Below are 288,358 nucleotides of genomic sequence, written 5' to 3' on the forward strand. Positions count from 1 at the left end.
GAGCAATACGGGCAGAGCCAGAGAGACCTTGAGGTCTCTTTTACAATTCAGCGTCTACAAAGCACCATATCCTGTGGTATTGGTTTCTGAGCCCCAACATAGAGCTAGCACTTAACTCACATACTCTGCATCTAAACTTCACGCTCTTAAACACTGCACCATAACTTTGCCACAGGCAGTATTATAAGTAGCAGATATTCAGAGCTGCAGTGTCATGAGTAATGAGAGCAATGAGAATGGATTCACTTTGGACTAAAGAGTTTGCAATTGTTCCATTGTAGTGAATTCACTAGTGAAGCTAACCTGCTGATTTTTCATCTCAGATGTGTGCATTGACACTAATGATTAAAGGTATTTCATCAGGTCATCATACTATGTGCATGGTTATTTTTTAATTAGACACTATAAGCTAATTGGATATCAGAAACATACATTTATAAAGAGAAGGATTTTCTGCTCTTAACTAGAAATCTGAGACCCCAGGTAACTGGAGGTGACAACGGAAATGTGGATTAGGGCTAGCTGGAAGAAATCAGATGACTTAAGAAAATGTGAACCCGCATGTCTTTCCAAAGGACTCATGCTTATAGCCCTCATCTTATCTTTCTTCCTAAGTCTTGTTTCTAAGGGGCAGTCAATTAGAATATGGCTTAGACCAGGGGAGGGTTCTATGCTGGATAATAAGACTTCTAGCACAAGGCTATATAGGTATACACATAAAAGAAATCCTCTTCGTGGGCACAATCATGTGCAGCCACATGACTGAACATGAATTTCACTCTGTGATCAAAGAGGTGATTCCAAGAATTCATCTTCATGTGCTCCATTCATCCTGTTACTCACCTTACTATATTTGTTCAACAGAATGTGATTTATTCTCCAGATCAATGACCAGTGCCTGCTGCATCAACTTTTTTTCTTTTTCTTTCTTCTTTTTTTTTTTTTTTTGGTGAAGTTTAATGCCGTTATCTTGCTTTTCTCCCACCATTGTATGTTTAGAAAAATCTATAGAGCAGAATAGTCAAAAGCAGAGATTCTTATGTAAAAATATAGAGATTGAAGTCCAAGCTCTACCACATATTAGTTGTGTGAACTTGGCTGAATTATCCAACATTTTGATGTCTCACTCTCCTCTCCTCACAAATGAGATAATATATTGTGGATTCAGAACACAGTGGCCCAGTTACACCATGTTTTGTCCCTTTTTTGAGGAATGACATAATTTTGGATTCCAAATCTTAAAATCACTTTTTGTTTATTTAGTCACTCACAAACATGTATTGGGTTCCTATGATGGGCCAGGACCTTACCCAAGCAACATGCTGGCCCCTGTTTTTTAGTAAATATAAACTAGTGGGACAGAGAGACGCTAATTGTGTAATTATACAAAGAAGAATAAAGTTGTAATTCTGAGAGCTGCTATTATAATAAAACCTGTAGTGGGAAGATGTGATCATATAGGGTGTGGAAGTTTTGAAATTATGTCTATGGAAAGACTACAAGGCTGGGAACCAAGAGGTGAACGGCAGTGGATACTTATTCCTTTGTCAACTTAGTACCCACCACATTGCTGGGATCTGCTTTTCCGAGATCTATCCCTCCCTCCCCCAATTCTATCCACAAGGTTATCACGAGTGATTCTTTGTAATTAGAGTATGACTCCAAATCTTGGTCACAGCTGGTCAGTACAGAGGTGGGTGTCTTACTCAAGCTGGGCCAGCTGAAGAGGTCTTCAGGGAATGTGGATTCCATTAAAAGAGGACAGTTGGGTCTGGCTGTTCTTTTGCACTAGAATGATGCAATTCAGATGTTACTGACTAACATAATTTTTTTTCCTGTTTTTCAGGCTAGGAAAGAGACAGTCAGTGTGCAGCAAGAGAAAAGAGAGGAGGAAACATGTGGAAAGACCCAAAGGTAAGACATAGAGAGAAGAAAATTTGGTTCTAGCGGTGGCTGAACCACTAGATTCAGCTGGTCTCCATTCTTGGGTTATTTGAGACACTATATCCTAATGATAACTTTCCTTTTTAGATTGTTAGTGTGTTCAGTTTGAGTCCCTGTTGCTTTCTGTTCGGATTTCTGCTATATTATTGTCACCAAATAATAGAGTCCTAACAAAACTCAGTATAAATAGTGATGTGAAGGGGTGGGAGCAAGAACTAGACTAGAGCAAGCAAAGAGTGATGAGGAAGTGAAGAAGTTGAATAGCAACCATTTCAACAGATTTGGCTGTAAAAGTGAAACTGGGGATGAGGTGGAATGGAGAGAGAGTGGTAGAGACAGCTTGTGACCAGTTTACTCCCCTGCAATGGTATAGATTTGTGGCTGCAAAGCAGCTGCTTGTAAAGATGAGCTGTAAGTTTGTTTCCTTCTGTTTGGATCATTTAATTTTGTTGATTTTAAGAATGAAGACACAAGAGCATGCCTGAATGCAATGGGAAGTAGATCAGTTGACCTTTGCTGAATAACAAGGTGGACCTAAAACTGGGTGACTTGAAACAGTAAGTATTTTTAGTTCTTGATTCTGCACATCAGCAGTCTGGGCTGGGTTCAGCCAGAGGATTCTGCTAGTCTGAGCTGTTCTTACTTACATTATCATTGCAGTCCATAGTCAGTCAGTGGGTGGTTTTCTGGGGCTGGATAGTGTATGATGGTTGACCTTCATGGGTGGCAGTTAGCTTGCTGCTATCTAGGGTCAATAGGCAACTAGACAACATATCTTTTGTCATCTCATAAGCTCGTCCAGGATTTCTACTTTTTGATCAAAGCAAACCACATGCCCAAACCTGGAGTCAGAGTCAGTGTTGAAGGGCATTAGCAAAGGGTGTGCACTCAGGGAGGCATGAACAAATCAAGGCCATTATGGAATTCAATTTGCCCAAAAGGCATAGAGAATGAATATAGAAGTATGAGATAGGGTAACTGTTTGAGATGGTCATATACAGTCCTCAGATCCATTTTAGCCTTAAAATAGTAGGCAGTTTTGCTAGGAGTTCAACAATTAAAATGCATCATTTTGGTGGCATTTCAAAAAAAATGTTGGTGGCCGATGCAGTGTTTTGTTTTCTTGAACTCTTATCATTTATTTCTCATAGAAGCTGCAAAAGCAGGCCTTCCATTTTAGAAACCGGGACAGCCCGCTGCCAGTAATGTGCTCAGCTCAACTCTCTAATTACTGTCATGCTGATGGAGGTTAAATATTTATGAAGAATGCGCTTTTTATCACCCAATCTAATTTTTAAACTCAGATTTTCTGATCTCATTGAGATGTTAATAACCCGTGTTTCCCCCCTCTCCTTTAGTTTTTTTTTTATCTTTTTTTTTTTTTTTTTTTTTTGCTAGAAGTCAAAGATCTCTGCATTCTCATTTATTTTGTAAAGAGTGAGACATTTTGGGGGATAATTATTGCATAAAGGGGATTGCCAAGAATGGAAAGTGGAAGGAATTGACAAGAACCTACTTTCAATTCAGCCAAAAAAATTGTTGGTAGCAGTACTGGAGAGTGAATTTGAACAATTTGATTGTGATACTAGTTCTGCCATTTTATAGCATTGTTATGGTCTTGGAGAAATGAACCCCACTGAGACTTAGTTTCTTCATTGCTAAAATGAAGATTTTATCATACCATGTATTAGTTTACTGTATTACTGCTATATCAAATTACCACCGACTCAGTGGCTTGAAACAATACAAGTGTATTATCTTACAGTTCTGGAGGTCAGAAGTCTACACTGGATGGGCAGAGCTGGTTCTTTCCAGAAGCTCACCCATTTACTACTATTCTTTTCCAGTTGGTAGAGGCTGCCATCATCCCCTGGCTTATGACCACACATCACCCCAATCTCTGCTTCTGACTCTGACCCTCCTGAATCTCTCTTATAAGGACATTTGTCCTTATAAAGTGGGCCCACCCAGAAAAATCCAGAAAACATTTTCATCTCAAGATCTTTAACTTAACCACATTCTCAATGTCTCTTTCTAAAATGTAAGATAATATACGCATACATTTGGAGGATTAGGATGTGGGCATCTTTGGGGCTCTTATTCCATCCACATCAATTAACTGGGCTTTTGCAAAGATGGCATAATCCTTGTGAAGGATTTAACACAGTGCTTGGCATGAGTAGATGGTGCTGTTGCTGCTGCTTCTGCATTGCCTCACTGTTGTCTTCTGAATTCCCCCACACCTGCAGGAAAATGTCTCAGCACCCTAGCACAACATGTAAGAGACTTAGAGACCCATCCTGATACTGGGTGCCCTGATCTTCATCGTCCAGGCACCAAAAATAGGTGATGGCCCACCCTGTCCACTTTTGTGTGCAAGAGGACTCCATGCTTTTGTTAAAACCACCCCCACCTTCACCCACAAAGTAATCTTTCCACCTTTATTAGGTGGCGTAATTTCCATTATTTCTACAAATTTCAGTTTCAACATTACTTTCTTCAGAAAGCCACCACTGAGTGATTTCCTCTTCCCTAATGTTACCAGGCGCTTCCTCTGAGCCCTTTCTATTCTTCTTGTTTTCATGGGAATTCACTCACTGTTTTGTAATTATCTCATGGGTGTCAATTTTCTCCTTAGAATGTATTTTCTTGAAGGTGGAGCCATCTCTGCCTCTGAAGTGCTCAATGCTTAATACGCAAGTGCTCAACTCAAGCTTGTTATTATAAACACTGTCAAAGCCACAGATGAGCAGGTGGCACTTGAGCTACTGTTCTAGACAAACAGCAGCAATGCTTTGTGTTAATAGCAGAGATGGCCTTGGAGACCTAAACGAACTTACTGAGCTCCTTCATATTGAGATGAAAAACCGGAGTCCATACCTGGGCAAGGCAAGGAATGACATAGGGACACTAACAATGTTGCTTTAGAGGCAAACTCACCTCCACAGTCAGTGGAACAGTAAAAAGGGTGAATGGTTTTGGACAAAGTTTAGGGGAAAGGCTATGAATTGACAAGATGTGGTTGAGCACCCAACATTAAGTTCTGCTTTGCAGATAGTCAATCCTTGCTTCCAAGTGCCTATTGCCTCACTGAGGAAAATAAATATGCACATATGATAATGACAAGGAGTGGTCCAAGTGTATAAATCACACATTTACCTGTGGAATTGACTATCAGTGACTGCATTTTTTAGAAGAGAGCAGCCACCCTGGCTCTGTGGCTACATTCAGCTTTAGAGTCAGCCAGATCTGAGTTTGATCCATCCTTTTCTTACTATATGACCTTAAGTGAGTCTAATTACTCCCTGAGCCTTGGTTTAATAAAACAATCATAATCATAATGTAATAACTTTGAGTTGTACTCTTTCCATACACCACAATAAATAGCTTTAAAGGATTGATTTACTCAATCCTCACCTCCATTTTGAGAATAAGTATCTCTTCATTTACAGAAGAGAAAATTGAGGCACTAAGTGGTTAAATTATTTTCTCCAAGTCAGCACAATTAAGGGAGCAGCTGAGACATGACCTAAGTTCCTTGCTCCATACCCTTTGCACTTGCCCCCTGTGGCACTGGCATTGTCATCTCACCACCAGGGAGAGTAAACATCTCTCAGAGCTGCTGCAAAAGCTGAATAGAATAATAGATGTGGAAGAGCTTTGTGAGCTCTTGGAAACCTCACTAGTGGGAAGAACAGCTCCATTTCCCTGCTTTAAACCCCTTCCTCTCTATCTCTTTTATTGTCTTAGGCCCATAATCCTGTGGACCTAAAGGTTGCTGTATGAAGTGGACATGATGATGTTGTTCATGATCTGCCTACCTCATAGGGTGGAAGCGAAAAATCAAGTGAGGTTACATATGTTAAAAGACTCCATTGTAGGTGCAGAACACACTTTATTTACATAGTTAACCGTTTATCTTTCTGTCAGCCTTCTAGTTTCTTTTTTTGTATAAAAGCTTCCCAGATGTCCCTAGACCATTTCAAAACCTTGTAGATCTACTAAGTAAGTTCATTTATTGATGCAAAAAATGTTTATTGTACACCCCTATATCTCAGGCACTGGGGATTTTGTACAAACAAGACAGATGAGATTCAGGCTGTCATGGAACCTATGTTCTAGTAGGGTGTCCACAGGCACTATACAAACTAGAAAATAATTGAGCAGATTAAGCAAAATAATATATTTTGCTTATATTCAGATATAGTCAATTTCTAGGAAGAAAATAAAAAAAAAAAGGATGTGACAGAAACTGACCTGTATGAGTTGTCCTAGAGGCAGTGGTGAAGACAAAAATCATTCAGAACAAGTGCTCCTGAAGTTGAGACCCAAATGATGGGAAGGATGAACAAAGTTGGGGTGTTTAAGGCACAGCAGGAAAGCCAGTGAGCAAGAGAGATGGAGGTCACAGTGGAAGTCAGAGAGGAAGGCAGGATCAGGGAAGACTTTGCGGGCCAGGTCAAAAGTTTCTATTTGATTTCAAGAGGAAAAAAGAGGCATTGGAGGGATTTAAGCAAAGGTGCCATGACACAATGGGGATATTGAACAATCCCCTTTTGCTTTGACTGTTTCATAGATGGTGAATAATGATGGGGCCAGAGTAGAAACAAAGGCAGTGAGATTAATTTGGAGGCACTCTTATACACACATGAGAGATGGTTCTAGCTTGAACTAGGTGTAACAGTGATGACGTCAGCACATAGGGTCTAATATTTGTAAGAGATCTTTTGAGGTAAGGCATAAACCTCCACCTTGACTGTTACATCTTTACCATCAGAAACCATGTCGGATACTTCCTTCTACCTCCGTATAAGCATTTTTGTGCATGAGTCAATAATGAAAATAAAAAATGCATTTCCAGATGAATTTTATACCCCCAACCCCCAAAGCTCTGCTTTCTATTTCAACAGATACTTAGATCTTAGACTTTGGCAGAGGTTTACATTTTGAGAAAAAGCAGAAGCAAAAATTAACATGTCTAGTGTGAAATGCATTGCCGCTGTTTCATTTCTCCTCCCTCAACAGAGCACTGCATGCCACACTCACTTTAGAGATGATCAGCTTTTTTTCTTTCTTTGTGATCTTGCCAAATTGCATTAGTTTCTATATTTATCTCTTTTCCGCCCCCGGGATTGACTCTTAATGATACATTTGGGGAATAGCTCCACCCTCTCTTCCTACATTCTCTGCTAACCCTCTGTGTGTGCTTTTGAGGCACTAAATTTATGCTGTCTCTCTGTGTAGCACTGTGTAGTTTTGGACATATCATTCCCTAACTGGGTTTTGTCTCATCACAAAATGTATCAGTCACCCTAACTTTTCATTAAGGGGTCAAGGAGGCAGATGTTCCTCTGGGACTTGTTTTGTCGCATAACTGTCAAACTGTAGGCGTTAGGAATGGGAGGTACAGAGGGAGTGTAAGAGCTCTGAACCCCCATAGGCACCATGCTTTGTCTCCAGACCAAATAAAATGGCTTCCTTTTATAAGTTCCAATATTTTTTTCAAATGCATGTTAATAATGTTTGGTAGAATACAATCTAGATATAGTTTGCATTTTTATTAGCTTATGATAGTCTTTTGTCACGTTTTGCTCAATATGGACTCTAGATGTATAAGCACTTTTCCGTGGTGGTTGAAATGTTGTTAGACTCTGAAAAGGCCTCTACACATGGTGAGCATTCTCAAAATTGCAGGCTTCAGAGTCAGGCACCTGTGTTTCTGTGCTTGCTACATTGTGGTGAACTCCAGAAGGTCAGGGCGAAGCCTGACACTGTCTGTGTCCTCCACATTGTGAAACGCAGGCCCTAGGAGCTTTTAGGAAAGAAAAAAGAATCACATTCCTGCGTGGTGTGTACTACTGTGCTATGCATACTGTTTTCTAGACTTGAGCTGCTAACACAATTAATTCTGAAACAAGCCAGTGAAGGAGGTAGTTTCACGATGACAATTATAATTGATAATGATCATCTTCGTTTTATAGATGAAGAAACAGGCCCAGAGAAACCTGGAGCTCAGGGAGATTAAGTAACCTGCCTAAGTTTGCAGCTACTCAGAGGCAGAGCCTGAACTGGAGCTCACAAATTTGAATCACAATCTCTCAGTAAAACCTCATGTTGTTCCAAATAAAAGTGTGTGACGTTGGTAATGAACAAATGACCTTACAACGCCATGTTGCAGACATCTCAAACATCTCTACTCCTGTGGCTGGGACATCAGCCCCTTCTCAGGGTTTCATGCCAGCCTGAGAAAAGATGGCAAGGCAGTGGAGGAAGGAGGAGGAATGTGTAATACCATTTGTTTCTCTAATAGTCCTGTGACACCAATATTTAATTTTCTCACTGAGGATATTTCCCATTGTGTCAGCAGAGCCAAGGAAATTGCTCATTGCAGAGAAGGGCCATATTTATGCTTCCATTAGGGAAAGAGCAGAATGATGTTCTGCATTGATATAATTAATGCCCTTTGCCAAGAACAGACAGCATTTGATATTTATTATTCTTCCCTTAACTCATCCTGCCTCCATTCCCCACCCTGTGTGGCACAAGCAGCCCATAGCATTCTTGCCCAGCCCCCCAAAAGGAGAAAAAAGCCGGAGGCTGACCCAGACCCTCACGGCTATGCTACGTCCTTGCCTGAGTCTTTGGACAAGTCACTTTCTTTCTCTGAGGTCATTTTTTCTCATTTTTAAAATAAAAATCACAATCTTATATTGCAAGATCATTTTGAAGATTAAATAGGATGGATGATAAAATGTAAAGTACAAAGTTTGTTCTGCTATGGTGGTACCTGCCTTGTAGATTTCGCTAGTTTTGTCATAGGCATTCTTAAGTAGTGACATAATGGGAAAAGCACTGGCTAGAAGGCGGTTCTGCCTGAGGTCAAGTTCTGACTCTGCCATTTGCCAGATCTGTGACATCGTCACCTCTCTGAGACTTCTCATTTGCATCACCATGGCCTGTTCTTGATTCTAGAGCCCTCCAGTTCCCTTGGTGAGAAATACTTGCCCCTCTGCCTGCAGGCCTGGTCCAGCCTGGGTGGGTACTCAGGGGTCCATCATTGGGCCAGCTGGATTCTAGACCTGTTCTCACCTGTGGGACATCAGGTATTGAGATCTGAGCATCATCTCTTATGTCTGAGTCTCTGTCTCAGCAGCCCCTTCCCCAGAGACTGCAACCCTGCCTTGCCTCTAACAGCCAAATGATACTTATTGATTGGATTGGTTAATGGGTGTCCATCACTAGGAGCACAAAAGTGGACAAAATAGCTCCTGGCCTTAGGAAGATCAGCATTTAAAGGAGAGAGATGGAAATTTTAAAAAGAGAAAACAAAACACATATTGGATGTCTCCTGCTGCTTAGGGACTCTACTAGCCTTTTACTTAAAGCCAGTTCTGATATGTTTGTTTTTGTAATCCAAATATGTTCCCAAAAGATTGATCTATCAGGGGACAGTTTGAGTATAATGCACATTTTGTGTTTGCTTAGCAGGATTTTGTTCACAAGAAACACTAGTAAACAAAGAAAACTGTACCTGCATGAGCCGGAGCATGTAGAAATGCACACTATGTACACAGGCAATGCCGTGAGCATCTCCCAGTCACTCCCATCCACAGCTTGTGTAGTGAGCCCGTCACATCTGGTGTGATGACTTTCCATCGAATTTCGTACTTTCGTACTTCTTTCCTCCACTTCACAATGGCTCACAAGCTGCAAACTTCAGTTCATTTTCAAGATCAAGGGCCATCTTTATTAGTATTCCATCTCTTAATATGTGTGAAATTATGTTACTATTTTTATGAGGTTTCTACATTTTAGGTAAAAAGTGTCCGTGATAAAGTTTGTGAGTGTTGTGCCCCAACCCCATTTTTCTTCCTATAAACCCTGCTGTTCCTACGACATAATCACACATAGTTACAATGATATTTTAGAAACTCTTATGTCACATCATAGCAAAATTGATTATACATAATCTCATTTAGTTTAGCTTAATTGAGACAGGTGGGTATTATGCCAGTATTTATTATGTGGGTGTTATTTTTTCCAATTTGCAGCTGTAGGAATTGAAGGTCAGGTTGATCCAGGTCACCATCTACTATGTGTAGTGCTGAAATTAAAACCCAGGTCAGTCTGCTTCCTAAGTGTGGCTATTAGCCATGGTGCTTTGAGGATGGAAGAAATCTACTTCCTTAATACTCAGGAGATTCACAGAGTCAGGACCAAATATTCACAGAGCATTTGAAGATTTCCAGCCAACATTTTCAGAGCCTGGCTACTATCCAGGGGAATTTAAAGTGTGACGCAGCCCACCAAAGTTGATTGCATCTTAGAGAATGGAATCCAAGTCTCCCACCAGGAAAAATACAGGCATTCATTAATTCCTTCCCCTAAAAGGTTGGACATTGATCCACGCACTATAGAGCACCTGGGATACAACACTGAGCAAAGCAGTCTTCCTCCCTGCCTCACTCTGCTTAGAGGAGCCAATTCCTGGGAATGGAGGGGGTTGCAGACATTAAGGAAAGGAAGCATTCCAAACACAAGAGTGTGGTGGGTAAGGCCAAAGTCTGCTGGAAATAGCTGTAAGGTCCGTGTGGAAATGCAGGGATCATTCGGGGAGAAAATGGTATATTCATAGTGCACTGGATTGAGAAGGAATGCACAACACATGAAGAAACAGAGGCAGCAAGTTCAGTTAGAGAAGCCTAAATAGTAGGAGATGTACATGATTAAGGAATATTTTGTTAAAATAAGGGGAAATGAGCCCATGCAAATACAAAAAAGAAGGAGAAAGAAACTGAAGTTAGTGTTAGGGAAAGCTGGTGAGCCAAGTCCCTGGGGAGCTTCCTCCCTGAACTCCTGCACCTCCCTAGAGAGAGTTGTTCCAACAGCACCTCCACTCTGATCATGGTTATGTACCCCACACCCAACAGCCAACATTCAGTGGAATTGGAAGACTTTCCAGTGTGTGTCAGGTGTGATTCCAGCATTCAGACTTCCTGACTTGCCATGTATGACAGGTGCACACAAAGTCACTGGCCTCAGACTTTCCTTCCCATCTCTAATCAACCTGACAATTATCGGCAAAGTGTATGTTACATGGATTTCGCTTCAATTAAACATATCATCTATGTGTCGCATAAAATTGTCATGTGTATACATATATACATATGTGTACGCCTATATATACATATGTATACATATATGTGTATACATATATGTATATACATGCAGATATACATGTACATATATATGTATCTTATCATAGAAAATCATTGATTTTATGTATATTGTTTCTGAAGACAACTTTAAGTAAGACAAAATCAATTTAAAAAACATATTGAATACAAAAAAGTACAAGTAGTGGCTGCATGTAGCCTGAACTTTACAGAAGGTACAGGAATTTCTTGGGAAACACTTACGTAGGTAAATAGCTTAACAGAAGATACTGTTTTCTCATATTTAAAGTAGGAAATAACAACAATCTCAAGGTTTTTATAAGTTTGACATTAAATTGTAAATGTGGAATCTAGACACTCCCCAGTCTTCTGGTCTTGTGAATACAGACGGAATTCCATAAGCATTATTGATCTAAATTTCCAATATAATCATGTAATTTCAGTCCCCTTCAAAGTCCACCTCTCATTCCAGTATTATTTCTTGGATGTTTTGATCAGTTTCCCAGGTGCTTATAATGAGCTGTGGTATCAAAGTCAAGGGTGCCCGTGCCTACTTCTACTGGTGTGTGGTCTAAGGCACCCATCCTGGCTGTCCTTCTAGGTGAACACTGCCCTGCTGGAGAGATATCTTCCAGGGCATCTCAGCTGTCCAGTCCCTTAGGTATCTCAGGTGGGTTGGTGCAGGCTTCATGGTCCTCTGCATGCTTCCAGAGAAGAGCTCCTTTTTGTTTGGTTTGAGATCCTTTCACTCCTAAGGGCTCAACCCACAGACTGTGCCACCCCCCTGAGACCCACCCACAATGAACATCCCCCTAGTATTTTTCAGTCAAGAAAGAAAAAGAAGATGCCCAGTATGAGCGAATAGATGTTTGCAGACCAACAAATTCAGCTTTTTTTAGACAAGCCAGGAAAACCTGAGCTACCTACCAGTTCAGTTAGAATCATGCAGACACATAGTAGTTTCTTATCCAAAGTTGTTCGGGACCCTTACTAGGAATTAAGACACAGATGCCCCCACAACTGCTCTATGCACTAACATTGCATGTTCTACTGCAGGGTGAGGTCACCTCCTGGGCCTCATAACCATGAATAGCACTTGGACAATCACAGAGCCTTTGTCCATCAAAAATTATCACAGCAATCCTGGGATTTATGTAATATTTACCTTCCCTCACAGGTAAGGCAACTGAGACTAAGGAAAATCAAGTGACTTTCCTACTGACAGAGTTCATCATTGGTAATGCCAAATGCTCTGTATTGAACCCCACCCCAAAGTTCTTATGCAGAAATCTTAAACCTGAGTACCTCAGAATGCACCGTATTTGGAGAAAGACTCTTTACAAGACTTAAAATGAGGTCACTGGGGTGAGCCTTAGTCTAATATAAATAGTGTCCTTCTAAAAAGATGAAATCTGAAGAAAGATAAAGCACACATGTGAAGATAAAAGCAGAAATCAGAGTGGTGTTCCTCCAAAGCCTTCGAAGAAAAGGGATTGCCAGCAAACCGCCTGAAGCTTGAAGACAGGTGTGGGACAGATTCTCCCTCACAGCCTCAGAAGGAACCAGCCCTGACAACACCTTGATCTTGGACTTCTGAGATACATTTTTGTTGTGTAAGCCACCCTGTCTCTGGTACTTTGTTAGAGCAGCTTTGGCCAGCCATTGCAGCAAGGCTCAATGCATGTCTGTCTAAAACACAGCACTTATCACCCACTTACCAGCAGGCTGAGAGCCAAGAAGGGCACACACACACACACACACACACCGCATACACACACATCACACACACACACACACACATATACATGCACATTTAAGTTACTACAAAATTTCAGAAACTAAAGTTCATGCACAATGGTCCAAGGACCACTCTCAGGCCATCATGTAGCATCCATTAAGGATTATTGTATTCATAGTTCTAACCAATGTGACAATGTATTTTCCAATCAGTTAGAGAAGAGATAGATTGAAGAAAACGTCAGCTAACATGTGCCAAACATTATGTTTATGACTTGCAGTGATAACAGAACATTTCTTTCTAACAAAACCCTTCTGATTTACAAATGTGTATTACAATATACAACGACCATAAACTGTCTCCAAAAAATCCTGGAATTTCAAAAGAATGGTAGTCTATAGAAGTCAAAGGTAAAATCTTAGTTACCTAAAATTATTCTTAGGATTCCACTGCATTGCTTTCCTCTTTTCAAATTTATTTTTTAAATTGGCATATAAACTTGTATACATTTATCATGTAAAACGTGATGTGTTGTAGCATGTATACTTTGTAAATGGTTAAATCTAGCTAATTAACAAATGTTTTACCTCACATAGCTATTATTTTTGTGATGAGAACACTTAATATCCACTCTCTTAACATTGTTCAAGAGTATAATATGTATTATTTTCTATAGTCACCATGCTGTACAATATATCTTTTGAACTTATTCCTCTTATCTGAATGTATATATGTATTCTTTGACTAACATCTCCTCAAACTTTTCTTTTCCCTAACCAGTCAGCCTCTGCTAACCATTATTCTATTTTCTACTCTTACGAGACAAACATTTTTAGATTCTACGTATGAGTGAGGTCTTGCAGTCTTTGTCTTGCTGTGACTGGCTTATTTCAATTAACATGAGGTTCTCTAGTTTCATTCATGTTGTCACAAATGGCAGGATTTCCTCATTTTTTTAAATTGCTGATTGGTACTGCATTGTGCGTATGTACCACATCTTCTTTATCCATTCATCCATTAATGAATAATTAGGTTGTTTCCATATCTTGGCCATTGCAAATAATACTGCAGTAAATATGGAAGTGCAGATAGCTCTTTGATATACTGATTTCATTTCCTTTGAGTATATACCCAGTGTTGCGATTGCTGAGTCATATGGTAGTTCTATTTTTAATTTTTTGAGGAATCTCCATACTGACTTTCATAATGGCTGTACTAATTTACATTCTCATCAACATCATGTAAGAGTTCCCTTTTCTCATGAAATTAAACAGCATTTCAATGCAGCATAATGATATATATAATGATCCCCCAAAATATCACAAAAATAAGGATAATTTTTCAAGTGTCCTGTCTTAGAACACAGGAAAATATGCTTTATCACTAAGAAAAAAAACTTTACCAAGCATATTTATAATTCCAGATTTAAAGGCTTTAATGAGCCAAGTTTTATCAATCCCCCAACATTTAGTCACTCTAGAAATCATAATTTTCTGAGGTTCAAGGAGGTAAGCTTCGCCTGAACTAATCCTACCACGTTCTCTCCTCCACTATCACTTAGGCACAGCCACTTGGAGAACAGAAGAGTGTTAATCACTTTTCCTAGAGTCGTTTTTAATACTGTTTTCTAGGATGCAGAGTGATCAGTTTTCTGCCTCTAATTAGCAAACTCATCATTTGAAGTGTGACCTAGGACAGGCCAGCAGACTTTCAGTGAATTTCTTAAAGATGCCTCACTCCAGTTGTGCTCCTCGCAAGTTAAATCCATCCCTCAGGTATTTACAAGAAGCCTGCACAAGGACAAGCTCAGTGTTAGGAGGGGCTGTCAGTGGAAGTGGAAGACAACGCAGACATCTACACACCTTATGTTTGGGGAGTGGAGGAGAAGGAGACCGGATCGGGACAGGGAAGGGCAGATGGGCCAAGATCCATGAGTCTTGAACTATGAGTTTCTAGGGCTGCCATGACAAGGCAACACACACCGAGTAGCATAAACAACAGAAAGTCACTGTCTCTCAGTTCTGGAGGCTGGAAGTTCAAGAACAATGTGTGGGTGGCATCGATTTCTTCTGAAGGCTATGAGGAAAGGATCAGTTCCAAGCCTGTCTCCCTGGCTTGTAGATGGCCACCTTATCCTTGCATCTCTTTACATTGTCTTTCCTCTATGTGGGTCTCTGTGTGCAAATCCCCCCTTTTTATAAGGACACCAATCACTCAATCAAGACCCATCCTAAGGACCCCACTGTAACTTGATTACTTCTGTTGCAATCTCTATCTCCAGATAACTTCACATTCTGAAGTACTAGGTGTTAGAACTTCGAAACATGAATTTGGGAGAAGACATAATTCAGCTCACAGCAGGTGTTATTTGAGCTTTAAACACTGTGCTTTACCCCAGGTTACTCAAAGCAGTTAATAAAAATTATAAGAAAGAGGGTGTGTGCTTCCTGAGCTCTGAGGAAATGAGGGGAGAGAATATGTGACATACTAAGCTCTGAATTTCTATGACCCACAGTCTCCTTCAGTTTCCTTAAATGAATGCATTGCTTCTCTCCAAGGAAATGAACTTGATTGACTCTAGCTAGTATTAAGGAAAACGGCCTCTGGGCTTCCCTTAACTGTAACTTAAAGAAATCCTAGTGTGATAAAACCATGTTCATATTAGTGCTTTGCTGAGGGCTAAGTACCATATTCTTGCTCATGAGATGAGGACAGTAAAATTGCAAGGATGGAATCACATATAGCAGATTTGGGCAGCGAGTGTGTGAACATAGCAAACAACTGAAAGAGGAATTTGTTTTTAAAGTTCAGCTAACATTTATCAGTTATGGCTGTTACCAAGGTTAATATTGCTGCTTGCCAGGGTGTAGCTGAAGAAAACAGACTTCTGAATCAGACAACCCTTGGAATAAAGTCCCTGCTCTGAGATCTACTTGTGATAATCCTGCTTAAACCAATAAAACCTCTCTAAGTCTCAGGGTCATTGTCTGTAAAATGGTTTAATGATTCCTACCCCCACCAGGATTCATGTGAAAATTACACATGTTCACTGACATTTATTAAATGTTAAAAATGCACAAAAATAGAAAAAACAAAATTAAAAGGTTGCATCTTTCACCTATTGCACAATTTATGTTGGGGTCTTCACTGAAGACTCAGCATATCATTATGCTGTTAAACAAAAAAAGAAAAATATATTAGCTACCACTTTTCTTCCCTCCACGTTCAATGTTCCTATATTAATGTCTTCAGTGAGGAAGGATCTGTATAATTAGCCATTCAGATATGAACTCGTTTTCAAAGTAGAGAAAGATGATTAATTTGTTAATGGATGAGTATGTTCACTGGTTAATGAATTTTATAACTTGGCTAAATTCTGTACCTGTTCAATGAGGTTTTATTTTATATGTATTCACTAAGCACAGATTTTCATTATGTAAATTGCACTTTATGAATATTTATTTGGTAAAGTTCCATTTTTTAACATTTAAATGTATTTAATGCCCTTAGATGAATTTTGATGTTCTATGGAAAGCAGTAAGAACAGAAGTAGTGATGCCTGCCATGAGTCTTTGTTTGAAGAAAAACACTCTCCACCATTAAAAAAAAAAAAGTGAGGGTCCCACTTCTCAGGGCAGTGGCCTGTAAAAAGCAAAAACAGAAACAACAACAAAAAAGAATTTTAGTGAATGAATTAGTAAGTTGCTGTACGAGTAAAATGATTAACATCAGCTGGTGGACACAGATGGGATTCTTAAATGAGCAGACCCAATACATTGTTCTTTCAGAACTTTTAAGTATATGTGCACAGTTTTTTTGTTTGTTTGTTTTTTGCTTTTTTTTTTTTTTTTTTAAGACAAAGTCTTGCCCTGTTGCCCAGGCTGGAGTGCAGTGGAGCGATCTCGGCTCACTGCAAGTTCTGCCTCCCGGGTTCACACCATTCTCCTGCCTCAGCCTCCCGAGTAGCTGGGACTACAGGTGCCTGCCACCACGCCTGGCTAATTTTTTTGTATTTTTAGTAGAGATGGGGTTTCATGCCGTGTTAGCCAGGATGGTCTCAATCTCCTGATCACGTGATCCACCCGCCTCGGCCTCCCAAAGTGCTGGGATTACAGGTGTGAGCCACCGTGCCCGGCCAGATTGTGTTAAACATTTAACATGGATTGGCTGATGTAATCTTTACAACACCTCTAATGACATTAGACCCCCTTTTACAGATGAGAAAAGTAAGTTGGAGATGCAATTGATTTCTTAAGTCACTAAGATGCTGTGAGACTAAGGATGACTCCGTGTAGCCTGACTCTGGATATCAGTGATTGTGCTTTGTATGAGAACAGGTGCAGTCTGGAATAGAGTAAATGGGTTTCCATTCAGGAACAAGGTCTATCTGGGGAGAGGAAAAAATGTCATAATAGTGATGGGTTAAATTTATTAAGGGCTTATTATGGGTAGGCACTTCACATGTCATACCCTAGTTATTCCTCAAAATAAACCATTGAAATGGGTATTATCATTCTCATTTTACCGCTAAGAAAACTGAGGCACAGAGAAGTTGTCTTTGTTCATTTAGGCTGTTATAACACAACATGATACTGGGTGGCTTAAACATCAAAAATTTATGTATCACAGTACTGGAGGCCAGGAAGTCCAAAGTCAAAGTGTCAACAGGTTTCATGTTTGCTGAGGGGCTACTTTCTGGTTCATAGATGGCTATTTTGTCACTGTTACCTCACATGGAAGAAAGTAGAGGGATCTATCTGGAACCTCTCTAATGAGGGCACTAATCCTATTCATGCAGGCTCCACCCTCATGACCTAATCATTGGCCAAAGATCTTACTTCCCAATATCACTATATTGAGGATTGGGTATCAACATAAATTTTGGGAAGAACACAGACTACAGCAGAAGTTATGTAACTTGCCCAAGTTCAAATGGTTAGCAAGTGATGAAGCCGGAATTGCAGGCTCATTGCCGCACTGCTAGACTCCCACTTGAAAAGGGGGCTGAGTCTGCTCACATCTTTCTTGCTTTCAGCAGAAATAGCTTAGACACAGGAATAAGTCTGATTCTGAATAAGATGTCCTAGGGTCCACTCTGGGGTAGGGATGTCAGAATGACACAGGCATGAGCTGACACTTATGGATTCTTCTCAGGATCCCAAAATTAATATTTTATTTAACTTTTAGTTTGTCTTTTCAGCGGGAGCCACATGCAGAAAAGAAGTATAAAATGGCATACTATAGTATGCAGTATCCAGATAGACCTTGTTCTTGAGTGGAAACACATCTACTCTATTCTAGGCTGCTCCTCTTCTCATGCATACTATAATGGCATATTATAGTATGTAAGCCATTAGCACAAACTTATGGTTCAGGAAAGCAATCCATTGCTGTGCTACTTCACAGCACCCTTTTACCTCAGTCATGGGCCCATCTCACTGTGAGATGCAGTCACCTAGTCCAAGATTGCCCCCCGACCCCAAAGAAGCCTAGCATTATCAAGAAATTATGATGCATTGTGTCCATGTACTTGTTGACATCAGAGCTTGTCATTCCCAAAGGCCCATTAAAAAGGGAAGTGGAGCAGGGCATGGTGGCTCATGCCTGTAATCACAGCACTTTGGGAGGCTGACGCGTGTGGATCACCTGAGGTCAGGAGTTTGAGACCAGCTTGTCCAACATGGTGAAACCCCATCTCTACTAAAAATACAAAAAATTAGCCAGCTGTGGTGGCGGGTGCCTGTAATCCCAGCTACTCAGGAGGCTGAGGCAGGAGAATTCCTTGAACTTGGGAGGTGGAGGTTGCGGTGAGTCAAGATCACACCACTGCACTCCAGCCTGGGCAACAAGAGTGAAACTCCGTCTCAAAAAAAGAAGAAAAAAAAAGAAAGAAAAAAAAAAGAAAGTGAAGTGGAGAACAATAATTTTAAAAAAGGGTATTTAGGAATAACAAAATATTCAACAATACTCCTTTTAAGAAAACAATAAGATTCATTGTCCTTAAGAGAATAGTATAATACTTCCAGAATTTATAGCAACAGGAAATGGTACCTGCTGGATGGATTGTATAATTCAGGTAATAACCAAGGGACCATTCAATGACACTTTCCAGGTGTTCTGGCATACTTCAAAGGAGTCATTTGAAGACCAAATAGGCAAGGAAATAAACAGAGCCAGAGGAGTATCACATGGCCTAAAATATGATTTCTCAACAGAACCTAGATTCAATGGAAAAAATTAAAAAATCTTTAAACAAAAATACAAAACAAAACAACATAATAACACTCCTATAACAAGGTCTACCAATAATATTAGTCATAGGTGGGACTGCCAACTTCCCAGGGGTCATCTATACTTCCTTAGAAATAAATAAAACGATGGAAATTTTCTACTAAGAAGATTTTGAAAACCCTGAGGATCATTGAGGACTTATAATGTGGAACACAGCAGAGATGGTGAGGGCAGCAACTTAATTAAAATATCAGGCTCACACATGATCATTTATTTAGGTACTTCTGCACATCAGCAATGTGGACCTTTACATTCATGATTTCATTTAATCCTCACAATAAGTCCCAAGAAAGGAAAATCATTCTTGATTCCAATTGGAGAAATCAAACACAGAGCAATTAAGAAAATTGTCTAAAGTGACACAGCTAATTAGCAGTAGAACCAAATTTTACCCACTTCAAGGTAAAGACCATGCTGTTCTGAGACTAGAACCCTGACTTTATTATTCAATTTTAAACATGGCAAAAACAGCAACAACAACAACAGGAACTTGTTCTTTAACTTTCCATGATGGGTTTAAGCAAAGAACAATTAGAAATAGTTGAAAACGAAGTATGCTTCATTGAAGATCAAATCGTAGTACCAAAGAATGACCTCCTTGACTCATTCTTCTCCCCTTCAGGCAGCTTCAGACATAGGCAGTGGCAACAACTGACGATAAAGTTCATGAGTAATTCCAGGATCCAGATAACCAAGCTAGGACATCAGAACGTTTTCTCTTGACCCACAGGAACATATGGGGAAATGTCAAACCAGGCAAAGCTTCTGAATGGAATTTCCTGTCTGTTCTTCGGAAATCTCAGGGAGGGAGTAGAAAAGTTACCACTGCAAGTGAGAGTAGTTCCATTCACTTCTGGGAAACAAACTTACAAGCAACTGATTCAAATAAATCAAAAGAGGTACCCATATAGGAGTGGCATTTTGTGTGTGTGTGTGTTTTTTTTTTTTTTTTTTTTTTTTGAGACAGAGTCTCACTCTGTTGCCCAGGCTGGAGTGCAGTGGTGCTATCTCTGCTCACTGCAAGCTCTGCCTCCCTGGTTCATGCCATTCTCCTGCCTCAGCCTCCTGAGTAGCTGGGACTACAGGCGACCACCACCACGCCCGGCTAATTTTTTGTATTTTTAGTAGAGACAGGGTTTCACCGTGTCAGCCAGGATGGTTTCGATCTCCTGACCTCGTGATCCGCCGGCCTAGGCCTCCCAAAGTGCTGGGATTACAGGTGTGAGCCACTGTGTCTGGCCGGGATATATTATTTATGGTCTTTATGTACCAGCTAATGTCCTCAGTCCTTAAATGTGAACTCGCTTAGTCCTCCGAGTGACTCATGACTCAAGAATGGCTAATTCTCACTTTTTCACATAATTAAACAAAGGCTCAGGGCCGTCAAGGCGTCTGAGGTCTCACAGCTGGTAACTGCAGGAGCCCATTTACATGCACATCTGTCTAACTCATCTGTCCAGGTGAGTGACAGTGAGGAGGCATCTAAACCCTTGCCACCATACGGAATTAAATAAAAGACCAGAGGCAAGTTTTGCTGGAGTGAAGAAGTCTCAGGATACAACAGCTGTCTGACTTCAAGTCGGGGGAAAAAAATGATAAAAGCTGAAATGCTTTGCTTAAATGGGGAGAGAAGGTGTTCCAAAAAAAAGTGTTCCTAGGCAAGTTAAGCTCCTGAATAACTCAAGAGGCAACACAGCTTAGAGAGGAAGCAGATGGAGACTCATGATTTCCATTGCCTGAGTTTGCACCTCAGCCTTGCCACCCCCAAGGTTGGTGAATTTAGGCGAACACCTAGGACTTCTGATGGTGCATGCATTTTGTTCAGGTCCGCTGAGAACCAGTGCCAAGATGTGATTAAACACATAAGACATTTATTAGAAGGGTGTTTTAGTCAGCTTTTGGTACCATACTAAATACCATAGACCAGGTGGCTTAAACAACAGAAATTTATTTTCTCACACTTCTGGAAACTGGGAAATCCAAAATCAAGGTGCCAGCCAATTTGGTTTCTGGTGAGAACTCTCTTCCTAACTTGCAAACGCCTACCTTCTCACCAAGTCCTCATATGGTAAAGAGAAAGAGAGGCCACAGTCCTATCCCATTAAGGTTCCACTCTTATGAACTCATTTAACCTTCATTATCTCATAAAGACTCTATCTCCAACTACAATCACACTGCCTGTTAGGGGTTCAACATTTCAATATGGGTTGGGGAGGGGAGGTACACAATTCAGTCTGTAGCAGGGAGGGAAGGGTGGGGGAACTGTCAGATCTCTATATGGGTCTGACAACTGTGAAAGAAGAGAGAGAAAGAAAAAGTCTTGAGTAGGAAGGATGTTCAGCTGTAGCACAGTTTCAAGAAAGATTTGGCCAGGCTCATAGAGCTCAAGAGCTTGAGCCAAAGCCATTCAAGCAGTCCTGCTTCTACCTGGACTGGGAATGGAGTGCCCTGCTGTGCTCAGTAACTGGTCTGGGGGCAGTCTTCAGGAAGTGTGGTTTCAACAATCATGGTAATGGATTTCAAGGGTCAGCATGTAAGACTAGAAGCAAAATATGCCTCCTATTGCAAGAGATCTGAGTAGCACATTTCCCTAGCTGCTTCCCTTCATAGGTAAAGAAAGAGCAACAAAAGTGTGTAATTGAAAGAGCTTCTTGGCCAGATTAAATGAGTTAATATAAAGTTCATGGCTCATGCCTGGCACATATGAGCACCTAATGTATGTTAGTTCTTATTAAAATGTATTTCTTATACATCCTGATCTTTGAGTGCCACATGAAAAGAGCTCTCATTACATATTCATCCCAGGTTGTGCTTGCTGATCATCAACGCCCATACTTCAATTAAATATACCATTGGTTTTATTGCTTTGTAAAAGTGTTCCAGAGATAATCAGTGTGGATGCTAGAAAAGGTTATTGCTCTATAAAAGGGATAAAGAGCTCAATTTTCCTGACTTGAGTTTGTGACCATAATATGCAATTATAATTGCATTGGTTATTTATTTGTCCCTAGTTTAGTTGAGGTACCTCAGAATTACAAAGTTTTAGAATTAACTGGAAAATGTTAAGCCATCTGGTCTAAACACCATGCTCTGTTTATGATATGGTTTGGCTGTATCCCCACCGAAATCTCATCTTGAATTCTCACATGTTGGGGGAGGGATCTGGTGAGAGGTAACTGAATTATAGGGACAAGTCTTTCTTGTGTTGTTATCGTGATAGTGAATAAGTTTCACAAGGTCTGATGGTTTTAAGAAGAGAGAGTTCTCCTGCCAAGCTCTTTCTCTCTGCCTGCTGCCATCTATGTAAGACCTGACTTGCTCCTCCTTGCTTTCTGCCATGATTGTGAGGTTTCTCCAGCCACATGGAAGTGAAAGTCCAATTAAACCTCTTTCTTTTGTAAATTGCCCAGTCTTGGGTATGTCTTTATCAGCCCCAATGAAAACAAACTAATACAGTTTAGCTTTCCCAAAGAAATGATCCTTCAGCCTCTTTTCACCAATGGTAATGATGAAAAGCATACTGGTTTGTGGGGTTGTCTCCTCCTTGTTTGGGCTGTGTTCAGGCCACCTTCTGTCTGGCTCTCTGGATCCTTCTTCAGCACCCTGTGCTTTCTTCCAGGAGGCTGATTTCTATGGACTACATTATTTTTATTTTTTTCTTCAATTTTTATTTTAAGTTTCAGGGTACATGTGCAGGATATGCAGGTTTGTTACAAAGGTAAACGTGTGCCATGGTGGTTTGCTGCACAGATTAACCCATCATCTAGGTATTAAGCCCAGCATCCATTAGCTATTATTCCTGATGCTCTCCCTCCCCTGCCACCCCCAACAGGCCCCAGTGTGTGTTGTTCCTCACCATGTGTCCATCACTGATCATTAGAGAAATGCAAACAAAAACCACAATGAGATACCATCTCATGCCAGTCAGAATGGCAGTTATTAAAGAGTCCAGAAACAACAGATGCTGGTGAGGTGTGGAGAAAAAGGAATGCTTTTTCACTGTTGGTGGTAGTGTAAATTAGTTCAACCTTTGTGGAAGATGGTGTGGCAATTCCTCAAAGATCCAGAAGCAGAAATACCATTTGACCCAGCAATCCTCTTACTGGGTATATAACCCCCAAAATAGAAAACATTCTATATAAAGATACATGCATGCCTATGTTCATTGCAGCACAATTCACAATAGCAAAGACATGGAATCATCCCAAATGCCCATCATTTGATAGACAGGACTACATTTTTGCTTCCAATTGAGTTTGACCCATGGATTTAGCCAGCATCCACCAGGATATTGGCAGGTGGGAGGGGGGAAATCAGGCTACTTATTTCCATGGGTCCCAGGTGTAGCCCTGATTGAAGTTACCACTCTCAAACCACTGAGTGCTAGCAACTGTCTTTCCCACTCTGTTTCTTTTATTAGCTGAGCTGGGGTTCCACTATAGCCCATTCATACCTTTGTAGTTAGTTCCTTAATGAGTTAATCCCAAATTATCTCAATTTAAATTTGTTGTATTTCCTGTTGGTATCCTCACTGCCACAGACTGCTTTAAATTAATAAAATTATATTCCTTAGAGAGGTGATGCAGCCACTTGGAGTCATACAGAGATGGTCTTACCCATTTCTTCAAATAACAGCTCTTCGAATCCACAGGGCAGAACTTAATAGAAACCAAAAAATCTGGACACTGCTACTTTCCAGTCTGTTGCTTTTGTGACAATGATTTTGAGAGGCATTTTGTGGAAAATCAAATTCAATAGCTAAGTGTTTTTTGTAAATATCTAGCTGAGCTCAACAATCTTTTTTACACCTTTCATTCAAAAATTTTTCTAAGTCTTTTAATAATCTATTTTTATTTTCAGTCCTCATCACCTCTTAGGAGAGCACACTCTCTCTGTGAATTCCTTTGTAATGCTAGCTGCTCTCTATGAGTGTGGTGAATGGGGTATTGATAAAGCACTGATAGCCTTTATGTGTTCTTAATTTACTGTTGCTTATTTCCTCTAAAGACACACTATACATCTTTAATGTTATGACATTTTCATTTCTAATGACTGACAAAGAACCTGTGTGGGGAGAGGAAGAGAAGGCAGGATGGAAAAAGAAAAAAGAAATCTGCAGCCCCACCACACAAACCCACCCAGTTAACTGTGTTTTGAATAACATATTGTCTTAGTGCACAGAATAATATTTTTATCTGTTATAATTGTATCCTTTTTGCACTATAGTTTTCAACTAACATTAAAATACTCTCCAATATTTTATGTAACTTTCTGGAAAGAAAAAACTCCATGTGCACATAAAGATTATACAATACACCATTGTGTTTCTATGCCACAAGTTACTTAACCTTGTCTTATAATTTGATTTGTTATGTAAGTTATGTTACATAAAACAAAACTTGACATTTGATTTGTTTATAAGCTTGACTATTATAAGTGTTAACAATGTATATCCTTGGAAGTAAGACTTTCTGTTGTTGCTCTTTGTTTTCATTTTCCTCCTTTGGGTTTTATTCTCAGAAATTAACCATAGGTATCAAAACATTTAAACAATTATCAATCTCTAGTACCATGAACTGTATAAGAATCTCTAAATAACCACACCTGGGTCAGCAAAATATTGTCATCAGTGCAAACCCTGTTAATGTTCCAATTTCAACCTTTCTGGTGTTGTTTGTGGTCTTGGCTAATGTTCAATCACTTACACAAATGATTAATGATATTCCAACCCAGAGGCTTAGAATATTAATGCTTGTAGACTGTTTTCTCTGGATCAAGATTTGTTCTAGACACTATGCCAGATGGGCCTGATGCTTGCATAACATTCAAGCAGGACAGTTAAGCCTTGAACTGCATGGACTTCAACTGTGGTGGTCCACTGATACATAGATCTTTTTCAATAAATATATTGGAAATTTTGGGAGGGATTTGAAGTGACAATTTGAAAAAACTCACAGACCAATCGCATCACCTAGAAATACTGAAAACAATTAAGAAAGGGTAACTATGTCATGAATCATAAATATATGTAAATACTAGTCTATTTTATCATTTACTACTATAAGATACATGTGTCTATTATGAAAAGTTAAAAATTTGCAAAATATATGCACACACAGACAAACCATGGCACCATTTGCAATCAAGAGAAAGGCAAACAAATGTAAAGATGCAGTATTAAGTTATAACTGCATACAATTAACAGTAGTAATACTGTACCATTGTAATAATTTTGTAGCCACCTCCTGTTGCCATTAAGTCAAACTCATGTGTTACCAGTATCAGCTTAAAATGCTGGGTTACACTAATCATATCCCCTGAGCAGTTTGTCTCTCTAGTAAATTGCAAATCACAGTAAAAAGTGATCTTTTACGATTCTTGCATATTTTTCATTGTGTTTTATGCAATACCATAAATCTTGGAAACACTATGGGACCTATAAGAAGTGCCAACAGTCTTTTGGTTGTGTAACAGTAAGGTCTGGACAACAAGAACCCTTTCTCTGGACTGGTTCCTTCGATGCTTTGTTTCAAAAGTCAGGAAATACCTTGCTAGTAAAGGACTGTCATAAAGTTCTTTTGAAATTGTATGATGCCTCTGACCATCTGAAACCTCTTGAGTTAAACGCTGATTGTGGTGCCAAAGTGATCTATTTGCCTCCAAACACAACATCCCTAGTTTAGCCTCTAGATCCAGGGCCATACAAACCTTTAAGTCTCATTACACACAGTGATCTATGGAAAAGGTTGCCAACACTGTGGAAAGGAACTTTGACACAGAACATTCTGAAAGTCTGGAAGAATTATACTATCGTTGCTATGAGAAAAGCCATGAAAACCTGAGACAATAAATTCCTGCTGGGGAAAACTGTGTCCAGAAGTTGTGCTTGATTTCACAAGATTTATGACAGAGACAGTCCAGGAAGTCATGAAAGAGATTGTGAATATGGCAAAGGAAGGGAGGTGACAGTTGTGAAGGGTTTCACTATATGGATCTTGGAGAAAGGAGCTAATAGTCATCACACCAGAGGAATTAACAAGAGATGAATCAATGGACCTGAGTGCTCCCAAACCAGTGCCTAATGATGAGGAAGAAGATGGAAAACAACAAAACAAACAAACAAACAACAACAACAACAACAAAAAAGTGCCAGAAAACAAATTGACATTAGATAATCTGGAAGAAGAGTTTTGGTTATTCAAGACCGCTTCTGTTTTCTTTTTATGACATGAACCCTTCTGTGATGCAGGCACTGAAACTAAAGCAAATGACAGAAGAAGGACTGTGACTGTATAGAAATATTCATGGAGAAATGAAAAAGTGAAATATCAAATAGAAATTAGGTTGTATTTCTGTGAAGTTACACTGAGGGTTCCTGTCTCTCCTGCCTCACCTTTTGCTTCCTTCACTTCTGCCTCTGCCACTCTTCAAACAGTAACACCAACCCCTCCTCTTCCTCCTCCTCCTCCTTAGCCTACTCAACGTGAAGACAAACAGAATGAAGACCTTTATGATGGTCCAATTCTCCACTGAATAAATAGTAAATAAGTTTCTCTTCCTTATAATTTTCTTCTAGTATTTTTTTCACTAGCCTATTTTATTATAAGAATACAATCTATAATACATATAACATACAAAATATATGTCAATCGACTGTTTATGTTATTGGTAAGGCTTCAGGTCAACAGTAGGCTATTAGTAGTAAAGGTTTTGGGGAATCAAAAGTTATACTCAGACTTTCGACTGCACTGGGGGTTGGTGCCTTCAATCCTCATGTTGTTCAAGGGTCAACTGTATATATAATTTTAAGGCATGTAAGAGCATATATATGTTTTTAATAGATACTTCAGTTGCTTTCAGTCTCACTTTACACTATCATTTAATAAAATATTTGTTCATACATCTTTCCTTCAGGTATTGTTATTTCCTAAAAACAGATTTCTTGAAGTAGAATTATTCACCAAAAGATAATACACCCCATTAAGGACCTTGATACATATGGTTCAGTTGCTTTCTTGAATATTTTCACCACTTGAACTTGAGATTCAAGTTCATGTGCAAATTGATAGATCCTCATCAGTGTTAAACCCTACATATTTATAAAATGTATATATACATATATATAAATAAATTTGATAGGTGAAATTCATTCACTTACATCACAATTACCTGTAAAATATTCCTAGAGTTTCTGAGTAATTATCCATACCTTTACTTAGTAATTATTTTAGCTTTTGAGAGTATAAACTTTTCCCACCTGCTTCTAGCACAATGGGCCTCAGTGAAAGTCTTTTTACTCTAGTCATATATTTCTTAAGGTTGCCCAGACAGCCCTTTCATTTTTAACTTTTCAAACTGAAGAGAACAAACAGCATAGCAGGTACAGGAGGAGAATTTTCAGCTTGCAGCTGGTTAGCGGTTGTCAAAGCGTATCCCACTAATATTCCAGTTCCACCCTCTCTGGCACTGTCTGTGGTCTTAGCTAATGCTCAATCAGTTACACAAATGATTACTGACCCACAGCCTTGGGGTATTAATCGTTATAAAGTGTAGCCTGCTGTGCAAGATGTTATGTAGATGGGTCTGACGCTTGCAAAACATCAAAGCAAAAACACAATATTTCCATAGCATTGTCCTCAAAAGCACCTATAAAAATGGACCTACATATTTTGAAAAGTATATGTATCTGGAGATAACATGAGATACAGAAAGGAGAAGGAGATTTTCTTATGGAAATGCCTGATAAGAAGCCATTTAATTAGGCTCCCTCACCACATTTTTTTTTCTCTAACATCTAAGACTTTTGAGAAAAGATGGTCTATGTAAAGTGACTTTCACAATGTTCAGCATATGCTTTGTGTTTAGAGAAGGGTGATACATATTATGCACTCAAGCATATCACTACATAGCTATGTGACACCGTGTCAGCAACTCAGTTTCTCTGAGCTTCAGTTGCTTTATCTGTTGAATTAAGGCACCAGACGACATGAACCATACTCCAAAAATGAAATACTGATAAGAGGGGATGGAGAGCTATTGGAGCCCTATCATTTGCACATCTGGACCACGTGATGGAGAACCAGGGATGACAATTGAGAGGAGAGACAGAGAACCCTCCATCTGTGTCAAAATGCCCAGTGTTACCGCCAACAAGAGTCAGCCACATCAAAACAGGTACTGGGATAAAACACATTCCATCTTTTTGCCAGGTTTCACCCTGTCTCCAGGTAAAAAATCAGGAGAGTTTACAGAGCACAAGTGTATCAGTTCATTTTCATGCTGCTGATAAAGACATACCTCACACTGGGTAATTAATAAAGAAAAAGAGGTTTAATAGATTCACAGTTCCATGTGGCTGGGGAGGCCTCATAATCATGGCAGAAGGTGAAAGGCAAATCTTACATGGCAGCAGGGAAGAGAGAATAAGAATGAAGTGAAAAGGGTTTCCCCTTATAAAACTATCAGATCTTGTAAGACTCATTCACTACCATGAGAATAGTATGGGGGAAACCACCTCCATGATTCAATTATCTCCCACCGGGTCCCTCCCACAACACGTAGGGATTATGGGAGCTATAACTCAAGATGAGATTTGGATGGGGACACAGCCAAACCATATCAACAGGTGAACTGAAGAGACAGGTCTAAGTATAGGATTTAAAAGACAGCAGAAACATAATACCTGTTGCCCTTGTGAGTATTTGGCAGGTGTTTTTCTATAACACCTGTTTGCCACCCTATGTCCTCACAGTTGCTCTTCTCTCTGCTGCGAATATTATTCCTGCTCTTCACATCTCTGGCCGCTTCTCATCACTCATACCTCAGCTCACTCTGCTCCACCACAGGCACAATGGATGCCACTGAAAACCCTTCTGAAGGCACCCCTCCTCCATCAGGATCACATCATCTTGGGCTACTGTTCTCAAACAATTACCACCCCAAAGTGTGTGTACGTGTGTGTATCTGTGTGCGTGTGATACATACTCATTTTATTTTCTGTCTCCCCCAAATGCAATTCAAGCTCTAAGACAGGAAGAGCACCTCTTTTGTGCTCATCTTTGTCTAGCAATGCTGCTCTGTATTAATAACTGTATAAACATTTGTTAAAGGAATGAATGGATGAATGATCTCTAGGAGAAGCCCTACAGAAGCATGTTGCAGGATAGAAAGAGTCTGCATAGGGGAGGAAATCATGAGAGATCCTGACCCTGGCCTAACCAGGAGGGGTGGAGGGCAGGAATGGCCTGAAGAGGGGGATATTTTATCAGTGACATTGATTAGCATTACAAGTGCATGGTAATAACAAAAAGTACGCCCACTTTTAATTGTTTTTATTACTGTTTTTAAACTACGCAAACACTACACCCCTCATCTCCTGCACCCCAGGAAGACTGTTCCCATTGCCCTACAGTACACCACTGGACTTACAAGCGAGTCTTCTGCTCAATGTGGAGAAAGAAAATATTAAATTAAGGAAGGTAGAGGAACCTCAGTATCTCTGATCTATCTATCAACTATCTAAATGTTCTTTCAACAAACATTTGTTGAGTACCAACTATGAGCCAGTGCTGTGTAAAGTTCAACAAAACAAGGTGGTGAAGGCATAGCTGCTGGGCTCTGTACCTGGTTATAGACCCAGACCCAGTAGGGGCAATGACACTGAATGGTAAAGACTTCCCTACAGATGAGAGTCAAGTGCTTGGTGGATGTTATAGATGTGCTGAGTTCTTCTATTGTAGAATACCAGGGGAAGTCAATCCCAAGAGGTGATGTGTTAGGTGGGCTCTGAAAGTCACATAAGATATTGCTGGGAAGCAAGAGGAGGAAAATGTTTTGAGTGAGGCACAGAGATGTGAAAAGGGATGGCCTGTTTGGGAATGCAGGCTAGTGTGTCTAGCACCCCTGTCGCTTGAACTGCAGCCCAACATACAGCAGAGCGGGGAAAGAGGACAGTAAAGGTTAAGTTGAGCCAGGCATGCAACAGGCCTTGAATGCCACATTGAAAATAAAACCCAAGAAACAAAAAAAGCAAAATTACCTTCTACCAATGGACAGCCACCAAGGTGTGGAAGTGGGGAATGACACCAGGAGCCTTTTACTTTTTGAAAACTCCCCTGCTGGCTGTGAAGATCACAGCCAACATGGCTGACCTTAACTCTGTGCAAATGTCAGCGAGCAAGGAAAGTGGAGCTCCCTATAGCATGCACCTGCTCTCTGCACCAATGTTTCCATCCCTTTATTTGCTGCCAGTTTTCTGAACCTCAAAAACCCATTCATGTTTATTAATGACTACCTATAGTACATCACAAGTGTGACATTTAAAACTTAAAGTTGTTTGAATTATGAGATTGCCAAGAAAGTAAAAATTCCTCTACATTTGAAACCCTTTCAGTTCTACCAGCCCCCATAGCTATGGAAAAAGAGCTTAAGAGTTTTCAAACTCCACAGAATTTTGTTTATAGAAGGACCAACTGTGAAGTATTTCAAACACTAGTTATTATTGTGTTGTTTTGAAAGCTGTGAATGTGTCAAAGTCTTCAGTAGGGAAGGTCCATTATCTCTAGTGCAATGATAATAAAATACATAACATGATATAATTATACATATATTAAAATGATGCATGTGCAGGCACAGAGTCCAGAACAGAGCAAAATGGGAAAAGGAATTATTGTTGTGTGCTCCGAAGAACATTGGCTTTAGTGTGAGACAGTCCTGGGCTCAAACACCAGCCTCCATTTCCTTCTAAGGAATCATTGCTAAGCTTCAAGGAAACAGAATACACCAAAGACATTAATTCTGTCCAAGCAAGGTCACACTGACATTTAATCCAAATGGATAGTGATATTGAGCCCTCTTAGCTTGATTGCAGGGTGTCCTTCCTCTCATCGGCATCTTCTGATTCTTTCTTCCACTTGCAAAAAGATAATACCATGTGCCTACAATTAGTTTACTCATTGCCCTTGTCCTGTGGGTTATGTCAATCAGGTAAAGCTTTGGCTTTGTTACAACAGCAGCACCCCTAAATCCCAAAGGGTTTACACACAAAAGTGTGTTTCCGGCTCACACAAAATCAACTTAGAATCCAGGTGACCTTGGCACAATTATCCCTCATGCCACTTGCCCCCACTGCCTCCAAGTCTGAGGAGGAAGGGGGCTGGGATATGGACACTGGCTCTGCCCCATTTGGAGCTACTTTTTCACTGGACCCTGCAAAAGTCTTTCTCTACCCAGAACTTCACAATATCTCTCATGAAATCAGAGTCTTCAGCTTCGCTTTCATTTGTGTTTTCTCCTGTATGTAAATATCAGTAAATGAACTTTCAAAAACCCTCTCCAGCTGGGTGTGATAGTGTGTGCCTGTGGTTCCAGCTACTCAGGAGGCTGAAGTAGGAGGATTGTTTGAGCCCAGGAGTTTGAGGCTGCAGTGAAATACAATCATACCACTGTACTATAGCCTGGGTGACAAAGCTAGACCCTGTCTCAAAGAAAAAGATTATCCATTTTTACAATGATAAGGTATAGACCACAGAACACATTCTAAATCAATTTCACAAGTTTTTGCCAGGCCCCAGCTGTAGGCCAAGACAAGGTTAACTCACTGACTTAGCAACTCCTACCACTGAAACGAGTGGCAAGTGTAGCATGGAAAATGAAAAATGGAAAATAGGTTTCCATGACCAAACCCATCACTGAATTCCTCTATGACATCTCAAGAAATGAGATTTGTAAATAATGAACAGAGGAAAAGGTGGCTGCAAAGGAGTCCTCAAGTTTCATCATGTAAGGAGCATAATAAAATGTCTACAGCTTTTTAGAGGATATCTTTCTGGCTTCTACCCAAGACAACTTCAAAATTTCAAGGTACTAATTTCATCCGGAAATTATTTACTTAAAATCTTGGTACATTAGAGAGAGAGAGAGGAAAAAGAAGACAGGAAGGAGGGAGGAGAAGGGAAGGGAGGGGAGGGGAAGGGAAGGGAAGGGAAGGGAAGGGAAGGGAAGGGAAGGGAAGGAGGCAGGGAGGGAAGGAGGGAGGGAGGGAAGGAAGGAAGCAAAGAAGGGAGAAAATTTCCCTTTTTCTTAAACTTTCTTCTTTCATACCTAGGAGAAATTATCATGTTTTGGAATTTTTCAGAAATTTAAAGATAATCTAGTTCTATGACCCTTTTCAGAGAAGGAAATCTGTAGCTCAGGAAGGTGAGGCTCACGGTCACTCATCACAGGGTCAGCAAATGAATGAACTAAACCTTTGTGCAGCACTTTCCACAAACTCTGTTGTGCTGTCTAGCTAAACAACAGCTTAGATGAGAGGAAGACCTTGCGGGGTAATTATCTCTCCCAGATCCTAGCCAAAGAATGCAGCCTTCTGTTTGTACCAAGGCACTTGGTTTCTGTGTTTCTGTGCTGAAAGAACAGTGCCTGTTTGAGTCCTTGGCCATTGGCCAGAGAAGCTGGGCTCTGGAAGCAGTTCAGGGAGACTGCAGTGAATGGGAGGAAGGCTCCCAGCTGAGAGGAGGCTCTTGGCTGTCCACTGAGGAGAGGCTAGGAATCCTTCACAATGAACGATTGAGAAATCCTCCAGGAAGGTAAACAACTTCAAGTGTGCAATTGGTGGCCAAGGATGAAATACTGATGTAAGCAAAAGGCCAACTAAGTGTCCGCCTGGTTACTCATTTTTTCTCTTCTTCTTTTCCACTCCCTCCCTCCTCTTCCCCTTCCTGCTCCTTCTCCTCCTCCTCCACCTCCTCCTGCTGCTGCTTCTCCTCTTCTTCCTTTTTTCATAAACCACTAAAATGATTTATTTTTTTCAGGTATCTAAACCCTAGATGTTTAAAATCTCCAACATCTATTTTAGATGGAGTGTGGGGTGATGCACACAGCCTAGAGAAACTCCTTATGTAACTGAGGTGTTTGCCAACCCTTCACTATTTCTTCTCATTACTGGTCTGTAACTCAGGGCTCTTCTGCACAGATATAGTAGGTAAATTGCAGAGTTGGTGGTCAAATAGACCTGGATTAGAATTCTGACTCCATTTCCATCTAACTGTGTGTCCTTGAGGAAGCTGTTTAATGTCTCTGATTTTCACTTTCCACACTAAGAAACAGCACAGACCCTGCAGAATCATAAGGAGGAAATCTCAGATGCATTCCATTACCCAGCTCTCTCCGTGTTAAAGAGCTTCAAGGTTTGCTCCTCTTTTCTTCCCTGGTGACAATTTTCATGTGCCGGGTAAAAATATTACTCACTCATTTGTTTATTCACTAAGTGTTGACTTTATGGGATAGTCACTGTTCTAGGTTCTGAGTTTTCAGGAATGAATCGAAGACACAGAGTCCCTACTCTCATGGAGACAGGCTCCTGGTAGTGAAGGTCAGTAAGTGAACACCAGAAAAGAAGGTGAACAAAATTTTACCTTTTAATTACTGTTATATTTCCAGTCCCATGAATGGGTCCTGGCACATAGTAGGTGGTCATTTAATATCTGTAGAATGATTTAAATGAATTACATTTGGTAAAAAAATTAAAACAGAGAGCGGCGCCGGCCTCGGCGGCTGAGGAAAGCAGGAGGAGGTGGTGGCGGCGGGAAGATGTAACTTGGGGCGGAATCCGACCGCATCCGTGTTTCGGGGGCTGCCCGGCAGGACGCATCGTGAAGCCGGTCCACTCCTCAGCCCCGCAGTGCGGCGGTGGCCTGGCAGCGCGGTGCGGGCTCCGAGAAGAAAGAGTGTGGCCCGGGGCGGGCGGATTAGGAGGTGTCGAGGCCGTGGCCCGGAAGTGGTCAGGGCCGCTGCGGGCGGAAGGGCGCCTGTGCTTCGTCTGCTCGGCGGTGGCCCAGCCAGGCCCGCGGGACTCAGACCAGCGGGGAGCGCGACCTCCGCCCTTGGGGCCCTCCCGCCGGGCCGGAGACCCAAGCCCCCAACTCTAGGCCCTGCCCTGGAAGCGCTCGCGGCCCGGCGCCTGGACGGGGAAGTTGTGAGTGAACGCGGACCGGGTGCGGCGAGGTCGGCGTGTCGGGCCGGTGTCGGCGGGCGCGGAGTTTCTTTGTGGCATGCGGTGGAAGGTCGGCTGATCCCCCCTTCGGAGTCATTAATTCAAACGTGTACTCCGCGAACGTTTCCCGGACTCCCGTGTGCAATTATCGGCGCTAGGCCTTGGGGATACGGCCCACTATGGACCGAGCACGGTGGCCGAGCTCAGTTTGATGGGTTACCCCAGAGGGGCGGATACGGGAAGGTTAAGGTTGTTGGAGGAGAAACGTGGAGTAGGCTTTTTGTCTTGATTCCGCATGAACTGTGCCTGAAATGTACTTTTAAATGGCGAAGGTGCTCTGAAGATTTGTGCCGAAACGCCCTCTCCTCGAGATTTAACTAATTGTTCTCTCCTCTCTCTGGCTGTTGGACGCGCACCTTTCCGGAGGATGGGGGAGGTAACCGAGGTCCTGAGCCGGTACCTGAACTTGGGTGAACAGAGAACCTCAACTTTTGCTTTCTAGCACTCGACCGCACCCAGTAAGGCGTCCGCTTACTCAGTGGTTCTCAGTGTTTGGAGTGCTTAAGAATAACTGGTGGCTGTTCATGTCCTTTGCCCACTTTTTGATGGGGTTGTTTTTTTCTTGTAAATTTGTTTGAGTTCATTGTAGATTCTGGATAATAGCCCTTTGTCAGATGAGTAGGTTGCGAAAATTTTCTCCCATTTTGTAGGTTGCCTGTTCATTCTGATGGTAGTTTCTTTTGCTGTGCAGAAGCTCTTTAGTTTAATTAGATCCCATTTGTCAATTTTGTCTTTTGTTGCCATTGCTTTTGGTGTTTTGGACATGAAGTCCTTTCCCATGCCTATGTCCTGAATGGTAATGCCTAGGTTTTCTTCTAGGGTTTTTATGGTTTTAGGTCTAACGTTTAAGTCTTTAATCCATCTTGAATTGATTTTTGTATAAGGTGTAAGGAAGGGATCCAGTTTCAGCTTTCTACATATGGCTAGCCAGTTTTCCCAGCACCATTTATTAAATAGGGAATACCAAAGAAGACATTTATGCAGCCAAAAAACACATGAAAAAATGCTCATCATCACTGGCCATCAGAGAAATGCAAATCAAAACCACAATGAGATACCATCTCACACCAGTTAGAATGGCAATCATTAAAAAGTCAGGAAACAACAGGTGCTGGAGAGGATGTGGAGAAATAGGAACACTTTTACACTGTTGGTGGGACTGTAAACTAGTTCAACCATTGTGGAAGTCAGTGTGGCGATTCCTCAGGGATCTAGAACTAGAAATACCATTTGACCCAGCCATCCCATTACTGGGTATATACCCAAAAGACTATAAATCATGCTGCTATAAAGACACATGCACACGTATGTTTATTGCAGCATTATTCACAATAGCAAAGACTTGGAACCAACCCAAATGTCCAACAATGATAGACTGGATTAAGAAAATGTGGCACATATACACCATGGAATACTATGCAGCCATAAAAAATGATGAGTTCATGTCCTTTGTAGGGACACGGATGAAACTGGAAATCATCATTCTCAGTAAACTATCGCAAGAACAAAAAACCAAACACCGCATATTCTCACTCATAGGTGGGAATTGAACAATGAGATCACATGGACACAGGAAGGGGAATATCACACTCTGGGGACTGTGGTGGGGTGGGGGGAGGGGGGAGGGATAGCATTGGGAGATATACCTAATGCTAGATGACGAATTAGTGGGTGCAGCACACCAGCATGGCACATGTATACATATGTAACTAACCTGCACGATGTGCACATGTACCCTAAAACTTAAAGTATAATAATAATAAAAAAAAGAATAACTGGTGGTGTTTGATTTCACAAAGTACATTCGGGCAGATCTTTAGTTCTTGGGGGGGTGGGGCTGGAATCTGCGGGTGTGACCTCCACTCTAGGTCTGTGCTGTCCAGCAAAGTAGCCATTGGCCACATGTGGCTACTAAGCATGTGAAATACAGCTAATCAAGACTGAAATATTAAAACACACACCAGTTTTAGAAGACTAGGAAAAAAGCAAACCTTTATTAGATTTTTATGTTGATTATATGTTGGAAAGATAATATTTTGGATGTGTCAAATGTTAAAAATTAATTTCACCCATTTTTGTGACGTGGCTACTAAGGAATTTCAGGTGATGCTTGTGGCTCCTCACACGGTTTCTATTGGACAGTGCTGCTGCAGGTGATCCTAAGGCGGGTGGGTGCAGGAACCCAGCTGAGAGTTTAGAAATTACATGTAACTTTGGAGACAAGTGTCTGTGGGGGAAGGAGCCTCCGGACTTGGAGATACAACTCTTGCTCCTAACATTTATCGAGTCTTTAATTAATGCCCTGGGTAACTATAAGGTTGGAACTGTAATTGTCACCATATTGATGATGAGAAACTTGAGAAAGGATAAGTGACTTGTCTAAAATCACACAGTAAAACCTCAAATCAAACCCAGGCCCTCTGGCTCCAGACTCTAAATTATACTCTGAATGATACTCACTGATTGTCCGAGGACACAAACAGTGTCGAGGCACTATCTGCTGGGTGTCTGCAGAACCTTACTGTTCTAAAGCAAAACATTTTACCCCTGGACAAGAGCAGCAAAGGTGGCGTTCGGCCCTCCTTGGCTCTCATTTGACTGTTCAAAGCCAGGTGCTTTTCTTTCTTGGGTCAGAACATATTTTCAGCAGCATTTTGAAGCACCCCTGGCATGCACGGCACAGGGAAACCAGGACCACATTGGTGTGCTGTGTCCTCCTTACCAACTGGCTCTTGGAGAAGGCTGCTCTTTGGCGTAAATTGCAATCGATTAGGGATCGTTTCTCAGAATCAAGTTAGAAGTGAGAGTTCAGATAAGTGAGTCCGCCATTGCTGCTTTGAACACCTCAGAAGGGGAGAATGGATTTATCAGGAGTGAAAAAGAAGAGCTTGCTAGGAGTCAAAGAAAATAATAAAAAATCCAGCATTAGGGCCCCTTCACCTACCAAACGCAAAGACCGCTCAGATGAGAAGTCCAAGGATCGCTCAAAAGATATAGGGGCCACCAAGGAGTCGAGTAAGAAGGATCGCGGCCGGGACAAAACGCGAAAGAGGCGCAGCGCTTCCAGTGGTAGCAGCAGTACCAGGTCTCGGTCCAGCTCGACTTCCAGCCCAGGCTCCAGCACCAGCACTGGCTCAAGCAGTGGCTCCAGCTCTTCCTCAGCATCCAGCCGCTCAGGAAGCTCCAGCACCTCCCGCAGCTCCAGCTCTAGCAGCTCTTCTGGCTCTCCAAGTCCTTCTCGGCGCAGACACGACAACAGGAGGCGCTCCCGCTCCAAATCCAAACCACCTAAAAGAGATGAAAAGGAGAGGAAAAGGCGGAGCCCATCTCCTAAGCCCACCAAAGTGCACATTGGGAGACTCACCAGGAAGTGACAAAGGATCACATCATGGAGATATTTTCCACCTATGGGAAAATTAAAATGATTGACATGCCCGTGGAAAGGATGCAACCCCATCTGTCCAAAGGCTATGCGTACGTAGAGTTTGAGAATCCAGATGAAGCTGAGAAGGCGCTGAAGCACATGGATGGAGGACAAATTGATGGCCAGGAGATCACTGCCACCGCCGTGCTGGCCCCCTGGCCTAGGCCACCCCCCAGGAGATTCAGCCCTCCCAGGAGAATGTTGCCACCACCGCCTATGTGGCGCAGGTCTCCCCCACGGATGAGGAGATGGTCCCGCTCCCGAGGCGCAGGTCCCCCGTGCGCCGGAGATCACGGTCCCCGGGCCGCCGCCGCCACAGGAGCCGCTCCAGCTCCAACTCCTCCCGATAAACAGGCCACTGAAGCTCTCACCCCTGTAACTTATACCCCACCCAGCTCAGTTTTGTCACTTTTCTAGCCAAAGCAAGACCAGTAGGAAAGCAAACCCTTGACTCTGGCAGGATTTGCAGGCAGCAGGCAGCACCCCTCTGCCAGCCGGGCTCCGGCTGCAGAAGTGCTGTTGGTTTGGATGCTGTGTGCCTGTCAAGATTCCCTCCGGTTTTCTGGCCAGAAAGCTCACTCGTTTCCGGTTTCTAAGAGTCAGTTCAGTGGCAGAGCCACCAGGGACAAGTGAGGCTCTTGGGGGTGGTTTGACCCTGCTTACCTGGGAGCACACTTTTCCCTTCCCCAGTGACCTGGGATGGTGGCCAGGCCGTGCCCTTGCTGTTGCTGGGCAGTGTCCTTTTGGAAAGGGAGCTGCCCCAGGCTTTAGTGCAGCTGCCAACCCTGTTAGGCCTGGCCTCTCGAGGCCTCTTCTGACTTCAAGGGTCACAGCCCCCCAAAGATCCTCTCACCCATGGTAGTTGCTGCTCATGATTCTGTCCGTGCACCGATGCACACACCACACCCCACCACTGTACTCTGAAATTGGCGAGTGAGTTGAGAGCCAGCTCTGCGGGGTCATCACGCAGCCATGGTTGTGCCTGTCCTTCATGGTGGTCTTTCAGGTTATCTTGGCAACATGTACATTGCTTTTATTTTTTTTCTTTTTTGCTTTTATTGTACAGTCAGTTCTATAAAATTTCTCTTTTGAGTTTTATACCTTTGTAGCATTTTAGATGACATTGTGTTTGTACTTTGTTGTGTAGAGTGGAAGAATTGTGTTGAATAAACCCAAGATCGGAATGCAAATCTAAAAAAAAAATTAAAAAAAGGGGCAACATTTAAAATAATATTTAATCTGTATGTTACTAATATACCTAGTAATGATCAGTTCTATGAGGAAAAATCAGTACAATGAAAATCGAAAGTTAGCAGAAGTTATAAGGTGGTGAGGGAAGCCTTTATTTGGTGGTATTTGAGTAGAGAGCTAAGTTAAAGTGAGGCAACAATCATAATGAATATTTATTCATCACCTAATCACATGAGAAGAGTTCTTCTTTTCCACACATTTGATTATTCAGCTCTCCGTAATCCAGTAAGGGATTGCCGTTATCATTGCCATTCCAACATTGATGGAAGGAAGCACTGGGAGTCAAAGAACTTGTCCAGGGTCAAACTCTCTTCTGTCTGTCTGGAGATATTTCCACTCTAGATAGACAGAAGAGAGGTTGAGATTTGAACCCATAACCCTGACTCTAGGTTTGTGTGTTCAGCCTTCATGTGGCACTGCCTGAATTCCATCAGGTTAGGTGACATTCTCAAGCCTTGGACCCCTCAGATTCAAATTATAGAATAATGGTTCAATCATATTGTGTGTTTCAGAATAACCTGTGCTTGAAATGTTAGTAGCAGATGGAAATATTTGCAGCCCCCATAAGCAAATAGTACAGGCTTTAGGATTTTGGAGCAAGCTCTGCCATCATCTTCAGAAAACTCTTCTCCTTTTGAGAGACAGCTCTCTGCCAGCTGTTAGGCCTTAGTAGAAACTGAATGCTTGACTATGGGCCACTAAGTATCCATGCTATCTGAGCTACTTATCATGAACTGGGTGTTACATGACATACCAAGCCATAAGGTTAGGCACGCAGTACAATACTTCATCACCAAAGGAAGTTCTGTATACTGGTTCAGACCCAAGAAAGTCCTGAAGGCAGAAGTAAATTACATGAAGAAGTGACCCAAATGCCCATGGTCCCTACTGTGGCTACACTGCCTTCTCTCTTCTAGCCTGCACCTGTGGCTTCGTGGGTAGTACCCTATGATCAGTTGACAGAGGAAGAGGACAGTTGAACCAGGCTTCAGATGATTTTGCATAATATGCAGACACCACCAAATGTGGACAGCTGCAGCTCCACAGCCTCTTTCCAGAATATCCATGAAGGACAGTAGCAAAGGGAAAACCTCCCAGTGAATAGAACATTGGGCAGTGCACCTGGTTATGCACTTTACTTGGAAGGAGAAATGGCTAGACATGCAATTATGTGTCAGTTCATGGGCTGCAGAATCAATGGTTTGGCTAGATGCCCAGGGTCCTGGAAGGAAATGGAATCTCCATTTATATTTATGTCTTTTGCAACAGGCTATGTGTCAGGCCTCTGAGCCCAAGCCAAGCCATCGCATCCCCTGTCACTTGCACGTATACATCCAGATGTCCTGAAGTAACTGAAGATCCACAAAAGAAGTAAAAATAGCCTTAACTGATGACATTCCACCGTTGTGATTTGTTCCTGCCCCACCCTAACTGATCAATGTATTTTGTAATCTCCCCCACCCTTAAGAAGGTACTTTGTAATCTCCCCCACCCTTAAGAAGGTTCTTTGTAATTCTCCCCACCCTTGAGAATGTACTTTGTGAGATCCACCCCTGCCCGCAAAACATTGCTCTTAACTTCACCGCCTATCCCAAAACCTATAAGAACTAATGATAATCCACCACCCTTTGCTGACTCTCTTTTCGGACTCAGCCCACCTGCACCCAGGTGAAATAAACAGCTTTATTGCTCACACAAAGCCTGTTTGGTGGTCTCTTCACACGGAAGCGCATGAAACTGTGGGCTCCACCAGGACAAGAACTGCATCTGAGCCACCTGTGAGTCACTGGGATTTTTAGGGTGCAGAGAGGCCCAAACTTTGAAAAGGGAACACAGAACAGTATGGTCCGAAGAGGAAGAAACCTGAGGAAGACAAGCCTGACTTTATTGGCTCTATCTCTTAAACTGCTCCAGGGCTGGGAGTCAGAATGCTTCCCTGGGCTACAAGAACTTGAGTTGTTAAAACCATAAATTTCATCCTCACTACCTGTATGTTTGAAAATAGCGATACCCCCTTCCAGAAGTCACTCAGTGCAGTTAAGAGGCTGCCTTGAAGGGAGTCCATTGAGCTTCCTTTTATCTGTGTCCTGAACCTGAGGCTCCTCACAGACCTGGAGTCTGTGTTTTCTCCAGCACCCCTTGGGGGGCTGAATAATGTCACCACAGATATCCACATCCTAATCCCTGGAACCTGTGAATATGTTAAATTACACAGCAGAAGGACTTTGCAGGTATGATGAAGGTTAGAATCTTGAAATGGGGAGATAACTTACCTGAGTGAACCCAATGTGGTCACAAGAATCTTGAGGGAAACAGAGGTAGATCAGAGTCTGAAGGAAGGTGATTTGATGTGAGACCACTAGCCAAGAAATGAGAATGGACTCTAAAACCTAGAAAAGACTTCATGAAACATTCTTCCCATTGCCTCCAGAAGGAACAGATTCCTGACAACACTTTGATTTTAGCTCACCAAGACCGAGTTTGAACATCCAAATTTCAGAACTGTAAGAAAATAACATTTTTCTTGTGTAAGCCACTAAGTTGCGGCAATGTGTTTCCATGGCGATAGAAAACAAATACAAGCCATTTGATGGATCTTCTGAGTTGACAGAAGTCTACTTGAAGATGAACAATCCATTCCTGTGTAAGGCAGACACTCTAGTTTCTTATGGTTATGTAAGTGAGCCAAAGATGGCCTCTATGTATTGACTGCTGGGTTGTTTACTTCTTCGCAGAAGGCTGAGACCCCTGAGCTCAAAATTCCACTTGCTCCAAAGTCAAATATTTTTGCATATCCAATTATTTAAAATATAACCCAAACAAGCCAACTGTAGCCTGCTTGTTTTGCATACTCCGGGAAACCTCACCAGATAATTGTTACCCATTGAAAAGATAGGGCCTTGTAATTACAAATTCAGAAGAAGCAGCTGCTACCTTTGGGAGCTTTCTGACGCGGCCTTGCTGTTTAGCAATATCACCTGGGCACTCAAACCACTGGATGGTCTCGTGCTGTAAGGACTTTCCTGTTATGCAACCCTGTCCAAGTACTGCCCCATAAGGCTTGTTGTGTGTTACAGCCTTTCAGGATCATATCTTATTTATTGATCAGCCCCCAAATCCCTTGAACTTCCTATTTACTGGCCTCTAGTAGGAGAATGCCCAGTTGCCCAGGTCTTATTTTACACAACTAAACTATTATTTAAGGAATCCAATCAGATTCTAAGGTGTCAAATTTTCTCCATATAAGACTGCATATATATATATATATATACACACACACACACACACATATGCATATATACACTTAACTCTATGTAACGTTAAATATAGTCAGTCTTATTTCCAATTATATAACACTTTTCACTTGCTATCTAGCAGGAAGTTGGCATACGATACAAAATGATACCTACTCAATTAGCCTGTGTGTCTGATGGAGATAAACAAAACAAAAATAATTTGAAGGTACACCCACCCCTTGTTAATGTATTCTTTTGGTTAATTTATTACAGCTCAAGTATACTATCTGCTTTTGACTATTAAGGAGCTTATTTATTTAGTACTTACTCCAGTTTGGGCAGCTATGCTCAACCCATGATCAGGAATTGTTGTTTAACAGAACTGAGAGGGCAAGGGGTTAATTTCCACCCTGGAAATTGCTGACTGATGATGCATTCACACTGAGGTTGTGTCGCTGAACGTTTCACAGGTAGATTGGGAATAACGTGATTTAGAGAGGCAATAATATACATCTCAGGATGGGAGAAACTGAAAACCGCTTGTACAGTAGTTTAACTTACAAGTGTAAATGATTTATTTGGTTTGAAGCTAAGTCACAAGTTAGGCACATGAAAAGTGGGTGTAATTAGGCCTGCTTCACATTAAGTACCATGTTTATTTCCTATCTATAAACTGATAAATAATGCAGCAATTGGTAACTGAAATTGTCATGCAATAGTGATGCATAGATTTAGCATTTTTATAGAAGATTTTATGCATATCCTACAGATGAGTCAAGAACATAATTGACTTGTTTGCAATTAAATACAAAGTTCACATAGAACCTAAGATTAATGTTTTCCCCTGTTTTGGGACACACACACAGAAACACACACACTCACATAGTGGTAAAATATATATAACATACGTTTGCCCTTTTAATCTCATGTGTATGATTATATGATTCAGAGCCATTAATTGCTTTCAAAATGTTGTGCATCCATCACCATTATTTCTAAAAAGTTTTCAACACCCTAACAGAAACTTTATACCAGTTAAGCAATAACACTTCATTGCCTACCTGCCAGCCCCTGGTATCTGCTAATCTACTTTCTATCTCTATGGATTTTCCCACTATAGATATTTCATATAAGTGGAATCATAGAAGATTTATTCTTTTGTGTCTGGTTTATTTCACTTAACATTTTCAAGGCTCGCCCTTGCTGCAGCGCGTATCAGAACTTCATACATTTTCTTGCCTAAATAATATTCTACTGTATAAATACGTCCATTTAGTTTATTCATTCATCAATCGATGGACATAGGTTGTTTCTGCATTTTGACAATCATGAATAAGGGTAAGATTGGATTTTAATAAATAGAAGGGCAAGACTGAGATATCCCTTGACCTTTACAATTCTTTTTGTCCTTTTCAAACTTGCCATCCTCCACCTCTCTAGAAAAAAATAATAATAGTAAGTAGGGCTATTTGCATTGAGAGGGGGAAATAACTGAATTTTAAAGGAATCATCTTGGTAAAAATGAAAAAATGATAGATAATTGAAAATAGTCATTTTACATCCTTGAAAAACAGTTAACAATCATCTTTAGAAAAAGAAGTAAATTTCTCAACTAGTTAGTAGAAGTGTTTTAAGAAAATTAACTTTAATCTGCATCTATCTATGTGTAAGAAGAAAGAACAGGAAAACCATCAGCCTTTTCTTCTTCATTATTGGAATAGTTCAGAAAAACAAAATGATCTTTATAATCCTGATAATTATCTCAAAAAATGGTGTTTGTTTGTCCTACAGGATAAAACAAATCGTTTTATACTCACTCAACTTCCACACCGCTATTTCACTTCTAGTCATCAAATGTGTGCTTTTTTCTCCCTCACACCAAGCAATTTTTAAATTCTTGGCAGACAACAACATTTGGGTGTTCTATGATTTAACTCAATTCTGATATGATCCTGAGATCGTATCAGACCCCATAGGCTAAGGTTCAGTCCCACAAGACTGCCCCCACTTCAAAAGTCAATAACAAGATCTAAGGTGTCATCATTGCTTCTGACTTGGCAAGTACAAATTCAAGGGTTCCAATAACCCCCTTTCTCAGGTTTAATAATTTTATACAATAGCTTATAGAACTCAGAAAAGTGCTTTATGTATGATTACAAGTTTATTATAAAAGATACAACTCAGAAGCTGACAAATGGGAGATATGTGTTATAGTTTGAACGTATCTCAAAAAATTCATATGTTGGAAACTCAATCTCCAATGCTTGGGGTTGGGGCCTAATAAGAGGTAATTAGGTCATGAAGCCTTTGCCCTCATGAATGGATGAATGTCATTATCAAGGGAGTGGTTTATTTATCACAGAAGTAAGTTTATTAGAAAAATGAGTTTGCCCCCCCTCATGTTCTCTCACTCCCACCCTCACCTATATGCCTTGTTCCATGGGATGACACGGCACTAAGTTTCTCAAATACTCCAGGACTCCCCAGTCTTCAGAACTGTAAGCCAAATAAATTTCTGTTTATTGTAAATTACCCAGTATGTGGTATTCTGCTCTAGCAAAATAAAATGGACTCAGACAGAAAATTGGTACTGAACAAGTGATGTTGTTGCTATAACAAATATCTGAAAATATGAAAACAGCTTTGGAACTGCAGAATGTGCACTGATTAGAAGAATTTAGGAAAGCAGGCTAGGAAAAGCCTAGATTGCCATAAACAGAGCCTTAAGGGCTGTTGTGGGGAGGACTCAGAAGAAGAGAATAGCTGTAAGAAAAGTCTGAATCTTGTTAAAGATTACTTAAGTGGTCATGATCAAAATGTTGGTAGAAATGTGGACAGTAAAAGCCATTCTGATGAGGGCTGAGATAGAAACAAGGAATAGTTTATTGGAAACTGAAATAAAGCCTATATTTGTTATAAATTGACAAAGGATTTGGTTGAACTGTGTCCATTCTCAAGGGCTCTATGGAAGGTGCAATTTAAGTAAGAGTGATAAACTATTAGGTTGGTTTTTGCCATTGGATGTAATGGCAAAAGTACAATTAAATCTGCACCAACCTAATAGGATATCTGTTGGAAGAAATTTCTAAGCAAGATATTGAAAGACTTGCCTGGCTACTTTTAACTGCTTATAGTGAAGTGATAGAAGTCAGAAGTGATTTAAAGATGAAATTTATAATTAAAAGGGAAGCACAATGAAAAGACTTGTAAAATGCTCAGCCTGCCATGTCAGGAATAGAAAAAAAAATAAAAAATAAATAAAAACATGCTTGGGAGAGAACACTAAGAGTGTGGCCAAGTGAACATTTGCTAAAGTGATTAATATGGATAGAAGGAAGCCAGGTTCCATTTAACCAGACAATGAGAGAATGCTCTTGGAAGCATTTCAGAGACATCCCAGGTGAGCTAGAAACTTGAGGGCAAGGTTTTCAAAGAAGTGCCCATGGAACCTCAGCATCTGCTGCCCTGTGACATCTAAAATTCAGGGATCCCTGAATTCTGGTGCAGCACCCCTCAGCCACCCCAGCTGTGGCTCAGGTGAGTCCAGGTGTGGCTTTACCCACTGTTCCAAAAGTTACAAACCATAAACTTTGGGAGAACTCATGTGATTCTAATTCTGCAGACAAAATGCAAGAGCTATGTGGCCAAGATGGCCTTCGTCTAAATTTCAAAGGATGTCTTGGACAGTCTGGGGGCATAGACCTGTCACAGTAGTAGACACCACAGACAGCACCCACTAATGCAAAGCCTAATGGTGCTATGAGAGTGGAACAGCCCCTAAGACCCCAGAACTGTAAAGCCACTGGAGTGCAGCTCCAGGAACCCTGCAGTTGCAGGCATAAGATTTTAACCCATGATAGCTTCTGGATGGATTGTGCCCGGCAAAGCCATAGGCATGGGGCTGCCTGAGACTTTGGGGGCCCAGTTCCTAACCCACTTTGTGCTCAGGATTCAGGACATGGAGTCAAAATAAATTGTTCTCCAGATTTAAGACTGAGTGTTATTTTCCCTGTTGGGTTTTGGACTTACTTGGGCCCAGTTACTCCCTTCTTTTCGTCTATTTCTCTCTTTTGAAGTGAGAATGTCTATTCTGTGCCCGTTTCACCATTGTATTTCATAACTTGTTAATTTCACAGGCTCACAGCTGGAAAATAATTTGCCTCTGATGAATTGTGCCTTTAGTGTCACTTATATTTGATTTAGATGAGACTCTGGACTTTGAACTTTTGAGTTGATGACTAGAACAAGTTAAGAATTTGAGACTATTGGGATAGAATGAATGTATTTTGCATTGTAGGAACATGCATTTGGAGGACCAAGAATGGAATGCTGTGGTTTGAATGTGTCCCCAAAATTTATGTATTGAAAACTTAATCTCCAATGCAACACTATTGGGAGGTGGGGCCTCGTAAGAGGTGATTATGTCATGAAAGCTTGGCCTGAAGGAATGGATTAATGTCATTATCAAGGGAGTGAAATAGCTGTCACAAGAGTGGGTTTCTTTTAAAAGTGAGTTCAGCATATTTTGCTCTCTTGCTCTCACCTTCCCTTGCCCTTCCACCGTCTGCCATGAGATGATGCAGAATGAAGGAGTGCAGAGCGTCCATGGCCTCTCTGGGCTTGCTATCTTCCCAGCACCCTCAAATGTTCATCAACTTGGAAACTCTGAACTCTGTCCTTTTGGGTTTTTATGGTCACACCATTAAGTAGGTATGGCTGATTAAATCATTGACCTTCGGTGATCAACTCCATCTTCAGCCCCTCTTCACCTGCTTCCTTCAGGGAGATCAGAAGTGAGGGAGTGTGGCAGCTAGGGCTGAAAGCTCAGACCTTTTAATCATGTGGTTGTTTCTCCTGGCAACCACCTCCCATCCTGTGGTTATCCAGGAGTTTTACAAAAGTCATCTCATCAATGTTAACTCAGGTGTGGTGGAAAGCGGCCTGTTGTGAATAACAAAAGGCTCCTTTCTGTGCTTTATTGCTTTTATCCCTTAGGAAATTCCAAGAGTTTTAGAAGTTGTATATCAAGAACAAGATGAAGACCAACATACGGATGGTTCTCAGCTTACAGTGATTTGGCTTACTATTTTCTGACTTTGTGATGGTAGCAGAAGCAATACAAATTCAGTAGAAACCATATTTCCAATTTTGAATTTTGATATCTTCCTGGTCTAGTGATATTCAGTAAGATACTCTCTAGCAAGGCTGAGCAGTGGCAGCGAGCAGTAGTTCCCATTCAGCCACGTGCTCACTGGGCTAAACTGACACTTGGTATCGTCCTGAAGAACGCTATTGCTGCTGACCCATAAACAAGTGTCCGTGTTCCAGTGCCTTCTATCAGCTCTTCTTAAGCCTCACTGGAAGAGAGAGAAATTGATGACCCTGTGGCTGTAGCACCCCCATCATTCAAAAATTAATTTTAGTTCAATTCTTCAAACATATTTCAGGCCCAGTGTGCTTTCAGCTGTATGTGCTACTGGTGGGTACTCATACAACCATTCTGTTTTTCACTTTCAGTACAATATTCAATAAATGACATGAGATATTCAACATTTCATTCTAAAATAGGCTTTGTGGTAGGTTATTTTGCCCAACTTTAAGTTAATGTAAGTGTTCTGTGCATGTTTAAGGTAGGCTAGGCTTATCTATGATGTTAAATAGATTAGCATATTACATGCATTTTTGATTTACAGTATTTTCAACTTATCAAGTTATTTCAATAAATCAGATTTATTGGGATATAACTCCATTGTAAGTCAAGGAGCATTTGTACATAGTTCTTACTATACCACTATATCACATTTGCCCATGGCTTGGACTTATGTAAATGGTTACCATTAGAAGCACAATAAAATTTCATTGATTTTTAGATGTATTGGCCTTGACATTCATGATGGTACAATGATATCTGAAGGGCTGTTCCATTGTCACAAGTGAATTCCTATTTACAGACCCTTTGAATCCACCAACAAAAAGTGTATTAAAAGATCAATGAATATGTATGTGTTGAATATCTACTGCATGCCTGGCTATGCTCATAGCCTTCAAGAGCCACAACAATTCCTGAAACAAAATCATATTCCCATTTAACATATCAGCCAACTGACCCTCTTGAATGGTTAATCAAATTTGCCCAGCATTACCCAGACTTTAAGTGATGATGCCAAAATTTAAAACCTCGTTTTCTAACTGAGAGGAAAATAAACAGATAAACAGAGAAGAAAATGTAAATCACAGACGAATTGGATACTTGAAGTGCGTATCAGAAATAGGTACAGTCTTTAATTGTGTGGAAAATGTAAATTGCTACTAAAGATAGAACTTCCAAATTAAAGAAAGTGGAAATCGAGTCTGCCATATATTGTCTTTTGAGTGCTGTGAACAGCTTTTAATATCCAGTGTTAAATGTCTCAGCAATAGTCTTTTATGTCTGATGAATTGTCTAAGAGGTTTTGCAGGTCTGTCAGGGTTTGTGCTTTCATATAACACAAAGTTTTCCAAGCTGACTCCAGCCTGTAATTTGTTCTAAGTGTATCTTTTCTTCACATGGTTTGGTTGAGCCATAAAAAAATTCAGAGGAAGCAACATAGTGTGCACGCCTGGATTCTACTTGTAGAATAAATTGATTTATGCAAAATCACTTAATCACCATCACATGGGATCAAAAGAGGAGTGAACTGGCCACATTCCTTAGGTCAAAATAGTTGAAATTACATAGCAAGCCCGAGGACTTATAATAATGATAACTTACATTTGTATAATGAACACTAATATCCTGAAATCTTACACTTATATTAATCTCCCTTTTTAAGTATGACCACATTACCATTAAGCACTTGTTCTGTCCATTTTATTGTCAAGGAACAACCAGGTATGGAAGCTAGTCTCAACAGAGGGCCCCCCTGTGAACCACGCCTCCAATTATTCTGCCTCTTTTGTGGTCTTTTCCCACACTGAATCTGGGCCGGCCTTGTTGAAACATTAAATGTGACAGTAGTTTCACTATGTAACATTTGCAACTTTTGACTTGGTTTCTTGGAACATTCTGGGGAAAGCCAGCTACCATATAAAAAGTTCCACCAATAACTCTAAGTCGGCCATGCTGTGAGGAAACCCAAGTTGGCCACATGGAGGTGTTACAGTTATCCCAACATGAGATTAAAGAAGCCATCTTGGCCATCCAGATGAGGTTAGTCTTCAGATGACTACAGTCCTAGCCACCACCTGACTACAACCAGGTAAGCCCCCAAGCAAGACTTCCTCAGATGTTTCCAATTTACCCACAGAACCATAAGAGGTAATAGATTGTTTCTTTATACACTAAATTTTGGAGTGGTTTGTTATATAGCCTTAGGTAACTGGAACACCCGGTATGTTTAGCTATTATTGTTTTTCCTGCGGTACCAAAAACACTACTAAATGAGGAGCATAATTTCAATCAAGCCTCAGCTGGGTATCTGCTTTATGCAGAGAACTGTGTGGTGCATTTTTCTCCACAGTAAGCAACAGACCTTCACTTGGAGAGCAAGGGATTAGACAACAGATACGCAGTGTGATAGATATTATGAAGTAGTTCTGAGTTCTCCCTTGGATTCTGCTGCTACCTACATTACTTTACTCCTCCAGATCTCAAATCCTTCTATAAAAAAAGAAGTTTGGCTAAAATAACCGGTATGTTCCCTTTCAACTCTATCAGCTGATGGAGCCGCAGTTGTGTGTATGTGCTTTTTGTTTTTTGTTTTTTTTATCTCAAAGGATATAATTAAAATTTGACAATTGTCATCTCTGAATAATCTTGCTGTAAGGCTCTGGTTAATATACAACGGAAATGCATTCCTTGGGTAACAAAAATCCATACATTTCGTTTGTTTTCAAGGGAGCATACAGAAAAGTGAGCATGAGGCAAGATGAATAGACTAGATAATAGAATTACACTTTGAATTAATTACCTATTACCTAACAAATTACTACAAACTTAGCAGCTTAAACCAATATACACCTCTTCTCTCAACTTCCCTATGATAGGAGTCCAATCACATCCTACCTCAGCTGTGGCCTTCCCAAACAGCAATCAAGATTTCAGACAGATGACTTTCTTATCCAGAGCTTGGGGCCCTCTTTCAAGCTCACATGTTGTTGAAAAAATTTAGTCTTTGAAACTGGAATATTGAGATCTTTGCTTTCTTGTTGGATATTGGCTGGGGACACTCTCAGCTACTACTGGACACTGCAGTCCCTTGCTACATGGCCCTCTCAAAGGCCTCTCACAGCATGGCAGGTGATGCCTTCAAAGCCAGTAGAAGAATCTCCCCAGTGTGCTAAGTTGGAGTCTTACATAACATAATGTCATTATAGCCCATCACCTTTGCCATATAAAGTACTCTAACCAAGAGAGTAAGTGACTCATCTTATTTATAACTTCTGCTCATATTCAAGGTGAGGAGTCTATGCAGGGTTTGTACACAAGTGGGTGGAAACCAAGGGAGCCATTCTAGAATTCTTCCTGCCACAGCCTTTTTTGCTGATATTTATATTGTTTCTGGTCTCTATCTTTGCCTTCTTTGTGTTCTAGCTCTTTTTATGAACAAATATGTTGTAGAAGAGATTCTCTTTTGCATTGACAGCATTATAACCTAGAGGTAAAGCATTTTATTTATGAAGAGAACACGCAGGAGATAAATCTGGCTCTACTATTTACTAGCCATGTGACCTTAGGCAAATTACTTAATGTCTCTGTGCTTTGGTTCCCCATCCATATATAAAAGAAGCGAAACAGTAGCATTTGTCTCATAGGTTGATATGAAGATTAAATGAGATAATACCTAGGTTTTAATAAACACATGAGTGTTATTCCTTTACTTTCTGTCGAAGATGATACCAGCCATGAGAGCTAACTAGGAATTAGAAAGACTCACTTTTACATATTTGGAGAGTTTATGAAATTGTGATCTCTTATATGTCCATTGTCCATTTTCCATAAATTGTTCATAGAATCTCTGTGAAGAAGGTATAATTATCCCTATTTTACAGAAAGGTACTGGAAGTTCAGAGAAGTTAAGGAAATTGCCCAAGGTCACATAGCTGTGAAAAAGGCTGAGAGATAAACTTCTAAATTCATGTCTTCAGAATCCGAGGTCAGAGCTCTTTTCAGTACGCCAACATGAGAAAGTGGTATTAGACCTGTTCATTATGGCACTGTGTGGTAGAACTCAGATGCATGAGAGAAAGCTGGGGGATGTAGGTTGAGGTACAGTAAGTATGAATTTCAGTAGCCAGTTTGGAGATATAATGGGTTACCTTGGAGAACTATCCATTGGTTCAATATTCAAGAAGAGGTCATATAGTAAGGCATAGTGAAAAGAGCTTGGGTATTAGGGTGATCTGTTCGATTAATAAATATTTATAGCTCCTATGTCAAGTATTGTTACTATTTGATGTGGATCTAATGGTAAACAAACACAGGAAGCTTGAATTGATTATTTCCCCTGAGGTTTGTGAAGATTACATAAAACAGCTTATTTTAAAGTACCTACCAGTGTCTGGGCCAGAAAGGCTACTTCCAGGAGGCGGGCCAGATCATGAGGCTGGGATGTGGTAGAAGGGGCTTTCACATAAAACTGACAACTAGTCTAGAGTTACCCTTCAATCCACAAACAAGTATTAATACTCCTTACTTATCATGTACCAGGCACTGTGTTAAGTGCCAGAGGGTTGCAATCAAAAGAAAGAGACATCCATGTATTAGTTCTAAGTGGAATATTTATCAAACAATAGAAATACAAGATGTTGCTACATAAGATGGAGCAATACCTTCATATTTGTTGGGCCCAGAATTGTTTTATGAAGTTGAAATTTAAGTTTGATATTGATGCATTATACTATTTTGGTAGTCCGATAAGCTAATAAAAGAGCCTACTACTTGATAACAATTTCAGCCATTATTGAATTTAACACTTTGCTATTTGCTAGCCAATAAAATAGACTCATTCTCTGCTATATCTCATTTAATTGGAAGAATTCTAATAACTCCGTGGGTTGATCACGTTATACATGTAAAATACAGAGAGAAGAAAACATGCATGCAAGGTTAAGACTGTAGAGTGGATGGTCTAGAAGCAAAGTCTGAGGGGGGATTCCTGTTTTCTTGGGAAACAGATTTACTGAGAATAGGGTAGCAGAAGAAATGAGTAAGGTAATGTGGGAAAAGGATGAAGTTTCGGAAGAAATAAGTAAAAGTACAGTTTCAGGAGAAGTCTAGCCTCAGCCTGATCTCACGAGGAGCTCTGAGCATGAGTTGCACCAGAGGTTGTCCTGCCTGGAGGCAATGAGGGTGGACTGTTACCCTACTACCCCCATGCCCCATCCCACATGGGTCAGTCAATCATTAGTCATGCCCTAACCCTAGGAAAGCAGGGGAGTGGGGTGGACAACACTTCTCAGGCATCTTCAGGTAAGAAAACTCCTGCCAACTAAGAGAAATCCTTCAGAAAATAGTACAGAAGACAATCTTTGTGGCAGCTGGGGTTGAGAGCACTTCCCTGGTAAATGAGCTCTGGATGGAGCATTAACAGCAATAGCTACAGTCACATAGCTGGGAAGCAGAGGAGGAAAAAAGGCAGTGCATTTCTGCCGACTGGTTCAAAACCAGTTTTGGTCTGTCTCCTAAAGTCCCAAATGTTTTTAACCACTAAGTAACATATGCACTGGGTTTATAGTTTTTACCTACTTTATCTCATTGAATTGGAGTTTTCCCCCAACAGAGTACAGTACATATCTGCCCATTTTTATGGAGAAGGAAATGGAGGTTCTCAGAGTCTGAATCTAAGATCCCATGGTCAGTGATTGGTACAGCTAGGATGCACACCCAGGTCTTCTGGCTCTCTCTCTTTGCTGTTATCTAACTGAGAAATTTGGGCAAAATGGAGTAAAGGTCTTGACATCAGGGAGAACTAAAGCACCAAGGTGATTTTCTACATCAAAACACTTTAGTGAAGCAGCTAAATCTGATGATGTCCTCTTTAGCTTTGGCCTTCTCTCACTGTGTGCTGTTTGGAGAACTCTGTTATGTTGCTCTGGCCTTTAACTCAGGCTCAGTCTTCCGAAATGAGCTGCTGCCAGTTAGGAGCATGTTTTATCACGTCTCTGTTGCATCAAATCCCAGCCACTGCTTTGCTTGAAGGTAATCTTGACATCACCCTAACTGTCCAACTCCAAATCCTAGATGCCCATAATTTCCCTTACAGGCTCTGCCTAATAGACAGATGCATATGCTTTATATCTTCCTCCACTTACCCACAAATAGATGGACTGAAAAGGAGCAGAGACATCGGAGACAAAATTTCATTTGTAAGAAGTAATGGCTCTATCAACATGGGCAAGCCCTTTAATTTCTGAGTTTATTTTTCTGTAAAATTAGTAGCTCATTTTCTACTTCCTAGGGTTGTTATATAGGTTAGAAGCAATGTATTTAAAATACCCAGCACATGGCAGGTGTGCAACAAATGATAGCTATTTTTATGCAACAGATACACCTGCACAGGAGCCAAATTCACATGGGTGCCTGCTAAGTAAGCTTCCAACACTCCAGCCTTGGAAAGCAGTAGCTTCTCATTGAGTTTAACACATTTGACATGCCACTTAGACAAATCTCTTGCCTACCTCTACCCTCTACCCCCGGCCTCTCCCCGTGACCACTGTCTTCATGTCTCAAGCTTCCCTTGTTCAGAATGCCCTGCTCTGGTGACACTACTGCCATTCGTGCCCCAGCTTTATGGCAATTCCTCCATGAAGCCTTCCCACAGGAAGGTCAGGGTCTCTGTGGCCCACAAGTTAAGTGACCTGCCCTGACATGCGACCTCTGGGAAGATTCTCTATTTCTTAATATTTCTGAGAAATGACATTCTGGAGAGGGTCTCTGATATTTTTCACCTTCTTTTGTGATTTGTGATGTCAACATTTCCCATTTCTGGACTATTTCCCTGGAGTGAGCAAGAATCCTTTCTTCTGAAAAAAATGACTTGAAGTCAGGATTACTTTTTTATTTTTTTATTATTAATTTATCTTATTTTTTTTTTTTTGAGATGGAGTCTTGCTCTGTTGCCCAGGCTGGAGTGCAGTGGCATCATCTCGGCCCCCTGCAACCTCCACCTGCCAGGTTCAAGTGGTTCTCCTGCCTCAGCGTCCTGAGTGGCTGGGATTATAGGCACTCGCCACCATGCCTGGCAAATTTTTGTATTTTTAGTAGAGACGGGGTTTCACCATGTTGGTCAGGCTGGTCTTGAACTCCTGACCTCGTGATTCACCTGCCTTGGCCTCCCAAAGTGCTGGGATTACAGGTGTGAGCCACTACATCCGGCCAGGACCACTTTTTAAATCTCAGTTTCCTCTTCTCTGTAAGGGGGCTAGTTGATTTCTCTCAGGAATGTTGCTGAACTGAATGCCAAACCATGGAACACATTCCCCCACCCATTCTATACACAGCTAAATGTCTTTCCCTTTGTACTCCAAGACCCTCTGTACTTTTATTAAAGTCCAGAACAAACGGTTAATGACTACTGGTTCCTGTTGTATTTTCTTTTTATATTCTTGAGGACTCAATACCATGTTGAGCATGTGGTAGGGGATCAAAAAAGTAAAATTTTAATGAATAATGGTGACCTGTGACACCACCCCTGTAAGCAGCAGGCACGCTAGGCATCGGCCTCTCCTGCCCTCCATCTCCTTTCAGTTGGGTAAGCCTCCAAGCACAGAAGGAGTAAAGCACCCTGTGCTCAGAGGCATGTCACTTTTCCTAAACTTGCAAACCTTCAGGTTGTGAGCTGATAACCAAATGGTGTTAAAAGGATTTCATCCCTATCTGATTCCAGGAGGAAGGGAAAGGGAAGGGGCTGTTCTGACTCTGGAGTGTCAAGTGTGTGAATATTCCAAATCTAATAGCTGAGGCTTGGTTCAGTTGTTCTCACCTGCCTCTCTGGAAGGACCCACCTAGATCCCCCAGGCTGCTCCCGGGCCGGGGTGGTCTGGACAGGAGACCCACCCCTTCCACTGACACCTGTCTCTGTTAATGGAATTGGTAGAAGGCATGTTTTGGAGGGACTGGGTGCTATTAGGCTCCTGAGTCACTGCATTTTGGCCCTGTAAGGACAGCCCAGGGTCTACTACAGGGCCTCCTTTGAATTTGACAGTGCTTGGTGAGATCTAGCAATAAATACCTTGGGTAAGTCTGGAGTGGTGGTTTCTTACACAGTGTACCTTCCCAATGACTGGCTGGGGTTGTACCAAAAATGAATGGACAGATAGTGCCACTAGGACCTCTGATCCCTTGCTCATGGTAGACTCATTTGAACATTCCTTTAGCCACGACTCTGCACCCCCAAATGAAAACATATTGAATTTACATTCACTGATCATTTTACACTGGACCACCGCCTCCATCGACTATGCCAGTCCCAGCAGCTAGATTATATTCCATGTGCTGGTCCTGTCTTCCTCCACTCCTCCCCGCTGCCTCTTGCATCCACAGTTCATGCTTCAACCAGACCATCCCTGTCAGGGGACAGGAATTTACAGGCAGTTTGCAAAGAGCATCTTCTTCAGTCCGAGACTCATTGCAGTTTCTTTTCAGTCACCATATTCCTGAACAGGCTTGGAAACTTGACTTAACCTTGCTGGGCCCTCTTATTTCTTCAGCTCTTCAAGGAGTATGGTAAAAGCAAGATCCAACGATGTGCTGCAGAGGGAGGCTCTCTGCCTATTGAAAAGTACCATGTCCACCAGGGGCCTGCTGTAAATATTTCTGCTACTTCCTCTGGGGGAGATGATGGCTTAATGACAACTTTAATGGATTCTAAAGAGGAAGGCATCCTCTCTGCTCTCTGTTCATGATAAGGGGTGGGGCATAGGCCATGCTAAGGTCAGGTCAGGCTGGAGCTGCTGAAACGTACCAAGGTGACTCACTTCCCTGATAACACTGCTGAGAAAAATGCAGGCTTCTTCTTGCCCTTCCTGTATCTGGGACACACCTCTTAGGATGGAAGATATTTGGCACCTGGGAAGAAATGTCAAGTCAGGTCAGGAAGAACTGGCTCTGAGTCTGGGCTTTTCGTTTTGAGTTCAGAAAGAGTTGGGTAAAAACTAAATACATAAATAACCTGTGCTTTGGCTCTGAGTAGCCTCTGAGCCTGAGTTTATAGTCAGTGTGACCTTGGGCAAGTTTCTCATGTTCTCTGGGCCTAATTCCTCCTCTTTGAAATTTCTATAATAATATCTGCATCCTGGGGTTGCTTGGAGAAATTTCAATGAGTTCTTAAGTGTAGGAGATGATTAATAACATCCATTTCTGTCATTTTCCTGCGGTATAAACTATGTCAGGAAGCTGGTTTATTTTGCTTGTTTGTATTTTCTCTTTTACTGTAATGAATGTTTTATTTTTATTAAAATCCAATGGGTTTAATTCTGTAAAAGGCTGACTGCATGAAGAATGCATGAAAAAACTGAGGATAAGAAGGGTTTATGTGACCATCTCCAACAAGCTGGCTGCTCAGGGGCAGAAGTAAAACTGAACTCCAGCCACTCCTCTGGGGGCAGGTACAGTGGTTCTCTTAGGTGCTACCCTCAACTCTGCCCTTTCCTCTTTTTAACTTCAACACTTGGGAGCTTACTTTTTCTTTCACATTCAGGACTCCAAATTTAGAGTTGATTTTGAAACATACACATATTTATGTCTCAGTGCATGTGGAATATATGTCTATAATGCCAATGTGTCTTTCAGGAAGTAAGCAGACTTTCAGACTAAGCAAAAGACTACTACCCTTTTAGTCAGCCTTTCACAGAACCGACTGGATGAAGACACACATAGATTTCGCAGTTTCTCTTTTCTATTCTAATTGGCTTTCTGGAGGCCAGCTGCCACCTGGGGCAAAGTATCCAGGTCCAAGATCATTCTGAAGGCCAAGGGTTTAATCCTCTTTATTATAACTGCTGAGATCAGAAGCATGTGCAAATATTCTTTGAGGTCAAGATGGATCCCAAGAGACCTCTAGCCAGTCACTAACTGCTTCTCCATCCTGAATATTGCTTTGTTTACTTGAAGTTTACACGTGGGAATGGGTAAAACTGTGACCTCCAAAAATGACAAGGAATCGCCGAGGAGATAAATCTTACATTCCAAGTAAAAATAAATCTGATGATCACAATGAGACATTAAAAATTAAAAAGAGCAATGCAGAAAGGAGAGGGGAGAGAGAGGATTATAATAGCCATGAAAAACATGTTTTTTTAAGTAACAAAAGAATTTAGATTTTGCAATGATTGCAACACAGACAGCTATTTTGAGTTGGGGGCAAGTTAATTATATTCAAAAAAAGATAGCGTCTCCAGAAAAAATCTTTTTTTTTTTTTTCAGTGAAATAGTTTAGTTCCTTCATATAGAGACATATTACACAATGTTAACAACCATGAAAAACAATACAAAATGCCCTCCATTTAACAAGTAGAAAAATATAACTAGTATATATGGCAATTGTGAATCTAATACTGTACAGAAGTACTTTATGGATTTTACAAATAAATTATACCTTAAATGCTTTTTTAAAATTCTTTTTCCCCTCAGATGTACACCAGAACTTACAGTAGGAAAGTTTCTGAGCTTAGCTTATTGCAAATCAGTGCCAGTCAAATGTTCTGCCAACAAGCTCGAAGAATTTCTTATTTGGCTCATGAAAATATTCGTGCAGTTTATTGAGTAGTTTGGGATCGACTTGGGGGTGCGCCCGGCCTTTGGACTCATGTAAGCAGCGGTCCCGGCCGCTGTCCCGCAGGCAGTAAAAGCCCTTGGTTTTGTTAAAGTAGAAGTTCGAAGCATTGATCTGCGGCGACAGCTTTAGGAATCTCTCGACCTTTTGGATCTCAGGGAAAGGGTCCCTGATGAGGCGGTCGCCGTCCACAATGTGGATGTGGCGCAGCGGGAAGAAGCGCAGCCAGTTCTGCATGTGCACGTGGTAGAGGCTGCGGTTGAGGGCCTTGTAGTCCACATTGAGCCTGCCGTCGCGCACCAGGAACTCCTCGATGGACGGGTAGGGCTTGCGCTTCTGCATGTGGTTGTAGAACACTTGGGTGTAGTCAGATAGCACGCGCTCCGACGGGTCTCGCAGGATGAGCAGCAGCCGGATGGACGGGTTCATGCTGTAGACTCGCTCAGGCACTTTGGGCGACGTGAAATACGCGGGGGTCTTCTCCACTGTGAGCTGGTGTGGCCAGGAGAAGGGCATCTGGCTGAGGTACCAGCCCAAGCCGTGGCTGTAATGCTCCTCCCAGTCGAAGAAGTGGACCTCGTTCTCCGCGGCCGCCACGTCGGGGTGCAGGCTGAGCATCTCCAGCAGTGCGCGCGTGCCGCCCTTGCGCACGCCGATGATGATGGTCTGCGGCAACTGCTGGGCAGAGCCGTTTGGGGCCACGCCATCGCGGACGTCATCCTGGAGGGTCCCCGCTTTCCGCAGAAGCTCCTGCTGGCCTAGCTCGGCGGGGCGGGAAGGCACTAGCTGGGGCTGGGCCACCAGCAGCACCGCGCCCAGGAGCAGCGCGGCCATGCTGGACACCACGGTGGCTTCACTGGGCCGCGCGCCGCTGGGTCATGAAGTGCCACAGCAGGGAAGCCTCCTAGTCAGTGGCACATGGGCGTTTCAGGCCTTCAATTACTAGGGAACAAAAAGGGAAGATATTAACATATAACAAATACAGGGATAATTCAACTAACAACTCTGTAGCCACTCTGTAGTGAGGCCTATATTCACCTCCCCAGGACTCTCCGTTTCTTATCCTATACAGGAGCCGATGGCAAACATTTTCTGCAAAAGTCCAGAGAATAAGTATTTTAGGCTTTAGGGGACATACTTTCTGCCAACTCCAACTCCAACCGCGCTATTATAGATGAAATGCAGCCATAGACAACACACAAGGGAATGGGTGTGGTTGTGTTCCAAGAACACTCTGTTTATGGGCACTGAGTGAATTTCATATAATTTTCACGTGTCATTAAATATTATTTTCCTTTTTACTATTGTTATTTTTTGCAATCATTTATATGTTTAGCTGGCTGCATACAACCAGGCCAGGTTTGCCTCCCTAGTCAGAGCATGCTAACCCTTGCTATAAAGGAAAGGGTTGGGAAGACCCTTTGGAACTCAGCAAAAATCAATAAAATATCTACTACTCACCAGTCCCTGGCAAAGGGGCAGGTGATACAGAAGCAGGCTTTGTTCCTGCTCCCACTCTTCCAGCCAGGGGCTCCTAATCTAACAGAGCATGTGAATTATATGAAAGATTGCATGATTAGTCCCATTTCTTCACCTTGTGTCCAACTCTTGAATTGGCCTTGCCACTAGCATATGAGCAGATGTGACAACGTATCAGTCCACAGCCTGGCTGCAAGAGGCCTTGTGTGTTTTTGCTCACCCTCTTTCACTCTTGGCTTTGCCATGAGAAGAATATGCCCTGGCAAGCCCATGGTCCCAGAGGGAGGATGAAAGACACACAGAGCCATCCCAGCTCATGAGTGAAGATGCATGATTGTGGTTTTAAGCCCCTGAGTTTTGGAGTGGTTTGTATTGCAGCGGGAAATTGGCAAAAGTTAATTGATGCAGCCTGACTGTAGGCATCAGGGAGATATATGTTATGATTGTAATTTTGGTAGGGTACTATGAAGACACATGTTCATTCATTTTGCCTAAAATAATTGGGGATGGTTTCACAGTGGAGGAAACATTTGAAATAGGCCTGGAGGGATAAACAAGTGAAATTACTACAAAGTGCAAAAAAGCCTTCATTTGTACAAAGCTTTACTGTTGATAATGTGGTCTCATACTATGTTCAGCTATTGTCACTACAACCCTACACTGTAAGGTAGGAAGGCAAGGCAGATGTCACCGCCATTTTTTTTTTATGGAGTTTTGCTCTTGTTGCTCAGGCTGGAGTGCAATGGTGTGATCTCAGCTCACCGCAACCTCCGCCTCCCCGGTTCAAGTAATTCTCCTGCCTCAGTCTCCCGAGTAGCTGAGATTACAGGCATGTGCCACCACGCCCAGCTAATTTTGTATTTTTAATAGAGATGGGCTTTCTCTATGTTGGTCAGGCTGGTCTCAAAATCCCACCCTCAGGTGATCTGCCTGCCTCGGCCTCCCAAAGTGCTGGGATTACAGGCATGAGCCACCGCGCCTGGCCTGTCACCACCATTTTATAGAGGGTAGTCTTGTCTAAGGACACAATTCTATTAGTCTATTTCAAAATTTAGAGCCCAAATTGAAAACTCTAAACTCAGTGTTCTTTATCCACAAACCACATCTTTTCCACAAAACTTCTCCTCTTTACCTATTTAAGATTTATAACATTTAGGCAGTAAAGGACACAGGAACTGCTGGCCTAGATGCTGTGGGGTTCCACAAGACAGCAGTCCAGGGTTTATGTTTTCAAGGAGCTGATACTCATCAGTCTGTGTTTCACGCTATCCCCTAAAGAGGAGATTAGTTGCTTTCACTTGAGTCATCTCTGTTAAAACACATTAAGGGAAGCGTAAGAGACAGGCCTCGCTTGGGGACTGAGGGATTTACAAAGCTAGTAAAAATATTCTCCATCAAGAGGACTCATCATCTTTTGTACGGTAGTTTCAAAATCTACTTCATTAGTTTAAAACTTGTCCAGAGTGAATAAAGGAAGAACAAATTCCAGGACATCCATTTTTATGATCAACCACCTAATCTACCTTTCTCAGATATTGTTATCTTCTTTGAAAAACATATTAAAGAGCAAGTAATCAAATAGATGGAAGGTTTTAGAGAACCACAGTGCACTGGAGAAGGGACCTGAGAGATCAGTGATGTAACTCTTTAAGAAAAAATCAAGAATGCTTTAGAAAGGATAGCCAAGAACGATGAGGTTTCAGGTTGGTTCTACCGATTGGTGAACTCAATTTAACAAGCCAATTTTTTTAGTCAACTGATGGTTTCAGGGTGTTTCAGCTGAATTTCATTTCCTTCTCAAGTCACCTATGTGGTTCGACCAAATGTACCAATTGTGCTTGGCTCTTACATGTTTGAGATGTGAGAATGTATGCAATTGTATGTGCATGCTTGAGTGTGTCTGTATGTGTATGCATGCATGTGTGTGTGTGTGTGCAGGTATAACAGGTAGGTCAAGTGAGAGAGGGACTAACTACTACCCTTTAGAGAGCTATACTGTGTGTTGGTCACTGCTATCACCATCTTATAGTTCCATGTTCAGACTCAGGGAACAACACATTCATATTATTTGATACCTAAGTGTAGAGGCAGAGGCCAGATCTGAAATTCATATTATCTGACTGTTTTTGCTCCTTCCACTCTAACCTGAGGCATCCTGGTTAGTGTAGTGTACATCTGAGGTTTCTTTCCTGAAGGGGAATTACCAGCAGACAGTAGAGAAGAAACTAAATACAGTTTGTCCTTTATGAAAGAAAATAACAACAACGTTTTGGGAAGTTAAGTAGCTTATAAGCTCCTTGTTTGTATTTTAATCCTTTCTAAAAATGTATTTACTTGTGTCTAGACCTTTTTCATTCAAAAATATTTGAGGCTAATAGAGAAAGAAATTAGCTAATGTCTTATATACACATATGCAAGTATATACGCACACATATACATACACACATACTATATATAGCATATATATCATGTGTATACCCCATGTGTATCTTTTATGTGTATGTGTAAAAATGTGTATAAGTACATATGTGTTTGTGTGTGTAAATGTATGCACACATATATTCATATCTAAATATAGTATAACCTGTTTTATATTACATACACACTGTGGGCATTGGGAGCCAACTTCCTCTTGTGGTTTTGTAATTTGGACTTCCCAGTGGCACAGAAAGGATTTCTGGTCCTTGTTGTAACACTCTCAGAAACAAAAAGATTCCCAAGCTCAGGTGAAACTGTAAGCCATTCCTGTGTGCCACCTTGATCTTGACAATGAAGTTATAAACATCAGGGAAGAAGGGAGTCACTTAGTCCCTGCCTTTCACACCCCAAGATGACTTGCCCAGTGTCACATAGTAAATCTGTTCCTAGGACTTTTGGCTCCAGAAGTCCAGTTCTGTAGTCTAGTTGCTGTTACTACTGTCTTCCGAGTAAGTGGTTGTAATGTAAAATAATGACAATATTTTTGGGATTCCATAGAAGAAAAACCCAACAAAATCTACCCAGCAATGACAACTCCCTGGCCACCAACTTCCAGTGTCAGCTGACACACAGGATATGTGCAGTACAGGGTCAAACTTGCTCATTTGTTCTGTTCAGTAGAAGGGTCCAAATGAATTGCACAGGCCCTGGAGTCAGGATTCCTGTCTCTAGTTTGGACCTTGGTCAAAGTGACTTAACCTCTCTTAGCTTCAGTTTCCTCATCTGTAAAATGGTAATAATTCCACCTGCTTCAAATGATTACTTGGAGACTGAAATGAAACAATGTGTGTCAGGACTGTCCAATACAAAGATATTATGTATAACATATGCATTCAGACATTTTAAAACATATATTCTACATAGCTTAATAGATCTAAAGTGTTATTACTCTAACCTATAATCACTATATAATTTTTCTTTTTTGAGACAGAGTCTTTCTCTGTCGCCCAGGCTGGAGTGCAGTGGCATGATCTCAGCTCACTGTGACCTCTGCAATCTGGGTTCAAGTAGTTCTTGTGCCTCAGCCTCCCAAGTAGCTGGGACCACAGGTGTGTGCCACCACAGCTGGCTAATTTTTGTATTATAATTTTAGTAGAGATGGGGTTTCGCCATGTTGGTCAGACTGGTCTCGAACTCCTGACCTCAAGTGATCCACCTGTTTCGGTCTCCCAAAGTGCTTGGATTCCAGGTGTGAACCACCATACCTGGCCTAATCACTATATAAAATTAATGAAATATTTTGCATTTTTTTCTACCCAGTCTTCAAAATCCAAGTGCGTATATATTTTCCGTGTAGCACATCTCAAGGACACATATGGCTGGTGGCAATTGAGTTAGAGAGCACAGAGATAGATAGCACTGGGCATGTTTGCAATTCTTAATCTGAGAAGTCTTTAAGTGTGGAACACACTCTCCTGAAAGCAAGATTCTCTAGGCACTCACAGATTAGGAGCTTCCCGAACAGGAGAAGAACCAGGAAGGCAGGTTTGAACCTGCAGGCAGCACAAAGGCAAATTCGATCTTCTCCCTCAAGAAACAAACCAGGTAAAAGTAAACAAATGGGACCTTTTGACAGTTGAAGCACTTGGCTGATGTGGGCATGGATACAGAATTCTCTATAGCACCTGGAGCTGAGGCCACATCCTTGGCAAAAGCAATGATTGCAGCTCCCATCTGCAGCAATTGCTACTGAGCAGGCACTAGACTGGCAACTTTCCACACAGGGCTTGCTGTAATCCTCACTTCAAGTCCTCAAGGTAAGTGATGTTTTTATTTTAAAAAGTGAGGTTCAGAGAAATGAAGTCTTGTGTCTAGAAAGTTAGAGGAGGTGAAAGGATTCAAACTCAGTCTAAACAGACAAAGCCAGGAACTTCACTGTCACTTTCACTTTTCTTGGCAATGTCTGGAGTTAGTAAGCAAGTTGTTAATGAACTTGGCTCTACTTCTTTGGTCCTGTTGAATAGTTGTGCCTTGCACCAATTCTTTGATGAAGGACAGAATTTCTGTGAAGGCCCAGACTTGCTAAGATGGGCAAAATGAACCTCCGATGGGTTAATAGGTCCCAAAGGGAGACCCAGCTACCCCTCCATTTACTTCCCTTTATCAGGGAGGCTGTTTTCTGGGTGTTATGGTGAAAACCCAAGGCCTGAGTTTCATGAATTGAAAAGATTAAGGTCCTTCCTATCAGCAACAGTAAGCTTCCTCGAGTCCCACTGTGAAGACAGTAGCCACATGCCAGGCATGGGAAACCCAAGGGAGATTCCACAGAATCTTCCAGATGGAGGCTTCCCTTGCACTTGGAATTAAATCTAAACTCCTTTCCAAGGAGGCCTTTCCTGCAAATGGAGGTCTTGCCTTGCTCTACTCTGTTCTCTCAGGCCTGGCATGATTTCTGGTATATAGCACATACTAGACATTTTGTTTGCTGAATGAACTTGTCAAATGCAGTAGACAGGCAAATAGCTGGAAGGTACTGGGAACATATTTTAACACAGTAGGAAGAGAAACTTTAAGGGTTTGAAACTTCTGTCTCTAGAGAGTCAAGCAGAAACCAGATGTTGAAAGGGGGACTCAGCATTTCTAATCGTGATTGGGTGACATCACCTGAGAGCCTAGAAAATATTTGGATTAAAAAAGGAGGGGGGAAGCAATGAAATAACCCTTCAAAAATATTTTCATTTTCTCCTTATGTCTCCTTATTACATAATTCACATCATGACCTAGATTTCAAATGTAATTAACTGTAATATATTCTCTCAGTCCCACTACTGGAACATATTCATAGATGAAATGAAATAACTAGGATATTTCACAAGAGGTACATTTAATGAATCTGGAACAGCGATGCCTGCCATCTGTCTGTCTGCAGGACACCTTCACAGCCCCTCAACGAGAGAGGGTGACACACTGTCACAGGCAGGAATCTCCTCTAGGGTAGCAGGGATGATCAAAGCTTACAACCACAATTCACTTATGGGATTTAACAAAAGGGTTAGAAGGAAAGAGATTACCTGCTGAGCACTCACTGGGTGCCAGGTGGTAAGCACTTGAGTATAAATTATTTCTTCTAATACTTGCAACAATACAAGAGGTGGTTGTTCTCATTTTATTTTATATTTTTAAGCAATAAAAAGGTGGTGGGGAGTAGTAGATGAGCAAAGAATCTTTTGCAATCAGGTAAATCCAAGCTAGAATTCTTACTGCTAACTGACCTCAGTAAATGTCTAACCTCTCTGGGTCTCCACATTCCCCTCTGCAAATATGAGCTTAAATCTACTTGATAGGGGTGTCATCATAATTAAATAAGATGACCCATGCCAAATACATGGCACAGTGTCTGGCACAGTTATTCAACAAATGTTAATGGCCTGCCTTTCATATTCATATCTGCCATGACAGAAATGGATACATGCTGTTAAGGTTAAATGACCTCCTCAAGGTCACAGAACCAGGAAATATCAAAACTAAAATATGCCACTGGCCATCCTCAAAGCCCACGGTGTGCTTTTGTCCCCTTTGAATGGTGATGCTTCCCCTTGGGCAGTGGGGAGTGCATTCCAGGCAAGGGAGAGCTTACTTAAAACCACAATGAGATAGAAGAAGTGTGAGATTTATTATACTGTTATGCGAGAACTGCTTCTTTCCAAGAATCCCATGGTGTTGAGTGATTTAATTTTCTGGAACGTACTGAAACATGAGAAAGACAGGTTGAACAACAGAACTGTCATTTTTTTTTTTTAATCTACCAAACTTCTGGGCAATCAAAAGTATAAGATTATTTTTTCATTGTTAAGAACGAAACATGTCGTCACTTTCATCTTTGCACAGCTACGGAAGAGCACCTCACAGTGGTGTCAGATTTTCATCCTTGGCAGGTCATTTTGGAAACAATGAAATTGGAAATACGTTTAGTTTGTGCCTGTCAGTCTATGAGAGGACAGTGATATTTCAAGACCTACATACATATTTATTTTCTTGAAATTGCCTATACATGTCAATCTTCAACAAATGTTGACATTCACTTTTGTTTGGATTTCCTTATGGTAATTGCTGTGAGGTGGGACAGGGTGAAAAGAGTTTAGGGTAGAAAGGACCGTAAGTCAGGCCGCATAATGTTAATAAGCTTCCTTGGACCACATTTACTATGCAGTGGGGGATAAGTTAGAGTAATTGGCCCCACTTTTTCCTTGAAAAAGAGGAGGACTATTCGAATATCTCCTCCTCTAGCCTTCTGTGCTTCCTTGAATCCTCTGCATGTCTGAGAGGTGCCATATTTACAAAAGTTTAACTGGATAATAAATTGAATTCTCTGAAATTGAAGGAAGGAGATGCCTTGGCAAGCCAAGGAAGGCAGCTTGGTGTAGTCACTGGGATAAGGATTCCCATCTTGGTGTTATTTGTGAGCCTCTAAGTGCTCCTTGATAAAATGAGAATGATAAATGCAACCTGTCCCATAGGTAGTCTGAAGTCAACCCACACAACACTATTGTCCAGATCAGGTGAAGGATTATGGCCCAAGGATCTGGATAAAAACTTCGCATGAGAGGTAACTAAAGATTTCCTCCTGGGAGGGACTTGTGGCTGCAAGTTACAGTCATCAGGCATAGTGCTTTCCAAACATGCATATGCACGCAAGTCACTTGGAAAGCCAGTTACAAATGCAGATTCTAATGCAAGAGGCCTGAGCAGAGGCCTGGGATTCTTCTGTATTCCTCATAAATTCCCAGAGGAGCTGATGTAACCCTCGATAGTCTTTGGAATGGCTAGGACCCTGTGAGCTTAGAATGTGGGTGCCAATTCAGATTCTGATACTCTTGGCCTGGGGCAGAGATGGGCAATGTCTTTTGTTTTTTATTTGTTTGTTTCCTACTGTTGTTGGGGTAGTATATTTTTAATTCCAGGACTGAAAACAATTGTGGTAGACAAAATAGACAGGGATTATTTTGGCTGCTGAGTTTGTATTTTGGGAGGCGGGAGATGGAGGAAAGATGCTGGGAATTAACAGGATTTAGAGCCAAAAACCCAGTCTCAAATCTTAGCTCTGTAACTTGAAATCTGCAAGACAGCCCTGAAACTCAGCTTGAGATTGAATGTCTTGGCCCTACATATTTACTGTGAGGATTAAATAAAAAAGTACATGTGGCATGCTTAGGGCATTGCCATACTGACTGGCCTGTGGTAAGCTCTCAAATCATGGTAGCTATTTTTGTCCCTTAAAAAAAAAATGTTGGGTGGTATAAATGGGATCCTGGGATGATAATTAGTCAAACACATTTGTTCATGATGCAAAGTACTGCAGTGACTCAACCAGACAGAAGCTCAAAGAAGAAAGGACAGTGACACATAGAAATAATTTAGCTCTCTGTAGAAGGGCACGCAGTGGCTGTGGGTCCTTCATAAAGGGCTCCTGAACGAATGATGAGCAGCCAGGTGTGTGCAGTGGTGAGGCAGGCCCCAGTGAAGGAAGAGGAGAAGTTACTTCTCAACATGTTTAATCTGCATTGCTGTGCACAGAAGGCAGCAGTGACCTAAATAAATCCTTCATTAGAAGCAGAAACACACTGGCTCAGGCACTGCACAGCAGAGCTCCGTGACAGGAGGGTGGACAGACGGGGCTTCTCTTATTACTCAGTGCAATTGAGTGGAAGAGGAGCCCCATAGCAGACAGGAGACAGGACCTGGGCTGCCTTGGGCCCACGGTGGGGTGCATGACTTCAGCCCCTGTTCCAGGTATGACTGAGCCTCTGAGAGGTGCCATCTTAGCTGAAGAAGCTCCCCTGGCTGGGGTGGACAGTCATCTGTCACCCTGCAGATGGTGAGTACCCACAAATCTTTTATGTTAACCCAGAAGTGGTCAGGAAAGACACACAAGGCATCAGGCAAAATAGCCATGTGCCATCATCTTGTTCTGTCTTATCATTTTGCAGATAGAGAAACTGAGGTAAGCAGAGAACAAGAACCCCAAGGTCAGGCCTGCAGGGACTGAACTGACTCAGAAACATGGGTCTCCCAATTTGCATCTTACTAACCTCCAGACACATGGAAATCTGTCCTTTTTTGTTTGGGTAAGGAAGATTGGAATAATTCACAGCTGAAAATAAATTTATACAAACCAAAGTAAATTGTTTCCCCTGAAACAATTTGGACAAACAGGGAGAGATGATTTGTCTCATTTCTTGAGCCAGGTTGTTATGGACTGAATGTTTTTGTCCTCCCCAAATTCATAGGTTGAGACCCTAACCCTCAGTGTGATGGTATTTGGAGGTGGGGGCTTTAGATGATCAGATTTCCATAAGGTTGTAAGGGTGGGGCTCCATTCTGACAAGATTGGTGTCCTTATAAGAAGAGGAAGATAAAACAGAGCTCACTCTGTCTCTGTCTCTCATTCTCTCCACCATGTGAAGGCACAGGCAAAATGTGGCCCTCTGCGAGCAAGGAATGGGGTTTCATGAAGAACCCCTTCTGCTGACACCTTGATCTTGAACTTCCAGCCTCCAGAGCTGTGAGAAATAAATATCTATTGTTTAAACCATCCATTGCAAGGTATTTCATGATAGCAGCCCTAGCTGACTAGTACATGGTCCTCAGAATAATTAGTAAAGCAAAACTGTTTGGCTGGGACTTCCTCCACTGTGTGTATTTCCAGGGGCAGCACTCAGATGCTTCCAGGTTTAGGCAGGTGACATCTATGTATGAAGCCAGCTGGCTGGTGGGAGACGGTGGCAATCAGCTGTGTGTGTAGTTTGGCTAAAGAAGCAGGTGCTGCCAACTCTGGCAGATATTGTCAGAGACCAGGGACCAGAGTGGTCTGATCTTCTTATTTCTCAAAACTCAACTATGGATATTTATGTGAAAAGTGCTGATTTTTAGGAATCTCATAAATGGATATAAGTTGCCAAGTAAAGTGAAGAAAAGGAAAAAATAAAAATAAAAAAGACTGAATGGCAAGTCTGCAAAGAGCAATGCTTAAGGTCTGTGCTTTGCCCATAGGTGATCACTCAAACTCTTACAAGACATCTACGATGTTTCTAAAATTGTACTGAGTCCCTGGGGACACTGAAATAATCCTGTCCCTGTCCTCAAGGAGCACCTTATAATGTGGAAGATGCACGTGGAAGGAATGAATGACTAGACCTCAGAGTAGACATAGATCCAGCAGTGGAAACTCAAGAGCCCAGAGGAAAGAGATGGGAGCTGGCAGAGGGTCAGGGAGGGCCTGGAAGGACCTCACAGCAAAGATCATGTTCGAACACAATCTTGGAGAAAACTTGGCCATTGCTCAGAAGAAAGTCCCACGGAAGCATTCATTCAGGGCAGTAGGAGAAAAAGCCAAATGGGGTACAAGGAAAACCTCAGCCTATGCTAAGATATGCTATGAGGAGCACAGGCCATGGCAGGTGCTGGTGTGGATGAGGCTACAGGACCCACAGCTTGAGAGGCTGCAGTGTTCTCTCTAGAAATTTAGAAAGAGGGTAGAGGAGGCTGGGAGCGGTGGCTTATGCCTGTAATCCCAGCACTTTTGGGAGGCCAAGGCGGGTAGAACATGAGGTCAAGAGTTCAAGACCAGCCTGTCAAACATGGTGAAACCCCGTCTCTACTAAAAATACAAAAATTAGCCAGGCGTGGTGGCACGCGCCTGTAATCCCAGCTACTCAGGAGGCGGAGGCAGGAGAATTGCTTGAACCTGGGAGGCAGAGTTTGCAGTGAGCCAAGAACACAGCATGGCACTCCAGCCTGGGCAACAGAGCGAGACTCCATCTCAAAAAATAAATAAAAAATAAATAAATAAATAAATAAATAAAAAAGTAGAGGAAAAATAGCCCTGGCATTGGGATGAAGCATATAGTCTTGAACTTAAATCTCAGCAGTGTCACTTCACTATGTACAGGCTCTGACTTGAGAAAAGTTAATGGCGTAACTTGGAAACTTTTGTTCAGCTTTGGCCCAGGAACTTTTCACTATCTTTCTTTTTAGGTATGTGTGCTCTTGGTTTATCATGATCATTTGAAAACAAACATTTAAGAGAGTGCTTAGTATTGCCAGGCACCATGAAAAACACCAGGGGTAGAGCAATGACAAAGCGGCATCCATGCCTGAAAGAGCTCAAGGGGAAAACTGGCATAGAAATAATATGAGTAGTATGCCCTAGTGGGTTTTGATTTTATATTGAAAAAACTGTTGCACTTCATATGATAGCACTAAATAAAGCAATAGTATATGGTTCTTTCCTCTGGCCCACATACATATACACACCACTGTGATTTCCATCTGTCCCTTACTTGAAATGTTTTTAAAGTGTCATTCAAGTTGAATATTTCATTATACTGATGCTTCAGGTTCTACAAGTAAATTAGTATCTCATTTGCCTCTAACTCAAGCTTTACTTTAAACAGGAGATGCTGTTTAATCATCTTGCTAATCTTGAAATATTTAAATGCCATGTAATCTATCCAGAGAAACAACACCTAGATCGTGCACACCACACAGCCCTCTCTGTAATCTCTTGTTATCTCTTATTATAATTACACTATCTTCAGATTAAATGCACTGGTGTATGTCAAGTTAATCCATCAGTGGCCTGGTCATTTGTTCTTTCTGAATGTTGATGCAAAATGATTTACATTTTATATTTTTAAAATGTTATTTATTATTACTTAAAGTAATGTCAGAAGGAGAAGTTCAGGAATCATCAAGATGAATTACAGGAGCTCAGAGTCGGGAGGCTGGTGATTAAGGGCCTGGGTTTGAATCCTGGCTGCACCCATACTGGCTCCATATGACCAAGAGCAAGCCATGTGACCTCTATATGAATTTTCCCATCTGAAATATGGGGATGGTAACAGCACCAACCTCATGGGATTGTCGTGGGGATCAAAGGAGGTGTGACTGTGTGAACTGTTAAAGAGTGGGGCTGGCGTAGAAAACTCCCACCAAATTTCAATTTTTGTAACTGTCAGACTTCCATATCCCAATAGCTGATAAAGCTTCTATCCAGGTAATCAATAATTCGGACACATAAGATGCATATCCACAAAGTCTTCTTTGCTCGAAAGGGCCAAAGCACCAGGGTAAATAGGGTGCTGAACTGGGAGATAGGAGCTGGGGTCTAGTCCCTGGTTCTGTCTTGACTTCCATGTGATGGTCAGCAAGACACAGGGATACTCTAAGCCTTGTTTACAGAGTGAAACGATTGGGTCGTAAATTCTAAGATCGTATAAGATCAATCTAAAACATGAATGCTTTAGAGGATTGAGAAACATACGGGTTGATCATGCATGGCTCTCTTGGAATCCAAAATTTCAAGAGAATTTTCCAAGAGCTACGGAATCCAAAATTCCTAGCCAAAGTGATTACTGTTAAAAATTAACCACAAAGTTTTGTCACCAATGTGGGTATCTAACATTTTATAGGTTAAAGGTAGCACCATATATCAAACTTCTAAGCTGCTGAGGTCTTCTTGATGGGGAGGGGGAAGAATACAGCCTTTAGTGGAAAAGAGGCTGTTTCCTTGGATAGGGTCTCTCAAACTGCACTTGCTGCTCTGATTCCACTCAGATCATACCTAGCACTCATTCAATAAATATTCATTGAACCCAGGACCTGATTGAGAGGTGGATCAGTTAGACTGAGAAATAATCTATGAAGAATGCTTAACCATTACTAGAATGAAACAAGGCAAAGAAGAAAGCATTATACTCCTATGGACTGAATGTTTGTGTCCTTACAAAATTAATATGTTAAAATCAAATTCCCATCATGATGGTATTGGAGGTGGGGCCCCTAGGAGGTAAGTAGGTCATGAAGGTGAAGACTTCATGAATGGTATTAGCGCCCTTCTAAGAAGAGGCCAGAAATCTGGCTTATTTTCTTTCTGTCATGTGGGGTACAAGGAATTCAGCAGGGTCTGCAACCCAGAAGAGGGCTCTCACCAGAACCCAAGTATGCTGGCATCCTGACCTCAGACTTCCAGCCTGCAGAACTGTGAGAAGTCAGTTTCTGTTGTTCATAAGCCATCAGGCCTATGGTGCTTGGTCATAGTAGCCCTAATTAACTAAGATAAGTATTATATAAAAAGTTTATCAGTGACAATAAAGCATATCATTAGAAGAGAATCCTTCCAACCTGGGGCATGTGGTGGGATAAGATTTCCCTTATCCCCACACCAAACAGGCAGCTTAATCACCTTCTAGGCTGGAGGAAGGCAGTTTGCTCTAAGACTTCTGCTTGCTTAAATGAGATATGGACGATTGGGAGTGAGTAGAATTGCTTAGGAAAAGAGCCGAGGACTGAGAGCTGCCACAAGGGTCTAGTTTCCTGGTTTGTGCCACATATGACACTCAGCCTCTTCCTTAGCAAATGGAGAAGCAAACTTTGTAAAGTATCAGGGTGTGAGAGTATCCACAATTCAGAGTCAAGGCCTAAATAAATGTACGGTGCATCAGGCACTAAGAAATTAGAGACACAGTTGACACCCACCCTGTCTCTTCCCTCAAACAGCTTGGGACCATGCAGGGTATAGTGTGTGGAGAGGGAACAATAGGAGAGAAGGTACAAAACAAAACAAAAACAGCCATGATCACCTTAGGGTTAGGGCTGTGAGAGGGCTAAGGACAGGATGCTTGTGGAAGAGCACAGAGGCTCATCGATAATGGACTGAGAGATCTACATGAAAACCATTTTGGTCTTATTCATACGTTATGAGATAAGAAGGATAGCAGAGCTACAGTTAGAAATAGATTGCTTTGTTTTTCAAAATTGAAAAAAAAACCATGTGAACATGAGTTATTGTCTGTTAATAACTGCATTCCTTCCTCTAAATCATAGTGAGAAAGAAGGAAAAACAAAGATATTGGCAGGAGAAATGAAGGACAAGCAGGAGGATGCATGAGATAGGCTTCTTTCCTTTCTTTTTTTTAAAGCATAAAACACTGGATCTTCCTGGACAGTCTTCCATCCTAAGTACTAACCAGGCCTGACCATGCTTAGCTTCTGGAGTCAGGCACTTGCAGGGCGGTATAGCTGCAGGCAAGAGAGCCTTTGCTATGTTGCTCTTTATTCTGCCATGTTCGTTAGATTTGATGGGACCTTAGCAAGGTTCACTCATCAAGTCCTGGTTCCATCTCCTTTCAAGAGGGGCCTGTGGCATATAATTGTTGTGTCTCTCTCTGAGTGTGTGTGTGTATATATACATATACACGCGTGTGTGATTGTTCCAATGATGAACTAAGTTTTCAAGACTTCCTGCTTCTCACAACCTTCTCAAGGTCATCAGCACATTAATGAAGGAAGCTATGCCTAGAGGTCCTGAAATGTTCTAGCCCATAGCATGCTACCATAAAGATGAGTTTTCAGAGGCGTCTAAAGAATAAAACTGACTGTGGCTGCCTTGGTGAAGTCAGTCCCATTGCTTTTCTACTTTAACAACCATATTTACTTCCCCAACCAGCTAGCGTGAACACTCAGGCCTGGCTTTGTATTCCAGATTGATATCAAATCTAAACCAACAGATTCGTTAGTGTCCAACATGCCAAGGAAGATGAGTAGGCTTGGCCAAAGAACAGTAGTTCATGTTAAATAAGCTTTGGAAATTGTGTTGAGATTTCTGGATTGGTTTTTCACAGTTTTTCTTCAAATGCTTAGATTCATAGAGAGAGAGAATTTTAATACTGTGAGTCACTAAGTTGGAATCCAGGATTTCTTTCTACAATTATTATCCCCTTTCCTCACCCCCACAATGTAAGATTAGCAAATTCAGACACTGAAGAGGGTTAGATGTCATTTGCTCAGGTCACAGGTAACCAAGCCCAGAAATGTAAGAAGAAAATGAGGTCCCATCCCAAGGAACCCACTGTGTAAGGGGAAAGATGGATTTGGAAACAAACACTGCCAATCCAATGAGATGAAAGAAACTGTGGAATAGACATTATTTCATCAACATTAAGGAGGTTGGGATGAGGAAATTTGGAATATGCTTCATGGAGAAGGCACCTGAGGAAAGTTCAGGGGTCTGGTGAGGACAAAAACAAAGTTCAGCACTTTGAACTAATGTCCAGGCTAAAGTATGTAAATAGGGAAACAGAGAAATAAATGGATGGGGCAGAAAGATCAAAGCAATCATGTTTAAATTATCTTGGGTTTGCATTCTGGGTTAGTTACATGCCCTTGAAGAAGCTATTTTTCACTCTGGGCCTAATTTCCCTATCTTGAAGAAAGGGACCACTGCCTGTTTTCTTAGGTGGAATTAAGTAAAATATTATAGAAAAAACATTTTAGCCCACCTGACATATGATAGACTCACAATAAATAATTGCTCAATAGTATTCACTCAATCAATAATAGCTCAATGATATTAACTTGAAGAGAAAAGTGAAAGAAAAATATTAGTAATAACTTAGGTTTAACAACAACTATTTTTGTCTGCTTAAATAGTTGTCATAAGTAAAGAAAGAAACAACATTCTGAAAATTGATGAGTAAGAAAGAAACATTCTCCAGTGAAAGCAGGAAAATGCTGCTCTATTGATAGCTGTGCAGAGACAGATGACAAAGAAAAAGCAGAATAAAAAGCCTAAAGTGGCTCTTAATCTAGTGTTTTTAAAGGACAACTTATCATAAGATAATTAGCCTTTGTGCTGCCTTTAGCAGAGAACCTTAAGAACTAAAGCAAGAAAAAGGAGCAGGTGATGAGAATCTTAAACCAAACACATGGGTTTGTCTAAATGAATAGGGCCCAGTGGTCTATGTCACCAAATGACCAGATGACAATGCAGAGAGAGTGCTTCTGCGGAAATGTGTGCAGCTAAGGAGACTTGTGTGGGGGTGAGAAGCCGACAGGAGCAGGCTGCTCCAGTACGCCTGGAAGTGTAAAAACATTCCTAGAACAGGTGCCTTCTTGGTTGGGGAAGGGCTGATGCACATAAGAACTCCCATGAGAGAGTTCAGGGAAGGGCAGAGTGCAGGTAGCATTGACCTTACCCAGGGGACATTTTCTCAGGTCACTTTAAACCCTTCATGAGATGACAAAGGACAGCTGCCAATCTGAACTCAGGCAATCCGAACGAAAAGATCTGCCTCCCCTCAAAGACTGATAATTCTGTTTATCATAATGGTACTTTCACTTCCTAACGACCATGACCAAAGGCCCCTCCTTTCATCGCCCCTCACCACATAAATCTATATTTCACTCAGGGATCAAGGACTTATACTCTGGACTAGGCACGAGAGGTGTGAAGGGGCATGAAGGGGCATGACCGTGGTTCTGTCCTGCTCTCTGGGAGCTGTCTCCTGAGGGATGCAGCCAAGTCAATGAGCAATGACAACAGTGCCACCTGCACAATGTGGAGAGCTCCAGGAGGACTGAAGAGGTGGTGCCTCGTTCAGGGTATGCCAGGTTAGGCTGAGATCAACACCTACATCTCTGTCCCTCCTCCCTTTGGCTGTTTGTCCCATGAGGGTTGGTGGCAGACACTGCTCATTCGAGTCTCTCAGAGAGGCAGAAAGACGGAGCAGGTACTCTCCGGAGTAGTGCCAGTCACCAGGCTGGTGGGGAGGAGATCTGACACAAAGCATGGGCTGGCTCTTAAAGCTTCAGGCCAGGTGACCACACATCAGTTCCCCTTGCTTTTGCATGGCCCTGCTGAACTCCAACTAGGAAGGAAAGCATGTCCCATCAAGTGCCTGGAAGAGAGTGATCCAAGGCAAAAGGCACACATGCAGTGATTTACTATGGAGAGGGAGCAGTGTATTGGGACAGAGCTAGACAGCCCTTAAAGAATGATACAGTCTGAACCTGATAAGAAAAGGGAGAACGTACAAAAGTTCTACGCAGAGGAAACAGTATGCGTAGGGGTGTGAATGCTCACATTCCTGATTTATCTGGGAACAAAGGGTGGTCCTGAGGTCAGATTATGAGGTATGTATACAGAACAGAGAGTGGCTAATGATGAGGCTTAATAAATTAGAATGTGAGAGCCATCCTGCAGAACTTGAATTTTGGTACTACTTTCATTATTTAAAAAAACAAAAACTGAAAGGAGAGCCAGCTTTCCAGCACCCACTATGTGTATTAAACATTCTAAGTTAATCAAATGCATTATAATTAAAATAATCAGTAAGTGCATTATCATATTTAATCCTGGCTATTCTATGAAATGGAGGGCGTTATGTTCCATGGTTTTTCACTCCACAATTATTTCCTGGGTGACCACTGTCTGCCAGGCATTGGTTCAGATTAGAGACAGATTTTGGTGGGGGCGGCTCTAGACAAAGTCCCCATCCTCTTACAATTTTATCTATTAGACCAAATTAAATGTTAATAAATGAGTGTATGAAAAATACATAATTAAAAATCATGGAAGAATACCTGAAGTTTAGAGAGATTATTCACCTGCCCAAGGTGATATTGTGATGAAGTGATGTGGCTAGGACTTGATCTCTTCTTGCATCTAAAAGTCCTGCACTTAAACATTAATATGAGTAATGGAAATCCATGGAACATTCTGAATTATGGGACTGGGCAATAACCTAATTATATTCGTGTTTTACAAAGATTTCTCAGGTTAGCAAGAGAGATTAACATAGAGAAATATTGCAGATTGCAAATGGCTGTAAAAATGACAGAGCTGGGAAGGAAAAACAAAAGAGAAGCCAGAAAGATATCAGATTTGTATTTTAGCTGAAGACGGCAGTAAAAGACAAGTGATGAAGCTGAGCAGGATCAATCTCCAATTGTAATATACAAACAGAAGTGTAATTGTTGCCCAAAGGCAAGAGGGATCAATTCAGAGTTACCATATTCGATTCATTTTCCTCTTTCACTGCTTCAAATGTCTTTGTGCCTCAGTTTCCTATTCTGTAATGATTTTGCCTGTGAACCTGTGACCTAGTTTTTGGCCAAGAGGACACAAGGGGAAAATATTCTGGCATTTGAGAAAGATTTTCCTCTGTGATTAAAAGAGAGCCCCTCTCTTCTCAGCCTCTCTGCTCCCCTCCTACTTTAGAGCAGAGTGATGACATCGGCTGCTTTGGGACACTGTGGCACTTTAGCCACCTGGAGGGGAGGATCGGCCAGAAGGCAGAGGTGGACTGGAAGGCAATAAGCAGCTAGATCTATGATGACATTTGTAATCTGCTTTTCAATCAAAATCAGGCTTACCAGCAAGAAAAATAATCATTGCTATTAAGTGCGGCATTATAGACACTTAACTACATACCAGGCTCTCTAATGGGTGCTTTGCATACATTATGAAATGTGATTCTCACAACAAAAGTCCATAAGGAAATATAATTCTGTTTGACAGATAAGGCGACAAAGGTTCGATGATGCAAAGTCATTTCCCTGTCATCAAATGCTTCAAATACTACACTCCCTTTTGGATCAGGGAATAGTCTCTCATACCCAGAGCCACCATGAATTTCAAACTGCGTGGCGAATGGAGCTCTGGCCCCAAGAATGATCCTGCATCACAGAATGACTGGTAACAATGTACTCATCACCCCAGAAAGGATCAGTTCCCATGGTGCAGGCAGGTGGGGCTTAGGGACAGGAGGAAGGCCAGGATACACCATGCAAACCATTAAAACCAAACCAAACCCCCACACAGTGAGAGGACCACCAGGGGCACCATGGCCTGTCCCTCCACAAGATGGCACTCAGGTCCCTTGTCTTCAGTTTTCATCTGTGATGTTCAGCTGTCACAGAAACAGACTGGGGAGAAAGCACATGGCTCACTGCTCCTATCATGCTCCATATGCTTTCTAGTTGGAACACTACAGTTTCTATGTCTTTCCCTCAAGATCATGAGGTGTTGTGTTGGGGTCCTCAGAAGCTCTGCTGAGGCAGGGAGAGGGAGTGGCATGTACCACTCTCAGTGGTCTGGCTGCGTTGGGGTTTACTCAGGGGCTGCTGAAGACCACCCTGTCACAAAACATCACTGGACTTCTATGCTCTTCAAATCCTTTTTTCTGCTTGTCATGATTTTTCTTTTCTCTCTTGTCTTGTATTCTCTTCCCTTCTCTCTCCCTCTATCCATCTCGCCTTATCTCCCCACTTCTCTTCCTCTCCTTGTACTTTTTCTGCATCTTCCCCTCACTGTTCCTTCCATATTTTGCTACATTGCTGCATCTCATTGGTTGGCCTAGAAAATGAATAACAGTGCTTGCTTGAATTATATAAATTAAGACTAAAGAAACAAAGGGCAAAAAGCTGAGACACTCTCCCATGAATATGATGCATAAAATTTAGTTTGTGACACCGCATGTTGTCACTCCTAAGTGGGAGTTGAACAATGAGAACACATGGATATAGGGAGGGGAACAACACACACCGGGGCCTGTCGGAGGTTGGGGAGAGGGGAGGAGAGCATTATGACAACTAGCTGATGCATGCGGGGCTTGAAACCTAGATGACGGGTTGATGGGTGGAGCAAAACACCATGGCACACGTTTACCTATGTAACAAACCTACATGTTCTGCACTTGTATCCTGGAACTTAAAATAAAATACAATAAAATTAAAAAAAAAGAAAAAGTAGGGGCCTTCTAGTAATAAAACGTATATGGTAGGGGCACATTTAACCCATTAAGAATATAATTTGAAAAAACAAATTAGTCTGTGGTCTTTGTGACAGGATGTTGAGTTCGCAATCCAGAGGCCTTCCTTGCTTTCCCTCATCATTAATGGCATCCTTTAAAAAAAATTCTGACCGTGAACCAGACACCGTGTAAGTGCATGACATAACTTATTAATTTAATGCACATGAAATAAAATCTGTGCTATAATTTTAATTAAGCCTATTTTGTGGAGGTGGAGCTGAGACGTTGAGCTGTAAAGTAGCTCACCTCTTATGGCATGGCTGCAAAGCAGCATAGCAGATTCTAACCAGATCTCTCTGGCTGGTTAAACCTTCACACTAATCATACTGCTGTTCTACCTTCTTTCTGTCCCATATTTCATGTAAACACCCTGCTAGTTAGGAGCTCAGGTTAAATGAGGAGTCACTGATATTACACGCAACAGGAACTGGTTATTTTGGCATGAGCAGTACCTCACTATTGAAGAAAGCATGAAACTCTGCTTTGGAAAGACCACACGCAACAAAACTGTTGTTAATTTAGTTCCCCATCAGTCTATCACCTGAAATGGAAATGCAACATTTTCACAGCCCTCCTCAGAACGTCATGCTCCAGCAGTCGCAGGAGAGATCTCAGACTCAATTTATAATCTGTGTTCATCTATTTGAGGGGAGCGAGTCTGAAAAGCTCTCTAACAGTTTTATTAGCTTTTATTGCAGGAGCAATTTCAGGTGTGAGTTTTCAAAGCACAAAGTATCCCTTCAGTGTACTCAGTGGAACGCTGTGTGACGCTAGTCTTTCTAATTCCAGCCCTACAGTAACGAGCTTGGAGCAATGTTAGTATTTAATAAGGTTCTATCTTAGCGGAACGAACACTACGCTGGTGGCCTCACAGGGTTGAAATACCTTCTTCTTGAAGGGTGTTGAGAATAATCTGGCTTGTGCTTTGGTGACATAAGCAAGAATCAGACTCACTTCTTCAATGCCCAGAGTTCTGTTTTGCTCTACACTTCTTTTGGTCCTTTTAAGCAAAGAAATAAGCTTGCTTTGGTTTGATTGTTCTGTGGCTTAGCTCACCAAAGAAAACAGCCCTTCTGTTTCATCTTGGACCCTACTCCCTGGACAAGTCATTTCACCTTGAAGACAACACTGCTTTCTTTATCTTTCTATGGCACAAGAACTTTCAGAAAAGAATCGTTCAGAACTGCTACCAGGAGAATAGGGATGCTAATAAAATACAGGATGTCCAGTTAAATTGAAATTTTAGAGAAACATGACACATTTCTTACTTTTTAGTATCTGAGACATACTGTACTAAAACATTATTTGTTGTCTGTCTTAAACTCAAATTAGGTGTTCCGTATTTGTATTTGCTAAATCTGGCAAATCTACACAAGAAAAAACACATTGAGCATTGTGCTAGGCACTATATATTGGCCATCTCCCTCAATCCTCACTAGAGTATGGAAAAAAACCGAGGCCCAGAAAAACCGTCTATTACTCAGAGTGACACAACTAGTGAGAACCAGGCCAGAAATTCAAACATACATGACTTCCAAAGTCATGCTCTTTCAACCACAAAATAGCTCCAAAATCTAATCTCAGAAATCTGTAACCAACACCCTCCCCCTCCTTCCTACCCAGGACACTGGGAGAGATCTGGTTTTAGAAGTAATTCAAGTAAAGTGCAAGCCAGTTTTCCAGAGGAGGCTCCCAGCCCACTCTCATTCCCTGCCACACAAGTATGTATTTTTCGGAGCACAGCTAGGCAAGCTTGCTTTTCATTTCAGCTGCAGCCGAAATCACCTTTCTCTCACTGTATTTTAACTGCTGACACAGAACTTTGATTTACCCTCCTAAACTAAAGAGTGAAGACATTTACATAAAACAACCTACCACAGGGTGTACAAGTACTTCATCTGCAGGAATTCTAGTGGAAATTCGACAAGACATAAAATGCTGAAATAGAAGTTCTTGAGGGATGAAAGGAGATGTGAATGTTTCACATCTAAATGTATTTCTTTGCTTATAGAAAATGTGGACTACTCAGTTCTCCAGGGATTTAACAAATCTCCACCTTGAGCCTACTGCTCACAGCAGGTAGAGAATCTTGTCCCTGGATCCGGAGTCTGCCACCTTTACTCTGGGCATCTCTAAGAAAAGTTTCTTCACTTCTGGATCTCAATTTCCTTAAATAGCAAATGAAGATGGTGAGAGCTCCCCTGCAGTCCTCGCAGGACTGGGTACGAGAGAGAAAGGAGGCAGTGGGTATCGTCACATTATGTGAAAGTAAGGAATTATCTACTACATTCTTTTCATGCCAGAGTGCTTTTGCACAAGCAGACCAGGATCTATTCAGCAAAGCACTTGTATTAATATGCCAGTTATTCAGCTGGACTGACCGTATTGGGAATCCCTAAAATAGACAAATGAGTTTTCAACAAAGGTTTGAGGGCTATGCAATTTTGACTACGTCTTATCATTCTTCTTTGGCTGTTCTCACCACATCTCTCTTTTCTTAAATATTTCTTCCACCATGAACCGCTTCCTAACTCCCCCAGACAGAAATGCCGCCTGTTTCTTCTTTTCTGAGCAATACACTGTTCTAGAAATTGGAGCAAACAGACACTTCCAGGCCCCTGCTCTCCTGGAGCACATATTCTGGTGGGAGAGTGTGAGAAAGTAAGCAAATAAGCCAATCCAGTAACAAGGTGACTCCAGACAAACATACTTGCTACCTAATTATGTTACTGAAGAAATTATTACCATGAAAGAAATAAGGTGATGAAAGGGAAATATTCTTGGGATGGTCCATCTCATGAGACAGGCAGAGACTCGGTTATTTATCTGACTCCCATACTAAACTGTAAATTCATCAATGACAAGAACTATTTCTTAATATCCTGCACAACTGCCTTGTGAACAACAATCAATAGCAAAGGTAGGGGCAGATTTGGGAGAAGGTGTACCAGAGTCTCCAAGGGCACAAGCACACTTTACACTTGGAACACATTTTTTAAAAATAAATATTTTTAATAATGCAAAATGAAATTTTATAATAAAAATGTCATTGCCAGATAAAGAAATTAAAGCCTCAAAAAAATTTCCGTAGACGATGGGAGCAGGCTTAAAGTAAGTTAATAAGCACAGATGTAAACTGTTCCTGGAACAAAACAAATGATCAATTTAAAAGGTGCTCAGGAGGCTGAGATAGGAGAATCCCTTGAACCCAGGAGGCAGAGGTTGCAGTGAGCTGGGATCACGCCACTGCACTCCAGCCAGGGCAACAAGAGCGAGACACCGTCAAAAAAAAAAAAAAAAAAAAAAAAAAAAGGTGCTGAACGTCAGAGTTCTGAGTATGAAAACTCAACAATTAAGGCATCCTTACCACAGTCCTCAATCACTGTAGTTGCCTAATCATTTGAGATCATGTTTAATGTATTTCATGCTGGTCTATAATTTCCTTGCAGAGTAGTCCTTGATTGGTTTTGTTCATCAATGTACTCTAACACGTAATGCAATGCCGGGTACATGGCAGACAATAAATGTGCTCAATAGTCAATTTTATTAAAATTGAGAGTATAGCTCAATATCCAAAACTACCCAATGGATGATAGTCCCAGGATCCAATCAAACTCCCGCATAGAAAATATTTTATGTTGGATAATGAAACTTAACTTTGGGTTATGTTGAGCCAGAGACTGAACTGCAGGCTCCCTGGCTAACAGCCTAAGGTTTCTCCCCAGTATCCTGATATTTCCTATCACTTTCCTCTAGTTTTTATTTATTTTTTAATCCTTAGCACATCACTATCTAACTAGGAGAGATCCTGCTTATCTATCTTGTGTTGTGTCTGTCTCCTCCGCTGGAAGATAAGCACAAGGGCGAGGACTTCCATCTGTTTTGTTCCCTACTGTGTCACCGGTGAGCAGAACAATATGCGGTACATGGCTGGAACTCAATAAACATGTGTTAAAGGAGTAAACATGATTGCTGTAACCACTTGCAGAGATAGGAAGAAGGAACATCCCGAACAGAGGTTCACTCTGTAAACAGTAACTAACTAGAGCACTGTCTGCGCTCCATGCCCCTACACTCTTGCCTCGATATTCTGAACAACATACCCTCCTGAATTTCATATTCCAAATTTCCCTCATATCCCTGGAAACCAGAGGCCATACATTGGAGGCCTGTGTGACAGATATAAGGCTTACACACAGAAATGTTTGGTTTGGCCCACATGGTGTTATTTAGGAATATTGAATTAGCTGCTGGCACTTGAAAGTGAGTAGATTTTACATAAAACTGTGAATTGACAGTCTATCTTGAAGAAAAAAAAAAAAAAAAAACATAACCAGGTCTGGCAAGACCAGACCTGAAGTCCCGCCTGCAGCCCCTGTGCTGGATATGGGCTACAACCCCCACTTACTCAGGCACAGGGCCCAAGTCCTGTTCCACTCAAGCTGTTACTTGCCTGGCTGCTGAAGGCATTAGAGTTTGCGACCCCTGCTGGAAAACTACCAAAAAGCATAATGTATTAGAGAAAAAGAAAGATGCCCACTGGGATCTATTTCTGTTATGTTTAGAGTATTGCTTGGAAGAACAATGTATTCATTTTTCTAGACCTCTTGTAGTAGCACATAACTATTGACAAACTACGGCCCAGTAGATATTATTCTAACGATCTGAAAAAGCTATAGACTTCATTCCCCATGGGTAGAGGAAGCTAAGGATGTTTCATGCTGGAGACAGGCCTGAAGATGAATGGGGAGAAGCTGTACATCAGTGGGTTGCAATTCTGGCTAAGTCAGGGAGAAAGGGAATTCACTTGAAGACTATGGGTTGCCTCTAGGAATTGCTGAGAAGCTGGAAAGCCAGGATTGGAAAATGAGAAGGAATGAAAGGAACCTGGGCACCAGGGGCACATCAAGATGGTGTTGCAGAAAAGGCACCTCTGGGACCACAGCTTGGGACATGCATACTGCTGCCGACGCCACTTGATCCATGATCCAAGGTGGTAAATAAACACTCCAATGTCCCTGTGCCCTTTAGCTAGTCTTTCAAGATTCCAGGCCCCAGGTGGGATCATTCAACTAAGCCCTAGTTCAGGGCTGGGAGATATGGACAAGGAGAAAGAGGCCCATCTCCCACCAAAAAAAAAAAAAATTCCTTCTATGAAGGGAAGGTTGTTTTCCCTAAATAGGATGTTTGGTTCCAACTGCTTAGAAGGGTTTTAAGTGAGTCTGAAGAGAGAGGGCACTACAAGCACGACTGTCGAGTGGAATAAGAACAGACAGGCCTGAATTCTAGTCTAGAATCCTTTGTACCTTTAGAAAATTAATTAAGTTTTCCGATCGGCAGATTCCAAATCCTTAAAATAGAAATGACGCCATCTGCTCTCCAAGGTTGCTGTGAAGATTCAGTCCAATCACTCATTCAATTATTCCAAATATACTTATTGAATGTCTAAGTGCCAGGCAGGCACTGAGTTAGGTTCTGGAGACACGTTTGGAACAACACCTAAAATGCAATGATGAGGAGCCAGTGCATTATGCTGATGAAAGATTCAGACAAGGGGGACCCGGGTCATCTCGTGGCACTGGTCATGTTTTACTTTTCCCCAGTGGAAAATCACTCCCCATTTGTGACTTTTCTCCTTTTTTTAAAAAAATTATTAATTAACATCAGGGCCCTCTCTTCAAACAGATTTTCTTAAGACATGTAATGTGTCTTAAACAGATTTTCTTAAGACATGTTAAAAGGAAAAACACTCTAAAAATTGACTGTGATCCTGAAAACAAGAAAGGAATCATTCTGAGAAGTAGTGAGGCCCGGTGCTTGTAGCATTCAGGTGGAATGATCACAAGAAGAGACTGGCCAATTAAAAGAAATCTCTCCCACTTAATGTTTAGCATATGTCATTTACTCAGACATATGCAAACTATGATTAAAATGAACATTAAAATAGATCTACGATAAAACTTAATTTTTTGTATTTTTTACCCTTTACAATTGCACAAGTGTTCTCCAATCGGCAAGATGCATTTCATATACATTTTCTCACTTTCTTATAATAATCTTTTCATCACTGTTTTGCAGAGGAAGAAACTTAGGGTCAGGGAGGGAGAAATTGTTGCCCAAGGTCATGGGGCAAGAAGTTGGCTTTAAATCCAGCTAGCACTCTCCTGCCTTCTGCCATAAGAAAAGAGCAGCCTCAATTGAAAGCACCAGGTCAAGTAGCCAGGTTGAGGGGAAAAAAACTGGGGAATAGCCCTGATATTTTCCAGCACTAGCTGGAAAGTTACTGCATTTCCCTGGAAGCTGCTAAAAAGTTACCACTCTCCTGCAACAACTGTCTCTAACACAGGGACCCAGGCTTAGATGCAGGCCCGGAAACCTGGTGCCTGAGCACTGACCCAGCCTACAGGCTCAATTTCATCAGGACACCAGATACATCTTACTGTGCCTTCCTCCAAACTTTAACCCCCATAGACAGACATGATTTAGCAACCACGGTGGGGATATGCCATTGTGGGTAGCTGCTATGTTCTCAGAAAGGCAGTGTGCATGAATGAAGCAATTTACACCACCCAGGCCATCTTTCTAGCCCCTTCCTAGTCACCATCGAGTTTCAATTCAAGGCAAGAGAAGCTTCCATGTGGCTTTTCCCTTGAGAAGGCCCCCCGCCCCGCCAACCCTCCCAGGATTTTTCCAGTAAAATAATTTCTTATTTTAATAAGAAAAGTACATGCTCCAACTTTTAGGGGGACCCAGGGGGGCTTGAGGCTTCATTCTAGACATAACCACAGGAAAGTAAAGAACCCTTTGCTTTTTCCGATGCCATCTCAAGATGCCAATTTCTCACCAGCTTCTCAGAACAAAAATCTCCCATCTTAAAACTACAGAGCATTGTATACCCTGTGGCTTCACAGAGGATCCACAGTCTAGAAGCACAGCTTAATAAGCCTCACTAAGGAATCTTCATCTATGCTGCTGTTGTAATTAACTGCTTCCACTTAAGAGTGCTTAGTCATGAAGTTGTCCATCCCTGTCAAACTCAGCTGAAAGAGTTAGATGGGCTAACCAAAACCTGGAAAGACTCTTTTAGAAGCTGTTCTTTCTCTGCTTAGCGCTGGAGAAAACCTTATGTAACACAATGGTCCATTTCAATATGTTATTTCTGCAATCCTGTGGGGGAAAATCTAAGCGCTGGATATACAACGGGAAGGGTAAGGCAGGGATTTGCAGCCGAGCGCGCGTCTCCTGGAATTTCAGTAGGTAAGGCTTATTCTAATTGCACCCAGTGTTACCCAATATTACCAGGAATGCAGAAAGCAAGAAAAAAATCCGAACGTCAAAGGATGCGCTTTGCTTTAGAAATGCAGGGAGGCAGAAGTTGGGTTATTTCTCCCTCCTTTTTTTTTTCTTTTTTTTTAAAGATGGAATTCCTGGAATTAACCCTTGGGTGGAAGCATTTCAACAAAATAAAATGAGATTTGCCTGCAAAGCGAGAACGCACGGGTGGGAATGAAGGATCCTGCCTGTGCCAGGCTGCTGCCTCAGCAGTGTCCTTGCACCCAGCGCCTGAAAGCGAGAGCGTGGGGACTCGTCTGGGGACCCTCTTCCGGGGCTACTGGCGGGAGGCGCAGCCGAGCTGGTGGTGGCGGGGTTTCCCTCCGGGGCTAGGGCTGAGGGAGGAGAAGAGGGCGGACTGGCTCCTTCCGTTCTCGGCCACCCTCCCCGCCACTCCTTGAGGCTGCTCCATGCTAACAGGAGACTGTTTCTCGGAGAGCAGCGCAAAGACAGTGGATTTGGAGTGGCCTCCCTAGAATCCCCCAAAAAGCATCTTGGCACAAGTCGTAGATAAAAATAGCTCATGATAACATTGTGGGAAAGGGAGGAGCGAGACTCGCGCAAGGCGAGGCAAGGGTACCACTGGCTCTGCAAAGGAGGAGGAAGAGGCAAGATGCAACCCTTGGCCCAAGAGAGCGCCCTGAGTGTGCGAGGAATCGCTGGCTCCCAGGGGAGGGAAAGAGATGGAAGACCTATAGCGCCTATAACTGCAGAGTTATAGACCTATAACTGCAGAGCCCAGCACACCCCATCCCGCGCCGGCACCCGGCTTTGGCTCCAGCTTCTTCTTCCCATCATCCGCCTACGTTCTGGGTCTGTCCTCCGCTTCCTGGGACAGGCTGGGGCCAGAAGGAGGAGCAGCGTGCCGTCCGCCCCCTGGCTGGTAGAGCGCACCTGGAGAGGTCAAGCTCCGCGAATAAGACCCTTCTTGGGAGCTGGGGTCTAGGCGTTCCAACCGCGGGTTCGCACCCCGCCATCCCTCACCACCATCCGCTGCCACTACCCAAGGGCCCGGAAATAGAAAACCACGAAGGGGGAAAAAATCAGTAAAAAGTAACAAGAAAAAATCAAGACCCTCATGTAATTGGCATTAGGGATGAGAGGTGAGGTTTATTGTCAGGGCTGTCACCTCAATCTCTCTCTTTGGGAGATGCCTATCTCCAACCAAATGCAAAGGCAAACCCGACCAAGGCTTCTCCACCCCCAAAGGCTCCCTTAGCCGAGTTACTTTTGCGGGCTGTGTCCTCGCCCCAGTTTCTGGCCCCAGGGGTACCCAGGCTCCGTTGAGTGCTGTGCTCTCGCTGCCCTACAGGGTCCTATGGTGAAGCTGCGGTCGCGAAGCGGCCGGCAGGAGCGAACCTCCCGACTCTGCTGGGGGGGAAAACATCCAACCCAGTAAGAGTCAGAAATCTGGGTCCCTGTCCTTACAGATCAACCGGTCCCTCGGGACTTCCAGAGCAGAGGTGCTAGGGCAGGAGGTGAGGAGGATGGGAAAATCCCCAGCCTTTGCTTCCTGGTTCCCTCTGCATCCACTCCACCTGCTCCAGCCCCGATTCTTCTTAGGTTCTGCACTTGCCCGAAGTCCAGAACGCCAGACGAAGGCGCCTCGGAGCCCTCTACACCTGCGTCCTGCCACTCTCCCACCCCGCGCGCGCCGCACTCACCTGAGCCGCGCCTCTGTCCAGCCCGTCCGGCGCCCTAAATAGGCTCCTGGGCTGGGCCATGGGCAGCACTGCCGAGCACCCGCGGCGGGTAGAGCAAGTTTCTGGATGGCCCGGGGCAGGCGGGCGGGGAGAAGGCGCAGGCACCCACTGAGACCCGGCGGTCGTGGCGGCGACTCCTGGCTGCCAGGGCGCAGAGGACCTTGCAGGCGGGCGTTTTGGTGCTCAATCCCGAGGAGGGGAGGAGCGGGAGGAGGAGCGGGAGCAAAAGGAGGGGACGGAGGAGGCCGGGCCCGGAGGGAGAGCGCGTTGGGCAGAGGAGGATCGCGAGCGCCCACTGCTGCCCGGCCCGCTCGGGTGCCGCCCAGAGTCCGGCCCGCTAGGTGCCTGGTGCTCCGCTCTGCGCTCAGCTGCTCCGCACAGCCCCGCCTGGCACGCAGCTCCAGCCGCTGGTCGGGTAGTAGTCGGTCCCGCCCACCCGGTGCGGTGGCGCCTGGGGTTTCAGTCCAAGGGGAGGGATCAGCGCTCCAAGAAGGTGAGGCTGCTGGGATGGGTGACTCCGCCGTCACTGCAAACACGGGACGTCCCATCTACTCCCTTACGCCTGCTTGGTCTGAGCCCGAGTCTACCTCTTCTCTAAGTCGCCAGCTCGGCACTTGTACCCGGGACCTGTGCTCCTCCCACGTGAGTCTGCACCATGCGTGTTCCCTTCCTGGCAGGTGACCCACCTTAGGCGCTGGCGCTCCTTCCGCCCCCCGGGAAGCAGGAGGTGCCATCCTCTCCAATTCGCTCTGCAGCCGGACTGGGACCGGAACGGCGGCCTGGGCCGGAATCCGCGTGAGGAGCCGGCTTCAAAGAGCGCCCTGTCACCACTGAACACTCCTTTTCCTTTGGTTTAGCGTCGGAGAGCGGACGCCAATTTGCCAGGAGAGCGCGGAAAATTCAGCTTTTTTTTTTTTCCCGCTAGTGCACTAGGATTGCAAACGTCAGCTCTGAAATAAAAAGCGGGGTCTTTCTGCCCCGCATCTCTGTTCCGGAAGCTGGGAGGTTCTGTGGGAGAAAGGACCTGCACCCAATAACTCAATTTAAGATTTAAGGTTTTGAGGGGCGTGGGGTTGGAATCGCCTTGGAGAAACGGGTTTGCCTGCTTACCTGAGCCAAAGGAAGTTGCCCTCAAAGGCAGGTCAGCAATCATACCCCCCCAAAAGCAAATGCACATCAAAGTAACTTCCTTTAAATGAGATTACTGTAGTTTCCATGTCTTCCACATTAGTAAATAAATATTTGGAAGACTTCGAATTTGTGATTTACGTTTAAATATATTTCACCAACATTGTTTAATTAAAAAAAAAATCCCATCTAAGAGAAGGTTCCTATAGGAAATTGGCCCTTTAACTCATACACAGATTACCCTCGGCACTTTCAGACAACAACACAGTGACCAGTATATTCTGTCTTTTTGATACAGCCAGAAGCACCCTGAAAGCTGAGACCTAACTGTGCTTTTGGAAAATAAGCTTTTAGGAGTTGAATGACCTTGTCTACTTCTTTTAGTCAGAATAATGTTGGCATGTCTATTTTAGGTTAAAAAAAAATACAAATTCTAAAAAGTGACTTTAAAGGCCCACTTTGAAAGCCTTAGCATTTAAACTAACATTAGATTTAAAAGAAGGGCTTTTCTCCCCCATTATAGGAAGCTGTGTAAAATCATGTGTGAGGTTGTGAGGGTCAAATGGAAGTCTAAGATAAAGTTCTGCCAATTACTGGTGTCTTTAAGCTTCCACCAGCAGCCAAGCACAGTGCAGATCATGAGTCCTTCAAAATATGGAGTGGTTTTGATGCTCTAAGTTGGTATGATTGCTTTTTCTAAAGAGTTCAAAGTGCTTTGGTGCCATAGTATGAATTTCATTACCCATTGTGAGACACAAAGGGGGTTAGCAATGATTCTGTTTGCACCCTGGAAGCCAAAGGCAGGTTACTCACCCACTTAGTTCCCTACCACAAGACCTTGAAAGAAACTGGAACCCCAGGTCTCCAGCCCAGAGATTTTGTTGGAAGTTTCCATTTGCAGGAAATGACTGCAGGGCACATGTGGGAAGTGACAGGAATTTGAGGACTAACATTTTAGTTTTCCTCATTTCTTTTTAAATCTGAGCAATTGTTCATTGATCAATAATCAATGTTCTTATATTCAGATAAATAAAAATACCAACTGGCTATTTTGTTCTTACTTAGCTTTATGTGTGTGTCCAGGCATTTGCCACTGCTCCTAAATAGCTCTCCCTGAAGTCTTCTGGTCATGAGTTAGGTTTCTTATCCAGAAGCTCATGTAGTGCCAGAGCTTAGCTCTCCTATGACAACACAATCACATTATTGAAACATCTATTTAGGGATCTGTCTTCTCTGATAGATTATAAACGCCTTGAGCTTGGGTATCGTGATTTAATGATGAATCCTCCATGGTATCTGAATCCCAGAATCCTACAATCCTGCATGGTATCTGAAACATACTATGCTCTTAAAAACAAAAACAAAACAACAACAACAGCAACAAAAACTTTGTAAATGGAACTTCCGTCAAGGAGTCAGGGTTTAAGTCAAACATGTTTCCCTTTCAAAGCCATGGGCGTGAGAATAGAGGCCCTTAGGAGACACAGTAGTAGTTGACTGCAAAAGGGGCTGTCAGTCAGTTGTGTGACCCAAGACACTTTTTCTCAGTGCCAACAACTGAAAAATGGGAGGGTTTTAGTTGAAGATCTCTGTACTGCTAATATTTTAAGATCTCGAAGTCTTTATTGAGCACCTAGTATGTGTACAACACTATGCCAGTTACTAAGAGAGAGATGAAAAATTAAGATATCTCCATTGCCCTAAGAGAGCATAAAATCTTATCTCAAGGAAAAACAAGGCAAACACTCCTAGCCTACCTTTACAGACACGCACAGACATGAGTTAACACAATTGTAAACTGTTCTAAAGAAGATAAGGCTCAAGGAGTGAAAAGGCATGAAATAGAAACAAAAGCAACTGACCTATGAGTTTGGGCAATAATCAGTAATAATACCAGCTAAAGTGTATCTAAGGCTTATAGTGCCAGGTACTATGCAAAATGAATCATAGGAGCTGCACCTTTTGTTCATTTTACAAATGGGGAAACGGAGGTTTAGAAGAGTTTAGTGACTCGTTCAAGGTGACATACTAATAAGTGGTAGGGCTGATATTCAAATAGTTCTCACCTGACTCCAAAGTGCATCTTCTCAACCAATCTTAGAGATTATTAGCCCAGACTTCCCTATTTTATAATTGAGGGATTTCATTAGAGCACTAGAGGAGGAAGCTACCCTTCCAGTAAAAACTAGACTCCTAGTCTAGTGCTCTATGTAATTAAGTAATATGCTTATGTTTGCTATTTTTGTGGTTTTTCTCTTTCCCACAAAATACGTAATAGGAGACGGGAGGTCAGGAAAAGGGGAGAGAGAGAAAAAGAGAGAAGTTGCTTCTTTTGAAGATGTCCAGAATCCACAGTAGTCTACCTGCTCAGACTCAATGGGGTTTTATTTGTAACCCCCAGTCTAGTGGGCAGCCCTGTATAGCCTTTCTTCCCATCATGGCTGTTTGAATCTTTCAGGTTAATAGCATGAATATTAAAGACTCCAGTGGGATTCTTTATCCACAAAGGAAATTGGGATCAGGTTAAAAATCCAATTTTAATAAACTTTCCAAGTCCTGATTTAGATGAGGTACTAATGGCTCTTACTGCTGAATCACCTTAAAAGTCAAATGTATTTTTAAAAGGGAAGCTTGTTGGGTATTGTTTAATTGTGCATTGCACATTCCTGTCTTAATAGAAAAAGATCATCTGTAAAACTTATGAGAGCAGATAGGAAATGCCACTATCCACAGAGCCAGTTGGGTAGAGGGAAGGGCGTTGGGTTTGAAAGATAATTTTCACTCGTTTGACCAAAACAAAGAGAGCATGATTGCACTGTGTGAAAATGATATCCTCAAATAACTCCACTAATTTGATTGTGCTGAGGTCTAGAATTGTTTCTATTTCTTTTGATTTGCTAATTAGCTAGAGCAGTCCGCTAGTGAGAGGGGAAATGAGGGTCACAGCCATAAAACATGGAGGATTGTTGTTCCTTCCAACTCAGCTCACCCATCTCATGCCTCCCCAACCATCCCGTCCCAACGCCCAATTTTGTCTCTGTGTTTGTAACAACAATCCATCCATCTATGACAAATTGAGTGATTCTTTTCTGAAAACAGGATTTTTAAGATTATCTACTTTATGACACCAAATTTGACACATCTTGGCATATGTGGTTATGAGGTCCAGTTATGACTTTCATGATGTTTTCCTTTATGAATCCCGCTCCCTGCCTTGCCAAGTTAAAATTATATTTTATGATTGCATTAGTATAAAGATGAATATATTTTCTTCTTTATTTAAATATCTTCTTTAATCTAAAAGTATATATTTTTCTGATTTTTAAAAGAAATTAAATCATTTTTGGGAAGCCCTCAAGGTACCATAAGCTCTGGGCAGTGTGCCTAAGACTTCTAATGGAGAATTTAGCCCTGTGCAGATGATACTGCAGAGGAGGAATGCTTAGTTAATTTAGGTAAAGTATGCACAGTAAATACAATTTCATAAAAAAGCTTATAGTCTATGGTGTTATATAAACAACTATAGACAAATAGAATATTGCTTTTATTTGTTATCCTGTGTTAAACTGTGGCCAAAATTACACACATCAGTGTTACAAAAATTGCAGTATTGCAGGCTTGAAGTGGTCCCCTTGTTCAAATTACTGGCCCCTGCTGAGTGCTGGAATACCTTCAGGGTGATGGAAAATTGTGGCACTCTCTTTGATTTTAGATTTTGGGACCAAAGCTGGCTGATCTTTTGATGAGTCGGTCTTAATGATTTGCTCTTTTAGGCCTTATTCAAGGATACTGGGAACCTCACACTCTTCAGAAAAAAAAAAAAGTTTTCTCTCCTGGCAGGCCTATCAGTTCAGTTGAATCAATATGTATTAGGTACCTCCCATATAGCAGCCTGTGTGCTAGGTACATGGGTAGAGATTTATTAAGAAGAATGAAATTCAATCCCTTACTTAGGAGCTCACAGATGTGCATTAACAGAAAAATTACAATTCAATCTAATCATTCTCATGAGTCCCTAGTTCCATTTGTAATAGAAGGTCCAAGGAGCATTTGAACTGTGACTCTCAGACCCTTACCTCTTACTCTGAACTCTCAACTTCAATCAGCACATGCTGTTTCTAGCAGCTCTCTTCTGTCTTGGAGTCCTCACTGAAGTCCTCTAGAGTATGTCCCTATTGTCCCTGAAAACTGATGGTGCAGGCTTTTCCTTTCAAAGCCTTGTTTTAATTCTAGATTTAAAATAGCACTAATGCCACAAGAGGTCTCTTAGACAATGGTAGAGTTCTCTTTCCATAGACTTTGGAACACTGTTCTTTTGGAAATGTTTACAATGACACTTATAAGAGCTGGCTATATATATATTAATCTGCTTTGTGGTGGAAATAAATATTTTGTAGAATGCTTTGAAGCTTAGGCAATTAGTTCTTTTTAACAAAAATTAATTTAATTTTATTTTAAGTTCCAGGATACCTGTGCAGGACATGACATGCAGGTTTGTCATGTAGGTAAACATGTGCCATGGTGGTTTGCTGCACCTGTCGACCCATCACCTAGGTATTAAGCCCCACATGCATTAGCTATTTTTCCTGATGTTCTCCCTCCCTCCACCCCCTTGACAGGCCACAGTGTGTGTTGTTCCCCTCCTTGTGTCCATGCGTTCTCATTGTTCAGCTCCCGCTTATAAGTGAGAACATGTGACGTTTGGCTTTCTGTTCCTGTGTTAGTTTGTGGAGGATATTGGCTTCCAGCTCCAACCATGTCTCTACAAAGGACATGATCTCATTCCTTTTTATGGCTGCGTAGTATTCCATGGTGTATATGTACCAGCAATTAGTTCTTAAATTAAAAAAAAAAAGTTTTCATATTTAAAATAATCGTTAGGTTATTTCAATATGTGCACCATAATGATTATTGTAAAGTAAGTTCTGTAAACTAAGGAAAAATAACTATTTTGTGCAATCTTAGAAAAATCTATTAGATGGTATGGGAAACAAGAAAGAGAAATGAAGAGGCAAATAAAAACATGGCATTTATTGAGTAGCTGTATGCTGGGAGATTTGAACATTCTCCTTTCCTTTCCCCTAATTTTATGTACAGAGAAGTAACTTCTCGAAGGTTGTATGTTCCAGCTTGCAACTAGCCGTGTTGGATTTAGAAACAGGTCAAAGTCAAGTTCCATGCTTTCTTCCTGTCTCATGATAGCATTCTCTCCCATTCTCTACCTGCACATATATATTTCATAAAACTAGAAAGAGGACTCCACTATATTTTACATCATTTCTTCAAGTGAGGAAGAGATCTGAGTTCTTCATACCTTCAACATGTACTTACATTCCAGGAATTTAACTATCCATAAGGTATTTAAATCCTATATTCATGATATTGTTTTAATTGCCTTGAGTCAACTAATTGACAAAGGAAAATGCTATGCTTAAAAGCTCAGTTCTCAGTGTAATTATTTTTCTCTCCCCACATATAATCATCCTTTAAATATAAAAGCTATTATAGAGATGCGGTTTCCAGCAAACTTTATCTCACATTGAGGCCCTTGACTTTATGTGGTGTTTCAGATCAGCTTTTTTGTCAAGGGTCACACATTCATTCCAGCATCACTTAATTCTTTAGCTCTTAGTCTCCATCCAGCACTAGGGTAGACCCTGGAGATGCAAAAGCAAGCTAGAGACAGTACCCTTATTCTCATGGAGCTAAACATTAGAGAGGTATTGGTGTATTCTTCGGAGTATATAATGCCCTTTCCAGCTATGGAGTCTGCCTGTCTTTATGTATTCACCTCTTCCTGGAAGCCACTTTGAGTTGGCAGAAACACTCTGCCTGCCTCAGGAGACAGAGGGAATTATTTGTTGATAAATTGGGGAAGAATGGCTTTAAATGCTTACATCAGCTCTGTCCTTCCTCTTGGGAATGAGATGCATGCAGGGAGCATTTAGCCTGCAAGGCTTCTCTGCTGCTCTTCAGGGATGCTTCCCTGTAGGAGAGAGATCTACCTGGGTCTGGGGTGGCCTCTTCCTCCCTGGGTGAGTGTGCCTAGTTCTGGGGTTCAGCTAGTGGGTGTCTTGGCTCTGTCACAGTTATACCCTCCATCATGGCCTCTATTGGTAATAAAGGAGATAGTTAGCTCTCATCTGTCTTAGTCTTCGTTGCATTAGCAGGGAAGAGGGGTGTCATTCATCGTGGCTGATTTAAAGCTACAAAACTGATGAGCTTTCTGTATCCCTTTCTTTCTGGCTCCTAATTCACTTATCCTTTGCCCATAATTAGCACTCATTATGCACTGTCCTGTTCGTTAATTATTACCATGGCTATGGCTTTTTCTTGATGTTTTTGTGAGTCTATCGTGTTTATAGCTTATGTCTTTTAGGCCCTACTTATAAGTAGAAAGAGAACAGGAAGTGAGCTCCCCCAAAATAGACATGCAGTCAATATCACAAACCCCAAGAGGGCAAGTTCTGGAACCAGCAGATTCCAGCTCTGCAACATTAGCTCTATAACTTCACCCACATTACTTAACCTCAGTTTCTTCCTCTGGAAAATGGGGAAAATAATGACACCCTTCTCATATGATCACACATGAAGTTCCTGACACAGAGTACACACTGAATGCATGTGTGCTGTTATTACAAAAAGGAATTAAATCAGATGGTTTTACCTTCCTTAGAAAGAATTAATACAGAAAAAAAAAAAGCTCCTCACCTCTCTTAAGTACTCTGAATGAATGACCTCTGTATTGCAGACTCTTTAAAGCAGCAGTCTCCAAACTTTTTAGCACCAGAGACTGGTTTCGAGGAAGACAATTTTTCCACAGACCCGGGTGGGGTGGAGGATGGTTTTGGGATGATTCAAGCCCATTACACTTACCATTCTATTCTCATAAAAGAGCGCACAACCTTGCATGCACGGTTCACAGTTGGGTTCTGGCTCCTATGGGAATCTAATGCCGCCGCTGATCTGACAGGAAGCTGAGCTCAGGCAGCCAGTGCTGGCTTGCCTTACCTCCTGCTGTTCTGCCCAGGTCCTGACAGGCCACAGAGCAGTACTCATCCACAACCTGGGGGCTGGGGACACCTGCTTTAAGGGAACAGTTCTTGAGAACAAACAACATCTGCTCCAGAGGTCGTTGATGCTTGAAGATCATAGTGAAAGAAGAATGTTCTCAAAGAACAAGATTTTTGGGTCAGATATTGCTATGTTTGAATCTCTTTCCTTCAAATCCACTTACACATCCTCCCTGAACCTCATTTTTTAAATAAAATAATACAATGATATTTACATATAATATAATATTTTGAGATTTAGGTTAAATGGTGCAGTTGAAAGTCACTAATAGTATAAGGCATATGGCATGTTGTACATCAATATATTGTATTTTATATCAATATATGTTGTATTCAATATTGTCCATTATTCATTGTTCATTATTCAATATGTATTCATATTGTACATCAATATATGTTGAATAACTGAATCCAGGGAATATTCCTTCTGCAACTGATTTCAAATAGTGCCATTACCCAGAGCTGTGGATGTTGCCTGAGTTGACTTGTACTTACCTGCAAAGCAAGTGACCTTGAACGGGCAGAGTAAGAGGAAGAGGCCCTCCATGGAAAACTAAACAACTGGTCCATTTTTGTTTGAATAATCAAGTCTGGGAGGTGTTCCTTGTGCAGAGCACATTATTTTCTTTCTATATTGGATAGCTGTACCCCATTCACAGGGGTGACATGCCATTCATACTGCAGCAGTAGGAAAGTCCCCATGGTTTCTCTTTCCTCATTCACTTTTATATGTATATATATATATTTTATTATACTTTAAGTTCTAGGGTACATGTGCACAATGTTCAGGTTTGTTACATATGTATACACATGCCATGTTGGTGTGCTGTACCCATTAACTTGTCATTTACCTTAGGTATATCTCCTAATGCTATCCCTCCCCGCTCCCCCTACTCCACAACAGGCCCCAGTGTGTGATGTTCCCCTTTCTGTGTCTAAGTGTTCTTATTGTTCGATTCCCATCTATGAGTGAGAACACATCATTCACTTTTGATGTCGGCAGAATAGTGGCCCCCACAAAAACGTACACATCCGGATCCCCAGAACCTATGAATATGTTACTTTACATGGTTTTATGGATTGATCTGTATACTGCTAAAATTAATATGTTGAAGTTGTGGCTGACAATACCACAAAATGTGACAAAATTTGGAGATAGGTCTTTTCAGAGGTAATCAATTTAAGATGAGTTTATTAGGGTAGATGCTAATTTAATGTAACTTTGTTCTCATAAAAAGGAAAAAATTGGACACAGAGATAAGGACAGAGGAAAGATGATGTGAAGACAGGGGCAGAAGTCAGCCATCTACAAGTCAAAGGGAGAGACGTGGAACAGATTCACCCTCACAGCCCTCAGATGGAAGCAACCCCACTGACACTTTGCTCTTGGACTTCTAGCTTCCAGAACTGAGAGACAATATCTTTCTGTTGCTTAAGTCATTCTGTCTGTGATACTGTGTTTATGGCAGCCCTAGCAAACTAATACAGTCCCACGAAGATTTGGTTGTTGCTTTGCAAGAGAATGTATAATTCCTGGTTATTTCTACAAATAAGGGCATTGACTTTATAAAGCTACAAGTATACCCCAGTATTCTGTTTCTGGTTTTTGTTTACTTTCATATATGCTATCTTTTCATTCCAAGGTGAAATCATAGTGCATTTTAAATGATATTTTAAAGAGCAATTATACTCGCCATATGTACTTCAAATAATACTGATTCCTCAATTGAAGTAATGGTAACATGAGTGTATTAGTTAATTTTTTCTGAATAACTAGTTACCTCCAAAGATCATGCCTTCAAGCAACACATATTCATTATTTCACAGCTTCTTTGGGTCAGGAGTCTTGGCATAGCTTAGCTGAGTCCTCTGGCTCCTGGCGTCCCAGGCTGTAATCAAGGTGGTGGCCAGGACTGTAGTCATGTCAGGGCTTGCCAGGGAAGGATCTGCCTCCAAGCTAACTAGTGTGGCTTTTGGCAGAATGTATTTCTGTGCAGGTTGTTGGACTGAGTTTCTTGCTGGCTGTTCCAGAGGTTCCCTTAGCATCTTGTCGTGTGGCCTCTTCATAGGTCAGTTCATATTGGCTTCATCAAAGTGAGCAGGTAAGATAGCAAAAGAGAATGCCCAAGATAGAAGCCATAGTCTTTTTGTAATCTAATCTTAGAAGTGACAGCCTGTTATATTTGCTATATTCTGTTTGTTAGAAACAAGTTTCTAGGGCCGGGCATGGTGGCTCACATCTGTAATCCCAGCATTTTGGGAGGCCGAGACAGGCAGATCACCTGAGGTCAGGAGTTCGAGACCAGCCTGGCCAACATGGCGAAATCCTGTCTCTACTAAAAATACAAAGCCGAGTGTGGTGGCGCAGGCCTGTAATCCCAGCTACTTGGGAGGCTAAGGCAGGAGAAGCACTTGAACCTGGGTGGTGGAGGTTGCAGTGAGCCAAGATTATGCCACTGCACTCCAGCCTGGGTGACAGAGTGAGACTCCATCTCAAAAAACAAACAAACAAAAAACCAAATTACTAGGTTCATCTCATTCTCAAGGGAAGAGTTTACTCAAGAGAATAAATACCAGGAGGTTGGGATCACTGGAGGCCAGTTTATAGTCTGCCTACCAATAGGAGCAAGGCCATCAATGTCAGTCAGTGACATCAACATCATGTAGACTGCTTGGCCAACAATAATGCTAAAACGCCATCAATCTTGAGATCATCTTCATTTCATAAATATTAACATGTAAAAAAAGTCATTTTAAAGTAAAGAAAATATGTTATTTTTTAACATTTGAAACAGCCCCTGAAGTCATGTTTTAGAACATTTTCTCATCATTTTTTGTGTGACTTTTACATTATCTTTTAAATTATATGTTATAATAGGGAATAAAGAAAGTAAAATAACTCCAAATCAAATTTTGAGCACTTACCAATTATTAAATCATTTAAACAGTCAGGAAATGGATACTACTGTGTTCTACAAATGGGTACCAACTCTCAAAATGTTTCACATACTTATGGAAATAACATGGCTTTAATGCAAGGGCTTAGGGAGTTCTGCTTCAAGCTGGCTGATCAGAAAAGGAGAAGCCTCAGAAAGGAAGTGGGATCTGTACATGTACCCAGGAAGCACAGCTTTAGTGTCAATGAAGAAGTTTCGAATAGCAAAATTCTCCACTGAACTTGCTGAAAGCACGAGAGGAGAAAGAAGCATTTGCAGGCCCAGATGATACCTAAGAGAGGACTGTGCATTGCTTTTCAACCTCCACATGTCAGTACTCAAGGGTTAAGCTGAATTTTAAAAATTTACTTTTGTATTTGTTTCATTGTATATTACTACCTGTTCACTATAGCTAATTGGGAAACTTACAAAAATTAGAAATAATAAGATTCCTCTTTCCCCAAAGTCACCACTATCCTGAATTTTAAAACTAAAGGTTACTTTTGCAATCTTGACACTTTATTTCACTACCGTCATATAGTATCCTTCTGTGTCTCAGTCCTTTTTCTTTTTTTGACGTTGTTAATGAAGTTCATCCATGTTGTTGCATGGGCTAAGGCTCATTTTTATTGCTGAATAATGTCATATTGTATGAATGTACTAAATATTCTTAGTCATCCTTCTGTTGAGGGTATTTGTGCTGTTTCCAGTTAGGACTTTCACAAATCATGGTTTCATGAACATTCTTTGTGATGGCTAATATCAGGTGTCAACTTGATTAGATTGAGGGATGCCTAGATGGCTGGTCATTGTTTCTGGGTGTGTCTGTGAGGGTGTTGCCAGAGGAGATTGATATTTGAGTCAGTGGACTGGGAGAGGAAGATCTCATGCTCCTCAATGTGAGTGGGAACCATCCAATCCACGGCCAGCAGTCCTCTCTCAGACAAAAACAAAGCAGGTGGAAGAAGGTGGGATAAGTTGGCTTGCTGAGTCTTCTGGCTTTCATCTTTCTCCTGTGCTGGATCGTTTTTGTCCTTGGACATCAGACTCCATGTTCTTCCGCCGTTGGACTCTTGGACTTACAGCAGTGGTTTTGCTGGGGGCTTTTGGGCCTTTGGCCACAGACTGAAAACTGCACTGTCAGCTTCTTTGGTTTTGAGGCTTTTGGACTCAGACTGAGGCACTATTGGCTTCTTTCTTCCCCAGTTTGCAGAAGTCATATTGTGGACTTTGCCTTGTGATCGTGTGAGCCAATTCTTCCTAATAAACTCTCTTTCATGTATACATATATCCTATTAGTTCTGTTCCTCCAGAGAACCCTGACTAATATACTCATAGATATGCTTTTTGGTACACGATTTCAAGCATATATTTGGTGTAAACCTAAGAGTGAGATTGTCACATCACAGGACTTTCAAATGCTCAACTTGAATGGTTAATGTTGAACTGCTTTCCAAAGAAGTGAGGCCAACTCATACCCTACCAGTCATGTTTCTCTGGTTTTTTTTTCAAAGATTTTGGTAGTATCAGTCTTTGCAATATTAGCCATTTTGTTGAGTAGGTAGTAGTGTGTCATTTTGGTTTTCACTGGATTTTGTGATGACAAATGAAGTTGAACACTTTTACTTAGCTATACTTTCAGTTTAGTTTACTTGTAATCAGTTACAGTGTTTAATGGCTATTTGGGTCTCTTCTTTCATGAAGTGCCTATTCTTGTCTTTTGCCTATTGTTTCCTATTGGCTTGTTTGTATTTTTGTTACTGATTTCTAAAAAGTCTCTATATATTTGGGATAAGTGGCTGTGACTCAGTTTTATAACGTATAAAATAGAAATAATAATGCTCCCCACATATGACATTGTTATGAGGAGTGTATTAGTTAATACACAGAAAAGCTTCAAGCCAAATGTGGCACAGAGTAAGTGCTCAGTATTATTGTGATTAGCCGAAAGAACACTGCTAAGAACTGTGGACACAGAAATCCAAAGAGGCCTTCTAACTTCCATTCAACACATTTTGCCTTGCACAACAACTTCTCAGAAGTTCTGAAACTCACTATACTCGCCCCTAATTGTGCCCCAGTACTAGCTTTAGTGAGAAGCACTGTGATAATTTTGTTATAATCCCAACACTATTTTTTAAAATTGTATTTTTCCTTGGAGAAGAAGGCAGTTTTCAAGCTGCAAATTGATAGGGAAGCACTTATTCTCACAGGCACTGCATGGTACAATTGGCATTTAGCATGTTCGTTGCAAAAGTTTTAAAAGAATAGCACTGCAGCAGGAGAAAGAGGAAGACAACGACAATAACAACAACAACAAAACAAAGTAAAAACTACTCCCTGAATGCAGAAATAAAATGCATTAAAAATTAAAGGGTGCACAATGGGAGCAATTAAGTGTTTTAGGCCAAGTGCCCATTCTTGCCTCATCCAAATTCCCTTGGTTCACTGGCCACACTTAAGAAAAAAGGGACAATTTTTATCTTCTGCCCTAGTGAAAATTGTTTTGCTCCCAGTAGCCAGACAATAAAAATTTCCTATAAACAAATAAACACACTTTAATCACCGTGGTTATTCTCCTTCTGTCAGTGGAATTTTCACAGACAAAGTTTTTTGAGGAGGACAGAAAAACCACAATTTAGGCCTTTGAAACCAAAAATGACAGAAAAATCTTTCATTTATTATTCCTCATGGACAACAGCTCTTAATATCTTCCTTCTAGGTTTCTTAATTAAATTCAGCTTCTTATATTTTTCTCTTGATTCACCCACTTTCATTCCCAGATTAACCTAGATCTTCATAACTATAATTTCTCAACTGTTAAATTTCATTTACCTCATTTAAATTTCTGTAGATTTCGCTCCCCAAGTGGAAAGTTTGATTGTTCACTCTTTCACGTTTCTCCCCAGGCAATAAAACTATCCTGCTTAGACCAGTGCTAACTGATTTATAAACATTCACATAAATTGCATTATTCTGTATAATTCATATATGTGTGAATATAGAGTGACTTTAGAAAGTGACAGTGATAGTCCTAGCCTGTGAAAAATGGCCACCATCTTCAAAGATCCTTCTGAAGCGTTATCTTTTCCACACGATCTCTGATTTCTTCTGGGGGAAAGGACTAGTTTTCTCTTTCAAATCCCCCAGCATGTCTCCAAGGGCATTATAGTTGATTGGTTCATTTTTTCCCGATCATCTGCTCCCTGCATCTCCATAGAGGATGAGACATACCTGCCTCTTGCTATATGACTTTCAGTGGCCCCCTGTGCTTTTCTGTCACTGGTGCCAGGCTTGGCCAAGTGACATTCTTCAGTCAACGGAAGGGGAGCAGATTAGTTCCTTCTGAGAGGAAGTTTTCAAAGGCATTGTAAGTTTTTACCAGCTTCGTTGCTCTTTTCCTGTGCCAGGTTCCTTCAGCTTGGTCCCAAGAATGAGAAGGCACATGGAACCATGGGACCTGGGCTGTGGCCTCCTACATGTGACATGAGCAAGAAAGAAATATCTGAGGTTTGGGGGTCATTGGTTACTTCAGCACTTAGCACTTTATTGAAATTGTTTGTTTGCTTGTCTTATTCAAGGTGCATTCAGGAAATGCATCTTCTTCGTTGGATGTCTGCATAGTCTGGAGCTTGGCAGTTGGTGGGAGCTAATAAATGTTTGTGGAATAAGTGAATGATTCAATGAAGATCTCCAATGAGAAGCATCTATTATCTGCCATGGCAATTGTGCTGACTGGAGAATGTTTCTTACCTTGAGCAGAAATTGAATCCTCCTGTACTTCCACTATGGGTTTTAGTTATATCCCTTAGGCTCCTATAAAACCGTCTAATTCCTCATCCATATGACAGCCCTCTAATGCCTGAAAGCAGTGCTACTATTCATCTTAGGATTTTATCTTTGCAGAATAGGTATTCCCAGTCCTTATCCATTTTGGTATCTCCCATGGTTTTAATGTCCTTGGTTTCCTGGGGGTCCTCTTTGCAGGTGCTCTTGATGCATGTCTCTCTTAGCACATGGGATCTGCAATTAGCATCATTCTCCATGTGTGGTCAGAGTAGCACAGGGTGAGGAAAAAGTGTCTCCTCCCTCTGTCTAGACCAATTATACTGAGTCTAACACAGCCTCCAGTTGCCTTCACTGGTCTTGGCAGCCCCATCATGCTGCTGACCCATGTGGAGTCAACCGAATCCCTTAAGTCTTTTCCAGGAGCCTTTATCGTCAAGCTCTGCCTCAACTTGTGCAGGTGGTTTGGGGAATCCAAATGTAGATCTTTATACTTTTCCCTGTTTGCTTACTCCCCTCATTTCATCTAGTTACTGATTTCTGTCTACAGTATTTTGGGAAATGAAGGCTTTGGTTTCTGGGAAAGGAAATGCAGCAGGTAGTCCACACAAAGGAGAAACAACTGTGTCTCGTTAATCCTGGTATGGCTAGAGAGCTCCATTTTCAGGTTCGGCAATGTATACTTCACTATGTGAGGTAGCTCATTTCTAGTACTGTACTGTCTTTGCTTGGTTTCTCAAGGAGAATAGAAGAGTAGCATCAATAGCACAGACCAACAAGAAGCTCTATGTGTGACATATAGACTGACTGTAAGGTGTTCCCCATAACCCCTGCTTCCCCGTAATCATGCTCTTTGATTATCCCCTTGGCTTGAGTATAGACATGTCCTGTAACTTGCTTCTATCCAATGGACTATGGCAAAGCCAATGGGATTCCCCTTGGCTTGAGTATAGACATGTCCTGTAACTTGCTTCTATCCAATGGACTATGGCAAAGCCAATGGGATATATGTGATTGCATGTACATAATTATATTTGGTGTGATTGTAACATTGCTTCCTTGCTGGCTGTGAGGAGCAAGCTTCTAGGCTGTGATCTGTTCCCTGGGAAGAGGCCACATAGTCAGAAACTGAGGGCCACTTCTAGCTGACTGCTAGCAAGAAGCTAAGGCCCTCAACCTGACAGCTTGCCAGAAACAGGATGCTATCAACAACCAAATGGGCCTGGAAAAGGATGCTTTCCCAGTCCACCCTTGAAGTGAGGTTGCAGCACTGGCTGATGCCTTGATTGCAGCTTCCAGATGAGACTCTGAGGCAGATGATTCAACAAAGCCAGGCCCGACTCCTGATCCATGGAAACTGTGATATAATAAATGTGTGGTGTTTTATGCTGCTAACTTTGTTGTAAATTATTTATCAGCAATATGCAATTAAGTGGTAGAAACCAAATTCAATTGGAAGCCTATGACATCATGTAGCCAAAATATAAATATATATTATATATATTATATAATATATATATATAATATATATATATGCCCACTGGCCTGCTGTCTCTTTTTGAAGGGTTACATTGACTTATAGAACCCCTAATAATTTCCATGGCCTACACCATGAGAATGTTAAAAGGCCACTTATCAGTAGTAGTAGCAGTAGTAGTAATAGATCTGTTTTTTCTTTTTTTTTTTTTTTTTTTGAGATGGAGTTTCACTCGTGTTGCCCAGGCTGGAGTCCAATGGAGTAATCTCGGCTCACTGCCTCCCGGGTTCAAGTGATTCTCCTGCCTCAGCCTCCTGAGTAGCTGGGATTATAGGCATGCGCCACCACAGCCAGCTAATTTTTTATTTTTAGTAGAGACGGGGTTTCTGCCTGTTGATCAGGCTGGTCTCAAACTCCCGACCTCAGGTGATGCACCCGCCTCGGCCTCCCAAAGTGTTGGATTACAGGCGTGAGCCACTGTGCCTGGCCAGTAAAGCTGTGTTCTAGTATTTCCCCAGACTAACTTTCTGCTCACCCATCTTCTCCAATGTCCCAGTTCTCCTCTTTGCCTTCCTTTTGGACTTCTTGGTTCCATACCCAGCTGTGAATATTTGCTTCCTGCCCACCAGGCCTTCTAACTTTGATTCGTCATTGGAGCAGGGTTTCCCAGTTTTGATCACTTCCATACTCTCAACGGGAAGTGTTTTAATCTAGCTTCTGTTTTGTCTATATTTTCTAGGTATAGCTCTTATAGATCTCCTGTTAAAGAAGATTCTAATGCTCTAAGCTCCTTTAATGATAAAAAAAAAAAAAAAAAAAAAAAAAAAACCTGTATTGGGTAGTGTGAACTTCAGCAAAAGAATAGATATGGGGGATGCCAAGGAAGACACCTCAAGCTATTTTGTTATTTCCATTCAGGTTCTTTTCATCTTTGAGCATTATCATCATCATCACCATACTAAAGCCCTGTACACATATTATGTATGAAAAGGAAGTTGTAAGTACTATGGTTTGTAGATCCTGGGGAACTGCTTGATGCCATGAGGCTAGTTTGAATCCTGCTTTTCATTTCTAATGGTTCAGACACTGGACACGGGGGCCTGAGGGAGAAGCTGATGACTCACTTTTTCTGTTTGTACCAGTATGCTATTTTTGCATGCAGCTAAGTTTGCCAGAGAGAGAAAGGTCTTCTGGAGTCCCTCAGTCCTAATGTACTTTAAATGCTATACATAAAGAAGTAGAGAATCCAAGAGCTCAGTTCCCACACACTGGGCTTGCTCTCTAAAAGCAGAGGGATGTTTGAATTTAGGTATGTGAGCCCTCTTAGACTTGAGCTTTTAGGTTCAGGCTATTTCATTTAAGGTGTTACTGCTGAGGCAAAACATATGCTATGAACAATTTGAGTCATGCCCATGGATGTCCCTAGAATTATAGACAGATCAGAAATGGGACTGAGCTGAGCTCTAATACAAACGTTTAATTTTACCTACAGAAAAATAGAAACTCAGAAAGGTTAAATGCCTAGACAGAATTTATGCAGTTAATTAATGACAGCATCCAGACTTGATTTCAGACAAAGTAGCCATGGTGTTCTTTGAAAAGCCGTAAAGAAACTGAAGCTCAGAAAGGAAAGTCAGTCGCTCTCAGTTGCTTGGAGGAGAGGTAAGTTCTAACTCAGGAGGCTGGACCTGGGAGGGGAAACATTCCATTCAAGGAGAATGATTCTCCTTCTCCTTGTCTAGACTTTTAGGAGTCCAAATGATAGACAAAGATGAAAATAGTACCTGTCAAGTCAAGGGCGATAAGGACATAGGAAGAGAAGGAGTCAGGAATAATTCCCTTTCCTTAGGGGTTCCATATGGATGGAGTGGGCCTCTTAGATGTTTTGATTTTATAGGACAGTTTATTTCCTTGTTTCTGCTCTTCAGCATTTAGTAAAGGGCCTATTGATTTTCATTATTTTTAATTTCAGCCTTGCCTCAGCTTCAGCTGGACAATGGGGAGTTCATTGAAAGGGCTTTCTTTTTTCTGTCTGGTCCAGAGTGTTTGAAGATTACTACCCTCTGAGGCCAGCAGGATGGTGATAGTGGAACCAGAGAAGGAGGCGAAGCAAGAGAGGATCTGAAAACAAGTTTGGAGCTCCAGAATCTGGTGCTTCTTCCTCCAGGATATTTTCTTTCCAGTGCCAGCCTCAAAGGGATTGATTTTTATTTTTGCTCAAAATCCATTTAGGCCCTAGGTCAAAGGCCTCCTTTCTCACCAAGTCTCCACAATTTGCCATCTACCCCTTCAATGCTGTCTTCTGTCTTCTATAGCCCCTTAACTGGACAGTCACTCCTATGCTTGTAGTTTGGCTTGTATTCAAATTAGTTATGAATATTTCTGTCGATCCCTTAAGACTGTAATCCTTCCCACGGCAGGGAAATCATCATTTTTACTTTATACCAATCCTCTCCTCTAGCCCCTGCTCCAACAGACACCTGATAGACCCTGCTAGGTGTCTATTACATACCTGCACCAAGTAACTAATTGTACGGTAGTGTTTTCCACACTTTTATAATGACAAGAATTATGTGGTAGAACTGGTTAAAAAAAATTTCTCAGATCCCACCCTGACCCTCTGTATAGGAATCTCCAGGTAAAACCTAGGAAGCTATTGTTCTGTTTTTTTATTTTTTTGGAGATGGAGTCTTGCTCTGTTGCCCAGGCTGGAGTGCAGTAGTGTGATCTCGGCTCACTGCAAGCTCTGCCTCATGCAATTCTCCTGCCTCAGACTCCTGAGTAGCTGGGATTACAGGCACCCACTACCACGCCCAGCTAATTTTTGTATTTTTAGTAGAGATGGGTTTTCACCATCTTGACCAGGCTGGTCTTGAACTCCTCACCTCATGATCTACCCTCCTCGGCCTCCCAAAGTGCTGGATTACAGGCATGAGCCACCGAGCCCAGCCAGGAAGCTAAATTTTTAACCGGAGTTGCAAGTGAATCTTATCAGCAAAGTTTAGGAAACTCTCTTCTGGAAGGTGAGAAGGAGAGATAGCTCTATGCTGGCGTGGCCTTTTTGTGTCGAATATATTGGAGATGAGTACTGCGGGGTCAGAGGCTGTCAGAAGGACAAATTATCACCAAACTGTTCATTCTTTCTGTTCCCCTGAAGTGAGCTGCATGAAGCCCTGCAAAATCGCTCAGGAGCTGTGTAAAATGTCTCTCCTGGCATCCTCATTTGCCCTTGCCGTTGCTTTCAGACACATGCAGTTTTTACAGTCTCTCAGTCCTTGTCTTCACTTCCTGGTCCCCCGAGTCTGGGTGTGATGCTAAAGCGAGAATGTCCTTGAATGTTCTTGATCTCGATGTGTCGGCCACTCTCGGAAGCCTTCTGTCTGCTCCCCACCCTTCCGGGCAATTCCACGTGTGTGACCTCTGGTTCTTCCTCTCTCTCTCTTTCTTTTTTCTTTCCTTTTTTTCCCTCCTAACTCCCCTCATACTCCATGTCTCTGTTTTCCCCCTGGGCAATGAGAGCAGAAAGAGTTTTTACGCGCGCAGTGGTTTCCCACTGCCCTAAAGTCCAAATTTCTAAATGAGGCCCTGTTCTGCCTACTTGATTCAGACAGAGCCTCCTTTACAAGCAACAAAGATGGACTCAGTGACAAGGGAGATTATTGGAAGGGTTCTCGGGGATCTATAGAAGCAACTAGAAGCAGGAGGACCAGACTTAGGAACGGGTAATCACCAGGGGAGCTGATCATCGAAGACTGCAGCAGGGGTCACAACAGAAGCATGAGCTGGCTGCTGAGGCCTCCGCATTATTTGGCCACTCTTTCAGGATACAAACCCCAGAACTGACAACTAGATAAGCCCAATTCATGTGCCAGCTTCCTGTTGACCCAGGACAGGGCGGGAAGAGCTGCGCTTGGTTTTTCTTTTCAAGTGATAGACTGGAGCGTTTCACCAAGACTTCACTAAGAAGAGTTTCTCAAAAGGGAGAAAGTGGTGAGATAATAGAAAAAGAAGCTTGGTTGTCAAAGAACTTAAAATTGGTGTGTCTTCTATGACAATGCTCCAGCCTTAAAAAAATGGAAGTGTTTGGAGAAAAATATAAATTACACAAAACTCAAAGGCTTTTTAAAAATTAATGTATTAGTCTGTTCTCGTGCTGCTAAGAAAGACATATCTGAGACTGGGTAATTTATAAAGGAAAGAGGCTCAATGGACTCACAGTTCTACATGGCTGGGGAAGCCTCACAATCACGTCAGAAGGCAAAGGAGAAGCAGAGTCATGTCTTACATGGCAGCAGGTAAGAGAAGTGCTGAACAAAATGGGACAAAGCCCCTTATAAAACCATCAGATCTCGTGAGACTTGTTCACTACCATGAAAACACTATGGGAGAAACCACTCCATGATTCAATTATCTCCACTTAGCCATGCCCTGCATGGGGATTATTACAATTCAAGGTGAGATTTGGGTAGGGACACAGCCAAACCATATCAATGAATGCACCAAGTGGCCTTGTCTTCCTCTCTTTCCCTCTTTTTGTTCCCCCTCCTCCCATTCCATCTTTTTCTCTTCTCTCTCTTTGCCTCTTATTCTCCTTTCTCCCTCTCATTTTACTGGCAGTTATGTTCTTCTGTTCAGTATTAGGAAAGTTCCAGATGAACTTGGAGGAGGAAGTGGAAAAGTAAGAATCTAAGTTGTGAGAAAGGAAATTGGGATGATGTGTGTCCATGGGAGTTAATGAATTAAAACCACTAAGAGTTTATCATCTTGCTTTAGCGTTGATTTGGGGTTCTTCTTTCCAATCCATAGCACACACATGTTCATTTAAAATAGGCCCTTAGAGTTTGAGGGTCCTTCTAACATTTAACTCAGAAATTTCCCTGCAGATATTCCTCTGTAAGAAAATAATCTAGAAAAATTGGGGGAAAAGTTTATACAGAAAAATGCTCATTTCAGCTTTATTTATAACAGCCTTCAAATTGGAAACAACCTAAATGGGATGAGTATCTCCATGGTATGCTCACTTTATGGTATATTATGCTTACAAAGCATTTAAAACTTGGAAAATGTTTATTAAAAAGTGAAGTGAAAAAGCCAGTGCATAAAATGCTGCATAAAATATAATCACAATTACATAGAATAAGTTAAAAGAATAAAAACTTATCAAGTGAGAAAACACAGAAGTTAGACACAGCACTGTTACAGGGATTGCTTTTAGATAATAGGAGTCTTGGTGATTGATTTAAAAATATTTTTGTTTGTCGCCTTTTGCATGTCTTTGATCTTCAAAAATGCATTGAGCACACATTGAGCACACTAAAACAAGATGCATGCATTTCTTTACACCAGAATAAAATCAACTTTTGTTAACAACCAAAGGAGAAAATGTCCTTGCTTAAACAATGGACCCACGGCTTCCAGTTTTCACGGGATCTTCTGAGATAGCTGCTCTCTTGCTGAGTTCACCATAGTGCTCGTGTAATCAAATCCAGTAGGCATACTGTGCCCTCATTTTCCTCAACCCTCCAGCAGTATTTAATGTGGTTAATCCGTCTTTCTTGACACGCTATCATTTTTTCCTGGAAACCCGCCTGCTTCTCTTGCCACCCTTGACCCTTGCCTCCTTCTCAGTTCTCCTTGTTCATTTCTTCCTTTTGTACCAAAACTCTAAATGTTACACTCCCCTCCTAGTTACACTTGCTTTTGTCACCAAGGGCATCCCATCCACTCCTTCTATATTCAGACACCTTCTTGGTTTATGAATCTGCCCTTCTCTCCCTTGTGATCACTTGTCTAGCTGCTTCCTTGACGTCCTTGTTTGGATGTCCCCAAAATATTTCAAACTTACATCCAAAATGAAATTCTTCATGGTAAGTCTATGACATAGAGACTGAATGAAGGTCCATGTGTCAAGTGATATAGTAAGCATTGGTGTAATATAATTTTCTTATTTTTTCAATTTAAAAATGTGTGAAAGTAGAAGCTCTAATATTTTCTTCCTGAATCTCAATGGATCGTATTGCTTACTCCTTAAAATACAAATTACCTTCTTAAAGACCAGTGTTTGCATTGCCAAAATCATAGATGATTCTCTTCTCTGGAATCTTCAGATTCTCTGTCTTTTAAAACTAGAAGTGCAACAAAAATTCCAGGTTCTGATGAGACTTGCAAAATAAAAGGATTTTTCTACTGTCACTTTATTTTACATGTTATGCAATGTTAAGCGACATTTATATAGTACTCAAATTATTTCCAATCCCCTGTATATGATGTTTTTAAGTAAGGTCCTATGCCATTTGAACACCACTCATCCACTCCCACACCAATGTTTACAGGAGAAGGACACAGAAAGTTTTGACCGTAACAAGTGAATTTTTTTTTAACCAATTAAACATGACAACATAATTTTTGGACAGGTTTTTGTTACAGGGACTTTGTGACATACCTATTCAAGTTCTAGCTGTTTGCACTGTGTCTTAAAGGAGCTGCAACTATCTTGATGTATTTATTAATTACATGTTTCTATTTCTTCCAAAAATAAAGGTAAACATAATTACATGCTGAGTGTTGTTCAGCTTTGGGGTTCTAAAAAGGTAATTTGAACCAGATTCCTTTAGTCTCTTGTTACTTAAACTGTGATGCATCAACTAGCAACATTGGCATCACCTGGGGCTGTATTAGAAATCACATTCTCAGGCTCCACCCAGACCTGATGAATCACAACCCACATTTTGAACAAGATCCCTATGTGACTTGTTTGCACACTAAACTCTGAGAAGCTGTGATCTAGAACTGTAAGCCTTTCGACTTCTTAAAATCTAGCTTCATATTGCTATCATTCACTCAAATTCTATGTATTATGATTCTGACTCTGTAGCTTTTACTTGATAAAACATCAGATTGAGCGCAGTGGCTCAATCCTGTAATCCCAGCAGTTTGGGAGTCCAAGGTGGGCGGATCACGAGGTCAAGAGATCAAGGCCATCCTGGCCAAGATGGTGAAATCCCGTCTCTACTAAAAATACAAAAATTAGCTGGGCATGGTGGCACATGCGTGTATTTTCAGCTACTCGGGAGGCTGAGGCAGAAGAATCGCATGAACCTGGGAGGCGGAGGTTGCAGTGAACCGAGATCACACCACTGCACTTCAGCCTGGCGACAGAGCGAGGCTCCATCCCCCACCCCCCAAAAAATCATAAGTTTAGAAATTATTTAACAAATTCAGCAGAAAGAAAAATTATTTAAAATTAGAAAAATGGTTTAAACAGATATTTCACTGAAGAAAATATGATGGCAAAAGCATGTGGAAAGAGGTACATCATTAGTCATTAGGTGAATGCAAATTAAAACAACAATAAGATGACACTACACAACTATTAGAATTGCAATAATAATAATAACCACAACAATGATACTTAACAATATTAAGAGTTGATGAGGTTGTAGACTCTCTACTGGTCTAGTACTCTCATACATTGCAAATGGAATTGCAAAATTGTATAGTCACTTTGAAAAACAGTTTGGCAGTTTCTTTTGCTTAAACTTTTATTTTAGGTTCAGGATTACATGGGTAGGTTTATTGTATAGATAGACTCACCTCATGGGAGTTTCTTGTGCAGATTATTTCATTACCCAGGTACTAAGCCTAGTACACAGTAGTCATTTTATCTGATCCTCTCCCTCCTCCTACCCTCCACCCTCAAGTAGAACCCAGTGTCTGTTGTTCCCCTCTTTGTGTCCATGTGTTCTCATCATTTAACTCCCACTTAGAAGTGAGAACATATCGCATTTGGCTCTCTATTCCTGCATTTGTTTGCTAAAGATAATAGCCTCTAGCTCCATCCATGTTCCTGCAAAGGACATGATCTCATTCTTTCTTTATGACTTTCTTTATGACTGCATAGTATTCCATGGTGTATATATATTATATATATCACATATATATATCACATATATATAATATATATATCACATTTTTAAATCCAGTCTACCATTGATGAGTATGTAGGTTGATTCCATGTTGCTATTGTGAATAGTGCTGCAATGAACATATGTGTGTTCTTTTTAATAAAATGATTTATATTCCTTTGGGTATATACCCAGTAATGGGATTGCTGGGTGGAATGTTAGTTCTGTTTTTAGCTCTTTGAGGAATTATCACACTGCTTTCCACAATGGTTGAGAAAATTTATACTCCCACCAACTGTGTATATGTGTTTGCTTTTCTGCATAACCTTGTCAGCATCTGTTATTTTTTGACCTTTTCTTTTGAGACAGAGTCTTACTCTGTCACCCAGGCTAGAGTACAGTGGCATGATCTTGGCTCACTGTAAGCTCTGCCTCCTGTGTTCAAGTGATTCTCCTGCCTCAGCCTCCCAAGTAGCTAATTTTTGTATTTTTAGTAGAGATGGGTTTCACCACGTTGGCTGGGCTGGTCTCGAACTCCTGACCTCAGATGATCCAGCCAGCTCAGCCTCCCAAAGTGCTGGGATTATAGGCATAAGCCACCGTGCTCAACACTTGACTTTTTAATAATATAGTTTGGCAATTTCTTATAAATGTAAACTCATACTCATCATATGATTCAACAATCCTACTCACAGGTATTTATTCAAGTGAAGTGAATTTATGTCATAGAAAAGCTCGTAAATGTTTAGAGCAGTTTCATCGGTAGTCACCAAAACCTGAAAATACCCCAAATGTTCTTTAACTAATGCATGGACAAATACTGGTATATCCATATAATACAATGCTATAGGACTATAAAAAAGAACAAATTACAGATATATATAAAAACATGGATGAATCCACAATACATTATCCATTATACTAAATGAATACAGCTACACATTTGTATGACATTCTGGAAAAGATAACGCTATGGGGATGAAGAGCTGACAGTGGTTGCCAGAGGTTCAGGATAGGTGGAGGTGGAGTATTTGAATATAAAGAAATAGTCTTTGTTGTGTATCACTGGAGTTACACTGTAGTCTGATTGGGAAAGTAGCTACATGACTCTAGGCATTTGCCAAATCTCATAAAACTGTATATCAGTCTGGGTGCAGTGGCTCATGCCTGTAATCCCAGCACTTTGGGAGACTGAGGTGGGAGGATCCCTTAAACCCAGTTGGAAATCATCTTATGCAACATAACAAGACCTCATAGCTACTAAAATACAAACAAACAAAAAATTAGCCAGGCATGGCTAATTATGATTGGCATATGCCTGTAGTCCAAGCTACATGGGAGGCTAAGTCAAGAGAATCACTTGAACCCAGGAATGTGAGACTACAGTGAGCCATGATTGTGCCACTGCACTCCAGCTTGAGCAACAGAGCAAGATCCTATTTCAAACAAATAAACAAAAACTCTGTATCAGAAGAAGGAGGCTGGGCACGGTGGCTCACGCCTGTAATCCCAGCACTTAGAGAGGCTGAGGATGGAGGATTGCTAGAGCATAGGAGTTCAAGACCAGCCTGGGCAACATGGGGAAATGCTGTCTCTACAAAAAAATGCAAAATTAGCCAGGCATAAAGGCACGCACCTGTTAGTCCCAGCTACTGGGGGGGTGGAATTGGTTGAGCCCAGGAAGTGGAGGTTGCAGTAAGTTGAGAACACGCCATTGTATTCCAGCCCCAGTAACAAAGTAAGACCCTGCCTCAAGAAGAAGAAGGAAGAAGAAGAAAGACAAAAAGAGAAGGAGGAGAAGGAGAAAGAAGGAGAAGAAGGAGAAGGAGGAGGAGGAGGAGAAGAAGAAGAAGAAGAAGAAGAAGAAGAAGAAGAAGAAGAAGAAGAAGAAGAAGAAGAAGAAGAAGAAGAAGAAGAAGAAAAGGAGGAGGACACTTTATTGCATGTAAATTAAAAGTAAATTTAGAGGAATTATTTATTATTTGCAGTGCATGCTCTTTATTCTTGATCCAAAGAGAAATAGCTTAACTAAAGCTAACTATGATCAGGGATGTCACATAATGGCAATTGTGACAGCGAGTTTGTGGCCCTTTATCCCTTATCACCCTTCCAATCACATCGCTGTGATTGAGTACAGACTGCTTCCTTTGTTTGTTTTCATGCTCCCCCTTTGATTACTCTCTCTTTTCTGAGCTGTATTCTCCTTCCCTGTAAATAAAGTACGACCTGTAAAACACAAGAGGAAATGGGAGCATAAAAATTTGCATAATGTAATTAAACTGCTGTATCACGAGCTTTCTTTCTTTGGTTATGTTGGAATGAAAACAAAGGTATACCTCTGAATCGGAGTTTGGAGTGTTAGCCCTGGAAACTGGAATGAATAAAATAGGCCAGTAAGGCTTGTGTGCCTTACAACTTTAATGCAGCCATGTGCTGTACTGTTTATGGGTAAAGCACCTGGCATCACAGTCCTTCCTGGACTGGCCTTTATCTCAGGTAAGTGAGGCCTTTCCTGTTGAATCTCTTCCAGACAGGTGTGCAGGCAAAGATGATAGCCTGGCCCATGGCTGAATGATTACTTCTCATCCATGGAATTCATTTTCATATCTGGAATGCTGCATAATCTGGTGAATAAAGCACTAAACTGGAAATCCAGGATATACAGTTTGTGAGGACTTGCTGACTGCACTTATGTGATCATCTTAACAGCTTAATGCTTGAATTAACTCAATCAGTATCATGGTTGGTAATTTGTAATAAAAATTCTGACAACTTATACATGGTTTAAATTTATAAAGTGCTTTTATGCAGTTTAACTCTTTTAATCTTCAGGTTCAGATGGGAAAAAAAAAAATTGGGGCTGCGCGCTGTGGCTCATGCCTGTAATAACAGCACTTTGGGAGGCCGAGGCGGGCAGATCATGAGGTCAGGAGATCAAGACCATCCTGGCTAACACGGTGAAACCCCGTCTCTACTAAAAAATACATAAAAATTAGCCGGGCGTGGTGGCGGGCGCCTGTAATCCCAGCTACTGAGGAGGAGGCTGAGGCAGGAGAATGGCGTGAACCCAGGAGGCGGAGCTTGCAGTGAGCCGAGATCGCACCACTGCACTCCAGCCTGGGCGACAGAGCAAGACTCCGTCTCAAGAAAAAGAAAAAAAAAAAAAAAAAAAACCTGGCTGAGTGAGGTTCGGTGTCCTGTTTCTTATAGGATAGTTATGTTGTCTTTCCCTCCATATTCATCCTGTGAAGACACTTTAAGTAACACAGCAGATTTGATCTTGGACCTTTCATGACCCTGAATCATAACATTCAAGACCTGACTTTCTCTTTTTCTTACTTAGTATTTTTTTTTTTAAGATTATAGATGAAGGTAAAGGTCACTCAGCCTGTTAATTGCATCTTTAGAAAATTGGCCGTAAGCTTGTGAAATATGACTCCATGGAATTGAAATGTGTTGATGCTCACAACATGTATATAAGGGGATGAATTGTTTCATAGATATAGTGACAGGTGAGGGAGAATAAATAGAGGCGGTTTATGAGGTGCTTTGAATTCTTTAGGGTCAATAAAGTGATTACAAAGTCACATTGGTCAATGAGACATAAAAAGAAAGTAAAAATAAAATGGGGCATAATTACAGTTTGGGTGATGGGTTAAAGTCTAAGTTAGGCATATTTTAGTGGAAAAAATTAAAATGCTTGATTAATCTTAAAGCTAAATTAGAAATGTAGTTGTGAACTTCATGACCTTGAATATAAGTCATTTTTTTTTCAGTTATTTCTGTCTTTCTGTCCCCCAGTACTTATGGACAGTGAGTGGCCACATCTTATGCCCTAATACGAATTAGTTCTTGAACTACAGAGAACCAAGGCTCCTTGGAGATCAATTGATTCCATGCCTTGGGTGCCTCGGGATGAAGCAAAATTTGGATAGATTATGAGCTGGAGTGGCTGCCAGAAAACAAGGAAATTGTAGCAATGTGTAGAGTTGTACCAAAAGGACAAAGGAGATAGCTTAATGAGACCCCCACTAGCCAAGATGCAACAATTTGAGCATCCAAAGGGAGAAACTATAACTAGTTGGGATGAATTGAGTCTATAAGAAAGCCATGACATTCAAAGAGGAAATAATTTAATTACAATGTATGAGATGATAATTATACTACAAAAAAGGGTGAAAGGAATTTTTCAATTAACTAAAATTAGTAGGGGACTATTGATGTATTTGTTTTGTTTTTCCAAGTACATGTTTATAGGTATTAATATGTTGGTTTTTTGTTCTGTTTTACTTTGTTTTTTACTTACCTCTGTGTGTAGTATGGAAGGAGATGCAAAAAGTGTCTGAAAGGAGGGAGGAATTGCACTAAGTACAGCTAGGGACCATCACCTCAAGGAACCATAGACAAGAACCAGGTGGATAGAGTGTAAATGGGTTTGCTACATGATGGACTGGTCAAAATTTAGAATGAAGACTGACAGATCGACTCAGCCTTGTATCTCCTAGCAAATAAAACCTATGGAAGACTCAAACAACTTTACAGAGATACAAAAGTTACACAATGACTTAAGTTATACATTGAGGTTAAACATCGTGTATTAGTTAGCTAGGGTTGCTGTAACAAAATACTGCACACTGGGCAGTTTCAAAAACTGAAATTCATTTTCTCCACTTCTGGAGGCTGAAAATCTGAGATCAAAGTGTCAGCATGGTTGGTTCCTTCTGGGGGCTACGAGGAAGGATGTGTTTCAGGCTTCTTTCCTTGGCTTGTAGGTTGCCTTGGCCTCCCTCTGTCTTCACAGAGTTTTCCCTCTGTATATGTCTGTGTTCAAATTTTCTCTTATAAAGACACTAGTCATTACATTAGGGCCCACCTTAATGATATTATACAATTTAATTACTTCTTTAAAGATTCTATCTCAAATTATGGTTACATTCTGAAGTACTGGGGATTATAACTTCAAATACAGATTTTGGGAGGACACCAGTCAGCCCATAACATACCTCATGACACCCATGTAGTGAAGAAAGAGAGAGAGAGAGAGAGGTTGGACAAAAAAGCATGGCTGTGAACATTCCCATTGGCACAGTCTGTCAATCTTCATCATAAGAGAAACCTAGGTAATAAATACCTGGTAGCGTTCAACTCACTGTGGAAGTCTCAGCTGGGTTCTTTGGTCTGATTAATAGTTGATTGATAATGCAACCATTTCAATTGATTTGCAGTAGTTTTTGGATGTTTGAGAGGTCATTGTAATCTGGAAAATGCATTAAATGTATTAACTGACATAAATAATGAAGAAATTGATTAAACCTATAAGATCCACAGTTTTCTGATAGGTTGTGTACAGATATAAAGATACATTTTATAATTATTGAGATAATTTGCAACTATCTTACCTGTTTTCAATCGCCTAAGAAAATGTAGCTCTCTTAGTCTGTTCAGGCTGCTAGGACAAAAAGACCATGAACAGAGAGGCTTATAAACGACAAACATTTATTTCTCATCATGTTTTCCCATGTGCCTTCCCTTTACTCTTCTTGATATTTCTTCATGCAACACTATGCCCACATTTTCTCAGAGATGAGCAAAGCATAGGTCTAACCACAAAGAAGAACTTTATAATAAAGCCATGGCATGTCCCTGGCTCCAGAGCTCACTGTTGATGGGAAAATTGATTCAATAAATATAATTCATTAAAAGAGGCTCATGACTTGAGGTATTACTAGAGTAATTCAGTGGAATTTGCCTTTGATAATAGGACTGTATGGGAAGCCAATTCTTAGCCTGAAGGAATTACCTGAGAACAAGACATGACGTCAAATCTACTTTACTAAACAACTCTATTCATGTGACCTAGAGTGTCCTATATATCAAGTCTGTGACTTAAGTCAAGGCATTACTTTATGGGAAACTTACCCATAGAAATTAATGCCAGTAATCATTATCTTTTGAATATCTTCTGTAGTGCTATTTGATAATTTGCATACAGCGACACATGGAATATTCCATCCAACTCATAGTATACATATTATTTTCCCAAAGATAAAATCAGAAATTTAGTAATACTAATCAAAACTCTAAAAGAGGGACAGAGCAGGATAGCCAAATAGAAGCCTCCACTGATTGTCCCCACTGCAGAAACACCAAATTTGACAAATATCTACACAAGAAAATAACCTTCATAAGAACCAAAAATCAGATACTAGCTCAGCCACAGTGGGGTAGAGCACCAAGCAGCCTCTTGAGATCCCCTCTTCAAGGCCTGGATGATGGAAGTCATTTCTGGACCTGCCCTGTTCCAGAAGGGAGCCCACTGTCCTGAATGGTGAGTCCCAGGCCTAGCAGCCTTTACCACAAGCTGAAGAGTCCTTGGGCCTGAAGCGAACACCAGAGGTAGCCCGACGGTAATCCTTGTGCACCTGTGATGGTGGTGGCCATGGGGAAAGCTCCTCTGCCTGTGGAAAGGAGAGAGAAGAATGGGAAACTCTTTGTCTCGTGGTTTCAGTTCCAGCTTAGTCATAGTAGCATAGGGCACCGGGTAGATTTCTAAGGTTTTTTACTCCAGTCCTTGGCTCCCGGATGGCATCTCTTGACCCACTTGGGACCTGGGGTAACTCACTGCCCTAAAGGGAAGGACACAGGCATGGCTGGCCTCACCACCTGCTGATTGTAGAGCCCTAGGGCCTGGAGTGAACATAGGCTGTAGTTAGGGAGTGGTTACAGCAGGTCTTGGGCAAGATCCAGTGCTGTGCTGGCTTCAGGTCTGACTTGGCACAATTCAAGTGGTGGTGGCCACAGGGGGACTTGTGTCACCCCACCCCCAACTCCAGCACGGGGAGAGAGACTCTGTTTAGGAGAAAGTAAGGGAAGAGAAGAAGAGTATCTGTCTTGTCATCCAGAGAATTCTTCCAGATGTTTTCCAAGACCACCAAGACAGTACCTCTACAATTCTGTAAGAAACACTGCATTACTGGGCTTGGGGTACCCTCTAATACAGTTATGGTTTAGATCACAACACCCAAGTCCCTTTGAATACCTGAAAAGCCTTCCCAAGAAAGATGGGTACAAACAAGCCCAGACTTCAAAGACTACAATAAATAGTGAACTCTTCCTTGCAGACATGGACAAACATCTGAAAGTATCAAGGCTATCCAGGAAAACATGAGCTTACCAAACACATAAAAGAATGCACCAGGAACCAATCCTGGAGAAACAGAGATATGCAACCTTTCAGAGAGAGAATTCAAAATAGCTGTTTTGAGGAAACTCAAAAGGAATTCAGTATAACAGGGAGAAAGAATTCCAAAATCTCTCAGATAAATTTAACTAAGATATTGAGATAATAAATAAGAATCAAGTCGAAATTCTGGAGTTGAAAAATGCAATTGACATACTGAAGAATATATCAGAGTCTCTTAATAGCAGAATTGATGAAGCAGAAGAAAGAATTAGTGAACTTGAAAACAGGCCATTTGAAAATACAGAGTCAAAGGAGACAAAAGAAAAAAAGAATAAAAACCGGTGGCCTACAAGATCTACACAATAGCCCCAAAAGGGCAAATCTAAGAGATTTTTTGCCCTTAAAGAGCAGGTAGAGGAAGAGATAGAGGAGAAAGTTTATTCATTTGCATAATAACAGAGAACTTCCGTTTAGGAATATCAATATTCAAGTACAAGAAGGTTATATAAAACCAAAGAAGACTACCTCAAAACATTTAATAATCAAACTCCCAAAGGTCAAGATTTTTTTTTAAAAAAAGGATCTTAAAAGCAGCAAGGGAAAAGACACAAATAAAATATAATGGAGCTTCCATACATCTGGCAGTACTTTCACCACTGTTGCTCAACATAGTACTGAAAATCCTAGCTAGAGCAATCAAAGAAGAGAAAGAAGTAAAGGGCATTCAAATTGAATAGAAAGAAGTCAAATTATTCTGGTTTTCAGATGACATGATCTCATATTTGAAAAAACCTAAAGACTCCACCAAAAAACTATTAAAACTGATAAATTTAGTACAGTTGCAGGATACCAAATCAACAGACAAAAATCAGTGGCATTTCAATATTCCAACAGCAAACAATCTGAAAAATAAATCAAGAAAATAATTTCATTTACAATAGGTACAAATAAAATTAAATACTTAGGAATTAGCTTAACCAAAGAAGTGGAAAATCTTTACAATGAAAACTATAAAATATTGATGCAAGAAATTAAAGAGGACACAAAAATTTCCAAGATATCCTAATTTCATGGATTGGTAAAATGTTCATACTACCAAAGCAATCTACTGATTTAATGCAATCCCTATAAAAATACCAATGACATTCTTCACAGAAATAGAAACAAAATCCTAAAATTTATTTGGAACCATCAAAGACCCAGAATAGCCAAAGCTATCCTGAGCCAAAAGGACAAAATTGGAGGAATCATATTACCTGACTTCAAATTATGCTAGAGCTATAGTAACCACAACAGCATGATATTGACATAAAAACAGATACATAGACCAGTGAAAAAGAATCAACAATCCACAAACAAATCCATACATCTACAGTGAACTCATTTTTGACAAAGGTGCTAAGAACATACACTGGGAAAAGGACAGTCTCTTCAATATGTGGTGCTGGGAAAACTGGATACTCATATGCAGAAGAATGAATCTAAACTCTTGTATCTTGCTATACACAAAATTCTAACCAAAATGGATTAAATACCTAAAGCTAAGACCTCAACTATGAAACTACTCAAAGAAATCATTGGGAAATCTCCCCAGGATATTGGATTGGGCAAAGATTTCTTGAGTAATAACCCAAAAGCACAGGCAACCAAAGCAAAAATGGACATATGGAGTCACATCAAGTTAAAAAGCTTCTGCACAGCAAAGGAAACAAAGCCAAGAGACAACCCACAGAATGGGAGAAAATATTTGGAAACTATCCATCTGACAATGGATTAATAACCAGAATACATAAGGGGCTCAAACAACTCTATAGGAAAAAAAACTAACAACCCGATTTAAAAATGAGCAAAATATTTGGATAGACATTTCTCAAAAGAAGACATACAAATGGCAAACAGACAAATGAAAAAGTGCTCAACACCATTGATCATCAGAGAAATGGAAACCAAAATTAGAATGAGATACCATCTCACCCCAGTTAGAATGGGTTTTATCCAAGTGACAGGCAATAACAAATGGTAGAAGGGATGTGAAGAACAAAGAACCTTCATACACTGTGAATGTAAATTAGTACAACCACTATGGAGAACAGTTTGGAGATTCCTCAAAAAACTAAAAATAAAGCTACTATATGATCCAGCATCCCCATGCTAGGTATATACCCAAAAGAAAGGAAATCAGTCTCTCAAAGAGATACCTTCACTCTTATGTTTATTGCAGCACCGTTTACGATAGCCAAGATTGTCCATCAATAGATAAATGGGTAAAGAAAATATGATACTTATACACAACGGAGTACTATTCAGCCATAAAAAAGAATGAGAATCTGTCATTTGCAGTGACATGGATAGAACTGGAGGTCATTATGTTAAGTGAAATAAGCCAGGCACAGAAAGACAATTTTCACATGTTCTCACTTATTTGTGGGAGCTTAAAATTAAAATAATTGAACTCATGAAGATAGAGGGTAGAAGGATGGTTGCTAGAGGCTGGGAAGGGCAGTGAAGGGATATGGGGGAAGTTAGGATGGCTAATGGGTAAAACAAGAGAAAAAATGAATAAGACTTATTATTTGAGAGCACAACAGGGAGACTATGACCAATAATAATTTAATTGTACATTTTAAAATAACTAAAAGAGTATAATTAGATTGTTCGTAACACAAAGGATAAATTCTTGAGGTGATGGATACCCCATTTACTCTGATGTAATTATTCTGCATTGCCTGTCTGTACCAAAATATCTCATGTACCCCTTAAATATATACTTCTACTATGTACCCACAACAATTAAAAATATAAAATTAATATAAATAAAAACTATAAATAAATAAAATACTAATCATTTTTGGGTTTATCTGAAATTCAAATACTTATCTTAAATGCTATAAATCTAGTGACTTTTAACTGAAATACACTGTTTTTTTTACACCTCAAATCTTAGTTACCCATTTGTGAAATAAATATGACATCTACTCATGAGACCCTTGTCGAGTCCAATTATATTTACATAAAGGGAAGGCACTCCTCTTTCCATGGTGAGACCTGGGATTTCTGGGTGCTTTCAATCTCCCAAGCCACTCCTCCCAAAACCTCAGTTTTCAATATATTTTTGTGTATAATTATATTTACATTTATATGTATCCATCTACGAATGCTGGAGGTGAAGTCAATCCTGTCTCTCAGTCTCAGATGAGGCACATCCATCTGTGGATGGATGGTGGTGTGGCTACCCTCTTCCGTTTCGACTGGGCATGTGATCAGGGTCTAGGTTTGCTATTGCTCAGGGTAGGGTTGCCAGATTAAGCAAACAAAAACTTAACAAGTCCAGTTAAATTTAAATTTCAAGTAAACAAAAATTTTCTGTTGCGTGTTTTATAAAATATTTTGGGCATATTCATAAAAAATTGTTGTTTATCTCAAATTCATATATAACTGGACTTCCTGTTTTTCCTTCTTTTTTTTTTTTTTTTCTGGCAACCCTAATCATAAGCCTGGGGACTAGAATCAGCAGCTCTTACTAGAGCCAGAACCTTCCTAGGCAAGAAATTGACAAGTCAGCAATTAACAGGACAGTTGACAGAATTTGGGACAGGCATTGAGGGCCAGTCTCAAAGGTAAAGAAAAGGAGAAGACAGGCACAAAGAATGTAACTATACATCCCAAGCCCCATAGAGGACTTGGGAGGATTCTCTCTTCCCATTTGATTTTCCTCTTTCATTTAGGGAAACAAGCAAACAATTCTGTTTTTCTGTTTACCTCAAATTTGGGAACTTTCTGGATTGACATTAATGCAATATTTTTTTCTGTTGTAGGGCCACATGCATTCATAATACACTAAAATGTGAAAAAAGGGTATCTTTGTTTTCTCTATTTCTTATCTAGTATTTCTCAGAAGCCTCCACTTCATTGGGTGATGGAGAAAAATCTAAATTTAGTCCAGTCTGGCAAACAGTTCTATCTAATAATGCAAGTGATCTTTTGGGGATAATGCAGCTTTATAGACTTAAATGTTTTTCAGATGCTTTCTCTAATATTCCTATTTCTCAGGTAACCTGGTACCATCTTGAAGAGAACTCCAAAACCGTAGAGTTTATCACCTCAGAGTCCTGGCTGGAACAAAAATCACTGATGAACTTTGAGTTCTATTACAGACCCTGTGTAGTGAGGTGAGTATTAAAGCCAGGCCTTGATAAAAGGATAAATAACTTCTTGAGTTTCTGTAGATTCAGCAGGGATCAGAAGCCCAGCAGAGCTGACTTTCCGTATGACTGAGGTGGAGAGAATTCAAGCTATGACACAGTGAAGGCTGAAATGTGCTTCTTCTGGCCTCAACAACATTTAGAAAAGAGCTCAGTGACAGAAAAAGATACGGGAATTGAGATAATGGGGTCCTCGTTTCTCCTCAGCTTGGGATTTGGACTGGGAAACAAGGAAGTTTTAAAAAGATTCAGGAAGGTTTGGGGAACTCAGAACGTGGGGAAATGGATGACATCCTTCTCCAGGCCACCAGTCCCCAGGAGAAGCACTCCACAAGGACACCTTCAGCATGGGCGGAGGTGAGGTAGAACTATCTGTGGAGGGAGGGGGCTGGACAGTGGGCTTGAGGCAGTATGAGCAGCTCCACAGACCTGGGAGAGTGTTACAAGGATCCAGAAGTCCCCCATTGAAATGAGGGAAGGATGGAACATTTCTGTCGGGCTGGTGGTCCAGCAGACTCTGACAGTCATGACGTAAAAGAGCCTGCAGTGTGGGGAACCGTGGTCTCTCTGCAGAAAAGCTACAACCTTGTACTCCAGACATGGGCATTCTCATGTTGACCCTGGAAAGGTCTTAAGCCCAGTGAGCACATCAGACTGATCATCGGTTGAAACCGTGCAGACTCAGATTGACAATGCATGGGTCTATATGCACCCCTTGCTTGCTTTCTTCAAACACCTCTTGCCTGAGTGTCTGTGCATTTGTTCTTCCTTCTCTCAAGGATACCCTTTCTTTTCCTCTTCACTCCTGTGCTTTCTTAGCCTTCAGATCATTATTCCAGTTGCCTCTTCCCAGAAGACCTCCAGGACCACCACCTGCATTATATTAAGGGATTTCCCTTCTTAATTTTTCTGCTTGTCTATTTCCCGTCATCCACCATGTAAGTTCCATGATGTCAGGGCCCTTTCTGTTTGGTTAATTTCTGCATCTTATTATCGACTGCATGTTTGTGTACCCCTCAAATTAAATGCTGAATCCCTGAACATCAATGGAAAAGTATTTGTAAGTGGGGCCTTCGGAAGGTAATTAGATCACAAGGGTGGAGCTCTCATGATGAGATTAGTGACCTTATAAGAATAGACAGGAAAGAGCTTCCTCCTCTCTCTCTCTCTCTCTCTCTCTCTCTCTCTCGTGAGGATGCAATGAGGAGACAGCCATCTGTAAACCAGGAAGAGGGCTCTCACCAAACTCTACCATGCAGCCTTCTGATATTGATCTTCTAGACTACAGAAGGGTGAGAAATAAATTTCTGTTGTTTAAGCTACCCAGTTAATGGTATTGTTATTATAGCAGCCAAACTGACTGAGATATATCTTCAGTGCCTAGTACATAATGGGAATTCAATCAATATTTGTTAAAAACTGAAAGTTCTTCAATTATTCTCCTCCCATATCTACTATCATTATTATATTGTCCTATCATGGACTGGGCCCCTACTACATGTTGGCACCATACTCAACCATTTATTTAAATTATTTCTTATCGTTGAAATGCCCTGTTACATTGTGCAAGTAGAGAAACTGGGGCTCTGGTGAGATAATTTTGCCTGAAGTTTTCAGATTAAATGTTAGTAAGTAGGAGAGCTAAGAATAGACTCAGATACTTCAAATTTTAAGGTTTTCTATTATGTTACCATGTCTTTCAAATAACAAAAATAATGTTTTCATTTTACAAAGTGCTTTGGTTTATTTTGGAAAATGTGAGGTGAATTGGAAAGAGCACTATTAACATTTTACTCTGGATAATTCCTTGCTATAGGGTGCTCTTCTGTGCACTGAAAGATGGTTAGCAGTATTCCTGGCCTCTATCCACTAGGTGCCAATAGTATAAATGGTCCCCTTCCCCAGTTGTGACAACCCCAAATCTCCAAACATTGCCAAACATCTCGTGGATGCACAATTAATCCCAATGGAGAACCAGTGGTTTAAACTGACACCATTTGTGTGATCTTGGTCAGTTTATTTGTATCCGTGAGCTCAGTCCCCTCCACCACAGAGAGGAATCACAATATTTGCCACCCGCACTACAAAGCTCATCAAGCCAGTATATCTGGTGAGATGAAAGGGAATCACCATATATTGAGAGCCTATTGTATATAAGGCATCACTCCAGCCTGCATGTTTTCTTGTTTAGTCCACCCCACATCCTTATGAAGTCCTATTATCTCTTTTTTACATATGAAGAAAGTCAGGTTCAGAGAAGTAAAGTAACATGCTTAAAGTCACAGATTCAGCAGGCATGAGAGAGCAGTCACACTTCATAGCAAGTGCACTGGAAAAATGTGACTGGTTAACTCTAACCTACGATACATGTGGAAAATATGATAGGTTGCTACACTTGGTTAATTGGTCAATATTATCACCCTGCAGTAAGACAAACAACAACAAAAAATTTATATATATATATATATATATACACATTTTGTTATTTGAAAGATATGGTAACATAATAGAAAACCTTAACATTTGAAGTATCCGAGTATATATACATATATATATACACACACACAGATATATATACACACACATATATTTACACGTATATGTATATATACGTATACACATATATATACATATATACACATATATACACATATATATACACACATATACACACACACACACACAAGTGTATATGTATATATATATCCTGAGTCAAAAAGGAAGTGGAAATGTTAGTAAATGCCTTGAGTTTGAAAACTTGTGTAGACATTCTTTAATTTCCTTTATGACTATGAAAATAAATATTTTACCTTCACAGAAAGGAAACGATCCGTAGACATCATTAAAAAACACTGATGAACCACTTATACAATAGCATTTTATTCTCATGAAAGAACAAGGTTATGTCCAGCACTAGAGTCTATCACATTAGTGTAATTTCATGGAGCATCGATACTTCAAACTTTTGTTTTTAACTGCTTTTATGGTTTTCAGGAATTTTACTGTTGTCATTATTTTTTACATAAGTGTACTTTGTGTTCTCTGTAAGGATTAAGCAGGAAAAAAGTATTGTTTTGGAGAGAGAGAGACTGAGTGGTGAAAGGGAAGAAGGAAGGAAGGGACAGACAGTATGAAAACCATTCCGGCTGGGCGCGGTGGCTCACACCATTAATCCCAACATTCTGGGAGGCCGAGGTGGGCGGATCACTTGAGGTCAAGAGTTCGAGGCCAGCCTGGCCAACATGGTGAAACCCCGTCTCTACTAAAAAAATACAAAAATTAGCTGGGTGTGGTAGTGTATGCCTGCAATCTCAGCTACTTGGTAGGCTGAGGCAGGATAATTGCTTAAACCCAGGAGGCAGAGGTTTCAGTGAGCCGGGATCCAGCCTGGGCAACAGAGCAAGACTCCATCTCAAAAAAAAAAAAAAATTCCAAGAAGTCACAGGTGAGGAAGCCATAAGACAACATCCTTTTTCTCTATGAGAGAAAAAAAGTGACTTTTAAAGTGCACTGAGTCTGCTGAGTACTTGTGAATAATTTCAGAACTGAGACCGTGTAGCACTCTTGGAGCTGCTGAGCCAGCTGCCATCCCCGCACCCCACCCCACCAACTCCCTGGCTTCCCTCACGTGTGCCAGCACTGCCAGGTGGCACTCAGAGAGCCTCCAGGGGTGTGTCTCCAGACCTGCCATTACCTACAGGAAGGGGCTTACATAGATCAGGGAAAGCCAACCCTGCCTTTTCAAAGGAACTTCATGCAGCTTGGGGACTTTTTTGACTTCTGTGAATTGTATCATCAGCTTTCCTGGTTCTCAGGGGATAACTATCTATCTTCTACAGAACAATCTTTCTTTTCTATAGAGAGAACAATGTCTTCTCTCTCTCCCTCTCTCTTTCTCTCTCTCTCTCTTTCTATATATATATCTTTATATATAGAGAGGTAGATACTTATTATATATATAATCCCTCTTTACATGTTTCTCAGTTGGGCCCTGAGCACTACAGCTTGTCTCCTTTATCTGGAAGCTGATTGCATGCCTCCCCTCTCTCCCTGGCACAGCAGCTGGGAGCAACTTGCACATGACCAGGCCTTATCATTTTACATTGGAAATAATATGTTTCCATCCAGGATTTCAGTGAAGCTTCATGTTCAATCTTTTGGGAAGTCAGGACAGGGGGAAATGTTGTTAGTTTTTTCTTAACCAGAAGAACATAGAAGCCAGAAGAGACAGTGCTAAGCTATTGTCCCCTAAACCAGTTTCTGGTGGAGGAAAGTGAGGCTCAGGGAGGTAAAAGTGTCTGCCTCAGTTGGTTCATCAGCACCAGTGGCAGTGCCCTAAGGAGATGCCAGGCCTCCGGTAACCACTCAGTGTCAGAAGTTCAGGCAGCAACAGGTGCATGAGGAAGGCGTGGGGACATTCCAGAAATGCAGCTGTCAGGAATTTTTAAAATTGTTTTCTTTTCCTCTTGGGACAATCATTGGGTATTTACATTCACTGTGGTCACCTGAGCCAGGTACCACAATTGCATGTCCTGGATTAGAAACTGATGTGATACCCAAGACTAACACTTAGTTCCTTCTTTGCCTTTAAGTACTAAGTGGATCTGTGATTTTAGGCAAGTGATTGTCCCTTTCTGGGCCTGTGGTTTTTTTGTTTGTTTGTTTTACTTTTTTGTTTTTTAATTATCATGACCAAAAGTCTTTTATTATTAACAACAATTGCACACTTTTTGTTGGGAAAAAAGGTATACAAATTATAAAACAGTTAACAATGTTTCCTTAAGGAGAGAAGTGTTAATGCTCTTCTCTAATTATGCTTTTAATGGTATTTTGTTCTATTGTTTTATTTTCAATAGCTTCTATATTTCCCTTGGGATATTGAAGCTTTACTTAATCTTATTCTTTCTAAGTAGGGTAGAGAATTCCTGTTTCAAGTCTCCACAAAATAAAATCCCTTTTCCTGACATAGTAGAAAGGACAGGTGCTTGGATGTTTGGTTGGCAGGGGAAAGGAAAGAGTCCAGGTGCTACTGATAGAAATATTCAACCAAATCCTCCAGTTTTCGACTCCACCACTCACTGTGGTGCCTTCCTCAAGTCCTTGGAGCTCCAAGTCTCTGAAGAATATTTCAGGCAATGAGAGGAGTCCCTGACTGAGGTAAAACCCTCTTCTCTCTGTCTCTTTCTGTGTGTGTGTATATGTATATGTATATGTATATGTATATGTATATGTATATGTATATACATATACATATTCTATTGCTGCTTCCTCCTTAAACTCCACTAGAATAACAATGAAAGGTATTTAACAAATTAATCCACCAATGTGAATAGTTGAGAGATGCCAACAATTTGAAAGATGGAAAAGAGGTCTGCAAATGCTCATTGTCATAGCACAGCTGAGAAAGCTCACTGAGGCGCTGAGAGTGAGATGCGAAGGGACGGCCAGTGCAACACGGGCCTGTGTGTTTTTATGGACAGTATGAAGGTATTGAAACTGATCAGTAGTCTTCAAACATTTTCTTTCTTTCTTTTTTTTTTTTTCTTTTAGCAGGGAGATCTATTTCTCAAGTGAAAGGTAACTGAAACTGTCATGCATGAAACAAGCCCAAGCAAGCAGCTGCAGTTGCATGGTCAGCTGAGCCAAGGGCAGAGAATTGAGCCAGATGGGCTTCCCGCCCCTGGAGGGAGCCCCCATCGCCAGAGGGCAGGCTCTGATGCTCCTACCCAGGTTCTTGGGGCATCACCAAAAAGAGTGGAAATCCCTACGTGTTTTATCTCCAAGGGTCTCTAACCTTCTGTAACACTGCTCTGTGAATGCAATGAGACCATGTAAGAAAAGCACTGAGTAAAACCAAGAGCCTCATGTTTTGTTGCTATGCTGATTTTAATCTTTGAAGGTAAAGGGCCCTTGTATCTGACCTGCAAAGCACTTGGGCTGCTGGCTTTGCAAGGCATTGGCAAGAATAATACCTAAGGTACAGCTTCAAGAAGGTGGCTTTGTTTTCTCCTCTGAGAATAAGGGACTGAAAAAAGTGATGAATAACTCGGAAAAAAATAAAAGAGAACAAGAGAGAACAAAGTAGCTTTTCTTGATAAAGCATTTCCTCTAATCTGAAAGCTAAACACGGAAGCCAGGGAGTGCAGGAATCGCCCTGGCTGTGGCTAGTCACCATGCCGCCACCCCCAAATTCTTCTCACCACCAGATCAGCCAGGGAACGGCTTGCTGAAACCTGCTGGCTCTTTCTTGTGACCTGGCAGGATGACAGAGAGGCTGACATCCTGGAAGACCTCATTGCCCTGGGTTCCTTAGGAATCACAGAAGGGAACTCATTCACTCATTCATTCATTCAAGAATAGTATAGACTCTGCACAGTAGAGAAAACATGTGTATCATTTTTCCAGATTCAACAGCTAGTGAATTTCCTATATGCCAAGTCTTTAGAACTCAGGGATGAATGAAATTTCACAGGCTATTCTGTCTCTGAAAATCAAGTAAGGCAACACTCACATCCCCTCTGGGAAGCCAACCTTAGCCTCGTAGTCTGGATAAAATTTCACTATTATGTGCTACCTCAGCAGTTATGTACTGTATCATCAGTCACATCCACTTCAGTGTAAGTTCTGGGAGGACAGGACATGTGTCTCTAGTAGCAGAAGAGATTGGCATGACAACAACCCCCAGTAGGTGTTCTACTAATTAAGTTTAGAAGAATTTAACTGTGGAGCCCGAGGCACGGGGATCAGTTGAGGTCAGGAGTTGAAGACCAGCCTGACCAACATGGTGAAACCCCGTCTCTACCAAAAATACAAAAATTAGCCAGGCGGGTGGCACACACCTATAATCCCAGCTATGTGGGAGGCTGAGGCAGGAGAATTGCTTGAATCCAGAAGGTGGAAGTTGCAGTGAGCCGAGATCGCGCCACTGCACTCCAGCCTGGGTGACAGAGTGAGACTCTATCTCAAAAAAAAAAAAAAAAAAGAATTAACTGTGTTTAACTTTGCTTACCACACCACACTATGTACCCAATTACTTGTCTGTCTTCCCTGTCTACTCTCCCTATGGGCTGTGAGCCCCTATGAGCCCCTAAAGGCTGGAACCTTACCTCTTCCTGTCTGGCATCACATGCACTGTCTCATTCTATTGTGCAAAGACGTGAGCCAGGTCTGAATTCAAATCTATGACCCTGCCACTTCCTGTGGGGTGCATATCCTGTTTCCGTTTCCTCATATCTAAAAATGAAAATGAAAACACAATTTCCACACCTACAGCTACGAAAAAGCTTAGAAAGAATGCCAGTGATCTGCCTAGGACAATCCATAGCAAAGCATGGGCACACAGTAATTGCTAGCTATTAATAGAAACTTCAATTTGTTTAAACTCCTAAATCTCATTGAATTGCTGGAAAAAAACAGCCTCTAGAGAACTTCTGTATATGCTTTTTTTCAGATTCGCCATGTTTTAACATTTTGCCACATTTGCTTTTTTATCCTCCATTTTTTCCTTTTCTCTCTTTCAAATATTGTTAAATATAGTAATGCACACATACATACATACACATACACATATGTGTGTGAATTATGCATTCTAAAATTATTGTTTTCTATACCATTTGAAAGTAGGTTAGCTACATCCTGTTCTTTTATTTTTTAATATTTCAATGTGTATTCTCTAAGAATATTCTTTTAAATAATTTAACCACAATGGTATTTCATTTAGGAAATTTAACGTTGTTATAATATTTTCATCTAATCTACATTTTAATATGCCATATTTGTCATTGTCCCAATAATAATAATGTGCAAGTGCTCTTCCCTTCACAACAGGATCTGGTCCATTTAGCAATTGTGTCTGTTGAATTCCCTTTAATTCAGAACTTTCTTCAGTCTTTCCCACTTTCATGACACAGACATTTTTAATGAATACAGGCCCCTTGTAGCATATTCTTTAATGTGGGTTTGTCTGATGCTTTTTTATGATCAGATTCAGGTTATGCATCCCAGCGGGGATACTCATAAGTGATGGCATTCCCTCTCCATGCACACATCCAGAGGCATGTGACATCCATCTGTTCCTTATTGCTAATGTTAATTTTGATCACACTGTCAAAGTGACATCTCTTTATACTAATACTGTGTAGTTACTACTTTCCCCCTTTTTGACTAATATGCAATCGGTGGAGAGACCTTTTGAGACTATACGAGTATTCCATTTCTCAAAATTCTTCTGACACTTGGTACCCATGAATGATTCTTGCCCAACCAACCCTTCCTAGGATGGTTAGAACACAGTGAGTTCACAAATCTACCACCTCCACTTTTGTCATAGGTTTTCTACTGTAAGAAGGAACTATCTCTAGAGAGGCAAGACAATGTGTCTGAGGACATTTTTCCTGTTACTGCAAAGAAATAGGAACTTTGTGTCCTGGTAAGAGGTTGCGCTGGAGACAGGGGTGTGTATGCTAAGCCTACAAGAGCCCCGAGAAAGGCTGGGAACAAATCAGACCCTAAAACAAGGGAAATGAGAGACCTTGAGCATGAAGGAGCAGAAAAAGATGAATTACAGGAGACTCGTTGGTGTCAGGAGAGTCTGGGCACCAGCTACAGGCAAAGGCAGGTCATATGGCACTGGGACCACAATCTAGTTAGTCCACTAGGAGAGTCTCTTCCTTTGAGTATGTTTGCTCTTCCATAAAACTGTGACAGTCATATTGATGTCATAGCATTTTCCTGTGTTTAGGCTGATGTTGGATGCAAAGTGCCAAGCACACTGTTTAACATCATGTAAGTGCTCATTAAATGCCCCCCTTCCCTTCTTCCGTTCTCTTGCACTGTTCAGATATCGCCATGGAAACTCACCTCTCTGCTTTCACTGAGGCCCTTTAAAATTTTTACAATTACTTTAACAGCTCATTTTTTTCATCTGAAATGAGAAATTCTAAAGGTAATAATATACCATATTTGCTGCTAACAGTAAATTAAATGCAGGGTCAAAAACTGCTTCTGAACTCAGCTAGGAAGTCTCATGGATGCTTTTATTTGAAAATTTATTGCATTATTCTTGATAAATTAAATATAACAAAATTAATTAATTATTTTCCATGATAATGATATCTCCATTTTATTGTTGTCATTAAGATACAATAATTATAATTGCCGGTTTTAAAACTCGATACCTAATATTTAGTAGGCCCTTAATTAGGTGCTTTGCAGTCATTACTTATAGTCCTCTCAACTGACTTATGTCAGCATTCTCTCCACTTTACAGGTGAAGATATTGAGGCTCAGAGTGTCTGTGGGACCTGCCAATGGTCTTATTCCTGAAATATGGCAATCCAGGCTGTAAAAGTACTCTGTCTCCAAAGCATGTGTACTTTGCTTTTTGGCAGTGATTTCGATGTGATAAAAATTCCATGTTTTCCATGAACTTCTGTATTTGACTTAGCATAGAGCTAAATTTAATTAACTATGTAATTGAGACAGGGATGGCTGTCGCACACCTCACATTCCATGTGCTCCCCTTCACTTCTCACTCTTCCTTGCAGTGAGGTTGAGGCCAAGTGACTCTTTCTGGCCAATGAGTTGTAAGCACAATGGCACATGTTTCTTCCAGGCTGAAGCAATTACAATTGCTTCTTTCTTCTCTCTGTCCCCATGCTGAAGCAACCTTAGAAGTGACATGTTAAGGAGCTATATTATAAGGTGATGCAAGCCTGGATCCTTGAGTCAGTCGAGGGAGGGTCATCCCAGGATCCTAGGCCAACTGCGTTAGACTCTGTGTGTGAAAGAAATCAACTTCTGTTGGGCTAAGCCACCATGATTATAAAGTTTATTTGTTACTGCAGGACAACCTAGCCTACCCTAATAGAATGGTGAATCCTTTTAGGTGACAAGTTGTCATGGTGATGTAAGAAGCTCATGATTTTGGACGTCAAGGAGGCTAGGTGCCCCTCCTTACCATAATCAAAGTGAAAACTGAATTCCATGAACTCTATGTCTATTTTTAGGCAAATTAAACATAGTCTTGTTATTATTATTTAAGGGGATAAGTGTTAAAAATGAACCTCTTCCTTTTATTTATTGAAATTTAGTTTAAGCTGAATGAATGAAACTTCCACTGCAAGCAAAGAGGATAGAAGAGTAATCCTCATGAAGCGGCTGTTTTACACTCAGGAGAATATGTTTTAAATAATGTTCCCACAAAAAGCACCTGCAAACATCAGAATCTAAAGGAAAGAAATCACAACAAATGAGATTCAGCCTGATTAGGGAAAATGATTTTCTCTATCAATTTTACACTGCAAGGCTAGGCTTTGTCTGAATCTTATTAATACGAGAGCGATGCCAAGATAACTAAGGCTGATAAAGAATAAATACAATTTGACCGGATTCAGCTACAAATATCAGATGTTTTGAAAGATTATCATAAGTGGCTCAAATTCACTTAATTCTTTTATAAAACAAGTTTTTGTTGGACTATAAAATATTTTCTAATTTCCCTGGATGAGAAATGGCAAAAGAGGTTAATTAAAAGTCAACTGAAGACTACTTAGGCACTTAAACATGTAATTTCTTGAGCTTCAAACTTAAATAGCTCAAACTAGTTAAAAAGTAGCTTATTATTGTAATTCATGTATTTCCTCTTTACATATACTTTTCTTAGTTTGATTTAAAATCTTACTAAAAGTTTGAAAAAAACTAGTCATTTAATAATCATTCCGTATTTGAAGGAATGAATGAAAATATACATGCAAGCACAGAGAAGGGTACAAGGGTCTCTTCCGATCCTCAGAACACTAATTACAGGCTTCTCTGTCCCTCTTTACTTATATTTTCTTTCTCATCTCCGTTTCCTCACCCTGGCACCTTTTCTCTCTCTATGTTGGATTATCCAGCTGTTACACATCTGTCAGAATCCTATTACTTCCTCATGACCCAGGTTAAACTGTTCTTCCTCTGAGGTGCTCTTTCAGACTCTCATATTCTCTCTCTTGATTTCCTATTACATTCTTTGGGCAATTCCCTCTTCATTTCAGGAAGTTTATAATTTTTACTATTTTGTTAATTTTATTTTCATATTTATATTCTGCTATGCACCGAATGCTTGTGTTTTCCCAAGATTTATATATTGAAGCCTAAATGTCAATGTGATGATATTTCGAGGTGGAGTCTTTGAAGAGTAATTAGATCATGAGACTAGAGCCCAGATGTATGGGATTAATGCCCTTTTAAGTGGCTAAAAATGACCAGAAGTCTTTCTCTTTGACGTGTCCTCATGACAATGAGAACATGACCATCTGTAAACCAAGAGGAAAGCATTCACTTTGGTCTCAGAACCCCAGCCTTCTGAATTGTGCTAAATAAATGTCTATTGTTTAAGGCACTTTATCTATGGCATTCTGTTATAGCAGCGTGAACTGACTCAAACATAGGCCTTATCTCTTCCTTTTTACTGTGTATTTCCCGGGATTAAGGAGGATACCTAATGCCTTGTACAGCATCCCTTGCTTGGGCTTGGTAGTGGAAGGAAGTATCAAGTTTCCCATATTGTGTCTATTTCAGAATCTATGTTCAGTTCCGTCTCCACTGGCAAGTAACTTTTCCCATAAAGAGAAGGAACAATAAGCACATACTCCAGCCTAGAAACAAGGTCAGTTTTCAAACTCAAGGCCAACTATGGAATTGAATGAGGCAGAGTTGTATGGCCATGAAGACAGAGAAATAATTTTAGCTGGGGTTTAAAAGTGATTAGCAGACATTTTCAGAGTATACTGTGAAAAAATAAACACTTCTTTATTAATATTTGAAGTTAACTTTGAACACTTATTAAAGACAAATTGAGGATGTTCTGCAATTAGTAATAGGACTCTGGGAAACTTTACTCATTATGGATAAGCTGTTCATGCAACACAACAAATGAGCCTTGTTTTGCCTTCAAGAATGCCTATCAGAACTTTTAAGACTTGGAGGCCTCACGTTCTCTCAAGGCTCCAAGCCCTTTTACACATTTCTCATCTGCCTGGAGCCACCCTCTCTTTACCAAGGTAACTCCTTTGCCAGGAGTTTTCTTAAAAACAAAAATATCACTGGTACACAAACAGGCACATAGAACAGTAGAACGGAATAAAGAGCCCAGACACAAGGCTGCACACCTACGACCACCTGGTCTTTGACAAAGCTGACAAAACAAGCAATGAGGGAACAGACTCCCTATTCGATAAATGTTGCTGAGATAACTGGCTAGCCATACGCAGAAGATTGAAACTGGACCCCTTCCTTATACCATATACAAAAATCAACTCATGTTGTATTAAAAAGTTAAACATAAAACCCAAAACTATAAACATCCTGGAAGACAACCCAAGCAATACCATCCTGGACATAGGAGTGGGCAAAGACTTCATGACAAAGACACCAAAAGCAATTGCAACAAAAGCAAAAATTGATAAATAGAATGTAATTAAACTTAAGTATTTCTTCAAAGCAAAAGAAACTATCCACAGAGCAAACAGACAACCTACAGAATGGGAGAAAATGTTTTGCAAACTATGCATCTGATAAAGGTCTAATATCCAGCATCTATAAGAAACTTAAACAAATTTACGAGAGAAAAACTAACAACCCCATTAAAAAGTGGACAAGTGACATCAACAGACACTTTTCAAAAGAAGACATACATGTGGCCAACAAGCATATGAAAAAAGCTCAATATCACTGATCATAAGGTAAATGCAAATCAAAACCACAGTGAGATACCATCTCACACCAGTCAGAATGGCTATTATTAAAATGTCAAAAAATAACAGATGCTGACAGCGTTGTGGAAAAGAACATTTATACACTGTTAGTGGAATGTAAATTAGTTCAACCATTGTGGAAAGCAGTATGGTGATTACTCAAAGATCTAAAAGCAGAACTACTGTTTGACCCAGTAATCTCATTACTGGGTCTATACCCAGAGGAATACAAATCATTCTACCATAAAGACACATGCACACAAATATTTTTGCAGCACTATTCACAATAGCAAAGACATGGAATCAACCTATTGTTTATCCATCTGTAACAAATTGGATAAATAAAATATGGTACACATACACCATGGAATACTATGCAGCCATAAAAAAGAATGAGATTATATCTTTTGTGGAAACATGAATGGAGCTGGAGGCTATTATCCTCAGCAAATGAACACAGGAACAGAAAACCAAATACTACATGTTCTCACTTATAAGTCAAAGCTAAATGGTGGGAACTCATGAATACAAAGAATGGAACAACAGACACTAGGGTCTACTTGAGAGTGGATGGTGGGAGAAAGGAAAGGAGCAGAGAAAATAACTATTGGGTACTAGGCTTAATACCTTGGTGATTAAATAATCTGTATAACAAACCCCCATGACATGAGTTTACCTATATAGCAAACCTTCACTTGTATGCCCGAACCTAAAATAAAAGTAAACAATTTTATATGGATAAATTATAAAGGCTTACAAATACACTCAAACATACATATGTTTGTGTGTGTATACATATATATATGCATATGTATATTTATGTGTATATGTTTTTAATAGCTCTAATTAATTACAATTCAAAGTGGTAATCAATAATTGCAATGCAACTTTGCTCCAAAGTACACCTGTGAAGATGAAAGGAAAAACTCCATGAATAACTCAAGCTCTTTATTGAACCAGTGTGAAGCATGTATTACTAATATTAAAATAACTTCTAGTAAAAAATTTTACCAGGGTAACTTCACACATCTTCTCAAATGTCACTTCTGCTGGGAAGCAAAGACAGATCTTCTCCTGTCTTTGCTTCCCAGCTTCCAGCTAAGTTAGTTGTTTCTCTCATGTGTATCCTGAACTTTCACTATTATAGTGCTTCTTGACTCTAATTCTCTTTTTAATTGCCCCTCTTCTCTGATAAACTATAAACTTTATGAAGGTAGGAACCAAGCCTATCATCTTGTTAGCTGTTAAATTTCCCTTGCCTAGGACATTGCATTGACATGGTAGACACTCTGAATATATCTGTTAAAAAAAATAGAGTTGTCAGTCTTAGGCAATGAAAGAGGAGAAATCCAGGCAAACCAAGCCAGAGTCTTGTCTTTCAATTATCTCTGGCTAAAGTTTCTCACATTATTGAGGAAGAGATTGGCATTTACACTAGAAATCTACTGTACAGTAGTATAGTACAATGCATTTGTTAAAAATATGGTAAACTACTTAGAGTTCTAATTTTGTAGATTAAGTTTAGTTACTTTCATCTGCATGGGTTGCTTCATCCTAAAGTTTTCTGTAAAAGAATTTGAACAAATTATTTCATAGATGCCTGGACTCTGGGGCCCCTACCAAATAATTGCTGTCAAGTTTTGTCCAGAGAATCGACATTACCATTTAAATGTCTACCTTACATATATTCGTGACTAGGAATAACTACTAAGGTTAACACAAGCTCGTAGTTGTTGAGTACTTATTATGTGCTGGGCACTGTGTTAAGTAATTTGCATCAATTATCTGAGAGTCATGACCCCTACACCAGGTTGGCACTCTTATCCTAATTTATTAATTTATATACCTGACATTTACTGGGTTCATAACATGTGTAAGATATTGAACTCAGCATCAGGGATACAATAGGGAATAAAATAAGTATCAATTATCCTGGAACTTACATTCTAGTAGAGGAGAGGAGAGAAATGAGAAAAACTGAAAATGCCAATTTTATTAGATACTAAGAATGTTATAAACAAGTGCCAGTAGAGAAGAGAGAAAGAGTTCTAGGGAGTACAATTTTGCATAGAGAGTTCAGGGAAAGTGTCTTAGTCTGTTTGGGCTATTATAACCCATAAACCATGTGGCTTATAAACAACAGACATTTATTTTTCACTGTACTGGAGGCTGGAGAGTCCAAGATGAAGGTGCCAGCAGATTCGAAGTCTGGTGAGGGACTCACATTCTGGTCATAGATAGTGCCTTCTCACTGCCACATGATGGCATAGTCACTGTCCTCACATGGTGGAAGGAACAAAGCAGCTCTCTGGGGCCTCTTTTATAAAGGGACTAATCTCATTCATGAGGGCTCCACCCTCATGACCTAATCACCTCCTAAAATTCCCACCTTCTGATACCATCACCTTGGGGATTAGATTTCAGCGTAGGCATTTTGGGGGGACACAGACATTCAGATATAGCAGAAGGCTTCACTTATAGGGTGCATGTGAGCAGAACCCTGAAGGAGATAGGAGAGGGAACCACTCAGATATCTTAGGGAAGAATATTTTAGGCAAAGACAGCAGCATGTGCAAAATTCTGACACAGGAGCATATTGGAGTAGTTAGGGAATAGCAACGAAACCAGTGTGGTTAAAATCAGTGAGTGAACAACAAGCAATTGTGAAGAAGGGGCCAGATCATGTAAGACCTTGTTCGCTATTTTGAGGATTAAGGCTTTATTTTGAGTGACAGATGTTGTTGGAGGATTTTGTGCAGAAAATGATCTGGTTTACATTTTAAAAGGATATTCTGGCTTCTGTAAAGAGGATAGCTTGAGTGGGTAAAGAGAAGAACTAAGAAGTTTAAATAGGAGGCTATTACAATAATCCAGGTAAGAGGGCATGGTGACTTGAAACAGTGTTTTATTGGTGGAGATGATGAGAACTGCTCAGGTTCAGTATGTATTTTTATGTGGAACTCACAGGATTTGCTGATGGATTGGATGTGGGTTATGAGAGAACAAGAGAAATCAAGGATGACACCAGAGTTTTTGCCCTGAGCAACCAGGAATATGGAGTTGCTATCTACTAAAATGCTTAAGATTGAAGGAGGGACATACTTGGGAGAAAAGAACGAGAGATCGGACTTGGACTCATTAAGTCTGAGGTTCCTATTAAATATCCAGTGCAGATGGTAAGTACAGGTTGGATATATGTGTCTGGAGTTCAGCCGACTGCTCAGGCTGGAGACACAAACTTGACAATGCTTTATATAAGAATGGTATTAAAAACCCTAGAAACTGAGTTGACTCATCCAGGAAATGAGAGTTGAAAGAGTAGCAGTTCAAGGACTGAGGCCTAGGGCTGCCCAACATTTAGGTATTGTGTTCATTCAGGGAAGCAGATGCTCAGACACTGTTAGGAGGGCACGAGGCTTCTTGGGACATTTTGCCTGTGAAAGACAAAGGGGAAGGAAGTGGAGTTGCATGAGGAAAGGCTCCAGACCACAAAGCAGATCTGATAGCTTGAAACAGAAGAGTCTGTGGGAGGCAGGATTGGTAGAGTTAGCCTCCAATTTTGATACAGCTCTGATAAGATATTGGCCAACCCGAGGGAAAAGGTGGCATTTTTGCACAGCCCCACTTTGGATAAACATGGCCAATCCCTAATGTTCTTGCTGTGCTCTGTCACTGATTAGGGGCTTCTGACAAATCATAGTGTCAGCTTGAACTCTGCAGTAGACCCCAAACACTCTGCAGCTGAAGCCTGGTTGCAAATGACACTGCTTGCAACTAAAAGGCAAGTCTTTTCTTAAATGAAAATCTGAGCAGCACACTTCCTTGGCTGCCACAGACACCACTTGTGGCCATACGGATGCCCCGGCACAGAGAGACTAGGCAGCTAGGCTGAATTCACAGAGAAAGTAGGTGGATTTAAGTTCTGGCAGCCTGATTATGGATGCAGTCCTCTACTGTGCATGTAGGACAATGTCAAATAGTGAATTAAACTTTATTTGACATTGTACCTAAAACTCAGTTAAAGAAGCACTACAGTTGGTTTGGGTAGCTGTGTACCAATTTGATAGCTCCCCCTTTTATCTGGCTCTCAAACTTTCTTGGAATGTCTGCCTCTCCTCCTTACCTGATTCACCACAGTCAGCCACACAAACACTACATAGTTGATTCCTGAGCCAAACTCAAAGTATTTGCAGATAACTCAAAAATGTTCCCTCATCAATGAAGCTCTCTCTGGTTCTCTAAGGAACGGTATTCTTGTACTACTCTAAAGCTGCATAGCATTTTATCCTAATTATCATTATTACTTTCTACCTTCCATGATAAATAGGTGCCCCACTTCCCTATTCTTCAACATCAGCCCCTCCTCCTGCATTGGCGGACTGAGGGACTCAAGCCCTATGCCTGACCCATTGCAGGCTCCTTCCGCTACTCTGCAGCCACAGGTCTTTATCAATCTTCCCTCCTTTCTCACTCCTTAGGGCCTTTTTCACAAGTTGTTCTTTCTCTTGGAATGACTGCTGCTTCTCCAAGTTTCAGCATGAGATCTCTTCTTTGAAAACCTTTCTTCTTCTACCTCCTACTAATTTCATCTAGATGTCTCTTCTCTGTACTCCTACTCACACTATACTGATGGCATTTAAAGATTTTTGATGATGACCTGAAGTCAGAAATGCCTTTTACAGCATGACCTGGTACACAAACCTGCATATACAGAGCCTCCTATGCAATCAGAACACAATTGTTTTATCAAACTCTTGTATCCTTACTGCAGTATAACGCACCCTGATATATTCTGGCCTATTTTATTCCTTTAGAAAGTGCTGTCTGCAGCCCAGTAAATTGATTTAATGACCTGCCAGTGGGTCTCAACATACAGCATGAAAAACACCACCCTTCGTGAGCCTTTGTTAATATACTGGGCTCGCAATGCTGACATCATTAGTATAGTTGTCTATTTCTCCACGCAGGCAGTGAATGCTGAGGGTAGAAATCATATCTTATCCTTGTTTTTTCTTCTAGTTCAGCACAGGAAATGTCTAAGAAATGAATAAATGAATGCATGCAAGCTCTGAGGTCTTGACAATAACCTACTTCGAGTTTGAAAATGCAGCACTGGAATGTTTGCATTCGACTTACCAGAAGCTTCTCCCTTGCCTCTTGGCTGTGAACCTCCACAGCGCCCTCCCACAGTATGTCAATGGTGTTGTTGGATCAGCATTCCCCCTATTCTGGAATGTTTTTCTCTTTCTGCTTCATTTGTGTTGTTTGCATTGGAGGTACCCCGATCTTAACAGAACTATTTCTCTGACTTTAGGTGATGACCCAGGGATGGGCACCCAACATAAGGTGAGCCAATTTCTAAACCTGTGACCAGAATGCGTGCGAGTCAGTTTCTCTCCAGGCATGGGAAGACAAGTTTTCTGCTACATGGAGTAAGCCAGACCATAGAGTATGATGTAGAGACCACAGAACGAAGGAAAGGTAGAGATAGAGTAGGTATCCTGGCACCATTTCTAAACCCCTGGTTCCAGTTTTTTAATAGCCAGCAGAGCCCTACATATTTCCTGTTGGGTGATTCAGTTGTCAAGTGCCACAAGATGCTTCCAGTAAGTTCTTTATTCAGTGGAGTTATGGTCTTAACAATACCACTGGCTTTTGTCAGTTTGATGTAGATTTCTGTCACTGGAGAAAACTAAGTCCAAAATCACACAATCCAAATGTGCCAGAGAAGCATGTGGCTGGGTAGACAGTGACTTGTGGTTATGACTAAGTCTCTATTCTAGACACCATCATTTCCTCAACTCTATCAGGAAAGAGGCCTAGAATGTTTGCTTGGGAATGCAAATATTCGTTAAACCAAGAGACAGGTCATGGTTGTACCAGAAAGGGCAGAAGGGGCTTTTTACTTTTCATTTATAAACTAGAATAGGTTGTAAAAATCATTTTACTGAATGAACTCTGGCTTTCTTGCCCTCATTTTTTTAATCCATAAAATCTACATAGTTCTAAGTTTTGTTGTGAAGATTAAATAATATAATGAATGTGAAATACGTAGCATTTCACATTTTTGACATGGAGTAATAAATATAGCTCTTCTAATTATTCCTTTTCTTGTAAAAATCATGACATAGTCTTCTAATTTTTAAGTTATTTCTTGTTTCAAAAGTTAACGTCTTAGATAAAGCAGAGATTTCCTGTGCCACCATCACTCTTGTTATTTAGCGTTCTATTATCATTTGCTGAATCACTAAATCTCCAGAGATTTGCATGTTTGGTTTGGTTAATAAATAGTAAAAATAATACCACAACAAATAAAGATGGTTTTATTTTTAAAGCAGCCTAGAAAATGGCTGGTCAACAGCCCAACATGGGACTGGGTGATAGGCATTTCTCTAGATAAAGCATCTACCACCACTGACCATTACTAACTCAACAAAATTGTCCCACTTTGCCAGATAGATATTTAAACAGCTTGTCTTGTCAGGACCTGATGCTGAGCTTTAAGACAAAATTGAGTTTCTGAATTTTGCCATATTTTGTAGTGACCAGAATCTCACTATGAGAGACAGCAGGTTTAAGTTGCAGAATTAGACTTCTCTCTCAATGTATTTTTCTGGAGAAGTTGAAATTCTACTTCTGAGGCTTGGGACAACCTCTGTAGCCTGAGCCGCTCAGTCTGAGGTTACTTCAGGGATGGAAAAGTGATCTCAATTCTAGATAATCATAGAGCCCTGCCTGTGCTCTGGCCTCCAAAAAGGCCATGGGTGAAAAGTAGGGTGACAGGGGTAGTTCTTCTCCTTTCTCCATTGTCCACCGGGTCCCCACATATGAAAAACTGGTTCAGAGAATGGTATTCAGAATCAAGATGGAGAACCACAAAGGAAGTTAAATGTAAGCTAGACGCTGTTTTTCAATGGGCAGAGATGGGGCTCTCTGGGCTACATGACCTCGGGAAATGGGGATAATCAAAATTGCCTGTGAAGTTTTTGTCAAATTATCAAAACCCCTTTATAGGAGACTATCAGAGTAAATTTGGATCAGAAAAGCTCTGAGACTATTCTGTTTGCAATGTAAAAAACCTGATGATTTTAACATACCACTCTCACTGCTACTCCAGAAAAATAGCAGTTTTCTCCAGACCATTTTCTCACTGAAAACCTCCTCTACCATGCTGGCCAAGAATTCAATTCCACTGTTGCTACATCACACAGAAGAGAAGACTAGGTGGTAGTGCCACTGGCCCTGCGGTTTAGTCCTTCTGATCTCTTGATCAGCTCTCTTCCTAATATTGCCCTACTATGTCTGAGTCCAGAACCCTTCAACACACCTCCCCAAAATCTCCCTGCACCCCAGAGTAGACCATGTGCTTCCCTTGTAATCTAGTTCCATATAATAAAGGAGCTAGAAGACAGCTTTGAGCTCACTCAGTCTGTTCAACTCCAGCTGCTTCATAGCCAAAGACGGAAAAGTGAGGTTCTCAAGAAGAACAAGTGAAAGAAGAGAATTCAGCATTTAATGTGTCATAATTCACTCTGTTTTGCATTTGTATGACCAAGTTCTTTACTACTGGCATATACCTTCTTTGTGAAGTGATCAATAGGAAAATCACACACCAATCTCTTATTATGCTGATCTCTCCCCACTTTATTATTATCCCCACATCATGCATGTCCAGGGTGAACAAAGAAAGACACCTCCTTTCAAGGATCCAATGTATAAGTGCAGAAGAATAAGTAAATATACTATGGCAAAGCTACTCAAGAATTCATTCAGCTACCATAATGGTGTTTATGTAGAATTTACAAAAAAATTAAAAAAAAAAAAAAAAACAGCAAAAAGTAGCCGCAACAAAACCCACATTGATAGGTTGAACATTGTGGACTTTGGCCCCAGTATTCATTCTCTTCTGATAACAGAATTTCTGTTTTCCTTCTGGGCATTCATGTCTCCTTCATTCTCAATCATGTATTCTGAGCACAACGTGGGTGAAAACTGTGACACAGACTGGTGTACTAGCTTTCTTGATGCAGCTGTGGCAAATTAACACAAATTTAGCGATTTACAGTTCTGGAGGTCAGAAGTCCAAAATGGTTTTCATGATACTAAAATTGAGACATCAGCAGGCAAGAATAGTTCCTTTTGGAGACTCCGGAAGGAGAATATGTTCCTTGCCACTTCCAGCCTGCACAGGCTTCTGGCAGCCCTTGGTTTGTGGCCACATCCCTCCAATCTCGGATTGCACTGTCACAGTGCTTTTTGTACCATGACCTCTAACTCTTTTGCTTTTCTGCTATAAGAACCCTTATAATCACATTGGATAATATTTCCATCTCAAAATCCTTAATATAATCATGTCTGCAAAATCCCTTCGGTCATAAGGTAACATATGTTCTGGGGATTAGGACATTCATACCTTTGGGGTGTTCTTACTTAGTCTGACACAACTAGCCAATCAAAGCAGCAAACATCTTCAGCAACAGTCATTGTTTTGGATAAGTAAATGGCCCAGGTTGATCCAATCGGAGAGAATCCTGGGACTTGTGAACTGGCACTGAGGGAAGTAAGTTCTCACTCTAGGCCGCCTTGGAGCTGTGAAGCAATGGGCTAGCACTGGCACCCCTGCAGCTGTCCTGTCACTCCACGTGTGTAACTGGTATCTGAGCAAGAGTTACCACAGTGATTGAGCCTCTGGTCAGGTCTATGTCTAGGCTACCATTTTGAAAGTAAATGTGCTTCCATTTGCTGAAGTCAATTGAAATTTTTTTTGTGTGTCATTTTCAGTTGAAAAAAGTCTTACCAGTTATAAATAATAATAATCTATTGATTCCTTACTCTCTACCCAGCACTCTAAGAGTTTTACATGGATGATCTCACTTTATCCTCACACAGCCCTATAATTAGGTGGTTACTGTTATTATCCTCACTTCCTATGAGAAGGCTTGAGGCTTAAAGAAGCTGAGTGATCAGCTCATGGACACAGAGCTGGTTACTAGAGAAGCCTGGATATCATAGTCTGTCTTCAAAGACTTAACCACTCTGCTAAAAATTACCTTGTGATGTTGAAGGAAAAGGCTGAGTAAAATGGCAGGGTCCATATAATAAAATTATAATAATATAAACAAACTCTGCATAGCAACCATTATAGAGAGGCAATATCTCTGGGGAATCATTTTGTACTTTTTCCTACATATTGTAAATTTTCTATAATTACAGTTTCTCACCTTTTTAATAGAAACTCATTTTTATTTAACCAGAGATGACCTTTTTCTCTGCACAACTATGTCTGAGTATTGGTCTTGTGATCATAAGAATGGCAGGTAAGACTTTGAAGCCTAGTGCAACATGCTACTAATTGCTGCATTTGCACTCATCTTCCTGGAAGTTGGGCTGCAAATGTACATGCATGCTTCACCCGTTGTGCTGGTGACATTAATAAGAAATTACATTTATTTTTCCTAGCAGAGGACTAGATAAGTAGGTCTCTGATAGATGTAATTATCACAAGGTTTCAAAATGAATTATTTTTTAACAAATACAAAAACTTAAATATGTATGACATGTACATACCTATATGTTGGTTTATAAATACATTCATCATGAAAACTCTACTTAAACTTGCCATTCAAATGCTAACTTGGTTAATGAATCTCTCTGTTATTTGTCTGTGTCACAGTGTCTCTAACTTGAAGTAACATGAACTTGGCATTTTGGGGACAGATACTGTGTACCAGACACATTGTCAGGTAATTTAACCACATCATCTCATTTAATCCCCACAAAAACTCTATGAGGTGAGGAAACTACATCTTTTAGATAAGGAACCTGCAGCTATGAGCTTATGAGATTTGCTCTGGGTAACACAGTATGCAAGAGTGAGAGCTGTGACAGACTGTGGTCTATCTGATACCAAAACATTTTTATCTCCCCCTTCACATTCCTGTGTTTTCATCTGTGAAACCCTATAGTATTATGCAAAGCATCACCTTACCTAGTATTTAAATGTGAGCTACATTGTATTATTTTATATTGTTTTATTTACATATACTATAACCATACAGCTTTGTGTTTTATAGACTGCCTACTTCTGAGAAGGAATGAGAATTAGAGGACCATATGAACTTCAGAGTTAGATTTGGATTTCAGTCCTGGCCCTAGTAAATGCTAGCTATGTGACCTTGGGCAAGTTACATGACCTTGGTAAACGCCTTCATCTGAATATAAGGAAAATAACTGCACCCCTGTAGAGTTGCTATGAGCAGAAATAAAGGGATACATCCAAAGTTGTCGCAATAGAGGCTGGTTTGTGTTCCCTCTTTCCCAGCCTTTAGGAAGGCTGGAATAGTTCTGTAAATGTGGCCTGATGGATTAGCTAAATTAAATTAAATTAAAACCCCTTCTTTCCTATTCCCTGACCACATTCCTCTTTCAAAAAGATGTGTAGGCAGAAGAAGGAATGAATAGCTGGCATTCTGATGAAAATACCCCATATTTCTGGCAAAGAGAATTCATGCAATAGATCAGAGCTCGTGTGGCAGGTTTCATTTTTATAGCCTGATGAGTGGCACATTTTGCTTCTCTTGTTTGCTTTTATCTTGAGGTCAAAGAAATGATGCAATACATTATCACAAGTGCACACCCTTCATTTCTTGAACATCTGTGCTCACAGCATATGTCTGCCTAGACAAGTGGATTCATCTTGCTGCTATCTGGTCTCTTCTGTGTTGGCTCCTTTGAATCATGGTGCATTTATTTTGACCATTCCTGCCAAATAATGACAAGTTTAAGGGGAAATCAGGAAAAGGGAAATGTTTGTTTTCCATCTGGAAAGAACTCTGAGATGTTTATTAGCCTCTTTCTCTCTTAAATCATCAAGGTTTAAGTATGTTCAAGAGCCACAAGGCCCGAAGTTAAGTTATTACTATTGGCTTATCTTGAGCAAATTTTGGCTTGTAGACAGACACCCATGTGGTTTGAATTTCTTCCATAATAAGCTTAAAATATGAGGGTGTAATCAGTGAGTCTTGAAGTTGAATGAATTTACGAGCATGCAGACTCTTGAGATAAGCCAAGTGCCTGTGGCAATACCCCATCCTAATGAGAGGCTTTCCAGGGATTTCCTGAAAAATATTATTTTCACTACCGCAACATGATTGTTGTTAGAAGCTCTCCTTAGAACATCATCCAAATAAGAATTTAGAAAAGTGGGAGACATCTTTGATACCTCCTTCTTCCTCTCTCCAAGCATCAAGTCCTGTGGGTTTTTCACCTTTCCATTCTCTCTCAATTAAGCATCCAATTGCCTTCTAATATCTTCCATTTGACCCTCTACTGTGTTCATCTTGCAGCCAACTATGAGTTTTCATCAACAAAATCTGATCACATAATGACCTGTTCACTGTATCTCCATTATGTAGCACTGTGACTAACACATGTTAGATGCTTGATAAGGCGTTGCTGCATGACTAATGCACCACTGTATAAGTGAACTGGGGAACTTTAAGCACATTTCACCTCCATTTTTCTTACCTGAGATGAATATTTGGATACATACTATTCAAGTGGATTGAGGGACATAATGTATTTGATCCAGATGTATGGGAAAGGTACCATAGACCAGCAAGACTACTTAACTCAATCAGAATTTTACTTTCCAATAGAATAGTGTTGTAATGATATTTTGGTGTTTGGTCTTGAGGGCTCTCTCTTGAGAGTGATCCTAAGTCAAGATAACAACTCTCTCGGAGAGTCATGATAGGGGAAATGTTAGGTTTGAGTGTGTGTTTCAGGTGAGATACAATGAGAAAATGAAACCAAAATGCGTGAAATAGAAAAAATATATATTTTGTACATGTCCCAGAGAAGTTACTGGTGCTGATGGGCTGCTGATGGAAAGTCCAGAGAAGGTGAGAAGCTCAACCAGCAGGGGCCAGCACAGGACCCAACCTGTGGGACTATGCCCCCATTAAGGTCTATTGGCATTATCCCTTAGGCTTTTCCAGCGGGGTTGTGGACTGGCTAATTTAAGAGAATATATGTGAAAGGAGGAACTTATTTACATGATTCTGAGGTTCATCATTAGATTGCTCATAGTCAGCAGCTGTGGATATGCTGGGTTTTGCATCACTGGGATGAGGAACAAGCAGAATCTATCAGAGTCACATAGGAGAGGGGAAATTATAACTAGGTCAGAGGTGACATGGCGTGCCTGGGTTTCAAATAAATTACATCAGGCCTAAAAATGAATGCTGAGGCAGCAACTATATTAAACAAATTTATGAACACTAAATATTTAATAAGGAATTTAATAAAGAACAAGAACCTTTGTCTGATCTTAAAATAATATTTATTCTGGTAGGACAATATAATACCTTGAAGCCCAGCTAGCGATTTTTTAAGAAGAACATATGTATTCACAGAATCAGAGCCAGCTGGCAGTGAGTAATATCAGTAAATGAAGATCCTGTTAAAACACTCATCTCAAACTCTGTAACACCAGGAGGTACAGTGTTGTATAAAGAGGTAGGGAGGGTTGGGGAGCCTGATAGCTCAGTCCCAGGGATAAACTTGGCATATCTTCCTGCTAACAATTTCACTTGAATGATGAAGATAGTGGGGAGACAGGTAAATGTTTATGCTTAGAGTTTATATCATATCCAACAAATCTGTTTTAATTCCACACAATTACTTGTTAATTTTATGTGTCGGGTTTACATTTTGATAATAAAAGGAAAACATTAACTCTTACACATCCCATCAATTCTTCACATCAAATTCTCAAATTTGATTGTTTTTCACAAATATATAATTCTGCTGTTTCATTTTCAACTTCAGTGAGTTTTCTCAGCGAGTCTGTGTGATTTGCATGTAGTGACATCAGCATCGTTCTGTGTTTAGATCCTGCCCTGTCCCCCGACATTATGCACACATACAGATGTGAAGGTGTGCTTGAAACCCACTGGAATGTCCTTCCCGAAGCCTGCTGAGTTTCTCTTCCAATATTTCATGATGGCTTCAAATATGAATCACAATTTTCTTATACAGTTTTGTTTCCCTGGAAGGTTTTCTTTTCTCTTCTGAAATTTTCTTGCAAATTGTGCTTTCATCTTATTCCTCCTCATCTTCTTCTTCTTCTGTTTTTTTCTTTTTTTGAGAGAGAGTCTTGCTCTGTCACCCAGGCTGGAGGGCAGTGGCGCAATCTCGGCTCACTGCAACCTCCGTCGCCCGGGGTTGAGACAATTCTTGTACCTCAGCCTCCTGGGTTGTTGGGATTACAGCTGCTCACCATCACGCCTGGCTATTTGTGTGTGTGTGTGTGTGTGTGTGTGTGTGTGTGTGTGTATTTTTATTAGAGACGGTGTTTTGCCATCTTGGCCAGGCTGGTCTCAAACTCCTGACCTCAAGTGATCCTCCTGCCTCAGCCTCCCAAAGTGCTGGGTTTACAGGCCAGAGCCACTGCGCCCAGCCTACTTATGCCTCTTCTTTCTACATTTCCAACCTTACTATCTGCTCTGATTTATCCCTTTTTAGGGGGTGATCATTCTTTTCATTCTTTTAACCCAATACAGACTATTTGCCCTGTAAAATGGCTTCATTAACAACATTCTCTAGACTTCCTGTTTCTACTGCCCTGTGTTGATCTCACCACTTTCTGGTGGTCATATCATCTTTTTTTTTTATTTTCGTGTATGCTGGAGTACATTCTCAAGGAACTTCCTAAGAGTGTATGTGAGAAATAAACTTCATTCTTATCTGCCCTGACAATTTGGCTGTGTATAAAATTCTGGGTTGGAAACTGTTTGTCCCTTACATCTTGGAAATCCTTTCTCTGTTGTTTTCTGGCATCCAGTGTTCCTGATGTATTTGAAGATACCCTAACCTCTCCATAAGACTGTAGGTTCTTTGTTTTATCATTAGTGTTCTATTTTTTTTTTTTTTTTGACATGGGGTCTTTCCTTGTCACCCAGGCTGAAGTGCAGTGGTGCCATCTCAGCTCACGGCAACCTCCACCTCCCAGGTTCAAGCAATTCTTCTCTGTCAGCCTCCCAAGTAGCTGGGATTACAGGCATCCACCACCATGCCCAGCTAATTTTTGTGTTTTTAGTGGAGACAGGATTTCAACGTGTTGGCCAGGCTGGTCTGGAACTCCTGACCTCAGGTAAACCGCCTACGTCCGTCTCTCAAAGTGCTGGTATTATAGGTGTGAGCCAACACACCCAGCCTGAATTTTTTAAACGACATCCCTAATAAGAGCTTTCAAAAAATCATCTTGTTTGGCACTTAGTGGGCCTTTTCCTTTTTACTGGCATCATATTTGCTTAAGGGTTAACAAATAATTTAATCTACTCTTTCGAAGTACAGTTTAAGCTTTCATAAAGGTATCCTATCATGTATTCATCACCAACTGATGATATAGAATATTTCTAGCAACACCAAGAGTTCTCTCTTGCTCCTTCTTAATTGATCTCAACTCCTCATCTCCAATTTCTGACAACCACTGAACTTATTTCCATCTCTTTATTTTGTCTTTGCCAGAATGTCACATAAATAGACTCAAACAGTATACAGACCTTTGTGTCTCACTTCTTTCACATAATACTTTTGAGATTTATTCATGTTGTTGAATGTATCAGTAGCTTGTTTCTTATTATTACTGTAGTATTCCATTGTTGTTTATTATTACTGTAGTATTCCATTGTTGGTATGTACCAAAATTTATTTATCCAATCACCAACTGATGATTTGGTGGTCCTTTGAGTTGCTTCTTGATATCATATAAAGATGCCATAAACTTTTATTTACAGGTGTTTGTGTGGCCAGATATTTTGACTTCTCTTGGGCAAATAACTAGGAGTGAGACTCTTGGGTCATCTGGTAATTACTTATTTATGTTTATAAGGTATCGACAATTATTTTTTCTAAAGAGGCTGTACTGTTTTATATTTCTACTTGCAGTGCATGAAAGTATAAGTTTGTCTGAATATTCATCAACAGTTAGTATTTTCCATTTTTCCCTATTTATTTTTTAATATTAACTATTCTAGTGGAAGTCTGGTTGTATCTTATTGTGGATGGGACATTTTCCATTTGAAGATTTCCATTTCCTTCAGTTCTACACACTTTTCTTGTTTTATATCTTTGGCAATATCCTTCCCTGTCTTGTCACTATTACTCTTGTCCAGGATTCCTTTTATTCAATGCCGGGACCACTGGATTTGTTTCTTCTCTTACATTCTTCTCTATCTTTTTATATCTAAGTTCTGTGCAATTTCTTTGACTTTACCTTTAGCCCATGTGTTTTTTCCCTTTAATTTTACATGTAGTATTTTTTAACCCCCAAGAAGTCTTGTTATCTTACAATTTCTTTTTTTCCAACGCCCTATTCTGGTTTTTTGAAGGCAAGTTGTCCTCAAATTTTTGTCAAGATACAAATTGGAATCTGTTTCCTGATTAGAGCAATCTATTTCTCCTTGAGTCTTTATTTCTCAATTATTTATCTTTGTCTTCCTCCATCAAGCTTTCTTCATATTTCCTGTATTATCTTTTCACATTAAGGAATTAGGCAAAAGGAGGCTTCCTGGAAGTTCCATGTAAAAATGAACAAGGCAGGCCGGGCGCACCGGCTCACATTTGTAATCCCAGCACTTTGGGAGGCTGAGGTTGGTGGATCACCTGAGATCAGGAGTTCAAGACCAGCCTGGCCAACGTGGTGAAATGCCATCTCTACTAAAAATACAAAAAAAAAAAAAAATTATCTGGGCCTGGTGGCAGATGCCTGTAATCCCAGCTACTTGGGAGGCTGAGGCAGGAGAATTGCTTGAACCTGGGAGGCAGAGGTTGCAGTGAGCTGAGATTGCACCACTGCACAAGGCAGACAGACCAACAGACCTTGCTTTAATTTGTCTCCTTTCCTGTTCATTTGTACATATATACAAAAAAAGGCAAGAGCTCTGGTTTAAATCATTGAACATCCAGCTGCAAAGGGGGAAATGCTGCAGTGGATATCTATTAAGAATCAGCTATGTTCCTAAACCCTTTCAAATAATAGCAATACATGAACAGTTATCTAGTGCTTATAATTTTCAAGACCACCTTCCAAACACTTCATTTATTTAATCCTCACAAGAACGCTGTCAGAAATGCCTATTACTATTATTCCTCTTTAGAGATGTGGAAATTGGCACACAGAGAGGTTAAGTAATGTGTCTAAGGTTGCACAGCTGATCAGTGGCAAAGCTGGGTTTGAAAGACAGTGGTTTTGATCCATTGTCTTTGCTGCTAGGCAGTGTTCTAGACTGGCTCTTAGACATCGACTTTCTCCCTGAATCTCTCTAACAAATTGGTGAGGTGGCCATTATCATTGCCACTTTATAAAAGAGATTTCTGAGGCCCAAAGAGATCGAATGACAAACTTGATTCCCCAAAGTCAGATGAATAGAATCTGTCTGACTCCAAAGCCTGAATTCTATTGCCTCAGATTTGTCCAAAGAATGATAATTTTAAATACTTACAAATGAAGATTTCTTGACAATTAAATCAATGTTTATTTGAAGTAGGGTAACATATGAACTCAATATTTTGTTTTAAATGATAAAAACAACAAAAAAATCTTGTTACTAATGATCTGTGAGAACTGTCTCTTTTACTTTGGAATGAACAATTAAGATTTAACATATCAATTATGTTGTTTCTCAATAACATAACGGATCAATAACCTTCATTTTGTGTTCTTCTTAATTACTGCATTGGGGTTTCTGCAGAGATATTCTGAACCAGATCTTGTGTATTAATCTTTGCACATAGTCCTTGTTCCTTACAATGGAGCAATCAGCCCTTGATTAATGTTAGCATTAAACTAACTGCTATCTAATCAGTTGACAAAATGCCGGTTTTGACTCTGGTTTTCTGTGGTCTGTTTGTTTCTGATGTTTCTGATTGGTGTTTGCTATGGGGAAGAATAAAGAAATACGACATACATTATTCATTGAAGTGAATAGAAGGGTTTTTTTTGATATTCCCTCAGGCTTTGACAGAATGACAGAGCAGTAACTCAAGGCCTAAATGTAAACCATCACCCTCCCTGCCCTGCTATTTTTTGAAGAATAGCGAATTTAAACCAATCATCCAATAAGTAAAATGTCCCTCTAGAATCCCACATCATAAAAAATGATACCAACAGCTGCCAAATTGCCCATGAAAAAAAAAAGAAGACTGTTAGTGAATGTTTGTTCTTTGCCTTGTATTCCTTCCAGATTCTTTCAGATCCTTACATTGTCCTTTCTCCCCCTATTTAAAAATGATACTTAACCATCTTTTTCTTCATCTATTTCCTGCTTTTGTAGTCATCCATCCCTACTTCTGTCCTATCTCCATCCATCAGTCTGCCACATTGGAGCAGAATGAGCTTCCAAATACACAGCTTCAGATCACCTGCCACATGGTCAAAATTCTCCAGTGGCTCTCTAGAGTCCCCACTAGCTTTTCAGAGCCCTAGGGTTGAATGAGGGTGTCTCAGAGGTCCAGAAGTTCCTGAGTGGAAAGACTTCTGCCCTGTTTAAAATGAGCATTTCTATTTGTATCTGCCTGTTGTGTAGAAATTCTGAATAATACATTATTAGATAAGTAAAACAAAAGGTTATGCAACTAAAAAGGCTTGAAAACTATTGGTCTATAGGAGAAAATCTGCACTCCATCCTACGACATACATATCCCATACAGTGACCTAGGAGGTTATTAGTGAAGAGTCCCCCATCTTCCTGTCAATCCATGTTGTGCTGCCTATGCCAGCTCACCCTTTAAAAATTTTAAATTGATCTGATTTACTTGCATCTTTCTGAACAATCTGTACCGTCTCATGCTATCTCCTTGCCTTGGCACATTTTCTTTCCTCAGCCTGGAATCTCCTGGCTCTCTCTGATTTGCCTGGAAACTCTAATTTAGTCTTCAAGTCTCAGCTCAAGAGCTACTTTCTGTAAAGGCTTTGTAACCCATCATCTGGACTAGCACTGAAAAAAGAACTTTGTGCAGTGATGGAAATGTTCTGTGTTGTCCAATCCAGTAGCCACAAACCATATGTGATTATCAAACCCTTGAAATGTGGTTACTGCAACTGAGGAGATGAATTCTAACATTTATTTATAAAATACTTTCAATTTTTTCAAATTGAAATGTAAATAACCACACAAGAGTAGTGGCTACTGCATTGGAAGAGTAGCTCTAGATAGACCTACTTTGAAACTATTTTTATTACAATACTTTAAAAAAGTTGCATCATAATTATTTATTTACATAGACATTGATTATGGTAGTCTATGAGCATCTGTGGGACAGGACTGTGTCTTTGCCTGTGTGAATACTTTGCTGCCAGCACAGTGTCAGGGTCATAGTAGGGATTCTTTGAATGCTGAATAAATGGATGAAAGTAAATTGCATAATCAAGTAGGAAGTTGAGATATATAACAGGAAAATTCTGAGGGCATTGCAATCAGATACTTATCATTTTGAGTCTAGGATCTTTCACTTAGTGGGTTAGCAACCTAGGCAAGTTGCTTCTCTTTTTTTAGTCTAACTTTTCCACCTACTTAAAGAGCACAACGCATGATGTTCCCTATTAGGTTTCTTCCCTATTTAAAGGAGCTACGGTATATGAAGCATATACGAGTCAATTAGCTAAAACTAGTTCTCCCTTCAAGGTTACCCACTGTACATTTTCTACTTGTATCTTTTGTTCTGAAGTATGATTATGTTACCTGAAATTCAAAAATGTAATAATAGAAATGTTTGAAAAATTTGCACCAAGAATAAAACAGATTGTAATAAGTATAAACAGTCAAAAAATACTTTTAAAAGATTACAGCTGGTCGGTTTCAGACCCAAGTAAGCACAGCTATGTCCCCAACTTCAGTGAAACCAAATCCACCTCTACATGGGTAAGAGCATTAGCAGAGGCATGCCAAATGGCAGGTGGTGAGCTCTACCAGCATGACTAATGGTAGAGAAAAAGAGAAAGGCAGAGGGAAAGAATCTGTTGGTAGAAACACACTTATTTGTTATTCACTGGGAAAAAATGCAGTGTCAAGAAGTATAGGTTCTTGCTTGACATCAGTGCTCTGAATCAATTGGAAGAGTTTTATTCGCGTGAGCTGTAGCCAGAAACAATTGTCCACCTTTGTCATCATTTTGTGTGTCTAAGCACAAAGGGAAGCAAAGGCTGCAATCAGCAGCAGAGAGGGAGGGAGGCTGCAATTACCAAAAAGTATTAGAGTCATTGGCATATACGTGGAGAGACAGCAATCTTGAAAGCACTGCAATGATTTACATAAACAAACACATAAATACAATAACGTGAATGACTCCATCCCCAGATCAAAAGTGCCGGCTCATTACAGTACAGTTTAGGGGAAAACTAGTGAGCATTGCATTTCTGCTGCTCCAAATCAGACTGCTATTTAAAATTAATCTTATCAAGGCATTTTAACAGTAAAACAACTTTGGTCACTTTTTGATCTTGGAGATTGATAGACTCAACTATGAAATATGCAAAACTGAAAAACTGCGGTTAGATTTTTCAACAGGGTTTTCTTTCTTTTCATGACAATTCTCTTTTATTTTTTATCTTTTCTCCTGTGGGTCAATGCTCATCACAAGAGCCCTTCAGTCTAGTTTCTACTTCCTTACTGTTATTTTATTTCCTTATTTGCAATTTGAGGTGCTTTTTGTTGTGGCTTATTTCTTTGTTTTGTTTTGCTTTTTGGCTGTGCATGCAACTAAGACCAGAGAGTTAATAGTGTCATACTCATGGAAACTGAAGTCAGTTAAACCTAGGAGTTGACAGAAGCATCAATATTTTTTATATAAGAATCTCTGCTGAGCACTGAGGAACATATTCTATGAATAAGATGCTCTTTACATCTGCAGTAGGTGGTCATAGGAACTTCCACCAGGAATCCATGCTCTACTTCCTAGAAGTGATGACTGTGAATGTGAAATACCACACCCATGATGGTGTTGTATGACACAGTTGACATTATAAAATAGATAATATCTTAGTGGGCCTGATCTGGACCTGATCCAATCACATGAGACCTAAAAAGCAAAGAATTTTCTCTGACTGGTGAAGAAAAAGAAGACAAAAATGGGAGCCAGAGAGTTTCAAAGCACAAGAAGGAGCAGATGTACTATTGTTTGCTTTGAAGCTGGAGGAAGCCATGTGAGAAGTAGAGTGGACAGCTTCTAGGAGCCAAGGCTGACCTCTACTGACAGCCGTGGGGAAACAGGGAAATCAGTCCTACAACCAAAAGGAACTAGATTATGCCAACAACTTATATGAGTTGGAAGTGGATTCTTCCCAAAGCCTCTAGTGGAGAGCTAGGCTGGCTGACATCTTGATTTCAGTCTTTGGAGACCCTAAGCAAAAAGGCTAGTTAAGCTCACCTAAATATCTGACATACAGAGCTGTGAAAGAATATTAAATAGTGTTATTTGTATTAAGCCAATAAGATTGTGGCAATTCTTTACACAGCAATGGATAACTAATACCGCATTCTTAAAGAGTATAAAATTACTAGAGAAGAAAATGAAAATATCTGAGTAATAATTATAATGTAGTGTAATATGTGTTGGAATCAGGGAAAAGTGAAATGTGCCGTAGTGGGAGAGAATAGAATGTGACTCGCTTTGTCAGCAGTACCTACGTGACATATGACTTGGGATGTGCTGAATGCAAAGAATTTGGGCAGGGAAAGACAGAACAGAAGTGCTGTTCAAGCAGAGGGCACATCTGCAAATATCCAGTCACAGATTTGTTCCCGAGGAAGCCGACTTTGAGATGGAGATTAAGAGAGCAGAAGTTTTATCCAGCAGTTCCCTTGGGATCCACACCTGTGGAGGGAGGTAGAGAAGTAGGAATATGCAGTGGGAGAAAGTGAGCAGCAATGCAGCCCAATAAAAGTCTTTAGCCAACACTAAAGGGAGCTCTGGAGCTGAAAAGGCCCATTAGAATTGTTGATCAGCAGAGAATGCAGGCTGTCAGTGGAAGGAGGTGTGTCCTTGGGTAAGGCAGTTTTCTGCAGCTGAGACTATTCTCAAGAAGAGTGACAGCTAATGGCTTCCTCCGCAAATCCACATTTCTAAAGTGGGGCCTGAGATGTATATACAGGAACATGGAGAAGTCTGTCGTTTTCAAAGGCAGATGAGAAATTAGGCCTAGACAAACAACAGGATATGCAGAAAAATAGGAAAGGTTAGTAAGAAATCAGTGTAAAGAGATACGTGTTTTGGCTCACGTACGATTCTGTGAGTTAGGCTAAACAGACAGATGTGTATCCTGTTGGGGTGGGGTACCAAGAGAAGGTTTTAGGTAGAAGAGTGATTTGGATTATATATATATATATCTTTTTTTTTATTATACCTTAAGTTCTAAGGTACATGTGCACAACCTGCAGGTTTGGTACATATGTATACATGTGCCATGTTGGTGTGCTGCCCCCATTAACTCATCATTTACATTAGGTATATCCCCTAATGCTACCCCTCCCCCCTTCCCCCACCCACAACAGGCCCCGGTGTGTGATGTTTCCCTTCTTGTGTCCAAGTGTTCTCATTGTTCAATTCCCACCTATGAGTGAGAACATGCAGTGTTTGGTTTTTTGTCCTTGTGATAATTTGCTGAAAGTGATGGTTTCCAGCTTCATCCATGTCCCTACAAAGGACATGAACTCATCATTTTTTATGGCTGCATAGTATTCCATGGTGTATATGTGCCACATTTTCTTAATCCAGTCTATCATTGTTGGACATTTCGGTTGGTTCCAAGTCTTTGCTATTGTGAATAGTGCCACAATAAACATACGTGTGCATGTGTCTTTATAGCAGCATGATTTATAATCCTTTGGGTATATACCCAGTAATGGGATGGCTGGGTCAAATGGTATTTCTAGTTCTAGATCCCTGAGGAATCCCCACACTGTCTTCCACAAGGGTTGAACTAGTTTACAGTCCCACCAACAGTGTAAAAGTGTTCCTATTTCTCCACATCCTCTCCAGCACCTGTTGTTTCCTGACTTTTTAATGATTGCCATTCTAACTGGTGTGAGATGGTATCTCACTGTGGTTTTAATCTGCATTTCTCTGATGGCCAGTGATGATGAGCATTTTTTCATGTGTCTGTTGGCTGCATAAATGTCTTCTTTTGAGAAGTGTCTCTTCATATCCTTAGCCCACTTTTTGATGGGGTTGATGGTTTTTTTTCTTGTAAATTTGTTTGAGTTCTTTGTAGATTCTGGGTATTAGCCATTTGTCAGATAAGTAGATTGCAAAAATTTTCTCCCATTCTGTAGGTTGCCTGTTCACTCTGATGGTAGTTTCTTTTCCCGTGCAGAAGCTCTTTAGTTTAATTAGATGCCATTTGTCAATTTTGGCTTTTGTTGCCATTGCTTTTTGTGTTTTAGACATGAAGTCCTTGCCCATGCCTATGTCCTGAATGGTACTGCCTAGGTTTTCTTCTAGGGTTTTTATGGTTTTAGGTCTAACATTTAAGTCTTTAATCCATTTTGAATTAATTTTTGTATAAGCTATAAGGAAGGGATCCAGTTTCAGCTTTCTCCATATGGCTAGCCAATTTTCCCAGCACCATTTATTAAATAGGGAATCCTTTCCCCATTGCTTGTTTTTGTCAGGTTTGTCAAAGATCAGATAGTTGTAGATATGTGGTATTATTTCTGAGGGCTCTGTTCTGTTCCATTGGTCTATATCTCTGTTTTGGTACCAGTACCATGCTGTTTTGGTTACTGTAGCCTTGTAGTATAGTTTGAAGTCAGGTAGCATGATGCCTCCGGCTTTGTTCTTTCGGCTTAGGATTGACTTGGCGATGCGGGCTCTTTTTTGGTTCCATATGAACTTTAAAGTAGATTTTTCCAATTCTATGAAGAAAGCCATTGGTAGCTTGATGGGGATAGCGTTGAATCTATAAATTGCCTTGGGCAGTATGGCCATTTTCATGATACTGATTCTTCCTATCCATTAGCATGGAATGTTCTTCCATTTCTTTGTATCCTCTTTTATTTCCTTGAGCAGTGGTTTGTAGTTCTCCTTGAGGAGTTCCTTCACATCCCCTCTAAGTTGGATTCCTAGGTATTTTATCTCTTTGAAGCAATTGAGAATGGGAGTTCACTCATGATTTGGCTCTCTGTTTGTCTGTTATTGGTGTATAAGAATGCTTGTGATTTTTGCACATTGATTTTGTATCCTGAGACTTTGCTGAAGTTGCTTATCAGCTTAAGGAGATTTTCGGCTGAGTCGATGGGGTTTTCTAGATATACAATCATGTCATCTGCAAACAGGGACAATTTGACTTCCTCTTTTCCTAATTTAATACCCTTTATTTCTTTCTCCTGCCTGATTGCCCTGGCCAGAACTTTCAACACTATGTTGAATACGAGTGGTGAGAGAGGGCATCCCTGTCTTGTGCCAGTTTTCAAGGGGAATGCTTCCAGTTTTTGCCCATTCAGTATGATATTGGCTGTGGGTTTGTCATAACTAGCTCTTATTATTTTCAGATATGTCCCATCAATACCTAATTTATTGAGAGATTTTAGCATGAAGGGTTGTTGAATTTTGTCAAAGGCCTTTTCTGCATCTATTGAGATAATCATGGGGTTTTTGTCTTTGGTTCTGTTTATATGCTGGATTACATTTATTGATTTGCATATGTTGAACCAGCCTTGCATCCCAGGGATGAAGCTCACTTGATCATGGTGGATAAGCTTTTTGATGTGCTGCTGGATTCAGTTTGCCAATATTTTATTGCGGATGTTTGCATCGATGTTCATCAGGGATATTAGTCTAAAATTCTCTTTTTTTGTTGTGTCTCTGCTAGGCTTAGTTAAATATTCTTGTGTCTATGGAGAAATAGTAAGCGTCTGATTTAAGAAATGAAGCAAGGAGTACACAGGAGTCAACACAGTTGGGTTTGAGATGTGAGAGAGAAGCTGGATTGGATACTCTATATTTTTATCTGTTACATTGGTAATGGGTTCCTATGCTATATATTATTATTGGAGCCACTGGGTGTACATTGATGCCATTCACTAAGCCAACAAATAGAGGTAGAGTAGATTTAAAGGTAAATGTAATTGCTTTGTTGAACATGTTTTTGAGGAATGGGTAAAGTTAAAATAATTTGTAGGTAGTAGGGAATACAGGAATGAATCAATGAAGGCAGAACCACACTAGATACAGAAATTTGGAGGTCATTGAGAGAACATGATATTTACTAAAGCCTTGAGAGTATTGACAATTTCCCAGATAGAGCTCATTGAGCAAGAAGAGAAAGTGATCAAGACAGAATCTCAAAGAAACAATATCCAAGAGGTAGGTCAAAAGCAGGAGGAAAGTGAAGAATCTTGAACAATCTTGAGGCATAGAAAGAGAAATAAGGACCCATGGTATCCTAGAAATTAAAAGGAAGATGATAATAAAGAGTGAATGGTAAGAAGTGCTAATGTTGGGCATTGGACCTATTAATGACAAGAAAAACCAGACACATCCACTGCCCTCATGGAGCTTATAATCTAGTAGAGAGCTACACATAAATAGAATATTTTCACACACACATATGAAATTACTACTATGGTAAATGCCATGAATTTACAGTGTAGGCTGCTATAAGAGGCTGTAATGAGGAAGTCTGACTTCATTTGAAATATCAGTGCAAACCTCTCCAAGGAAGTACTGTTTGAACTGAAATCTAAAGGGATGAATTTGTCACCCACCCAGATTTGTATCTTGAGTCCTAGCCTGTAGTACTACAGAATGTGACTGTATTTGGAGATCGTGCGTCTAAAGAGGTAATTAAGTTAAAATGAGGTCATTAGCATGCTCCCTAATCTAATATGGCTGGTTTCCTTGTGAGAAGATCAGATCAGGACATGGATATACACAGATGGAAGACATTATAAAGACACAGAGAGAAAACATCTATCTAGAAGCCAAGGAGAAGGGCCTCAGAAGAAAGCAAACCTGCCTACACCTTGACCTCAGACTTCTAGCCTCCAGAAAACAAGTTATGTTGTTAAAGGCACCATCTTTGTTAGGGCCAAATTATGTTGTTAAAGCCACTTATCTTTGTTATGGCAGCTGTACCAAACAAATACAGGTAGGAATCCACCTACCAGTGTGGAAGGATGTAGCCAATGGGTATTTGATAGCTCCATGAATAGGACTTGAGGATGAACTGGATATTGGGAAACCAAGCTTGTTGTGTACAATAATATAGATCATGAATACACTTTACAGTGAGTGAAGGGGGAATTGGAAAGTTGAAGTGTGAATGAGAGGACTAAAGGCTAAGACAAAAAGTGTGGCAAGCAGATTCAAGTGGTCAATTCCACATGTTCCGCACCTTCTAGCTCCAGGCATTGGAGATGCATTCTATTTATACAATGGACAAAGATCTGCTCTCATGTAACTTAAAGATAGTTCAGGAAGCAGGGCATTATACAAGTAATTAAACTCATCATTATTTACTATTGTGTTAAATCTTTTAAAGAATACATATGAACTTTATGAAAGTATATATTCAGGTAGAAAGTAGATTGGGCTATTTGGGGAGTTATTGCTAAGGAAGATATTTAAAGTGGGATAAATTTGATGGTTGGGATAAAAATGCCATAGGAATGGGAGGGAAAAAAATTCAGGATAGTAGGAACACTCATAAGCAAAGTTAGGGTGTAGAGAGGCAGAGGCGTTTGTAAACACAAGTGTACTATGTCCAATGTCCCTGTGGGAAGGAAGGTCACCAAGACAGGCAGCAATGTCACTGACATTTGTCTCCATGGAGCTCAGCAGAAACAAGGCCTGCTCTGCTTTTCTGAACAGCATGTAGGCACCTTGCCATGCAGCTTGTCAGGGGACAGTCACGCAGTCCTGCTGAGCTGTGCCTTCCAGGGGCCTGGCTTCCTGTGGAGCTTCAGTGATGATACAGACAGTGGGATGCTCAGGCGGTTGGGAAAGCTGCGGCTCTCAGGGTTAGAGGGGCCATCTGGCAAGAATGTAGGATCACAGATGGGAAGTCTTAAAGTGACAGTGTTCATGTTTTCCACATGCATTTAATGAAAACTTGTTAGGTTACAAGCACTGTACTAGGTATGAGAAATCAGAGGGTCCCCAAGAGACACAAGGTGTTTGCTCTCTTTAGTAGGTTGTATTGTGTCCCTTCCCCCAAAAGATGTGTCTAAGTCCTAACCCCTGGTACCTGTAAATGTGAACTTACTTAGAAATAGTGTTTTGGGGCCGGATGTGGTGGCTCACGCCTGTAACCCTAGTACTTTGGGAGGCAGAGGTGGGCAGATGACAAGGTCAGGAGTTCGAGACCAGCCTGGCCAATATGGTGAAACCCTGTCTCTACTAAAAATACAGAAATGAGCCAGGCATGGTGGTGCACGCTTGTAGTACCAGCTACTTGGGAGGCTGAGGCAGAAGAATCGCTTGAACCCGGGAGGTGGAGGTTGGAGTGAGCCAAGATTGTGCCACTGCACTCTAGCCTGGGCATCAGAGTGTGAGACTCCATCTGAAAAAGAAAAATAAGAAGAAGAAGAGGGAGAAAAAAAGAAAGGAAATCGTGTTTTTGTAGATGGGATTAATTTAGAAATCTCAGGATTTAGATTTCCTGGATTTAGGATAGGCTGTAAATCCAGTAGCTGGTATCCTTACAAAAAAAAGGAGAGGGGATTTGAGACATAGACATATAGACACAGAGGAGAAGTTCAGGTGAGGGAGGTGGAGATTGTAGTGATGCATTGACAAGCCAGAGAATGCCAAGATTGCCCACAGCCACCAGAAGCTAGGAGTGAGGCATCGAACAGATTCTCCCTTGGAGCTTCCAGAAGAAACCAACCCTAATGACACCTTGATTTCAAACTTCTGGCGTCCAGAACTGTGAGACAAAATATTTCCACTGTTTTAAGCCCCCAAGTTTGTGATAGTTTGCTACAGCAGTCTAGGAAATGAAACATGAGGTTAATGTCAATCTTTTTTTTTTTTTTTTTTTTTCTGAGGGGTGTGGAGTTAGAGAACTAAGAAAGGCTTGATACAGCTTTCATGACTTCCATGGGGAAAGACAGTAACTAGGCAGAGGAAGAAAGGAATGAACATTCTTTGGTGAACCTACTGTATGCCAGATATTGTGCTGGGTATTTTACATGCAATAAGCTACTTAACTCTTACAACTCTAGGAAGTTTGTATTGTCATTCATGGTCTTCATATAAAACATTTCTGTCTCAAAGAGGTTACGTGATTTGTCCCAAGTCGCCCAGACGAAGCTAGAAAGCTCAGGCCATCAGGACCTCAGAGTTTGCATCCTTCTCTAGAAACATGCTGCGTTTTCCTACCTGCCAAGAAGAAGGCCTTGACTCAATGGACTCCAAATAAGATCCTGTATGTATGCCTCAGTTTCTTCATCAGGTAACTGAAGAGACTAGATAGCCAAAGCTTCCTTTCCCATCTAAAACAAAGGGTCTGCTTGAGTCCATGGAGCCCCAGAGCTTTCTTACTTAAACATTTCCTGCTCTGATCCATGTTCTTCATCCAGTATGCAAAATGAAACATGTTCATTCCCTCTCTTGCTCTTGGGGTTGTAATTCTTATCTTTATTGCTACCTCTGCAAGGAGGAGTAAATCATGATTTGTGTATTTTGTTGCCCTCCCCCCCACCTTTTTTTTTGCTCTCTCTTTCAAAGTTAATCAGGTTACTTCCATGTAATTTTTTACAAAGTAAATTTCCAACTACCTTTAACCACAAATTAGTCATCACATGGTGCTTTTCAGGGTTATATTAAGTCATTCGTCATAGATGCTGCCGATAATAGTTGGCTTAGGCTAAATGTTTCCTTGTTCAGAGTATTTATCACATCCTGTACCTGCCATGCCTGTGAAAATAAAAGGCAGGGAGGGTGTGAACTGGCTCACAGAGGGCATAAGAAAATGAGTATAAAGGAGCTAAGTAAACTGCAGAGGCCCCTGCAGTGGGGAGGTGGTTATTATTGGCATTAAGTCATCCTTTGGCAGGTTTTATTGCTGCAAGATGAAAGGGACAAAGAGGAAGTGTCTACAGGCTCACAAATACGCGGGAGCTGTGTAGGGAGAAGGTGGGCTTCCATGTCTGGGAAGCAATGCTTTCTAGCTGTGAACTTGGCAAATCACTTACCATCTCCCATCTCAGACTCCTCACAGGCAAAGTGTGAAATGGAAATTCCACCCCATGGGGCTATTGTGAGATTTGAATGAAATTGTGTCTATGAAACCCTAGCCTGGCCCAGAGCATTCAATTGAGTTTGAGGTCCTCTCATTCAAGGCAATTGGCTGGAAAGAAATCTCCACAGGATTCATTTGCACTGATCACATAATTCCTCATGTCCCATCATGGATCTTGGATAGGTCTGCAAGCTAGGGCCTCCTATCTGCCACATTGTGAGGTACTCCCTCACAATGGTACACAAGGGAGTACCATTTCAAAGGTACTCCCTTGGATGTGGAGTCTTCCACTGTGCTGTCATGGTCTCTCAACCTGGTCATGGCTAGTCTGGTTTGCTTCAGCAAGTAACTTTTGGCACAGGGTTTATATTCATGCTGTCTTAGCATCCGGTATTCACTGAAATGCTAGCTCTGACTTAATGATCGATCTTTATTAACCGACCTTCAGTGGAACATGTCAACAGTTTCCATCACACTGGAAATAGGATCCCAATAAATCACCAGCCCCTTGCCATGGTCCACATCCTTGATGACTCTGCCTCTCACTTCTCTTGCTCCCTTCCTTCTGCTTCACCAGCTCTAGCAACACAGGTCCTCCTGCTGTTTCTTGGTCCCCACTCCCACCGCAGCCCATGCACACACACTCCTATCCCCATGTGAAACTCTGTCTGTACACCTGCATAGTCTGTGCTTTCACCAGCTTCACCTATTTGCTCCAATGTCAACCCCAGAAGAAAGCCTTCCCTGATCATCCTGCTTAAAGTCACACAATCCCCTCCATAGCTATTCATCCTCTCACCTTTGTAAATTTGTTTTCACTGCCTTTTTTGGTTGTATTACATTAACTATGTATTTTGCCTGTATTCTCCCACTAGAATATGAATAATTTGATAGCAAGAATTTTCTCTGTTTTCCTCAGCCCTATATTCATATCCCTGGAAAAGTACTTGACATATATTATGCATATTATAAATATTTGTTGAGTGAAAGAATGCATAAACACACTGACTTTTATGAATAACTATGCCATGGTACTTGAATTAAAGGAGTCAGAGGCAAACATTTACTTAGCTAGGGGATGGTTCCTTCAATAATGTTTTTTTTCTTTGAATAGTAGCCACATCACTCTCAATTAGGTGGAGGTTATTTTTCCCATTCTACAGGTAAGAGGGAAGAAAGTGGTTCAGGGGTTAGGATATTCACAGAAAAGAATGGTACACAAAGCTGCTCAGTTTCTCTGGTGAACAGTAACTGTGCATTAAGGATTTGCTGATGAATGAACACTTAATTGTTTACATAATTGAGGCTAAAAAACTATACTTACTCCAATGATTGTTGTGTTTACTGCTGTTGTTTTTATTATCATCATTATCATATTATTAACATTATTAACATCATCATCGTTATTACCCCTTTAGCTCTTTCATTCTCAGTTTGGCAAATAAATTTGGATGGGTTCATTTCAAGGCCACCTGACTCTCCATAAGAAACCATATCACCCAGATCCATTTAATAAAGTGCAGTGATCATGCCCCCCTTCAGCTTCCTTGTGGTCACCTGTTTCTGTACTCTTTCTAGAATGAAGTAAAGATGGAAGGGGAACAGAACCTATTTGATGGCCGCCTCTAGTGGAGAGGGCCACCTCTAGTGGAGAGTTCACAAGTCGCAAAGTGAAAAGATCACTAGGAAAACTGTATTAGGCAATTCTCACAATGCTATAAAGGAATACTTGAGGTTTGGTCATTCATAAAGCAAAGAGGTTTGATGGGCTTATGGTTCTGCAGGCTGTACAAGCATGGCACCAGCATCTCCTTGGCTTCTGGGGAGTCCTCAGGGAGCTTTTCCTACTCATGGCTGAAGGTTGAAGAGGGAGGAGGCACATCACATGTTGAAAGCAGGAGAAAGAGAGAGAGTGGGGAGGGAGGGGAGGTGCCACACACTTAAACAACCAGGTCTCACAAGAACTCACTCACTATCAAAAGGACACCACCAAGCCATGGGGGATCTGTCCCCATGATCCAAACGCCTCCCACCAGGCCCCCCTTCCAAAACTGGGGATTACAATTCAACTTGAGATTTGGCAGGGACATATATTCAAACTATATCAAATGGTGACCAGCAAGGGCTGGCACTGTCCCAAGCAAACCTGGGCACATGGCCAACCTAAATAGAGAAGCATGAGATGGAGATCCAAAAGCATTGGCTTGGTAGTCAGGAAGATCTGAGTTCAAGTTCAGAGTCCCTGGACTTGTGACAGTGGACAAATGCCATAGCCTGCTCAAGGTGATATTAATAATAAAAATATAACTCATACTTTGCTTTGAGGATTAAATTAAACTGCCCATATAGAAAACCCTGTAGAGTGTCAGACTCATAGCTCATGCCAGGAAGAAATGTAGCTGCTATAGTTATGCAGCACTGGGTTCTCTGTTTATTTGAAGAGTGGAGGCTTTGAGAGGTTATGAGACTTGCTCGAGGTTACGCTGAGACAGATCTCATATAAGGGTCAAGACCTACAGACACTCCTTGCAGTTTTCTGTCCACCATAAAGTGCTGCTCTTCTGATGCATTCTTTATTACAAGCCACTAGTGCAGTACTTAGTATATTGGAGATGCTTCTAACATAAAAGATTCCATAATAGCAGCATCAAAATGCCATTTATAATATAACTCCCTTTTACTTTTTCAACAAAGTTTTAATAAGTGATTACTACATCCTAAGCCCTGAGTTATAGCTAGGGAATAAAATTATAATGAATAATAGATGATGCCCTTGCCTTCATGCAGCTTACACTCCCAGGTTTGTACACTGTAGATTGTATCAGATGCTAGTTTCTATACACGGCCCCTGAGACATGCAAATGAAGAGTGTTTGATTTACTACTTTTCAGTTCACTATTTTTATCCCAAGAGAAATTTTCATTTCAACTCTCCAGCCTTACCAGTATCACTGAACACAGAAAATTCTCGAACGCTTAACAAGGTGAAACACAGTTTCTTTCTTTTCATGAACACAAAACAATGTTTTTTTGGAATAATTTTTGGATACAACATCTTTTTTGTGTGTACAAACAGATTTTATGTTCTAAAGAAATGAACAACTAAGGCATGCGCATGAGAAGCTTTGTCTTCATATTTCATTTTTTTCATAAAAATATTTAGCTGTTGTCCAAGAAACCACACTGCTTCCTAATTAGCACTGAGCATTAGCTCTTAAGCTAACCACATAGGTCAGCTGATTTCAGATATAAGACAGCATAAATATAGTAGGCTGAACCTGCACATTCAAAACAAGATCAATTGGTCAACACGTATGTGGTAAGTGCCTATCACATGCAAGACAATGCTCTAGGTACTGATGCAGACAAGAGAGACATAATCTTTGCCCTCAAAGAGCTTACCTTCTAGAGAAAGAAACAGAAGTAGATATTCAACCAAAAATACATTACAAAGCTAATGTTAATTTTTAAAAAGTGTTATGAAAAAGATAAAATTGATCCATAAGTTAAACAGTGCCTGAGGGAGTTGCTGGGGATGAAAAGCTCCATAGAAATGTCATCTCATTTAAGCTCAACACAAATGTCATCTCAACATAAATGAGATGACATTTGTGTTGACTAAGTAACAAGAAGAAGGCAGTCATGTGAAGGTTTACAGAAGGCACTTCAAATAGAAGGAACAGCAGATACAAAGGTCCTGAAATGAGTGCACTTAGTATACTATTCCAAGGGCTGCAAGAGGGTCAGGGTGGTTGGAGCTTGGGATGAGAAAGAGAGTGGCCTGAGATGAAATTCATGACAGAAGCAGGGGCCACTTCATGAAGGGCCTTGTAGGGCATTGTAAAAGCCTAGGGCATGGTTTTACGCAGGGAAGCTTACACCGTCTGATTATAAGGCTCACTCAGGCATCTGTGTGCAGAGCTGCCTGTAAGACACGTGGGTGGAGATGAGGACCATCATCAAGATAATGGCACTTGATCTGGGGGATGGACTATGCTGACCTGGATTAGGATTTCAGTGGCAAAGATAATAGCAAAAGACCAGATTTGGGATGCTTTTTGGAAGAAGAGCTCATAGAACTTGCTGATGCACAGAACTAGGGTAAAGGAAAAGAAAAAAACAAATCAAGGATTCCTCCTAGTTTGGGGCCTTGATAACTGGTTGATGGTGGATTTTGGTGGGGACAGGGGTGGCATGGGTAAACAAGTGTTCCGTTTTAGACCAAACTAAGTTTTGGATCCCATTTGATTTCTAAGTGAAAATGCTGAATGGGAAGTTGAGCCTGGGACTCAGGGGAGTCATCAGGGCTAGAAATGCACATTTGAGAGTCTTACTGTATTGCTGGTATTTAAACAGAGGAAACTGCATAAAATCACCTAAGAAAAGAAATAAGGGAGAGTGGATAAGGGGTTTGGAGATAGAATCCAAGGAACACAAAACTTTAGAGATCTGTTGGGGCAGAAGAGACAGCATGAAAAAGTTAAAAAGAAAAGGTGATTTAAAAGGAAAACAATGTAGGCGACATATTCTTTCACAGATTTTTTTTCCCCAACTGATCCTTGTGAAATCTGATGTTTGTCTTGTTTGTCCTTGGTAGCTGGTTTGACATAACCCATCTCATTCCTATTCCACTCTCAGCTACTTCAATTCAGCATGTCTAGATATTCTGTTTCTGGCCTGTTTCCATTTTGACTGATATTCCTACAAATTGTGGGTCCTTCTCTGACCTGAGATCTACTTCTTAGATCCTCGATTTGGAGATTTCTGAGCTTCAGATACTTGTGGGTGCATTGTGGGTGCCAGAAGTAAGGCTTTCAAATGGAAAATTGGGAAAACAAAAACGAAAGCAAAATACTGTTTATGAAAATAGAAAAATCTCTCTACATGTATTCATTATGCATCCAACAGATAATGTTTCTGTGCATCCTTTGAGCAAATAGGAACCATGGTTTTAATGTTTGGGTGATGTCTCATAGGTGAAAAGCTATGGACCTCTGGCACAAATACCTGGAACAAAAGGTCTTATGGTATTTGTAGTAAATCTATATACTTATTAGCCCACGTTTCCCTTTTCTAGACTATAGGTATAGTCTCTCATAAAGCAGGGGTCATATGCTAATAATAACAATAATGATACATTAGCTAATATTAATTCACAGTTACCCCTATGTTAGGCACTGTGCAATGTATTTAATTTTCAAAACAGACTTATGAGGCAGGTGTTATTATTATCTTCATTTTTAGACAGTAAACTGAGGTTTATAAAGGCAAATTCATTCCCAAGATCATTTGGCAAGTAAAAGGCCAAGTTATTAGTTTAACTTAGTTTGACTTCAAGCCTTTACTTTAAGCCAGTGCTTAAACCAGTGTTAACATGCATATTCTGATCCCACAGGTCTGAGATAGAGCCTGATACTCTGCATTTCTATTGAGCTCCCAGGTGATGAGTATGCCACTGGTCCCAGGACCCCTCTCTGAGTAACCAGGCTCTCAGCCTCTGTGTTATAGTGTCCCCTCATGACCTGGAGAAATGCTTGCTGTGATGAGTATTGAGCAATTGCATACTGAGAGAATAAACATGGGGAGATGGGGCAACAGATAAGTCCTCCCATCTGCTCACAGAAACTCAGCATAAACAATGTTAGAGAATGAGAGCTTTGCCACATTGTGGGGCAGCCATAGAGTAATGAAGTGGGTCAGCCTGGGGTATGGGTTAGCCTGAGTTGAAAACACAGCATCTCAGGAAGTTCCAGATCAGCTTTCTTCATTAGGTTGTAAATTTTTGAGAGAGGGGAATATGTTATATTTCTTCTACATCTGTCGCAAAAGGTAGCAAAGTTTTTGGAACACAGAGACTGTTCAATGCATGCTCACTGCCTGCTTTTTCTTACCTCTCTCATGTATGTGCTGCTTCACTTATGAAAACTATTTTTCTATTTTCCAAGTCAAGACCCCCAGTGGAGAGATGAGCTCTAACAGTGAAGTTTACATGATCTCGATTTTTGGCAGTAGTTAACATGCGATCTCTAGCACCTATCTTTCCAGGTTTGAATCCAGCCCTGCCACTTGCTAGCTGTGTGACTTGGGGAAGTTATTTAACCTCTTTCTGCTTCAATTTTCTTGTCAGTAAAATGAGAAAGATAGTCCCTGACTTGATGGGGCTGTCCTGAGGTAAAATGAGTGTAAAGTAGTCAGAGAAGTGCCTAGCACTTAATGGATAGCTCCATACATGTTAGCTGTATTTATTATTAATTACAACCTAATAGTGACTGTATCAGTCGGAGTTTACCAAAGAAGCGGCACCTCTAGGATAGATGGATGGATAGAGATAATAAAGGAACGTGTTACAGGGAACTGGCCTTATATAATTGTGAAGCTGGTTAAGCAGTGTCTAAAGGCTGTCTCCACATCTGCTGGTGAAGCCTGAAGTCCAGAGCGGGGGAATTCTGGAGAGGAAGATCATGAATTTGCTGGTCCCCACAAGTATGAAATGGAGCCCCACAAAAATCTACTGAAGCCTGCGTCCATTCTTGTTGCCTCTGACTTTGGTAGTGGAAAGGGTGTCCTGCAAAAGCTAGGACCATTTATCACAGAGGTAAACGTACACCTGATCTGGGAATTAGATAAGCTGAAGGAGTGATCTAAGAGAAGGCAGAGAAATTGCAGACCTATAGCTGCTGCTTCATGCCAATGAAGTGAGTCAGCAGATCAGTAACAAAAACTATGAGCTACAAAATGGTTACTGCTTCTGTTCCAAAATCTTCCCAGAATCTTCCTTGTAGCCCATCCTAACTGGGAAAACACAAGATAGACAATCTGGAAAATGTAGTTGAACCCAGCTAAGTTGATAGATGGCAAAACTATTACAGTGATAGACTGAATTATGGTAGCTAATTTATTAATATACATGCCAATTCAAATCTTATCACTTGCAGTTTTAAAGATGAATTTGACTAATTTATTTGAATGTGAAGTTTTCTTGAAGATTAATGCTGAGGTCATGAGACCATGAATGGTCTTTTATTTATTCCCTCCTTCTTCTAGCTGAACACCCTCAAGGCAAATTAAATGAGTTTCATAAGCAGTCCAAGACCTGTGCAGCTGTTCCATGAAGTCATGAAGGACTTGAGATCTTCTAGCTCTCTGCTCCACCATCTTTAGCATGTGGTTCTTGTTATTGGGGTTGCAAAACAGTAACTGTGGCCCCAGGCATTGATTCCACACGCCAGAAAAAAGAAGGAAGCAATAAGGTAGAAAAATTCCAATGGTTGGGAAACAAAACTTTCCTACAAAAACAGCAAGAGACTCCAGCTGATGTCTCATTGGTCAGAACAGTATCAAGTATCTACCCTCAGCAACAAGGAAGGCTTGGAATTAGAGTTCAGGGGAGTTTTTTTTTTTTTTTTTTTTTCTTATGCACACATTATTGCTTCAAACAAAATTAGGGTTCTGTTTTTAAGGAAGAAGCTAAAAGAAATAGATATTGGAAAGGTAGATGGCACTAAAAACCAGAGAGGAAAAGGCCAGATGCAGGGGGATTAGCAAGAAGTTATTATTATATATAAAAAAGAGAAAGAGTGATGTCTTAGAGCATGGTGGTGTGGTAGAGGTGGTTGGAGGTGGCGGTGTCAGGATGCATTGGAATGTAGAGCAGATGGATTTGATTTGGCGGAGGACTGGGAAAAAAAGAAAAAAATAATTTGTAAGCCATCATTGACTTAGGATAATATTTGGATGTAATGCTGCCTGAATTAGTGACAATGTCACAGGACCCATAACTCCTTGCTTGACATTTACATTCTCAGCGATGCAGCTGGAGACAAAGAATGTCTGGGGGAAAAAAGGAATGGATATCTAGTAGTTTGGATCATTGAATTCTATAGGCTGGAATAGTGCGACCAAATATCGGTGGGTGTTTTGGCTATGCAATGGATAAAGTGTGATATAAAACTTTTTTAAAAAGTGAAGAAAACAGCTTTTAGGCTATGGTAAAATCCTTGCATCAGCTTTTACCACTTGTACTTGCAAAGGATCTAAATTCCCTGAACCTCAGCTTTCTCCTACCCAAGATAAGGAGATTGATATCTTTGTTATAGAGTTGTTCTGAGAATTACTTAAAATCTTAGGTAAAAATGGCTTATCTTTATCTCTCACTTCCTGGCCTGGGAAATAACCCTCTTTTTCGAAGCTCCTGGAAACTCCTCTATCAGATTCCCAAAATGATTTATAGGCAAACTGATGTCACAGAAAAGGCCAGACTTCAGCCTCAGACAGAAATGCTTTCAAAATATGCTTCTCATCAGTGATATGAGTGGCTTAACTTGTTTCAGCCATGGTTCTCAGAAATACAAAGCAGGGATAATGATACTTATGTCATGACCTTACTGAGAGGCCACAGCTTGTTGGGACAATTAAGTAAACTTAAATAAAATACAGCACACAAATTTGGTAGCCTGAGACCAGACACATGGCAGGCGCAGTTCAATGTTCATTTTCCTCCATTGAGATAAATAATGAGACATAGCATAGATACATTATTTAGTCTAAAGCTTTCAGGTTTTCTATGATGCTGGGTTTCTAACCAAGCCTGATTGCCAAATTTTGGTTAATCCTACTTTGCAGGGTTTTTTTTTCCCCAAGAAACTCTGCATCACAACTCATAAATCCTCTTGCCATGGCCGTGGCCCTTCGTGTCAAGGGATCTGGAGACCTTACGTGGAGAAAAAAACATGATATGATGTAGTCATTGTGCTCAACAGTGCACTGCAAATGTGATAAGTCCCAAAATAATATAAGCAAGACAATCTTCAGAAGAAGAAAAGAGATGCAGGGATTAGCTAGGAAAGAAGAGATGGATTTCCCTTGAGCCGAATTTCAGTGGTGAAATAAGGAGTCATGAAAATAGAGATATTGAACTTTAAATGACACACAAGGGACACCTCCCTGTTCAACCTGCTTCTCACTTAGGGCTGTCGGCATAAATCAGGGCTCAGACGGGTCTGCTAGGCAACAGGCTGGGTTCGGCGCCTGACAGGAAGACTGTCAGTGACTTCAGGCGTGCCTTACATTTAGAAAGCCTCCTGTCGTCTGACTAATCACAGAGCCTTTTTCTTGTGACTAATGGGTAGTTTTCTTTAATCTCCAGAAACCTCTGATCAATTAACTGCTATTTAAGCCAATCAAGGCAATTGAGATATGGGGTGTAATTAGCTTTCTGGAGGTTACACATAGCATCAGTCAGTAGAGAATCCTGAAGTGGAACTCAGAGCAGGGCTGGTGGATGTGGAAAGAGTAAAAACAAGTGGCATCAGAGTAGAAGGAAGATGTGAGCAGCCACCAGGAGATGAGGCATCCCCCCGACCCTGAGGGAAAAATAAGATACTCTTTTCCTATGGTTCCTTAGAGAACCAACTACACCTTTGAACAATAAACTTTTGTCTGTGTCAATGTTCTTCCTAAGACACTTACTTGTCTCATTTGTCTCTAGCGTAGAACCTGGCCTCATCAGCCCTCCACTTCACCTCATTGTGTGATTGTGAAAATCTAGTTGTGTATCACATGTGACAACTTGATGGCAAATATTTCGGTATCACACACATGAAGATGGTAGCCACGCACACATGAGGGTCAGTGATAAGCCATTATTATCATTGTTATTTGTTCCCAAATTCTACCACTGCAAACTCCTTGATATTACTGAAATGATGTATCTTTCTCTGTTTCTCTTCCCCTGATTAACTGCTAATAAATGACCAGCTGCCTCTTCTTTCAGCTTTTGGTGAAATTCTTTCAGCTTCTTTCAGCCCTGCCCTGCCCTCCTCTCCCATGTGCCCCCCAATCATCTTTGGCCTCTCTTTCCCAGAGTTTTTGGGATGCCGACAAGCTCCTGACTTTGTTGGTTTGCCTGCATGCAGTTTGCTTTTCTGTGAGAAGGAATGACAGTCACTCATAGGGAACCCTGGCTATTTTTTTTCATTTGTCCAAACATGAAGCACACTTGCTTCTCCAGGTGTGGCATTGCAGAAAGCCTGGGGGATGCTGTAGGTCTTGATGGTTTTGGTTGGTGTGTGAGTTTCCTATGGCTGCTGTAACCAATTACAGCAAATGTAGTGGCTTACAGTAACACATTTATTTTTTCTTACAGTTCTGGAGGTTAGAAGCTGAAATGGGCTGATATCAAGATCTCAGCACAACCATGCTACCTTTGAAACCATTAGCAGGAGTGTCCAATCTTTTGGCTTCCCTGGACCACATTAGAAGAAGAATTGTTTTGGGCCACATATAAGATACACTAACACCAACGATAGCTGATGAACTAAAAAAAAAAAAAAAAAAAAAAAAAAAAAAAAAAAATTTGAAACATTCTTATAATGTTTTAAGAAAATGTATGGGTCAGGTGCGGTGGCTGATGCCTGTAATCTCAGCACTTTGGGAGGCTGAGGTGGGCAGATCACCTGATGTCAGGAGTTTGAGACCAGCCTGGTCAACATGGTGAAATGTCATCTCTACTAAAAATACGAAAATTAGCTGGGTATGGTGGTGGGTGCCTTCAATCCCAGTTACTCAGGAGGCTGAGACAGGAAAATTGCTTGAATTGGGGATGTAGATTGCAGTGAGCCGAGAGATTGAGTCACTGCACTCTAGCCTGGGTGACAAGAGTGAAACTCTGTCTCAAAAAAAAAAAAAAAGAAAAAGAAAAAGAAAGAAAGAAAGAACAAAAAGTAAAAAAAACAAAAAAAAAAACAACAAAAAAAAGGAAAGCTTATGAATCTGTGTTGGCCCTCATTCAAAGCTGTTCTGGGCTCCATGTGGCCCACGGGCTGGGGTTAGACAATTTTGCTCTAGGAGGAGAACCCATTTCCTTGCCTGTTCCAGCTTCTTATGGCTGTCTCTGCCTCTTTGTTCATGGCTCCTTCCTCCATATTCAAAACCAGCAGTTTAGCATCTTCAAATCTCTAATTATGAGCTCCTGGTTTTGATTTTGTTTTGTTTTTGTTTGTTTGTTTTTGAGACAGAGTTTTGCTCTTGATGCCCAGGATGGAGTGTAATGGCATGATCTTGGCTCACTGCAACCTCTGCCTCCTTGGTTCAAGTGATTCTCCTCCCTCAGCCTCCCAAGTAGCTGAGATTACAGGCATGCACCAGCACACCCAGATAATTTTTTTTTTTAATAGAGATGGGGTTTCACCATGTTGGCCAGGCTGGTCTTGAACTCCTGACATCAGCGGATCCACCCACCTCAGCCTCCCAAAGGGTTGGGATTACAGGCTTGAGCCGCTGTGCCCCGCCTCCCCTTTTTTTCTTATAAGGACCCTTTGATTACATTCTGCCCACTCAGATAATCCAGGAGAATTTTCCCATCTCAGTATATTTACCTCAACCACATGTGCAAAGTACCTCTTGTTAAGTAAATTAACATATTCACAGGTTCTAGGGATTAGAGCATGAACATCTTTTGGGACCACAGGAGTCAAATGTTAAAGTAATTAAGAGTTGTTATAGGCTAAATTGCTTAACTCCCTGATGTGGTTTGGATTTGCGTTCCCACCCAAATCTCATGTTGAATTGTAAACCCCAGTGTTGGAGGTGGGTCCAGCTGGGAGGTGATTGGATGAAGCAGGTGGATTCTCTCCTTGCTATTTTGTGATAGTGAGGGAGTTCTCACAATACCTAGTTGTTTAAAAGCATGTAGCAGCTCCACCTTCATTCTCTTCCTCCAGCTCCGGCGGTGTAAGGCATGCCTTGCTTCCTCTTCACCTTCTGCCATGACTGTAAGTTTTCTGAGGCCTCCCCAGCCATGCTTCCTATACAGCCTGCAGAACTGTTAGCCAATTAAACCTCTTTTCTTTATAAAATACCCAGTCTCAGGTATTTTATTAAAGCAGTGTGAGAATATCCCCAAATTTATATGTTGAAGTACTAACCCCAGTATCTCAGACTGTGACTATATGAGGAGGTAGAATCTTTACAGAGGTAATCATGATAAACTGCAGTCATTTGGGTGGATCTTATTCAATATGAATGGTGTCTTTATTAAAAAAGGAAATTCGAACACAGCCATGTATAGACAGAGAATGATGTGTAGGCATAGGGAGGGGGCAGCCATCTGCAAGCTGAGGAGAGAGACCTGGAACAGATCCTTCCCTCACAGCCCCCAGAAGGAACCAACCCTGCTGACACCTTGAGGTCAAACTTCTATTCTCCAGAACGGTGAGAAATTAAATTTCTGTTGTTTAAGCCACCTAGTCTGTGGTACTTTGTTATGGCAGCCCTAGGAAACAAATGCAACAATCAACAGTTGGAAGTTTAGGCAAGAATAATTTATAATGTATTATTGTTCATTATATTTTGCTGAAATATTTACTTAATATCTGCATGGCCTTAAGAGTGATATAATGGAATTTGGGGATTCAGAGGGGAAGACTGGGAGGCAGGTGAGGAATAAAAGCCTACATATTGGGGTACAGTGTATACTGCTCAGGTCACTGGTAAACAGAAATCTCAAAAATCACTACTAAAGAGCCTATCCATGCAACCAAAAACCACCTGTAACCCCAAAACTATTGAAATAAAAATAAAAAATAAATATAACTATCTTCATGGCCTGAAAACCAGAGACATTTCCTGCATTATAAGAACTTGGCATTCTTGGCCCTTTGAATGACAGAGGCCAATTTTAGTATGTGTGTAATACACTATTAAGAGTTCTGGTTCTGAAATTAAACTTCTTGGCATGGTCACTTACTTGCTTCATCTCTCTGTGCTTCAGTTTATTTTCTGTAAAATGGGAAGAAGAAAGAAGGGAGATCAGTTTACTAGCTCATATGACTACCTTGCAGACTACTAACATATGCAAAGTATTTATACCAGAGCTTGACAACAATTATCACTGAATAAATGCTATCAATTATTATGGGTGGACTGCATGCTGGGTATAAAGATTGTAAAGTGCTGACAGTGCTATTGTTTGGACACACATTGTTAATCGTTATTAAAACAATCTCCAGTCTATCCTCTGACCTCCATATGGCCTCCTCCAATGCATTCTTTCACAGCCTCCAGAGAGCTTCTATAAGTCTGATCATGTCACATCTCCATTTAAAAATCTTCAAAAGCGCCCATGTTCTATAGGATATAATCCAACAAAAGCAGAGCCTATAAACTCCCCAGAATGTGGTCCCTCTCTCTCTTTTTCCCTATTCTCTCTGCTCTCACCCAAGAAGGACATTGAGGTATTTTTAAAGTGCTCCCACACGAGAGGGATTTTTGGCCTTTTAAAATTTGTCCTCTTTTGTTACTAATTTTTTTTTATACTTTAAGTTCTGGGGTACATGTGTAGAACATGCAGGTTTGTTACATAAGTATACACGTGCCATGGTGGTTTGCTGCACCCATCAACCCATCATCTACATTAGGTATTTCTCCTAATGCTATCCCTTCCCTAGCCCCCAACCCTCTGACAAGCCTGGGTGTGTGATGTTCCCCTTCCTGTGTTCCTGTGTTCTCATTGTTCAACTCCTACTTGTGAGCGAGAACATGTGGTGTTTGGTTTCCTGTTCTTGTGTTAGTTTGCTGAGAATGATGGTTTCCAGCGTCATCCATGTCCCTGCAAAGGACATGAACTCAACCTTTTTTATGGCTGCATAGTATACTTGTTACTAATTTTTATAGGGAGCTCTTACTCATCACCTGCTCACATTTTCTCCAACATCCTATAATCTTATGGGGTGACCTGGGCTCTGACAACTGCTTTCAGAACCTTACCTGGACTCCCTTCTGTTAGCATGCATTGTTTTGCATTGCAATCATTTATTTACTTATCTTCCTGCCCCACTAGTCAGGGGCATCCTTGAGAACAGAAATGTATCCTTTGTCTCCATGCTGTGGGTCCCTAGTGCCTACTGAATGCTCCATAAATATTTTCTGAATATGAGGGTGAGTAAAGGAGATACATGACTAAGTGAAATGCAACAAACCTTTGATGAACTAGTGAATCACAACCACTACTTATTACACTTTCTGCTACGATCAAAGGGTCCATTTTCTGCTCATACCAAAAGATAAGGCCATGGTGAGGATGCAGTAAAGTAAGGGATGGATCAGAAGACTTACTTGACTACAGGGGATTCTAGGCATCTGTGAATCCTGATCCATAAGATATCTTGATTTCTCTTTATTCTCGTGTTGGTCTCTTGTTTGAAAAGAGAATTAATAAAGTGATCTTCATTGAGAAGAATAGTTCTTTTACAAATTTAATCTTAACAAAACCCCATGCAGTAAGTAGAATTATTCCCATTGTTCAGGAGAGGAAACAGATTCTCAGATAGTAAGTGCATCATCTAACAACAAACTATTGGTATTAGTGGAGCCTGATTTTGAAGCCATGTTAGTCACAAATATCCATGTTCTTTTACTTTTTCTTGCCGGTACACTGTTATAGGATATTTTTTATGTTTACTTGCTTATTTCAACCTGCTTCCCTCTCTAGCAAGGTTGCTTTTTGTCTTTCCTTACTCTTGGTACCAGGTATCATTTCCAGTCCTGTTCCTGACCTTTATTCATAAATAAACCCCTTGACTCTTGGCCACAAGCATTTCCACCATATTCCTAAGGAAATGGGTACCCACTGACCAGTGTTGGCTTCATGGCTGTGCAATCTGTATGGTCCCAGAGGGCTCCAGGCTGAATGTGCTGCTGCTGTCATCTTAATATTTATAAAATCTTAAAATAGGGGGCTGTATATTTTTATTTTGCACCAAGTCCTTCAAGTTATATTGCCAGTTCTGCTGGTGACACAGGTAGTCAAGATCACCAGCGGAGTAAGTCACCACCTACTTGTGGATTTGAGGAGACTTTAGATTTCACAGCTGATCTGCTCTTCTGCTTTAAATGTCACAATCAGAACTTAACCACCCTCAAATTATCACCAATCAGCTCCAAATATCCACAGGACAACCAAAAGTCATCATTTGCACATGAGGTCTCAGATGTTTAGAGTGAGAAACAAACTTAATAGATCTTCTGTCTGGCTTGCCTTTCCCATGGTTTGGCAGGACTCAGTCACACAGTTAAATCAGTCTCTGCTCATGTCATTCCCTTAAAAAGCCCATCTCTGATCACTCATTCCAAAATAGCAATCTTTGTTATTCTCCCCCAACCCTTTGCTTCATTTTGTTCCCACATCATTAGCATTAAGTACATTGTACATTGGCATGGTCACTTCTCATGGCTCACTGTATCCATGAACTCCTGGGCTCAAGCCATCCTCTGGCCTCAGCCTGCCAAGTAGCTGGGACTATAGAAATAAAACAATGTCTATTTATTTTTTAAAATGTATTCGCTATCTCCCCTTCACCCCACCACCACTGCAGATGTTATGCATTGCTGCATCCTTCATTCCTGGTACAGAGCCTGACCTACAGTATTCAGAAACAGATGCTAGATAAATGGCCACTAGTTGAAAAGTTTCTCATCACTAATGGAGCCATGCTATTCAACCAGAAACAGAAGTCTAGGGATAGGTGGAACTTGAGGGTGGAGGACAGAAACAAACCCTTTTGGGGGTTTCATCTTGGATTCTGAGTATCTTATATATGTCCATCTTCCTCCACAAGAATTTGTGTTTTCGATCTAAAAGATCATTTCTTTGCCTGGACTCTAACGATGAGGCATAGGGTTGGGCGTCAGTCAAGTTATGCTAGTTTACACTATGATACCAACCCCCAAGATTTCAGTGGTTGAAAATAACAAAGGTTTTCTTATTTATACCAGGTCCAATTTGTGACCAAGTGCTCCCAGGCATCTGTTCTTCATGCGGTGGCTGAGCTTTGCTGCTTCAGAGCAACGTGCACTCCCACAATTGTGGAACCTTCTGAGGGTGGTTGGAGATGGGAATGCTGGTCATTAATTCCCTCTGCCCACAGCAACATACATCACGTCTGCTTCATTTGACTGGCCAGATGGGTAGGAGAGTGCCATCCTACTCTGACAGTTCAAGGAGAGGAACTAGAAGCATTAGGTAACTGCAGTACCATCTACCACAGGCTTGCTGGAGGATTAAATGTGTTACTGCCTTACGGATAGGGGCAGGAGGACTTTTAGCATATTCTCTCCCTGCCACACCTGCTTTTACCCACCTCCTTACCTGACTACGTTCCCTCAATTTCTGGTCTCATATGCACACACACACACACAACGGGGCACTAATACAATAAAACAAATAGCCATATACCTGGACATTAGCTAGTGTATGGTCACAGGTGAGTGAGGGTCCCTGTACCCTGTCTTTCTTGCCCTCTTTGCATACTACTAGGTGCATAGATTTGGGAGGGTCCTCTGCAGATCCAGCTTGCCCCTCTACAGGCTCTCTGACACCCTGCTCTTCATCTGTAAGTATGCAGAATCAGGACTGTCCTTGGCTGACTGCCGGTGCTCTTTCTAACTCCCTCCACAAACACTGAGAATGGTAGTATTTTTTAAATGATTTTTGAAAGCAAGTAATGTTGTTTCATAGGCTTCAGGTGTAAGCAGTGGATTCCAGTTTTACATGAACTCTGCTCTAAAGTGAATTTGTTATTTGTGCAGCTGCTGCAACCATGACATTTGCCCCCCATGTAACCCTTCCTTGGGAAATAGCTCCTACTGCAGCCTTGGAAAGAGCATAGGGGTGATTGTTGGTATTCTTGGGTCCCCATTTATAGGACCATTAAAATACCATCAAAACTTTAGCTCAGATCTTACAATTACTTCATAAATATTAACTTTGTTTACAAGGGTATGGGTCACCTAGTAGCTATTTTGAATGAATTGTGTTACTTATTTTAATACACAGGAAAATAAAATTACTCACACCCGGCAAATAAAGAAACTGAGGCTGAGGGAAGTGAAGCAATGTGCCCAAGATATATTGTCATTGTTTGACAGAGCAGCATGTTGAATCAAGGTCCTTTTGCCTTCAAAACCCCTTTTCTGTCTCTCCAAAATAAACAGTTAATATCTAACACACTGAATAATTTTTTAAAATATGGATATATGAAAAATACAGGTGGCTAAAATATTAAGTTTTACATATCGGCAGTATTCCTCTGAAATATGCTCTGAAAAGATAAGAGGTAAAAGTCTCATCAAATTGCAGAAAAAATAGGATCAGCTGTAAGGTACTCTGCAGGTACTTGCTCTAAGCTAAGGACAGGTGAGTGGATGAAAGAGGGAATGAGATGTTTTGGCCATATTAACAGGGGCTGAACCTGTGCTTCAATGTTTAGCTACCATTAGAATAGTTTTAGAACTTTTCCAGTGGAACAATTGTTGAAAAAATCTTGGGTGTTCCATAGCCTTGGGTGTTCTATCAGTCTACTGTGGCCAGAAATAGTGACAGTAATGATAGTAATAATAATAATAATAATAATATAGTATTGTAATAGTAGTAATTATGTCTAGTGTATAGTATATATTTTGAGCTAGACATTGATACATATTTAAATAAAAGTTTTACATCCTTTAATTTACACAATAACTCTATAGCAATATGTTAAAGATAAGAAAGCTGAGAAACTAGAAGTTACATAATTTGCCAAAGACACTTGTCTAGTGAGTTATAGAGGCAGGACTTGCACCCAGATCTCTTCACTTTATAGCATGCACTCTTAAAGTCTTTCCCATACAATTTCCTCTAATGCAGCTGTTTTCTGTTATTCTCATAAGCAAGACAAACATTCACTGCACAAAAACAAGTGAATCTTTTTTTTTTGGAGTAGGAGTCTGCTTTTAACAGTGTTATAATAGTGCTTTATACTTCTCCAGGATTTTCAAGAGCACTATCACATTTATATTCATATCCATTAATAGCATGATTTATTCCCACAAATATTTAAGGCTTGGTGCTTTAGCAACTATTTTATTTTTTAATCAAAATAAACCCATACAAATATATGCACATTTATTGTCATTTTCATGGTTATTTTAGTCTTTTTCCCTCAATTAAAAAAACATTTATTGAAGTATAAGATATACACAACAAAGTGAACCCATTTATGACACATGGTTTTGATGAGCATTCATGTGCCCATCACCACGATCAGGACGATTTCTATCATTCAAGAAGCTCCCGCCTTTGCCTCCCTTTGCAGTCAATCCCACCACACACTCGGGCCCACCCAACCCCCGATCTGCTCCTACAGGCTGATATTTAATAACTAGATAATATTCTGTCACACTGTATCCCCTAATTTGGTATCAGTTTCCAGATTTTTGAACATAAAGTGATTTCTAATTTTTCCATGTAATAAATTACAATCTAGCCTAATTGTATTGGTAATACCTCTTTAGTAATATTCTGATACCTTCCTTGGAATAAATGCCAAAACATGGCATTTTTGGGTCAAAGAATATAAACATTTTTTAAATAATTTTTTGGAATAATTCTTGGTTTACGTAAAAGTTGCATAGATAATACATAAGGATACATTATATCCTTTACGGTTTCTCCTATTGTGAATATCCTGCATTATTACTATTGCTACATCACTTTGGTACATTTATCAAAACTAAGAAACCAATGTTGGTAGTACTGGTAAATTTATACTATTGATAAATACAGACTAAATTCTTATTTCACATTTTTTTTTCTGTTGCAGAATCCAAACTCTGGGATACCACATTGCATTTTATTGTCACTGCTTCTTAATCTCCTCTGGTCTGTGACAGTTCCTCAGTCTTTCCTTGTCTTTCATGACCTTCACCCTTTTGTAGAGTACTGGTTAGACATTTTGCAGAATGCCATTTAAGTTGGGTTTGTCTTATGTTTTTCTCATGATTAGACTGGAGTTATGGGTTTTAGGAAATAATCCTTTACAGAGATGACATGCCCTTCTTACCACATCCTATCAAGGGCACATGCCATCATCATGACATTATTTGTGATGTTAACCTTGCTTGCAATGCTAAAGTTGTGTCTGCTAAGTTTCTTATCTATAAAATCACTGCTTTCCTACTCCATGTTCCTGCTGCTATTTCATCTGATGATCTCTTTCCTCCCTTCTTTTCTCCTTCTCTTTTCTCACTTTTATTTCATTTCTTCTTTTCTCCTTCCCTCCCTGGTATCCTTTCTTTATTCCTAACAGATTTCACAGACAAGGGATTATAATTTAGGTAAGGGCCATTGGGCAAACTCATTTACAGGAAGCTTTACACTTTCAAAAATTTCCATTGCACGCAATATCTCAACAGATTCTAACAAGTTATTACAAGGGTGTTCATATTATTATCTCCATTTGCAGAAGAAAAAACAAAGGTTCCCTGACTCACCTAAGGTCAAACACTCTTTACATGAATCATTCCAGATCTCCAGCCTTGTCCTCTTTGCCCTGGACTAGCACATCCCCTACGTTCCCACTCCACCGTGATGTAGTTTTCTTTTGAAACTTCTCATACACTATCTCTGAGAACATCTACAGCAGTTCTTTCTTTTTCCTGAAAGATTAATAGGAAAAATGTGCCTTCTTGAAGTTATTATTGATGCAATTTCCATAACCAGGATCACAGGTTTGTGCTGTGCCATTTTTTACTGAAGATGTGCAGTTTTCTTTTTTTCTTCTGCAAAATTAAATGGAGCAAAAGAAAAGCCGATGTTCTGGGACTCAAAAGAACTCACTCTCTAAACCCTGGGAGTCCATTGTCCGACCTGTAGGACAAGTGAGAACTGCTTAAACCAGTCAAGGGCTCCCCCTGAGCTTTGTAGTACATTAAACATTTTTTTCCTAATTAGCCAGCAAATGAACTCAGAGGCCAGCAGGACTTAACTGCCGGCCCACTGATATCAAGTCTCACTGACACCTCAGACAAGAGGCTGTGGATTCATAGGTTATAGCCATTGAAGCTGAATGTTTCATTTGGAATTGCTCAAATTTACTCTCATTACAATGAAAGGTCTTAAAATGGAGGCTGTAAGAAGGATACTGACAAGAGAAAGGCAGGTGGTGAAGAGTAGGAGCCCGGGTTGTGGGTCAGAAGTGGATAGTCCATGGCACGTGGCCCTGCTCACAGCACCTCTGCCCTGAGGACTTGGCTGTGGATCTTTCTGCCTGCTGTTCCCAAGCCTTGCAGCCTGTAATCCCACCACTCTGGTTATAACCAATTATAGCATAGAACAAATTTCTGGCCTCAGGTGGCCATGAATTTGTTTCATATTATCAAGACTTGTCCCTTGTGAGGTAGCATTGCAACAGACCGCCCATAGCAATATTTTGTTTTGGATGGGGACAAAATAATTCACTCACATATTGTCCTTTGGAGAGTAAGAATAAGAAGGGCATTGAAGGAAACAGCTGATACCCCTTCATACCACTTCCTTTCTCCTCATACATCTGGCATCTCTACCCTCTCCTTCCCATTCAGCTGACCTTCATATTGTCGATTTTTCTGATAAAATAGAGGCATTCAGAAAATTTGAACAAACTCCTTCAACTTTTATATCCAGCAACCACTGCCCATACTCATAAACTCTATTTTTACTTCTGTTGTTTTCTATACGTAAATTGCCCATGCTCTTCCGTATGACTAACCTTTCCCCTGGTGCACTAGATTTTTCTTCATGCCCCTTTCAGGACATCCCTGCATCATCTTTCTTCTGCATCCTTCCCCGCCTCCACCATCTCTAACCAAAAATACTAACATCAACATAAAAACACTATTATTTCTCTCATCTTAAGACAAAAATTCCACTAGACCCCACTTCTTTCTTCCAGTTATCACGCTTTCTCTTCCTCTTGATAGAACAACTTCTCAAAAGTGATGCATACACTTAATATTTCCAACTCCCCGCTTTTCATTATTTCTTTAGTATACTCTAAGTGGGTGGTCATCTCTACACTCCATCAAAACTCCTCTTGTAAAGGTCAAAACATGCCTTCCAAAACGGTAAATCCAACAGTCCACTCTCATTTGACTTACAGCAACATTTGGTATAATTGACTACCCTCTCCTCCTTGAAATACTTTCATCAGTTAAATTCTAAGATATCACTCTTTCCTGGTTTTCCTCCTGTCTGTACAAGCCTCTCCTTCTCAGTGTTGGTTGCTGGGTTCTTTGTCTGTTCTCAACATTGGCACAACTCAGGATTGTGCTAACTTTGAGTAAGAAAGAGAATTAATGAGATACATATACCTTAGAGAAGTAATATAATAAACATAATCTTATATTTGTTAAATACCTGAAGGGTAAACCAAAATCTAACAAAACATGGTCATCTATAGAGGAGGAAAGTAAACATTTTCTACATATATCTTAGAATATAGTTTTGGCTTTCAAGCTATAAAATGTTTTACAGATCCAAAAAAATAAAACTAATTAAAAAAGAAAGAAACCAATTTCTGGAAACTCAAAATAAACTAAGAGAAATGAAACTGTTTTCCAGTTAGTGCCATAACTACATACAGAAAAATAATTATTTCAATCTATTTTAGGAAACTATATTTTAACCATCCATATCTTCTAAGGACAAATAAAACCATATCTTCTAAGGACAAATAAAGTGAAAACAAACTCTTAAAATGTATCCATAGATCTAATTGTTAGCAGTAATACTCTTCTTGTTAGTATAAAACAATTTAATGAATTTTAGGAAAGTGCATACGTAATTAATTTTGTTGATTATAAAGATTTTCCACATGAGAAAATAAGAGCAGATCTAAAACAAAGTTAAATTTAAAAACCTCAAATATTACCTTTAAATTGGAATACAAGAATAAACACATGATTTTTTTTGTTTTTAAAATAAAGTTTTTTACAATTAAAAAAAAAGACATTCTGGAAGCAAGCAATGACCTCCCATTTCAATGAGCTCCTCTACTGTCCAGTTTGTGGTCTCCTTCCCTATTCTTCTCCTATCAGCTTTCTTGATTAAAAGCAACCATTGCTGTTTGGAGAAATGGTTAATATACAAAAGGCAAGCCTGGGATATTGTGTTGTTTCAGTAAGCAAAGAAGCTGTCAGGACCAAGAATCTAACCTAAATGAGTTCCCACTGATTAAAGATGAAACTTTGAGCATTAAACGGAGAATCAATTGAGACATACTGAGTGTTTAAAATCTGTGAATTCATTATGATGCATTTTCCCATTCAGAAAAGATGAATAAAATAAAGAAATCTTGCTCCTATACTATTACCTTCTGCAAAAATACTTCAAACAAAACAAAGCAATGGTGTACAGAGAGAAAGAGAAAAAAAGGAAGGAGTGAATAGCTAAATGTAATGAATGGACATTGCTTTCTGCTTTTATGGACATGTTTTCACCAAATAACCATAAAAGGGTATTATAGAGATAAGTAGATAAAGTTGATTATGCCCTGATATTGGATGATATCAAGAAATGAGTGATACTTTTATTAAGCATATTCATGGCATTATAGTTATGTGAGATTGTGCCCATCTTTTTTAGAGATACATACAAAAGAATGTAGGAATAAAAGTGAGTTGGATTTGCTTTTTTATATTACAGGAAAATAATAAAACAAAGGAAAAAACAAATTTTGGTAATTGTTGGATCTGGGTAGTAGCTATGTGGGTTTAATGGACAATTCACTCCACTTCTTTATGTTTAAATATAGTCCAATAAATTTTCAAGTCATGAGTTATATGAAATCTCTCAAGTTATTCCTAGGTTTGAAAGGCCGATGAGCCATTATTATCTTCTGCCATGAACTCAGGGGTATACTGGACTCTAAGAAGTGATGGGACCTGAAGTAATTATATCCTGGCATTTAAAAAAATATCTCATGCATCCTTTTCATTGACTTTCAACAGAAGAATCCTAGGATTATAACTCCCTTTTGCCCAGTAAGAGTTTAAATACAATATCTGAATTTGAATTCTAATTCTGTGTGAACTTGTGTGAACACTTGCAAGTTTTTTTTCTTTAAGCTTAGGATTCCTATAATATGAATGATAAAATAAGTATGGCATAGGGTTGCTGGGAGAAACAGAAGTAATGTGCCTGAAATACTTGCGTAGGGCTTGGCAAGTGGCAGGCGATCATTACTTACTTCACTTCCAGCAGAGTCACGCCCAATTCAGAGATTCTTCCAAGTCACACTAGTTATTGAAGAAAGTAACCACACAATAAGTGAATGCCTATTGATTTCTGATCACATGATATTTATTGGAAATGTATGTTATCTACTCCTGCTTTTGGCAATATATCCTTAAGTCCAGGAAGGGTCATTTTGGGAACAAATCTGGTTACCATCAAATGAAAAGAAATTGCAACTTCTAGAAAATCAATGCTATTTTTGAAATGAATTTGCAGAGAAACACATAGAAGTCTCCAATATTGCTGTATTGCAGAGTAACATTATAAATAGCATACACAATATCCCATGGACTTTTTCTAGTGATATAAATATCACTCTTTCTTAATCAAACTGAAATGAAAAAATAAAAATAACCCAGAACAATTCTATATTTTATTTCAATTTATGTTTAAAATAGACCCTTTGAGGGATGTCAACTATTTTTCTCCTAATTAATCAAAGGTTTTTGTTGTGCTTTGCCTAATGGTCTTTCTCCTTTTTTAACTGGGCACCAATAGATATTTCTTATTAACTTGGCATTGCCAAGATAGATATTATTCTCAGACCTGGCTCTCAGAGAATCTATTTCTGACATACTGCATTGTCTCTACTGCTGTTGCTGTTACTAGGCCTCACAGTGCCCAGTTTCTAAGAAACTTCCCAGTAATAGCAATTTGGGTGAGTCACATATTTACATGGAATATGTTTGCCCACGCCTCTCCATGTGCCATTACTACGTCTAGGGGTTATTTGCTTTGTTTTTAAAGAGAAACATCTGGCTCTAACTTATTCAGGAATGACCATGGTTGTTAATTCTTCATCCTATTTTGTGTTAAGTGATTATGCCCAAATACCATGCCTTTAAAATAAACTTCAAGCTCAAGATAAGCACACATGATTTTGATAATCTTTCTCCTAGTGACTCCCTGGCCTCATGTTCAGCAACTCTTTTTTTTTTTTTTTTTTTTCTTTGTTTTGAGACTGAGTCTCTCTCTGTTGCCCAGGCTGGAGCACAATGGTGCAATCTTGACTCACTGCAACCTTTGTCTCCCAGGTTCAAGTGATTTTCCTGCCTCAGCCTCCTGAGTAGCTGGGATTAGAGGCACGTGCTACTATGTCTGGCTAATTTTTCTATTTTTAGTTGAGATGGGGTTTCACCATGTTGGTCAGGCTGGTCTCGAACTCCTGACCTCGTGATCCGCCCGCCTCGGCCTCCCAAAGTTCTGAGATTACAGGAGTGAGCCACTGAGCCCGGCCTCAACAACTCTTTTATAGATAATCTTCGCTCCAGCTTTACAAAGTTACAAACTTAGAGGCTTCTCAGAAATTTCCTTTTATATACCCAATTCCTCCTCTCCTATTTGCCCCACTACATTTTACACATCCAATAGTATATATATCAAAAACCCCTTCTTCCAGGGAAGTCTTCTGCATTAATTTTCCATGACTCCTGTAACAAATACCACAAACTTGGTTGCTTAAAACAACACAATTCTTTTCTCTTGTAATTCTGGAGTCCAGAAGAAATACAAAATCATTGAGCCCAAGTCAAGATGTTAGCAGGCTGCACTCCCTCCAGAGGCTCTAGGGAAGAATCTGTTCATTATCTCTTCCAGCTTCTGGTGGCTGCCAGCCCAGCATTCCTTGGCTAGTGGCCTCATCATTTCAGTCTCAACAATCACATGTCCTTCTCTGCCAGGTCCTCACATGGCCTTCTTTGTGTAACTGAGTGTCAATCACTCTCTGCCTCTTTCTTATAAGGATACTTAGGATTGTATTTAGAACACAGGTAGATATCACAGGATATTCTGTCCGTCTAAGTTGAGATCTTAAATTGATCACATTTGTAAAGACTTTTTCTGAATGGAGTAACATTTACAGATTACAGAGATGAGGAGCTCTTATCTTTGCGGGGCATTTTTTAGTCTGCTACACCTTCCTTGATCTTTTTCTTCCAGTTCTAGCTGGGCTTCCAAGGCAGGACTATGGACTTTTTTTTTTTTTTTTTTGAGACAGAGTCTCACTCTGTCACCCAGGTGGGAGTGCGGTGGTACTATCTCGGCTCACTGCACCCTCTGCCTCCGAGGTTCAAGTGACTCTCCTGCCTCAGCTTCCCGAGTAGCTGGGATTACAGGCACCCACCACTGCACCTGGCTAATTTTTGTATCTTTAGTAGAGACAGGGTTGCATCATGTTGGCCAGGCTGGTCTTGAACTCCTGACCTCAGGTGATCCGCCCGTCTTGGCCTCCCAAAGTGCTGGGATTACAGGCATGAGCCACTGCGCCCGGCCCTGGACTTCTTATCTGAATGTTGATTTAAAACTTTTTAGTTGGCCAGGCACGGTGGCTCATCCCTGTAATCCCAGCACTTTGGGAGGCCGAGGCTGGCGGATCACAAGGTCAGGAGATCGAGATCATCCTAGCTAACACGGTGAAACCTGTCTCTACTAAAAATACAAAAATTAGCTGGGTGTGGTGGCGGACGCCTGTAGTCCCAGCTACTCGGGAGGGTGAAGCAGGAGAATTGCTTGAACCTGGGAGTCAGAGGTTGCAGTGAGCCGAGATCGTACCACTGCACTCTAGCCTGGGTGACAAAACAAGACTCCATCTCAAAAAACAAAACAAAACAAAAAACAACAAAAAAAACTTTTTAGTTAACTTTATCATGGTACATGTAATGACAATGATGACGACATTTATGTTGATGATAGCTAAGACATATTGATTACTTTACAGTATGCTGAGCACTACTCTAAGAGCTTTTTAGGTATTGTAGCAATTAATTTCTTCAGCAATTTTAAGATATAGGTCCAGTCTTCATTCCCATTTTTCAGGAGATGAAACTCAGTTACCCTATAGAATAAGTGGAGGATCAGAGATTTAAACCCAGGCAGTTTGTTCCAGAGCCTCTGTAGTGTTGTTATATGGATGTTAATTCATCTGCTGTATCTACACTTAACTGTAAGGTATTGGAAGTGAGCCAATATCCCCCACTTCTAGCATACGTCTGGTGTTCAATGGTGTTTGTAAGTAAATTTATAGACTTTGATTCTCAACTGGCTCTTTCTATAACTTGTTATGGGCCCTCAGGCATGTTTGTAAACTTTCCTGGACCTCAACTATTTAATGAAAGTATTGAATTTTAGATGGTTTTTAAGACCCCTAATGCCTTTTGAACAGATCATCTCAGAAGTCCATCTGAGGTCTAAACTCTGGCTCTGGGATCAAAGTGACTGAGACACATGGCCCATATTGTTGAGAACACTGAGCACATAACTCAGGGCACTGTTAATGATTTATCACACTGGGGGAGTTACCTTTTGTAGTAGAAGTCATTACATAATGTCTGTGTCTCAAAAGCTTCAGAACAGGGTAAAAAGTATTGATAACATCTGTTTGCCCAAGATGGGTAAGCTGCTTTTATTGCTGGTTTTATATATATATATATTTTTTGTTGTTGTTGTTGTTTGTTTGTTTGTTTTGTTTTGTTTTGTTTTGTTTTTTGAGACGGAGTCCCACTCTGTCACCCAGGCTGGAGTGCTGTGGCGTGATCTCGGCTCACTGCAATCTCCGTCTCCCAGGTTCAAGCGATTCCCCTGCCTCAGTCTCCTGAGTACTGGGATTACAGGCCTGTACCACCACGCCCGGCTATTTTTCGCATTTTTATTAAAAATGGTGTTTCACCATGTTGGCCAGGCTGGTCTCAAACTCCTGACCTCAGGTGATTCACCCACCTCAGCCTCCCAAAGTGCTGGGATTACAAGCCTGAGCCACTGTGCCCAGCCGACTTTAGCTTTTATAAATGATCTCAGAAGACTGCACTTTATTCATTTATTACCTGTCATCCCCACAGCCTAACAGCAGAGAACCATTTCACCTGAGTGACCTACCCACATAATAAATGAATACTAATATCTCAATGCTTGGGTTTGAGGACTCAGGTCACATACGTATATAACATTCTGCCAATGGGTTAATGAAATGTGAATCCAATAAATTCCGAAATTAACCTCAGATGTAAGAGTTGCATGCATGCACACACATTCAGTGCCTTCTACACAAGTCACTTCATAAAGCAGTTCTCAAATGCTGGGATGTGAACTTTCTAGATACTTATAAATATTAATTGATAATAAAGGGGAAAACTGAAAAAGTTATCAACAGCATTATATAGTGCTTTCTTGGTCTCTGAGAGTCCTCACAAACCCTCTCCAGTTAGAATAATAATCATGGAAGTACAGACAAAATAAAACACTTTAGACTAAACTCAGAATGGAGTTGCACGCGATTAACTTTCAGTATCATTAATATGTGCTATGGCCATAACCGCAATGATGTGTGAATGGAAGCAGTGCTTTTTTAGTGGCAAACTTTTGTGGTTGTTTTTGCTTTGATTTCAGCTCCTGCTTTGTTATTGTTGTTATTATTGTTCCTTTTGTTATTGTTGTTTTTGCTTTGATTTCAGTTCACCTCCTGGTGAGAGGTGATGTTTGCGCAGTGCTCAGAAGCTGCTTATTATAATGGAAGCAGTACAGGCGTTGGAGCCAGACAGGTCTAGACTCAAATCCCAGATACCACTGGTTAGTTGTGTGGTCATGGGAACAATGCCTAACCTCTATTCTTGTAAAATATGGGAAACAAGGTAGGGGTTTCATGGAGACAGAAACGGAGAGATGAGAGGATGGCCAGGAGGAAGAGTCCATATGACCACTATTCCCATACTGGGTTTCTCTACTAGGCTCTTGAGGGAGAAATGCTTTGTGATAACCCTCTTCCCAAACACCAGACACACAGAAAGTCACTGTCTTCCAGCTTTGGTTCCAACTCTGTATCTAAATTTTTTAATCTAATTTTTTGTTACATCTTTTTTGAAAAATAATTACGTACCATAAAGTCCACCTTTTTAAAGGGTATGATTTAGTGATTTTTTTTTTTTTTTTTTTTTGAGATGTAGTTTTGCTCTTCTTGCCCAGGCTGGAGTGCAATGGCGCGATCTTGGCTCACTGCAACCTCTGCCTCCTGGATTCAAGTGATTCTCCGGCCTCAGCCTCCTGAGTAGCTGGGATTACAGGCACCTGCCACCATGCCCGGTTAATTTTTTTTGTATTTTTAGTAGAGACAGGGTTTCACAATGTTGACCAGGCTTGTCTCAAACTCCTGACCTCAGGTGATCCTCCCACCTCGGCCTCCCAAAGTGCTAGGATTACAGGTGTGAGCCACTGCGCCTGGACGATTTAGTGAGGTTTATAGTCACAAAATTGTGCATTGATCACCACTAATTCTAGAATATGTTTATCACTCCTCCCCTTACCCTCCACGTACACAAAGCTCCACACCCATAATCAGTTACTTCTGACTCTTCCCTCAGTCCCTGGAAACCAATAATCTACTTTCTTTCCCTATAAGTTTGCCTACTCTGTAGGATTCATATAAATGGAGTTATACAATTAGTTTACTTTTGTGCCTGGCTTATTTTGTTACCATAATGTTTTCAAGGATTATTCATGTTGTAGCATGTATCAAAGCTTCATTTCTTTTTATGAACAAATAATATTTCACTTTATAGATATAATACATTTTATTTATCCACTCAATAGTTCATGAACATATGGGTAATTATATTGGGCTCTTATAAATAATGCTTCTTAGAGTGTTCTTATACACATTTTTTTTAATGGGCATATGTTTTCAGTTATCTTGGCTATATCTAGGAGTGAAATTGCTGGGTCAAATGGTGCAGTGAGAAGAATAATAGCCCTGTAAAGATGTCCATATTCTAATTCCTGAAGCCCATGAGTCATTTATGTAACATGACAAAGGGGAACTAAGTTTGCAGATGAAGTCAAGGTTGCTAACTGACTGACCTTAGAATCGGGAGATTATCCTGGATTATCGGAGCACGCTCAGTAGTGGGGTCCTTAAAAATGAAAGGAGGCAGTGTCAGAGTGTCAGAGAGAGATGTGATTGTGGAAGAATTTTCAAAGAGATGCAACTTTATTGCATTTGGAGATGGAGGAGGGGATTCTGAGGCAAGCACTGCAGGCAGCCTCTGGCAGCAAGAAAAGGCAGACAAATGCCTTCTCCCACACAGCCTACAGAAGGAATGAAGCTTTCTAACTAATACCTTCATTTTAGCCCAGTGAGATTGGTGTCAAACTTCTGACCTCCAGAATCATAAGATATTAAATGTGTGAGGTTTTAAGCTACTCAGTTTTAAGTTTTTTGATCAGACTCTTCTTAGTAACAACTGGTAATGCTGCTGTGGCAACTGTGATGTTAAATGATCGTGGCTGATTATTTTTGCCAAATACCTTGCGGGTAGTGCACAGCAAGCTTTAAGTTATGTCAAATAAAGACTAACTCTGAAAATGGAGTTTTTCAGCAAGCTCTAGACCCATCAAATGGAGCTGATCCTTTGGGGAAGGACTTTTCATAGGTCTAAATCAGTTTTGCCCCTCCAGTGGCATGCAGGCATGTCGCTGCCTTCACAGCTACTGCTGTGGGAAGTCTCTGGCTTTAGTGACTACTTTGGAGCTGGGGAGACTGATGAGATTAGGGCACATGAAAAGGCTACCAGGCTCTGTGCTTACTGAGATTCAGCCGTGTTTCTTGAATAAATATTGCTTTGATTGTTATAATCTTACGTTCTGAAAAGGCAGCTTTTGGCAGTTTTTGCCAGTGTTCTCTTCACTTTTTAAAGACGTGAATTTTCAGAGGTCCTTTGTCTACCATTCTGAAATCTGAGCCCTTCTTTTACTGGATTTCCATTCTGGAGAGTTGGGCAGTTCAAGAATGGGACTGAAGCCATGCCTCCTCATGCTTATCTTTTCTCAAGGTGGACTCGAGTAGCCTACTTCCTATGTCCTAAATCCAAGAGTCTCACCCAGGTCATATTTATCCCTCTGGATTTTACCATTTATTGTCGCTTTCTGTACCTGAGTCTATTGTACAAATAATTAGGTTGGTGCAAAAGTATTGCCGTTTTGCCATTGAATGTAATGGCAAAACGGCAATTACTTTTTCGCCAACCTAATACTTAGCTTTCCACCATGAAACCCTTTCCCTGGCAATATCTGAGTCTAACTGGTCATCTGAATGTGACAAAGCCGTGGGAAAACAAACACATCAGCTTATTTTGAAGGAGACTTTACAAATCTCTGGTCTGTAGCTTTACTTAGGATCTAAGAGTTCCCAGGAATGCCTTCTCTATCAGCTCCCTCTCGCTTTCTGCTAAGCAGCTATACGCAACCTCTCCTCTCCTTTCCTCTGCACTATGCTCTTGAAGTCAGAAAAACTGCCTCCAGACCCGAATCTGGTGTTTTGTAGCTTTGTGGTGTTAGACATGCTATGGTACTTCCCAGGAACTGATAGGCAAAAGCAATAAAGATAGCTGTATCACAGACTATTTTGGATATGACATATGTTAATTACTAGAAAGTGCCCTCTGCAGTCTCCAACTCATTTAACCAACTTATTTTAGGTTATAGGAATCAACATACCTCAATATTCCTTTTGCTAGAGCTGTTTTTATTCGATTTTTGTTTTAGAGTTCTCTCTAAAGATTTTTTTAAAAATATTTTTGCCTTAAGTCAAGTAACTCAGCAACAGAAAGTCAAATACCACGTGTTCTCACTTATTAATTGGGAGCTAAATCGTGTATACCTGTGGACATAGAGTAGAATAATAGACATTGGAGACTTAGAAGGGTAGGAAGAGGGTGAGGAAAGAGAAGTTACTTAATGGAGAAAAATACACTTGTGTAGGTGATGGCTGCATTAAAAACCCAGGCTTCACCACTGTGCATTATAGGCACATAACAAAACAGCACTTGCACCCCCTCCATCTATAAAAATAGAAAATAAAAAAAAATTAGCGATACGTTTGAAAACAATCTTTAAAAATTAACTTTAGTCTATTCTAGATGATTTAGAGGACTTCATAACCTCATATGTAGTACTTTGGAACTATATATTGGCAAGTAATTTCCTTCCCCATGTTTGTGTGCTTTTCATTGTGTTGCCATCAGCTAACATGATTTTAATTGTGGGAAAAGAACCAAAGTCAAATTTAATAGGAAAATAATACATTTGCTTCAAATAAAAACCAAATGACATTATAACTCACACACTCGTAAGTCTAACGGAAGAAACTGTTGAAAGATTTGAATTATTAATTCACACCAAAGTGATAAAGACAACACACACACACACACACACAAAGACACATCGCCAAAGCCATCAATACTATAGTCATACTGCAAACAGACCTTTTAGTTTTAGCAAAATCATATCCATAGGCATGTGAATCTGATGTTGATCTTTTCAACTATAATTCTAATTTTGTTTGTGATTACTTTTGTAAATATTTTTAGGTTTGTACCAGTATAAGACTCATAAGCCTATGATGATTATAATGAGTTTGTGTATATGCATATTTGTTAAATTATAATAAAATTATCCAGCCAACACTTGGTAGGGGAGTGGCATCCATAAGAAGGAATTTTTTTACAGAAGGCATCTGTATATTACTCACATTTGAGAACATTGCTGTCTCTTATAGAAACCAGAAACCAGGCACAGCTCTGGGGGAGCCTTGAAAGGAGTTTATATGCAGGCTGAAGACATATCTTTACGCCACAATGACAAAATAAAGAGATGAGAGAGACTTCCTCAACATGAAGGCTAGGAAGCTGTGCATTACCAAAAGGCACATAAAACTCCTGGGCAGAAACCAATTAAAAATAATGAGGAGAGGAGGGTTTACTGGGAAGGGAATAAGTAAAATAAGAAAACATTTTGGAGGCCCATTTTTAAGAGGGTAGGCTGGGATAAAGAAGACCTGACTTAGAATTCTCTTTTCACCCCTCATTGAATGAGTCCCATTGGCTGCATAGCTTAATGTTCCTGAGTCTCAATTTCTGCAATGTTAAAATGCCACCTTCACAGATTTGTTATGTGGGTCAAATAAAATTAGAGAAGTGAAAGTACTTTGTGAGCCACAGAGCACGGTGTATATGTTAGTGGTGCCACTATATTTCATGATTTAGATGTTCATGAGGGATCCCTAGAAATTTTTTCAATTCTTTATAATTAAACATTTCAGCAAAAAGATAAAAAGCCCTAGAAAGCTCAAGGTCAATGAAATAAGCAATTCTTGCATCTAGTCTGGGCTCAGATCTTGGCAAATACAGAGTTGATGTATTTCATTAAAACAAAACCTTGGGGAGACTGGTTTAGGCCAAATGCCTAACTGATGGGGAATTTTTATTTTGTCAATAGATTTTCTTTTTGTTAATCACAAGGTTTCTTTTATACATAAAACACACACACATTCCCATAGTTTGGCACAAATATGTTCATGCATATATTCATGCACAGAAATATCCAGGCTTGTCCATTTATTGATACTTCCAGAGACCCACAGAGTTTCATGCTTTTATATGCACAAACCACCTGCATACACTTGCCCCACTCACCCTTGAATGAGCCCAGTTCTTGTCAACCATAGTGACCAGAGTCTCTCAAGGATTCATTTCAAGCCTGATTCATAAGTAAGAGGCAAAAATGTCAAACTATCCCATCTCACAGCATTCATCTCAGCCAGTGATGCCATGCTATCCTAGTCTTTAGATCATTCTTAGAAAGCATTTTGGAACCCGTGAAGATAGATTTCAAAGGCAGTCATGCCTAGGTTCAAATCATGACCTTAGGCAAGTGGCTTGATATTTCTGAGCCATAATTTCCTTGTTTCTAAAATACTGGACAGTGAAAACTACCTCACCGACGTGCAAACATGAGGTGCAATGATGTAATATATATTTCCTCTATGCTCTTCTGGGCTATTTTAAGGTGAATTTTTTGGTTGGGGGACCATACACACACACACACACACACACACACACACACACAAACACACACACACACATAGAGTAATCTTAACGTCCCAAAATGGCCCAGGACCCAGGACCCCCAGCTGGAGGAACTCATGGACCTCTTAATGCTCACCTGCTACTGGCTTGATGACTTCTCTTTCTACACACCTTCTCCATTCTCCTCTCTCTAGCATCAAACTTTCTTTGTTTGCATAGATTTAACTACTGTCTTCTGACTTCCCATGGCCTTACTGAATGGGGCTCTAACATAAGGCATCCTCTTAGCTTCTGACCCAATTATAATGACTATGATCTCTCCATGTTGATCAATTCTACATTTGTGAGAGAGGAATTTGATAAGACTTATCTTTTACACAACAGGCCATAAGAATTTAACTTTGGAGTCCCACAGACTTCAGATAAAAATATAGTTCCAGCACTTCTTAAATCTCTGACCTTAGGCAAGTTGCTAAACTCTCAGAATCTTAGTTTTCTCATAGCTGTATAGGGAGAATTATAGTTTTTACTCCCATTGGATTGTTGTGAGGAATAAACCAGATAATGCATGGGAAGTGCTCAGCCTAGTACATGGTACTTGTTGAGCCATAAAAAAATGCTAACTATAGTAAGTGTCAGTTCTGGCCCTGGGCCAGAGGTCAACCTAAAAGCGGGTTGTCTTTTTGTTAGCTGACAACTGCTTAGCCTGTCAGCCATAGCCACTGGGCAACAGAGGCTGGGGTTGTTTCCTCAGATAGAAGTGTAAGCAGGCTGGGTGCAGTGGCTCACGCCTGTAATCCCAGCACTTTGGGAGGCTAAGGTGGGCAGATCACTTGCGGTGAGAAGTTTGAGACCAGCCTGGCCAACATGGTGAAATTCTGCCTCTACTAAAAATACAAAAAAAAAAAAAAAAGTCAGCCGGGTGTAGTGGCACGCACCCCTAGTCCCAGTTATTCAGGAGGCTGAGGAAGGAGAATTGCTTGAATCTGGGAGGCGGAGTTTGCAGAGAGCCGAGATTGTGCCACTGCCCTCCAGCCTGGGAGACAGAGCGAATCTACATCTCCAAAAAAAAAAAAAAAAAAAGCGTTAGCAGTCCAGGCTTTCTGTAGTTAAATCTACTAGCATATGAGATGTGGGTTTTCTTTACCTCTACATAAAGTTGAAAGATAATGCAATACAATCAACATATACATGGTACAATGTCAGCATTGGGAAAATACATTACTACTCAAAAAATAAAAAGTTTTCTCTTACATATTCACTACCGAAAGAAAACAAAAGCCACCTGATGAATATTTTAAAAGATGTGCCCAGGGTGTTATGGGGGCTGTAACCAAACCTGGGAAGCTGGTAGAGTAAGTGGAGTTTCCTGGAACTGATAACGTAAGCTTTGAAGAATGAGCAAAAGTTAGCTAAAAATTGTTAAATTTGTTAGCTAAAGTTAACAAATTTAACAATGGAGACAATTGGATAATTTAATTGGACAAAAAAAGTTAGCCAGGTTAACAAATTTAACAATGGAGACAATTTAACAATGGAGACTCTTCAAGGAGAAGATAGGAGGCTCACGTGTATCCATATTATTGGTAGATGTACACCTTACCTGTTCAAAGTGAGAATCTTCATCCCACAAATCATTTTTCTTCAGAAAAGTAATGATGACCTTAGGACTTGAGTTTCTCAACATGTGTATCAGGAGTGTCCAATTTTGTGGCTTCCCTAGGCCACACTGGAAGAAGAAGAATGATCTTGGGTCACACATAAGATATGCTAATACTAACAATAACTGATGAACTAAAAAAAAAAAGGGCAAAAAACTCATAATGTTTTAAGAAAGTTTATGAATCTGTGTTGGGCTGCATTCAAAGTTGTACTGGGCTGCATGCGGCCAGTGGGCTGCAGGTTGGACGAGCTTGATGTATATTCTCATTGATAAGATGGTTTGAGTTCAGAATAAGGGAAATCTAGGTACTGTTAACAATTGCTGCTTAGAAGAATTTACTGAGAGCTTACCAAGTGTCTAACACATAGGTTGGAACAATCTTTATCCATTATTCTATAGATCACTATAGGAAGTTTCCAGAAAGTGTCAGAATCTACAGTGCAGTCAAAAGAGGAACCCAGGCTATGTTAAGAGTGCCTAGAAATATTTCTGGGCATCTAAACGGAGGGTCAGACACAGGCTCAGACTTCCACTTCCACAGTGTGCATCTCATTATGCCAGTCACTCAGGGCCCCTTCTAGGGACTGCTCTGGGCCTTAGGGTGGCCAAAGCAGTGTAGTCTGCGACAGATGGAGGAACACCTCTCAGACCTTAAGTTTGTGTTCCCACAAACTGCTCAGGAATCCCAGAGCAGGTGTGCTTGGCTCTCAAGGTGAATTTATTAAATAGATATGTTTTGATTTATTTTTAAAAGCAAATACTGAACAATACAGAAGAAAAAGAGAATAATTTAGCAACCATCTGTGTGCTTGCCATTTATAATTAACAGGTATTAGCATCTTGTAATATTTATTTCACACATTGTTATTAATAAAATAACATTATTGTAAAGTTGATGCTTGCTGCCCAGTCCATCTCAGATCACACCCTTCTTTACAGAAGACAATTATTAGGATAACCTTGATTTGTAACTTACCAGTCAAATGGTAAAGTTTTAATCCATTAACAATATATTGATGTTTTCAATATTTTATACAAATATTATCATATGATTTTTGTCTTTCTGTAATTAACTTTGATTTCACTCATGTGATGTTTTTTAAAGGTCTGTCTTGATGAATATAGGTCTAATGAATTCATCTTAATTGCTGAATTGAATTTCAATGATGGATGCTTAAGTTGGGTTTTCAAATTTTGCCTGAGTCATTCAAGGACTTGGCATAACATACTTGATAGAAATTTGTACAGATCAGGTGTAGAGGACAGTCACTGTGTGATACTGAGATACCCATGGTTCTCTTGGGATTAAGGCTGGTTTTTGTTATTGTTGTGGTTCGCCCTTCTAAATCTAGTTTACTGTTCTGTATACTTTTTTTCTTAGGATGAAACTTCACTTTACTGTAGTGTTGTAAATTAACTTTGATTAGGCCATGCAACAACTTCCTTGATACTTCAATGTATGTTTTAAACATACCTATATATTTACATAGATCTATCTCTATATATCTCACCAGCAAACATGATAGAAATAGATTTTCATGTCCCATTCCTTCCATTTATCACGCATTTTCACACATGCCAAAAATCAGCAGCAGAGGGGAACAGCATGCTCAAATATACTAATCACAGCTCAACCTACCACTCTTCATCATACATTGTTCTCTGTCTCCTGCAGGAGTTCTCAAGTATAAAATTGCTTTTAGACAAAACTTAATATCTATACTTCTTTTGTTTTTGTGAATGAGTAGCACACCACAGGCCATATAATATTTTTGCTGTGGCTGTTAGAAAGCTCAAAACCAAATTTGTGACTAGATCATTTAATCAGAATTGCACCCCTTTCCCTTGCTGCTAACAGTCTACTTCTGCCTCATTTCGAGCTTTACAATGTGTCACATTTATTGCAAACCAACTGGATTTATTTGTTTAAAAAAAGTCATAATGTATGTGACCATATAATTATTGTGCAAACTGGACACTTTTAAAAATAAAAGGGGCTAATAAAGTAAGTTAACATTATATACTTTTTGAAACATCGTACTGTATTGAATGATATGTAAATAAAATCTTATAGCTCTGTAAGACAAATATTTACCTTCAGACATGGTCTTATTTAAATGACTTCCAACTGTTGAGAAAGACATCGATATTTTTGTGAGTTTGGGTCTTTGGTCAGTCCTGTGGATATTGACACTGCTTTGACCATGCCCCCTCCCCCTTGGTGGTTTGTAAAAATTAAATACCTGAAATATAGAATCATTCTTGACTCATAGTAAACACTATGTGTGATTTTGCCAACATTTTTTTTTTTTACCTTCTGTAGGGTATAGTTTTCTTCCACTAGTGGACTGAAGGAAACAAAGAAACCAATCATCATCATCATCATCATCAACAATAAAACAACAATGCAAAGTACCTTTGGTGATATTTTCACAGCCCATCTTATAATATGAAGGCTTCTTATCACGTATTCAATGCTTAACATGTCAAATGCAATGCAATGTGCTCTACCTATATAACTTACATATTTTAATCTTTGCTACAGCACTCGATTCCGATATTTATTTCCTTGTTTTACTGAGATGAAAACATGGGCTCAGAAAGAAAGAGCTACTTTTCTAAGATCACACAGCATGTGAAAAAGGATTTATATCCTGGTCATTTCACTCTAGGGTCAGTGCTTGTAATCACTAAGCTTCTCTATGTTCATAAAGTAGGCAGAATTAAAAAGACATAAAGCAATGATGTTTCTTATCAGCATAGCCATTGATTCCATCATTGAGTTGGAGAGGGCATTGTAATTACTAACATGAACAATAACTTAAAGAGAGGCTTGTTCAGGCTAAAGACATGATTAATAAAAATGAACAGCCCTTATCTAGCAATGATTATGAGTCATTCTTGCTCATGACGAACTAAGTTCCTGTCCTTTATAGGGTCAAAAGGGGAAGACTGTTTGGCTGCACATGGCTGATCAAGTCCCTCTTCGTCTACTTCCTTCTCCCTGGTTGTTTTCCCCGCCTTACTTTCTTCCAATCCCTGTCTTCAGGATCACTCCAAGCTGTGGTGCTTCAGAGAGAAGTTGCTAAGAAGGCTTCTGTTGCAAATGGCACAAGCTGAATGTTTCCCAGTGCCAGGCAATCCCTCACCCAAGACAACTTGTACAGGCCCTTCACATCCTCTTGGTGCTTTTTCAACACAGCAGCTGTACAGGCTGACTTCTGTCAATCTGTGTTTTCCAAAGGTATGCCAGTGCTCAACAACCTCTGTTTTATGCTCTCCTGCTTCTTCCTGTTCCATTTACCTTTTTTTCTGATTATCTCCTAGAATATATTTGTCATCTAAATATATGACAACCCCAGTCCCACATCTCTCTAGCCTTACAAAGTTTTGTACTCAAATGTTGTTCTTATCCATTACATTTGCTTCTGTCTCCGTCCATCCTGATTTTGGCTTAGCTTTTCTGGATGAGTTATACTTGAATAAGATCTACTGGTAACACTCTCTCCATTGGACAAGCCCCAAAGCTGACTTCTCTTAGAATTCTGTTCTTGGAGGAATCTCTTGCTCAAATATTCCCTAGCTTGTTCCCAGATAATCTCTTCTTAATAGTCATAGAAGGAAATTGTTGTCATGGTTAAAGTAGAACCTCCATAGTTCAATTTAATATGAACAAGGATGTAAAGCATTTAGGCATCATGCATAGAGCTGAACATATAACAAATATATAGCCAACAGGTTATCTAAATGACAAAGAATGTTCTAGAATAACTCCTGACTTGAATCCACACAGATACAGAAAATGATTGAGCCAAAGGCAGGCTTAGCAGCAACTAATAAATTATTTCCCTCCCCAAAACATGCTTGTTCTAACATGGCATTTATTCAGAGTTATGTTTAATTTGGCTGTCGTAAATGCAAAAAACATATACGGACACAAACACATATTTTAAGACATAGTTGTTGTTTTTTTCTCCAGAGAAATGGCTCCTTTGATATACTGAGAGAGTGGAAGTAAATGTTGCTTTGAACTAGTCTCTTTGTTCAGCTGCTAACTGTGCTACTTATAGCACACACATAAAATTCTGGAGGGGCAATATCATAATGTATGATAGCCCGGGTGCTGGAATCAGCCCGCCTGAATTCTGGCTCTACAGTTTCCAGCTGCATGATGTTTGTTAAATTACTTTAGCAACCTAATCTTCATTGTCACCATTTTTTTTTTTTAAATAACATAAACCTCCTTGGATGGTTTTGTGAGGACGAGATGCAATAACTTGAGGTCAAGAACTTTGAAGAGTGCTGAAGTACAGTCAGAAGTCAATCAATTTTAGTTGAGAATTTTTACAAAGTGTAAGAGAAAGTGCATAGGCTCTGGAGTCACAGATACCTGGCTTCTCTTTCTTCTCTGCCATTTACTAGATACGTGATTTCCATGGAGTTGCTGCTTGGAATCTCAGTCCCTTAATCTATAAAATGGGGACAATCATACATATTTCCCAAAGGCTCTTAAATGAGGTAATATGTAAATCTTCAGATAACAATAGATGTTCACTAAATGTTAATACGTTTTCACCTTCTCTACCACTGGAAAACCAGTAGAATAAATAAAAGAGGGAGGAACTAGGGACATTAATAAGGAAATTGTTTCATAGGAAGCTATGAACATTAGGAATTAGTTGAAGGGTGACTTATAGCCAAATCACAAGGTATGAGTTTCTACTTTGCCAGTGCTCTTTCTTCCCTTGCCACACCTCTGGGTCTCTATTCTGAGCCCTGTCTTGGGACTGAAATGGGGTATTAGAACCAGTGAGTCTTCTTTCCTAGTATGCAGAACCCTCTGATCTGCTGAGACAGCCTTCAAAGATTCTATGCTTGCAGGATGTCTGCATGTGAGTCTGTGTGTTTGTCTGTTTGCATACACTGATGTCCATGCATAGTTTCCAGCATCAAGGTGAAAATATCGGTGCCTGTCATCAGATATATCTGGAATGACTGATATTCCTACTTGAGCACTTGATATGTGTGTCCATGAGCAAGTCATTTAACTACTATATGAGGACTAAGTGAGACAAAAGACTGAATTCATAATGGCCGGCAGGCACTAAGTGGGAGATCAAAGCTGACTACAATGATCAGCATAGTAATTATCAATCTCCCTATAGATAAGCACATATAGATCTGTGGCTGTGGCTGTATAAGAGACATCCATGTAGGTCTCTACTTCTCTTTTTCTAAGAGAACAGGCAGAGGATCTCCAGGCCTCTCCTTACATACTTTGTGTGAAAGCATCAGCAGGCCCTACTGACTCTAATTAACTCATTGTATCAGTTCAGAGCAATGCATTCCAAATGCGGCCGATCGCTCTGTGCTGGCTGTCTCCAGGCAAAGCTTTTTGTAGGCATTGGCCATGAGCTCACTCTAACGTACTAGACAGTGGAATGTCGTCGAAAAAAGTAAGAAAGTTGGCTCCAGAAAGACCTGATTCCATTCACAGCTCTATTCCTTACTCTCTGTTCAATACTGGGCCAGTTTTTCTGCCTCTGGGAATTCTTGTTTTCTTATTGGAAGAATAGAATGTTAATAAACTTCACAGATGAATCAGATTCTAAATTTATAGATATGGAACCAAGCACAGAGACCAGCATTCAGCTCAATCATTCAGCAAGTAAATACGATGCTTCTCCTGTGAGTCAGGCACTGTGTTAGGCTCTGTAGATGACATAAGGGTGAGGTTTTTACTCTATTGGAACTTGGAATTACTGGGATGTAATAAATGTGTCCAGAAAATATATATTTTTTCTCCTTTCATCTCTTTGTATGGAAATTCTTTCTAATTTTTGGAGTGTCTGGCCTCTTATTGTCTGTACTCTGCCCCACTGGTGAATTTCTAGTTCAGTGTGCCTCATGAAAATCTATTATTTTAAAGGCAGGATGTGGATCAAGGTAGTTTCAAGCTTGAGGAAGTCTTGAGGTGGGATAAAGCACATGGAGCATCGCAAAGGTGTTTTGTTTTGTTTTGTGTGTGTGTGTGTGTGTGTGTGTGTGTGTGTGTGTGAGTGGCTGGCTGGAAAGCTGCCAAATTTCTAATAATAAATGAATTTGCCTTTATTTAAAGAAGGAAGTGGTACTTTCCCTCACAATAGAGGAAGGAGAAAGGCTGTCTCCTCAGGATTTTGTTACCAGCACCACCTCTCCCCTGACTGGAAGGTGGCTTGAGTTAGGAACAAAAATGACAAATGCAAGCCCAGCCTCAGAGAGCCTCCCAGATAGGTGAAAATGAAAGGCAGAAAAGTACAAGTTACTGAAAGGAATGATCTAGCATGCAAATGGGATGTGGCAGCATAGCACTGGACATGCAGTATGGGTGGTAAGTTGGGAGAAGGGGCTGGACCAGCACTGATTATTCTCATGTCCTGGATATGACAGAGATGGCTGGAGCTCAGCACCTCTCTCTGTCCCTCTGCACTTCCCAGGGTACCCCGCAGTTAGATTACGGTCCCTGCAACAGGGTTCTAGCCGATGGGATGTGGCTGAAGTGGCTCATTCAATTTCTTGAGAGCCTTCTTAGTGCCAGATCTGTCCTCAGCCTTGGAAATTCAGCTGGAAACACAACCAATACAAATATCTGTCCTCAGAGAGCTTACATATTCTGGCGAGTGAGATAGACAATGAATTTACACTCATTGAATAAGCAAAATATAGTGAATCTGATAAAATATATGAACAAATAAAATACATGAAAATAAATATATGCTTTTATATGTAATTTGTTTATAAGTAAAAATGTAAATGTTTCTATATAATTTTATAAGTTTATGTAAAATTGTATAAGTATACACATATGTGTGTGTGTGTATATAGTATGTATATAATATATAGTACAAAATATAAAGATGATGATAAATGCCAAGCCAATAAATAAATTAGGTAGGGAGAATCAGAAGTACTGGGGAAATAATTTTAAAGAGGTGGCTATGGAACCCTAATAGAGAAAGTAAAATTTGAATAAAGAGACATAGAACTAGTCATGCAGACATCTGAGAAAAGAACATTGCGTGGTTATCAGGAACTCCACTCAGCAGAGTGGAAGGCAGGGAATAGAACAGGGAAAAGTCTGGAGAGAGGATGTATGTCTGGATCATCTCTGGCCTTGAGGCCACTGCAAGGTTGTTGGCTTGCAGTCTGGGGTAAATGGAGAAGCTAGTACATGAGGAGTGAGATGCGACATATTTCATGAGAATTACTCAAATGGGTATTTTGAGAATACACTGAAAGGGATGTGGGAGCAGGCCAGAAGCAGAAAGACAGTGTGGAGCCTCTTGCAGTGTTAAGAGAAGAGGCTGGCATGGACCAGGAGTTGGGAGTGGAGGTGGGAGACTCAGATACATTTTGAAGGAGCCAATAGAATTTGCTTATGAGCAAGATGTCGGGAGTGAGAGCAAGAGAGGAGTCATAGGAGACTGCAGAGTTTTGTGCCTCTAAGGCAGCTGGAAGTTGCTTAGGCTGGAATGGAGTTGCCAGTCTGAGTTTGGAAAGGCTACAGGAGGACCTTGCGTGTGGAGTGGGTAATGGTGTCAAAACCTCAAATTTGAGATGCCCATGGGATATCAAAATTAAGATTAAACGTAGACACTGGATGTGTGCCTTGGATGCTGGGGGGAGAGGTTGAGATAAAAATGCACAGTTTGAAGCCATCGGTGTACACATAGTACTTGAACCCTTAAGTGGTGACAAGAAGGTGGGGTCACCCTTCTTATCTTTCTGCATCCAAGGTGGTTGAGTAACAGGTGCAATGGCAGAAAGGAAATGAGTCCACTTGAGGAACAGGAATTTCTGAACAGGACGGGAAGGAGAATGGCCTCAGAGGCAGCCTGCTTCCTGAAAAAGTTTTCTGGACTTCCAAGCAGAACCCAGAGATATTAATAAACAGAAAGGGAAAACAAAATTATGATAATTTTACTAATGTGAGAAAAATAACATAAATTATTTACTAAATAATTTGGTAACCACAGACTTTCTAAGCAGTGACTCAGAAGGTTCTTGCTGGAAGGTGCACCTTGAAACACCGATACTGGAGTGAATGACAGGCACAGAGGTTCTGATGACTCATCCACTTGTTTCACTTACATGTCATCTGGAAGCTCTGGGGCCATTCTAATGGCGGTCTTAGTTCTAAGGCAATTTCAAGAGAACAAAAATAGAATTATTTTTTCATTGAAAGCTGTATAATGTGTTACAGGTTAACACAGAAATCACATAATATCAAATGTGTGCATAGGCCAGGAAGCAAATGTAAATGTTATAAGTAAATGAAAATGCATGAATGTATAGACAAGAATGGTGGAGTTCGTGGCAAATTAGGATACAGTAATTATTCAGTTGACTGCTGTCATATGGGACTAGAAGTCAAATTTTCTTCAAATTTTCAAGAGCCTAGAAATGTGGGTTTTTATGTGGAAATGCCCAATATTTAAATGTTGGCAACCAGTTTACTTTAGTCAACATCTGTGTACATGAAACAAAGTATGTTTTCTGTCTAATAGTAGCTGATTGGACACAAATTTTCAACCACTGATGGAGGACTTTATTTACCTGTTCTTTTCACAAGCATTTGCTGAGAAGCTGCTGTTATTGGTGGATACAAGTGAAACAACACTACATATGGCATGATTGATTCCCACCTTGTAGGGAATGTGAACAACTCTACATATGGTGTCATGCTTTGTGTTTGTAAAGGATAGTTCTGAGGTAAAATGGGAAGAAACAAATACCTCTGCAATGACAAGATTCTAAATGCCCCATGAGGAGAGTGGCATTTGGGGTAAATCCAGCTTGGGTATGAAAGAGTGTGCAAGATGTTAGAAGTCTGCTGAACTTGTATTTGGTTTATTATAAAGTATACAAATGACTAAACTGTCCTAATCTACTGTTGTTGTGAGAGTGGACTGCTTATCTGCCATTTTTCATTATGATCTATGATCCATGGTAGTCACTAACTACAACTTCTTATTAACAGTTTTACTGAAATATAATTTGCATAGGATACAATTAACTTATTTAAAGTGTATAATTCAACATATTTTAGAATATGTACAGGGCTACACGACAATTACCACAATACAGACAGTCCTCAACTTAGGATTGTTCCACTGATCATTTTTCAACTTTATGATGGGTTTGTCAGGGTATTAAATGTGCTTTTGACTTATGATGGATTTATTGCAATGTAAGTCCATCATAAGTCGAGGAACATCTGTATAAATTTTAAGACACTTTTCCCCTGTAAAATAAATCTCATATCCATTAACAATCATCTCCCACTTTCTCCTCCCACTCAACCTTAGGTAACCACTAATCTATTTTCTGTCTCTATTGATTTGCCAATTCTGGAATAATAGATGCCACAGAATTTGCCATTCTGTGGAATTCAATTCCACAGAAATGGAATAATATAATATTCGAGTCTTTTGTTACTGCTTTTACTTAGCATAATCTTTCCCAGGTTCATTCATTTCCTAACATGTTTTACCAAATAATTTCTTCTTATGGCCAAATAATATCCCACTAAATAGATACGCCACATTTTATAAGTTCATTGATCAACTGATGAACATTTGCATTGTTCACACTCTTTGATTATTATGAATAATTCTCCTATGTACAGTGTGTACAAGTTTTTGTGGATATCTGTTTTCCATTCTCTTGAATATACACATAGGAGAAAATTGCTGGGTCATATGATAACTCTATGTTAAATAGTTTGAGGCACTGCCAAAATATTCTTCAAAGTGGCTGCATCATTTTACATTTCCACCAAAAATATATGAGGGTTACAGTTCCTCCACAACCTTACAAAACACTTGTAATCATGTGTTTCTTTTTTATTAGAACCAGTCAATCGGTATAAAGTGATATCTCTGTTGTTTTTACTTGAATCTTTAGCAGCGTATGATGTCAAGAAGCTTTTCATTTGCTCGTTGGCTATTTGTATGCATTCTTTGAAGAAATTAAATTTTTCTCTCCTATAATTGAATTGTCTTTTTTTTATTGAGTTGTATATATTTTTTTACATTTTTCTACTTAAAAGTGCTAATGAGATTTATGGTTTGTTAATATTTTCTCCCATTCTGCTAGTTGCTTATCATTTCTTAATAGTATTGTTCGCAGAGAAGAGTCATGAAGATTTATGCCTGTTTTATCCTAATAATTTTATAGTTTTTATTTTTTGTTTTTCCATTTAGGTCTGTGATAAAAAAAAAATTTTCTTTTTTTTTTTTTTTATTTGAAATGGAGTCTCACTCTGTCACCCAGGCTGGAGTGCAGTGGCATGATCTTGGCTCACTACAAGCTCTGCCTCCCGGGTTCACACCATTCTCCTGCCTCAGCCTCCTGAGCAGCTGGGACTACCGGCGCCCGCCACCACGCCTCGCTAATTTTTTTGTATTTTTAGTAGAGACGGGGTTTCACCGTGTTAGCCAGGATGGTCTTAATCTCCTGACCTCGTTATCCGCCCGCCTCGGCCTCCCAAAGTGCCGGGATTACAGGCATGAGCCGCTGAGCCCGGCCGGTCTGTGATAAATTTTATGTTAGGCTGGACACAGTGGCTTATGCCTGTAATCCCAGCAATTTGGAAGGTCGAAGTGGACAGATCACTTGAGCCCAGGAATGTGAGACCAGCTTGAGCAACATGGTAAAACCCTGTCTCTACGAAAAATACAAAAATTAGCTGGTTGTGGTGGCATGTGCCTCTGGTTCCAGCTACTAGGGAGGCTGAAGTGGGAGGATCACTTGAGCCTGGCAGGTTGAGGCTGCAGCCAGCTGTGATCACACTGCTGCACTCCAGCCTGGGTGACAAAGCGAGACCCTGTCTCTAAATAAATACATCAATTTTAAGTTAATTTTTGCGAATGGTGTGAGGTCGGGGTCTGACTTCATTCTTTTGTGTTTGTCCTAGCACCATCTATTGAAAAGTCTCTTATTTCTCCATTAAATTTTTTGGCACCTTCATTGAAAATCAGTCGAGCATAAATGTAAGTAACTATTTCTGTATTCTCAATTCCATTCCATTGATCTGTCTGTTTATACTAACGCCAGCACTACACTGTCTAGATTACTGTACTTTTGTATTGTTTATCAATCAGAAAGTTGGAAGCGAGTTTTCCAACTTTTTTCTTTAACTTTGTTCTTTGTTTTGGCTATTTGTGGTACTTTGGAATTTCTTAAAAATTTTAGGAAAAATCTGTCAATTTGTAAAGAATAAAGGCAGCAAGAATTGTGTTGCATGTGTAGACCAATTTGGGAGTGTTGCCATCTTAACAATATTAAGTCTTTTATTCCATGACAATGTGATGTGATTCTATTTATGTAGGTCTTTATTTTCTCCCAATGATATTTTGTTGTTTTTATACAAAAATTTTACATCTATTGGTAATTTTGCCAGGTGTAGTGGCTCATGCCTGTAATCCCAGAACTTGGGGAGGCTGAGGTAGGAGGATCACTTGAGCAGGGTCAGTTTGAGACCAGCCTAGGCAACATAGTGAGACTCTGTCTCTACAAAAAAAAAAAAAAGAAAAAGAAAAAGAAAAAATTAATTAATTAGCTGAACATGGTGGCACGTACTGGTAGTCTGACATACTCAGGGCATGGAGGTGGGAGAATCACTTGAGCCCAGGCAGTCACAACTGCAGTAAGCCATGATTGTGCCACCACACTCCAGCCTGGGTGATAGAGCGACACCCTGTTTAAAAAAAAACCAAAAAACTATTATTATTAATTAAATTTGTGCCTGAATATTTTATTTTGTAATGCCACTGTAAATTGAATTATTTTATTAGTTTTATATCAAAATGCTCATTTTTCATGTGTAAAATTCAATTAATATTTGCATTTTGATCTTATATCCCGAAACTTTGCTGAATGAGTTTATTGGTTCTATTTTTTTTCCAGTGGATTTCTGAGAACTTTCTATATGCAAAATTATTCCATTTTTAAAAAAGATAATTTTACTTCTTTCTCTTCAATGTGGGTAACTTACATTTCATTTTATTGACTAATGGCCCTGGTTATAAACCCCAGTATTATGATGACTCAAAGTGATAGAAGCAGACATATTTGCTTGGTCTTGGACCTAATCTTAAGGGGAAAGCATTCATTCTTTCACCATTAAGTATGATATTATCAGAATTTTTTGTAGATACCTTTTAGAAGGTTAAGGGAATTCCCTTCTATTTCTAGTTTGTTGAGTGTTTTTATCATGAAAGGGCATCACATTTTTCAATTTTTTTCTATACCTGTTGAAATGACCCTTTTTTTGTACTTTATTCTATTAATATTGTAAATTATATTCATTAATTTGCAGATGTTAAATCAAACTTGCATTGCTAGAATAAGTTCTACTTGGTCATGACTTAACCTCTTTATTTATTTATTTACTTTTGATGTTATTGAATTTGGTTGCTGAGTATTTTTTTGAGGATATTTGTACCTATGCCCGTAAGGAATGTTGGCAGGCGGTTTTCTTGTGATACTATTTACTGTTGTGTTTTTTAGGATAATATTGGCCTCATAGAATGAGTTGAGAAGTACTTCTTCCTCTTCTATTTCATGGAAGAGTTTCTGAAGAATTAGTTTTACATCTTTTTTTGGTGGAAGTGAAGTGACACACTCTGGGCCTAGGGTTTCCTTATAATGGAAAGTTTATAGAATTACTAATTCAATTTGTCCACTCATATGGTTTATTATAATCTTGTATTTATTCTTGAATAAGTTTAGCAATTTGTGTCTTTCTAGGAATTGTCCATTTCATCTAAGTTCCCTAATTTGTTGATTCAGTTTTTATATAGGACTCTAATAATTATTTTTATTTTTAAAAAAACTATAGATTCGAGGGTACATATGCAGGTTTGTTACATGGATATATTGCATAATGGTGTGGTTTGGGCTTCTATTGTACTCATCACCCTAACAATGAATATTGTACCCTGTAGCTAATTTTTCAACCCACACTCCCTTCCTGCTGTCCCCCTTTTGGAGCCCCCAGTGTCTATTATTTCTGTTTTTGTGTCCATGTGTACCAATTGCTTAGCTCCCACTTATAAGTTAGAAAATGTGGTATTTGATTTTCTGAGTTATTTCACTTAGGATAATCACCTCCAGATCTATCTATGTTGCTGCAAAGGGCATGATTTCATTCTATTTTTATGGCTGCAAAGTGTTCCGTGGTATATGTACGCCATATTTTCTTTATCCAGTCATCCACTGATGGATATTTAGGTCGATTTCATGACTTGGCTATTGTGAGTAGTGCTGCAATAAACATATGAGTACAGGTGTCTTCTTTACACAGTGATTTTTTTTCCTTTGGGTAGATACCTAGTTGTGGATTGCTTAGATAAATGGTAGTTCCATTTTTAGTTACTTGAGAAATCTCTATACTAGCTCAGTAATAATGGCCCCCTTTCACTGCTGATTTTATTCATTTTCCCAATGCCATAAACTCCTCGTTTTCTTACCATGATTTATTAGATTGTCTTGATTGAATATTTTGCCATTTGCTATGCGCCCTTTGGACAAGGTCAGAGATTTTAAGTGATATTTTAAAATATTTTTTACTATTTAAGTTTTTGCTTTGCTGGGGAGAGCATCTGCCAAATTTCTTAATTTACCATTTCTGAAAGTCTCTCAATCGCTACAAGTGTTCTGAAAAATTTCTGAGAATCTAAGGAAACGTCTGAATATTTTCCCCAGAGAAAGTATAATCACAAAAAGAAATTTTATCCAAACTCAGGTGAAATCTTTAGTCTTTCTGAATTCTAGGAACACAAGGTTAAGAATCCTTTTAGACCTCTAAAATTCTATTTTAATAAAAAGTTTACAGAAAGGGAAGAGTGTGGGTTTGCAGATTGTTGTAGATTGCAAATTTGTGTGTAACAGATTTGTACCAGATTTCAGCTAATCGTTTATGAGGCTAAATGGGGATTTGGAGAGTCTATATCTGGCTTGTCATCAGTAAGGAAGAGTTGGGGAGTGATCTCTGAGTCTTGCCTAAGTTGTTTGGAGAAGTGTAGTTCTTTGCAGTAAATCCTTTCCTAAGACACAAGAGGGTGGGGAGATATCTTAAGCTTTGCTGTTTGCCAGGAGCACGGGTCTCAGGAAAATTAAACATAGCCACCACAGAACAGCTAAGATGTTCAGTGGCATCATCTCTGTCCCTATCTGAGTCTCTTGACTGGGAGACTCATCTACACTTAGTTTTTTTAAAGAAAGAGTTCAGTGGGAGGCAGGAAAGCCACCCACCCAAACCCTCTGAGCTCTGCATCCCAGAAATAATAACTCGTAATCTAATTTTCTTCCAGATGTGACTGAGCCCCTTTTACCAGTGGGCAGGGTTGCTGTACCTTAACAATTCCTGATTGCTCTCTCTTTTCAATGGGTATGTTCTGATCCCTTTGGCTTTTGGTCAATAAAGCCTAAAATATTTACTACCGGTATTATTAAGTCAAAATTATCTACTGTTTGCCTAGAACAGTGGTTCTCAAACAAAAGCATGTGTCAGAATGGCCCAAAAACGTTAAAACTGAGAATGCTGAGCTGCACTTCCAGAGATTCTGGTTGAGTAGGCTTTATTTGTGACTAAATATTTGCATTTACATCAAATTCCCAGGAAATGCTGATACTGTTAGTCCATGGACCACACTTCGAGAAGCATTAGTCTGGATCTTCAATGTTCCTCACTTACTACTTTCCACCACCTTGGAGTATCTGTTCTCTTTAAATAAAAGTTTTTAAAATTATTTTTTGAAAAATAAAAAGAAAATGTGTTGCCCAGTTGGTAAGAACATTCTACCATTCTGAGATGTGAAAGGGTAGAATGCTGTCTGGAAGTAGGGAGGTAAAACTCAGACAGACAATTTAGGGAATAGCCTAAAAGATACCTAATTGTTCCACTCATTATTAACAAGTGTTAACATTTTATCATGGTCTTTTCATAGTTTTAAAATGTTAGCTGTAATAATACTGTTGATCTCTTTAACAAATGCTGCTTCCATCCCATATATTTTCCTAGTCTCATTGCTCTTCCTATCACTTTTATTTACCATGATAGGCAGCAGTATCATTGATCTGTTATGTGTCCACCCTGTCCATGGTTTTTGTTATTACAACATAGTATGTGTACACACACAATATATAACCTTAATATTTATAATATGGCATCACATTTTATTCAACGTTTTGTTTTTTCACTCAGTATTGTATATTTTATATCTTTCCATCCTGATACAAGTTTAATTATTTTGTTTACTGTAAATATATATATTATTCTCTCATATGAATATCCCTCATTTATTTAATCATACCCCTATTGATGGACAGTTAGATTTTGTTTATAATTCATTGCTTTTATAAAAATGCTGCAATGAAACTTTTTGTAAGTCATGTTATGCATGTGAGCATGAGTTTCTTTCTTGAGTATGTATGTGGAAGTGGAAAAGTGAAATTGATAAATGTATTAATCAAGGTTATCTACAGAAACAGAACCAATAGGACATATATCGATGCTTAGAAAAAGATTTATTATGGGGCATTGGCTCACTCAATTTTGAAGGCTGAGAAATTCCATGTTCTGTCCTCTGTAAACTAGAGACCCACTAAACCTGGTGGTATAGTTCCAGTCTGAACCTGAAGACTTGAGAACCAAGGGAGCCAATGGTGTAGTCCCAATCCAAGTTTGAAGGTCCCCAGACTAGGTACCACTGATGTGAGTCCTGGCTCGAGTTCAAGGCCAAGGATCAGGAGCACTGATGTCCAAGGGCAGGAGAGGATGGATGACCCAGCTCAAAAAGAGGGAGAAATTTGCCCTTTCTCTGAGCTTTTGTTCTTTCTCTGAGTTTTTAGTCTGACCTCAATAGATACAATGAGGTCCATCCACATGGGTGAGGGCAGAGTTTCGTGGCTGTGTCCACTGGTTCATTTGCTAATCTCTTCCAGAACACCCTTACAGACACACCCAGAAATAATGTTGAACTAGCTATATGGGCATCCCAAAGCCTAATCAAGTTCATACATAAAATTAACCATCAGAGTAAAGATTGTACATTTTCAAGTTTACTTACTAAATATCACCAGATCATTCTCAAAAGTGGTTGTATCAATTTGCACTCTGAATGAGAATGTCCCTTTCCACACACCTTTACCTGCACCTGGAATTTCAGGACTCACTTCTTAAAACATAATGCTTTTAATTTTTTGTGTTTTTAGTAGAGACGGGGTTTCACCATGTTAGCCAGGATGGTCTGGATCTCCTGACCTCGTGATCTGCCCGCCTAGGCCTCCCAAAGTGCTGGGATTACAGGCATGAGCCACCGTGCCCGGCCCCTCATAAGGCTTGCTTTCATAAATATCTGATGCCATCAAAACCAGTTTTCTTCTTTGACATCTTAAGATCAAATTTCTCAGGACAAGATAATCTTCAAATGAAAAAAATATCTTTTTGAATAAGAATTTTTAAAAAAATCAGAGGAGCCAAGATGGCCGAATAAGAACAGCTCTGGTCTACAGCTCCTAGTGTGAGTGATGCAGAAGATGGGTGATTTCTGCATTTCCATCTGAGGTACCGGGTTCATCTCACTAGGGAGTGCCAGACAGTGGGCGCAGGACAATGGGTGCAGTGCACTGTGCGTGAGCTGAAGCAGGGCAAGGCATTGCCTCACTCGGGAAGCGCAAGGGGTCAGGGAGTTCCCTTTCCTAGTCAAAGAAAGGGGTGACAGACGGCACCTGGAAAATTGGGTCACTCCCACCCGAATACTGTGCTTTTCCGACGGGCTTAAAAAATGGCGCACCAGGAGATTATATCCCACACCTGGTTCGGAGGGTCCTCCGCCTATGGAATCTCGCTGATTGCTAGCACAGCAGTCTGAGATCAAACTGCAAGGCAGCAGCAAGGCTGGGGGAGGGGCGCCCACCATTGCCGAGGCTTGCTTAGGTAAACAAAGCAGCTGGGAAGCTCGAACTGGGTGGAGCCCACCAAAGCTCATGGAGGCCTGCCTGCCTCTCTAGGCTCCACCTCTGGGGACAGGGCACAGACAAACAAAAGACAGCAGTAACCTCTGCAGACTTAAATGTCCCTGTCTAACAGCTTTGAAGAGAGCAGTGGTTCTCCCAGCACGCAGCTGGAGATCTGAGAACTGGCAGACTGCCTCCTCAAGTGGGTCCCTGACCCCTGACCCCCGAGCAGCCTAACTGGGAGGCACCCCTAAGTAGGGGCAGACTACACCTCACACGGCCGGGTACACCTCTGAGACAAAACTTCCAGAGGAACGATCAGACAGCAGCATTCATGGTTCATGAAAATCCGCTGTTCTGCAGACACTGCTGCTGATACCCAGGCAAACAGGGTCGAGAGTGGACCTCTAGTAAACTCCAACAGACATGCAGCTGAGGGTCCTGTCTGTTAGAAGGAAAACTAACAAACAGAAAGGACAACCACACCAAAAACCCATCTGTACATCACCATCATCACAGACCAAAAGTAGATAAAACCACAAAGATGGGGAAAAAACAGAGCAGAAAAACTGGAAACTCTAAAAAGCAGAGTGCCTCTCCTCCTCCAAGGGAACGCAGTTCCTCACCAGCAACAGAACAAAGCTGGACGGAGAATGACTTTGATGAGTTGAGAGAAGAAGTCTTCAGACGATCAAACTACTCCGAGCTACAGGAGGAAATTCAAACCAAAGGCAAAGGAGTTGAAAACTTTGAAAAAAATTTAGATGAATGTATAACTAGAATAACCAATACAGAGCAATGCTTAAAGGAGCTGATGGAGCTGAAATCCAAGGCTCGAGAACTACGTGAAGAATGTAGAAGCCTCAGGAGCCGATACCATCAACTGGAAGAAAGGGTATCAGCGATGGAAGACGAAATGAATGAAATGAAGCAAGAAGGGAAGTTTAGAGAAAAAAGAATAAAAAGAAATGAACAAAGCCTCCAGGAAATATGGGATTATGTGAAAAGACCAAATCAATGTCTCATTGGTATACCTGAAAGTGACGGGGAGAATGGAACCAAGTTGGAAAACACTCTGCAGGATATTATCCAGGAGAACTTCCCCAATCTAGCAAGACAGGCAAACATTCAGATTCAGGAAACACAGAGAACGCCACAAAGATACTCCTCGAGAAGAGCAACTCCAAGACACATAATTGTCAGATTCACCAAAGTTGAAATGAAGGAAAAAATGTTAAGGGCAGCCAGAGAGAAAGGTCGGGTTACCCACAAAGGGAAGCCCATAAGATTAACAGCAGATCTCTTGGCAGAAACTCTACAAGCCAGAAGAGAGTGGGGGCCAATATTCAACGTTCTTAAAGAAAAGAATTTTCAACCCAGAATTTCATATCCAGCCAAACTAAGCTTCATAAGTGAAGGAGGAATAAAATACTTTACAGAGAAGCAAATGCTGAGAGATTTTGTCACCACCAGGCCTGCCCTAAAAGAGCTCCTGAAGGAAGCGCTAAACATGGAAAGGAACAACCGGTACCAGCCGCTGCAAAAACATGCCAAAATGTAAGACCATCGAGACTAGGAAGAAACTGCATCAACTGACAAGCAAAATAACCAGCTAACATCATAATGAAAGGATCAAATTCACACATAACAATATTAACTGTAAATGTAAATGGACTAAATGCTCCAATTAAAAGACACAGACTGGCAAATTGGATAAAGAGTCAAGACCTATCAATGTGCTGTATTCAGGAAACCATCTCACGTGCAGAGACATACATAGGCTCAAAACGAAAGGATGGAGGAAGATCTACCAAGCAAATGGAAAACAAAAAAAGGCAGGGGTTGCAATCTTAGTCTCTGATAAAACAGACTTTAAACCAACAAAGATCAAAAGAGACAAAGAAGGCCATTACATAATGGCAAAGGGATCAATTCAACAAGAAAAGCTAACTATCCTAAATATATATGCACCCAATACAGGAGCACCCAGATTCATAAAGCAAGTCCTGAGTGACCTACAAAGAGACTTAGACTCTCACACAATAATAATTGGAGACTTTAACACCCCACTGTCAACATTAGACAGATCAATAAGACAGAAAGTTAACAAGGATATCCAGGAATTGAACTCAGCTCTGCACCAAGCAGACCTAATAGACATCTACAGAACTCTCCACCCCAAATCAACAGAATATACATTTTTTTCAGCACCACACCACACCTATTCCAAAATTGACCACATACTTGGAAGTTAAGCTCTCCTCAGCAAATGTAAAAGAACAGAAATTATAACAAACTGTCTCTCAGACCACAATGCAATCAAACTAGAACTCAGGGTTAAGAAACTCATTCAAAACCTCTCAACTACATGGAAACTGAACAACCTGCTCCTAAATGACTACTGGGTACATAACGAAATGAAGGCAGAAATAAAGATGTTCTTTGAAACCAACGAGAACAAAGACACAACATACCAGAATCTCTGGGACACATTCAAAGCAGTGTGTAGAGGGAAATTTATAGCACTAAATGCCCACAAGAGAAAGCAGGAAAGATCCAAAATTGACACCCTAACATCACAATTAAAAGAACTAGAAAAGCAAGAGAAAACACATTCAAAAGCTAGCAGAAGGCAAGAAATGACTAAAATCAGAGCAGAACTGAAGGAAATAGAGACACAAAAAACTCTTCAAAAAATTAATGAATCCAGGAGCTGGTTTTTTGAAAGGATCAACAAAACTGATAGACCGCTAGCAAGACTAATAAAGAAAAAAGCGAGAAGAATCAAATAGATGCAATAAAAAATGATAAAGGGGATATCACCACCAATCCCACAGAAATACAAACTACCATCAGAGAATACTACAAACACCTCTATGCAAATAAACTAGAAAATCTAGAAGAAATGGATAAATTCCTTGACACATACACACTCCCAAGACTAAACCAGGAAGAAGTTGAATCTCTGAATAGACCAATAATAGGCTCTGAAATTGTGGCAATAATCAATAGCTTACGAACCAAAAAGAGTCCAGGACCAGATGGATTCACAGCCGAATTCTACCAGAGGTACAAGGAGGAACTGGTACCATTCCTTCTGAAACTATTCCAATCAATAGAAAAAGAGGGAATCCTCCCTAACTCATTTTATGAGGCCAGCATCATTCTGATACCAAAGCCAAGCAGAGACACAACAATAAAAGAGAATTTTAGACCAATATCCTTGATGACCATTGATGCAAAAATCCTCAATTAAATACTGGCAAACCGAATCCAGCAGCACATCAAAAAGCTTATCCACCATGATCAAGTGGGCTTCATCCCTGGGATGCAAGACGGGTTCAATATACAGAATTCAATAAATGTAATCCAGCATATAAACAGAACCAAAGACAAAAACCACATGATTATCTCAATAAATGCCGAAAAGGCCTTTGACAAAATTCAACAACCCTTCTTAAACTCTCAATAAATTAGGTATTGATGGGACGTATCTCAAAATAATAAGAGCTATCTATGACAAACCCACAGCCAATATCATACTGAATGGGCAAAAACTGGAAGCATTCCCTTTGAAAACTGGCATAAGACAGGGATGCCCTCTCTCACCACTCCTATTCAACATAATGTTGGAAGTGCTGGCCAGGGAAATTAGGCAGGAGAAGAAAATAAAGGGTATTCACTTAGGAAAAGAGGAAGTCAAATTATCCCTGTTTGCAGATGACGTGATTAGAAAACCCCATTGTCTCAGCCCAAAATCTCCTTAAGCTGATAAGCACCTTCAGCAAAGTCTCAGGATACAAAATCAATGTGCAAAAATCACAAGCATTCTTATACACTAATAACAGACAAACAGAGAGCCAAATCATGAGTGAACTCCCATTCACAATTGCTTCAAAGAGAATAAAATACATAGGAATCCAACTTACAAGGGACATGAAGGACCTCTTCAAGGAGAACTACAAACCATTGCTCAATGAAATAAAAGAGGATAAAAAGAAATGGAAGAACATTCTATGCGCATGAGTAGGAAGAATCAATATCATGAAAATGGCCATACTGCCCAAGGTAATTTATAGATTCAATGCCATCCCCATCAAGCTACCAATGACTTTCTTCACAGAATTAGAAAAAACTACTTTAAAGTTCATATGAAACCAAAAAAGAGCGCGCATCACCAAGTCGATCCTAAGCCAAAAGAACAAAGCTGGAAGCATCACGCTACCTGACTTCAAACTATACTACAAGGCTACAGTAACCAAAACAGCATGGTAGTGGTACCAAAACAGAGATATAGATCAATGGAACAGAACAGAGCCTTCAGAAATAACGCCGCATATCTACAACTATCTGATCTTTGACAAACCTGAGAAAAACAAGCAATGGGGAAAGGATTCCCTATTCAATACATGGTGCTGGGAAAACTGGCTAGCCATATGTAGAAAGCTGAAACTGGATCCCTTCCTTACACCTTATACAAAAATTAATTCAAGATGGATTAAAGACTTAAACGTTAGACCTAAAACCGTAAAAACCCTAGAAGAAAATCTAGGCATTACCATTCAGGACATAGGCATGGGCAAGGACTTCATGTCTAAAACACCAAAAGCAATGGCAACATAAGCCAAAATTGACAAATGGGATCTAATTAAACTAAAGAGCATCTGCACAGCAAAAGAAACTACCATCAGAGTGAACAGGCAACCTACAAAATGGGAGAAAATTTTCGCAACCTCCTCATCTGACAAAGGGCTAATATCCAGAATCTACAATGAACTCAAACAAATTTACAAGAAGAAAACAAACAACCCCATCAAAAAGTGGGCAAAGGACATGAAGAGACACTTCTCAAAAGAAGACATTTATGCAGCCAAAAAACACATGAAAAAATGGTCACCTCACTGGCCATCAGAGAAATGCAAATCAAAACCACAGTGAGATGCCATCTCACACCAGTTAGAATGGTGATCATTAAAAAGTCAGGAAACAACAGGTGCTGGAGAGGATGTGGAGAAATAGGAACATTTTTCCACTGTTGGCGGGACTGTAAACTAGTTCAAACATTGTGGAAGTCAGTATGGTGATTCCTCAGGGATCTAGAACTAGAAATACCATTTTACCCAGCCATCCCATTACTGGGTATACACCCAAAGGACTATAAATCATGCTGCTATAAAGACACATGCACATGTATGTTTATAGCGGCACTATTCACAATAGCAAAGACTTGGAACCAATCCAAATGTCCAACAATGATAGACTGGATTAAGAAAATGTGGCACATATACACCATGGAATACTATGCAGCCATAAAAAATGATGAGTTCATGTCCTTTGTAGGGACATGGATGAAATTGGAAATCATCATTCTCAGTAAACTATCGCAAGGACAAAAAACCAAACACCGCATGTTCTCACTCATAGGTGGGAATTGAACAATGAGAACACATGGACGGACACAGGAAGGGGAACATCACACTCTGGGGACTGTTGTGGGGTGGGGGGAGGGGGGAGGGATGGCATTAGGAGATATATCTAATGCTAAATGTTGAGTTGATGGGTGCAGCACACCAGCATGGCACATGTATACATATGTAACTAACCTGCACATTGTGCACATGTACCCTAAAACTTTAATAATAATAAAAAAAGGAAAAAAACAAGTCATTTTTTGAAAAAAAACAAAAAACAAAAGACGTAATGCTTTGTGAGATACTCACAATCCAGGGAGACACTATCTGTTAAACATCTTGAGTATATTTAAATGTTCAAAAAATAATTAGTATGTGATGTGATGGATAGGATAGTTCAGCTTGATTAAATCATTCCACTATGTAAAAAGATATCGAAATGTCACATTGCACACCATAAATATATACGATTATTATTTGTGAATTAAAAAGAAAAAAAAGAAATTTTTGCAATGATGGAAGTTTTACTAATCTGTCCTGTCTCTAAAATAAGAAGGGTTAGTCACATGTGGTGATAGAGCAGTAGAAATGTGGCCAACGTGATTCCAAAACTGAATTTTAAATTTATTTAATTTTAATTAGTTTAATTTTAAATTTATATGGCCACATGTGGCTAGGGGATGCCAGTTTGGACAGAAGAGGTCTCTGTGGATAGAAAAGACCTTCCAGCACTGGTGACGTATGACAAGCTTCAAGTGGAGGAAATGCATTAAATGTGGCTGATGTTCAAAGGCAGGAAAGATCACTGTCGGGGAGCTGAGGATCATTTGGAAAGGGAAAGTTTGAATTAGAAGTAAAGCTTATGTTGGGAGAGAAGCCTGAGCAAACAAGTTTGCAGTGAGGAGATGATTTATTAGCCACTAAAAATGACAGTTATGACAACCATATACAATATGGATAACTGTTTGCAATGCTTTATTAGGTGAAAAAATAAAAATAAAAAGTGGTGTAGATACTCCACAGCTTCTAAGAAGACATTTCATGCTCATGAAAACTAAAGAAAATATACACAAAATAAATGTGTTAGAGTTGAGGCTTTAAACATTATTATTATTATTTAATAATACTATTTTCAAAATATCTTTTATTCTTTATCATGCTTTCTTTTTTAAAGATTAACTAGCAGATCTTGTGGCTTTATAAGCATAAGTAATTTAATGAACAATTAAGAGCAAAATTCATTTATGGTAGCAGGTGATATTCATGAGTTGAAAACAGCTAAGCATAATCTTGACTTGAACAGCAGAACTTCTAAGCAGAGCAAAACACAAATAAATAGATTGCTGAAAGTTTCTGACTCTGTGTGATCCTTCTGAAAATCGGTATTATGACATATTTTGAATAGATTATTCTAAACTACCTGCTGTGATCTTAGTCAATCAAAGTGTGAATTATTTAGGAAACAGGTTTTTTTCTTTCTTATTGGAGTCTAAGGCAGGTACTAGTTTCTCTCCAAATAAAAAATAAATAATAAATAAACAAATCTGATAGAACACATGTTTACTAAGGTTGTGATTTAATTTTCCTCTTTTCCTTGGTCTTTGTATATTCCAAAGGAAGTAGAGATTTGGCACACATTTCCAGCTAGATTTGGTTGGTAAGACCTGGGGTATACAGGTATTACTTTGCTTATTCTAAAAAAAAAAAAAAAAAAAAAAAAAAAAGAATGAATTTTTTTATTACAAAATCTCAAACTTGCTGAAAAGTTGCAAATGTAGAACAAAGAACTTTGAGGGTTTTTAACTTGATGCCACATCTCCCCTTAACAATGTAGTATTTATTGATTCTAACCAAGAATGTTCTTCTGCATAGACATAATAATATCAAAATCAGGAAGGGAACCTTTGATATGTTACTATCATGTAATCTTCAAACTCCAGCAAAGTTTTATAAATGTCCCAATAATGTCCTCTCTGGTGAAAGGATCTAATTCAGAATCCTACGTTGCTGTGAGTTGCCTCATGTTTTTAAACTATTTCAGGCTGGAACAGCTCATCAGTCTTTCCTTGAAGTTTATACTCTTGACATGTATCAAGATTACAAGTCAGTTAATTGTACAATGTTTCTCAGTTTTGATTTGTCAGGTATTTCCCCATGATTAGTTTCACATTATACATTTTAAGCAGAAATATCTGAAAAGGGATGCTGTGTTCTTCTCATTGCATCTGAGGAAACTCTTGTATTTCCCCCAGATGACCCTGTAAAGATCTTTCACTCCCCATGCTGTTCTTACAACATGTTATTGACTCTCCTCTCATTGAAAGGTGGGATCCATGTTCTGTTCCTTGACCTGGGTGGGTCTCTGATTATGGAGGGATATATATATAGTAAATAGGGAAGGGCAGGAAAGGGATAGCTTTTAGAGCTGGTAAATGATACTCATATTCTGGTGTTGCCACTTACAGCTTTGTCTTTGGTTTTTGGCTAACTAGGGACTTTCAGTTTCCTCACCTGTAAAGTGTAGTGGGTGATGATAAAGGTGTTTCTCACATGAGTCTATTGTGAGGGCTGCCTGCTCATATTTTCCCTTTGCTCAGCCTACACTCTCACCAATGCTAAAACAGATAGACCTGCTCCTAGAAGGCAGGGGCTTTCTACTTATCTGTGTATACCTAATGCTTAGCACATAGTAAGCATTCCATGAATATACAAAGTAAATTCGTTTACATTAGGAATGAGTCAATTATATCACATTTTAAACTTTACGATTTTATATTTTTAATTTTTGTTGGTATTGTAAGTGCCACGTGAGTGATGGTTGTGACTTCTGAATAACGATTTCTACCTATCTGAAATATTCAAATATATATGTGTTTTGTACATACTGTTATATATATAGCCATTTTAAAACTTAATACTTGACTTTTAGCCCAAGTTTCTGGACTACAATAGGTGTTCAGTAAATATGAATAACCATCTAAATGGATATGTAGACGTATGAATAAGTAAATGATTAGTAGATATGTATAAAAAAGGACATTCTGAACTGATTTAATTTTTTAGACCTTGCACAGATGGAAACCACCAAGAGTTTCACTGAATTAAATAGGGGAAGTACTTGGCCAGCCACACAGTACAGAACAGAGAGGATATTTGCCCATTCTTCAGTTGAATGGAATGTTTAGATGTCATAAATGGAAAGTGTAGATTCAGGACTGTTATATGGCATAAGAAACTGAATGTGATTATTATACTGGTAATTTGAGCCCCTGTTTTGCAATATACCACAGGATAAAGTCCAAATTTCTAAGCACGGTATACAAAGTGCTTCCCCATCTGGCTGCAACCTATGTCTCCAGCCTTATCTGGCATTTCCCTTTCTGTCTTTCATTTTAGATACAGCCATGGACTTAACATTTCTCCTTTCTCAGCATATTTTTTTCCATTGCAAAATGGAAATAATAGCAACCCTGATTCTCTCACTGAATTGCTGAGACTCAAATGATATAAAGCATGATAATTAGCAAATGGTATTTAAAGCATTAAATATTTTCTAATTATGTAATGCATGCCACAGATGGCAGAAACACTAGGAATCAGTAAGCCACAGTTCTCATCCTCCTAGGGAAATGAGGAACACAGACATTAGAATGGACATGCCCAGTAAAATGCTATAAGTGCTATCAATCAGTATAGTGGTTATTATTGGCACATGTTGAGTTATTATGTATTATTTAAAAAAATTTGTTTATTGAGCACACAGTATAAGCAGTCTAGTTGGTATTTTTAACATTGTCCAAAAGATATAGTCTCTATTCTCTATAGTTTGTTTATTTTAGGACAGTAAGGTGGCAATAAACAAACAAATGGATAAATAATATAATTATACTTGGAAATAAATATTATGAAGGAAAATAAAGGAGAGTAAAGGATAGAGACTAATGGAATTGGAGACTAGTTCGCTTATCATAGGGAAAGAAGGTCTCTCCTAAGTGGAAATATATAAAAATGCCTCACAGGACTGAGAATGAAAACCTTGTAAATAATGAAAAGGGAGGCAGATGGAACTGGGGCTAAAAAGACCCCAGGGCAGGAATGTATTTGTGAATTACAGGAATAGCAATAAGTCCCATAATCAACATAGACTGATGGGGCTATGTGGTGTGAAATGAAGTTAGAGGTATCAGCAGAGTCCAGACCATGTAGGCCTCTGTCCATAGCAATAGAGTTTAAATTTTGTTTATAATATATATTAGTTTGTTCTCAAACCACTATAAAGACATACCTAACACTGGGCAATTTATAAAGAAAAGGGGTTTAATTGGCTCACAGTTCCACAGGCTGTACAGGAAGCATAGCTGGGGAGGCCTCAGGAAACTCACGATCATGGCAGAAGGTGAAAAGGAAGCAGGCATATCTTATATGGCCTGAGCAGGAGGAAGAGAGAGGGAGGAGGTGCAGAACACTTTTAAACAGCCAGATCTAGCGAGAACACACTCACTCTCATGAGAACAGCACCAAAGGGGAAATCTGCCCCGATTATCCAGTCACCTCCCACCATGTCCCCACTCCGACATTGGGGATTACATTTCAACATGAGATTTGGGCAGGGACACAGACCCAGACCATATTATAATGCATTCTACTCTTTTTATTAGAGTTTTGAGTAGGTGAGTGTATTAGTCCATTCTCACTCTGCTGTAAAAACTGCTTGAGACTGGGTAATTTATAAAGGAAAGAGGTTTAATTGGCTCACAGTCGGCATGGCTGGGGAGGCCTCAGGAAACTTACAGTCATGGCAGAAGGTGAAGAGGAAGCAAGATTGTCTTCACAAAGTGGCAGGAAGGGGAAGAATGAGGAGTGAAGGGGGAAGAGTCCCTTTTATAACCATCAGATCTCATGAGAACTCATTGACTATCAGGAGAACAGCATGGGGGAAACCACCCCCATGATCCAATTACCTCCACCTGATATGGGGATTATGAGGATTAGAGGGATTGTAATTCAAGATGAGATTTGGGTGGGGACAAAAAACCTAACCATATCTTAGAGTAACATGATCTGATTTATATATTAAAGTGAAAATAAATAGTAAGGGAGCAAGAATGGAGGCTACTGAAGAATTTGATGAAAGAATATAGTGGCTTGACCTGGTAGGTTAGTGGTAAAATTGTTGAGAAATAGTTCAAATCACAATATTTGTTGGAAGTAACCACAGAGGACTTTTTAATCCAAAGGATGTGGGAGGTAAGGAAAAGCAGTCAAGGGAATGAATAACTGAGAATATGTAGAGCTCAGGGAAGGGAGAGGGTGCTAACAATTTTTTATTTTGTCTTTTATTTAGCTGGGCCTTTAACCCTTAAATCCTAGGTATTATCCCTATTTTATTTTGAGAGATTTTGGCCTCAGAGGCTAGGGTGTCTGCTCAAGGTTACATACCTCGTTAGCAACCTATCTGTTATCAGGAGGCCAGCCTTTGTGTAAGGCTCAGTGCATGAACTGGCATTACAACCAAGTGTTGTTGTCTCATGCTATTCAGAAAAGAACAAATATATATGCAGGTGACCACTTCACAATGCAAAATGTGTATATGAAGAAGGCTGATTTCAGTATTGCCTGGGAAAGTGAACAAAATTACACTAGCCTGGAGGGATCCATTGAGTTTTTATTGGTGAAGGAAGAAGAAGTTACTCAAGGTTAAGGCACAAAACTGGGAATAAACATAGGCATATAATGACAACTAAGAAGAAGTGATGAACAGTTTACAAAGGAGTAAACATTTATTATTTATTCATTAGTGTGACAAACCTAGTGCCACACTGTGACAAATCATGACAAGTACTGGTGATCCAGTCCCCATGCTGCTTATCTCTACATACGGGTGATGAGACAGATATTCTCAGGGGTTACCTACAAACCCCAGTGTGCAAAAGGAAGTGAAAGAAGGGGAATTAGAGCCCAGGACATCTGCTTTTATATTCATTAAAGACAAGGAAGACGTCTTAGAGACCATAGACTCTGCCCAGGTAACCACCTGATTGGAATTGCATGTGAATGGATCACAATAATTGAAAAATAAAAAATGGACATATTGAAGACTTAAAACATGGTGCTTTTATTACGTATGTATTGTGAACTGTTTATCACTCTCAAGATAACTCATCCATCAGCTCAATATTACCATTTTTCTACCTGTAGTTAGAACATTAAAGATCTATTCTCTCAGTAAATGTCAAGTATACAATATAGGATTAATAACTGTAGTCACCATGCTTATGTAGTCACCAGAACTTATTCAACTGCTTAACTAAAACTGTGCATTCTTTGACTAACATCAACCCATTTTTGGCCTCTTCCCAGTTCCTCACAATCACCATTCTACTCTCAGCTTCCTTGATTTCAACTTTTTTTGATTACATACGTAAGTGAGATCATGTAGTATTTGTGTTTCTGCACCTGTTTTATTTCATTTAACATAATGTCCTACAGGTTCATCCATACTGTTGCAAATGACAGGGTCTCTCCTTCTTTCTTAAGGTGGAATTATATAGAGATATAGAGAGAACATATAAATAATGTATATATACACATATATGTATGCATATATATGCACATACATCACATTTTCTTTATCCATCAATGGCTAGGTTTATCTGAACTATTGTGAATAATGCTGCAACAAGAATAATTTCTTCTTTGCTGTAGAACAATTGATATTTATAAAAACAATCTGTGATTACGTTAATAAACTCAGACCATCACTGTTGAATAAACATGGCCCTGAGTAAAAAGACTTGGTTTCTGGAGGTGGCAATGACACTGATTAGATTAGAAGGACACCTTTTATAGTCATTCTCCTTCTCTGGTCAGTTTGCTCCTCCAATAAATGTAATTTGACAAAATGTGGCAGTGTGACACAATGGTTAAGAGTTTGGATCTAGAGTCAGGGAGAAGTGTGTTTTCTTTCACCCTAGCTCCATCACTACACAGCTACACGGCTCTCAAATAGCCTGTTTCCTTTGTGTAGAATAAGTGCGTATACCTTCCAAGGTCAGTGTGAAGATTAGATGACAAAATGAATATAAAATATTTAGTATACTACCTGGGATATACTAAGTAGTTAATGTTACATTATTATAATAGTAGCATGTGTTAATATTATTACATTATATATTATGCTATTATGTTATTATTCCTATCATATTAATAGAATAAATATTATATTATCATATGCTACTATCATATTGTTATTGTTACCTCAGGTGTATTCCCATTCTTTATGTTGTATGAATTTATTAAACTTTTATGTTGAGTGGTACACAACGAATAGCTATTCTATTTCTTGAAATTTTCTTTATAGTGACAGTGTTAGTAATGTGATTACACAGATGAGATGTTTAAACTCTCAGAGAGGAGCTAAATACCTCCATGGGTATTATATTTCTAAAAACAAGCATTCTAAATATCCTCAGATCTTTTCTGTATTCAAAAATAATTAATACTATGAGAAATAATTAAACTTATTTATAGTCAAATGGCATTTTCTAAAAAAGCATTGATAGTTTCTATGGGATTTCAGAAAACTGTCAGTATATTTAAATATGACACATCAAAATAAGTAAACAATTGAATAAAGAAGCACTGTAATTCTTTACTGGAAACAACTTCATGTATCTTCTAACTACCACTATGCTGAGGTTAGCTGAGGCAAAAGGAAGTTGATAAAGCATTTTTTATTTATGGGAGAATATTTCAGTCTCTCATGCCAAAAATACATCATTTTTATGTACATTTTAACACATGTAGTAGCATTTTCTACAGAGTGTAAGTTTGTGTGTGTGTGTGTATGTGCGTGTGTATTAGAGTAAGGAGTCAAACACCATGGCAATAGGTTAAGAGTATACAAGTGCCTGATAATGATGGAAAAGACAGAAAATAAAAACTCTTAGCAACAGAGATAACCAAAAACCCTAGTAATACAGAACCATTCGGGATAAGAACAAATAATTGATTTACTTCAGACCTGCCCTTTGTAACGTTCATAACTACTACTTTTATCCAAAACTAATATTGTTTAATTTATGCGACTTAAGAAGAGGTCAATAAATTTAGAATGAATTCCACTGAGGATTGTTATTATCAATGTCCATGATTAAAATAAAATTTAAACACATATACTTCTTTTTTTTAATGATAAGCTCCTCATAGGAGATTTTTTGGACTTTTAACTAAAGCCTTGTAGTCTGTACCTGCACTGTTCAATATGGCAGACACGAGTCACTGCAGCTATTGAGCACAAGAGGTGTATTTAGTTGGGATAGAGATGTGGGTGAGCATAAAATATGCATTGGATTTTGAAGACAATAGAAAACAATATAAAAGATTTCATTTATAATTTTGTATTGATTGCATGTTGAAATGGCCATATTTAGGATGTATTTTATTTTTAAATTCACCTGTTTCTTTTTACTTTTTATATGTGCTACTAGAAAATTTAAAACTGGCTGGGCGTGGTGGCTCACGCCTGTAATTCCAGCACTTTGGGAGGCTGAGGCGGGCGGATCACAAGGTCAAGAGATCGAGACCATCCTAGCTAACACAGTGAAACCCCGTCTCTACTAAAAATACAACAACAGCAACAACAACAAAAATTAGACAGGTGTGGTGGCATGTGCCTGTAGTCCCAGCTACTCAGGAGGCTGAGGTATGAGAATCACTTGAACCCGGGAGGTGGAGGTTGCAGTGAGCTGGGATTGTGCCACTGCACTGCAGCCTGGGTGACAGAGATAGACTCCAGTCTCAAAAACAGAAAAGAAAAGAAAAGAAAAGAAAAGAAAAGAAAATTTAAAACTGTGTATGTGTCTTGCACTGTATTTCTATTGAGCAAAGGTGCTACAGAATGATTTCTGATTTAAGGAGTGTATGTTCTTGTTGGTGTAACATTATTTAATGGATCAAAAAGGTAATGAGTATGCCTGTACATAACCACATGCTAAGCTACATCATTTATACCTGCAGTATTGTTTGAGATTAGGCAACAGATTTTTATTTATTAACTAAAAGATCCTCAGCCTAATGAAGGTCACAATAACAGGGCACTAGGGAATGTTTGTTGCTATTGTGTTTTTCTTCTCTTTGTTTTTATTTTATTTTATTTAAGTTCCGGGGCACATGTGCAGGATGTGTAGTTTTGTTACATAGGTAAATGTGTGCCATGTTGGTTTGCTGCACATATCAACCCATCACCTAGGGATTAAGCCCAGCATGCAGTAGCTATTTTTCCTCATGCTCTTTCTCCCATCCCATGCCCCACCCCACTGACAGGCCCCAGTGTGTGTTATTCCCCTCTCTGGTTCCATATATTCTCATTGTTCCGCTCCCACTTATAAGTGAGAACAAGCAATGTTTGGTTTTCTGTTCTTGTGTTAGTTTGCTGAGGATAGTGGCTTCCAGCTCCATCCATGTCCCAGCAAAAGACATGATCTCATTCTTTTAATGGCTGCATAGTATTCTGTGATGTATGTGTATGACATTTTTTTATCCAGTCTATTATTGATAGTAATTTGGGTTGATTCCATGTCTTTGCTATTGTGAATAGTGTTGCAATGAACATACACGTTCATGTATCTTTATAATAGAATGATTTATATTCATTTGGGTATATATCCAGTAATGGGATTGCTGGGTCAAATGGTATTTCTGATCCTAGGTCTTTGAGAAATCACCACATTGTCTTCCACAATGGTTGAACTAATTTACATTCCCATCAGCTGTTGGTTTTTTTTTTTTTTTTTTTTTACTGTTTTGGCCAAGACTTTTAGGATTCCCCTTTCTTTCCAAGTGAAAATCCAGTATTATTTGCCTTTGTTCTTAATGCATTCTTAGGATAATAATGAAAATATGCAATGATATAAAATACCTTTAAAAATGCCTACTATCTACCAATTACTGGAAGAGGCAGGTTGCATTTGTTTTCTTACTGTAAATGAAAATTTTAAACTTGTCTATTAGAAGTCATAACTCCTTGAGATTTTGACTATATCTTACACATAGAATGCCTTATGAATAATTATTGCTTAGTAAATATTTGTTGGATGGACAGATGAATGGATACTGCATATAAACAGTGTTTCTCAAGCCTGAGACTATAAGACAGAATGAGTTCTGGGGAGTTACTCAGAGACCTGCCTCGGATGTGCAGGACCAAGGGCAAAGCATACCACATCCTCCCAGAAAGCATCCATTTTCTTAATGGTAGGTAATTTAAGTCCTATTTTTATATCAAAGCAAAAATGAAAGTATTGTTTGAGAGACTGTCAAAAATCTCGTGAATTTTTAAGATAGAGTAAATAAGAGACTTCAAAGGAATGCCATCATGTTGCAGACTTTTTAAGGCTAAGTTCTCCGTCTCTGACACCTTCATTTTTCACCCACCAGCTGGTCCACACCTAGACTTTGGTGGAAAAGTTTGCATTGCTCTTAAAGGGAGCTTCCACCATCCTTAATATTAATAAAATAGAACCCACTGGAGCCAATTACCCCATGGGCAGTCCTGGGTTATTTTATAGGCCACCTCATACTGCATGTGGCTTTAAAATAGCAGAATTTTTTTTTTCTGGGAGTATAGTGGTATGAGAATTTATTTCTACCTTTCTGCCGTTAAGTTACTAACCTTTCCACCATGACATTACAACCTAAAACTCTGAATTTCCAGGACTCGCAATGAAGTGCTCAATATCCTCACATTCTCCTTGCTAGCCTTGACATCTCCCCTGGCACAGCCAAGCTGCCTTCTGGAGTTAACATCTACTTTAGCTTAAGCGTCATCTTACATGTGCCTGTCTCCTAAAAAAGGCCCAGGGTCAGCAGGTTGGAAGCAGGGAGAGGATGCATGTTAATTTCCCTGGGATGCTGGTAGCCTTAGTGGGGAACTTCAGCTCAAGTACCACTCCAGGTTTTTCCTCCTTCCCTCACTCATTCTTTCCCATGGGAGGAGGGCTGCCTTTCTGACTAGTGAGTTTCAGAGATGGAGTCAGGCATCCTTGGGGCAGCCCACTCCCTCTGCACTGGACACATGCATTCTGGTCTGGCTCCCTGCTGTGCCCTCGCAGGCGAAGCCTGGAGTGGTCCATCCACGCCAGGACCTGTACAGGTGAGTCTGCTAACTCAAGGGAAAGTGTTTGCAGACTCACATGGCTGCGGATGTGTGTCCATGTTCTCTCACACTGGTTTAGTTAGCTAGAAAGCTGATTCTTTGGATCTTCATTCCTCTGATTCTCGTGCCATTTTTATGCTTATTTTCAAACTCATGAGGGAAAGAAGGATATTACCCATGGACTCCTAATCTTCACTGCATCTTGTCATAGCACCAGAAAATGTGAAAGAGGAGCACTTAGAGGACTAATACATCAGATAAGTGGGTTTATAGCGAACACTTACTTATCTTCTGCTTGGGGTCTTAAGCTATCGCCTTGCTGGCCTTGTGTTTGACAAGGCTGTTCCTAACTCCCGCTGGCTAGAAAATACTTCAGAGTCCATGGACTTCCCATCTCTAAGTTAGACCTGCTGGAGACTGCCCTTTGAAAGCCAGTTATTTTCTCTTGGACTTGTCTTTGCCTGCATCACCCACAAAAGGGATGAACATCTATGGAGAAATCATATTAATGTGACAGGAGGGTTGGGAGACACCCATAAGAAATTTCTGCAAGATGAAGAAAGCTTGGACTAAGATGAAGGTGTAGAGAGAGGGAGAAGTGACATATAAAGGCCTTTCTAGCTCTTAAAATCACCTTAGGATACCTTGAAATCTTGCTCTTGTGCTCATCTGTCTTCTCCCACCAAAACAAATAGCTGAACAAACAGTGTTGCTAAAAGGTTTAAAGTAAAATTTTCTGAAGTTAGTGCCAGGTGAGGAGGAAGAGCAGAGGGCAAAGCAGTGCACCTTAAAATAGAGTGGCTGAAATGAGACCCTACCATCTACTTACTGTAAATCTCAAGGGCCATAAGGAATAGCTTCTTTAACCCACGGATTTAACAGCCCTCATGGGTTGGAAACAACTTCAAAGACCCTTGTCCATGATGAAGAGGAGAGTGCATGTGGTTAAGCAGGTTCACTGTGCACTGGTTAGCAATTTGTCTGAGTACAGTGAGACAAAACACCCACACACACAAGCTACATGAAGCAGATTTATTACTTTCAGATAGGCAGCTAGGGATAACAGAAGGCTAGAATTCATTTCGAGTCAGGCCTCAAGGCTCAGGAAAGATGCCAGGGCAGATGGATTCTCATCAGCCCATTCCTCACTTGCACCATATCTAAGGGATTTCAGAAAGAAGCCCACTCTGGGTTTTATACCCTGTGGGAAACATGACACTCTGGGCTAAAGCAGTGAAGGGCATTGTGTTTGGGGGGGACCTGTAACAGAACTGAGGCAGGTCCAGTCAGTCCCTGTCTATCTCAGGATGTTGCATTTCCAGCACATTCTACAGCAATTCTTGCAAACCATAAGCAAGGAAGAGGGAAAAGCAGGGTTGGCCCAAGGAATCTGTACACATGAGAACAGGTATACAGAACCAGTGATAACAGGAGAAGACCATTTTACAGCATGTGAATTCAGCTTTCAGAAGCTTATCATAACTCACTGCTGTTCGTTCAGTTATTTGCAGAAACCTCACCTTAAATCTTCCCAAGAGGCTGGTCAAAGCCAATGAACAGATTAGATCTTCTGGGTCTAAAATCAAGGCAGCTATAACTTCCAGTCTCTGTGCACCAAACTTATAAAATGTAGCGATTAAGTTTTGCATTAAGGTAACTTTAAAATTTCTACTGAGTTTCCATATTTTAATATGATGCTGAAATTCCTTATGCAATTCTTGATGACTATGCATTTGAATGATTGAATATTTAGCCGAACATTTTAATCTAAGTGTGAATGTGGAAAACGTTTAGAAAATGAATATTAAAAATGTAACTAAATTCTCACTTGAAAATAATCAAGGTAGAAAAGATTGATCTTTTTACTGAGAAAGTTTGTTTCATTTAGAGAAATCTTGTATAAAGTGAAATCATAATTTTTTATTTGGTTGTAAATGATGATACTAAACACTGAAGTCCTTAAATCTAAGGATTCAGAGGAAAACTGAAATGTTTAGTGCTCTAAATTATGGCATTAAACTTTCAGAAAACTCTGCACTTTAATCCTTCTGCACAAAATCCTTTCATACCCCATTTTTTTTTGTTTTTCATTCTACTTATCCTATTTTCCCCTTTTTCCTTCTTATTAAATTATCATGCAGTAAAATTGACTTCTTTTCTGTGCAGTTGTAGTTTAACACACATACAGAGTTATTTAACCACCACCTAAATCAGAATTCAGAAAAATTCTATCACCTGAAAAACCTCCTTGTGTTACTCCTTGATAACCACACTCTTTTCCTCCAGTAGTATCGAACAACCATTGATCTGTCTTCTTATTTTCTAGATTTTAAAAATTACTTATAAAATTTCTGTTAAAAATCTGGAAAGGAAGGGAATAGGTTGGCAACTTTAATCTCAACAAACTTTTAAAAGAATTAGATCACCTTTTCAAATCTTCTACCAGCTTTTCTTAACTGGGTGTCTTCATCTGAATCATGGTACTCAGAAAATGATTTCAGTGACTCTTTTCCAACGTCTCGCAAGGATACCCCAAAACTAGTAGTACCATTGTAGGTATGTAGGAGAGAAATTAATTCACTACATACAATGGATGCTTTAGGGTGTCAGAACACATTCCTCTTGCAGAACAAGTTGCAAGAATCAACAAGACTAGTTAATAAACAGAAACTTATCCTAATATGCAGGTAAATATTTATATACAAGGTGATTCAGCAAAGAAGTAAAAAGTAGGAAGAACCCAAAGAGTATGAAATTAATAAAATGATGTATATAGATGATAAAATACTTTGTAGTTATTAAAATAGCTGAAGTCCTAAAAAATCTGTTAGATAAGAATATGCTCATTATAGACTGTCAAGTGAAAGGTATGCAGTGTAAGAGGGCAAAAACTGAGGCATTGTTGTGCAGGTAAAATGCATTGCCAGTGGTATAATCTTTTCATGGAGGACTTGTAAATGAGTATTATTTTGTTTTTTATACATTTTTCCTACAAATATTATATAATAAATTATAATTAAGTATAATCAAATAAAATATAGTTATTTTTTAATAACATAAGATAAAGAATAATTTGACAATTTTTGACCACTTATTTTGCGTATGATGGTCTAATATGTTCACTTGTCTAGACTTCAATCCCTACTTTTATTTTATCTTATTATTATACTTTAAGTTTTAGGGTATATGTGAACAATGTGCAGGTTTGTTACATATGTATACAAGTGCCATGTTGGTGTGCTGCACCCATTAACTCATCATTTACATTAGGTATATCTCCAAATGCTATCCTTCCCCCCTCCCCCCACCCCACAACAGTCCCCGGAGTGTGATGTTCCCCTTCCTGTGTCCATGTGTTCTCATTGTTCAATTCCCACCTATGAGTGAGAACATGTGGCGTTTGGTTTTTTGTCCTTGTGATAGTTTGCTGAGAATGATGGTTTCCAGTTTCATCCATGTCCCTACAAAAGACATGAACTCATCATTTTTTATGGCTGCATAGTATTCCATGGTGTATATGTGCCACACTTTCTTAATCCAGTCTATCGTTGTTGGACATTTGGGTTGGTTCCAACTCTTTGCTATTGTGAATAGTGCCACAGTAAACATATGTGTGCATGTGTCTTTCTAGCAGCATGATTTATAATCCTTTGGGTATATACCCAGTAGTGGGATGGCTGGGTCAAATGTGCAGAAGCTGTTTAGTTTAATTAGATCCCATTTGTCAATTTTGGCTTTTGTTGCCATTGCTTTTGGTATTCTCGACATGAAATCCTCGTGCATGCCTATGTCCTGAATGGTAATGCCTTGGTTTTCTTCTAGGGTTTTTATGGTTTTAGGTCTAACATGTAAGTCTTTAATCCATCTTGAATTTATTTTTGTATAAGGTGTAAGGAAGGGATCCAGATTCAGCTTTCTACATATGGCTAGCTAGTTTTCCCAGCACCATTTATTAAATAGGGAATCCTTTCCCCATTCCTTGTTTTTCTCAGGTTTTCAAAGATCAGATGGTTGTAGATATGTGGCATAATTTCTGAAGGCTCTGTTCTGTTCCATTGATCTATATCTCTGTTTTGGTACCAGTACCATGCTGTTTTGGTTACTGTAGCCTTGTAGTATAGTTTGAAGTCAGGTAGCGTGATGCCTCCGGCTTTGTTCTTTTGGCTTAGGATTGACTTGGCGATGCAGGCTCTTTTTTGATTTCATATGAACTTTAAAGTAGTTTTTTCCAATTCTGTGAAGAAAGTCATTGGTAGCTTGATGGGGATGGCATTGAATCTATAAATTACCTTGGGCAGTATGGTCATTTTCACGATATTGATTCTTCCTACCCATGAGCATGGAATGTTCTTCCATTTCTTTATATCCTCTTTTATTTCATTGAGCAGTGGTTTGTAGTTCTCCTTGAAGAGGTCCTTCATGTCCCTTGTAAGTTGGATTCCTAGGTATTTTATTCTCTTTGAAGCAATTGTGAATGGGAGTTCACTCATGATTTGGCTCTCTGTTTGTCTGCTATTGGTGTATAAGAATGCTTGTGATTTTTGCACATTGATTTTGTAACCTGAGACTTTGCTGAAGTTGCTTATCAGCTCAAGGAGATTTTGGGCTGAGACAATTGGGGTTTTCTAGATATACAATCATGTCATCTGCAAACAGGGACAATTTGACTTCCTCTTTTCCTAATTGAATACCCTTTATTTCCTTCTCCTGCCTAATTGCCCTGGCCAGCACTTCCAACACTATGTTGAATAGGAGTGGTGAGATAGGGCATCACTGTCTTGTGCCAGTTTTCAAGGGGAATGCTTCCAGTTTTTGCCCATTCAGTATGATATTGGCTGTGGGTTTGTCATAGATAGCTCTTATTATTTTGAGATATGTCCCATCAATACCTAATTTATTGAGAGTTTTTAGCATGAAGGGTTGTTGAATTTTGTCAAAGGCCTTTTCTGCATCTACTGAGATAATCATGTGGTTTTTGTCTTTGGTTCTGTTTATATGCTGGATTACATTTATTGATTTGGCTATGTTGAACCAGCCTTCCATCCCAGGGATGAAGCCCACTGGATCATGGTGGATAAGCTTTTTGATGTGCTGCTGGATTTGGTTTGCCAGTATTTAATTGAGGATTTTTGCATCAATGTTCATCAAGGATATTGGTCTAAAATTCTCTTTTTTGGTTGTGTCTCTGCCCAGCTTTGGTATCAGGATGATGCTGGCCTCATAAAATGAGTTAGGGAGGATTTCTTCTTTTTCTATTGATTGGAATAGTTTCAGAAGGAATGATACCAGCTCCTCCTTGCACCTCTGGTAGAATTCAGCTGTGAATCCATCTGGTCCTGGACTTTTTTTGGTTGGTGAGCTATTGATGATTGCCACAATTTCAGAGCCTGTTATTGGTCTATTCAGAAATTCAACTTCTTCCTGGTTTAGTCTTGGGAGGGTGTACGTTTCAAGGAATTTATCCATTTCTTCTAGATTTTCTAGTTTATTCGCCTAGAGGTGTTTGTAGTATTCTCTGATGGTAGTTTGTATTTCTGTGGGATCGGTGGTGATATCCCCTTTATCATTTTTTATTGCATCTGTTTGATTCTTCTCTCTTTTCTTCTTCATTAGTCTTGCTAGTGGTCTATCGATTTTGTTCATCTTTTCAAAAAACCAGCTCCTGGATTCATTAATTTTTTGAAGAGTTTTTTGTGTCTCTATTTCCTTCAGTTCTGCTCTGATTTTAGTTATTTCTTGCCTTCTGCTAGGTTTTGAATGTGTTTGCTCTTGCTTTTCTAGTTCTTTTATTTGTGATGTTAGGGTGTCAATTTTGGATTTTTCCTGCTTTCTCTTGTGGGCATTTAGTGCTATAAATTTCCCTCTACACACTGCTTTGAATGTGTCCCAGAGATTCTGGTATGTTGTGTCTTTGTTCTCGTTGGTTTCAAAGAACATCTTTATTTCTGCCTTCATTTCGTTATGTACCCAGTAGTCATTCAGGAGCAGGTTGTTCAGTTTCCATGTAGTTAAGTGGTTTTGAGTGAGTTTCTTAGTCCTGAGTTCTAGTTTGATTGCACTGTGGTCTGAGAGACAGTTTGTTATAATTTCTGTTCTTTTACATTTGCTGAGGAGAGCTTTACTTCCAACTATGTGGTCAGTTTTTGAATAGGTGTGGTGTGGTGCTGAAAAAAATGTATGTTGTGTTGATTTGGGGTGGAGAGTTCTGTAGATGTCTATTAGGTCTGCTTGGTGCAGAGGTGAGTTCGATTCCTGAGTATCCTTGTTAACTTTCTGTCTCATTGATCTGTCTAATGTTGACAGTGGGGTGTTAAAATCTCCCATTATTAATGTGTGGGAGTCTAAGTCTCTTTGTAGGTCACTCAGGACTTGCTTTATGAATCTGGGTGCTCCTGTATTGGATACATATATATTTAGGATAGTTAGCTCTTCTTGTTGAATTGATCCTTTTACCATTATGTAATGGCCTTCTTTGTCTCTTTTGATCTTTGTTGGTTTAAAGTCTGTTTTATCAGAGACTAGGATTACAACCCCTGCCTTTTTTTGTTTTCCCTTTGCTTGGTAGATCTTCCTCATCCCTTTATTTTGAGCCTATGTGTGTCTCTGCATGTGAGATGGTTTTCCTGAATACAGCACACTGATGGGTCTTGACTCGTTATCTGATTTGCCAGTCTGTGTCTTTTAATTGGAGAATTTAGCCCATTTACATTTAAAGTTAATATTGTTCTGTGTGTACTTGGTCCTGTCATTATGATGTTAGCTGGTTATTTTGCTCGTCAGTTGATGCAGTTTCTTCCTAGCCTTGACGGTCTTTACATTTTGGCATCTTTTTTCAGTGGCTGGTACCGGTTGTTCCTTTCCATGTTTAGTGCTTCTTTCAGGAGCTCTTTTAGGGCAGGCCTGGTGGTAACAAAATCTCTCAGCATTTGTTTGTCTGTAAAGAATTTTATTTCTCCTTCACTTATGAAGCTTAGTTTGGCTGGATATGAAATTCTGGTTTGAAAACTCTTCTCTTTAGGAATGTTGAATATTGGCCCCCACTCTCTTCTGGCTTGTAGAGTTTCTGCCGAGAGATCCACTGTTAGTCTGATGGGCTTCCCTTTGTGGGTAACCCGACCTTTCTCTCTGGCTGCCTTTAACATTTTTTCCTTCATTTCAACTTTGGTGAATCTGCCAATTATGTGTCTTGGAGTTGCTCTTCTCGAGGAGTATCTTTGTGGCATTCTCTGTATTTCCTGAGTCTGAATGTTTGCCTGTCTTGCTAGATTGGGGAAGTTCTCCTGGATAATATCCTGCAGAGTGTTTTCCAGCTTGGTTCCATTTTCCCCGTCACTTTCAGGTACACCAATGGGACGTAGATTTGGTCTTTTCACACAGTCCCATATTTCTTGGAGGCTTTGTTCATTTCTTTTTATTCTTTTTTCTCTAAACTTCCCTTCTCACTTCATTTCATTCATTTTGTCTTCCATCATTGATACCCTTTCTTCCAGTTGATCGCATTGGCTCCTGAGGCTTCTGCATTCTTCATGTAGTTCTTGAGCCTTGGCTTTCAGGTCCATCAGCTCCTTTAAGGACTTCTCTGCATTAGTTATTCTAGGTATCCATTCGTCTAATTTTTTTTCAAAGTTTTTAACTTCTTTGCCATTGGTTTGAATTTCCTCCTGTAGCTCGGAGTAGTTTGATCGTCTGAAGCCTTCTCTCAACTCGTCAAAGTCATTCTCCATCCATCTTTGTTCCATTGCTGGTGATTAGCTGTGTTCCTTTGGAGGAGGAGAGGCGCTCTGCTTTTTAGAGTTTCCAGTTTTTCTGCTCTGTTTTTTCCCCATCTTTGTGGTTTTATCTACCTTTGGTCTTTTATGATGCTGATGTACAGATGGGTTTTTGGTGTGGATGTCCTTTCTGTTTGTTAGTTTTCCTTCTAACAGACAGGACCCTCAGCTGCAAGTCTATTGGAGTTTGCTAGAGGTCCACTCCAGACACTGTTTGCCTGGGTATCAGCAGTGGTGGCTGCAGAACAACGGTGGCTGTAAAACAGCGGATATTGGTGAACCATAAATGCTGCTGCCTGATCGTTACTCTGGAAGTTTTGTCTCAGAGGAGTACCCGGGCGTGTGAGGTGTCAGTCTGCCCCTACTGGGGGGTTCCTCCCAGTTAGGCTGCTCGGGGCTCAGGGACCCACTTGAGGAGGCAGTCTGCCCATTCTCAGATCTCCAGCTGCGTGCTGGGAGATCCACTACTCTCTTCAAGGCTGTCAGACAGGGACATTTAAGTCTGCAAAGGTTACTGCTGTCTTTTTGTTTGTTTGTGTCCTGCCCCCAGAGGTGGAGCCTACAGAGGAAGGAAGGCCTCCTTGAGCTGTGGTGGGCTCCACCCAGTTTGAGCTTCCTGGCTGCTTTGTTTACCCAATCAAGCCTGGACAATGGCAGGCGCCCCTCCCCCAGCCTTGCTGCTGCCTTGCAGTTTGATCTCAGACTGCTGTGCTAGGAATCCTTGAGACTCTGTGGGTGTAGGACCCTCCAAGCCAGGTGCGTGATATAATCTGGCGTGCCGTGTTTTAAGCCCGTTGGAAAAGCACAGTATTAGGGTGGGAGTGACCCGATTTTCCAGGTGCCGTCTGTCACCCCTTTCTTTGACTAGGAAAGGGAGCTCCCTGATCCCTTGCGCTTCCCGAGTGAGCCAATGCCTCGCCCTGCTTCAGCTTGCGCATGGTGCGCCATACCCATTGTCCTGCACCCACTGTCCAGCACTCCCTAGTGAGATGAACCGGGTACCTCAGATGGAAATGCAGAAATCACCCATCTTCTCTGTCGCTCACACTGGGAGCTGTAGACGGGTGCTGTTCCTATTCGGCCATCTTGGCTCCACCCAATCCCCACTTTTCAATCAAATACTTAGCAATACTTGTTATAAAAGTATTTTGTAGATCTGATTAAAGTCCATAATTCATTGACTCTAAGTAAGGGAGGATTTCCTTAGATAATCTTGATGGGTCAGATTCAAACAGTTGCAAGTTCTTAAAAGCAGAGTTGAGGCTTCCTTTGGAGGCAGAAATTCTGCCTGTGAACTGCAGCACCAGCTCTTGCCCAAGAGTTCCAACCAACCTTCACAGAAACCTGCCATGGAAATTTCAGACCTGCATAGCTAGCCCCACAATCACGTAAGCTGATTCCTTGCAATAAATTGCTTCAGATATATCTCCAACTGCTTCTGATTTCTGATTGAATCCAAATAGATAAAATGGGCCAAGAAATGTGCCAAGCTTATGCCATGAAATCACTCAGATGTACATAATATTATCCTCTGCTGTGTTCTGCGTCCCTTCAGAAACTGAAGGATCCCAGCATTTTCAGGTAGGTGGGTGAGGAAGTAAGACAAGGAAAGAAAAGCAGCAAATAAATGATGTACTCTCAAGCAAATTATCCCTGTGTGTAACAAGATAATGCTGTTGGAGAAATCTGAGATACAATGTAAATTGCTTCAGAGAAATTTCAAAGAAGAGAAGGGGTGGGAGTGAATGGATGTTTATCAACCAACTCTCCAGTCATCTTGGGTAAGGGGCTTCCAGGGGCTCTAACATCTGCTACACTCAGGACTTTCTCTGTCCTTGATCTCAGAACCCCTTGCCCAGGAAAAGACCCAGGAAGGGGTTGCAAGGACAATTTGTATAAGTCTTTATTAAAGGTGAAATCTAAAGGCAGTTGGAGTGCTGGTGCATTGATGGCAGCTGCTGCATTTTTCTTATTTTTATAGATGAGAAAACTGAGACTAGACAGTTAATTTACCCAAAGTCAAATAGCTAGTAAGACTAAAACTGATTTGTCTCCAAAATCCTTTTAAAACTTTTTCTATGGGGCCGGGCTTGGTGGCTCACACCTGTAATTCCAGCAGTTTGGGAGGCCGAGGTGGGTGAATCACGAGGTCAGGAGTTCGAGACCAGCCTGGCCAACATGGTGAAAACCCATCTCTACTAAAAAAATAAAGAACTAGCCAGGCATGGTGGCAGGCACCTGTAATCTCAGCTACTCAGGAGGCTGAGGCAGGAGAATCGTTTGAATCCTGGAGGCGGAGGTTGTGGTAAAATGAGATCGCTCCATTGCACTCCAGCCTGGGCAACAGAGTAAGACTCTGTCCAAAAAAAAAAAAAAAGGAAAGAAAATTCTATGAAACATAACTAATAATAATAATTTTTTAAACAAAAAAATAGTGCAGACGGTAACACTCATGCCAACAGAGAATCAGATTGACTGCTATCACTTTCTTTGGTCACACTAATTTTTAGGAGTGTCAGCAATGCTTATTTATCCACATTGAATTAACTCAAATTTTTATATTTTTGAGACTCAAGATTCTCTCATTTCTTAGTAGTAAACACTTCAGGGTGTGCCTTGGACATATTAGCACAGGTAGGGGAAGTCTGCAGTTGGGAGCGTGGGTGTCCCAATGACGCTCCACAATGAGGGTCTGGAAAGATGTTTGCAGTGTTTTATATCTCCTTCTGTCTTTTCCCTTATCAGGAAGTTTGTTTTGCTATTATGTTCTCTTAACACTCAGCCCATATGCATAATTCCAATAATGTCTGAAGCAAATCTTTTCATTATTCATGAGACATCTGCAGCACCTTTCTGAATACTATGCAAGACACTGTACAGAAGACAAATTGTTGAGGAGAAAGTTAAGTACTTTGCCACATTTATTAGAGGAGTATTATTATTTCAATTCTATAGGAGAGAAAACGAAGGATCTGAGAGGTTGAATATAATGATGGGGGACATGCCTGGTTTGGATTCAAAATCATGGCGTTTATCTTTACAGCAAATGTTCTTTTTATCATGCCATAAATAGTGCCTGTGCAAAAAGGACTGGATGACAGATTACCAACTAAGTTACATAAGAGGTACAAAATGTTGGGCAAGATGCCAGGAGGCTGAATTTGGTTATTGCCAAAAGAATAACTCAGGCAAGATGTATCAAGAGTTTCCTCTTAGAGAGCCTCAGGAACGTCTATGTAGAGAAGGTGGATGTGATAAGGATATGCAGAGAAAGGGAAGCACACACAGAGTGGGAGTGCACCTGCCTGGTGAGAGCAGTGCTGAAGATTTTTATTGGTTCTGGGTGTTGAATGTGTGCACAGCCTTTCTGACTCACAGAATTATAATTCTATCACATTGCTGTTTCTTCTCTGAAGCCTTCACTGAACACCTAACAGAGTTATAATTATAATTATAATTATATCTATCACATTGCTGTTTCTTCTCTGAAGCCTTCACTGAACACCTAACAGAGTTATAATTATAATTATAATTATAATTATAATTATAATTCTATCACATTGCTGTTTCTTCTCTGAAGCCTTCACTGAACACCTAACAGAGTTAGCCTTGTTTTCTTAATGCTCTCAGAACATTCTCTTCTACGTTGCAGTGCAATAGTCTGTCTTGAGGGTCCTGAATCTGAGATACATTTCTTAAGCTAAAATCCAGGATCTACCTCTTCCTAGCTGTGACCTTCACATTTGTTTAAAGCTAGACTCTTCATTAATGAATGAATTAATGAATCAAATCATATATCTTAAAGCAAAATAAACCTAACCAAATTGTACACGAACAAGCCTCTGTGTGAAATAATTTTCCATTTACTCAGCGCAAGTGGTAATGACCGGGACATGTTGTGTGGGGAGTTATTTTAAATACTAGGAGGGTAAAGCAGCTACTGTACATTTCTATCAGTAAATATTCCAACTAAATATATTTTCATTTTCTTACCTGACTTAAGATAGCATAGGAGGCCATTTGAAGTTGATTCTAGCAACCAGGCCACACACACCCACTTTCAGGAGGTAGAGTTTAAATGTTTATAACCACACTCAGGTCCAGTGGGAAAGCTGTTTACAAGTGAAAAAACAAATACAATAAAACTTCTGAAATCTGCAACTTCTATACCCTTTTATGAAGGACAGCCTAGAGTAAAGCTTCAAAGTGGGTCTCTAGTCATGGGCTGGCTGGGCATGACTGAAAATGCTGGCTCTTACATTCATAAGGTGTATGACCTTAAAAATTACTTGACCTGTCTAAGCATAATATTTCTCGTCTGTAAAATGAAAATAATAATAACCATAATATTGTTTGTGAGGTTTGAGTGTGTCAATTTCTACGAAGTTCATAGGATAGAAACTCACGAATAGTAACAGCTGTGTAAGTGTTGGCTGTTCCAAGATTGCTGCAGTGTCAAGGAAGGCTTCAGGTGGGAAGTCACCATTCTTCTGAGACCTGAAAGTAAAAAAGTTAGCTTGACATAGGCAAGAGTGATGGGCATGTCAGGTAAGGGGAGTGCAGCACGTGCAGAGATCTGGGGGTGAGCAAATATAACCCATGGTGGGATGAGGGTTCAAGGATACAGAGAAGGAAGCAGGCCAAGAAGTGAGCAAGCAATGGGTCTCAAATATCAGGGGAAGCATTAGAATTGTATCCCAGGCCAGGCATAGTGGCTCACGCCTGTAATTCCAGCACTTTGGGAGGCAGAGGTGGGTGGATCCCAAGGTCAGGAGTTCGAGACTGGCCTGACCAACATGGTGAAACCCTGTATCTACTAAAATTACAAAAATTAGCCAGGTGTGGTGGTGTGCACCTATAATTCCAGCTACTCAGGAGAATTGCTTGAGCCCGGGAGGCAGAAGTTGCCGTGAGCCGAGATGGTGCCACTGCACTCCAGCCTGGGCAGCAGAGAGAGACTCCGTCTCAGAAAAAAAAAAAAAAAAAAAAAAAGAATTGTATCCCAGATATGTAGATTGGAATGAAGGGTCGCAACGGGGGATTAAGAGGGTCAAAATTTTCCTGACTTTTTCTCACCTGCTGCTAATGCTGGTGGATCTCCAACTCCATATTTTTACATGCAAGTTGACAGAAGCTGTGGTTCCTCTGATCTTGTTTTCAGCTTCTCTCCACTGACAAGACTCGAATTTGCAGCTCTAGTCACTTCTGCCAGCAGCTACAGAAATGTGACTTTCCTGTGCTGTCTTTAGGCTGCTCTCATGGGACCAGAACATGTGGCTTTGGGGCAGGGGAAAATTAAGATCCTGCGACTTAATCTGCACTAAAAACATAATGGCGATTCTCTTCTTATGTGCAATTCAAACTAAAATGTTATTATTTTGAATTTCCAAAATTGAAACAGCTTTTTGAACTAAATTTCCTAGCTGTGTAATTCTAAAGAAAGCTTATTGACCTTGAATTTCTCTCTTGTCTCATGACTATTTTGCTTGTGTTTAAGGACATGATTAGTTTTATGTCGAAAGAAAAAAAACCAGCCAGATTTTAGGGTTTTTCCTAACCGCCCCAGATGGTAACTGGACAGCTCAAGTTTGAACAAAGTAGCTTGTGGGTTGCACCTAGAAGAATCAGTGGGAGAACAGTAGGCAGAGAGTGTGAAACATAGTAAAGTATGACTGGCTGATTGGGTAAATGATGTCACCCAGTGCCACCTCACTATCTACACACCTGGTGGCCTTCACATCAGATACCCTGACTTCCTGGGTGTTAACCATAGTAACAGCCAGTCCTTCTGCAGCACACAATGTCCCATCACATTGCTTCAGCATGTCTCCGTTCTCTGCTGATAAAGATTTCCTCTATCCTCATCATTTCAGCATTCAAACATGCTGCTATTTATTTTATCTTTAAACCACAGAAAAAAAAAATTCCTCCTGGCCACATTCTCCCAAACAGGTACCACCCCTCTTCCCTTTGCAGCAAAAGCTTTGGCTCCATCTCCCGACTCCTCCTGAAGCCCTCAGTTCTCAGTCTGATTCAGTCATCAGTTGTCAGTGTGCATCTACTTTGCTTGTCAGCGACGTCTGACACCATCACTCCCTCTTCTTCCTTGAAATCCCATTCTCACCTGGCTTCAAGCATGGTTCTCTCCTCACCTGGCTTCCAGCAGGGTCCTCTCTTCATCTGGCTTCCAGCACGATCCTCTCCTGGTTTCACTTCTACCTCCAGTGGCTGCTATTTGGCTCTTTCATGATGTACTTTTCTAATGTCTCCTTCCAGTCTGCAAGGCCTCAGGAATCCAGGCTGCTACTTTGTTCTTTTCTTTCCATCCTCACTTCTCTGTGTTGCTCTCATCCAGTCTAATGGCTTCATTATTTTCTGTATTTTTTATTGTCTATATTTAAGGTGGACAACATAATGTTTTGATATACATATATACAAAATATACATGTAATACACATGACATACATATATATGATTACTACAGTCCATCAAATTAACATGTCCATCACCTCACATACTAATCTTTTATATGTGTGATAAGAACACCTAAAATGTACTCATAGCAAATTTCCAATAAACAATGCAATATCATTAACTACCATCCTCATCCTATACATTAGATCTCTAGACTTACTCATCCTACATTACTGCAACTTTGTATCTTTTGATATAGATCTCCCCATCCCCCCAGTCCCTGACCCTGGTAACCACTATTCTACTTTCTTTCTATGTATTTAACATTTTTTAGGTTCCTCATAAATGAAATCATGTCATATTTTTCTTTGTGTCTGATTTCTTTCACTTACTATGATGTCCTCCAGGTTTGTCCACGTTTCTGCAAATGGCAGAATCTCCTTTTGTAATGCTGAATTATATTCCTCTGTGTGTGTGTATGTGTGCATGTATGTGCACACATGCCAGAATTTATTTATCCATTCATCTGCCAATGGACTCTAGATTGCTTTCATATCTTGGCTTCGTAAAGAATGCTGCAATGAAGACAGGAGTGCCAATATCTCTACAAGGTGCTGATTTCATTTCTTTTGGGGATATAACAAGAAGGGGGATATTCTGGGCCCTATTATAGTTTTATTGTTTTTTGTTTGTTTGCTTTTAAATTCTACCTGGATGCTTTTGGTAATAAAATATTTAAGCCCAGCCCAGAATTGTAGACTTGTATATCCAACTGTCTACCTGAAATGTATTTATGGGTTTCCAACAGTCCATTTAAACTTAGCGTTTTCTTTCCAGATCATTGACTTATCTTCCATGACTTAGTTTTCTCCATTTCCGTTGATGGCAATTCCACCCTTCTGGTGTGCAGGTCAGTAATCTTGGAATCATTCAGATTTATTCTCTCATATCCCACATTCAAACCTTCAGAATTGAGGTCCTCTTAAGTCTCCCTTCAAAACGTATATCCAGAATCTCATCTTCCCCTCCTCTACTGATCTATTTATTCTGAGCCACCATTTCCATTTCCTCTTTCCTAGACTACAACATTTGCCTCCTAACTGATCATCCTCATTGTTTTCTTGCCCCTGTACAGACTCCAACACTGCACTGCCAGGGTGATGCTTTTAAACAAACTACATGACTCACTGCTTAAAACCTTCCAGCAGCTTCTCACCTAACACAACATAAAGGCCAAAGCCCTTATAATGTCTAAGATTCTCTGTGAACTTACTTTCCTGTTACCTTTCTAAATTATCTTCCTACTCTTTTCTCACTGACTCTGTTCCAGCCTCACTGGCCTTGATATTCCTCAAAGGCATCAGACAGGCTTCCATCTTAGGGCTTTTGCTTTAGATCTTCCCACTGCTAGAATTGCTCCTGCCTCAGGTATCCTCATGGCCACATTCTTCCTCCTCTCCACATCTTTGCTCAAATGTCACCATCTCAATGACCCACCTGATCCTCCTACTGAACACTGCATTTCTAGTCTATGACCCCAACCAACCCTTTCTGCTCTTGGGACTCCTGTGGTTGGCTGAAAAATAAGTCCCCTGGGAGATACGATTATTCAGGAGCTCACGGAAAGTGACTTCTTACACAATCATCCTGTAAGAAAGTGTTTATAGTTTTCAAACCCACTTTGGGCCATAGTATAACAAATTCCATAGCATTTAGCTCATACAAAATTAATGTGATGATTGGGGAGCACTTTGTGCCTATGAAGAACTGTCTGAATGCCTCCTAATAATGATGTTCAGATCTGAGTATTCTCTTAAGAGCATTTGCACTTCTCTTCTGGCTCTCTTCAATACCTTTTACTCTTATGGAAAAAAAAAATAACTACCCTCCAAAGAACAGGGTGCAGCCTCTGGTTGACCTAACAGATGGATTGCTTTTAGGAAGTGAGTCGGAGCTGCCCTATAATAACAGAGGCATGCCTCTAAGTTTCACATCTTTTCTACCAGAATCTATCCTGGTAAAGTTTTTGACAAATTTGGACAACAAAGCTGCATCTAAGTGACACATTAAATGTAAGGCCATGCAAACTTATTGTTTATATTTCTTTTTCTCTTTCTTATGTATAAATCAAATCCTATGTCATTTGAGATTTCACAGCTAAAATATGGTATGGGTATGCATGCATCTATGACGTGTGAATGTGTGTACTCACATTGCATAGCTTTTCAAAGAATTATCATACTTCTATTCATATGGAGACATCATCTTTGGGAGCTAGAGGGGCCTTTTGAAGCCTTTTGTTTCACCCGCTTATTACAAAAATAAGAAAATTGGAAACCCAAAGCAATTAAATGGCATACTTAAGGTCATATTATGAGTTAATGGCAGCATTGATGAGTAATCATCAACAGTTGAAAACCTTCTAGAGTCTCTTCTCATAAAGTCTTTTGAAAAATGGCTGTCAGCTGATCAATTTGATAGTTTATTTGAAACAATGACAGTATTAACATGTTAGGTTGATGGCAGAAACTGGCTTGTGTTTGGATGTGGCAAGATGATGCAGAAGGGAGTATAGACTTCCGTGCTCAGTAACTGTGAATTATTGGCATTCTCTTAGGTGGGCACTTGCTGCTGTGGCTCACTATGGTTCTTTCCAACTCTCTCATTATAAAAAGTGAGCTGTTGTTCTGAGATTGCATATTTGCATACGTTGGCTCTGTAGGATCTTATTCCTGATTAAAGGGCCCATTTCTGCCAATTCTCAGGGAAGGTGGCTGCTGCTGAAGGCTTGATAATCATTTTTTATGCATCAAGGAAGGCACAAGAAGCTTCAAACCATAATCATTTCTATAAACATAGACAAGCCGTAAATTGTGACTGATACAAATTAAACTATGTTCCTCGGTAATTATATTTTAGAGATTGTGCACCACATACCCAAACATAATTTTAAACTCAGAAAACTATAATTGCACGTTTAGTGCCTAGCACTCTTTGTACTCCTTGTATGTTTTGCTTTGCTTGAGTTATTCCAAGGAAATTGATTTTCTAGGCACATCATGTTCAGGTTCATTAGGCCATTGGCACGACTCTCACTACATTATTATTATTCTCATCATGTCAATCATGTCTTTCTGGAGGGGGACCCAGAACCCATTATGATAAGAAGTAACTAAGTCCTCCCAAATGTGTCTGCAATCTGTTTCCTCCTCTCCATCATCACTGTCACTACTATTGTTAAGGCCTTGGATATCTTTTCTCTGGGCAATTGTCACTGTCTCCAATTGGTCTCCATGTAAGCAATCATCCTCTATAGCTACCCTCTATGGCAGATGTATGATAAACTCTATCGACCATGACATTGGTAACAAAATTACTTTGCATCATAGCTCTACAAACATGCACACACACACACACACACACACCCTACTGAAAGGTCAGTTTTACAGTGCAGCACTAATGTCTGGTCTCACCTCCCTTAAAAACTGTGAAGGTTGTCCTGAAAGTTGGTAAAGTGACAGGAACTTAATTCTAGGAGGCCTATGTTTGGTCATGTGACAGTACCGAAGGCTGTATTTCTCAAAACCAGACCCCTAGACCAGGATTTGGGTCCCAGTAATTCATTTGGAAAGTGGTTCCTGGAATCAAAAGTGAGAAAATGGAAAAAGTCAGAGAAGGGATGGAGGAAAGCCATATAAATCAGGTCACTGCCCTGGACAAATGGGGCTCATCTTGCTGGCAGATGCTGAGAACCTGGAACCAGGCACCTGGAGTTTCAGGAGATAGGCACACATCCACTGACTCTCATGTTCCATCGGTTAAGGATTCTCCCCCAGGAATATTGCTTCCTTCTTCCTTCCCTATTTTTTAGTTGCTTCCTGTGCACTTTAGGGAAAGCCCCCTTGGTTCTGGAAGAAGTCCCTGGGCAAACAGCAATGGAGATATAGGTCCTTGAGGTAGGAAGCTGTATATATGAAGAAAACTTTGCCTGTAGCTTCAGGTGAGCTCAGGTGAGCTACAGGATGTGGGACAGGACATCATCAGCACCTTCTACCCCAGAAACTACAGCAGCTGCCTTTCATCACTGCATCATAATCACTGCATTGCTGTTATCCTTGCAGCCTTTGGTGAAAAATGCCAGGTCTGTCCTGCAGACCCTGGCGGATGGATGAAATGAGTACTCAGACACAGGTATGCAGTATAAGAGCAGGTAGGTCACTGCCTGGCTCTAGTGGCCAGACAGCAGCCCCAAGAAGCTGGAGCTGCTTGTTTTTATTCAGTGCAGGCACAATGCTGAAAACCTGGAGCCCACACAACCTGTAGGTAATAAACATTTATTGTTCCCCTTTCAGGGAATATCAAGTGCACCAATGATCAAAGGTCAGTTCCTCCTCAATGTAAGTAAACAAGCCTGTTTAAGATAAATTCCCCCACACTCCTTTGTACCTACACTTTGCCCTCTGCCTCAGGGTTATAGAACAGCTGCCTTCAGCTATTCTCCCCCGTGGCTCTGGAGAACCTTCCTACCTTTCAGAAGGTTTGCATTCTTTCCCTATAGCTTTTCCCACCTCTCTGACTGACCCCCCCCCCCCAGCAAAACAGAATATAGTCCTTTCTCTATGCCTGAATCCCATCCTCTCAACTTAGCTCTTGCCTATTCAGCCCCTTTTGCTAAACAGGCAGTGAGATGAAGACAGTTTTGGACTTAGCACATAGGCTGGATTGAGCAGCATCACTGCTATGCAGCAGCATCTCTACCCACTCTGCTCTTCCCTCTCCTTTCATAGCAACTCGACCATTCTCTCTGCCCTGCATGCTGTAGCCATTTTGAGGTGGCTTTATTGCCTAAGTGCACCAACATCTCTAGTCCCTGGTTTGTGTGTGTGCTTCTCCCTCAGCCTAACACATTCTCCCCTTCTCCTCTTCTGTTAATTTTTACTAATCCTTTAGGTTTCAGCTCAGATAATATTTCCTTTGGCAACCTTCCCTGACTGTTCGAGTACAAATTAGGCTTCTTTCTTGTATCTTATTGTGGCTCCATATATTTCTTCCATCATGTTGCTCTCTATTGAGCTCTGTTTGAATTGTTCATGTACTTGTTTTTCTTCCCCCAAATATGGCATGCTTGCATCATGAGGATGGTGGCTTTGTCTTATTTACCATGGTTGCTTCAGCATCTAGGACAGTTTCTGTTCTGTACAAGCTCAGTAAATATTTACTGAATGAATCAATGAACTGTTAACTGTTATTTCTATGCTTAGCTAGATGCACAGTATTTATTTAAGGAGCACATACAGGAGACATAAAGAGGCCACACACCCCTGACAAATATAGGCCATCAAGGGTTCTAGCTGGAGGCCAGTGGTGTGAACACCTATGTGGAGACCAGAGGCAGAGGGCTGTGACATGTTCTCTCTATATATGTATTAGCTGGGTGAAGATGTCTGCTCCTGGAAATAATGACAGACTAGTTTTTCTAGATAGGCTGGAAACATATACAAAGCCCTGAATACTGGGCAAAGGCGTTTGGACTGTGATCTGTAGACGAGGATGAATTATCAGGTAAAATGGCTCCACATCTTCAGGACATGGTCCAAGCTCGTTAGCAGGCTGTCATGGGGCCTCCATTAACTGGCACCCACTTTCCTCTCCAGCTTCACTTTCTTCCACTGTTCCTGCGGCACTTCATCATCAACACCGCTTTCCTGCTTGCTAACACTCAGACATGCACACACCCACAGGCTTTGTGAAGGAGTTTGTGACCCAAATGATGTAGCTTGAACTGCTGTCATGCTCTTGTTTTCCTTGGCACACATTGCCTCTTCTATTAAGACAAATCTTCCCTTCCCACTCTTCTTCCCTCGCACTCTGGTATCTCCCTGAGAACAACCACGCCTCCGGGATTCAGGCCTTGGGTATCCTTCATCAGACCTTCCTATACCCCTAACATTGCAGTGCAATTCCCTTCTCAGGACACATATCACACTGAGATTTACAACAAACAAACAAACAAACAAACAAACAAACAAAAAACCTGACCTGCGTAAAGACAAGGCTGGCTGTTTTTTCTGCCTCTACTCAGGGCTTCCCATCCCAGAGTCCGTGTGCACTAGACACTCTAGCTTCCCTGCTGGAGTTGCTGGTGCACAGAAGCTGCTCAGGAGAGACTCATGAATGAAAGAACAAGTGAGGACATAAATAAATAAAAGGACTTTGAGCAGAGGAGTGAGACATGCAAGCAGAGATCCAGGAAATTGATCTGATTAGAATACGCATGATGAACCGCAGGTGGGAGAGACCTGTGGGAGTGAGACTCGTTTTGAGGCTTAGGGGGAGATGGGCTAATATGTGTCCATGCTAGAATGGTGTTAATGGACAAAAAGGACAAATATATTCTAAAGACATATGGAAAATATTAAGAAATTGGCAAAACACAAAAGAGACCTCTATTTCATCTTTTTGGGATATCTCTGCTTCTGTGTTATAGGTTTTGGAGCTTTGTAGTACACCTATCTCATTGCATCTAAGCTTTTGCTCCATGTAATACTCCCATCTGTCAATTGGGAGAAACATGAGGGACTTGGGGACCCCAGCTCAGCCCTCAGAGGACAGCCCAGGCTGCAAGGCTGTTAGCCGAGCTGGCATGCTTTGTGGAACAGATGAGCTTTTAAAAGATTCAAGTTTGGTTCAAAATTCACAACTCGTGAGTTCCAAATGGTTCTAAATTTGGCTGAATGCATTTTTCCCTAGCCGTGTGCCACTGAGCAAGACGTAGTGACTTCATCGAGTTAGAAAAACAAAGGGCTGATATTGCCTCTTTGCAGAAATAAACTTGATGAGGACAAAGGAAGTGCATTGCAAATACTACAGCAGCAGGCCCTTAATTTTGTGTATTTTCCACTCAAACAGCTTTCTCTGGCATCAACAACAAAACCATTCACTGGAAGAACACTGCCAGTTACCGGCTTACTTATAAGCAAAGTGGCACTAAGTGAGTTATCTTTCAGCTTTGTTGAGCAAGCAAATTATATAGTAAATTAAATCACATTTTACTGTTGAGTTGGTGTGGTACAAATTAAGGAGTGCACTTTGATTCACCCTTACATCTCCTGCTTGTTTCATAGCCCTGATGTTCCAGTGTCAATATGGGAGAATTCAGCAGAGAACTTATGTGAATTCTGTTTTCTTTGTTGTGTTTACAAGTTCATTGCAACCAGCTCATTTGGGATAGCGTTGGCCTGAAAACAAAATGGCGTGTTTTAGCTTCTCATCAATTATTTAACTGAATGATTTATTTATTTATTTGTTTATCAATTTATTTATTTATTTATTTTTAGTGCCCTCCAAGAAACCTAATGAAAGTATCCACAGAGGGAGAAACATAGTGACTAAGTCTAAAGGAAGATAAAGAGAGTGAATTCCTGGAGATAACTAGCTGATCTCCAGAGAAGGATGCTAGCCAGATTCCTTCTGGCAACATTATAGAATGGGAAGTGACTAGTCCCTAATTCCTGAGATTCTTAGACTTGGGTTGAAGTCTTTTTTTTTTTTTTAATTGAAAAAATTGTATATCTATCACATACAATATAATACTTTCTTTTTTATTTTCATTTTTTAATTATTATTATTATTTTCTGAGATGGAGTTTCGCTCTTGTTGCCCAGGCTAGAGTGCAATGGAGCAATCTTGGCTCACTGCAACCTCTGTCTCTCGGGTTCTAGCAATTATCCTGCCTCAGCCTCCTGAGTAACTGGGATTACAGGCAGTGGCAACCACACCTGGCTATTTTTTGTATTTTAGTAGAGACGGGGTTTTGCCATGTTGGCCATGTTGGCTAGGCTGGTCTCAAACTCCTGACCTCAGGTGATCCACCCATCTTGGCCTCCCAAAGTGTTGGGATTACAGGCGTGAGCCACTGCGCCTGGTAACATAATGCTTTGAAGTAAATATACATTGTGAAATGGTTAGATCTTGCTGCTTAACAAATGCATTACCTCACATGGTTATCATTTTTGTGGTGAGAACACTTAACATCCACTGTCTTTGCGTTTTTCCATAATACAGTATATCTTAATTAACAAGTTTGGAGGAGTCTTGACTGTAACATTTTAGCTGTGTGAGACTGGGCAGGTTGCTTTCAAGTTCAATGGCTTAAAGGAGGTTACAGGTGTTGCATGAAACTAATTCTATTCCAAATTTAGCGCAAAACAGGTATGCCATAGAGTTTTGTTTCTCCTCTTTTGTCAGGATCTTGTCTCAATGACTGTTTGAAGAATCTGAAACAACAGCTCTGCATGTCCTCCCTGTTCTCCAGAACAAAGTCTATGTTTCAGAATGGCAGGTGTGGTTCAGTTGATATGATTATGATAAAGAAGAAAAGGAAAAACAAATGATAACCATTACTCCAGGTTTGTCAGAGTGAGGCCCAATGACACTCATTATTTATATTTTTCAGCAGAAAGGTCATGTGGGTCAGCCCACATTTTGGCATGTCTGACAAATGGGTCAGTGGAGATGAGAGTGTTAATTTATTTGAATGGATGTGTGGGAATGGCACTCTAAGGAAAAGGTACTATGCAGTGATACTCTGTCACAAAATCAACAACAGACTGACAAGGCCTCAGAGCATCCACCAGGTGTATCCTTATCCACCCAAATTCTGTAGTCATTGTGATTCTTCTAGGTGTCCGTTTCTCGTGATTTGGAAGGGCATCTAACTCTATCCTTGCAATCCTAAGTCTTGCAGACCACCTTCCTCAAGATCGGAGTATTCTACTTGAATCACTTTACACAAATATTCTCCCTTATTTCAGGATTTACTTTTAGCTACAGCTCAAAGGACTCTATGACATTTTATTTTATATTTTATTATGTTACATTATATTATTCTATTTTATTTAGTTTTAAGGTCTCTTAACCTTTCTCAAGCAATTTTCTGGCCCATCAGAGAAAGGTGTTGAACCAAGATTTCTGATGACCCATTGTTACTCCGGAAGCCTGAACCTACAAATGCCTATAGCAAGAGAAATCCTGGTATACATGTTAAATAGAAAAAGGATGTGTGTGCCCCTAAGTCCACATTTTATGTTTCACTGACTGGGTTGAATCACCATGGATATCAAGTAAGGAATGCCTGTCAAAGAGAGGGAACCCTATGAAATTGCCAATATCCAGCCATTTATTTGACCTACAAATATAATAATGTCATGCGATTTGACCTGTGATACTTCTTTTGCATGGGGGAGGGAGGTGGCTATTAGCAGGGCCTTCAACCTTGCACAGTTTTGTAAGGTATGCATTTGTTACATTTCACTCAAATAACATGTCTTTTTAGGTATCCCAATTTCATTCACTTTTCTACATTTGTACCACTCTTTCATTAGTCCAACCAACCATGAGCGTAGTCTTTTAACCAGTCTACTGTCATCTACTTTGGCCTTTTGCTAATCAGTTCAATACAGCCTGAGTAAAAGTCTAAACTGTAAATCTAATTGTCTAACACCCTCTTTTTAAAAGAGGGTGTCTGTTGTCTTCTGAACTTTGTAGGAAAGTGCCAAAGCTCCTTGAAATGGTCAATAATGTTCTTCTTACTCTGACGTCTACCCACTCACCAGTCTCATTTTGTACCTTATTTCTGGCTCTAGCCACACTGGCCTTCTGTCAGCTCTCTGCATTCTCCATACTCTTCACCACTCCTAAGTTCTTTCTATTAAAAGCAATGGCAAAAACTGCAAATACTTTTGCACCAATGTAATAAATGCTATTCCTATGTCCTGGAAAGCTCCTCCATCCCCTCCTCCTTGACCTCATTCCTGGTCATATTTGTCCAGGTTTGTCTTTGTCTAGACATCTTTTCTGAATTCTAGGAATGGGCCAGAACCCACTTGTAGAAGCTTTTGAGGAGCAGTGTGCTTTTCTATATAGCATGTGCCCCCCTCCCTTCCTCTTTCAGACTTGTCTGAATGCCTAGTGAATGAAGATCTGCTTCCCCACACAAGTTCTCTGAAGGTAAAACTCCTGCTTGATTTTACTGTCAACTTTATCTCCAGCGTCCAGCCCTGTCTATGACTGATGCTCTGTAAATATCTTAGAGTAAATGGCTAATGCATGAGAAAGTGGCAGACAGAAAGAAAAGGAGTCAGTGCTTGTTGGAGAACTTGAGTATAGGAAGCGTTACCCAGGCTTTCTTTTACACCTATTTTCATGGCAATAGATTTCTGGTTTTGCTTTTTATCCATGAGAAGGTTTAACTCACAATGTAGTAGGAACAAGGACTAATCTCAATAGTTAGGAGAAGCCGAGTTTCCCAGGAATTTCACTCATCACCGGCTTTCATCTCACAATCAGATAGCCCAGTCGTTTACTTCTAACTTGTGCTTTGGCAATTATTTCTATAGTGTGCCTATGTTAACACAGGTGGGCTCTTGAGAGTAAATTCAGGGAACTTAGAGTCCTATTAATTCAATAATATCCTCTGTGACTATTTAGGTAAATGAAAAAGGATCTGGCCATAGCAACAGGAAGTTTGTTCAACAACAAGGAAGTATTGGTTCATTTTGTTTTTTCCCAGCAGGTATTAAAAAGACTAAATTGGCTTAGTTAGCCTAGCTGTGGTTTAAGGTTTCCTTTGGTTTATCTTGCTACGTGACTATTAGAAGCCGTGGGTTCTGACTGGCCCACACTACATTCTCAATGAGCACAAGCTTAGCCATACTGGGAGGCATTAACAACACAAGGGAAGAACTTCTGTAGCTGGGAAATTTAATGTCTGAAAAATGTATTTGACTATTAACAATAGTAACAAGTAACAAAGTGAGACCAAGTGGCCCAGTTTTGAAAATAAGGAATTTATACCAGAGAGACTAATTAAACTCCTGAAAGCACACTCTAAGTACAAGCAGGATAGGGATGAGATCTCAGGACTTCTCACTTTTCAAAGTATTCATGTTTTGTACTAGTTCAAGCTTTCATATTTTTACTCAGTTACTTTTTCATTAACTTATACTTTTGTCCCATTGAATACATACTCTGTGCATGAAGCTCCATGTTCTGATTGGGAGTTATCAAATCATGCTTTGCATTGTAGCTAAGCGAGCACAGCTCCAGCCCTATAACCAGAGTATTCCTTATTTTCCCCCAGGTTCATCTCTCCCAAGACTAAGCACAGCAGCTTGTATATTTTGGGTAATCAAGATATTTTTCATTCATTTTAATGTTAATAACAACACTAACAATAGCATTCATTTAGCAAACATCTACTGTGCTCTAAGCATTTTGCATAAAGTATTACTCTAATTACACAGACAGTTATTGGGTACCTATGTGAGATTGCTATAATTAACACAGCACAGCCTATGCATGCAAGTGATTTACAAGCCTACTAGGAGCTCATAGTCTCATCTTATTCCTATGACATGTCCATGAAGTGGCTCTTATTATTCTTCTCCCCTCCACCCTTTTGCTCATGATGGAACTGAGGCTTAGTAAACATGAAGTCAGTTGTATAGTCCAACATGACTGATGTGAGATTTTAGTCCACATCTTTTTGATTCCAAAACTCTTCTATGACATACTCCTTTTATTCAGTCATCAATTTGTCTATTTATTAATGCTTTGTACCAATCATGTGTCTAAAACAAATAGTGTTTACACTCAATTCTTTGAGGCATTTCACAGTCAAATAGAGGGAAGTTGAGAAGCCAAAAACGGTGGCTAACTGTCTTTGTTTGCCTGGGTCTGACACTTTTCCTGGGACAGGGAACTTTTAGTGCTAAAACCAGGGAAGTCCAGGGTCAATGAAGATGACAGACAATTGGTAGAATAAGGAGAAATTAGGGAAGTCAGAACATCTAAGTTGTCTAGATCGGAAGGGACATAGTATGCTACAGTAAAGAGTTTAAATTATATCATGAAAGGCAGAAAAAGAATTTTGCAATGTATCGCTACGGAGCCACTAGTATATCCATAACTGAGCATTCATTATACTCACACAAAAAGGAAAGAGGTTTCTCCTCATGGGAAAATTCTAATTTTTTTGCCATGAATATTATTAACACTAACAGAGAGAGAGAGAATTCCCCATCATTATTCCAATGTTGAGTCTACCTGGAAACTTTGAGGCATGAATGCTAGAAATAAATGGAGCATGTCATTGTTGTCTGAGTCATTGTGAGTGACAGACAGAAGGAAGACTCACAATTTAAAAAAAAATGAGAGGAGAGCTGGTTAATAATATTTCAAGATTTCAGAAAAGAATGGCAACTATTCTTTATTCATTCCACCAACATTGCTTGCTTCAATACTTTGAGCTTGGTGCTATAAATACAGCATTAGGATACATGCTCTGGCTTCACAAGCAGACAGAGGGACACCAGAATTTAATGAATAATTACCAAGTGGAGTGGTAGGCGCTAAAACAGAATCAGGGCGTACAAAGTACAAACCATAAGGACGGCTCAGGATATTACATAACACAAAGCTTAACACTGATCCTTAAGGGCCTTAAAGTTAGAGGAAAGAAAACTATTTTAAATTTTTTGTATAGAACAGAGAACAGCACAGATAGTGAATGTACAACCATAAATGGTGATTAAATGAAGTGCCAGCACACTTATGTCTCTGTAACAGATATATGAAATATATATGTATATATATGTAAACATACATACTACACCATATGTCTGTGTATGTGTGTGTATATATATGTATATATATACACATATATATATACATATATATATACACATATATATACACATATATATGCACGTATATGTATATATACACGTATATGTATATATACATGTATATACACACATATATATACACACATATATATATACACACACACATGAGAGAGAGAGTGTGTGTGTGTTTCCCATACTTATGAAAGTATCAGAAAAATGTCACTCAGACTGGCTTGTTCAGTAAAAAAGGATATCATTTTATGGAAAAAACCTAAAGCTTGAGATTTCATCCTCAGAAGGTCAAGACTCCATCATAACTCTCAGCCATCTTGTTCTTGCGTCTGCTTCATCCTCAGGTTTGCTCTTCTCATGGTTACAACATAGCTGCTATTTCTGTTCTCCTACTTTAGGAAAAGAAGAAATATTCCTTTATTTGTTTCTTAAAGCTGCTACAACAAAATACCACAAACTGGGTAGCTTAACACACATGCAAAAACAACAAACAAACACACAAACAGGAATTCGGAAATGTGTGTCTCCCAGTTCTGGGGGCTGGAGTTCTGAAACCAAGGTGTTGAGAGGGTCATGCTACCTCTGAACGCAACAGAGGAATGCTTCTTGCATCTTTCTTTCATCCAGTGTTTTGTCAGAAATCTTTGATGCTCTCGGCTTGCAGCAGCAGACCTCCAGTCTCTACCTTTGTTGTCACATGCTGTTTTCCTTTTGGGTCTGTTTTTTCTCGTGGTCATGTGCTTCTAAAGAGACACCAGTCATATCGGATTAGGTGCCAACCCTACTCCAGTATGACTTCATCTTTACTAATTGTGTTTTTTAAGGACTCTATTTCCAAATAGGGTCACATTCTGAGATATGTGATGTTAGAACTTCAAATCTTTTTTTTTTTTTTTGAGGTGGGGGAAGATTCAACTCATGACACTTTGTTCAACTATAGAATCTACATTTTTTCTTTCAGTTTGATAGGGTTATCTAAGGTCATATGTTCATTTTTGAACCAGTAACATTTACCCAGAAATATGATGAACATATTGGTTTAGACTAACAGGGATTCATCTCTGGAACTGAGGATGGCTTGACTCTCTGAATAAAACAGGGTTCTGTTAGAGTTCTATTAGACTGGAGAAGGAATGCTGAATAGATAACCAGAGTTTACGATAATATATGACTATGTATATACGTATGAAAGTATAATTCATCTTATTATAATGACAAAATTAGAAGCCAAGTGTCAAAACATTTAAGTCACTACAAATAAAGGATATTAGCAATTGCTGAGTATGTATTAGGCTTTATGCTGCACATCTACATGTATATTATGATTTTCTTTAACCAAAGCTTTATGGGGTAGATGCAATATTTATCTACTTTATGGAGGACTAACTTAGGCCCTTAAGCAGTGTAAGATTTATCCCAAGTCCCCTGACTAGTGAGTCTCCAAATCAGGATTAGAACTCATGGCTCATGGTTTTGTATTCTCAGTCCTATGATGCTCTTTGCACTGTTCCATGGTGCCTCAGGGTGCAGTGAAAGGGAGGTTTTAATTTTCAATTGTCAAATTGTCTTATGTGTTTTATTTGGAGCCAGTTTTATATTGTCTTTGGACACTAGGAAATCAAAGTGTGAACAGTTTTTACTCTTTTCTATATTTGGAATAATGGGTGGGGGGATGTTAAGACAAGCATTATGGAGAGTCTTAGGTTTTGCCCTACTTGCAAACTAACAAGTTAGCCTGCCACGGTTTCATGGAAACTGGCAGGAGACACAAGAGTCCTGGGTCAGAGATAAAAGACAGTGTAATACTCACAGCTATATCAGTGGCTAGAATATTATTTTTGCACTGGTTCCCTAAGCCTCCATTTCCAAAGATCAAGAAAATTAGGAGAAAATACTGTCTTATACAGTGGAGTATGTTCCAGAAAAGAAATCCCAGAGATTAGAAAGCCTCAGTTTTATATAAGGAGACTGTAGAAAATCTGCCTAATCTTTGCCATAGAAAAAGACATTATTTTTATTACCCAGGAAAGTAAACAAACCTGCTCTAGAAGGAGAAAGTCTCTTTCTCTCCCAAGGCAGTTTTTTTTTTTTTTTTTTTTTAAATACGAAAGTACTAGAAATGAGAGTCTGGAAAAAAAAAGTTTATTCCTTTGCTCAGAAGAGTGTGCAGAAATATAAGAGGTTCATGGACACTTGTCACCCAACAGGTTAAATCTTCTCCACTATGACTTTTTATCATTATAACTGTTCAATTTTAGAATTCTAATAATCCAGAGACAAGTTCAAAACCAGTATATAGCAACCAATAGGTGGTAGTAACTTGATTTTGCTTAGTGATCAGAAAAAAAGTTTTTCTAGGGCCCTTGAGATGCAGTTATTTTAGTTAAAAATCAATATGATTATTTTTCTTTTTAATATTTCTATAGAAATGTGTTTACCAAAACACTGAAGCATGAATTTAAAGGACACTACACTTAATGCATTACATTCAGTGAGCCAAAGGGTATCTACAATGAACTGAGTTGTACTGGCACATAATTCATGTTTATTGAACAAATGAATTAATCAAATTATGACATCACCATTAAATCTAATTTTAGGGTTTTGCTCCACTTTCAACTTTATCTAGTTATCCTGAATTTTTGTACATCATTTGTATGGTAATTTAAAATGCTGTGGTATAAATAATGTTAGGTATATACATATATATGTGTGTGTGTGTATACATATATATATGCACGAACACATATGTTTACAAATTAACTTTAATCTACAATTTGGTGGCAGTTAAATTGCATAGGAAGTGCTGAATCAGAAACCAACAGCCCATAGTGGTTGTCTGTAAGTGCTTCAGATATCATTATCAAAGGCTATCCAAAAGAAACCATTAATTTGGATTAATTGGCAAATATGACATGTTAGAAATAATTTTTCATTGGTGAAATTAGTAATGTTCAAAATATGAGGATGACTAATAATGTATTTATGATGCCTTTAGTAAGGTAAGACCCTTAGTAAGGTATTGATGATGTAAATACCTAGTGAGATATTTACAATGCCCTTGCATGAATGTGGGATAAAAATCCAGCAGCTTCATGGTGAATCATCTTCAGAAAGTTTATGTTTAGAGCTAACTTCAATTGTCCCATATATTGAAGGACTCTGTTGCTTGCCAGAAAGGTGGCTTCATACTCTGTCATATTAATGCACCAACTTTAAAACCTCAAAGTAATTGTTTTCTTTTTAGTGCTTATCTGAGTATCTGAATGTAGCAAGTGACGACTACTTCATAAGAATAGTTGCAACTTTTTTGCCATGCTAATAAATTTTGAAACATTTAGAGGAATTTGGACTAAAGCTTGCTTTTATTGTAACACGCTGACTCATTGCCAAATTGTTAGGGAGAGGATGTATATCCTCTTCTATCTCTAACCGTAGGAGGCTACCAATATTTATTTAAAAATCATGACAATGGCTGAATCGACAGTTTGTGACGTCTATTCGAAATTTCTGTCAGGCATTTATATGACACTAGTCAAAGTCTTCCCACATGACACTCGTTTTGGGTTTATAGGCTTCAGAAATAGTGGGTCCTAATAGGCCTTATGGACATGTTTCTAGAATATTCTAGTATAAACATCCTATTACCAGGTGACTGAATGAAGCTCTCCATTTGTTCCTCCCAGTTCCTCTCCCTGGGTTAGTACTGTTTCTGTGTCTGTAGTGGCACATTCTTTCATTTATTATTTCTCCAAATATTTTAATATCTCATATATGTCACAAAATAGATTAAGTGCTGAGTCTACAGTAATTAACAAGATATATATGAGACACGCATGCACACACAGAAAGAAAAACATATATATATACACACACACACACACACACACAGAGAGAGAGAAAGAGAGAGAGAAAGCAATAATTACCCCCAAATTTAATATTTTTTGTCTGTAAGCGATAGTTTTTATCATTTTTTAAAATCAGAAAACAGTAATTTTCCCCTCTCTGGAGAATGATCCTCCCCCAACATCTGGTGTTGTCTTGAAATTTTGCATAACATGCAAAAGATGACTCATTAGGTGCCAAGTACCATCCTATAACTTTAACATGCTTGCTTATTTTAAAGGTTTCAAATCATACTTAAGCTCAGCGTACTATTGCTTTTGAGAGATAGTTCGAATATAACAAGGTTTTAAAGCAGAAACAGAACCCAGTTTGCCCACACCCTTGCAGGGCTGGAATGTCTGTCAGCAGAGCTGAGCTTCACCACCTACAGGTCCCTGAAGCCTCATGACCCAGTTTGAAATTGCAGCCCTACTCTTGGTGTCTCTAGAGCCCTCCTCTTTCCCTTGGAGTTATAATTTCCCTCTCGGGTTTGTCTTGACTGGTGGGTGTTCAATGTAGAGACACACAGGAAGGAAGCAAATGTGCCATGGCTGGTGGCTGCTGGTGAGGGCGTTTTCGTAGGAAAGTATGCAGGAGCCAGTTTTATTTCAAGAGCCTCCTGAAATATAACAGGTCAAATGGGTGATTGGTATTTTCTGGAACAGACTCCAAATGTACACGTTTCACTCAGCTTCTGCATTTGTGAAATGATGGGGATTTGTGCATTAATTCATTCAACCTAACTGTATTGAGTACTCAAATGCCAGACTTCACATGTTTTAAGCTCAAGAAACATGTTCCTTTGTTTCAGATACAGACTTGAAAAACCTGATCAAGCTGTATCTGGTTTCAGATGGCAGTCTGAAGGAATATTTACTTTTTGACCTCTTCCAATTTTACTATCAACAGCAACAAAAAAAAAAAAAAACAAGGAAAAGAAAACTTCAATAAAAGGAAATAACCACCACACCAAAATTAAAATTATGAAGAATATGTGTCAAATATGGAAACACTTGGCAGCGCTACTTGACATTAGCCTCCTCAGACCTTGGAGAGAGGGTACTGTTTTCTTTCAAAATAAGGGTCATAGCCCTGAAAGGCACACCCAGTAGCCTTTTGATCAGATGAATGAGATATGGAAATGTTGGGAGACCAAAGGAAAGATGGGAAATATTCTAATCAAAGCCAAGTCTCATTGCATAGATCTGTAAGAGAGGTATTTTGAAAGGAGAAGAAGGATTTAAAAATAGAGATTACATATATATATATAAAGGACCAGATAGTAAATATTTTAGGAATTCTTGAAGCTTCTGTCACAACTACTTTACTCTGCCTTTGCAGTGTGAAAGTAGCCATAAACAATATGAAATGAATGGGCATGGCTGTGTTCCAGTACAACTTTCAATAAAACTTTATTTACAGAAAGAGACAGTAAAATGTGTTTGTTCTGGGATCGCAGTTTGTCAAGTGCTGGTTTAAAGAAAAGGGGTGTCACGCTTAGAGTTTGTTTTAAATTGATCATTCTGGTAGCTTTTGAAGAGGATAAATTTCAGGAAAGCCTGGAGGTTCCAAAAGTAGAAACCGGTAGGACCATATTTATGTCCTTGTTGATGTTCCAAGCATACCACATTACCATTTGGAACGAGTTTGTCTCCCCTACCCCACTCAGGTATTTCAGGTCAGGGACTGTATCACATTCATTATTGTGTTCCTAGTGTGCTCTCATTTGGGGCCTTGTGCTTGAAAGATGCTCATGAATATTTATATATTTAATGGATGAATAAATGAATAAGTAAATTGGTTACTGATTAGATAAGTGCAGAGAAGAAGCCAGGCATTTTCTCTCTCACTGTTTTCTAAATTCAGTTTTTCTCACACCACCTTCACTATTTTAACCATACCAAAAGACTCCCTGTATCTATACAATATTTTGTTTAAATTATTCTTTTAAAACAATTCTAGACTATCTATTCTTAAGGAAATTTTAAGACACTGACAGACCTGGAAAACCAGTATCACTCATCACACATGGAAAATAAAAATTTATATGTGAATATAAAAATAAAAATAACTCACATCCACTTAAATCAATCTTTGGTATTGCCATTTAAAAAATCATTGATCTAATACAAAATGCTTGCTTTATAGACTGAAAATGTTGACTCATAGAAGTCACATGGCTTACTCAAAGCACAAAGCCAAGGAGCAAAACAGCTGAGCCTAGAAAGCCAGCTTCTCTGACTTCCTGATCAGTGCATTTCGGAATCAATCTGTCTTCATTGCAGGAAATAGAAAAAAATCTGTGCAAAAGGGGCTTAATGAGCAGTACTACGTGGTCATAGAATTATTGGATTCCAGATTGAACCCCCAGGAATGACTCCTTCTATAATATAGATATGGCTGTATTTATTTTCTATGGCTGCTCCGAGAGAAACAGGGAAAAACAAAGTGTTATTTCCTACTCCCATGCCAATACAACACAGAACACTTCACTTCTGGTCTCCAAAATGCATATAGGGATGTCTCTCCACCAGCGACCAGTTCTGCAGCAGACATCAGCTGGGTGTCTTTTAATTTAACTCAACCCTGATGCTATCAACCTGGAGATAGTGTCAGATCCCACAGGTTGAAGGTTCAGTCCCACAAGACTGCTCACCACTTCAGATGCCAATTGCAAGCACAGGTTGTGACTTGTGCTTCTGACCAACTGGCTATAAATAAGGGTTCCCACACCCTTTCCTTGGGTTTGATTAATTTGCTAGAGAGGCTCACTGAACTCAGAATATCTATAAAATATTGATTTTCATTATTTCATTTCTGATAATTGGTAGTTGTGGATTTTGTTACTTGTTTTTTTTCTTGTTAAGTATTGCTATGGGTTCATCAATATTATTGATCTTTTAAAATAAGCAACTTTTGTTTCTGCTGATTTTCTCAATTCTTTTCTGCTTTCAGTTTCATTTATTTCCTCTTATATCTTAGTCCTTTCCTTTGTTCTACATAGTTTAGGTTTACTTTACTCTTCTCTTTTAACTTTGGCATATGGAAAGTAAGAGAATTGATTTTAACTCTTTTCTGCCTAATATGTTCATTTAAATATATAGCTTATCTTCTAGACACTATGTTAGCTGCCTCTTAAACAATTTGTTATATTTTATATTAACCATGACTCAGTACAATTTATTTATTAAACAATTAACTAACTAACTTTTTAAAAACATCCAACAGTGCCCAAGCACTGTTTTAAATACTTCAAATGCATCAGTGAACAAAGCTGAGAAAACATTTTTCTTCACAGAAATTATGGCTAGCATGTTAATTTACAGAATTGACTTCCAACAAAGTAAAATTATAGTAACTTTGAAGGTGTCATGGAAAAAAAATAGAGCAGTATAGGGGGAATTTGGAGTATCAAGGGTTAGAGCGCTATAGAATGCCTTTTTAAAAACAGATATCCTGATGGGCTTAATTGATAAGATACCTTTTGAGGAACACTTGAAGGAGGTGAGGGAGTTAGGCTTGCAGATTTTTCTGTAAGAGCTTTCCAAGCAGAGAGAAAAATGAGTCCAAAATTTCCGGAGGCAGGAGCATTTCTCTTGTGTGTAAGGAACAGGGAACAGGCAAGAATGGCTGAATAGAATGAACGCCTTGTCATTCTTCCAATCTTCCAAATTCAGCTCAAGCAAACAACACTTCCCTAAACTCTCCTCCTGACTCCACATTTTCTGGTTATACATTACAGTAGTATTTTCTTGTCTCCTCCCATTATGGTTCTTATCCCAATATGTAATTATATATTTGTGTAATTATTCAGCTAAAAGATTCCACTAGAAGTATTCACAGATTTCACAGAAAGTGTTCACATTTTCTACTAGAATGTGTGCACCCTGAGAACAAAGATTTTGCTGTTATACTGTATATCCCAGCATATAAAATAGGACTTGGACTTTGTACGGACTCAGTAAATATCTGTTTTCTGATGGATTTAATGTAAGAATAGTTGGAGGGGTTGAAGTATACATGCTTTAATAGATAAATCCCACCTGCTGGCAAATGGAGTTTTCCATTTATGAGCTCTAGATCTACAAAGGATTTTCTAGGCTCTACCTCCTCCTATTTTGGAACAAAAAAGGAATTAGGGATTTCGAAGACTAGCAATTCAAACCTGTCATGGAAGAGGTATCAATAGGTTTTAGGGGCAAAAAAATAGTCACCAGTAGTGGTATTTTTTCTCAGAGATGTAAACAATTCAATACAAATGTACAAATGTACAAAAATTTATCAAATATATTAAGAGAATCACTTCTATTATATGTGACAATCTGTCTTAAACAAAAGTTGGACCATTCCAAAAATATTCAAAAGGCAACAAAGCATATTCTGATGCATGAGCACATAGTATCAACGTTGAACCTGTCACCAGCTACAGCATGTGAAATCTTCCAAAAGTCTCTGGTCTAAATTATGCACCTTGTCTTATAACTTCACTTAACATTTGTAATGTTATTCAATGCTGATTGCATATTAAACTTTAATACTAAGCTAATGTGTTCCTTTGTAAGTATTAAAAGATACTTTAAATCAAAAGTATGCATTGCTTTGCATGAAATGCTCTTTGTGTTCTGTGGATAAGGTATAGTTTTACAAGTTTTCTTATATTTAATATCATTGGAAAATGTCAGCCATATTTATGTTTTAAATAAGCAAACTGAGGCCTAAAGAGCTCAGCTGATTCGTTCATCCAATAGAACTTGTTTCTCTGTAATTCCACAATGTCTTCTTCCTAGCATGTTGAATTGTAAATGTTTATTTAAAAGCTTTATCTTTCTCACCTTATTAGTCACATGAGGGTACAAAGTGGGCAAAAGAGCATCTTTGTTTTTATAGATCCTAGAATTAACTGAGTTTTTAAGGATTTTGAAGTGTAATTATGACTGAAATAGGATTAAAACCAAGGCACTTGTTTTGAATAAAGCATATAGCCTTCCATCCCTGCTGTCTCTATTATTTGAGTTTTATCTTTTGGAAAGCATCTTTTTAATATTCTTCTCATAGACCAGTAAAAGTATATCCCAACTGTCCTTGCATATGTCTGTATATGGTATAATTTTAGTATTTTTATCATATACACTTATATGTATATATACACACATGCACAAATATATAGGTACACACATACACACACACACATATACACACACAGTCAACAGTTTTATTTTTCCATATTATTCAGCCATGATTATGTTCTTAAGATAAATTTCTAGAAATGGAAATGTTAAGTCAAAAAAGAAAAACAAAAACAAAATAGGTCATCGATAGATATTTCCACACAATATTGAGATGTCTCTTATCTTGTACCTTTGTGAGTGCTGAATTGTATCATTCTCTTTTAAAATTATTATAGTTTTCAACTTTTAAAAAAATTTACTTTTGTTTTGTATTATTACAATTTACAAGGAAATAAAACTTCCTCTAGTATCATTGCATTTCTTTCTTTGTGCTTATGTTTTTCCCAGTTGTCTAAGGGAGGTGCTTATCTATTTGATTTTGATAACTCTTTATGTTACAAGTACCTCAATCACTTCCTGTCATATAGCTTTCACATTTGCTTCTCATGCTAGGCATGCAGCATTAGAAAAGGAAATATTCTACTGCATGGCAATTAACACCACATAAATTCTGCAAATAACAGTATGTATCAATATTACATTTTCTCAAGTTAGTGCAAAAACATCCAAAGTCTCCAAGAATCTGCTTATGGTTGCATGATATTATTTATGATATTCTTGATGCCATTTATAATATTCTTGATATCATGATATTCTTGTTAGCATATATCACATAGTGGAAAGGCACTACATTGCATTTAAAAACATGTATGTCATCTTGGAGAAATCTGTTACCTCCCCTGAGACTCCACTTCTGTCTTTCTTTTTTCTTTTTTATTCTTCTTCTTTTTTTTTTTTTTTTTTAAGATGGAAATGGAGTCTCGTTTTGCTGCCAAGGCTGGAGTGCAGCGGTGTGATCTCAGCTCACTGCAACTTCTGCCTCCCAGGTTCAAGCAATTATCCTACCTCAGCAACCCGAGTAGCTGGGATTACAGGTGTGTACCACTACACCTGGCTAATTTTTGTACTTTTAGTAGAGATGGGTTTTTACCATGTTGGCCAGATTGGTCTTGAACTCCTGACCTCAAGTGGTCTGCCAACCTTGGCCTCCCAAGGTGCTGGGATTATCTTTCTTTTTCCTTTAGTTCTTTTTTTTCCCCTTTTTTTCTTTTTGTTTGCTTTTTTTTTTTCATTTTGAGACAGTCTTGCTCTGTTACCCAGGCAGGAGTGTGGTGGCGCAATCTCAGCTCACTGCAGCTCACCTCAGCCTGGAGGTTGAAAAACTGGAGAAGAAAACCTGAGTTCAGACTTTCTATATTTAAAAAAATGGAAGTCTGGGTGTGGTGGTTCATGCCTGTAATCTCAGCAATTTGGGAGGCTGAGGTGGGCAGACCACTTGAGGCCAGGAGTTCGAGCCCAGCCTGCCCAACATGACAAAACTCCATCTCTAAAAATAAAATAAAATAAAATAAATACCCAGGCATTGTATCATGTACCTGTAATAGCTCTGAGAAACTCGCTTGAACCTGGGACGCAGATGCTGAAGTAAGCCGACATCAAGCCACTGCACTCCATCCTGGGTAACTGAGCAAGACTGTGTCTCAGAAAGAAAAGAAAGAGTTTGAACTCAGTTTTTTTTTTTTTTTTTTTTTTTTTTGAGACGGAGTCTCGCTCTGTCGCCCAGGCTGGAGTGCAGTGGCGCGATCTCGGCTCACTGCAAGCTCCGCCTCCCGGGTTCACGCCATTCTCCTGCCTCAGCCTCCCGAGTAGCTGGGACTACAGGCGCCCGCTACCACGCCCGGCTAATTTTTTGTATTTTTAGTAGAGACGGGGTTTCACCGTGTTAGCCAGGATGGTCTCGATCTCCTGACCTCGTGATCCGCCCGCCTCGGCCTCCCAAAGTGCTGGGATTACAGGCGTGAGCCACCGTGCCCGGCCCTCAGTTTTTCTTAATACCCTTTCTGGCTTTGACTTTCTGTTAGTCCATTGTTGTTTAGATCCCCAAAGAATGATCTCACTCATTCAATCAATATCTGTTGAATCCATGCATTCAACAGATACTAATTGAAGCCTGTGCCAGGCACCATTCTAGGTGCTAGAGATAGAGTGGTAAACAGGAGGGAAAACATTCCCGCCACACTGTACTTACGGAGCACAGAAGGACAATGGAAATCTGGTGTCAGTGCACTGAAAGCAGGCTAGGGATCCGAGTGACAGGGATGCTCCTTGGAGAAGGAGCACAATGAAGTTTTCTCTGATTAGTGGGTAATTTACTCTCACCTCTGGATATCTTGAAAACCTAACAGAAGATTCTGTTTGCAACTGGGCAAGAGGTATTTTAGATTCATTTCAGATGTATTTTACTAAAGTCACCTGTGGACTATACTATGAAAATTTCCTGTATTGAATACATCCCTTTAGGTCTGCCTCATTCCGGCTTACTCCTCTTGGTTGCAAATTAATTATCTACCCCCACCTTTCACGTTCTCAGTCTCCTTCACATATAGGTCTCCCTGATTGTGTGGGATACACTGCACCATGTATGAAAGACATTTCTTCACATGCCTGTGCCCATAGCTGTGCTTCTTCTGCCCCTGGGGCAGCCTGCTCACTGAACACTCAGTGTGCTCTTCCTCCGGTCACAGAGTTTGGCCAAATCTTTCTGCATTCTTTGCATTACAGTATGGCTACAGAACAAACCTCACTGTGATGGAGTGTGGGAGAAGTGATGTGAGCTTCCTCCAGGCTTGGTCCAGGAAAATCTTCCATTCGTTCCCCTACATTTTATTTTTCCACTCAGGCAAGCATCCTGTTGGAGGTGGCAAATCTGCCATCATCTTTTGTCCCTGAACCACTGAGCAAACTTAAACTCCAATTCCCCCACCCTGAAACCTATCCTTCACCTAGAAACTGCCCTTACCTAATCTGAGTCTGCAGAGTCATTACCTTTTGAATGTATATGTTCCAATGTTTAGTCGGCTGCCTTCACTAACATCCCACTGCAAAGGCTATCAAATACTATGCCCTGCCTGAAGTGAACACTCAATGAGAATTTCATTTGATGACTTAAAATTGGGAAGAGCATGTGGAGTAACAGAATTAGAATTCCATGTATCACCTTCATTGTTTTTGTTTTGTTTCGTTTTTGTTTTTTTGAGACGGAGTCTCGCTCTGTTGCCCAGGCTGGAGTGTAATGGTACAATCTCGGCTCACTGCCAGCTCCGCCTCCCAGGTTCACACCATTCTCCTGCCTCAGCCTCCCGAGTAGCTGGGACTACAGGCACCCACCACCACGCCCGGCTAATTTTTTGTATTTTTAGTAGAGACGGGGTTTCACCATGTTGGTCAGGATGGTCTCGATCTCCTGACCTCGTGATCCGCCCACCTCGGCCTCCCAAAGTGCTGGGATTATAGGCGTGAGCCACCGTGCCCAGCCCACCTTCATTCTTTAGTATCAAAGGTTTCTGTTGAAAAAGGCCCTACCAAAGGATGAGATAATTAAGTACTAGAGGGAAAGAGTTTCTGAAAAAAGACCACTTCCTGGTAGCGCAAATGGGATAATGATTTACTTGCTTCCTCATGATTTTTAATACCAACTTTTATTTACTTATTCTCTTCTTTAATGCCCTTCAGCATATTTACATAGATTGCTTCACCCATTTCCCATATGTACTCTCTTAGCTAAAGTGTTAGATTTCATCCAGTTATGCTCCTGTCTCCTGTCTGTCTTCACCTATTTTATTCCTTAACATCCTCATATCTTATTCTGAGCAACTATCAACACCATCTCTCTCAACCTCCAGAGATCAACTAAATAGTCCACTTCCTGTCAGAAATCATATTTGCTGATGTGGACTGGAGTTGAGATTCTTACAAAGCACGATATAACCAGGAAAACTTTCTCCACCCAATAAATATTACTTGTAAAAATAGAGTTATGTACAAAAGTTATATAATAATGAATGTCAGGAGCTGAAAGTGGTGGTTGAGGTCATGAAATCCAATTCCTTTTTTCTACTTGTTTTATTTCCTTCTTCTTATACAGAAGTAGAATCTGAGGCCCAGAAGACCTTGGTGAATTGTCTAAGCCCTTGTAATAGTGATTGAGTAGGAAATCAGGCCAATGCTTTTTGCAGAATGTATCTTAGACAATTTAGAAAATAATTTGGCAATATTATTGAAATGAGTTTTCTTATTAAGGATGGAGTGTATAAATAAGAGCTACCTGTCATTTAGCTAGGTGCTTTAAATATATTACACATGTATCTAATCTTTACAGCATTTCCACCAGGGAGGTATTATTATCCTCATTCGAAAAATGAAACAAACAAAAAAACAAAAAAACTGAAGCTGGGTGAGTGGCCTAATTCCTAATTAATTGATGTTAAGAAACTTATACAAACATTTAGTAAGTGGTTTAGTTAGGATTTAATTTGAAGCCTGTCTGGACTCCAAATATCCTGTTTCTTTTTCTCTGACGTGGAGCCAGAATGAGTTCCATAACGATTCATGGCACATTGTCCTAGATATTAGGAAGGAATGAGATCTTAACCAATCTTTATTGCTTCAAAATATTGAAGTTTTTTTTTTCCTCATTCTGAGTTGATCATCTAATGTATTCAACATATTGATTTTGGGGCACAGACATTAATACAACAATCCTTAACCTCAGGGTGCAGTAACTCATGATCTAAATGAGAAACAATACAGAAATAATATGAACTACAGTATTAAATGTTCAGCTCACAATAATTTTGGATTCTAATGCTATCAGCTCATTAAAATTTTGTCAGGTTTAAATGAGATATGTGATATTCTTTTAATTGGGGAGGGTATTCGTATGCTAGTTTTAAAATTTATTTTTGTTTACTAATTAATTTGCTGATTTATTTCTTCTTAATAAGGAACACTATGGATAGAGCATGGGTTTTGCTCTTCTAAATCCTGATTGATAGCATGCTTATTTTTATCAGTTAGGTGATGTATGGCCTTGAGCAAATAATTTATACATTTTGGGCCTCAGTTTCTTAAGTCATTTAGAAATGTTGGGCCTCCATTTCTGTCTAAGTAAATTGTGCTCCACATACTGGATTCCAAAGGTACTGAGTAAACAAGTTGAAATAGTGGATTTGAATGTAACCTGAAAACTCTGAAGTCCTAAAAAAAGTTTGTGTTTTAATAAGTGCATCATACAATTATTTTAAAAGAGCACAGATAGATTCCAGGGTGAGCTACTGACCATGATAATGAGCTCTCGTAGAAAATTGTAAATACAGGAATACACCTTTTCTTCAAAAAAGGAATTTAGAAAATGTTAGCTAATGCAGAGTTTATTAAGATTTTGCTGTTGTTGTAAGTTGGGATGGTGGAAATATTAGACACAAGATAGAAAGTATGTGGTCAAACTGTGTGTATTTTGGAGGCATATCTACACAGGAATGTTTGGGAAGGGTGAAAAAGAAAGTGAAAATTGATGGCAGAGATTAAAGGGCACTTAGAATCCTAATGAATAAGGCTACTTCTGGAGGTTCATTTCATTGTCAAAAAGCATAATATTATAATTAACGAAGTTTCTGCTGTGGTATCACAAAGAAATATCAAAGCTTCCTTTTACAGTGGTGGAGGAATAAAAAGGAGTCAGTTTCTCTTCATTTTCCTGAAAGTGCTAAATGACTGTCATTTATCTTGGACATCAAGAATACTTGCTTGGAGTCCTGCTTCACAATTATTTGGCTATCTCAGCTTTTCCCAGGGATTTTCCTCTGGGAAGCTAAAGACCTAAAATTTGGTTCAGAGAGGCCATGGCGGAAAAAAAAACACAAGATGCTCTGATGCCCCTCTAGATAGAAGTTAAACTTCAAGAAAAAACTGCTCTGCTCAGTTCAGGAAAGCTTCATAGGGACCAAGGGAGTGTGGCATCCTTTAGATCTCATACTTTATAATTCATTCTAGGAAATAGGAGTCATTTTTCTCATGCATTATCCACAACCTCTTTCCTTCTTCTTTTTTGTTTACTGCTATCATTATTCATCGGATAAACACATCCATGTCTCTGAGGTCTAGACTCATGAACTCTGGAGGTCAAGCTCCTGCTCTGTTCATCCTTTTGGATGAGAAACATTTACATGCAATGGGGCATTGCTTGGCTGGAGAAACAACTCTTCCGACTCAGCTAACCTGTATTTCTGGAAAAATCAGTGAGTCTACTAGATTCCGTAAAATGCCATTCCTGCTGACTCACTCCCTGCACTGGGCCAGTCTGTTCACCTCCGGTGAGTCTGAACATAGTTTTCTCATCTGTGACATTACAAAATGCAGATGGCTGCCTCTCAAAGTCCCCTGGCTTCTAAACTTCTCTGGATACAATGCCCATAAAGGAGGTTTCTACCATTTCTTTTTTACTTCTCTACTTCTCTATTATTTTCCAAGACTTCTAGGACTTGAATAGATGCTTTGAACTCTGCCTTGTGTGTTTCCTGAGCAATCTCCCTGTCCCTTTGCTGCAGCAACCATCTCCAAATGCCTTTCACCTAACCTGCTCTGAGCAGTTCCTCTCCATAGACTAATTAATCAGTCTTAACTTGTAACCTCAGGGTCCATTAAGAGAGTCTTTTATCATCCCCTCTTTTTATATAGACACTGAAACCTAAAGATGGATTGTCTTTTTCTTCAAAACACTTAATATTATATGAGGTAATTGAATCATTTATGTTTCTTTAATATGCATCTTTCTCCTGGAAAGATAAATATTACTGTCCGTGAGGACACTGCCATACTTGTTTTTTTCCACTATCATCTCCACGTCCAGGCTTTACAAGGTTCTCCCCATAATAGATATTTTTTAAATCAATCATTGACTTGGGTACTTGAGTGAAGACTGTTAGGCCTGAGTTTTACAGTAAACGAAGTCCTCAAATTTAGACTCTTGTTAATGTCTCCAAATGAAATTGTATATGCACTAATACATAAAGTTACAGAATTGAGGGTGGGGGAAAGTTTCTCGTAGAAGTTTATAGTTATGACCCATTTTCTGACAACTCCTGATGTAGTGACCTAGCAAATTGTTTTATAAACCTCATCTTGAAAGAATTATTATAGTATTATCTTCCTCGGTAAAATGAGTCATTATTAAATGAAAATATTTTTGAGCATCTGTCTATTTTTCATACATCAAAATTATCCAAAAATTAAGGAGGGTTGGATGTCTTTCAACCTCAGAGAGACTCTATTTATAAGTGAATAAATGAATGAAGTAACTGGGTCTAACTCAGAGCTAAGCCTCATCCCTGGGTCTCCTGCCCCCTAATCCAGATCCTCGGTGTCTCGTGGGCATGCCACACACTCATTTCTGAGCCTGGGTGCCTGTTTCCATCTGCACGACTGCCTCCTCCACCCTTCTTAACTTGGCTAACTTCCCAGTCGTTCTGCAGGCCTCAACTGAGCAGTAACGTTTTCCAGAAACCCCTCCCTGATGCGTTTTTCCTTTATGCTGATTTACGTGTTTTTTACTTGTCTGTTGGTGCTCACCCCTTTATCCCTAAACCTAGTCCAATGTCTCCTAGATGATGAATATGTGCAATAAAAGTTCTCAGGTTGTTGAATTATTTAATTTTGTGCAACCTACACAACCAAGCATTAAGATAGCAAAGGTAAATACTTGTTGAAAGTGGCCCATTTCTCTATGTGAGAGTCTCTTGTGTTTCTTTTAGGCTGCTGTCAGCATATGAGGCTATAAGAGAGGTAAGCAATCACAGAAATTTTCCCTCCTTCCAGATTGTTACTCTGGACCCAGTGACAAAGGTAAGGACAGGTTCTCTGATTTAAATGGACTAACTGGCCTTGAATTCCATGATTTTCCAGCTGAATTTTCACTCTCATCTAGAATTTCTCTTCGCCTGTGTTCACTTGCCAGTTATCTTACGTGGATGGCTGGGATCACTCAAACCAAAGTTTATAGCAGTATGGCATTGCACTGTTATCTTGTCACTGTATAACAGTTTTTCACTTAGATTTATTTTGGTTCCTTCCCCAACTCTCCAAAATGCACTCATATTTTTCATCAATATTTATTTATTTATTGAGCACCTACTCTATGTTAAGCACTATTTTAACCCTGGTGCTACTGCAGTGAACCAGAAAGATAAGAATTCCTGCCTTCACAGAGTTTACACTTTAGTGCTTAATTTGTAATATTTAATAAAAATGTCTATGATTTATTTCAGCTGATATAGCAGATACTATTAATGTCTTTCTCTGTCCCCTTCTTCATTTCTAACAGATACCCAATTTTCATCAGGTAAAGGGTGGTCTTCTATTTCAGGGAAAAGTGGATCCTTTCTCAACCTCCGGGAGTGAGTCGTGATTGGACTTAGCCAGTCATATTGATCTTATTATTCTAGCAAGGGATTGTTTTGAAAATGGTCATGTGGGCTGGGCGTGGTGGCTCACACCTGTAATGCCAGCACTTTGGGAGACCAAGCGGGCAGATCACATGAGGTCAGGAGTTTGAGACCAGCCTGACCAACATGACGGAACCCCATCTCTGCTAAAAATAAAAAAATTAGCTGGGCATGGTGGCACACACCTGTACTCCCAGCTACTCATGGAGGCTGAGGCCTGATAATCTCTTGAACCAGTGAAGCAGAGGTTGCAGTGAGCTGAGATTGCACCACTGTACTCCAGCCTGGGCGACAGACCAAGACTGTCAAAAAAAAAAAGGCATGTGACACAATTTTGGTCAAAGAAACAACAAAGAGTGATCTCTACCTGGAGGGTCTGGGATGGTGTGTTTCGTTCTTAAAATGAGACACAAGGTATGGTTGCTTGTTTTCTTCACCTCTGGACATTGGCATTTCATGTGACATCTGGCATTGGGACAGCTATCCTGAGAAAATGGAGACTGAAGATGTAAGAATGGAAGAGAATAATCTATGCTACTGGTGATGGCAATTGACTTTTATATTTACCGTGAGACTGTTCTACTGCCAACTTCTTTTCTTTTCAGACATATATAATCTCCCCCACTTTTTAGTTGGGCTGTTGGTTGCTTACAGCCATAACTGACCTAACTGATGTGGTTGGTTGTGCAGCTCTGTTTATATTGTACCCAGCATAGTATAACATAAGAGCCAGGAGACTTCCTCTGTAAAAGGCCACATAGTCAGTACTTTTGGCTTTGTGGGTATCATAACCTCTCTCACATCTACTCAAGTTTGCTGTTGCAGTTGGAAAGCAACCATAGAGAACCTCCAAACAGATGGGCAGGACTGTGTTCCAATAAGTTTTATGCATAGAAACAAGACCTATGATGGATATGGCCTACAGACAATAGTTTGCCAACCCCTAGTATAGTGGAAAGCCTATGGATTTTGGCATCACACACAACCTGTCTGAAGTCCATCTCCATTGTTCTTGCTATGTTTTCTAGTATATATTCAAATATATATATGAATTGTATATATTTAGTTATTTATATAATTTATCTTTCCCATTCGCACATAAGATCCATCTGCAAAAGGCCTTAAATACTTTTATTTAAAGTACTGGGTGTTTGAGTGCAGCAGTAGATACTATCACATGCTGCTGTACTCAGACACCCAGAAGAGGGCTGAATGACTTAATGACTGTATATTTGATTGAGATTCTGAATTACATTATTCCTATAAGGGGGGAGGGACTTCATCTCATATGTTACCATAGCGCCTAAATAGGGAGTTTCCCACAAAAAAAAACCTGCATGGAAATTCATTGATTACAGAAATAATACAGATTCTTCTAGTCTATTGCCACAGATCACTCTCAAAATCTCAACCTTCTGCCATCTAAGTAAATGCTATGGATGATGGTACTGGCTGCATGATTGTAAACTAACATGCAGTAATTCTCAACTTGTCACCCTATCACCTGGAATATAATGAACTCCTGGAGAACAGGAGAAATTTTGTGATTAATATATCACACATAATATCTTGAAACTACCTGAAATTCATTAAGTGCCTGCCAAAATTTAGTTTATTAGGCCAGTTGGCAATGGGTCAATACACTTAATTAACTTAAACATGGAAAGATACATTTAAAGGAAATAGACCCTAATTGATCACCTGCCAAGACTTCTACTTATAGATGTTTTTAATCCCCAAAATCCTCCTCTTGAGGGGTGCTTGTTAGTAGCATTTTACCCATGGAAAGAAGGAATCTTAGATGAGTTAAATACTTGACACGCAGATCATGGGGTGGAGTTGCTATTCATAACCTGGCCTTTCTCTCTTAAGCCAGGAGCTCTTTTCAGAAGAAAATATTATACTTAGTAATTGTGAAGCTAACTTCCCAAGAACTGGGTTTCAAGGAAGAGCACTCATTAAAACCTGTTTCTCATGTTCTTCTCCTTGTTCCTCTTTTCATTCAGGGGATTTTCTATACTTAGTTCCAGGCAGTCATTTTGCTTTGCTTCTCATCTGACCTTTGATAGCACAGTCCAGTTCTTAACTAGGAGGCAGGCACTGATTAACTTCCACTACATTTTTTCAGTGAGTCCAAAGCATACCAGGAAGTCTAGTAGCTAAAATAAAGTATACCAGGCAAGGAAAAGAGAACTGATGGAAAACTTTGTAGAGCAAAGCAAGGTCAATGACTTCCTAAGTACTCATTCTTGGGTTTCATGAAAGTTTGAGGTTGTAGTGAGCTGAGATAGCTGCCACTGCACTGCAGCCTGGGGAACACAGTGAGACTCTATCTCAAAAAAAAAGAAAGTTTCGAATTCTAGTTATTTGTTGTGAGTTCTGTGGACAGAGTTAGGAAATTCAGGACATTCTACTTAAACTTGGATAATGAGATGAAGAGGACATATACAGGGGTCCACATAGATTCAGATACTAGAGTAAGATTCGGCTCACATGAAGTCATCTACATTTTCCTACTATAAAATGCTCCTGATCTTATCAAGGCCAAACCTGTCACTTGTATACTGGGTTCCATTTGCTTTTGCTATTTAAGGCTTTTTTTTCTTTCATAATTATTTTTTATCTGAAATTGTTTCCTGACTTATTTCATCTGATTTATTTATTTTTTCTTTTTGCTAAAATGTAACCTATTCTAATGTCTCCCACCTTAAGAAGCAAAATACTCCCAAACTCTCTTTGACACAACTTCCTCTCAATACTGTTCTATTTCTTTGCTTTGTGTTATAGCAAAGGTCTTCAACACATTTATTTGCTGAATTCATTTTCTCACTTTTTGGTCTCTCTTTATCTGACCAACACTGCTGTCTTTTGTAAAGGTCATTAACAATTTTCGAAATGCAAGGGCCAATTCTTCAGCTCCTTTAGAGTCAGTGTCTCTGTAGCCTCTCAGCAGCATATAGCATGATCAGTCTTTCTTCAAAATATTCTTCACTTGGCTGCATGAATCCTATGCTCTCTTGCTTCTCCTCCTTCAGCAGCTATGTCTCAGTCTTTTTTGATTGGTTCTATTCCTCTTTTCTTCCTTGAAACACTAGTATCTATGGGGCTCTGTGGCCAGCCCTTTTCCTATCTAGACCAGGGATGTCCAATTGTTTGACTTCCCTGGTCCACAGTGGAAGAAGAAAAATTGTCTTGTATCACACATAAAATACACTAACACTAAAGATAGCTGATGAGCTAAAAAAAAAATCACAAATAAATCTCATAATGTTTTAAGAAAGTTTACAAATTTGTTTCGGACTGCATTCAAAGGCATCCTGGGCTGCATGTGACCCATGGACTGTGGGTTGGACACGCTTGATCTAGACTGTCTACCTTAGAGATCCTATCCAAGCCCATGGCTTCACAGACCAATTACGTGTCAGTGACTAGGACTCTGACCTTTTAGTAGTGCTCCATGTTCAATATCTTTCTTGACCTCTAATAGGCATGTCAACATTACGATGTCCAAAATTCTTGACCCTTGTGTTTCCAACTTTCTCCTCCTCTAATCTTCCACATTTTGATAAATACCAACATGACTCACTCACTTTTTTTCTTGGCATTATAATATCAACCTACTTTCAAGTTGTGTCAGTTGAAACTTCAGATACACCCCTAATCTGATCACTTTTCACCAACTCTTTAGTAACCACTGGAGTCCAAGCTTTTACTGTCTCTCACCTAGACTATTGAAATAGCCTCTCAGCTGACCTTGTTTTTGCTCCTCGCCACTGTCTCCCTCAGACAGTTATCCTCCCCAGAGTGGCCAGAGAAATTGTTATGGGCTGAATTGTGACCCTAAAAATTCATATGCTGAAGTTGTAATTCCTAGTACCTCACAATGCAACTGTATTTGGAGATACAACTATTGAACAGACAATAAGTTCAAATAGGTCTTTAATATGAGCCCTCATACAACATAGTTGCTGTCCTTATAAGAAGAGAAAATTTGGATGCAGACATGTGCTGCGTGGACAGAGGAAAGATGACATGAAGACACAGGGAGAAGGGAGCCATCTACAAGCCAAGGAGAGGCCTTAGAAGAAGCCAACCCTAGTGACACCGTGATCTCAGGCTTCCAGCCTCCCTAACTGTGAGAAAGCAAACTTCTGTTGCTTAAGCCACCCTGTTTGTGACATTTTATTATGGCAGCCCAAGCAAACCAAATAATGATCTTTAGCAAATGTAAATCATATCATATCACTCCTTTGTGTAAACTGTCTAATGGTTTTTCATTTCCTTTAGAAAAAACATTCAAAGACTTTACTGCTTTCAGCAGACCCATGTGCTCAGGCCCTTGCTTGCTTCCAATCTCACTTGTTGGACTTTTATTTTCTCTCAATGTTCCTCAGCCATGCTGGCCTCCTGTTGTCCCTCTAATACTTCAGGGTTATTCCAATATCAGAATCTTTGCACTCTCTCTTGGTTCTGTGAATTCTCATGATCCCAACCTCTATAGAGTTCACTGCCTGGCCTCATTCTGAGATTCCACACCTTTAGAGACCTACTTTGACAGCCACTCCTAAAACACATTTCCCCAACATGACCTCCTATTACTCCATCATTTTACTCTGGTTTATATTTCTTCATAGCACTTCCTTCCATCTGAAATTATATGGTATGTTTATTTACTGATTTTCTCTTGTCTTTTTTTCCCCAGCAGGACATAAAATCTGCAAGTACGAGGATGCTGTCTTTGGGGCTTACTTGTAATTTCCCTTTACATGAAACCTTATATAATTGTGTCTACAACTGTTTCACCAGTGCCAAGAACTGGGCCTGGCATGCACAGGCTCTTAGTAAACATTAGTTGAATTAATTTATTTCTTTGCACTCAGTATTTACTTTCACATACTGCTTTTAGACTTTTTAAGTTGTTTCACATAATGGTCATATAATAGGAACAGTTAACCTTCATTACTTGCTTGTGGTATGACAGGCATTGTGCTAAGTAAGAGCTTTAACCAGCATTACATGATATGGGTGGTAGGCTGTTTAACTGCAGGAAGCAGTGATGCTCGCCCAGGGTAAAGACAATGGGAATAGTATGGCATGGTACTTCCTCTGCCAGGTACATCTGTTAAGGATGGGTAAGTTGAGGGGTAGCTGCTTTGGGACAGTTAGGTGCTGACACGGGAAAGCCCTTTGGAGCCCTCCATGACCAGCTTCACATAAAGGGTATCTGTGTACATCAAGAAGCTGAGGATTGATTCACCAGCTCTGCTGAGGCTGGCCATTGGTTCTCTAGCCCAGGCTGCCTGTTACCTGGCCTGAGCCAGGTGAGGAGCTCAGATGTTTTATTTCTGTGCTGGCAGGACACTGAAGGCTCCTTCCAGGGTCTCTCCCAGTTAGCCATCTGGGAGAGCTGGAGGCCCAGTTTCTGGGGCAGCCGTACCCTATTTCCAAAAATATTGTGGCAGTCATTGCGGTTGGAAGCATAGCAGGGTCTTCAGGCTCTCTTGCAGACCCACGCCCCAGGTGGATGGATGTTCTTACCTGCATTGCTTTACTCATCTTATTGAAACTTCACATCATCCCTATTAATTAGATATGAGTATTTCTAATTCACAGACGAAGGAAACTGTGACATGCTCAAGGCCATGAAGTGATAGGGACAGAAGTCAGTACCTCGTGTATTGTTCCTGGCTTTCCTCATTCCTCCAGCTCCATCATGCATACACATACACATGCACACATGTGCACATACTGCTTGCAAACTTTGTTCTAGCCATACTGATAAATTTTCAAGTCCTTAAACTCACCACGTCCTGCCTCATTTCTGGGTCTTCCTGTTCTCTGACTTCCTGTCTGGAAAAACTGGACTTCCCCTTAAAGGTCACTCTTGTTGACATCTTTCTGACCCCCAGAATCTCTCTATGTTCTCACAGAAACTTGCATTTCCACCATTATAGCATGGTCAGTTAAGACTCTTTTTTTTATTTTATTTTATTTTTATTTTTTATTTTTTTTTGTGTGTGGCTAAAGACAAAACACCCAATGATAACTACTTTAGGAGGCAGGTCCTAGGGTTCTCCTGGCTTCAGGTACTGCTGGATCTGGCTCAAATGATAATGTAAGCTTTCTTTTTTTTTCTGAGGCAGAGTCTCACTCTGTTGCCAGGCTGGAGTGCAGTGGTGCGATCTCGGTTCACTGCAACCTCCACCTCCTGGGTTCAAGAGATTCTCATGCCTCAGCCTCCCGAGTAGCTGGGACTATAGACACTTGTCACCACACCCAGCTAATCTTTGAATTTTTAGTAGAGATGGAGTTTCACCATGTTGGCCAAGATGGTCTCAATCTCTTGACCTCGTGATCTGCTCGCCTTGGCCTCCCAAAGTGCTGGGATTAACATGCGTGAGCCACTATGCCCAGCCATAGTGTAAGCTTTCTTTATCTTTCTGCTTCCCTTTGTGTATTGAGATCCATTATTGTCCGGGCTCCTAATTGAACAAGGAAAGAGAGAAACTGGAAGTCCTAGGTGTTTCTTGTCTCCCTAGCTCATCATCGCAAAGGAATTTCAATTGATTCAGGAGAAAAGCAATATACACCTATGTAAACCTAACATATTCTGGTTCCTGCTGTACATCTGAAATGCTGGAGATAGGAGGGAGATCATACACATTCAAAATTCATGGAATGGTAGGGTTGCAAGAAAATATCCCTGGACAATAATATACACCCACAATAAACTTTTATCTTACCTTTTTGTAGTTTTTTTGTATTTTGTAATTCTATGCTAGTTGTGTTAGGGAAAGGATGGTTTCAGTCTTGCCTACCCCTATACTCCAAATGCTTAGCATGCTGCCTGACACACATTGGAAAAAATAAATATCGTAAAGTATATTATTAAACGAATTCTGACAACGTACCAAGTGGCCTTTTAAAACATTATACAACCTGTGTTTGCTGAAGTAATATAAACTAGGTTGCCAAGTCTATCTTGATCCAGTTGCCAAACCAACTCCAAATCTCCTGCTTGCTGAGAGTTACCTGAAGAGTAACATTAGACCTGCTGTTTGGGACTTGCTTCCTAATGCTATTTGCAAGTAGCTCCCCCTGCCTGCCCAAGTGGACTTTCACAGATAGTGTGTTTCTGAAAGCTGCAGCCACTACCATCTTTGACGCAGTGTGTCTGTCCTGTGGGAATTAGGACAGAAAGACAGGAAAAAGTAAATGAGACAAAATAAAACAACAAAAAGAAAAAAGAAACAACTAACATTCTATGTTCTTTATAATGTACAAAGCACTTTTCTACAACTAGTCTCATTTAATACTTGCCATGAATATTATAATTTCATTACCATTCTACAGATGAGAAAACTGAGGCTAGCCTGACATTACCAACACAGGCTACACCTTGGCAGGATATTCTGCCTCTTTTCACAATCAGCCCGTGAAATTTCTATAGCAGAAAGATTTGGAAGAAATGTTAATGATTATATCACATACTTCATAAGCACCATCTGCAGAGGTAAATACTATTTATTCAAAATAATAAAATTGAGGGACACAGAGAAGATAATCTCTTGGCTAAAGGATAGACCACACCTCACCTTTGACTTTAAATTATAATTGGCCAAGCTGACCTCCTTGAGCTTCTGTGTCCCAAGATCTTTATCCTCTGAGTCCAGACCCCTAGGCAGCCTCCCACTTCCTATTCACTACAAGTCAGTGTATTGCATAGCCTTCTCCTTTCAGGGATGTGTCCTGGTGACACGCAGGCTACATCAGATGGAGAGGAAGACTGACTAACTCATGTTCCTGCTCTCTCGAGGTGACTTTGCCAGGGGCTCATGAAAGTGAAGCATGCTTCTTAGGTGTGTCAGGAGGCCTGTGCCTGTGCCAACAAACCTCAGCTTGCACCATAGGTGTCCTTCTATCTCTGATAACTGTAGGCATTTGGTCAGCTGAAGGCTGTCTCTGGCACAGTACTGAGAAGAACCCTGGAACTCCCTCACAGTGAGTGATAGAAATGCTTTTCTTAGAATCACACAGCTTCTGGGTACAGAGTAAAGACCAGGCAGTGCCTCCACTAGAGTGCCTCCTGATTATAGAAACTCGAGAATGTTTACAATGCATTTTCAAGGCTTGCATCTATGAAGTGATAGAGCTGGTATTTGAACACAGTTCTTTCCAACACCAAAATCTCTGCTCTTGCCCATATATAAAACATATCAGTCTGAGAACGTGGGGACATGGAAGACACATATAGAATCCAGGGTGTTTCACTTGTTAAATGTTCCTTACACCAACTGAAACACTCGAGCTTGTTGCTTGTAACAAGTGAAGCCCTATCTGTTTGGTGGGGTGGGGGTCAGGGGGAAGCAGTAATTTGTGCTGCTATTGTTCCTTCAAACAACGTTAGGCTATTTGTAGATATTATTCCCCATGGTCAGAACAATGTCAGCTATTTTTTCTGTGAAGGTCCAAGTTGACCCCGTAGGCAGTAATTTCCTGACTCTCAAACCAGTGGGCCTGGGCCATTCAGGCAAGCCCCAGGTGGCCCCGGCATAGAAGGACAGATGCCGACCTTCTTGGACTCATGTCCTTCCAAGCAGGAATTGTGAAAGTGCAGGCGCCAAGAATTAAGGAAAAGGAGGAAAAAGCCTTTCTTCCGAGCTTAGTGCGTTTCCCATAATGCATGGGTCATTCAGTCCATGGGAATGTGCTGCCAAATGACCGCTGTGCACTGAACCTCATCGGAGAGTGGAACTGGGCTTGGTGGAGGGTGGTAACCGAAAAGGTTTGAAAAAATGAGATCAGCCCCTGGCTTAGTTTCAGGAGGGGTGGGGTACTTTATGGAAAGCATATTGGTCCTGAAGACAGAAAGACACAGAGTTGTGTGTGTCTGCCTTTGCTGTGACAATTTTCTCTGAGTTTCAAATTCCAGATGAAAATCATATGAAGACACAGCATCATGTCAGGCAATAGAGACAAAAGCATCAACCTTTCGGGATCATTTGATGGATTAAACAGGAAAACCAAGTAGGTGATCCTTGTTTCCTTAACCAGTGAATAGAAAAGTGTGGGCACATGGGGAAGGCAAGATCAACCACCCTGAAATCAGAGAGAATAACTTAAGATAAGTTTAACTTGAATTCAGCTATGTGGCATAAACTCCTGATCCTACAGGAAGATAGGGGAGAGGGGTGGGTTCAACAGAGCTAAAGAAACCAAGAAAGGCTTCTAGGCAATGGAAGAACTTAAGGAAGAAGAAAAGGAATCCAATGATTATATTTTTAGCAATTCGTGTAAAGTAAATTTCTACAGTGTGTACACCTAAGTGAAATAATCCTCATAATACCTGTGCAGTGAGTTTCCTTGTAGTTGAAATTGTTGCCACATGTTCCGAGATATTTTAGGTTTCTTAAAGTGTGAGTCACTGATAGTTCATCAAAATCACCTGGATGCTGGTTAACGGAAGCTCTTGAATCCCCCTTCGTCCCGTCCTACTGAATCAGAATCTCTTAAGATAAAACCAGGAACTACATCTTCATAAGCTCCCTGGGTAATTTCTATAAACAACATAGTTACAGAACCATTGTGTGAGTTATTACCTGCACATTGGGAATTACCTGAGAAACTTGAAACGTTCTCATTCTTCTGTCCTACCCTCAGAGATAATGATTTACTTAATTAAATCACCAGCTAGGAATTGGGATTTATAAGAGCTCCTCTACAGGACATTCCAATATCCAGCCCAGTCTGGGACTCACCGGCCTAAGGGTCCATTTATATTTATGACAGACATGATTCTCATCCAGGTAGCACTGGCAGGTGAAATACAAGACATTCGGTTAAATTTGAATTTCAGATAAATAATGCATGCTCTTTCTGTTGCTGTTTAACTATATGTATGTTGCAATTATTGCATGGAATATATTCATACTTTAAAAATATTATTCAGTTAATCTGGGAACTCTAAGCCCAGGTATCTTTAACTCTAAATCACATCGCCTTTTCACTATTTCCTGGTGTATCAGTTTCTTAGTTTTGAAGGATAGGTGAAATTTGAACAGGGCAAACTCATTACCAAAACATTGCTCACAGACACCTCCCAATAAAAGCAAATTAATATAGATACACAAATGCAAGTGAAAACATTATTTAAAGTGAAGTACTTTCATGAGCCAATTTTTATCTCGTGTATTAGTTTTCTCTTTGTTGCTATCATAAATTACCACAAACTTAGTGGCTTAAGGCAACATGCATTTATGATCTTACAGGTATGGGTCAGTTATGGATCAAGATCAGGTTTCATTGACCTAAACTTAAGCTATCTGGAGGGCCCAGGGAAGAATTTGTTGACTTGACTTTTTTGGCTTCTAGACTCCACCCGCATTCATTGGCTCATGGCCCCTTTCTGTGTCCTCAAAGCTGGCGATGTTGCATCTCTCCCACTGTTCTTCTATAGTCAGCCTCCCTCTGGCCATAGCTGGGAAAGGTTGTTCTCTTTTAAGGGTTAGATTTGGCCTACCTGGATAATCCAGGATCATCTTCTCATCTGGAGATCCTAACATTCACATCTTCATAGCCCCTGTGTATCAGTCTGTTATCACGCTGCTATAAGGACATACCCAAGACTGGGTAATTTATAAAGGAAAGAGGTTTAATGGACTCACAGTTCCACGTGGCTGGGGAGGCCTCACAATCATGGCAGAAGGCAAAGGAGGAGCAAAGGCATGTCTTACATGATGGCAGGCAAGAAAGCGTGTGCAGGGGAACTGCCCTTTATAAAACCATCATATCTCGTGAGACTTATTGACTATCATGATAACAGTATGGGAAAGACCTGCTTCAGTGGTTCAATTACATCCCACCGGGTCTCTCCCATCACACGTGGGAATTATGGAAGCTAAAATTCAAGATGGGATTTTGATGGGGACAGAGCCAAACCATATCACCCTGTTTCTGTATGAACAAACAACAAACATATACACAGGTCCCAAGCATTAGAGAATGAACATCTTTTGTGGATTGTGGGAAAGCATTATTCTGCCTACTATTTCTCCTAATTTATTTATTTTACCAGTTAGATTTAAAAATCAATTTTGTGAAAGCAATGCAACCTTATATATCACATAAATATCCTTGTATAACAGACTATACTTTTCTCAAAAGCTACTAGTAACCTCTTAATTTTTTTTAGCAGAATCAGTGAGAAAATGTGGTAAAGTGAAAGTTGAAAATATAGTAATTTATTTTAGTCAACACTTATAGGGTGCTTACTCTGTGCCAGCCACTATTCTAAGCATTTCAAATGTTCACTCATTTAATCCTCATGTAACAGCACAGTATACTAAGTGCTAGTGTTACTATTCCCATTCTGCAGATGAGAGATCAAGCTCAGAAAAGCTTATAATTTGGCCAGATTCACCAGTTAGAAAGTGGTGGGGCTGAGTCTCAAAACATTTCAAACATTCTCCTCTCCTGGAGCCCTTTTCACTTTTGATCTAGTGACTAATGCAATAGGACTTGCTGCTTACTTAACTATAGAATGATGTTTAGATATTTCTACAACCTTTAGCTTGAAATCTATAAACTTGAGTAAATGATTATTAGATTGTTTGGTAAGGGAAATGTGACACTGCAAGAATGTCGAGTCTTAGTTTAATCTACACATTTAATTTAGGTTTAGGACTTGGTTTATGTTTGATATCAAACTATCATCAAATGGAACACAGCATATCTGAGCTGAAAGTAAGACAGGGTCATGAGAGGCTCAGCTATGACCCAAAGCCACAGACAGCCTCAGGC

The 288,358-nt window shown here is 40.1% G+C and overlaps 2 protein-coding genes, 1 long non-coding RNA gene and 1 pseudogene across 5 annotated transcripts; 3 read left to right on the forward strand and 1 right to left on the reverse strand.

Annotated features, from left to right (window-relative positions):
- Positions 1 to 2,170: 2,170 nt before the first annotated feature.
- LOC117979915 (uncharacterized) lies at positions 2,171 to 40,534 on the forward strand. The gene is made up of 3 exons (XR_004670980.3): positions 2,171 to 2,501; positions 28,124 to 28,323; positions 40,146 to 40,534. It is a non-coding gene; the product is annotated as an uncharacterized LOC117979915 (long non-coding RNA).
- Positions 33,681 to 38,938, forward strand: LOC117979914 (RNA-binding protein with serine-rich domain 1-like; annotated as a pseudogene).
- Positions 40,535 to 51,762: 11,228 nt separating the features above from the next.
- Positions 51,763 to 87,654, reverse strand: HS3ST1 (heparan sulfate-glucosamine 3-sulfotransferase 1). The gene is made up of 2 exons (XM_003826786.5): positions 87,410 to 87,654; positions 51,763 to 58,806 (listed from the first exon to the last, which is right to left on the reverse strand). The coding sequence occupies exon 2, from the start codon at positions 58,696 to 58,698 to the stop codon at positions 57,775 to 57,777; it is 924 nt and encodes a 307-aa protein (XP_003826834.1). The 5' UTR covers positions 58,699 to 58,806; positions 87,410 to 87,654; the 3' UTR covers positions 51,763 to 57,774.
- On the forward strand, positions 85,489 to 177,228 carry LOC106634665 (histone H3.v1-like). Of its 3 annotated transcripts, none has more exons than XR_010111918.1 (3): positions 85,489 to 85,670; positions 122,986 to 123,104; positions 174,264 to 177,228. XR_010111918.1 is itself a non-coding variant. In XM_063603724.1 (2 exons), the coding sequence occupies exons 1-2, from the start codon at positions 85,549 to 85,551 to the stop codon at positions 113,704 to 113,706; spliced, it is 351 nt and encodes a 116-aa protein (XP_063459794.1). In that variant the 5' UTR covers positions 85,493 to 85,548; the 3' UTR covers positions 113,707 to 115,661. The 3 variants fall into 3 exon arrangements, 1 of the variants encoding a protein (XP_063459794.1); XR_010111919.1 differs by lacking the exon at positions 174,264 to 177,228 and adding an exon at positions 124,332 to 124,429; XM_063603724.1 differs by lacking the exons at positions 122,986 to 123,104; positions 174,264 to 177,228 and adding an exon at positions 113,478 to 115,661 and having other exon boundaries at positions 85,493 to 85,670.
- The last annotated feature ends 111,130 nt before the right edge of the window (positions 177,229 to 288,358 follow it).

The sequence above is a fragment of the Pan paniscus genome, chromosome 3 (genome assembly GCF_029289425.2).
Source record: "Pan paniscus chromosome 3, NHGRI_mPanPan1-v2.0_pri, whole genome shotgun sequence".
Taxonomy (NCBI): Eukaryota; Metazoa; Chordata; class Mammalia; order Primates; family Hominidae; genus Pan; species Pan paniscus.

Coding starts and splice junctions, on each gene's coding strand:
- LOC106634665 (XM_063603724.1), top strand. CDS start 85,549: ATGGTCCATTTCAATATGTTATTTCTGCAATCCTGTGGGGGAAAATCT. Junction 85,671..113,477: donor GTCTCCTGGAATTTCAGTAG/GTAAGGCTTATT, acceptor ATTGTATTCCAG/CCCCAGTAACAAAGTAAGAC.
- HS3ST1 (XM_003826786.5), bottom strand. CDS start 58,698: ATGGCCGCGCTGCTCCTGGGCGCGGTGCTGCTGGTGGCCCAGCCCCAG.